Source organism: Neofelis nebulosa, chromosome 12 (assembly GCF_028018385.1).
Source record: "Neofelis nebulosa isolate mNeoNeb1 chromosome 12, mNeoNeb1.pri, whole genome shotgun sequence".
Classification (NCBI taxonomy): domain Eukaryota; kingdom Metazoa; phylum Chordata; class Mammalia; order Carnivora; family Felidae; genus Neofelis; species Neofelis nebulosa.
In genome coordinates this window covers 56,248,906-56,537,263 of record NC_080793.1, presented here as the reverse complement: position 1 = coordinate 56,537,263, position 288,358 = coordinate 56,248,906, and the positions used below count along the sequence as shown (strand labels likewise).

General features: G+C 39.1%; 1 protein-coding gene, 1 long non-coding RNA gene and 1 pseudogene across 13 annotated transcripts; all 3 read right to left on the bottom strand.

Moving 5' to 3' along the window:
• Positions 1-108,471: 108,471 nt before the first annotated feature.
• Positions 108,472-278,101, bottom strand: MPDZ (multiple PDZ domain crumbs cell polarity complex component). 12 transcript variants are annotated; one of them, XM_058695337.1, is made up of 48 exons: positions 277,811-278,101; positions 249,565-249,641; positions 246,304-246,470; positions 225,834-226,043; positions 225,069-225,208; positions 224,232-224,445; positions 223,350-223,478; positions 220,855-221,061; positions 218,345-218,459; positions 217,906-217,994; positions 201,001-201,184; positions 200,149-200,238; positions 198,120-198,229; positions 195,516-195,662; positions 194,500-194,664; positions 193,099-193,284; positions 191,726-191,935; positions 189,947-190,063; positions 187,251-187,418; positions 179,573-179,854; positions 179,158-179,281; positions 169,861-170,059; positions 163,671-163,775; positions 159,839-159,931; positions 152,486-152,663; positions 149,120-149,230; positions 144,475-144,573; positions 143,659-143,730; positions 141,266-141,428; positions 139,237-139,433; positions 138,014-138,105; positions 137,703-137,793; positions 135,257-135,337; positions 127,052-127,144; positions 126,893-126,967; positions 125,989-126,160; positions 123,200-123,345; positions 122,169-122,252; positions 121,801-121,994; positions 119,387-119,534; positions 118,438-118,524; positions 117,508-117,598; positions 116,562-116,605; positions 115,339-115,461; positions 113,778-113,882; positions 113,096-113,208; positions 111,747-111,870; positions 108,472-109,890 (listed from the first exon to the last, which is right to left on the bottom strand). In XM_058695337.1, the coding sequence occupies exons 2-48, from the start codon at positions 249,578-249,580 to the stop codon at positions 109,744-109,746; spliced, it is 6,297 nt and encodes a 2,098-aa protein (XP_058551320.1). In that variant the 5' UTR covers positions 249,581-249,641; positions 277,811-278,101; the 3' UTR covers positions 108,472-109,743. The 12 variants fall into 12 exon arrangements, with proteins under 12 accessions (XP_058551320.1, XP_058551321.1, XP_058551326.1 ...); XM_058695338.1 differs by having other exon boundaries at positions 200,167-200,238; XM_058695343.1 differs by lacking the exon at positions 149,120-149,230.
• LOC131491884 (uncharacterized) lies at positions 166,362-167,864 on the bottom strand. Its single transcript, XR_009251706.1, has 2 exons — positions 167,735-167,864; positions 166,362-166,710 (listed from the first exon to the last, which is right to left on the bottom strand). It is a non-coding gene; the product is annotated as an uncharacterized LOC131491884 (long non-coding RNA).
• Positions 174,001-175,829, bottom strand: LOC131491883 (large ribosomal subunit protein uL6-like; annotated as a pseudogene).
• Positions 278,102-288,358: the final 10,257 nt, after the last annotated feature.

The window sequence follows — 288,358 nt, the reverse complement described above, 5'->3', positions numbered from 1 at the left end:
TAAAAAAGAAGAATGAAGCTTATTTTAGGCTTACAGAGAGCTTGAGATAAAATGGGAAGTAAGGGAGTACATTGCACATTTGGGGCTCTGAGTGTTTAAACTCTGATACAGTTTAAACACACACACACACACACACACACACACACACACATTTTACAAACTTCCCTTAAAAACTAGATTTTGACTCGACTTCTCTCAGTTGTCCCAGGAGGGCCCACCCAATTTCCCTCATCCCAAAGAAAAAATATGAAAGATATGATGATAGACTAACTACCCTCAATCACTGCATATAAGAAAAGTCAAAGGCATACAACCAGAGAGAGCTGGGAGCAAAGAAAGGTGTCACCGCAGAGTGTCAACAGAGTACTGACAGCCTGCTGGCTATTACAGTGCTGGCCTCCTCCCTACAGCCATGCTCAGATCCACTGTGATCTCAAACCTTGGCTTGACCATTGAAATTGCACAGAATCATGAGCAGGCAAAGAAAAACAATAAAGCATCCAAGAAGGAATAAGGAACTAAGTGTAAGACAAAGCAGAGCACAAAAAACAGATAACTCATGGTGAAATAAAATGGATACCTGGAAGATAACAACATTTAAAAGAAATAGATATGAGAAGACTGAAAGTGATTCAATTAGAGCATCTATAAGATATTTTACATACAAAAAGCATAAATGCTGAATTACACAAGTAATAGATGCAGAGTAGTATTGGCAGATAAACAGATACGGAAATTGATGGAAGAGAATGCAGTACCCCAAAATAGACTCCCCCACAAATATGTTCAACTAACTTTTTGTTAAGTTATTTATTTTATTTTAATTTTTTTGACAGAGAGACAGAGATAGTGTGAGTGGGGGAGGGTCAGAGAGAGAGGGACACAGAGAAACCCAAGCAGGCTCTGGGCTGCCAGTGAAGAGCTCAACGGGCTCGAACTCAGGGAACCAAAACCATGACCTGAGCCACAACCAAGAATCAGATGCTTAACTGACTGAGCCACCCAGGCCACCCCTCAACTAACTGTTGAAAAAATACCAAAGCAATTCAGTGAAGGGACAATAGCACTCTCAACAAGTTATCTGGTGCATTTAGACATCCATACTTTCTTTTTTTTTCATGACTATACATAACAATTAATGTAACCTGGATCATGGACTTAAATGTAAAACATAAAACAAAACTTATAGAAAAAACACAGAATAAAACTTTTGGGATCTAAGATTAGGTAAATGGTTCTTAGATTTGACACCAATATCAGAAGATATTAAAAAATTGGTAAATTGGTCCTCATCAAAATTAAAAACTTGCTCTATGAAAGACCCCGTTAAGAGTATGAAAAAGTAGACTGCAACAGGAGAGAAATGTTTGCAAAATACATATCTGACCAAGGATTAATCAAGGATATAAAGAATATAAAGGATATAAACCAAGGATATAAAGAATATATAAAGAACTAGAATATACATAGAACTAGAATAAATACGGAACTGTCAAAACTTGATAGTAAAATAATCTTACAGGGGCACCCGGGTGACTCAGTTAAATGTCTGACACTTGATATAGCTCAGGTCATGATCTCACGGACCCACAAATATATGATCAACTAATCTTTGACAAAGCAGGAAAGAATATTCAGTGGAATAAAGACAGTCTCTTCAGCAAATGGTGCTGGGAAAACTGGACAGCGACATGCAGAAGAATGAACCTGGACCACTTTCTTACACCATACACAAAAATAAACTCAAAATGGATGAAAGACTTAAATGTGAGACAGGAAACCATCAAAACCCTGGAGGAGAAAACAAGCAACAACCCCAGCTGCAGCAACTTCTTACTCGACATGTCTCTGAAGGCATGAGAAATAAAAGCAGAAATGAACTATTGGGACCTCATCAAGATAAAAAGCTTCTGCACAGCCAAGGAAACAATCAACAAAATTAAAGGCAACTGACAGAATGGGAGAAGATATTTGCAAATGACATACCGGATAAAGGGTTAGTATCCAAAATCTGTAAAGAACTTACCAAACTCAACACCCAAAAAACAAATAATCTGGTGAAAAATGGGCAGAAGACATGAACAGACACTTCTCCAAAGAAGACATCCAGATGGCCAACTGACACATGAAAAGATGCTCAACATCACTCATCATCAGGGAAATACAAATCAAAACCACACTGAGATGTCACCTTACACTGGTCAGAGTGGCTAAAATTAACAACTCAGGAAACAACAGATGTTGGTGAAAATGTGGAGAAACGGGAAGCCTCTTGCATTGTGGTAGGAATGCAAACTGTGCTGCCACTCTGGAAAACAGTGTAGAGGTTCCTCAAAAAATAAAAATAGAACTACCCTATGACCCAGCAATAGCACTAGTAAGAATTTATCCAAAGGATACAGGAGTGCTGATTCATACGGGCACATGTACCCCAATGTTTATAGCAGCTCTTTCAACAATAGCCGAATTATGGAAAGAGCCTAAATGTCCATCAACTGATGAATGGATAAAGAAATTGTGGTTTATATATACAATGGAATACTACTTGGCAATGAGAAAGAATGGAATTCTGCCATTTACAACAACATGGATGGAACTGGAGGGTATTATGCTAAGTGCAATAAGTCAATCAGAGAAAAATGATATCATATATTTTCACTCATATTTGGAACTTGAGAAACTTAGCAGAAGACCATGGGGAAAGGGAAGGGGAATAGTCTCAAACGGAGAGGAAGGCAAGCCACAAGTGACTCTTAAATACAGAGAACAAACTGAGGTTTGATGGGGGGGGTGGGGTAGGGGAAAATGGATGATGGGTATTGAGGAGGGCCCTTGTTGAAATGAGCACTGGGTGTTGTATGTAAGCGATGAATCACGGGAATCTACTCCTGAAATCAAGAGCACACTGTATACACTGTATGTTAGTTAACTTGACAATAAATTATATTAGAAAATAAAAATAAGAAATAAAAATAAAAATAAATGGTGATAACACCACATGCTGGGAAAGAGACAGGAAAACTGGATCACTCATGCATTGCTTGGGGGAAGCCAAATGACTCAGTCACTCACGAAAACAGTTGGGTTATATCTTTTTTCTTATTTTTTTAACGTTTAAAAACGTTAAAACGTTTAAAAACGTTAAAACATTTAAAAACGTTAAAACATTTAAAAACGTTAAAACGTTAAAACGTCTCTCTGTCTCTCTGAGACAGAGAGAGACAGAGCATGAACGGGGGAGGGTCAGAGAGAGAGGGAGACACAGAATCTGAAACAGGCTTCAGGCTCTGAGCTGTCAGCACAGAGCCCGACGCGGGGCTCGCACTCACGGACTGCGAGATCATGACCTGAGCCGAAGTCGGCCGCTCAACCGACTGAGCCACCCAGGCGCCCCAATATCTTTTAAAACTAAACTTGCAGCATCCCATGATCTAAAGCTTCACACCTGGACATTCATCCCAGAGAAAGGAATGTAGGTTTGCGTGCAAATCTGCACATGAAGGTTCTTAGCAGCTTTACTTATAATAGTCCCAAACTACTGGAAACAACCCAGATATCATTCAATGAGTGAATGGTTTAAAAAAATAGTCATCTACCCACACCATAGAATGCCACTCAGAAATGAAAAGGAATGGAGTGTTGACAGGTGTAATAATTTGAGCACATCTCCACGGAACTATGCTAAGTGGAAAAAAAAAAAAGCCAAAAGGCACATACTGCTTGATTCTATTTGTGCAGCATTCTTGAAATGACAGAGTTTTACAAATAGAGAACAGATTAGGGAGGCCAGGAGTCAGGGACTTCGGAGAGGGGGTGCAGAGCAAGGGAGATGCGTGAGTACAAAATCATATCCGGAAAAGCACAGCCAAACAAAGATGGAATGATTAAATTTTAACTATTACACAAAGTGGCTATGAAGTCTGGAAACATAGGTGAATATACATAATGATAGATCCACATATGTAGGTTTATTGATATTGCAATACCTAATGAATTGAATGTCATTATAGTAACGTGTTTTCCAGGCATTATGACTCTCTAGTGTTTTATAGCTCCGTTCTGTGGTTTTCTATGTCTTAATATCAATGTACAGATATCTTTGCCTGAACAACACTTGCTCACAGCAGAAAGGATACATGCTCTAGTGTGAAATTTTCAGTAGGAACCAAACAGCCTTTTAATTCACTATAAATTCCCAAATGTAAGACTCAAAAGAAGCTATGCCATACCTCAGAGTATCAAGCTTGTTGATAAGTAGTGGGAACCAAGTGGGGCGCCTGGGTGGCTCAGTCGGTTGAGCGTCAGACTTCGGCTCAGGTCATGATCTCACAGCTCGTGAGTTCGAGCCCCGCATTGGGCTCTGTGCTGACAGCTCAGAGCCTGGAGCCTGCTTCTGCTTCTGCTTCTGTGTCTCCATCTCTCTCTGCCCCTAACCCACTCGCATTCTGTCTCTGTCTCTCTCAAAAATAAATAAACATTAAAAAAAAAAAAAAAAAAAAAGAAGTGGGAACCAAGTAAAAACTCAGCCTGTCTGACCAAAGGTTTTAATTTGGTCTATTATTTACCATAACCAATCTGTTGTCTAATGACCCTAACACAACTTAAAACTAAAGTCAAATCTGTAATAAAACCCTCTTCTTAAACTTTTTATGTTTTTACTGTTGCAAAAGGATCCCAAGTACCATGCTTTTCCATGGGTATCTTCAGAGTTAAACCCAAGTTCTAGTCTGCCAGCCATAGCTTCATTCCATTCTTACACGGAGGCGTAAGTGAACAATGACAGTGCTGTCATGAGTGTAATGTTCAATCCATTTCGGTTTAAACTAAATAATTCAAGGGGTGCCTGGGTGGCTCAGTCAGTTAAGCGGCTCAGGTCATGATCTCAAGGTCCGTGAGTTCAAGCCCCGCATCGGGCTCTGTGCTGACAGCTCAGAGCCTGGAGCCTGCTTCTGATTCTGTGTCTCCCTCTCTCTTTGCCCCTCCCCCACTCGTGCTCTGTCTCTCAAAACTGAATAAGCATTAAAAAAATTAAAAACAAAAAAAAAAGGAAATAATTCACTAACCAGGTATGAACTTTATGAAGTCAGGCATTATTTTTTTAATGAAATGATACATCATATCCCTACCACCTAACACAATGTAATAAGTAGCTATTGAATAAAGGACTAATTGAAATAGTATACTTTTCAGCTGGGCTAACTGTAGTGTAACAATCTTTATAAGTAAGAATAGCTACATGCCTTTCAAAAGGGATGAAAGACACAGACCCAAAACAGAAACAGATTAATTATGTGTGCTTTCATTTCTCTTTATTTTAGCAAACCAATTAATGTAATAATTTAAAGCTAATGGATGATCTGCCATAGAGATGCTTACTATTTGGAAATTACAGAATTGGTAAACCAAAGAGTCTGTTGTCTCCACCTGAGTTAATTCTACTGTCTTTTTATCTTTGCTGCCCTCCTCTGGAATTTTTATATCACCTGGTTCTCTTTTCCAAAGGATATGCACTGTATTTATACTTGCCTTTAGAGTAAAACTCTAGAAGGAAATTTAAACTTTTTAGTTTCTATTTTGCAGTGCTTTTTTTTTTAATCCAGTTTGATAATGACCTGGGGAAAGTGACAGTAAAATAATTGCGAGTCATCTCTATGTTTCAGTCAGTGGTGCATTTGTGTTACTTTGTAGAACTTTCGATGCCACCCTCTGTACAATCTAGGAGATGGCTTGTTATTTTGAAATATCTTCTGTAAGAATACCACTTGACTTTTTATTCTGCTATTAAGACATACATCCTTTAGGGTGCCTGAGTGGCTCAGTCGGTTAAGTGTTGGACTCTTGATTTTGGCTCAAGTAATGATCTCACAGTCGGGATCCAGTCCTGGTGATAGCATGGAGCCTGCTTTGGACTGTCTCTTTCTCTCTCTCTCTCTCTCTCTCTCTCTCTCTCTCTCTCTCTCTCTGCCACTGGTGTGTGCACACACGCACACACTCATGCTCTCTCTCTTTCTAAATATTTAAAAAAGCAATACATCCCTTTCTTGCCATCTTTTACTTAATAATCACCTTTCTTTTCCTCAATCATTACGTCACTGGTACTGCATTACGTTATATGTATTACTCAAGGTTTTAACTTTGACTGACAGATTCAAAAAGAGTTTAAATTTATAGCATTTATGCTTTGTCTGTGAATTTTCATGTAACTTTTCTGTATGCTTTCTGATCAGCCCAAGTATGTTTCTCCATTGTACCCTATGAAACAAGCAAATATGTCTAAAGCACTTAGAATGGTGCTAGATACATAGTGTGGGCTTCAAGGTCCAGAGAAAACTCAATATAGTAACAATACTACGCAATTATTCCCCGAGAGTAGATTATATTCCACTCTCCCGTCTCCTTAACTCCATAACTATCTCCATAACTATCACAATCTTCTGTGTCCCTTAGATCAGTGCTTCTGAAATCTTAATATGCATATAGTCTACTTGGAGTATCCTCCTACAGTGTGGATTCCCATCTGGGAAGGACTGGCATTCTGCATGTCTAACAAGCTCCAAGGCAGATGTTGCTGATGCTAATGGTCCAAGAAGAACACCGAGTGGCAGGCCCCAGATCAGTGGAGTTTAATAGAGATATAATGTGAGCCAAGGGTGTAAATATGGCTTTTCCAGTCACCACATTTTTAAAGAGTACAAAGAAACAGGAGAAATTGATTTAATTGTATATTAATTGATTATTTAATTGTATATTAATTGATTAATTGTATATCACATTAACCCATTATATCGCATGGCATCACGGATTACCCCATATCATTTTATGTATCAGGATACTATATTAACTCAACATGTCCAATGCCTTATGGACATGTTGAGGTATGTAATCAATATATTGATTGGACATACTGAGGCATGTAATCAATATAAGAAGTCATTAAGATACTTTCACATTCTTCTTTGCACCCAAAATATTCAGAACCTAGTGTATATTTCACACTTACAGGACATTGAGACAGATCACATTCTGGGTGCCTAGTGGCTATATGTAGCCAGTGGCTACCCTACTGCACAGAGCAGCCCTAGACAGCAATGTTAGGGTTATATCATCAAAGCGAAGCGAGGGGTTAATCACCTTGGAGAGTATGCTACCAAGTCCTAGTGGCAACTTCTAGTATCCACAAAAGACTAGAAAAGATGTAGCTCTATGCCTTTATTCTTTGGTTTTCCTTGGTGCCCACAAACAAAAGAATAACCCATAAACTTCTTCCTGCTGAGGGAAGCAATATAATTTGTGGTAACATTTGTAACATTTGCTCCAACAAAGCAGGATTTTCTTAGGTGTTTATATGTAGTTCATCTTAACGAAACTGAATCCTCTTCGACCGAAGAATACTTCTCTACTGCTATTGGCCAACTAGGTCTGTTAATGTATCGACAACCTCACTTTTGCATGTCACAATTGGCTCCTGGCATTACGTTGTTGAGGGTGTTGCACAAACATGTGATTTCCTAGTGCTTTGACTCACCGATTGACAACTAGTCTGTGACCCCCGGGGCATTCACACACGGGATTCAGTACTAACATTATTATAAATATCGTTGTTCGCAAACTCCACGGCTTCCAATGTTTCCTGTTTTGTGTTCATTATTCACTTTGTTTGCTTGGGGGTTCAGTGAAATCAAACTGATACAGAAAGGGTTTTCTTTGCCATTGTTTGTTATTTCTTTCAACATGGGAGATACTGTAGCTTGTTGGGCAATGGGAATAATGCAGCAGAAAAGAAAATATGATGAGTGAGGGGACAATCTTAAGAGGAATGTTTTGAGTCAGAGAGTAGATGTGAGTCCCAGTGCACCGGTGAGAGTACTGGCCTTTTGTAGGAGAATGGACAAATCACGTGTGGAAAAAGGACTGGACAGAATGCCACATTGATTTCAGACCAGGGCATGTGAAAATAAGTCTTTCTGGTTCCAAAGCCATTTCTAACAGCTGCCAGGAGTCTGTTCTTGGCTCTGTTTGGAATTCCTTTCTTCATTATCTCCATGGATCCAAATCCCATCCATTCTTTGAATACAGGTGTCACCTTTACTTCTTCCTGGGAAGAAGTCTTCCCCCACTTTCCCAGCTGGAATTAATCTTTCAGACCTCTAAGCCCGGTAACAATTGTACCTCGCCGATTCCCAACACAATTTACAGTCTTCTCACTTGTCCTGTAATTGTTTGGGTTCATAGCGGCTCTTCCTGAATGAATTGTTAACTATTCCATGTAGAGTGCCTGATTTATTTTGAAGTACCACAAGATCTACCTGAGCATCGCGGGCAACGTACAAATATGAATTAATGAAAGGGTCATTCTCAGCAAGCATTACGTTTAACATCATGGCATATAGAGCCAAATGGGGATCAATTTAAAAGCTGACACAGTTTGACAGATTACTCTGGGTGATAACTGATCACCTGTCTTTAGGCGCTTGAAAAATCTACTCCTTGGTGTATGCGCATGAATGGATACATTAGCTATTGTGAAAGAGTTTCTCAGTCACTTCCTGCAAATAACAACCGCATCTTCATTTCTCAACTGGGGACGATTAAGGTCCAGTCACTACCCTTTTGCAAGTTGTTTTTCTTTTGAGGAACAACGGTTGAGCCTCTAATTTTTTTTTCCTTTTCTATTTAGACTTTATAATTGCTTTTGCCAAGAGGATTAGTTCAGCCCCAGTTGCTTCATAGTTAGCAAAAGTGGAAATTCTGTTTTGTTTTTTAATCTCTCCAGGTGATTCTAATGTGTACCCAGATGTCAGATCTAGACAAACGCTGACCTAATAAGTTCACAATTGTGAAGGCTTTGTTAATTGGACTATGAGTTGAGTTCTCATTGACGGTTATCACTAGCATAATAATATTAAAGTCCCTCCTTAACTTTGAAAGGGCGGGCCTACGCCGGCCGACTCCATCTTGTTCTGTGTCCTTCACCTTGACTACACCTCCTCCCCTTGAGTAACCCCCCCCTCACCTGCAGGACTCAGACCCTTCCCCAGCCAATCGGCTGAGGCCATAGCCATTACCTCACCAACTGCCCCTAGGCCCCAATAAAACCTTTGTCCTTTTGAAACTCGCTCTCTCTCCCCGGTATCTCACCGCTGCATCCGTGCAGGTAGGGGATTGAGCTCGAGCTAGCTCGAATAAAGGCTCTTTGCTTTTGCATCGGACTCGGCTCCCTGGTGGTCTTTGGGGATCACGAATTCTGGGCATAACAGAGATAAGGTCCCAGTTCCATTACACAACAAACAGGCATTTGGGGAAAAAGAAATCATGCCTGTCCATTACCTATTGGATTGATTCGGTGGGACACCACTTGAGGAAACACAGAACTGGCACCTGTAAAAAATGGAGACCACTATCGTCCACCCCTGTGTTACACAGAATCCTCTTTCAAAACAGCCATAACATAAGTATGAAACAATAACAAGCATGAGTTGTCCCAAAGAGAGGTGTCTATATGTCCCCGGAAATCAGCTCTCTTAGAAGGCTATTTGCTGGTCGATTTTCTGTCTAAAGATAGGTACCAGCCTTTCAAGAGGACACTAAGCATACCATGTGATAAGAAAAGGGAAACGTATCCATACTCCCAGCAAGATAAAACCAAAACTAGAAGGTCTGAGCAGCAGAACGTGAAGTCAAAGAAGTGTCAGAAATGCAGTGAGATGGGAACAGTCCTTAAACAGGAAGAGGGCATGAGCCATGAAGCTGCCCAGAGATGTGAACCTTTCTTTATCTCTCGAAATTGTAATGAATTCTTTTTTTTTTCATCTTTTCAGCGTTTTATTTATTTTTGAGAGACAGAGACAGAGTGTGAGCAGGGGAGGGGCAGAGAGATAGGGAAACACAGAATCTGAAGCAGGTTCCAGGCTCTGAGCTGTTAGCACAGAGCCCATTGCAGGGCTCAGACTCAAAAACCAGGAGATCATGACCTGAGCTCAGATCAAGAGTGGGACGCTCAACCAGCTGAGCCACTCAGGCACCCCTGTAATGAATTCTTAAAGACCGACTGAATACTAGATTCACAGTACAGAATCTCTGGGAACCCCCAGATACAAAGGGACTCTGTATCCATTTGCGAAATGTTTTCTGAGGGTCTCCCCCAAGCACTCATGAGAAAACTGGAGGCAGTACGAGAGACCTGCATGCCTTCTTCAGTAACACAAAGTGAAGACATGCCAAACAGTGTAACAGAGTGTCTGCAGAGATCCGTCCATCCTCCAGAGCCTCTGTGACTGTGAGGAAACGAGGGGCGGCCACCAGAGACAGGCAAGGAACCTCCTGTGCCCTGCACCCTTTTCAAAAACAAAGCAAACACCATCTGCCATTGGAGGTGGGGCAAGAAACTAGTCCATGTGTCACAGCTGCCCTTTCCTTGCCGTGAGGCGAGGCTGACTTCCTCTGGGACAGAACAGGAAATCCTTCCATCTCCATCCCAGACAAAGATCAGCTGCATCTGGGAATAAACAAACATCTCACTTGAGCATAGAATTCTGCCCTTTTCAAGGTGGTACTCAGCTGCCAAGCATGGAGGGAAAGAAACTTGCACCCAAGGTCTCCCACCGAACATGACAAGAGTTTAGCTAAAGCCCTGGGAAGAAGCAGGGGCATTTGCACGCTCCAAGTGCAGCGAGAAACAGGCAGGAATGCTGAGAAAACCCTCCCCCGGAGGCTGACGGGTACAGGACCTGCAGAAGATTGAGGATGCAGTAGGAGAAATGAGAGGTCGCTCTTGTTGAAATCGTAAGACCTGCACCAAATAACAAGGAACACAGGGGGCGCCTGGGTGGCTCAGTCGGTTAAGCGTCCGACCTCAGCTCAGGTCATGATCTCACGGTTCGTGAGTTCAAGCCCCGCATGGGGCTCTGTGCTGACAGCTCAGAGCCTGGAGCCTGTTTCCGATTCTGTGTCTCCCTCTCTCTCTCTCTGACCCTCCCCCGTTCATGCTCTATCTCTGTCTCAAAAATAAATAAATGTTTAAAAAATATATTTAAAAAAATAAACAAATAACAAGGAACACAGGTGTGTGCTAGGGAAGGAGCCAGAGCTCGGAGATAGTGCCCTTCCACGTGGCAGGTGGGCGGGGCTTGCTGAAGGTGGGCGGTGCTGTGAAAACACCCTCCTCCAGGACCCCAAGCCCCACGCTAGCCTTAGGTAGTGGCAGGTTAACAGTGGAGAATATCTATTTGCAGAAAGGTTGGACCTCAAGTCTTCCCTTACCAGGTACCAAAGTTAACCTAAGGTGGATCATCCACCTAAATGGAAGAGCTAAAACTAAAACTTCTAGACAAAAGCATAAATGACTTCTAAAATTCAAGAAGACAACAAACATCCCCAAGAAGACAGGACAATGGCAAACAAGCGCATAGAAGAAGATCACCGTCTTTTATTATTGGGAAAATACAAGTTTTAAAGCCACTTTGAGAGACTGCTACTACCAACCTCCAGAATTACTAACATAAAAAGTCCGATCGTACCAAATTTTGGTAAGAATGTGGGAAAAACCAAAATTCTCATTGTCATTGTCATGCAACACGACAGTCATTTTGAAGAACAGTTCAGCGTTTTTAAAATAAAGGTAAACATACATTTACTATATACCCAAAAGAAATGAAAGCAGGGGGGCGCCTGGGTGGCTCAATGGTTAAGCGTCCGACTTCGGCTCAGGTCACGATCTCATGGTCCCTCAGTTCGAGCCCCACGTGGGGCTCTGTGCTGACAGCTCAGAGCCTGGAGCCTGCTTCAGACTCTGTGTCTCCCTCTCTCTCTGACCCTCCCCCGTTCATGCTCTGTCTCTCTCTGTCTCAAAAATAAACATTAAAAAAAGAGAGAGAAAGAAATGAAAGCATGTGTTCGCACAACAACCTATATGTGAATTGTTGTAGCAGCTTAAGCCAGAAATGCCCCAAACTGTAAACAATGCAAATGTCCTTTAACTGAATGTATACATTTGTCAAAACTTGTAAATGGACAACGTTTTGTAAGTAAGCTCCATCTACTTATAAAAACAAAAAAACAAAAAAACAAAAAAACAAAACCTGAGCCTGGGTGGCTCATTCGGTTGAGCATCAGACTCTTGATTTTTGGCTCAGGTCATGCTCTCACAGTTGTGAGATGGAGCCCTGCGTCAGGCTCCTTGTTGGGCATAGAGTCTGTTTAAGGTTCTCTCTCCCTGTCTCTTAGAAAAAAAAAGAAAGAAAGAAAAAGAAAAAAATTAAAAGCAATAATTAACCCTGTTCAATCAGGGTTATGAATCATTGCAATTGTCCAGTGCAAGGTGCTGCATTTGTACATGAGTAGAAGTTGCTGACCATCCAATTGTATCTGAATTCTCTTGGTCAAAACTTTTCATTGAAAATGGTGCATTCTGATTCCAAAACGTCTAGTTAACTCAAGGAAGCAAGTGTAACTTACATTACTTTTCCCAAAAGAGTTAACGAAGGAAATTAGCACTACAGGATGTGCGATGGCTTAGAAAAACTGTGGAAATTGAGTAAAAGGTTAAGCAGAGAATGGTTGATGGGGTTCTCAGAGAGAAATAATAAATAAAGTTTAGGATAGAAGTAAACTTCCTTCACTTTGTTCTTTCATATTATCCTGGATCAGAAAAATTCCACTCAGGCTAATTTGTGTGTGTGTGTGTGTGTGTGTGTGTGTGTCTTTAAAAAGGCTGTGCTTTTAATTCCTGTAAGATTCCTGAGACTAGAAGGAACAGTTGGCCCTAAAGAATATGTCTTTGATTTTATTTTCACTTATAAAGAAAAGCGTACAACAGATACCAAAGATAAGCTCTGACCCTTATGCTGGCTGCCGCCCACAGAAGGGTTTGAGATAGGAAGAGGGGAGGAGCTCTCCCTTCTTGCTACGGTTCTCTAGTGAGGAAGACACTTCAGCTTCTTCATTGAAAAAACACCTGAGTTCCTGCGAGTGTTGGTTCAAGCAGAACGCATTTATCTAGGGACATGACGGGACGGGATGTGACTGCCAACAAATGCGGAGGTGGCAGAATTTATTATGCGTGTCCTTTATTGTGAACTCCTTTTCGGTAGTACCCGACGGACTATAAATATCTCTCGCCATGAAATGCTGATTTGTGCTTGTACACGCTTTACCACCTCCCAGAGTTAATTTCCAGTTCTCTAACACCCCTCCAATTTTTGTGCATCTCCGCTGTATTATTCTCTTTTGAAAATACCTTACCTGTTTTTCTTGCTGACTTTAATATAAATTAAGACTCTGAAATCATTAGAGGTCCCTTCCAGCTCCAAGATCCATGGGCATAAGAAATAAACCATTTTGAAGTAAATATGTTCACTGAGCAGGTATCTAAATCAACCAAAGTAGTAAGAGCAAATTTTTCTGAACAAAAGAGAGAGAGAGAGAGAACTCTCAAAAAAGTTTTTTTTTAATTCTGAATCTATATAAAATACACTTTATTATATATGCTTGAAAAAAATGATCACCCAAGAGAGATTTATTGATATTTGCTGTTTTATTCAGGTCACACAGCTATTTTTTGTGATTGTCAAAACCAGTAAGTATATATGTGAATATATTTTGTAATATAATGTCTGTTTAATCACTAGATGTCTATTTGTGTTTCCTTTGTTCTTCTTTGACAGGCCCTAATTTTAGCATAGTATGAGTTTAAGAAGGAAAGGAACTTTCTGTATCAGAATTTATGTCTAGAAGTCATGACTAATAAATACAAACTCTCTTTATCAATGTCATCAGATGTTCTAAAATGGCTTAAATGACGCTGACAACCTTGTCTTTTAACAAATCATGTATTAAGTGGGGCAATTAGCTCATGGAAAATACTTCAATCACATTATACCCATTCTCTGAAATCAAACATCTTGGAGTTATTGATAAAAATATTTTTTTCAAAACAGATTAACCTCCTGACATAGGATAGTAGTTTAAAAAGATTATGGTACATCCACAAAATAGAATCCTTACAAAAGGATTCTATAAGTCTTTAAAGGTATGGATGTATGCTCATGATGTATTGCAATGTGAGATGATCAGGTTACATAATAATATGTATAATAAACTACAATTTGGGGAGGAAAAATGCAGTGTGTGCCCTTGAGGAAACTTGGAGAAACAATATTTAAAACAATAAATGCTAAGTTGTTAATAGTGGCCATAATTTGGTTGCATTCTGGGCAATAGTTTCTTCTTTTAATTATATTGTCTCATTTTTATGGGGAACATGAAATACTCACGTAATTAAAATAAACATCTAAAACTCATTAGAATCTTCAAGTCAGATTCTTGGACAAAAGAAACTAACTGGAAACCAACATCTATTAAAATGAATACAGAAAGCCATATTTTTAATCTGTAAGTGTTATGTATATGCTGAATGACTTTTCAAAATAATGTCGTTCTGCATAACTGACTGCAAAGTCAAGAATGAATCAACAAAGACGCTGATTTGAATAGCAAAGGTAGTTTAATGCGTATATCAGCATAATAGAACTGTCCATAATTTTTCTGCGTAGTTTCACAGAAGTATTCACAGAATATTACCCATGAGTTGACTCGCTCCTCCTAATGACACAATGTCTGTTGATTAAAAATAAGTTATCAGTAAGTTATAAATCCTACTGTGAAATCAAAACCTATAAGGGAGAATGTCATAGGAATAATAGAAATAATAACAAAGCACTGGTTTAGTGCCTCGCCAGGCAATGTTCTAAATGTTTCACACATAAAACCTATTGATTCCTCAAAACACTATGATCTTATCCCAATTTTTAAATGAAGAAACTAAGACACATAGAAATTAAATAATTTATCCAAATACAGCTCATTAGTGGTATAGAAGGATCCAAATGTAGGCAGCTGGTCTGTGATATTCTACTTATTAACAGAAATAATATCCACATGTGTACATAACTTGTATTTATATTAGAAGCTCTCATGGTGGATTGTCTATAATGGCAGACTCCCATCATGCAATCTCATGTATAGTTCCCCAAACCTTTCTCTCCGCCCAGAGTCACCCAAGGTGCTTATGGGGCTCAACTGTTCCAAGTGTAGATAATTTCCTGTGAGGTTTCCATGTAGCCTACAATGTTCCTGGGTATTTTTTTTTTTTTTTTGGTCTTCTCACTGAACCTAGGAGGAGAGAAAAAAATAAGGTTCCACCATGGTCCCCCGTGTTAGGGTAAGTCTCGAACTTGGCTAACGGCTTCCCCTGGTTAACAGTCTAACTCTAGTCTAAAACTCAGTCTAATTTTACCGAGGTAACTCTAGTCTAAAACTCAGTCTAATTTTACCGAGGTTCATATGCTACAATTCAAGACCTAGCCTGACGATTCAAATTGTTAGCGTGGTCAAATCTGGTATTGTTAAATCCAGGTAGCAACACTGATTTTAAAAAGTGGGCTACTTAAAAGGTTAAACAGCAACAGAATGTATTAAAATATGTATCCTTTTCTCGGTGTGCCTGGGCAGCTCAGTTGTTTGTGTCTGACTTCAGCTCAGATCGTGATCTCTCAGTTAGTGGGTTTGGGCCCCACATCAGACTCTGTGCTGACAGCTCAGAGCCTGGAGCCTGCTTCGGATTCTGTGTCTGCCTCTCTCTCTGCCCCTCCCCCGCTCATGCTCGCTCTCTCTCTCTCTCTCTCTCTCTCTCTCTCAAAAATAAAGAAACATGGTTTCACTCTTATGTGGATCCTGAGAAACTTAACAGAAACCCATGGGGGAGGGGAAGGAAAAAAAAAAAAAAAAGAGGTTAGAGTGGGAGAGAGCCAAAGCATAAGAGACTGTTAAAAACTGAGAACAAACTGAGGGTTGATGGGGGGTGGGAGGGAGGGGTGGGTGGGTGATGGGCATTGAGGAGTGCACCTTTTGGGATGAGCACTGGGTGTTGTATGGAAACCAATTTGACAATAAATTTCATATATTAAAAAAAATAAAAATAAAAAAAAGAAACATGGAAAAAAGTCATTTAAAAAAATTAAAAATAAAATATGTATCCTTTTCTCATTAATCTCTTAACAGTTTTGTTTTAATCTTTGGGCAAAAAAAAGTACATGTTTAATAATAGCAGAAATGCAAAATAATTTTGCCAGTGCCTTTTGACCATTTAATTAATGGTTTTTAATGTCCTAGCACCAAATGTTTATAGTATCATTCAGCTAATGGGAATGACACTATAACATTCTGTGAATGTTCTGGAGGTAATAGTTGAGATGACAAACACCAGAGTCTCCACTCTTATCACTCTTAAATTTTCTGGCCATATACAAGTCGATTTTGTAGCTGATACAAATAGAAGAAAGAGCTGGGGAAATGTAGGAGCTCAGCCAACCTCTCTCTGTTTCTATTTAACTCTGAACTTACAGCAACCAATTATTGATTCCAATGAATCTAAACCTGAAGAAAAGTCTCAGGGTCAGAATTACTAGTCCTCTATAGGTAAAATGCAAAATCTCTGAGGCAAAAGAGAGTGAATAAATCTTTTCGTCTGTGTCTCCTGCCTCCTCTGTGACTTCAATTCCACCCCCTTTCTCAAGGTCAGTATTCAAGGAAATACCTAGGTTTAGAGATATCCCAAGAACGCTTTATGCCAATGCCTAGGTGACTTCAGCTTTTTTCTTCTTTTCCGCAAAAATGCATTTGAAGTCCTTAAATTCTAGTCCTTAAATTCTTTGATAGGCTCTCCCCTAGATGATTTAACGAATATGTTGATAGAATACTTATAGTTGAAAATCCTGTGGGATAAATATAGAACAGATCAACTTTTAAAAAGAAATGTGCTCTTTAAAGAATGTTTGAAATTTTCTCAATGACAAATACTCTTTGATCTTTTGGGTGGAAGAAACAGTCATTAAAAGGTGAAAGTAGGTCAGTTCACATCCCTGTGATTCCCACTCTACTGACTCACTCTTATTCAGCTTGGATAATGATTACAAATATGTGATAACCCAGAATCTCCACCTCCGAGCTGTGCATTTGTCCTAAGGCTGTTGCTGAACAACAAAATTGCCTCAGGTGACTATGCCCCTGTGCATGAAATTATTTTCAACAGCCTGAAGCATAACAGAATGTTTTATGTGACAAGTTTAAGAAATGTTTCTTATCAAATGACACAGGAGTCACTTTTTACCTCTGGTGCCAATCTGAGCTGTCTGACTTGAATTTCTGAGAAGAAAACTTTCATCATACTTGCTCGGCCATTTCCAGAAACAGTGTCAAACTAATATATAAACAAAGTGGCTTTCTAAAGCATGAACACCGTTATTTTCATGCCATCCATTGAGTGGTGCCTTAGCTATTTACTAGCTCCCTTGGGCTATTATCAACTTATGAAGAAATGCAGATTCAAACCTTGTCAAAGGAGGAGAACTGAACTGTTACACAGGCAGGTAACTAATTCAGATTGACTTTCTGTTAATTCCTGAAAGGTACTTGTTTGAAGCTCGACAATATTCAGAAATGTAGGAGCAGGATTTGGAAGAATCATTTTAAGTATTGACTGCTCTAGAATTCTATAGTGCCATTCTTCAGAAATCTCAGAGCATTTCCGAGTAAAAGCATGTTTAGACTAGAATAAAAATTGGGCTAATAGTTGGGAATTAGCAAAAGCCCAAGGGCATGTATGCTATTTTTTCTTATACTTTGCAGGCAGGTGATTTACCTCAGGGACTTTCAAGAAGACACTGGAAAGTCAGGGGCAAGGAGCGTTTAAGAGAGCTCTACTGCGTTTCTTATGCTCCCAGTTATGATTGGTGTCAGCTACATTTTTTGAATCTTATCAACTTATCATGCATTTATTCAAATGTATACAAAAAAAATCTGCGAAGGGAGAAATCTGGTAACCTGGTTGTTTCATTAGTCAAAATTTTCCATAGAGAGTTGGCATACCAGCTCATGATAGTTAATATCATACTCTTGTGAGCTTTTCTAGAGGAAGGGAAGGTAGGAGAGAGGAAATAATGAAAGGGGAAAGAGACAATATAAAAATAAAAGGGAAAATGGTAATTGAGTTTACTGCTATCTATTAAGCTTGTGATTACAAATTTGAAACAGTATAAAACAGATTCACCTGTTTTCCTGGATGATTTTCACATTCAAAGTCTGAATTTGTTCTCTTTTTTCCCCTGCTTCTCCCTCTCTGTGCAATATTTTTCATTGCTCACTGTATTGCATAAAATCTATATAGGTTTGGAAAGTTATGTGCAACCAAATGGCATAAAGGCATGAGACATGGTGGTCTTTCAAAGCTTGTGGAAGAATGTGGGCAAAGAACACGAACAAGGATGTAATAGCAGATACTCCACCTGATGAGCAGTGAGCAGACAGACCACACTGCAGCAGTGGAACCAGGAAGAAAAATGGTGGGGTACTATGTTCAGTAGATTCGAGACACCTTTTAGAGTACCTGGTCCCCCACGTGGATATTTAAACCCAAGACGATGTATTCGTTTTCCATTGCTGTTGTAAGAAATAACTACAAACATAGTGGCCTAAAACAACATCCATTAACATCAGAAGTTCACATATGGTGTGGCTCAACTGGTTCATTTGCTTAGAGTCTCCAAGAGTGAAATCAGGGGTTCTCAAGGCTATTCTTTTCTGGAGACTCTGAGGATAAATCAATTTACAGGGTTTTATGTTGTTGGCTGAGTTCAGTTCCTTGCAGGAGCAGGATTAAGGTTACCATTCCTTGCTGGCTGCCAGGAGCCTATCTTTGCTCCTAGAGTATCCCTGCATTTCTTATGTCTTCCACCTGCCCCCCAACAATGGCAGCACAAGTCCTTCTCATACTTCAAGTTTCTGGGCTCCTGCTTCTGCCATGTTCCTGTGAGTTGAGCCAGAGAAAGTTCTCTACTTTTATTTTTTTTTAAGTTTATTTATTTATACTGAGATACACAGAGACAGGGAGGGAGAGGGAGAGAGGCAGAGAGAAAATTTCAAGCAGACTCTGTGCTGTCAGCACAGAGCTGGATGCAGGGCTTGAACCCATGAACCCATGAGATCATGGCCTGAGCTGAAACCAATAGTAGGAGGCTTACCCCAGTGAGCCACCCAGCATAAAACAACCGTCTTATCATACAGATTCTGTGGATCAGGAATTTGTACACAAGCATATTGGAAAATTTACCTCTTCTTCACAGGACCTGGGGCCTCAGCTGGGAAGACTTGAAAGATAGATGTGATTCAACAGCCGGAGGGTGACATCATCCGGAGGTGTCACCACTCATATAGCTGGTGAATTTGGCTACTGGTTGGGTTCTTCTCCAGAACATCTAAACATAGCCTTTCTATGTGATCTATCTACATGAATTAGTGAGACTTCTTCACAGCAGGGCCTGAACACTCAAAAGAATAATGAACTACGTGAGATTTTTATGATCTAAACTTCAGGAGTGCCATGATGTCATTTCTCCTATAGTCTAAGGGCCAAAGTCATCACAAGGTCCACCCAGTTTCCAGGGCAGGGGACATAGACGGCCACCACTCCATGGGGGGAATGTCAATGTCCTGTTGTAAGAATAACATAAGGGGTGTGAGACCTTGTTATGGACAATTTTGGAAAATGCAATTTGACACAGGACCTGACCCTGAGACAATAGGCAGTTTGGAGCAGATTCTGGAGGGTTCAGTGACAAGTGGAGGGTTTGGAGTTTATCATGGAGTCAGTAAAAAGTGGCGGTTTTTGAGCACAGAAGTGAGATGGGCACAGAAGACTAGAATAAGGGGGCTAGATAGAAAGGATGAGAATTATAGTCTGATAAGGCTGTCTCAATAAAAACTAGCCAGGGTTTTTATTGTCTAATGGCTAATCTATTATACTTTGAAGGCAAACCAGACTGACACTGTCATTATCTGTATCAAATGCATCCCCAGGGATCTTGTTTACTCTACCAATGTTGCCTCATTGCAGAGCTAAAAGCTAATGTGCCTGCATTTTACAATATGGGTGTGCAGAACAAATCCACGGTTACCATGGTTTATGGAATCAATGTAAAGCTTATATTGTTTTATTCTATTGGAAAGGTGGTTTTCATTGTCTATCATTGCACTGGCTGCACATAAAGAAAGTCCTACGCCCTCTATTTTAGCTCTGTATTAAAGAGTTTCTAGGGGCACCTGGGGGGCTCAGTTGGTTGAGTGTCTGACTTCAGCTCAGATGGCGATCTCATGGTTCGTGAGTTCAAGCCCCACATCAGGCTCTCTGTTCTCAGCATGAAGCCCACTTCAGAACCTCTGTCCCTCTCTTTCTCTCTCTCTGTCTTTCCCCTCTGCTCTCTCTCTTCTTCAAAAATAAAAAAGAAACATTGAAAATAAATACATAAATGTATAAACAAAGGAGTTCTATACACAGGAAGTTTTGGCTTGAGTGGGAATTTTTGTTATTGTCTTTCTCTTTATTTTTGAGTTAAGTCAGTTAAGTGCAAATATTTTTGCGGTTATTTATGTATTTTGTCTAATTGAGTGGAAAAAATTTGAATAATACGTGACATTTTCTCACACACACAGTCTGAGTATGATCTCAGATTTAGGATGAATGCTTAAAAGCGAGTAAGGAAAAGCAGTGAAGTAAATTATGAGGAAAGTCTTCATCAAAGAAAATAGCCCAAATCCTTCACTAGCAACATTACCTTTTCTTGTGTATAGAAATGTATAGAAATATACATTTTATCTGTCATCAACCTATTACATTGCATCCAGAGACTTTTGGAAGTATCTAGAAGAGTAACATGATTAAAGATACCATGAAGAATGTTTTGTTTATCCTAAAAATTGCCTGGTACATTTAGTTCACCCATTTCAAAAGCTGTTTACTTAGCTTTAAATTTACTAGAAACTTCTTTGCATAAGTCTTTCAATTGCTTGTGTCCAGGTTTTACTTAATAAGAGGGCAGAGAGATATATTCAAGCCTTTTTTTTTCTTTTCTTTTTCAAACAACCATCTTAAAATAGCACAGGGAATGGTTCTGGAATAAAACAAAGGTTAACTGTACCTTAGATTTTCCTATTCAGTACAGTACTTATATAAAAAGAGACCTATTGTTTTATGAAAAGATACTGGTTAAATGGGCTACATGGAAGTAATATTTCATTTCTTAAAATAACTTCGGCTTTCACAAGGGTTCCAGTTTCGTACTCGTAATGTGCTTTACACTGGGGAAATCTGCCATTTCCATAGGACTGAACTGCAAGGTGTTCGCTTCCTAAGCCAAGGCAGTGCATGTTTCGTAGGGTAAGCATACAGGAGAATAGTACACCTTATTTGTTTCATACGTTCAAATATTATCTTTTACCTTCCACGTGTTTCACATTTCTGAAAGTCTGAGATAGTATCTATTCTTTGTGAAAGCATTAAATCAGGACTTACTGAACGGTTGGTTTGCATACAGCAAGAAATATCTAAGCTTACCCCAGTCTACTACAATGACTATTTACTATGTCTCTATCATCTCGTTGTTAAACTTTCTGATGACTTGGACAAAACTTGCGAGTGCTGGGGCACCTAGGTGGCTCAGGTTTTTGAGGGTCTGACTTTGGCTCAGGTCATGATCTTGTGGTTCCTGAGTTCCAGCCCCACCTTGGGCTCCTTGCTGTCGGCCTGTCAGCGCTTAACCGCCTTCAGATGCCCTGCCCCCCTCTCTCTGCCCCTCCTGCACTGGGCTCTCCCCAAAATGATTAAATATTAAAAAAAATTTGCAAGTGCATATCAGGTCACTATATGCATGATCTTTAAGAGCCACATTGGGAAATGTAGGTGAAATCCTTAGTTATGACAGCAAGAATCAAAATATTTGATTCCCCTTGAGCAGACTGACTGAGACTCATTAAATCACAAAGTAAGAAGTTAAATTGTGAATAAGAATATTGGTATTTTCTCATTGTATGTTTATTGCTAAGAATCCATCTAGCATGTAACATATGGCCCCAGATTCTATGCCATTGCTTGAGTTTTCCACCTGTAATTCCTTAAAGCTGATGGATTTCTTGGAATTGTTTTTTCAACGTTTTTTTTTTTTTTTTTTTTTTTTTTATTTATTTTTGGGACAGAGAGAGACAGAGTATGAACGGGGGAGGGGCAGAGAGAGAGGGAGACACAAAATCAGAAACAGGCTCCAGGCTCCGAGCCATCAGCCCAGAGCCTGACGCAGGGCTCGAACTCACGGACCGCGAGATCGTGACCTGGCTGAAGTTGGACGCTTAACCGACTGCGCCACCCAGGCGCCCCGGAATTGTTTTTTAAATGGGGAAGACAAATAAAGAAGCCATGGCTTGCAATGCAATGGCAGCATGACCTGTGGGAAAAGCTTAGCTTTCATCATCCAATGATTCCCCTTCCTTGCTAGGTAATCAGAGGCAAATTGCTTACTCTTGCCAAGACCCACTTTTCTCAGATGAAGTAAGAGTGTAATATAATCTCCCACCCCATTGAAGAGTGAGTGTGGGAATTAAGTAGTTCCTCCTTGGGGTGGCTCAGTCGGGTAAGCCTTGGACTCTTGATTTTGGCTCAGGTCATGATCTTACTCAGGGCCTGAGTTCGAGCCCTGCTTGGGAGTCTCTCTCTGCCCCCATCTCATTCACGCACTTTCTAAATAAACAAATAAACTTTAAGTAGTCTCTCCCTGCATATACAGTGCCTAGCACAGTGCCTGGGTGCTAACAGGTATTCAGTAAATGATATCAGTGATTGTGTGTGTGATCATGACTGTGTTTACCATGAAAAGATTTTATTCATTCACTTCAGAAGCTTACAGATATCTACTTTCTAGGTGATGGGATAATACCCTTATGGAGCTTACATTCCAGAGAGCAAGACAGAAAATAAAAAGATAAATAATCCAAAAGGATGAGTTGGGTTTTGGTTTTGTTTTTTTCTGCCTTAAAAATGAGGTCTGAGGCCACAGTAAAATAACATGGCTGCCTTCCAGCCTCAGCTATAGAACCGCAGCTTTCTTCCACCTCAGACCAGAAGATTGTGCAATTTTTCAATTTGTGAAGAGGAACCATGTGTAAAACTGTGGGAATGACGCACACAGTGTGGGTTCCTGAGGCACAAACAAAAGACACTGCCACTCTAAGACACACTCTAAGGGCGCATGCGTGAAACACGCCAAAAGTTCAGTCACCGCGACAAGAGGCCAACTGGAAACAGAGACGCCACACCGACCAGCCTGCCAGAAGTGTGGGACAGATGTTTATCTCAGAACAGATGGAAATAAAGACTGGCAGCTCCTCGTGTTCTCAGACGGTCGTTGTTCCTCTGGGCGTTTGGGTGCAGCGCCATATGAACAGACAACTAGAGAATACAGATGCCGGGTGAACAGGTGGCTTTCTTGTCTGTGAGTTCAAAAGGTGAAGACATCCCATCCCTTCAGAGCTCCGTGGGTTGCCCCCTTCTCCACACCTTACAGATATTCCCACATTCGTGTATTAAAACGTCCAGTCTTCTCCAATTTCATTCAAGGCCAGGGTCTTTTTCTATGTTCATTTTTCACCTGCTTTCATCAGGGCAGAGGATGGGGGGCATACGGGTATAGGCAAAGGTCATAATATTAATGCTGGGATAATGGAACACTGGGTGGGCTTGGGGATGATGCCCTCACTGGCTGGCCTCTTCAAACACTTTCTCAGCTTGCGTATATCCCTGGCCACTTAGGACTAGGGACCTGCAGGCAGGACCCTCTAGATGGCTTGGACGTCCACAGCATCTTTGCCACACCAGATGGGGATCTACAGTTTACTATGAGTCCCTCTCTTTTCCTATGTATCCATGTGAGCCAGCTACCCCCTCTCTAGATAAAAGCAGGTACCAATTTAAACCATGTTCCCAACTTCCTACAGACACATATCGGGTTCTCTTGCAAGAATTTTCTCACCCAGTGGCTTCACAAAGACTGGACTATGAGTAGCTAAAGTTCATTCCTTCCCATCTGGCACGGAGAAGTCAGATTCTACTTTTTACCAGCACCTGCATTTTCTACATTTGACTCCCTCAGAGCTTCCCTGAGTTTGGCCTGAATGGGAATAGGGATCAGGTAAACAGCCTTTTCCATTCCCTATCCTGTCAAGGAAAACAGAAAAACCAAAGCTCTCTTTTCTTCTAAGGAACGTTCCTTTCAAGGAACCCTCCTCTTGGATTTCTGGAAGTAAACCATTGTCCCTGGACCAGTTCTTGTTAATAAGTCCTGGATGCATGGATCTAGCAGCTAGTAATTCTAGAATATGGACATATTACCATCTATGAACCTAAATTTGAGATTTAGCTGAAATTCTAAAATAGTAGAAAAATCCCATTCCCTATCCTACTATGTATTCATATTATTAAGTTTACTTGAATTATACTCTAAATTGAGATACCAGTCAAGGATTCTAAAGGTAGAACGCTAATACAGAATTCCACAAGACTTACCTGGCACCGATTTTTCTTTAAAAAGGACTTTGTCTGAATAAAGATCTGTTTGCACTCTATCTCTTCTCTTGGCAATGAGTTCCCATTTCCTTCTGTCATTATTTGTAACATCAGACTTTCATCTTTAAGAGAGATAGAGAAAGCAGAGACCCTTGGGGGAAAGGTGGGGAAAGAAAAATATGAGGAAGTTTGTGAATGAGAGATTCAGAATTTTTAGATGATAATTTTAGCCTATTATTCTGAATTCTTCATGCCACGTTTCCCCCAAAGGGAAACAAAAAATAGCACCTGATATATGATGTTTCCTACTTTTCATGACATGACCTACATCTTTCAATGGATGTGTGCCTGTAGGAGTATTTTGAGAACAACATATGTGAATTTATCCCGAATAACAGCAAAAATAATCTTCTCAGAAGCCATATCATTCTATTCTGAATATGGCAGGTTGTTCCCAGCTGAGCTCGAGTGGCTCTGAGATGTGGAGCCTGGCTGACTGCTGACTGGTTAGGATGACGGCCCTCAGGCATCTATTTGCAGAAGTTGATAAGCCTGGGGACAAGGGAGCCTTCAAAGGTTTGCACTAGGTGCCTGGAGACTTTCAAAATACATAAAACCGAAGGATAAAGAGCATCAAGTTCCCATCCTAGTGGCTAGATCAGATCCCCATGCGAGAGGCCTGAACTTCCTAGAGGAATTTCCTAACCAGTTTGTAGTTTCCTTAATCCCGCTAACCTTGAATTGAAAACATGCTCACTTTATTATTGGTCTTCCAAAACAGGTATGCTCTGCATTTGAGTTTATGAAATAAAATTCAAAGTTTATTTACTTGAGCTTATCTCACCCTGTATGGTTAACTGCAGTGTATTTAAAACACCAAAAAAAGAGTGTCTGTGTCCTCGATTATGAGATGTGGACAGTAGCTTGTTAAGACTTTTACCCTATCAATACCCCAGGGCTCTGAAATACCTTTTTCACTCGTCGTATGAACAAGGTTTTAAATCAGGAAAACTCACGTGGCACCCGAGCGGCTCAGTTGGTTCAGTATCGGACTCTCGATTTTGGCTCAGGTCATGATTTTAAAGTTTGTGAGATTGAGCCCCATGTTGGGCTCCAGAATTAATAGATACACTTTAAAGCAGGAAAACTCAAAGTGTTAAACATCGATGAGTGGCAGCATCTGTTTTCCTCAACAAGCAGTAACATTGGTTATAGGACTTAGGAAACGATAAATCCATGTCTAAGAGCAGTCTCTGTATATGTTGCAACAATGTCAAGTAGCCCCAACGTCTTCAGACCCCCCAAACATGAGGTAAAATCACTGAAACTAGGGAATAATAAAAATCATTACCTAATCTCACTAGCTTTCCCTTGCCCAACTGCACAACCTCTGCTACTCCTGTGATCCCTATTCCTGACAGTCTCATTTCTTCTTGTAACAGCTTGTAACAGCCATCTTATTTTTTCCAGTGTAGGCTTTTCCCCCACAATGTAGCAAAAATACGCTCAGTGAGAACTCCCAAGGTTTACATTTTATAGCCTCAACCACACAAAGAAAGATTTGACCAACTGTCTCTCGAGCCAAAGTGTTAAGTCTCAATACACAGACTCATTGGCCCAGTCAGGGGGGCAACCAATCCCTGAGCCAATTAGCTGTAGTTTGGGAGCCGACTACCCTGACACAGGCTGCTTCTCTTTCTTGTGGTAGCCTGGGGACTACAAGAGCTCTTTCCTAGTGGGAAATTAAGAGCTTAAGTTGCCCTTCTTTCATTCATGCACCTATTATTTGCCAGCATTTTACTAAATTTGGGGGATACAGCCATTCGTAAGGATAGTTCTTGTCTAACAAAACTTAAGTGTTAGGGTGGAGAATGATAATTAGACCAGGAAGAAAAATTAGTAAAATAACAGCTATCATGGACACATTAAAAAAAAAAATCATGCACCACACTAAACACTTTATAAACATTGCCTACTCTAACTTTCGTAAAACAGTAGGGTCACTTTACAACGGAAGAAAACTAAGGCTTAGCCTGATGCAGCTTATCCCAAGTCACACAGCTAAGAAAGCACAGATTTGAGATTTTGAGAGAGGTCTGCCTGATAACACAATCTATACCTTTCTAGACCAGGTTACACTCTAAATGCTGTTCTGATAGAAGCAGCACACAGGAACACATAACAAGAACTTCCATGGTCAGAGGAAGGGTCTCAGGGGGACAAAAGTATAAACTGGAAGCTTAATGATGCATATGATTTATCTAACTAAAAAGGAGGTAGTGTGTTGTAGACAAAAACAATGACATACACAAAGAAATGGAAAGGGAGTTGGTGATGCTTGAGGAAATGAAAGACCTACAATTTTGCTGAAGCACAGGAAGGGGAAAGTATTGTCAAGAGAAAAGCTAGAAGACAAGTCCTCCCCATTGGTGCAGGTATGAATAGGTCATTCCTGTTTATTGCTTACTAGTATTGCATTCTTTGGATGTACCACAATTTGTTTATCCACTCACCTGTTGATGGCATTTGGGTTTTTTCTGGTTTACAAATAAATTCACTATGAAACATTTGCATGTTCATGTGTTATTGTATAAACATCTTTTATTTCTCTTTGGAGAAACACCTAGGAATGGAACAGCCAGATCACATGGTTGTGAATGTGTAACTTTATAAGAAATTACCAAATTATTTTCCAAAGTGGTTGTACCATTTTATATTCTTGCTGTACTATTTAGTATGTCCTTACTGTTTTAATTTGTGTTTCCCAAAAAGTGCCGAACATCTTTTTATGTGGTTATTTGCCATTCTTGTATCTTCTTTGATGAAGTGTGTTTTTTTCTTTGTTTCAAATCATTTCCCATTTTTAAAATTAGATTTTTTGCTTTCTTATTATTGAGTTTTGAGAATTCTTTCTGTAGCCCAAGTCCTTCACAGATGTGTGATTTGCAAATATTTTCTCCTTATTTGTGTCTTTTCATTCTCTTGCCAGTGTCTTTTGAAGAGCAGAAGTCCTTAATTTTACAAAATCTAATTTATTAATGCTTCCTTTTGTGAATCATGTTTCTAGTATCCGATCTAAAAACTTTATTTTTTAATTTTTATTAAGTTTCAGTTTTTTTTTTTTTTTTTTTAGAGAGAGAGAGAGCATTCATGCAAGTGGGGGAGGGCAGAGGGACAGGAAGAGAGAGAATCCCAAGCAGGCTCCACACCCAATGTCCTAGAGCCTGACGTAGGGTTTGATCCTACAATTGTTAAATCACGACCTGAGCAGAAATCAAGAGTAAGATACTCAACCAACTCAGCCACCCAGTTCCCTCTAAAAATACTTTACCTAACCCCAAGGTCACAAAAATTTTCTCATGGGTTTTATTTTACAAGTTACATAGCTTTAAGTTTTACATTTAGGTCTGCAATCCATTTCAGATTCATTTTTGAGTCATATGGAAATTCTAAGGCCCTAGAATAGCCAAAAGAACTCGGTAAGAAAAACAAAGTCAGAGTCCTGCCTGAGGCCAAGAGTTATGCTACAACTATGGTAGTCAAAAGAGTGTAGTATTGGTCTAATGATAGACAAATGTATCAATAGAACAGAACAAAAAGTCCAGAAGCAGACTCATTCCTGTATGGTCAATTGATAGTCTTATTTTCTTTCCTTTTTTAATCCATTATATTTGTTACTTTTTTTAAATTATCGAAGTATAATTGACATATAATGGGATATTAGTTTCAGGTGTGCAACATATTGATTTGACAAGTCTATACATTGCTCAGTGCTCATCATGGTAAATATAGTCATTACCTGTCACCATTCAAGTTTAAAACATTATTATTGACTCTATTCCCTGTGCTGTACCTTTAATCTCCATGACTTATTTGATTTTCAACAAAGGTACATAGGCAAGTTAGTGGAAAAAAGATAATGTTTTAAAAAAAAAATCATGTTGGGACAACTGGATATCTATATATAAAAAATAAAAACAGAGAACAAACTGAGGGTTGCTGGAAGGGGAATGGGGGGATGGGTTCAACGGGTGATGGGCACTAAAGAGGGCACGTGTTGGGATGAGCACTGGATGGCATATGTAAGAGAAGAATCACTGGCTTCTACTCGTGAAGACAAGACTACACTGTATGTTATCTAACTTGAATGTAAACAAAAAAATACAAATAATAAATAAATAAATAAATAAATAAATGAATAAATGAATTCCGATCTATGCCTCATGCCGTCTAACTTGGCTATAATTATTAACAAACCAGTTAAAATAGTTAACCAAAAAGTAACTAATACAATCTTGGTTAATACCACAGATACACTAGTACGACAAACACTGTCAGGAATAAAACTACATTTCTATGAGACTAAAAATACCAGAAGGGGGAAAAGGTTTCACTGAAATAAGAACATCATATACATGGTACATAGATAAAAGCAGTAACACAGAAAAAGCAGGTGCAAAATGAAAAAGTTTTAAATTAGATCAAAGGACCTTAGAAAGGACATGTCATCATTTTGGAAAAGAATATTTTCTTATTCCAGTTGTTCCCAAGCCTATTTTTAGTCATGGAACCCTTTCTTCAAGAGAAATCTTAAACAGACATAAAAACAAATAACTCTGGTTGAAGCCAGGGTGAGGGGCCAAGAACCACATTAGCTTACCACTTCCCATCCCCATCTTTCTGTACTTACATGTAAACATCTATCACTGAGGTCTCTAGAACACTTTAGGGAGACCTCAGTTCAAACACGAGGTTCTTTGTGTGGATGGGGGAGAATCTCTCTAGGGAGAGTAGAATTGTGGATCATTCGTAGGTATATATTCAGCTTTGCTACATGTGTATCTACACTTTCCTGTAGCTGCCATATCAAAGTACCTGAGACTGGGTGGCTTAAAGCAACAGAAATGCACTGTCTTAGTTCTAGAAGGCTAGCAATCCAAAATCAAGGTGTTGGCAGAGCCATGCTCTCAACTTTTCTTGCCCCAGACATTCCTTAGTTTGTAACAGCATTTCAACCTCAACCTCTGCCTCCATATTCACAGTATTCTCTCTGTGTTTTCACATGGATGTCTTCTTATAAGGACGTTGGTCACATTGGACTTGGGGCCCACCTTACTCAAGTATGACATTTAAATAATTACACCTATAATGACCTTATTTCCAAGTAAGGTCACATTCTAAGCTACCAGGGGTAAAGACTTCAATATATCTTTGCAGGTGTGCGTGTCGGGGAGGGGGGGGGGGGGGGCAGGGTACAATTCAACCCATAACACCAAATAATCCCAAATTATTCTTCAAATTGTTTGTGCCAGTGTTGACTTCCAGTAACAATGTATTAGAATTCACTTTTACCCACATGTTAAGTGTTATCAAATTTTATAACTATGTCTAATTTTATAGCTACAAAATAGTACTTCCCTGTTGCATTCTCCTGACTACTAAAGAAATTAAGCACCCTGTTACATGTGTAATGAGCATCTTGGCTGCTTCTTTTGTGCATTGCTTGTTCACGGGCTTTGCCTATTTTTCTATTGGGTTGTCATTTTGTATTGATTTTTAGGGGTTTTTTACAGTTTTGGGGTATTAATGGTGACTACCCAAATGTCTTCTGCATTTTACATGTTTAACTATTAAAACTTACTCCTTAAAGTAACTAACTCTCTTAACCTAAAACACACAGAAATAACAGTTGGAGATGGAGGAGTAATACCTAGTGTTTGTCAACTATAATGGGAGCATGAGCATGGAATTGGTTCACCGTTAGACACACATACACACAAACATCTTTACGCTGATTAATTATTCTTACTCCCAAGATAAAATTGTGACTTGTAGGCAAGTAGAAAATCTACACATGGTGCCAGATCCCTTAGCAGAGAACCCAGAGGGATTTTCCATGGCTTAAAATAAGATTGGGGGGAGGGGCAAAGACAAGCCTCAATAACTGGTTTCAACAATTTCCCCTCTTCTTCATACAAAACATTACTGAAAGCTAATGAAACAACATAGGTGTCATTAGGCCTGGAAGTAAATTCATACTATTTTAAGTCAAGCAAAATTCTCTCCAGTTTTTTCTAAACACAAATTTTTATTTGCCTATTTCCTTATTTGGTAGACCAGCATGGTAGTCAGGATAAATTGCAGGTTATACTACAGCAACAAATTAACTCTGATATCTAACTGTCTTAAAACAATGGAGACTTATTTCTTTTTTAATTCTGAATGTTTGGTGCAAGAGTACTTTGTTCTACTCCACGAAGTCTCCAGCTGATGGAAACTCACAATCAGAATGTCGTTTCAGAACTCCTTTCAGAGGACAGTAGAAACAGTAGAAAAGCACACAGAGGCTTTTCTGCTTACATTTCAGGGAAAGAACTAGTCAATGGCCCCCCTTAATGGCATGGGTTCTGGCAAGGGTGATCTCTCTGATGCTCAGGAAGAAGAGAGAACTGGATATTGGTAAGCATTATAATGTCTACCAGAACTAATATACTTTATTTTGCAATGGTGGTATTTATTTTTTCTTGTGTAGGATAGTTTCTGTGGAATTCGGTCATACATTTTTTTTTTATCTCATGCAACCCAAACTTGTCTCAAAATTGTTGGGAATTTCCACATATAATGTTACATTGGCACTTTTTAATCTAAGCATAGTACTTACTAAATTCCTTTCTGGGAACCATCAGCTTAATATAGTAGGGATATAGCTGACGGATAGGAACACAGAGCAGTCCTGGAAGGTAGCAGGTGGGAAAAGATCCACGGCTATAGCCTCTGTGAGCTTGCCTCTTACAGAATGTCCACTCTCAACGTTCCAACAAAACAGGAGTTTCTCAGCTTTGAGATTAGAAAGTAATGTATTCTAATTTATTATGAATTAGAACACTATCCCTCCCCCACTGATGTTGGCCAGGTGCATTTGATTTTATTTCTCAATATATAGCTTTCTCTCCTTTCCTGTCAACAAGAAGCAATTGATCAGCCACAGGAAAAACTGAGATAACCCAAAATATACATGGGGTGGGAAAAGTCAAGTTCAGATTTTCATAATGTCAAAGGTGCATTTTCACACCTTGGGGGAAAAACAAATGAGGGTAAGGCTAAAATATTTTTTTTTAAAAAAAGATCCGACTTTTGATGTGTTCTGTAAATTTTGAAATATATTTGCTTTGTCTTATATAATTGGAGAGGTTTGACAGAAATACCTTTGTCACTGGACACACTGATCATTGTTCCAGGCCTGCCACCTTCTAAGGGATACAGCACTTTGATTTCAATATCTGTCTTTCATAAAATATTTTTAACATGAAGAGGGAGTAAGATATAATGTATTAATCACGTACTAATAAGCCTTGTCACATGAAATTTTAAAATATTCTTAGTTTAGATTAATTGACTTGGCCCAGTTCTAATGCCATCATTGTCACAATATCTTAGAACTCACTAGAAGAAAGTATATGTTCATTCCGCTGTTAGTTCTTGCCATTTGTTTAACCAATCTCTTTAATAAGGATTTATTTCGAAAGGGGGGCACCTGGGTGGCTCAGTTGGTTAAGGGGCCAACTTTAGCTCAGGTCATGATCTCACGGTTCGTGAGTTCGATCCCCGCATCAGGCTCTGTGCTGACAGCTCACAGCCTGGAGCCTGCTTCGGATTCTGTGTCTCCCTCTCTCTCTCTGCCCCTCCCTTGTTCACACTCTGTTCCTCTTTCTCTCAAAAATAAATAAACATGAAAAAAATCCTTTTTTTTTTTTTTTTTAGTGAATTAAGTACTTGAGTTTATCATCTATTTGATTTTGAACTACCTGGAAACAGAAAGTATATTTTATTTCATGCTAAGAAAAACCCTGTATATTATCACAAGCCTAGTGGCTTAAACCATCAGAAATCTATTCCCTCAAAGTTCGGGAGGCTAGACATCTGAAATAGTTTCAGAGGCATAATCGAGCTGTCAGCAGAGCCACACTTCCACCGGAGACCCTAGGAGAGACTTTGTTCCTTGAGGCTTCCTCCTTCTGTGGCTGTCAGCATTTTTTGGACTCATGGCCACATCACTCTAATCTCTGCCTTCATACCTCATTCCCTTCCCTGTGTGTCAAATTTCCCTCTGTAGCAATCTCAGAAGCATGCTTATATTGGCATTTAGGATCCATCCAGATAACCCATGATGATCTCTCCATCTCGAGATTCTCATCAAATCCATAAAGCCACTTTTTCCAAATAAAGTAGCATATACATACCTAATTCCAGGAATTAGGTCTTGGACATATCTTCGGGAGCTTTATTAGCCTCCCACATACCCAACCCTTGCCCAGCTGGGAACACCATCATTGGAACATAATACACACTGAGGAACATCTTGGGAGCAGTATCTGTCAGTTTCTCTGTCTCTCTGGTTGCAATGCCTCTTATTTCCAGGTCTCCTGGGACATTTCCTTTTACATGGACTGACTTACTCGCCCATCAAAACCAACCCAAAATGCAGCCTTCATAAGAGGGACTACATAATTTTCCACCTTGGTTCTCCACTGATTACTAATTCATTCTCTCAATGGCCTTATTCCAAAATCGAGAGAGAGACTATCTAAACTGTCCTTTGTGCCTGGTATTCATTCAACCCTTGTGCAGGTAGCTTAGAGCAGGAGGAAGAGCTCAGAGTCATAGATTTTGCAGATTCTCTCTCAAGGAAGTGCGGCTGGGGGCCACCTGGGTGGCTCAGCCGATTAAGCCTCTGATTCTTGATTTCAGCTCAGGTTATGCCCTCACCATGGATCAAGCCCCAAGTTTGGCTCTGCACCGAGAGCATGGAGCACTGGGATTTTCTCTCTCTCTCCCCCCTCCCCGCCCCTTTCCGGCTCATACCTTCCTCTCTCTTTCAAATTAAATAAATAAACTTTAAAAAAAAAGAATTAAATCTTAGAGATCCTATGGGCTCAGGCCAAGACATTTGATTTTTAAAAATCTAAGTTAAATCTCTATTTCTACACATGACATCTTTCGACAAAATGGAATCCTTCTAGTCCCAGATTTCCAGTTTCTGTAGGGGGACGTCGTACTTACGTATCATTCTCCACTCACTTGAACAACTCCAATGTAAAAATATACTTTGAGTAATTGAGAAGTAATATAAATTTCTAAATGAATGCATTTTCTTGTCGCTCCAAAGTAAATCACATGATGCACTGTGAAATCCAATAATAGAAACAAGAAAAAAAAAAAAGAAAAAAACCCATAAATTCTATTTTGTTGCTGCCAAAAGGCTGGAAATCCCCTTTAAGAAATATTTTTGAATTAAGATAGCAGCTGGAAGCATTTAGATATTCCAAAATACTTCAACATTCCTGATAGACTGTCATTTAAGGAAGATTTTTAATCATGCATTTTAAAAAGAAACAAAGAGTGGGTTTATCAGCAAAGTGGCTTTTGGAAAAATTGCTCTCTTATTTCTAAGCAAAGCAGAGATTATTAGATACTTGGCTTCGGAATAGCCTTTTTCTTCTGAGTATTCAAGAAGGTATCTCTGATTCCTGCCTGCTGCTTTCCCCAGCCCCCCACCTCCTTTCAAAGCGGTGTGGAAGATGGCAGGGTGTTAGTGTCACAGATACCGAACAAGAAAAATGCTTATGGAATTTCCTCTTAACATTTAATACATGCCTTTGCCTGCTATTTTACGGCTTGAACTTTTAAAAACTTTGTTTTCCCAAGAGACCCATAAGCCACTTCCTAAAATGCTTCCATCCTTTTTGTTTAATTCCTCTCAAGTTTTCCCAGGACATTCTTTTGCTCCCTGAAAGTAGAGACACTAATTGAAAGGAAGTTGGTTCGCTTCCTACGTGTGAGATTTGTCTTTGCACTCAGCACAGAGTATCTGCCCTCTAGTGTAGATGCTGGCCAGGCTGAGGTCTGTTCTACTAGAATGTCTGTTTGTCTACCTCTCAAGTGAGCATAATATATATGTGTCTCATGAAGCTTAGTTATTGTTAATGAAGCACATGCATATCCTCACAGGAAAGATAGTTAAGCTCAAACTATGGCATTTATATGTTACTTATAAATATACTATATGAGGAAAGCACCATCAATGCTTTGAAGAAAGAAATTTTTCCTGACAGTATTTCCACCTTTCTCCCTGATTTAGAAATTTCAGGGGTGCCTGGGTGGCTCAGTCTGTTGAGTGTCCGACTTTGGCTCAGATCCTGATCTCACGGTTCGTGGGTTCGAGTCCTGCATCGGGCTCTGTGCTGACGGCTCAGAGCCTGGAGCCTGCTTCGGACTCTGCGTCTCCCTCTCTCTGCCCCTCCCCTGCTCACCCTCTGTCTCTCTCTCTCTATGTCAAAAATAAATACATAAGAAAATTAGAAATTTCACCATCAAAGACTGATGTAAGAACAAAATAAAAAAAGATTACAGTTCAAGAATTGCAAGGAAAAGAAAACCTGGATGAGACAATGGATATGAGACAATGGGCTTTCTGTTCTGAAAAGTCCAAATTCCTAAATTTGCTTTCATTCCAAAGCTGGGTATTAGGTTGCTGTGGGGAATTCTCATGTTTAATGAATAATAATCTGTGGCACAATGGAGTACTACGTGGCAATGAGAAAGAATGAAATATGGCCCTTGTAGCAATGTGGATGGAACTGGAGAGTGTGATGCTAAGTGAAACAAGCCATACTGAGAAAGACAGATACCATATGGTTTCACTCTTATGTGGATCCTGAGAAACCTAACAGGAACCCATGGGGGAGGGGAAGAAAAAAAAAAAAAAAAGAGGTTAGAGTGGGAGAGAGCCAAAGCATAAGAGACTGTTAAAAACTGAGAACAAACTGAGGGCTGATGGGGGGGTGGGAGGGAGAGGAGGGGGGGTGATGGATATTGAGGAGGGCACCTTTTGGGATGAGCACTGGGTGTTGTATGGAAACCAATTTGACAATAAATTTCATATAATTAAAAAATAATAACAATAATCCGTGGCATTTAAAATGGGCCTTTGGGCAGGTATGATTAGGGCCCCCACACTGTTAGTCCACATCAGGCTGGGATATAGGCACAGTATGCTAATGGTCTTTGTCACACCCACATGGCTGTCTGTCCCACGAGAACATTCCTCTCTCTGGGAGTCCCAAGTGTGTCTGACTAGCCAAAGTCACCAAATGGCTCTTACATTGACAGTTTCCACCCTGTGCCTTGTGGCATTAGTGAAAAGTTCAAAGGAGTTTACAGACGTTCAAAGTCAAATATATGCGGTGTGAGTCTTCTCCCTATAAAATGCTAATGTCCCTATCAAATGAAGCAGAGCATATTTTCTTTTCATCCCTGTCAGTGGGTTATGCCAGAACCCCAGGAGTGTTATGAACCAAGAGCACAGAGGCAGGAAGATTTTAGAGCGTCCTTGAGGAACTCAGTGCCATTTGCCAAGATAAAATAATCTGGGAAAGAAATTTCTGTATTATCCCAATTTTGTTCTAGAGAAGAGACAGATGTACTTCTATGCGGGTTTCATTGACCAAGCACTTCCTATTTTTCAAGGGAGGATGGGAAAGACCACAGCACTGAACCGTACCTCTTGTCCTCCTCTGTCTTGTCCTTAAAATAGAATGTCTCTGAATGTTTGAGGATAAGTTTTTTGCAGAAAGTGATGGAAGGAAAACCGGGGTACAAAAACTTCTCCAAAATATGATATCAGTTTACAATTGTTCCAGTACTAAATGAAAGCCTCTGTTTCTTTTTAATTTTTTTAATGCTTATTTATTTTTGAGAGATAGAGAGGGAGAGTGAGCAGGGGCAGAGGAGGGGCAGAGAGGGAGAAGGAGACACAGAATCTGAAGCAGGCTCCAGGGTCTGAGCCGTCAGCACAGAGCCCGACGCGGGGCTTGAACTCATGAGCCGTGAGATCATGACCTGAGCTGAAGTCGGATGCTTAGCCGACTGAACCACCCAGGTGCCCCTGAAAGCCCCTGTTTCTTGCCACCATTGAGAATTCTGTTGTGGCTTTAACCACAACAACAAAAACCACTAAAGAGTCTTTGTCAGTTTGGTAGGCAAAACCTGGCACAACACTTTGAAATTTGCATTTCTAACCTGATGAGCTCATGTCTTTTGCCCTCAGAAAGAGAGTATTTATTTTTCTTATACACCCATATAAGCTCTTTTTGATGAACATGTCTTTCTAATTTATCTTTGTTTTATTTATAGGTTCTTCAAATGGGCTGTTTTTTTTTTTCTTTTTTTTAAGAGGAGGTTGCTTTTGTTGTCATTGTTGCTGTTCTTTTGTTTTTGTTTTTGTTTGCTTTAGAGAAGTTCTAGCATCACAGCAAACCTGGGAGGAAGGAAAGAGATAATACCATATAGTCCCTGCCGCCACACATCCATAGCTTCTCCCATAATTGACACCCCCAGCCAGAGCGGTACATTTGTTACAATCACCTTGACACATCATAATCAGCCAAAGTTTATAGTTTACATTACGTGAGGGTTCAGTCTTGGTGTATGTTCCATGAGTCTAGACAAATGTACGACGTGTATTCATCATTGAAGTAGCCTAACATATTTTCAGAACCCTAAAAATCCCCTGGGCTCCTACCGTTCGCGGCTCCCTGGCCCTTGGCCCCTGGCAACCGCTGATCTTTGTACTGTCTCCCTACATAAAGGAATGTCGTATAATTGAAAGCATGCAATTTGCAGCCTTTTCAGATTGGATTCTTTCACTTAGTAATATGCATTTCAGGTTCTTCCCTGTCTTTTCCTAGCTTGATTGCTCATTACCTTTTAGGGCTGAAAAATATTTCATCGCCTACACGTACCACAGTGTACATATCCATGTGTCTACAGAAGTCTTGGTTGCCTCCGGATTTTGGCAATTATGAATAAAGTTGCTCTAAACATCCATGTGCAGGTTTTTTATATGGACATAAGTTTTCAACTCTGGGTAAAATACCAAGGAGCACAATTACTGTATCATACGGCAAGAGTGTGTTTTGTAAGAAACCACCAAACTATCTTCCAAAACGGCCGTACCTTTGCAGTCCCACCAGCAACGAACAAAAGTTCTGCTGCTGCGTGTCCTCCCCAGCATTTGGTGTTGTTAGCGTTCCAGATGTTGGCTGTTCTCCTAGGTATATGGTCGTAACCTGTGGTTGCTTTGATTTGCATTCCCCTGGTACAGATGACGTATCTTTCATACGCATATTTGCCATCCTTGACCTTCTTTGATGAGGTGTCTGTTCAGGCCTTTAGTCTGTTTTTTAATTGGGTTGTTTGTGTTCTAGTTGCCAAGTTTTAAGAGTACTTAGTATATTTTGGATAATGGTCCTTTACCAGACGTGCCTTTTTTTTTTTTTTTTTTACAAAAGTTTTTTCCCACTCTGTGGCTTATGTTCTCATTCTCGTAACACTGTCTTTCACAGGTCTTTCACAAGTTTTTAACCTTCTGTGGCTTATGTTCTCATTCTCTTAACACTGTCTTTCACAAGTCTTTCACAAGTTTTTAACCTTAAAGAAGTCCAGTTGTCAATTCTTTCTTTCATGTACCGTGTCTTTGGCGTCGTATCTGCAAAGTTATCCGCACACCCAAGTTTTCTGTTATATTATTTTCTATGAGTTTTAGAGGTTTGTGTTTTACATGTGCATTCATAACTCCAGGAACGATTTTGATTTAATTTGTGTGAAGATTTTTGTGAAGGCAGATAACATCTGTATCTAGATTCATTTTCCTCAGGTGGATGTCTAGTTATTCTAGGATCGTTTGTTGAGAAGATTGTCTTTTCTCCATTGTATTGCTTTTGCTCCTTTGTCAAAGACACCAATACCACACTGTTTTGATTACTGTAGCTTTAGTAATTTACTAATCTTGAAATCAGGTAGTGTCAGTCCACCGGCTTTTTCTTCTCTTTCAATATGGTGTTGGTTACTCTGGATCTCTTACTTCTCCATTCAGACTTTAGGATTAGTTTGTCAATCACCATAAAATAACTCGCTAGGAATTTGATTGGGATTGCATTTAATCTATGGATCAATTTCAGAAGAAATGACATCTTGCAACATTGAGTCCTCCTATCCATGGCCACAGAATGTCTCTTCATTTGTTTAGTTCTTTAATCATTCTTCAGGGTTTTGTAGTGTTCCTCATATAGATGCATAAATACTTTGTTAAATTTATAACCCAAGTAGTTGGTTTTGAGGGCATGCTAAGGTAAATGGTATCGTGCATTTGATTTCAAATTCCACTTGGTCATTGCTAGTACACAGGAAAATGATTGGCTTTTGTACATTACCCTTGTATCCTGCAACCTCGCTATTATTGATTATTAGTTCCAGAAGTTATTTTATCAGTTTTTCTGGATTTTCTACACTGATGACAGTGTCATCTGAGAATGAAGACAATTCTCAACTGTACACCTTTTTTCTTTTCTTTCCTTTTTTCTTTTCTTTTCTTTCTTTCTTTTTCTTCTTTTCTTTTTCCTTTCCTTTCCTTTCCTTTCCTCTCCTCTCCTCCCCTCCCCTCCCCTCCCCTCTCCTCTCCTCTCTTTATTGCTTTAGCTAAGACTAGACTGGGTTTTAAGGTAATCAAATAACTTAATCTTTTTCCTCATCTACATCAAAAACAAATGAAGGGGGAAATGTGAGAACGAAAGAATCTCAGGTTTGACAGACTATGGAAAAATAACATCTTTATTTTTAAATATTATATGTGTTTTACGATATATGTATGTTTGTTATGTTTGGCTTTGAAGCAAAGAAATCATGTCAGCTCAGGATTCTGACCTTTGTGAGATCTCTCTGAGTCCACAGTTTCTCATTTGTGCAAGCACGAGGTATACATAGTCTGCTGCGAAAGGATAAAACTTAAAGATAAATGACTCACACCATGAAATGCCAGAGACCTCCAAATGGACATATTCATTTAAAATGGGAAATAAGCTAATAAATAATCATTTAGTCTGTCAGCTGTAAAGTCTGCTCCTTAATATGAGAACCCAGAATTTCCTTGCAGGTTGTAGAACTAAATGAAAAAGAGTTTGTAATGGCCTAGCCTATTTACCCAGAAACATCTTGAGTGAGATGCAGTCTTCAGCGGTTTTTTTTTGTTTTTTTTTTTTAATTTTTTTTTTATTTTTGGGACAGAGAGAGACAGAGCATGAACGGGGGAGGGGCAGAGAGAGAGGGAGACACAGAATCGGAAACAGGCTCCAGGCTCCGAGCCATCAGCCCAGAGCCTGACGCGGGGCTCGAACTCACGGACCGCGAGATCGTGACCTGGCTGAAGTCGGACGCTTAACCGACTGCGCCACCCAGGCACCCCGAGATGCAGTCTTTAGTAGGATCTAAATAGATTATTATAATTTGATTCCTGTATGAGTCAACTAATAATGTCTCTTCTCTTTTCCTCACTTCTATGACTTATAGCATAGTTTTTATCAGTAAATAATTATAATATTTGATGAGCTGCATTTTGTCTTTTTCGAAGGCCTCCAGACAAATGTAAGATTTGGATTCTACTTGAGCTAAGTGAATTGACTTGCTACTTTTGTAGCTTATTTGAGGGCTTTCCCACACATCAAGTGCCATGTTAAGCAGAATTCACCCCTGAAGGGCGGTTTTATTGGGCTGGTGAATAGGATACACAGGTGTGTAGATATGCAAAACTAATTGAAAGATAAATGATCCTCTGTACTGCCCAGGAGCCAGAGAACGTCAGGTAACACATCTTTGTTTTTTCTTTATTCCTTTTTTCCCAACATTTTCTTTGCCAACAAGCAATCGCTTTATTTTCTGTACATTTGTAGTTTGGCATTTAAATTTTTTTTCCCTTGTTCATTTCCAAGCCCTCTTAAAATTTGCCAGTTTTATTTTAACCTGTGAATAAGCCTGGTCTGTAGTTACAGCTTTCTATAAAGTAGTAACCGGTTTCCAACATAGGTAAGGGTGGTACATAATCATCATTTTCTACACTGCCAGCCAACATCCCACATATGCATTCTCAGACTTGCCCATAACTAGGTTAAAATTTTTGGTTTTCAGTATATCCTTTTAATTAATTATCCGAGTACTGAGTAAATAATGATGTTATTTTCAGCAATACCAGAAAAGAAACAAAATCTCTGCTCTCAACATGGTTACTAACTCTCTGAAAAGACAAGACATCCACATGTGAAAAGGTGAATGATAGGAGAGCTAAATAGTCTATTTAAAAATAGTAGAATAGAGATCTCTAACCATTACACATTAATATGATATGAACAATAAATGCTAGAGAATTTGGATAGATTCAGGGGCTGGAGGGTTGAGAGCGAACTTGGTCAGAGAATGTTCCGTGGCTGTTCAAATTTGAAAGATGCATAGGATTCAGAAAGAAAAGAAGATAAGGGTAAGGGTGTGGATGGGTGAAGAGAATAAATGGTGTAAATAGAAATGTTGCAAATCAGCAAGTTGTATTATAAGAGTGACTTTATCAGTCTAAATAGATACAGAGATCCAAATTAGAACCCCCCTATCTACTATCAAGTAGTACATCTGAACACTTCTTCCTTTGCGTGCTTGGGTACTGTTTTCATAACGTTATAACGGAGCATATCATATTGCTTAATTTTGCTTTATTTTGTTTTGTTCTTGAACTCAACTGAGACTTCTCCGAGGCAGGGGCTGTATCCTTGCTCCCTGTTACCACTAACATTGGTACATTATCTGGTGCATAAAAGTCATTTACTAAAAAAATAATAATAATAATAATAATAATAATAATAAAATAAACGTCATTTACTAAGCCTTAGGTAAATGAAAGAAGGCAAAATAAATACTGAAAATTAAAATTCATTACTGGAGTTTACATTTTTGGTAAGAAAGGCGTGAGGGATCTGAACAGTGTCTGATTCCAAATGAGGTTCTATTTGCCTTTCCAAATGGGATCACTTGAAATGGATCAATTGAAAAATACTTTTGCAAATATTGAGTTAAAGCTTAAAGGGTTTATTTTTATGCATTTATTCATCCAGCAAACATGTACTACTAAGTACCTACCTTGTGCTGGGCGTGGTTCTAGATAAAGGAAAATAAAGTAGTCAACAAAGTAGATGAAAAACTCCCTGCCCTCATGGAACTTACATCCTTAGAGAGCAAACCAAACAAAAATTTGAAGTCGACGTTCTGATATGTGTGAATAGAAAACAATAGTTTGCAAAACTGGTCCAAATTGTTCACCTCTTCCTGTATGCACATCTGTGCGGGGCAATAGTGTAATGACCACCCACGCCAACGCTGTGTGTGTCCACGTGACCGGCTTTGGCCAATAGGACATCAGCGAATTGGTTTCAAGTCCTAGAAAGCTTGCTGCCTCTTGCTTCTCTGGGCCTGCCCGCAGACTCTGCCTCTGCTAGCTTGCTGAAGGATGAGAGACACATGCAGCGGAGACAAGACACTGCAGTCATCTCCTTGGGACCCTCCTGGGTTAGCCAACATCTACCAGCCCCACAGACATGTGAACAAGCTTAACCCGTATCAGTACAGTTGCAGGGATGACCGCATCCGCCAGAGAGCAAATTCAGGGCGGGTCACATAAGCACTACACATCTGAAACAAAATAAATGTTTACGGTTGCTTACCAGGAGGATTTAAGGTTGTTTGTTAATGCAGCACGGTTGTGGTTCCAGTGATGAGTGTGTCAGAGAAATAGAAAGCTGGAAAGGTCAACAGAGAGGGCCAGTAGGAGATAGTTCATAAGTTGAAATAAGGGCATCAAAGAAGGCCTCACTGTGAAGATGATATTTCAGGTAAGACTTAAAGGAGACAAGAGGGACCCTTGCAGGGATCCAGGAGGGAAGAGGGAGACTTTCAGGCCAAGGAAACAAAGCATGTTAAGAGAGTGCTGGTGGTGTATCTGAGGAATCACAGGACCCCAGTATGGTCAGACACAAGAAAGTGATAGATGTGGGAAATGAAGTCAGGAAAGTCAAGGGAGCAGGCAGACCTAATTTTGTAGAGCTCTAAAAATTCTCAAAGCCTTCACATGCTAATAAGCCGTGTGATTTTTTTTTTTTTCCAAAAAGGAGATTTAGAATCCTGCGATGCCTCAAATGTATTTGATAATCCAACACTTTTTTCCCCAGGGTACCTTCAGCACTAGCACTCTGCAGAACCCACCTGTGGGCAGATTTCATCTTAAGGTCCCAGGTGAGGCAGAGACAGAATGCTCTGAGACAGGCTGAAACAAGCACCCTGACAACATTCCAGAAAATCCAGGCACCCAGGTGGCGTCTGCCCCAAATCACAACCTCCTGGCTATGAAATTTGACAAGCAGAAGATACATTGGTTTTTTTCATACGAAAAGTGTCATACGTGGCATGTTACTGGATCACATGAATGTTCCAAATGGAATAAAATTCTACAGAGAAAAAAAAAAGTCAGACATTGTGTTAAAATAGACAGAAGTTACAAATCACTAAGCCTTCCAAGCTTTCCATTAATAGAAAACAAAGGTAGGTTCTCCAGACGTCCTAATCCACATCATTTGGATGGAGGGCCAATACTTGAACTTGTCTCAGCAAAGAAGATCTCAATACGAGGAAGAAATGGAATTGCTTGGTGGCCTTAAAAATGGATAACATTTAAGTGACTTACACAAAAATGCATGTGGCTATTGAAATGTTACAGGAAATATCAACTCGATCCAAGATCCCTGATACTAGAGGGATTTTGCTGTTTGTTGAATTTAAACCATGTAAGCATGAACGAGGATTTTTCAATCACACTGTATTATTCGATAATAAACTTCCCTCTTCCCTTAATTTCTTCATTATACCTTTTCACCTCACTGCTTCCAGTTAGACCTACTTCTTTCCAGAGTAAGAAAGAATTTGAAAGGTGAGAATGTATAGCATCTTCACCCAAACGGAATCTACTGCATGCATCATATGTAATCAAGCTATAGATATTTATTGCCTACCTGAGAAGCCCGGTCTGCTAAATCCTCAAAGATACTCAAAGTATGGCAACAGTCCTGACCACAAGGCAAGTACACTATGGCTGGAGGAATAAGGTAGCATTTCTATGTGAAAAGTGATTAACTGTTCAAGATAAATTGTGCTGCTCAGATGCTAATATTGTAGAAGTTCAGTAACATCATCAGGGAAAATTTCAGAGATGAGGAAACTTTTATTTCAGCCTTATAACATAGGCCTGAATTCAGTTAGGTAGGTTAAGAGATGTGGATATGGGTAGAAGCAAGGCTTTTGGTGGGACATATATTCCTTCAAAGAGAGAGAGAGGAGAAAGAAAGAAAAAGAAAGAAAGAAAGAAAGAAAGAAAGAAAGAAAGAAAGAAAGAAAGAAAGAAAAAAGAAAGCAAGCCAAACTGTATTAAGTGTATTAGCCACCAGCCCTGGTGAAGACAGAGTAACAAACGAGAAGTTCCCCTGGATCCAGTATCTTCGAGGAAAAACAAACAAACAAACAAACAAACAGAAACAAAACAAAACAAAAAAAGGAGTAACAAATAAACAATAAGCATCTCATCAAATTGGAGTAAGTGTTATGAAATAAATAAAACAAGACGATGGTGTGCGGAGGGGTGGCAACTTGAACCAAGACGGTCAGAGAAGACCTTCTGAGGTGGCATTTGACCTGTGACAAGGACTGGAGCAGGGAATGTAGAGGGCAAGATTGCCTCAAATCTAGGCTGCTGAACTCTGGAGTCCTGGGAAATATCTAAGAGTGACTGAGAGGGGGGAAAAAAGACAAACCCTTTTCCTCAATGAGTCTTTTTGGATATTTATAATACACGTGAGCGTATGAAAGATGCTGATCCTAAAAAAGAACCTATTGAACTCAAACTTTCCCCAACGTACCTGTAAGTGATGGTTATGGTTTTGGTGTGGTATGTGTCTGGAGGGGCGGGTGGGGGGAGTGGAGGGGCAGATTGTAATAGAATAACATTCCTACTGCTGATTCTCAAACTACGGCTTAATGCCAAACCAAGAAGTTTGAAGACTCCAATAAAATAAAACCTGCATGGGGCTCCCTGTAGTTGGGCCATATGGCAGTCTGTTTGGAGTTTCACGTGTAGGAAACAGGAAACCCTTTTAATTTTTGAGCAGAAAATTCGCAGGGTAGACGTGTTTTGATACAGTTACCCTGACAGTGATAATGCTGAGTGGGTTTATTGAAGAAGGAGGTAGAAACTGGGAGCCTAGTGAGGAAACCATGATCCGAGCCTAGGCAAGCATGCCCGAACCGAGAAAGAGCACAGGGAATGTCGAGTAAGGGGGAGAGGTGAAAACTTGGGATAGAAAAGTTTGCCAGACAAGTGTGCATCTCCTCTGGAACATGGGAGAGACAGTGTGTGGTGCCTTAGAGCCAATGGGTTGGTGCTAGGCATTGCAGAGGAAAATTAAATAATGTTTTACAAGCAAAGGACAGGCAGAGATGGAAAGGCAGAATGGCAACAAGGATTGAGACAAAGTCGAGGTTATGATATGAATGGCCCGGGAGTGGAAACTTTAGGAGTTTATTATTCATTTTGTAGGCAAGCAACCAGGTTCTTGCTAGAAATGATTTCACATATGTGTTAATAAGTTGCAGTGGGTAATAGTATGTAGGCTGAACTGGAGAAGAGAGAAAATGAAGATAGGAAGACCATTCAAGGTCAATCAAAAGTCCAGGTGAAAGATAAGTAGTGCCTAAGAGAGGAAGGGAGCAGTGGGAACAGGAAAGAAGAGAGACTAACCCCGTTTCACAGGTGGAGTACGGGAACCGGGAGGGCCCAGCTTGTCGGGATGGCTGACAGGAACGAAGACTCGAGCTGGAAGGCATCTTTACCAACACTGGGAGGATAGGTGAGACAATTAAAGTAAGGGTGAAGGAGGGCAGATAACTGGGAGGGAGCAGATTCTCCATACTGTCTGGAACAGGCGGAGTTTGATCCGGTTGGTTGTTCAGGAAGAGATGTTCTGCAGCCCCACCTGAAGTTGAGGGGAGGTTTCTGGCCTAGAGAGAACGCTTGGTATGGCATAGATGTTAATTAAGAGTACGTGACGTGACTCTGTCCTCCTTCCACTCTCCCTGTGACTCTGAAAGACACTTTCCCTTCCCAGGGTCAGTGTCCTCCTTTATAAAATGGTGATAAGAAATACAAGCCTCAGACCATTGCTGTAAGGGTTCAATGAGTTAGTTTACTTACTAGAATGCACAGTGTTTTCTAGTGTTTTCTAGTTGTGTTATTTTCATTGTTGTTTGTTACTGTTTTTAAATGACATAGATGAGGGACTTTTTAAGCAATGAACTTGAGCAATCTTCAAATAACTTTTTCTACTCTCAGTATTTACTTATACAATCCTTCTTATTCATCGTGAGAATGAATAAGTATGAATAAATGAATAAAGTCCATGAATAATGGAATAAAGTCCATGAAAATGAATAAAGTCCATATGGCTATGGACTTTATATTTTGATTTTCAAATCCAAGCTGAGAAAAATGGCATTAGTAAAGACAAAATTCACTATATTGTTGCTTTATGTACAAAACAGTGTCATTTTTTTTTTTTTGGTAACAATTGATTAAGCAGACCATTTCAGCAATATATAGACCAGACCTAGATTTTGAAGTGAATTTTAAGACAGTTCAAGACCGTTAAATTGGGGTAGACTTGAGTGGGAAAAAAGGTCGCTTAATTCCTGAAGATTCTATCTGAACTGTTTGCATTATTGATGATATTCATCAGACTCAGCTTGGACACAGGATTAGGGTTAAGAAAATTTTAGAGAAATAAGTTCTTCAAAAATATATGACTATGATGACATTAACCATTTTTGGTAGAAATGCCTATGTATTTTACATCAGAATGTTCACCAGCTACTGTTGCAACAAAACTGTAAAGATTATTAATACAATTTAATGAAACTGGTTTAAAAATTCATGCCTGTTAGTCGAGCCTGTCTCTCAAAGTGGCCCTTCACCAAGGAAAGGATTATCTCACCAGTACATCCTGTTCTGTTGTGCAGTGACGATACTTCATGGGTCCAACTGCTGGTGATTTGCGGGAAGCAGTCAATACCCTGAAGAGGCACGCTCAGATGAAAACAGCACAGGTCCTTTTTGCAAAGTTGGAAATGGCTGGTTCATATGCCTTAAAGGCAAAAATCTTAAAAATAAAATTGCAAGACTTGCTTTTGGGTGACTTTTAATTTTTTTTTTTTTTTTTTTTTTTTTTTTTAGAGAGAGAACGAATGAGACCGTGAGTGAGGGAAAAAGGCAGAGGGGGACAGAGAGAGAGAGAGAGAGAGAGAGAGAGAGAGAGAGAGAGTTAAGCCGGATCCGTGTTGAGAATGGAGCCTGATGCAGGGCTTGATCCCACGACCTTGGGATTATGACCTGAGCCAAAATCAAGAGTTGGACTCTCAACTGACCGAGCCACCCAGGTGCCCCTTAATGTCTGAAAAATATATATCTTTTAAGTTTATTTATTCATTTTGAGAGAGAGAGAGAGAGAGAGAGAGAGAAAGAAAGAAAGAAAGAAAGAGAAAGAACGTAGGCACAAACCAGGGAGAAGCAGAGAGACAGAGAATCCCAAGCAAGCTCCACACTGTCAGAGCAGGGCCTGACTTGGGTCTTAGGGCCTGATGTCACAAACTGTGAGATCATGTCCTGAGTGGAGATCAAGAGTTGGATGTCCCTGAAAAATATTTTTAATATATATTTTAAATGAAGATTTCATTGTTTTAAATTCAACTTGTCCTAAATAGTGACCAATAACATCTGTTTAAAATCCTGATGAACCATAACTTGTATTCTACATAGAAGCATGTACAAATGACATTTATGTCTTTCCAGGTTTGAGTCACAGATATACCAAAGACATTTTTAATATTTCAGTTTTGATAACAAATATATGTAGACTGTATATTTTTGGCAACCACAACCAGGCCCTGTAAATATAGAGAAAATTAGGCAAAAGATATTTTCAGTTGTTGAGCATAAGTTTTTTTTATTCTTTCTTTCTTTCTTTCTTTCTTTCTTTCTTTCTTTCTTTGCAAAGATTATGTTTCTTTCCTCTCAAATGGGACTCTGAATCAAAAGACATTTTCCTTTAAATTTATAAACAGCATAAAGGTGTTTAATGTATGAAACACCTGGAGCAAAGAGAAAGCTCCACAGGACAATTTATAATTATATTTTGTATGAAATATTACACAATCTCTACTTAGCTTTAGTTTTAGAAGACTTTCTCTGAAAATTTGAATTAGTTTTCAGAATCTTCCAAAGCTGAACAGGAAGCTGATATGTTTACAAGTCTGACACACTGGGCTAATTAGTTCGGTGGGGAAACTGATGGAATCTGAAGGGGAAACTCTGGGCTTCCGGGCCTCTCCTGCATAACATAAAGTCTGTAGCGATTTACCACAAGCAGGCCTGGAGTACTTTCGTTTTTGTATTTTGTTTTGTTTTTTAAGGGGAGATGACCTCGTTTATAAATGCCAACCATTTGGTATTTATCCTGGGCTGTGCACATAGGAACAAAGGCCTAAGTGAACACTTAGCAGAATGAGATGCATTCTTGGTTTAACGAAGAGCCTCAACTCTTTGAGAGCATAACCATGAGATAGGTCTATTTTTCCAATAATTATTAACAAATATATGCCACTCACGGAGATCTTATCTTTTTCCAGCTTGGTAGTAAGCTCAGCTTGATTATTCACATTTTCTCTTATTTTAGGGCGCTAATGCCCTAAAGAGGAAAAGTCCCTCTTTCCTGCTCTGGCTCCCCATTGTTGGAGCAGAGGAAGAGAGAGCCGGCTCCTTCAGTCCCGCTGAGCTGAGGTTGCCATCCCGCCCCTCCAGCCCCCCGACAGCTGTGACTGCTGAGGCCTGGGTGCTGGGTGTGGATGTCATGCTGCTGCCAACCTCCTAGTATCTGTTTTGATTAGAAAATGCTGAGATTGTTCATGTTTATTACACGCAAGACCCTAAAGTGACCAAGAGAAATGGAGATTGGGAGGTAAGCCTGATAAATGAAACATTAATAGAACCAAGATTTGAGATCTCATCCCCAATTCCCACTTCATGGCTTAACAAACAAATGAAACCCAAGTGAGTTCTGAGCAACAGGACGTTAAGTAAATTTCCCAGAACCCTTGAGGAAGCCATGCTGATTTAAATCTCAAACTCACTTGAAATAGTTAAGACTAGCTGCTGAGAATTTAATAAGCAGGGAATGGAAAACATGGGTGGGAAATATGAAATTAAAACAACAAAAATAAACAGGTGAAAACTAAGAAAGTAGCATACACACACACACACACACACACACACACACACACACACATCACTGTCTTTCTTGATGGTTCACTTCCCTAACATAAGCTTGATGGCAGAAGACAGATTTTCTGTCTTTCCTCACTGTGTCTGTATCCACCAGCACCTATAGGACTTCCTAAAACATAGCAGGCTATCAGTAAATAATTATTGAATCAATCAATCAATAATTATAGCCAGATTTTAAAACGGGTATGGCAAGTGATACAGGTAATAAGAGCGGCACAAGCTTTCAAGGCAAGGGTGGTTGTGACAGCACCAAGATGGGAGGTGGGGGCATGATGGTATCTGGCAAATATTGAATGTGCCCATTTGGCTCTTGTGGTGGTAGTTAGTGCGCCTCTCATTCCCGCATTAGAGTATTTATGAGGTTGCTCTAACATTTCCTTAATAGTCTTTCTTACTAGACCATGAGACCTGCTCTTCTCCAGCTCTGTAGCGTCTGACACATTATTCAATGTATACTCATTGCACACGAGATGAACGAAGGGACAAATAGTCGCCCGAATAGCAAACACGATACCAGATGCATTACTAAGAGAAAGGCCAAGAATACCTTCAGATTTTAGATGGACAAGAATTATAGGGTGATATCCTTCTCAAGGTTTTTCAGGCCTTTTAGACTATTTTGGTCGGTTAGCCCATTCTTTAAACATAGTGGGGAAAGAACGCCTTCTTCCTCTGAAGTTCCACCGATAACCACATGATGGCGCTAGCGCTGCACCATAAATGCAGAAGCAGCCGGGCTGTGTGCCTTCCCTGGGCCCTTCCACGTGCCTTTCTCCCTCCTCTTTCTGCCCCCAATCTTTTGCTGTGTTTCCCCTCAGGTCCCCCTTTCCATCCAGTCAAGCCTGATACATATAATACTTGCCAAGAAGCTGTCAAACCGGAACTGGGTACTGCCCACCTGAAGTTGGTATGTTCTTTGTTCTCTGACAGGCCAAATTCTATAAATTCCTCCCATCTGAAAAAAAAAAAAAATCTAGAAACATTTTGAATGTTGTTTAAAGCTGCGCATTCTTGGTTTGAGATATAGGCGTTTTTATTTTGCACTTGATTGGCCCGTGCAAGTGACCTATTTACTCTTCCTAAATAAAGCAGCCGACAGAGCAAATTATGACCTGATGAGTTATTAGAATCTTTCCAACTAAGGAAATCGAGACTTAAGGCTTTGACAACATATACCAAATAACTAGACTCACAGGGAGAGTATATGGCATATGGATGCCTACGTTCAAAGTAGACTGGAAAACAGAACAAAAATAAATTACTTGGAAATCACCTCCTTGCTAAGAATTAAAAATAAGTGTAGAAAGCAGACAATGTGGTTTTCAAAAACAAAAAAGGGATAAAGATTTTCATTAAATTAAACTAGGATTTTTTTTCTATTTTAATTGAGGCAAACGTTATAAATGGTGAAATGCTCCAAGATTTAAACTTTTCTTTATAGACAATTTTGTTGAGATAATAATTTACTTTTAATACAAAGCATCCATTTAAGTAAATAGTCCAGTGAGTTTTGACAAATCCACATATGCTAGTGTAAACCACCATAATCAAGATAGAGAACAGTCCCAACGCCTGAGATTTTGCTCCTTTAAGTCAATCCCTCGCCTCCCTGACCTCATTTTTATTACCTGAGAATCCATTTACCCGAACTTCGTCTTCACACAACTGGACTCATACAGTATACATACCCTTTTGGTGTCTGGGTTCTTTTGCTGTTTCTGTTTTGTGTTCTGATGTTCATCCATGCTTTGGAGTATATCCGCAGTTTATTCTGTTTTATTGCTGAATATGAGACGATTGGTTACCCAATCCCTTCTTGGACATTTTCTTTGTGTCCAGTTTGGGCTATTATAACTAAAGCTGAGATGAACATCCTTACACAAGGTTTTTTTTGTGGGTTTTTGGTTTTTTTGTTTTGTTTTGAGTTTATGTTTTGGCTTCTGTTTGTTTGTTGTTTGAATGCGTGCTTTCGTTTCTTCTGGGGAAACACCCAGGCTAGGGGTAGTATTGCTGGGTCATAAGGTAACTGTATATGTTTAAAGTTAGAAGAAACTGCCAAAGTTTTCTAAAGCTTTGTATTAGTTTCCTAGAACTTTCAAGATAAACAGGATGGGTTAAAACAGCAGAAATGTATTCTCCCAGGGTTCAGAAGTCCAGAAACCCTAAAGTCTGGTAGTGTGATGTCAAGGTGTTGTTACAACCAACTTCCCTCTGAGGGCTCTACGGAAGAATCCTTCTTTGCCTTTCCCACTTTCTAGTGGTTACTGGCAATTCTTAGGTGTTCTTGGCTTGTGGCAGCATAACTCCAATCTCTGCCTCTGTCTTCACATGGTCTCTTCACTGTATGTCTCCTGTGTCTCTGTGTTTCAGTTTCCCTCTTCTTGTAAGACTCCACCAGGCGTTGGCCTTAGAGTCCATCTATTTTTTTTTTTTAAGTTTATTTATTTGCTTTGAGGGAGAAAGGGAGAGAAAGCATGCACTACTGGGGAAGGGTAGAGAAAGAAAGAGAATCCCAAGCAGGCCCTGAACTGTCAGCATGGAGCCCGATGCAGGGCTTGAACCCACAAACTGTGAGATCACGACCGGAGCCAAAACCAAGAGTTGGACACTTAACCGACTGAGCCACCCAGGCGTCCCTGGGACCCATATTTTTTTTAATGTTTCTTTATTTTTGAGGAAGAGAAAGAGCGCAAGAGGGGGAGGGGCAGAGAGAGAGGGAGACACAGAATCCGAAGCAGGCTCCAGGCTCTGAGCTGTCAGCATAGAGGTCGACACAGGGCTTGAACTCAACTGTGAGATCATGACCTGGGCCGAAGTTGGATGCTCAACCAACTGAGTCACACAAGTGCCCCTCTGGGACCCATCTTAATCCACTATGACCTCATTTTAATTTTATTATATCTGCAAAGACCTTAGTTCACAATAAGGTCACATTCTGAGGTTCCAGGTAGGCATGAATTCAGGGGGGACAGTGTTGGACCCAGTACAGTGGTTCTTGAACAAGTTTACACCTCCCACCAATATGTACAAAAGTTCTAGTCACTTCACATCCTTGCCAATCTCGGTATTGTCAATTTTTAAAGTTTTAGCCATTCTAGTATGTGTGTAGCAGTATCTTATTTTGGTTTTATTGGGCAATTCCCTGATAACTATTGATGTCAAGCATCTTTTTACATATGTATTGGTCAGTTAGGATTCTTCCTTTAAAGTGTCTAAGATGACTGCCCTTTTAAAAACTGGGTTGTCCTTTCTTTAGATTGATTTGTGGAAGTTGTTTATATGATCTTCATGTAAATAATTTGTCAAATATATGTGTTGAAAAGATTTTCTCATCAAAACCACGATGAGATACCCTCTCACACCTGTCAGAATGGCTAAAATTAACAACTCAGGAAACAACAGATGTTGGTGAGGATGTGGAGAAAGGGGAGCCCTTTTTGCACCTGCTGGTGGGAATGCAAACTGGTGCAGCCACTCTGGAAAGCAGTACGGAAGGTCCTCAACAAATTAAAAATGCAACTACTCTACCGCTCAGCAATTGCACTACTAGGTATTTATCCAAAGGATACAAAAATGCTGATTTGAAGGGGCAGATGCACCCCTATGTTTCTAGCAGTGCTATCGGCAATAGCTAAATTATGGAAAGAGGCCAAATGTCCATCAACTGATGAATGGATAAAGAAAATATGGTACACACACACACACACACGCACATACACACAATGGAATACTACTCGGTGATCAAAAAGAATGAAATCTTGCCATTTGCAACAACATGGATGGAACTAGAGTATATTATGCTGAATGAAAGAAGTCAGTCAGAAAAAGATAAATACATGATTTCACTCATATGTGGAATTTAAGAAACAAAACAGATGAACATCGGGGACGGGAAGCAAAAATAAGATAAAAACAGAGAGGAAGGCAAGCCATAAGAGACTCTTAAATACAGAGAACAAACTGAGGGTTGCTGGGGGAGAGGTAGGTGTGGGGATGGGCTATATGGGTGATGGGCATTAAGGAGAACATTTGCTGGGATGAGCACTGAGTGTTGTCTCTAAGTGATAAATCCCTGGGTTTTTACTCCTGAAACCAGTACTATCCTGTATGTTAACTAACTTGAATTTAAATAAATACATTAAAAAATATTTTCTCCCTGTCATTTCCTACAGTGTATTTTGATGAATGGGAGTTTAATTCTCACAATGCCTGGTTTTCGACTTTTTATTTTATGTTGAGTGCTTTTTGTGCCTCTAAGAAATCTACCCAAACCCAAGGTTGCAAAGATGTTGCATTTTCTTCCAGAAGCTTTGTAGTTTTGGTTTTTATGTTGAATTCTCTGATCTGTCCTGAATTAATGTCTGCATATAGCGTGAGGTAAGAATCAATGTTCTTCACCCCCCCACACACACGCATGTATTGAGTTGCTCTGGCTCCATTGTTAAGAATACTGTTCTTTCTCCATTAAACAGCTTTGTCTGAAAATTGACCGTTTTGTTGAAAATTAATTGATGGTACATGTCCTGTTCCAGTGATTTATTTGCCTAGTCTTGCCACATTGTTTTAATTACTGTATTTTTATAGTAAGTCTTAAAACCAGGTGGTGTGAGCCTTCCAATTTTGTTCTTTTTCAGGATAATTTTGGCTCTTCCAGGTACGTTTCTTTTCCATATAAATTTCAGAATTAGCTTTTCAACTCCTTATTTAAAAAAACCCTCTCTTTGGATTTTATTAGAATTTAATTTAATACACAGTAACTAGGCTTTTTAATAGCTAATTTGTAAAATCCATTTCTTGCTAAGAAAGTCTCATTTTCTAATCTTTTAAATTTTCCTTAAACTGCTTTCTCTTTGAAAAATATGTATAACAATCTTAAGCCAGATCAGAATTTATTTTGAAAAACTTGGAAATCATCCAGTCCATTTTAAGCAACTCTTCCTTGGAAATACATAATGAAATAAAAAGGCTCAATAATTCAAGTCTGAGAAAGAATTTTTCTGACATTAGAAAAAATATATATATACTTGTAAGTAAAACTATAACTTTAAAAATGTTTTGGAAGCTTTATTTAAAAAATTAATTGCCATTTTATTTGTTAATTTCTAAATAGGCTAGATTTGGTAGAAAAATATACTGTGTAGTTATTATTATTCAGTATATTCAAGTTATTAAAAGTTAAAAACAAGTCAGTTTTATCCACGTTGTTCTTTTTCACCGGGCACTTTAATTATATATTTGCAATATATCTGAACAGAATGTCTAGGAAAAAAAAAAAACATAGAAGGAAACACCTGGTAAATTCCACTTTTCAGATATTTTCAATGTTAGCTTATTTTCATTCTTGTGTTTCTTTCCATATGAAATATTTCAGTGTTCAGAAGGTAAAACCATGAAAACAAAGTGTTATTTATTGTCACAGCCCAACATTTGTTTCAAGTATCTTGTGCCATGGCAGTGATGCATTTCAATTTTTTTAATATCTATTTATTTTTGAGATAGAGAGAGACAGAGCACAAGCAGAGGAGGGGCAGAGAGAGAGGGAGACACAGAATCTGAAGCAGGCTCCAGGCTCTGCACTGTCAGCACAGAGCCCGATGCGGGGCTTGAACCCATGGGGTATGACCTGAGCCGAAGTTGGATGCTTAACTGACTGAGCCACCCAGGCACCCAGGCAGTGAGACCATTTAAAGAAAGCAGCTCAACTGCCATAGTTTCCTAGATACCGTTATTCACAGTAGCCCACCCTCTGCCGGATTTTCAGTGAATGAAATACCCAGATGGCAGCAGATTCTGTTTCATCTTTCCAAATCCCAAATGTTGAGAGCTGCAAAAGTAAGGAACCATTCCGTCTAGGGCACCACAATGACTCAGGGAACCCTGAAGCTCTCAAGGGATAGTTGCAAAGTTAGTCTCCACATTGCAGGTGCCATCTGCTGGGATTGTCAGGAAGCGCAGAACCTCAGCTCGCTTCTCCCTCATTGAGCTGACCATTTGTGATTCCTATATTCCTTCCATCAGAAAATGTATTTCCCCACCCTGTATAATATTTCCTGAAATCAGGATGTATTGGAAAAATCTGTGTTAAAACTTATAGTGACTAGTGTATCTTCCTCCACTCAGGGAAATATATAACTGAGTTCACTACTATTAAATCAGTAAAAAAGATTGTGAGACTAGATCTGTTTGGAGACTAGATCTGTTTACTATAAAAAAATTAACAGAATGAATTATAAAAAATCTATATAATGAATGCTTCATGGTTATTAAGGATGACATATATGAAAATGTTTAATGAGAACAGACTTGTTTATATCATTATAATCTCAGTGGGGAATAAAAGACAAAATGCATGTAGTTTAAGCTCGGACTAAGGCACTATTGTGTCCTGGTTAAGAATGAAGATTTAGCAGTCCCGGGTTCAAGTCTTACTTCTGTCCTTTATTTCCTATGGGACATTGGAAAAGTTGATCACTCTGAGCCTCAGTTTCCTTGCCAAAAAAACAAAAAACAAAAAACAAAAAAAAAATAAAGTTGAAAGTTACAAAGTTCCTAGTTGTGAAATTACATGAATGGGAAGCCCTTAGAATGATCCTTGGCCTAGACCACACTCTCACTGGAAGTATTCATAAGTACACAGGACAAATAAAATAACTCGGACCAAAAATCAAAAAATATTATGAGAAACATTTAAAACTTTTTCATTAAGGATTTTTGCATTTCTTTCTAGTGTGAATATATTTTGTCTCAAGAATCAGGTAAATAAAGTAGAAATCAAAACAACAGATATTAATAGTAGTGCTCACAAGCCAATGGGGCAATTACAAACAAGAAGACACTAACCGCCGTCGGGTTCCAATGCGAGCTTCTGGCGTGGTAGACCAGCTGTCGGAAATACGGCCACTCACAGGCCAATCTTACATTAGTTCTAATTATGACTATCTGTAAAAAAATGCAATGGGCTGCATTCAAAACCCTCGGACAGCTGGGAACATCAAGTTGGAGAGGCATCACTGTTAGAATCTCCTAAACAGAGTTTTCCAGAAGCACAGAGTAATTAATACAAAAAAGTGATGGGTCTGTGTTTTTTGCAGGAAGAGATAATGTTCTTGGTTTCTACAAGAATTGTGCAAGCCTAGCATTTCCTAATGCGTTTATGCGTGCCCGTCAGGGAGGTGGGAATAAATCTCTCATGCTGGTAGTTACTGTTTCTTTTAACATCCCATAAAAACAAATAATTCTTAATTATGCAAGGATAAAAGGGAAAGTTGTAATTAAGAAATTGTTAGAAAGGAATGAAAAAGCATTATAATGCTAAACCCCATACTATAGCACTTAGGAAATCCAAAAGGTATCAATTTTATTTATTTTTGGGACAGAGAGAGACAGAGCATGAACAGGGGAGGGGCAGAGAGAGAGGGAGACACAGAATCGGAAACAGGCTCCAGGCTCCGAGCCATCAGCCCAGAGCCTGACGCGGGGCTCGAACTCACGGACCGCGAGATCGTGACCTGGCTGAAGTCGGACGCTTAACCGACTGCGCCACCCAGGCGCCCCCAAAAGGTATCAATTTTAACAATAGGTAACTGTTCACATATGTTGTGGTTGTACAACTCCTCATAATAGGAGTTCAACTTTAAAGGTAAAGAATAAATGTAATGCTGAAATGTTATATACTTAAGCTTGGCAGTAAGATTATGTCCTAATATTTCATCTTCTTAGAGCCAGTGGTTTATGCATATGTGAATTTGCATATATAAATGTACAACCATATGCATATATGAATTTGCAACCTAATTTTTAAGTAACAGAAATAGAACATTTTACTTCCTTTAATTAATTTAAATTGGATTCCAAGCACCTGTCCCAATAGGCTGTCAGGAAATCCAGTCGCAATCAGTATTGGGACTTTCGCTTTTCTGCTCCAAGGTCATCTATTGCAGCAAAGCTTAGTTTTGTTTGACGTGGGGTGTGGGAAAAGAGTGAGCACCAGTCCTCTGCAAACATTGGCAGCCACTCAGATGCTGAAACAGTCATTACTGCTCCTGTGTCGTTCTTGGGGCATGTGACCGCTTGCCCGCCTTGGGAACTTCAATGCCAAGAGGTACTCTCCCCTTCAGGTCCCTCTCCGATATCTTGCTGTCACAACCCCTCAGGCAAAAAGGAAGTGACTTTCAGCATCCCATATTCTTTACATGGCATTCCCTCTACTTGGGGCATAGAATACGATTTTATGTTTTAATCAAAGAAAGATGAAAGAACATAGCTAGTTCTTTCCACTCTCAATAAATCCTGACTATATCCCTTACCTGGATGAGAATGCAAAGCTTCCTTATCGAAGGATAGAGACTGCACATTAATTCTTTCCTTTTATGTTGCTGTAATAACATTCTTAAATCTCCTCTAGTCCTTTTGCCGCAACACCCAGACCACATTCCGATCAGGCAGGGGTTAGCCTGAGGACACCAAGAAAATCATGCAAACAGAGCAAAGAGGAGCAGAACCCTCATCTTCATTTATCCTGGTGTCTCTCTTACCACCTCTACCAAGACCAGGTAAATAATTTGCAGGGTTAAGTGCAACATAAAAACAAGGGGTCCCTTCTTCTAAAATTATGAAGAGTTTCAAGAGTTGAGAAACCGAGTGTGGGCCTTTCTAAGCAGGGAGCCCTCTGGGACTGCACGGGTCACACATTCCCGAGGCTGGCCCTGACCACTGCTCTGTCCAGGTCTGTATCACCTCACTGGTTATTCAACAACTTCCTCAATCATATTTCTTCTTTAGATTCACTCCCTTCATAATCATCCGATATACATCTTCCAAATAAAATAAAATGTTCCCAAATCACACATCTGCTTCTGTCACAACCCTGGTCTAAATCCCCTACAGGGTAATGTCCGAGTTACAACGTGGGCTTCAAGGCGCTCCTCCATATGACCTCTAGTTGACTGGCTATCTCCATCTCTTTCTATTTCCTGCTTCACACGCCATGTTCCACTCGGTGTCAAAGTGCAATGCCATTTAGGTATCATGGATTCAATCTTCAAATAAGTGGAGTGAGAAGGTAAGACCATGATGGACCATGCTGCACACAAAGCCTTCATTTCATATTGCTACTAGTTGGTCCTTTTGGAAGATATACAATTACCAGAAATGTTCATTTGTCAGCATAGGAAAGCTCAAGGACCCGAAAATCAAGTTAAATATTTGAGCGAATGGTCCTTAAACCCAATTACTCACTCACATCTACAACCCGTAAACTTTTGTCTTAGTTACAATCTTCCATTTAAGAAACGATGGTCACCTCACTCTTTCTTCACGTTGGAGCAAACCTTCGCTCTCTCGTCTCTAAATCACATTATTCTGTTGTTGCTTCTCTCTTAATAGAAGACCTATTTGCATTCAGTAATAACTATGGACATGTTTTCCTTTCTTCTCAATTATCCTCTAAAAAACCGGGTGCTATTCCAGGAGGAAATATTCCGTAGCTTATACGTGGGGCATATACTTATGTATACTTATACATATACTTAAGTATACTTATACTGCTACCGTTCTCCACCGTATACACAGGATCTCCAGGAACATATTCAGTTTGATCCCCTTTGAGACAGCTGGGGAGGAATTCATCTCCTTATTTTACAACAAAGAAAATGGAACGTTCAGAAAATTTGTGCTTTTTCTGTTCAAATAGGGGTACAGCCCAGGCTGCAGGTTTTCGAAAACACGTTCATCGATCTCTGTGGCTCCTCCCTCTCCCAGCCAGATCTGGATTTTATTGACCAGTAACCAAGTAACCAGCATGTGCATTGTAATTAAGCGTGAGAATCTGTTCTTTAAAAAATAGGGCACTCACAACTTTCAGGATCTGGGGAGGCTCAGACTCAAGCCAGTTTCTGTTACATAAGGATTCATCTGGTCACTTGAATTTCCTCCTCACCCTCCCGAGATGTGATGTGTGATTGGATTCAGGCATTCTGCACAGTGCAATGGATCAGCTAATTGCCCCTCTGCTCACTATAAGCACAATTGGCTACATTGGTTGGAAAACCAACCCAGGGAATAGACTATGAAATTGGTACGGAAGCTTTGGTAGCAGACTGGCTGATCGGGATACTGAATGAAAAGCCAAAACACAAAGCACAGCTTGTTTTGTTTGGTTTAGTTTTTTTAACAGTAATTTCTAGTGGCGGAGACAGATGTTTCTTGAAGTGGCAAGAGATTTGCAAAGCAGAATGTTATAGCACTTACTGTAATTGCTTTATTAATATTGTATGTGTGTATGGCTTCTATCTTTTGGCTTGTGGCACCTCTTACTTTAAATGACTTTGGGTTTCCTGATGACTGGCAGTTAATCTTTACTTCAGAGACCCTTTGAGTCACATGAATGATTTCATATGAAGCCCTCAGAGGGCACTGGAACGCCATTAGAGAGAGAAGTCCTATGTGTGCAAAGGGCCCTCTAGTTTGCTGACAAATGAATGCCTTGTTACATGCCCATCCTGCCACAGAAATGACCTACTCTTCCCCTCGCCAAGTCTCAGGACTTAAGGTCAGCTACAGTGTCATGAGAAAGACCTAAGAGACTCCAACCCAGGAGACTGAAAAGACTGGTTCCATTTGGAAAAGTCAAGTGTGTGCAACAGACATTACCTAAATCACTTCTTTTTCGGGTGCTTGGTTGACTTTGCTTCAAAGAGGTAGAGGCCATGTTTTAAACCTCTTCCAATGTTGTTAATAAAAAGAGGGAAGAAGGAACAAGTAAATAAACCAACAAATGAATGTGAAATTTGGGGTTGGTTATTTTCTGAGAAGGTCAGTATGCCCATTTGGCCATTGCACTGTCTTGTTCCCTCCCGGGCCCCGTCACAGTGGCTCTCAGTTTCGTGGGTGATGTCATTATTGCTGTAATTTGCTTTATAACTGCCCCTAATGACAGCCTGTGAGTTAAACCCAGGCCCCACTCAGCCAAAGGCCATAAGGGGCATGTGGGGAAAATAGCAAAAGATCCTGAGCTCCAAGCCATTGCTAAGACCGGCTGAGATCTCCTTCTGCAACCAGCTGTGGAGGGCCAAGCCGGCACGTATTCAGCATTCTGCACTGTGTCTGGACCGTCCCATTCCTTTGCGCGACACGCACAAATGAAGGCCTGTATACTTTACTGGTGGAAAAGAAGCACCTTTCTTTAATGCGTGTCTCTAGGAGAAAGCCTACTCAATATTTAATTTTAATCTCACATGTCACATTTTTTCCCATGCCAAGAAATCGCCCTCCAGTTATGCATAATTCATTGGAGTGGACAAGACCTACATCAGTTTTAGACGAAATGCTTTCAGGAGGTGTGGTGTAGCGGCTAGTATAGTTGCCTTCCATCTGGATTAAGGCATTTTAATTGATCAACATAGATTGTTTGTATATAGGCAGGAATTACTTGAAGGAAGAAAGAAAAACACCGAAATGGAGTAAAGACATGTTGGATTTTGAATATACACTATACAAGAAGCATAAATAAGGGCAGCACAGAGCTGCACATAGACAACCCTTCTTTATTTTAGAGAGAGAGACAGAGAGAGAGAGAGCAGGGGAGGGGCAGAGAGAGAGGGAGACAGAGGATCTGAAGCGGGCTCTGTGCTGACAACAGAGAGCCCCATGTGGGGCTCGAACTCACAAACTGTGAGATCATGCCCTGAGTCACTTAACCGACTGAGCCACCCAGGCTCCCCAGACAACCCTTCCATACAGCAGACTCTTCATCAGGGCCAATGGCCCTTCTTTAGTAACGTGTGAAATGGCTTTTAGAACAATCAAGGGGAAAGAAACAGGACGACATATATTTATTTCCAAGATGCTCCAGTATTGTTGCCTTAACTTTTGCAAATATTTTATCTTCAATAGTCGTTCATTCAATCAATATTCTCCTCCCTTAAATCTAATCTCGTTCCTCTTCTTGGGAAAGACTCGCGTACTACTTTTTTAATACAATTAGGAAACAAGGGGCGAGCGATGAATATCTATAAAGTTATAAGTCATGTGCTTAGGCTAATAGCATCTTGCAGGTAAACAGAGATTATTTATAAAGGCCAGGTTAACATATAATATTATTAAAATACTGCCATTCCCTCAAGCTGTTCCGCCGCACCACCAATCTGACACATTAACATACTGCATAGTGAAAAGGCTGTATTTGCTACATTTTTCCCAGATTTTGTTTCATTTAAAATATTGTGTACAAAAAAAAAGTCATCTTCGAGATACTGCTTATCCACAACATCCCTGAAGTGCTTTGACAGCTAGGAGACTTTTTTTTAAGTAACTGAGCCATGTATACATGCATTTGTTCCCCTTAATGTTTTTTGGGTTTTGTGGGGTTTTGGGGTTTGGTTTTGTTTTCTTTTCTTTTAGTATCACTTACCAGCATTTAATTTCACTTTTCTTTATGGTTAGTTCTTAAATCGTGAGTTGTTGTTGTTGTTGTTGTTTTGTTTTGTTTTGTTTGGATTTTTTTTTTCCTGCATGGATTTTTCCAAGTGGATACTGCAGACTGGACGTTACCACATCTTACCTGTATCTTATAATATCTGACCGGCCTTCTTGGCCCATGTTTCCCCCCACCCCCACTAAAATAAAGAAGGAAAAGGAAGGCAGACAGGAAGGCAAGAAGGGAGGGAGAGGTGGGGAGGGGAGGAAAGAGGGAGAGAAAGAAAGAAACCCATGGATATTTTCCCTCCAATTTCTCATTTTCTTCAATTCCAAGATGTGCAATTCTCAAGAATATTATGTTCCCTGGGCTGATCAGTATTCTCTTTCAATAAAACCGCAGGACATAGCTGTTGGGCACAGAAACTAAATGTCATGAATTCAGTGCCCTGCTACTTGGCAGGAAACTCTGGCTGCATGCTTTTTATGTAATGTTTTTTTCACCTTCACTCCCTTATTGTGCTTTTTTTCAACAAAAGTTAGACAGTAATAACTAGTACATTTACACACTGCAGTTAATGATTATAATAGTATAAGGTAAGAGGATAAATACTTATTAACACAAAAAAAGTACAGTATAACCCTACGATGAATAGAAAAAATTATTTCAGCAGTTAATGAAAACATGGATACATTTGACAGTATTACTTAGGGGAGGAAAATCACTTGCATGCCTCCCGGGGGCAAATTAACTGGGTGTGTATGTGTTTAATCCTTTCAAGACTGTAAAGTATAATTGTTATAAACTGCCACCCTCCTTGCCTCCTACCCAAGTCTGAGTAGGCACCCCCCCGGTCCTATCTTACCTTTTGGTAACTAATTTGAGTTTCTCTTCCCAAGATGCACCACAATGTCTGCAGGAAAACAGGCCAATAATGCCTTCTTAGGAAATTCTAGATTCTGTTCCCTGGGGCTAATTGTTGATCGAATAATGGCCAATCAGAGCAGTAGCCATTTGGATGAAGAGGGAGGAGGTGGGGCGCGGGGGGCAGTATGGATAGAACAAGGAATAAAAGGAGACTTTTAGAATACATTCCATAGATTATCTTAATTCATTTTTCATTATTAATTAACACTTTTATGTCTTTTGATATGGCACTGTATATTAACTTGCTGGTGTGGCCTAATTAAATAAAATATATATAAATGGGCTTTCCACGACTGACTTGTTCCTTGCTAATCTAGCTATCAACAAAGAACCTTCCTTGGGATATATGAAATATGTACGGTCCAGGAGAAGGCACTCATCACATTTAGGGGACGAATCTATCAAACCCTAGAGGAGTAAAATAATCTTAGTTAAAGACATTAGGAAGTGATTTAATAAAATTAGTAAATGAGCAGTGTAGAGAGAGCTAAGATCTGACACTTTCTGATTAGAAATGTCATGAAATGACATGTCTCTTGAGACATTCTCTTGAGACAATTACTTTATGAAGAAAATAAATTTTATATGTATATATACATTCTTGCAGTTTGAGATGAATCACTTAACTATTCTGGCCCTCAGCTCTATCATAGCATTATTAAAACAAAACAAATAAATAAAAACAAACAAACAACAACAAAAAAAACCCACGGGGTTAGGTAAGGTGGCTACAACTCTAGAATAATTTGATTAGGTCACATTTAAAATTTGTAATTATTGGGGCACCTGGGTGGCTCAGTCCGTTAAATGTCTGACTTTGGCTCAGGTCATGACCTCCTGGTTCGGTTCATGGTTTCGAGTCTCAAGCCGGGTTCTGTGCTGACTGTTCAGAGCCTGGAGCTAGGTTCGAATTCTGTGTCTTTCTCTCCCTCTGCCCCTCCCCCACTCACACTCTGTCTCTCTCAAAAATAAATACATATTTTTTAAGAAATTTTAAAAATTAAAAAATAAAAATAAAATTTGTAACCATTGCCCAAAAAAGGACAAAAGACTTCAGAAAATGAGAACCTAGCTATATCACGTAGATATATGAGAATCTTAGAGTTCTTGATAATATAGACTTTTGAAAAGCAGATTTCAGTAGAAATGTGGGTTTCTACTGCCGGAGAACCTAACAACCCCCCAAGCAAGGATGGGATACACTAAAATTTTCAAGCAATCACAGAGAAGAAGAAAAGGGAAATGATTTAAGAAACTGTGTCCCTGGGAAGCAAACATGAAAACAGAATTTGGAGAGCAAGAGAAGGGGTAGTGATGCCCAAGGAAGAGAAAAGGAGAAGGAAGCTGGTTGGATGAGAGAAGCTGTTAAATCAGTCAGTGCAGATCTGACCCATGTGTAAGGAAGGCAGGGAGGGGCACAACTGGGGAGGGGAGTTTGGACAAACTTGGCCAATCCAACAGGAAGGGCAATAGAAGACTGCTAGATAAGACATGTCCTACCAACATGGCCAAGTCCTAGAATCCCCTCCATACTCAGACATGGCTGGGGACTTTCCAGAAATTTTATGTCCCTGGCCCAAAGCTAAGGTGGTGATATCTCACTTGTAGCTTTGACTGCATTTCCCTGATGATTAGTGATGCTGAGCACCATTTTATGTACCCGTTGTCCATTTATATTTCGTCTTTGCAGAGAGATAGCTATTATCAAAAAACCCAAAGACAACAAGTATTGATGGATGTGGAAAAAGGGAAAACATGTACAATGCTGAGAGGAATGTAACTTGGAAACTATGGAAAACAGCAAGGAGGTTCTCCCGGAAATCAAAAACAGAACAACCATATCCAGCAATCCCACTTCTGGTAATGTACCCAAGGGAATTGAAATCAGGATCTTTTTTTTTTTTTTTTTTAAGTTTAGTTATTTATTTTTGAGAGAGAAAGAGAGAGAGCAGGGGAGTAACAGAGAGAGACTGGGAGAGAGAGAATCCCAAGCAGGTTCTGCACTGTCAGCACAGAACCAGACACAGGGCTCAAACTCGCAAACCGTGAGGTCATGACCGGAGTCGAAACCAAGAGTCAGACGCTTAACCAATGAGCCACCCAGACACCCCAAGCCCCCTTCCAAAGAACTCTTTCTTAACTAAAACACTATCTGGGGCGCCTGGGTGGCTTGGTCGGTTAAGCGTCTGACTTCGGCTCAGGTCATGATCTCGAGGTTCGTGAGTTCGAGCCCCGCATCAGGTTCTGTGCTGACAGCTCAGAGCCTGGAGCCTGTTTCCGATTCTGTGTCTCCCTCTCTCTCTGCTCCTCCCCTGTTCATGCTCTGTCTCTCTCTGTCTCAAAAATAAATAAACGTAAAAACAAAATAATAAAAAAAATAAAAAAAAAACACTATCTAAAGTTTCCAACTTCAGATTATCATGGGGCAGTTTATTTTATGGATATTTCACTATTGAATACCTTGACCTAAGGAGAAAAAGTAAAGAAATATTTTTAATTATTTCTAGAAAGGACTGATTATGATTTACACCAAAATGTTGTTTAAATTTATTGAGTTAAAGCATCCGTTTCAAATTGAAAAGAAAGTATTTTTGTGTGTGTGTTATAAAACACTGTATGCTGGTTAGCAATGGTTTGCTGAGGAGTCTTAGGTATGAGGGCTTTTCTAGTAGATAAGAAAGTCTTAGGTCTCTGTGATCCTGGAGATTCTAAAACATGTCTCTGCCTTGGAAACAGGATCTTTTTTTTTTTTTTTTTTTTTTTTTTTTTGGGACAGAGAGAGGCAGAGCATGAACGGGGGAGGGGCAGAGAGAGAGGGAGACACAGAATCGGAAACAGGCTCCAGGCTCCGAGCCGTCAGCCCAGAGCCTGACGCGGGGCTCGAACTCACGGACCGCGAGATCGTGACCTGGCTGAAGTCGGACGCTTAACCGACTGCGCCACCCAGGCGCCCCTGGAAACAGGATCTTGAAGAGACATTTTCGCTCCCATGTTCCTCAAAGCATTATTCACAAAAGTCATGAAAACAATCAAAATGTGCATCCGTTTTTTTAATCTAATACAATTTTAGTCCTTCCACCTTGCTGTAACTGTTGCATCTTGTAATATATCGTATTGCACTATATGTGAAGCTTCTTTTCCAGTATCTTACAGAATAAACATATCACTGATCTAGGCCGTGCCAATGGATTAATTCAGTTCAACTGTGGCTTGTTTTCGACGCACCAACGCAACATTATAATGTGTTTACTTCAACATCCTAAGAAAAATACCATAGGTTATGATATCTATGTAAGTTTAGTTGGTAACTCAATGGAAATGAATGATTTTACAATGATATTATTAACTTATTTTTCTAGTTGAGCAAAGTATGGAAAGAATTTTATAATTTAAAATAAAGACATGTGAGGGGAGATAATGAAGTAAGTATTATGACCGGAGCAATAAAGGAAAAAAAAAAAAAAAGAAGGAATACGATTTGTCACAAATACATAAAATGGAAACTGAAATTTGTCAGGGAAAAACAAAATAAAATAGCAGTTTGTTGTATAATGTTTCTATTAAAAAAAAATTTTTAATGTTTATTTTTGAGGGGGAGGGTGCAGGGGAGGGGCAGAGAGAGAGGGAGGCACTGAATCCAAAGCAGGCTCCAGGCTCTGAGCTGTCAGCACAGAGCCCGACGCGGGGCTTGAACTCAGGAAACCGCAAGATCATGACCTGAGCCAAAGTTGGACGCTTAACTGACTGAGCCACCCAGGTGCCCTTGTATAAAATTTTTAAAAATTAAATATGACTATGCACTGTGAATGTTCTTGTGAATGGGTCTCAGATAATAGTAACATTTTAATCAATGCACTTGAGTAAAGCATATCTCCTTCCAAAATGCCAGTGGTCTTCATTCCATCAGGTAAAGCCTGAATAAAACAAAAGACTGACCTCCCTAAGCAGGAAGAAATTTTCTAACATTTGATCTTTGGACTTGACCCACAACACAGACTCTTTCCTGGGCCTCCAGCTTGCCAACTCAGCCTGCAGGTTTTGAACTTGCTACCCTCCATTATCATGTGAGCTAATTCCATAAATAAATCTCTACATGTATACATTCTATTGGTTCTGTTTCTCTGGATAACCCTGCCTAATGCACACTGCACCTCACATCACCACCAAATAGGTAAGCCCCTTGTGCAGCCAGCTCCATCATTCTTTAGTTCCTAAAGATGGGCAGAGCGGGGAATCCGAGAACATCTCAGAATTTCCTAATTTCTTTCCTTTGGATCTCACTTCTGAAGGCTCTGTTTCGGAGAAGGACCTATGCTAGAAATGGACCTCTTCAGATTATGGACCTGGGTCTTCACAGAAAAAAAAAGCGTAAGGTCAACCCTTGGAAAGCAAAGTCTAACGGGCAGAACCTTCCTGTTAATGTCCTACCTATGATCTTCTTCCTGAATCTGTGTGGATGCTGCGAGACAAGAAAGAATGAGAGTCAGGGACTTAATTCTCACTCTTCTCTCTAAACAAGCTTCCGGCATTCATTATTCATGAATGATATGCTTTTCTTCATTGAATTAATTAAGACTGTTTCTTTTCCCTATTATTATTTTTTTAAGTTTATTTATCTATTTTGAGAGAGAGAGAGAGAGAGAGAGATCCCAAGCAGTGTCTGTACTGTCTGAGCCGAGCCCCACTTGGGGCTCCATCTCACAAACCAGGAGATCGTGACCTGAGCTGAAATCAAGAGTCAAAAGCTTCACCTACTGAGTCACCCAGGCGCCCATCCTGTTATTCGTTTTTAAAGTGGATGAAACAATGTCCCACGGTTTCGTCTCTGAAAAACGCAAGTAACCAAGGTTTCCTGCCTGAGGTCCTCAGCTGATATTCTCACTGTCAGTTTCTTGCGAAACGACACAGTTCCTCATATCTTTAGAAACATCTAGTTCATTTCAGCAGGACTCTGTTCTCTGAGCACAGGTGGTCTAGCATCCGATCAGAGTGTTCTAGAGACCCATTGCTCTCCACGTCAGCCCAAACACAAGGGGAAGAATTGTTGCAAGGACACACGCCACGAAAGATAGCTCATAAACGATGCTAAGAAGCTCTTCCTCTCAAGTGCCCTGAAATACCTTGAAAAGTCAAATAACCACCCATAAACACTAGTAGTTGGAATTTATCTTAGGAACCTCTACCACACCCAGGCAGACGGTCTGTGAATTCTGCTTGAAGTCCCAGTCCCTGCTCTCACCTCTGTCCCATCCCACTGGTTCCCCTCAAAAGATGGGGTCTACTGCCTCCTGAGCGTTTTCATTTCAAGTGTCTCTCTGCTCCCACATGAGTTAGAAAAGTGAGCAGAATAGGAAAAACAAGACTCAACTTCTTCCAGGGGGCTAGGTCTAGAGTTCCCTTATCTGATTTCGATCTCTTTCCCCAATACTGATAAAAACAGAAAGAGGAGCCGCATCCCCCAAGCAACATAGGCAATCAAATCAAAATCCCCCGGGGCACCTGGCTGGCTCAGTCGGTTAAGCGTCTGACTTCGGCTCAGGTCATGATCTCGAGGTTCGTGAGTTCGAGCCCCGCATCAGGTTCTGTGCTGACAGCTCAGAGCCTGGAGCCTGCTTTGGATTCTGTGTCTCCCTCTCTCTCTGCCCCTCCCCTGCTTGCACTCTGTCTCTCTCAAAAATAAATAAACATGAAAGAAAAATTAAAAAAAAAAAATCAAAATTCCCCAGGGAGTAGAACTTGCACTCTCACTCCTAGGACAGAAAATGTCCAGAGAAGAAAAAGAGCTCATTCTACATTATCTGATGTGCTCTGAATCCACAGGTAACTAGGTACTTGAGGAAGGTACACTCCAGAGTGGGGTTCTAGGCCTGCATCACATGGCTCTGTACCTTTCACAGAGGCCTCCTAAGGGTGTGGGAGGAGCTGAGAGAGGAAATGCGCACCCACTCTCTGGGTCACTAGATTCCCCTATCCTCCTCTGGACCTTACCATTTTCCACTCCACCCTTTTATCATGTCATATATATATACATTAGCATAGTTTCCTATTTATTCCACATATCACACAGATGCAGCTGGGTCCACCTTTTACCCCTGGAGATAATGGCTTTGAACCTATCAATTCTCTGGCATCCTTGAAAGTCAAGGGTTTACTCTAGAATTTCTGCAAATTCCCTGGAATTTACACTCTTGAAATCTCCGTTCTTTTTTTTTTTTTTTTAATGTTTACTTATTTATTTTTGAGGTGGGGGTGGGGGAAGAGAGGGAAAAAAAGAGAGAATCCCAGGCAGGCCCCATGTGGTCAGCAACAGAGCCCAACGTGGGGCCCGAACTCACAAACCGTGAGATCATGACCTGAGTCAAAATTGGATGCTTAACAGACTGAGCCCCCCGAGCGCCCCTCTCTTCCATTCGTCACGCCAGTTTCTCCAGATAATCTATTTTGGCCTTGCATCCACCCAGACACCTTCCTCAGCCTCCCCTTCAAGCATCCCCAAAGGAAGCCACTTTCACAAAAAAAGCCTAAGTGAGCAAAATAGTCTTTACTAAAGATTCTGTACGGGTAATAAAGGGTGGATAACCCGTCCCACTGCAAATAATATGCATTCTTCTCTTCAAAATGGTTTTCCATCCAAAGTACTTTTTGGACTTTTATGCCCCTCAGGCCCTCAGCTCCCCCAACCCCCCACACACCTGAGCAGTGCCCTGCCCTCCTGGTTCTATCCTCGCTCCCAGATTCCCACACCAGAACCACAATATTTCAGTCTCCCTTTTTTGTAAAGAGTAGGTATGTCTGTTTGTTTTGAATCACATCTATAGGTTGATTCTTTTATAAAAGTTTTCCTAATTTTTCCACCTACTTGCTAACTCTTCACCAAAATCCCTACTAGTCTCCACACATCCTAGTGTCTTACACTGATTCAAAACAGGCGATGGTGGTTACCAGGGGCTGGAGGGTAGGGGGAAATGGGGAGGTGTTCAACAGGTGAAATGGTTCAGTTATGCAAGATGAGTAAGTTCTAGAGCTCTGAGGGACCACACGGTGCCTGCAGTTAACAATAACGTATTGTCCTCTGAGAGTTGTGTTAAGAGGGTAGATTTCCAGTTGCGTTCCTACCACAAACCACCACCACCACGACAAAAACCAAATGGGCAAGAGGCAACTTTGGGGGGTGATGGATTTGTTTACTACCTTGATCAGACTGATGATTTCGCAAATGCTTGCATATATTTAAACCTATCAGACTGTACACATGAAGTATGTGCAGTTAAAATTAGTTGATATCGTGGTGTCTATATGGCTGTTTTATCTACTCACATTAGCCATACATTCAAGAGATTTACTCTACCTATGGCCTCACCCTTAAGATGTTACACTGGAGAATTTAAGCCCCGTATCATTTCCTTACTTTGATTTCTTCAGTTCTGGTTGCTAATGCTCATGGGTCACTTTGTACAGAATTCCCAATGACCGCAAAGGCGAAAGGAGTTCCATATCTATAGGCATCCTTTCAAGGCTGAGCAAAAGCAAGCTCTAAGAAAACTATTTCCAGGTCAAAGAATGGGCTGTAAAAATGGCCCACCGACTGCATTCTTAAAAAATGTCAAAGTCACAAAAGACAAATCTGGAGAGTTGTTCCAAATGAAAGGAGACTAAAGGATCACAATAAGTAAGTACGATGAGTGGTCCTTAACTGGATCCTGAACTGGAGGAAAAAAAAAAAAAAAAAAAAAAACAAGCTGCAAAGGACATAAAAATCCAGTGTTCATGCTAAATTATTCGAGTTGATAAGTATACTGTGGATGTGTAAGGAAATGCTCTTTTTCTTAGGAAATACACAGCAGAGCATTTAGAACTAAAGGGCCATGATGTATGCCATCACATTTCAAAAGTCTGAGACAAAGAACAATGTTTATAGAGAGAAAAAGACAGCAAGTAGGACAAATTATAAACCAATAAGTAAATCTAAAGGGTATTGTGGCATTCTTACAACTTTTCCATAAGTTTCAAATTGTTCCCTAACAAATAATTTTAGAAATGGCCCAGGGATGCCTGGTGACTCCAACTTTTATTTCGGCTCAGGTCATGATCTCAGGATCATGAGTTTGAGCCCCAAATCAGGCTCTGTGCTGGCAGCATGGAGCCTGCTTGGGATTCTCTCTCTCTCTCTCTCTCTCTCTCTCTCTCTCTCTCCCCCTCTTTCTCTGCCCCTCCCCACTCACACACATGCTCTCTATCTCTCTCAAAATAAATAAACTTAAAAAAGAAAGAAAGAAAGAAAGAAAGAAAGAAAGAAAGAAAGAAAAGAAAAAGACATGGCCCATTGGTCAGTCCCACTGGGTTTTAACTCCCCTTGTGATGAAGAGACTGATGTCCACAGCCATCACCATTAAACCCAACTCCTGAAATTGAGGAATACTAAATTTTAAACAGTTTTATTAGGTTCTATCTTGGGCAAAAATATTGGGATCATCTTATTACAACTATGGTTCCAACACTGTCAACATGTGTTTTAAAAAAATATTTGGAGGGGCGCCTGGGTGGCTCAGTTGGTTAAGCGTCCAACTTTGGCTCAGGTCATGATCTCACAGTCCGTGAGTTCAAGCCTTGCATCGGGCTCTGTGCTGACAGCTCAGAGCCTGGAGCCTGCTTCAGATTCTGTGTCTCCCTCTCTTGGGCCCTTCCCTGTTCATGCTCTCTCTCTGTCTCAAAAATAAATAAACATTAAAAAAAAATTTTTAAAGTATTTATTGGAAAAAAGGCAAATGGAATAATAATACAACTACATATAAGGACAAAAAAAATCCCATTAATATCACGGTTTCAAGCCCTTGCCCTGTAACCTACTAGCTCAATGACTTGGGAAAGGCCATTTTAAATCTTTCTTTTTCAATTTCTTTATCTGAAAAGTCCAGATACAAACCCTTGATCACATAAGTATGAGCTATGAGTAAGAACACTAACTGAATCAGTAGGAGATAACCACACCTGAAATCTCTTTATTCAGAAGACCCCAATTTTTCTGAGTGCATCTGGCACAGCTCGCAGCTCAATAATCCATGGGCCAGTGTCCTACAAGCCCATAGATTGATTCTCCTTGCCAAGATGGAGTGCTCCTTTCTCTTACTTTTGCGTGTTGATATCACTGCCCTTGAATGGGAAATGCTGATCTATGAGGACCCTCCCCAGGCCAGATTGGGCACATTTCAGCCTGCTCGAGGCAGACACTTCTTACCTCAGGGTTTTCTCTTCCTTTAGGCCCCCTCCCAGTGATGTGTTAAGCAGATTTCACTTAAATTCTACTTCCCTTCAAAGCTTTTCTACACTGGGATAGATCTGCCCCATGTTTACTTTACCATGTCTCATTTTTCGGTACTTCTCTCTTATTCTTGCTCTCTGAAAATCAACTTAGAGTTGTCATTTTCTACTAACAGATATGTTTGTTGCCAGTCTCCTACAGAACAGAAACAAATATTCAGGGACAGGCATCCACTACTCCTTTGTACACACATCAGCGTCACTACCTAGAAAGAAATCTATGGCTGCACAGAGATTATGACCTGAATTTGGAAATTACAAACCAACCACCATATCCGGGGATGAAGGTGTGCTTCACCAGGATCTTGATTAAGACAATGAGGGGGCTCCTGGGTGGCTCGGTTGAGCGTCTGACTTCGGCTCAGGTCGTGATCTCCCGGTCTGTGGGTTCAAGCCCCGCGTCTGGCTCTGTGCCTAGAGCTCGGAGCCTGGAGCCTGCTTCGAATTCTGTGCCTCCCTCTCTCTCTGCCCCAACCCACTCACATTCTGTTTCTGTCTCTCTCAAAAATAAACATTAAAAAAAAAAAAAGACAATGAAAACTCCCAATCTGAAAGCTTGAGACAATAAAATGTAAGGTTCTACCATGTAGCCCAGTGCTAAATAATACTGAATGATTTTTGTTAAAAAGGAAAGAATACAAAGGTTTTGGCACATGGCTTATGCAGTTGCAAATCCATACCAAAATACAGATATGGTTTAGAGATGAGTCTTTTAATTTTTTTTTGGTCTCAAATACATTTGTTTTCCAAGTGTTGGCTTTAGGAAAGCCTATGTAGACTCAGCATTTTAGGGTTTCATATAAGAAAATCATATGAGAAATAAGGAAAACTTTTCAAATCATAACGAACTGGAATACTGTACGATAAGCGGTATTTCCGTGCTCTGTTTTCCTTCCCCCAAAGAGAAAATAATTAATCACCTTTTTTTTCCAGAGAGTTAGAGAAGAGATTTCAACAACGGAACACAGGATTGTGAAAATGCACACCAGACCCGGGTAAGGATCTAAGAGGTAAATCAATTTAGCTCTCTATTCTGTATAATATGAAACTGAGGCTCCCGGGGAGGTTTGCCCAGGACGGCTCAGCTACAGACAGCACATCCGGGTCTCCATTAGTCTCCTTGCTCCTGCCGCTGGCATTGTCTTGCTTCATGGCCCTGCACGTGGCAACCATTCCTCAGCCTCCTCTCCAATACCCCTCCCCTCCCTGTCAAGGCCTCTCCAGGGCTTTCTAGACAGGTTGCTTCAGAATAACATCTTGAAGTACTTATTTCCATCCTAGTTTTCCTTCTGTGATATTAAGATTGAACTGTAATGGAAAAATCCCGTTCTTGTTGACTTGAGGGTAATTCGATAGCATTTGTATCCAGGAATCCTTTCTTATTCCCTTCCTTTTACCTCCATTTATCCAACATGATTGAACGACTGCGGAATGAGAGGAACTGTGATAGATGCTGAGGGTATAAAGAAGAGTAAGACAAAGCTCCTGCCAGAAAGAACCCGGAGAGTTCTTGGAGTTATTTCCACTGTCATTACCGTCACTATTTCTACACCATTATTGAAGGTGCAATCCGTCTGCCAGCTTGCAGTTCTCTTAGTTCTTCTTGCTTGTTTCTGTTTGACATGACATGGCCTAGCTAATGGTGGCTGTCATTTGTTTACATGAATGCTAATATTGTCTTCCCATCTATCCATTAGCCTATTCTTAATCTGTCTCTCCATCTACTTACTCCATCAGCTGAAGATACCATTCTGTTGCCCAGGACACTGAATTGCCCAGTTTCTTAGTGGGCCTAGCACAGGCATGTTTCATTGTAATTACCTATTTCTCATAATGAATGGGCTTTTGTCCATGGGGTAAATAGTTCTGAGTTATGTAAAATGAAAATCTGGCATATGGTGATTTTTGCTCCTGTCCCCTTAGGGATGATCATTTTCAGGTGCTTCCTCCGCCATTTTTTTTTAAAGCTATGGAATTACATTTAAAAATAGTACCATATAATCAAATCTTCTCAAAATACCAGAAAAGATCAGTAAATGTATAGAAATTTGAGTCCTCATGTTCTTAATGGCTAGTCTCTTAATTAACAGCTTGGAGATCCCACCTGTTGTCAAAATAATTGTGCCACTTTTTCCTTAGTGTTTATATGATCCCCCGAAGACCCCCAGTTTGTTTGTTTGTTTGTTTTTTTGTTTATTTGTTTTCCTTCTTGGAGATGTGCTTGATTTCCCCCTTCACGTTTCTCATAAAGTGTTTCAATACACATCCTAACTCAGGGAAAAACTGAAAAGAAGGACCTCTTTCTTTTCTAAAATACAAGAGCCTTCTTGACAGGGAGGGGCTCTGAAATAAAGGAAGAAGCCTTGTTAAAACTTTGAGCTGTGTTCGAACACATCCTAAAATGATTAAATTGTCTGTTCCGGTTATAAATTATAAGCTGGGTACTTTAAAGCCAACTCCCATTGACTAATAAAATGGAAAATATTGGGGTAGGCCAGATACTCGTTTTCTGTGAACTGCTTCTTTGTGAATCGCAATGCAAAATGTTCAGCAGAAGTGACAGTAAACAAAAGTTGGATTAAAAAGAAAATGCCTGGAGGATATGTGATTCACAAGAATTATGGAATCTGTTTCTGCTTCCAGATAAAGACTACTAATAAATTATAAGCACATCCAGTGTAGCTGCTGAGACAGTAATAAATATTGATGTAAAACAAAACTCATATTACCTTCTTTTGCAGCCTGAATCTTGCAGTCCAGTCTGGCAGCTCTCTGCTACTTAGGCTTTAATGAAGGGAAAAGTCTTTATCTATTAAGATAATAGATAATATTATTATCTGTTTTTTGTTTTGTTTTGTTTTGTTTTGTTTTGTTTTTTAGAATAAACTATAACAATGGAAATCTCTATGTCTCTCTAGTAAGGAGGCATTACAGTCCACATGGGAGGAATGGATTCTTGGGGAGACAAGAGTTTATGTAATGCTAAGTCCCCCAAAAGGTCAAATAATTGGTTACGTCTAAGGAAACTAGCATGTAACAGCAATAACTGCTGGGCTTAGAGGCTTGCCTTCATGGTGTTTCATGTAAAACCATACGATTGAAGAGTCTACTCTGACTTTGCTTTACAAATTAAGAATCTCGGATATTTGATTTCCGAGTAATTATTTGCATCTCTGCCCTTAGCTTTCCTCCCCAGAATGCTCCCATTTTGGAAACTTTGATGACAAATCTGACTTTCTGTGATTGGCTCTGATTTTTACTACATGAGGAAAATCTGGAACATGGTATAGAATAAAAAGATGCCTAGTTTGGAAACTGGAAAATTCTGGACACTGGTTGAATATCTGCCTTGAGTTTGCTGTGAGGCCATGGGGAATTCATTCGGTATCTCTGCACCTCTGTGCTTTTATTTATGACATGAGAATGTTGGCCTGGATGACCCCTCTTCACTGTAGATTATGACTTTGTCAGCTCTAGCTTTGTACTCCCAAGGCTCATTAAAATTACCTTAAGAATGTAAAAACAAGAGAGAGAGAGAGAGATCCAAATCCCATCCCCAGATTTTCTAATCTAATCGAGCTAGGGTGGCACCTGGCCATGACTATTTTTATTTATTTTTATTTTTATTTATTTTTATTTTTTTTAACGTTTATTTATTTTTGAGACAGAGAGAGACAGAGCATGAATGGGGGAGGGGCAGAGAGAGAGGGAGACACAGAATCGGAAGCAGGCTCCAGGCTCTGAGCCATCAGCCCAGAGCCCGACGCGGGGCTAGAACTCACGGACTGTGAGATCGTGACCTGAGCTGAAGTCGGACGCTTAACCGACTGAGCCACCCAGGCGCCCCTGGCCATGACTATTATTAAAAGGCTCCCTGAAGTTTCAAATGGGGCAGTCAGAGTTGATGACCACGGCCGCGTGAAACCTTCTCAAGGCTTCTCATGTCTCAGCGCTTGCTCAATATCGCTGAAACCCTGCACAGTAGTCTGCATCCTCCAATGCAGCATTTCTTTTTTACTGCTAGCTTCGGTTTTCCTCACCAGATTGTAAATGTCTTTTTGCTACGTTGTCTACCACTGCTCATGGCAGGTTCTGGATACATGTTTGATGACTGAGCCATTTTCACTTACTGTACATATTCTTGAACTGCAAACAGTGATAGCTTTCGATTTTCCAAACCCTAAATGAGGTTCAGCTTGCGGTGTCTACCTGTATTAAGACCATCACCCTTTATGGTAGCGAGTCTGTTAACGAGCGACTTCTGTGCTGGACTGTAAACTCCATGAGAGCAGGGGCCATGAGTATTGACCCCTGTATTTACCACCTCGTTTCCGGTTAACCACACAAGAAGCATTGAATACATCACTGTTGGATGAATAGTTCAATGAAAAAATAAGCACCTGAACGGATGCCTTGAAAGTCATGCCAGTGCATTATCTTGTCCGTGGAGAACGAACACACGGTCAGCGTTAACTTGAAGAGGTAGGTGTATGTGTGCACGTGTGTGCACGTGTGTCTGTGTGTGTGTCCCGGTTGTGGGTTACAGATGCACAATCACTGTGAGCATCCTTAGGAGGATCCAAAAGCTGCTGAGTATTCCAAAAGATCCCTCAGCACCTCTTGGTTCTGCACAGCTGGTGGCTCTGACCTCCATAGCTATAGTCCTGGGAAATACGGTTTTAACACCGAGTGAACAGATGGTGGAGGGTGTGTTACTTAAGACAGTTTTGCCAGGAGGTAAATGTATGCTTTATAAATGTACTTCAAAACTATGCTATTTGATTTAATCACTTAATGCAAAGACAGCTGCATACTATATTTGCCTTAACTGCAGTTATATGGGTTATCTGCCAATCTGTTAATTATAGTATTTTGAAAGGCTTCAGGAAAAAAACAGTAATTATACAGATTGGGGGTGGGGGGAGGGGGGAAGAAAGGGACATTTTTGAAGCCTAAATTCAGACATTCATTCCCAGCTAACACAAACTTATTGAAGATTGAGAAAGCCTGTTAGGAAAGTGGGAGTGGATGGGATGGTCTCCCTTTGAAAGGGACATGTGTGTGCGCGCGCACATGTTCTCCGTCGTCGTCGGCATTAGTTACCATGGGTAACCGCCAGGGAGCTAGGAATGCAACACTGTGCAACCGGACAGAGCTCCAGCCCACTCCCTAAGGTCTTTGAGCAACTGTTCAATTCCATAGAATTTTGAAGACCGTGGGGGAGGGGAAGGGGAGGAAACAAAAAAAAAAGTTACAGAGAGGGAAGGAGGCAAACCATGAGAGGCTCTTAAAAACTGAGAACAAACTGAGGGTTGATGGGGGGTGAGAGGGAGGGGAGGGTGGGTGATGGGCATTGAGGAGGGCACCTGTTGGGAGGAGCACTGGGTGTTGTATGGAAACCAACTTGACAGTAAATTTCAGATTAAACAAAATAATAAAAAAATAAAAAGGAGGAGGAAGATGAAGAGGTGGAGGTTATACTTTCATTATAAACATCATTCTGCCCTTGACTTTCTCATACTCTCCCAGAACCTGCTCGCTCCCCAAGCTCTCTGTACCTACGTTTTCTCTGCTAAGCAGTTACAGTAGTGATTAAGCAGGTTAAATTAACACTATATCAGGGAAGAGGAATATTTTAAGCTTAGTCCGGCAGCTTCCTTTTCTTGCCAGGGACTAGATGCCACATACTTGTAGGAGAAGTCTGGCCCATTTTCCTGTCCCCTGGGAATTATGTTCAATGAATTTCATTGTCATTTTGAGAACATTTCCTCTCTGTGTGCAACTCTACCACAATAAAAGGTTTGAATGGGACCCAGGCTATAAATCAAAGAATTCTGGAAAGGGTGTTACAGATTATCTGGTCCAACTCTCTCTTTTCACAGGTGAGGAAACTGGGGACCCAAATCTTTAACTGACTTGCCTTCCCATATTAGTTAAGGAAAAATGGGAATTTTGACCTGTGTCAGGGAGGGGAAATTAAGGTAGTTCATGCATGGGAGGCCAGCATTCCAAAACAGGAGACATTTCTTTCTGGCGTATACAGAATGGGACAAGGTTGAATGTGAGATGGTGAGTGTGTGTGTGTGTGTGTGTGTGTAAAATAGCTTCCAGGAAAGCTCTGTCGCTAGCCCAATTACCCACTTCTGTTGTTCCAAAGAAGTCATTGTTCCTAGGAGGTATGTCAACCTGGGAGAAATTCCAGTTGTTTCGAGATTCACAGCCCCACACAAAATCTAGGTGTCTCCTGGCATCCTTACTTAACCAGCAGTATATTGGCAATCCTTTTCTTAGACACTGTGATTTAGAATTAAAAAAACATCTCCTACTGTCATCAAAGTGAAAATCTGTGTCTGTGTATGCCATTATTCTTGTTGCTTGGAGTCATTTCTGAAACAAGGGAACAAAACCAACTTTATTCAATCATCTACCAAATTCAAATGAAAACCCTCTCTTTATAGATCATTTAGGTTTTTCTTATTTATTTTTCTTTCTATCTAATAAACTTTATTTTTAAAATAGAGAAAAAACGCCAGACCTGCTCAAGTATAGTCAACTAATCTTTGTGGGAAAAAAAAAAAAAAAAAGGCAATTTAATTATAATAATAAAAAAAAAAAACATGGGTTTTTCAACAAATGAGCCTGGGACAACTGTACATTCATATGCAAAACTATAAATCTAGATACTCTAGACATAGGCCTTATATCTTTCACAGAAATAACTCAAATGGATCATAATCCCAAATGTAAAGTGCATAAGTGTAAAATTTCTAGGAGATAACATATGAGGACTTCTAGCGGACTTTGAGTTTGGCAAGGAGGTTGTTTTGTTTTGTTTTGTTTTCTCATTAAAAAATGTTTATTTTTAGAGGGAGAGGACACTCACATGAGCAGGGAAGGGGCAAAGAGAGAGGGATACAGAGAATCCCAAGCAGGTTCTGTGCTGTTAGTGCAGAGCCCAATGAGGGGCTCGATCTCACAAACCAGGAGATCATGACCCGAGCCAAAATCAAGAGCCAGATGCTTAACTGACTGAGCTAGGTAGGTGCCCTGGCAATGAGTTTTTAGATATGACACCAACATTCTGAGAAAATACAAGAAAAAAATGTGATCATTGGACTGACTTAAAATAAAAAAATCTCTGCTCTGTGGAAGACATTGTTAAGAGAATGAAAGACAAGGTGCAGACTGGGAGAAAATATTTGCAAAACATATCTAATAAGTGACTTGTATCCAAAATGGACAAAGACCCCTTAAAACTCGACAATAAGAAAACAACCCAATTTAAAAATGGGCAAAAGATCTGAACAGACATCTCAGCAAACAAGATATGTAGATGGAAAATAAGTGTATGAAATGTCATACGACATAGGTCATAAGGAAAATTGCAAATTAGAACGAGATCCCACCACACACCTAATCGAATGGCTAAAATGCAAAATACTGACAACACCAAACGCCGGTGGAGAAATAAAGCAACAGGAATTCTCATTCATTGGTGGTGGTACAAAATGGTACAGCCAGTCTGGAAGAAAGTTTGGCAGTTTCTTACAAAACTGAAACTAACTCTTTCTGCATGACCCAACGTTCACGCTCCTACGTATTTACTCGATTGAGTTGGCAGCTTATGTCCACACAAAAGCCTGCACATGAGGGTTAGGCAGCTTTACTCATATTTGTCAAAATTTGGAAGAAACCAAGATGCCCCTCAGCAAGTGAATGGTTACCCAAACCGTCGTACATTCACATACTGGAATGTCATCCAGAGGTGAAAGAACGGAAAAGAACCAAAGTCATGGAGGAATTTTAAATGTCTATGGCTAAGTGAAAGGAGCCAGTCTAAAAAGGCCACATGCTATATAATTCCAAGTGCCTGACATTTTGGACAAGGAAAAACCATAGAGGCAGCAAAAAGATCAGTGGTTGCTAGGGGCAAGGGGGAGAGATTAATAGGTACTACTCGGGATGATGACACTACTTTTTATGATGCCGTAATGGTGGATAAAGGCATCATGCATTTGTCAAAACCCATAGAACTGTCCACCCTAAAGAGTAAACTTTAATTTAAACTATGGACCTTGGTTATAATAATGTGTCAGCACTGGCTCATTAATTATAGCAAATGCACCAAGCACAACAATGCAATATAATAACAGGGACAACCATGTGAAGGCCAGTGGGGGCGCGTAGATGGAAACTCCATACTATCTACTGAAATAAAAAGTATTTTTAAAACATCACATTTATTTTGAGCATCCACAGCTTTGGGTGATGATGCTATCAAAATGAAGATCTTTGGGAAATTCTTCTTCAGGCTACCTTAAGAGGCTGTGATGCATCTTTTTGAACATCTTCAATGCTCGCAAGCATTATTTTTTCTTTGAGTTTCTGAAATAACCTAACGTTGTTAACAGGTAACATAAGTGGAAACTTTTGTTGATAAGTCTGGGAAAGAATTTTTTTGTTTCAAAAAATAGGATTAAATATGTTTATGACAAAACGGGCCTGTGAAAGATGGATTCTTAAAAAGACTATGAACATGGGGCGCCTGGGTGGCTCAGTCAGTCGGGTGTCCAAATTCAGCTCAGGTCATGATCTCACGGCTCCTGAGTTCGGGCCCCGTGTCGGGCTCTGTGCTGACAGCTTGGACCTTGGAGCCTGCTTTGGATTCTGTGTCTCCCTCTTTCTCTGCCCTTCTCCCACTCATGCTCTGTGTCTCTCTCTGTCAAAAATAAATAAACATTAAAAAAATTAAAAATAAAAAAGACTATGAACAATGACAATGTTATTACCATATTGCATAGTTTCCCGAGATAACTGTTGTGGAAGACTGCCTTCATTTGGATGCTCAACTACTGATTTTAATAAAATCCATCAGAAATATTAGCCCAGTCCATCCTGCACATGCATAAGGAGGAGGAAAGAATGGAAAACAGAGATGAGGGAGTCAAGAATCAGGAACTTGACGTTAGAGATAAGGTGGCAAGAGAAGAAATGCATGGGACGATAGAGGAAATAAGAAAAAGGGAAATAATACCTGTTTATTCATAAGGGATTTTACTCACTCATTTTACCGGTGTAATAAATAATGTTGGAAATAGGTTGAAATTAAATATGTAATATATAGGCTAACATTATTTTCTTATAGAATACAGAAGATACCCAGTTAATTATAGGAATGTAAGTTACACATAGAAAACAATTTTGGGGTGATCATCTCTATTGCTTAGTATAGCCTGAGGGACAAGCTTACATGTCCTTTGTTCACAAAACTCTTCTTTCTCATAGATTCTGCTCACATAGAGCCACACCTTCTGTACTTTAAGTTGCCCTAGAGTGCCTCTTAAGTCTTCATACAGAAAGACTTTAGATAAGTGATTTAGAAATGGATTAACCCAACAAAGGGTGTTACCCGGTGCATGCCTGTGGCTGTCGGAAGCACAAGCTAGGACAGAGAGTTCAGGATGCAGCTTCTGTCTGAGAAAGCAGTCTCTCTTTGCCCAGGAATAGTAGAGAGAATGTCACCATCACTGAGAAGAACAACAATCTTTTGAAGAAGGAGAACGGCAGTCAGCCATGGTGGACTTGGGGCATCATGACTTGTATTGCTTAGGGTACCAAGAAAGTGCCTTAACACAACTGAATTCCATTAGATTCTTGTGAATATGATGTATATTAATAATTTGGAGTTCCCTACAAACTACAGAGACCAAGATATACTACTGACATTATCATTCATTTGCCACTACCTGCTATTTTTTGGTTATATTTGGCTATTTTTTTTTTTACTGACTTCCTCAACTAAAGACTATATTTTTTAAAGTCAAGAAATATTATGTCTTCTTTTTGGCTCATCACGCCACACTGCCTTGAACATAGTATATGCTGAAAAAATAAAAATTTGTTAAAAGTTTCACTTAGATTTTATTTAAATGTACGTAGATATTCAAAAGCATATGGGGCAGGTTATAAATTCGTTGTGCTTCTCCTTTTCCTTCTTGAATGTATTATTCTTTTCTTTTTTTAAAAAAACTATATCTTGAACATATTTCCTTTCTCTTTTCACTTTCACCAAGATTACTACAAATCCTATCACATTAATGTCATATGCTACTTGTTGCATACTTTACCTACACGCTCAAGACATGTGTGGAGATGGCTATTATAACAAAACTGTGGAATTTTTAGAATTTCTATATACTCTGTTTGAACACTTAGGTTCAGACAGAGTGAGTGGGAGATGGGCAGAGAGAGAGAGGGAGACACAGATTCTGAAGCAGGCTCCAGGCTCTGAGCCATCAGCCCAGAGCCCGACGCGGGGCTCGAACTCACGGACCACGAGATCATGACCTGAGCTGAAGTCGGACGCTAAACTGACTGAGCCACCCAGGTGGCTCTAGGTTCATTTTCAATTTCAGCACTGATTTGTATTTTGACCTATGTGTAAATGTATTTAGAGATGAAATATGAAATTTGACAATGATATAAAAAAAGACCTTTTATAAAACTGTTAAATTACCACAATATAACTTACACATAACCTTTAAAAATTAAATCCCTGTTGTAGACTTTCAGTTTCTGGCCACGTTTAAGTAACTTCTGTGGGACCTACCATCCTGCTATTAAAGAAAAAAAAAATACTATAAAATTTGACAAAATATGAGATAGTTATATTCAGATGGTGGGAACAGGCAGAGCAGGACTGTGATCCAGGAGGAAAAAGTCTAATTCAGATCATTCCTACACTCTCCCTGATGACTATAGCATTAAGATATTTTTCTGGACCATAGTGCAGGATAGCAGTACTCAAGCAGAGCACAGACAACACAAATCAGAGTCTGGGGAGACTAGAACAACTGAAGTCTTCAGGAAGATTACAAGAGAGATAGTAGCATTGCAGAAAATACCTCCAAGAGTTTGAATAGGATTCCTGTTGAATCTGTTGTTAAATGTTACAGTGCACGTATATAGGATGAAACTTCACAGGGGAGCCACTGAAGTCCTGTAAAATATAGAGTTCCCAGAATTCATACAGAGCTGAGAAACAAATGAGTCTGCCAAAGAAAGTGTAGAATCCTTGTGGAAAAACCAGAGCATTCAGCGTTGACCCTAAAAAAAAAACCAAAATTTTGCCTTAGTAATAGAGTTAAACTAGCTCTAGAGTAAAAGCTGTGCTAGGCCAGCCCTAAAAGTGCTTAAAAGCAAGACTTAAAAATGAAGCTGATATGTAAATTACCATATCAGAACCATATCCACCACTGTTTTTTTTTTTAATGTTTTGATTTAATTGAGAGAGAGAGAGACAGCACGAGAGGGGGAGGGTGGAGGGGTGGGACAGAGAGAGAAGGAGACAGAGAACACAAAGCAGGTTTCAAGCTCCAAGCTGTCAGCACAGTGCCCGATGTGGGCTCGAACTCACGACTGCTAGATCATGACCTGAGCCGAAGTCAGATGCTTAACTGACTGAGCCACTCAGGTGTCCCCCATATCCACCACTGTTTAAAGAAAGACAACAGAATCAAACAATTATATGCATAAACAATCTATAGCAAACTTCTAGAAATAAAAACCAGAGATGTCTAGCATATAATGAAAATTTATTAAACACGTCAAGAAGCAAAACAATATAGCCATGAATAAGGAAAAAAAAACCAAAATCAGTAAATAGAAGCATGCGGATATCCAAATAGTGGTAGAATTAGCAGACTTTAAATGAATTATTACACATCGGCTCAAGATTTAAAAGAAAATCTGACATCAAAAAAAAAGAGAAAAGAAACAAATATTTCTAGAACTAAAAGATATCTGAAATTTTAAAAATTTGCTGGACATGGTTAATGACAGACACTACAGAAGAGCACTAAAATTAAAGATAAAGGAATAGAGAATGACAAACTGAAGCACACAAAGAGAAAAAACTGGGGAAATGAACGCTGACTGAGAAAATATTTAAGTGGGTTAATGTACATATAATTGGAGTCCCAGAAAAAAAGGATGATGACGAAAATATTTCAGTAATAATGACCATTTATTCCAAATTTGACAAAAATCTATAACTTAACACATGACAGAAGATAGAGTATGATAACTTAAAGATGAATACCATAAATCACTAAAATAGCAAAATAAAGAGCTATAGTGTATAACTAATGGCAGGTAACATGTAACTATAAAAATATTTAACTAGTGCAAAAGAATACATAAACAAGGAAAATGGAATAAAGACCAGAGACAAAGAAAAGACAAACAGCAAGATGATGGGTTTAAAACTAACCATATGATTTTCATATTAAATATCAATGGTCTAACTATCCCAATTAAAAAAAAAAAAAGGATTTTCAGATAGAAAAGTAAGACCCAACTATATGCTGCCTATAAGAAATTTAGCTCACATGAAATAAACAATTCAGAAACGGGAGAAGGAAAGATACAATAGCGCTAATGAATAGAAATATGAAGTAGCTATATTAATATCAGACATAGATTTCAAAGCAAAGCATATTATTAGAGCTTAATAATTTCATTTAGAAATGACAAAGGGATTAGTTCATCAAGAGGACATAGCAATTTTAAATGTTCTTGCAACTAATAATTTGATTTCAAAATACATGAATACAAAAGAAACAGAACTACAAAGAAAAAATAGACAAACCTACAATTTCAGTAAGAGATTGCAATATCCCTATCTGAACCAAATTTTCAAACCATTTGATCCATTTATGGACCACTCCACCCAACAAAAGTGGATTGCACATTAATTTGTAGTTGAAAGTCTTTCCACAAAGAAAACGCTAGACCCAGATGGCTTCACTAATAAATTCTACCATTTAAAGAAGAAATAATACCAATTCTATATAAACTCTTCCAAAAAATTAAAAAGAATATTCCTCAATTTAGTTGATGAAGACCATGTTATTCTGATAACAAAATACAAAGACATACAAGAAAACCATAGACTGATATTACCCATGAATATATATGTAAAATTTCTAAACAAAATATAGCAAGTTTAATTGAACAATATATAAAAACATAATACATTATAATCAAAGTTAGATTTATCACAGGAATTCAAGGTTGGTTGAACATTTGAAAATAAATAAATTAAGGTACTTCAACATATTAATATGCTTAAAAAAATTTCAACTCAAAAGACACAGAAGAATCACTGAACAAAATCTAAGAGACTGATTAAAACTCCCACCAAACTAGGAAAAGAGGGAAGGAACATCCTAAACCTGATAAAGGGAATAGACAAAAAAACCTACAGCTATATCATGCCAAATAGCAAAAAAAAAAAAAAAAAAAAAAGAAAGAAATTAAACAGGACAAGGAAATGAGTGAACTCTCACCACTTCTATTCAATATTACACTGGACCTTATAGCTAATGCAATAAGACATGAAAAATAAATTAAAATTATCCATACTAGAAAGGTAAAAATAAAACTTTTTATTCACAGATGATATGATTGCCTATAGAGAAATGAAATGAAATCTGCAAAGAAGCTACTAGAAATAGTAAGAGATTTAGTAAGTTTGAATGCTACAAGATCAATATATAAAATTGCATGGCTATATAGTTGCCGAAAAGAACCAGAAATTGAAATTTAGAAAACGATACCCATTAAAATAGCATCAAAAATATAAAACACTGAGGAGAGATAAACCTCACAAAAGATGTGAAAGACTTGAACTCCAGAAACTATAAAAGGTGTCTTAGATATTTAAATAAAGAAGAAATAGGAGTGCCCGGGGGGCTCAGTCGATTGAGTGTCCAACTTCGGCTCACATCATGATCTCACGGCTTGTGAGTTGGAGCCCTGCATCAGGCTTTGTGCTGACAAAAGCCTTTGTGTCTCTCCCTCTTTTTCTGCTCCTCCCCTGTTCACACTCTCCCCCCACTCCTCTCAAAAATAAATAAATTTTAAAAAAAGGAAGAAGAAGAAACAGACTTTGCTCATGAGTCAAAAGACTCAATGTTGTTAAAGTGTCACTTCACCTCAAGTTGATTTATATATTCATAATAATCCATTCAAAATCATCAAAGGCTTATTTGTAGAAATTGAAAATTTGATTCTAAAACTGCTATGGAAATGAAAAGTGCTCAGAATAGCCAAAAGCACTTTGAAAATTAAAAACAAAGGTGGAGGATTAATACTACTATATTTCAATGCTTCTTTTAAAGCTAGAATAGTGAATACTTTTGTATGTATGTAAAAATAGTGAAATAATCGAACAGAAATAGACTGGCACATAAATGAACAGCTGATCTTCCCCAGTGGTGCAAAGATAATTCAGGGGAGAAAGGACAGTCCTTTCCACCAATGGTGCTACAACAACTGAACATCCACACTTAAAAAATATACTTGGATACATACCTCACACCACATATGAAAATTAAATCAAAATGGATCACAGAACTAAACGTCAAACTTAAAACTATTATACATTTATGAAAAAAGATATGAGAAAATCATTGTGACTTTGAGTTAGACAAAGTTTTTGAGATGCATGATGTATACAAGAACAAATTAATAATTGGGCTTTATTGAAATCAAACTTCTTGCTCTCTGAAAGATAGTGGTGAGAGAATGAAGAGAAAACTAGACAAAGATGAAAAAATATATGTATATATATATACATACGTATATATACACATATATATAAAACAAAGGACTTGCATCAAATATATATATTTGCATCAAATATATATATACATATACGTACATATATATGTATATATATGTACGTATATATATACATATAAGTATATATATATATACATATGTATGTATATATGTATATGTATATACATGTGTATATGTATATGTATATACACGTATGTATATATGTATGTATATATACATACGTGTATATACATACATATATATATAAAACAAAGGGCTTGCATCAAATATATATACAGAACTCTCAAAACTCAATATAAGAAAAACAGGGGCGCCTGGGTGGCTCAGTCAGTTAAGTGTCCGACTTCGGCTCAGGTCACGATCTCGCGGTTTGTGAGTTCAAGCCCCGTGTGGGGCTCTGTGCTGAGAGTTCAGAGGCTGGAGCCTGCTTCAGATTCTGTGTCTCTCACTCTCTCTCTGCCCCTCCCCTGCTTGCACTGTGTCTATCTCTCTCAAAAATAAACATTAAAAATAATTTTTTTTAACGTTTATTTATTTTTGAGACAGAGAGAGACAGAGCATGAATGGGGGAGGGTCAGAGAGAGGGAGACACAGAATCTGAAACAGGCTCCAGGCTCTGAGCTGTCAGCACAGAGCCCAACGCGGGGCTCGAACTCACGGACCGCGAGATCGTGACCTGAGCCGAAGTCGGCCGCTTAACCGACTGAGCCACCCAGGCGCCCCAAAAATAATTTTTAAAGAAAAACAAGCCACAATTTTTGAATGTGCAAGACAGATATGAATACTTCACCCGAGAAGATCTATAGAGTTAATAAGCACATGAAAAGTTACCCAACATCATTATTCATGAGGGAAATGCAAATTAAGACTGCAGTGTAACACTGCTACGTGCCTATTAGAACGACCACAATTAAAATGCCTAACCATACCAAGTATTGGCAAGGATATCAAGAAACTAAACGTCTCATACTTGGCTGTGGGAACATAAAGTGGTACAGCTTAGAAGTTCCCTATAAAATTTTACACACACACACACACACACACACACTTTTCTCTTGACCCAGCAATTCTACTTGTAGGTTTTATTGAAGAAATACAAATGTTATATCAACACAAAAGCTTTCTCATGAATCACCATAGAGTCTTCATTTATCATAGCTGAAAACTTAAATGTCAACCACAGTGGTACAAATAGACTGTAGCTACCCCAGCAGTGAAATACCACTGAGAAACGTACTCCTGATACATACCATATAGATGATCTCAAAAACAAGCTGAGCAGTAGAAGCCAATACAAAGAGAATACATAATATATATGATTGCATCCATGTGAAATTCTTTGATTTCTTCATTTTTTAAATTTATTTTATTCATTTTGAGAGAGAAAGAGAGAGAGCATGAGCAAGGGAGGGGCAGAGAGAGAGGGAGAGAGAGAATCCCAAGCAGGCTCTGTGCTGTCATGACCTGAGCCAAACTCAAGAGTCGACGCTTAACTGATTGAGCCGCCCAGATGCCCACATATGAAATTCTAATAAAGAAAAACTAGGGGCACCTGGGTGGCTCAGTCCTTTAAGCGTCTGACTTCAGCTCAGGTCATGATCTCACAGTTCATGGGTTCGAGCCCAGCGATGGGTTCTATGCTGACAGCTCAGAGCCTAGAACCTGCTTCGGATTCTGTGTGTCTCCCTCTCTCTCTGCTTCTCTGTCTCTGTCAAAACTGAATAAACGTTAAAAAATTAAAGAAAAACTAATCTGTAGTGACAGAAAACAGGTCAGCGGTTGCCTGTGACAGGATGTGCTCACTGCGGGGGAAGGACACTTGACTGAAAACGGACACAATCAAATTTGGGGGGATACTGGAAGTGATTGGCGTGCAGATTTATCAAAATTCATTCAGATCGACAGTTAAACCTGGTACATTTTACTGAATATAAATATGCCTTGTTAACAGTGATTTTAGCTCCAGTTTGTCTAACTCCACAAAACATCTTGACCAGGGCATCCGTTCCATGGTGAGATCTACATCATTCCCTATGCTCACTCTGCCTCCATTTGTTCTTTACTTCAAAAAAAAAAAAAAAAAAAAAAAAAAAAAAGAATTAATGGGCGTTAAAGGGAGAAAAAAAAATCCTTCTAGAGATGTGCCAGCTTGCTTTCAAAACAATCATTTATATAACTGAGATTAAAATGTAACTGGGCTTTTCAGCCGAAGCCGATAAAGATCTGGGTTGCTGAAACTTGTTTTGCTGCTCTATAAAATAGCGGCAGAATCACTGGCACTTATTAGGCACGAATCGTGGCGCAACCTTCCTGTATCAAGACTTGAGCAGAACAGTTGCATTCCGAGCTGTAATGAGGTGGTTGAGGGCAGGATAGGGTCTGTGGGTGCAAGAAGGCTTCTTGGGGGTTTATGCAACTGTTCCCATTTAGTAACGATGACCCTTGAACCTGGCTTGTGCTTTCAAATCCTGTTTTAGTCGGGTTCATACCATTTTTTGCCTCCAGGAATGTAGCTACAGCTACACCTCTGGCAAAAACAAGAGTGGCAATGAAGTCAAAAGATGTGGCTTTGATTCCTATTCTGCCTCTTTTTAACCTGTGTGACCTTAGACCAATTATTCAACTACCTGATCTTTATTTTCCTCATATGTAAAATGGAGATCATTGCCCTCATCACAGTGTTTTTTTTTTTTTAATTTTTTTTTAACGTTTATTTATTTTTGAGACAGAGAGAGACAGAGCATGAACAGGGGAGGAGCAGAGAGAGAGGGAGACACAGAATCGGAAACAGGCTCCAGGCTCTGAGCTGTCAGCACAGAGCCCGACGCGGGGCTCGAACTCACGGACCGCGAGATCGTGACCTGAGCCGAAGTCGGCCGCTTAACCGACTGAGCCACCCAGGCGCCCCCACATGAGTGTTTTTAGCATTCCATTTTATAACATATCCGAGTGAACTGAGTCATCTTAAGCCCCGAGTAAATAATGGTTGAATAGGAAACCGGAGTTTTGGGCAAAAAGCTAACGCATTGGAGGCCACCAAGAACTAATGCAGCAGATAACGGAGGATGGTTGAACTATTACACTGTGCCCCACTAGAAGAGGATTAATCGACTGTGACTCTCCGGGGCAGGCTGGCCCCCAGAGTCAACCGACAGAAGCTTTGCAAAGTTGGACAAATTGGAATGCTCGTCGAACTGGATTCCACATTGGGCTGAGGTTATCCCTTCCAGCTGAATGTTTTCAAGCATCTCATTTGAGCAATCATCTTATCCATAGGGAGGAAAAGGATTCTTTCACAGACCTCTCTCCCCTATAAAAAAAAACAAAAAACCCTCCTCGGGAAAAGTTGCCAAATAAAATATCTCATTCAATTTGGGCGATATTCATGAGATAAACAGTCCTGACAGGCTTCCAATTCCAGAAAAGTCATTGCACAAATGTAGGTCTTCATACCTGAAATACCAATGCTCTGCTCCAAGGTCTAATCTGTTCTAAGGAGATAAAGGTAATATATTGGAGGTTAACTTGTATTTTTTTAAAGACAGAAATGTCAGAATCCACTGTGACTATCTCCCAGGGAGTCCCCTTTAAAATTATCAGTAGATTGCTTTGATACGAGCACACTGTCTCCTTGCGATCACGTCCTTGTAGTTTCCTAAGAAGGACCAACGTAAAACAACAGTGCATGAGTAATAACAGACTTATACACCAAGGAGATAGTTAGACTGAGCCAGGAGGATTTTCGTCTCAACAGCTCTCCTTGCAAAGCCTTTCCGGGAAGTTATTTGTCAAGCCCTAGGTCACATCCAGAATTAAATCCGTTGCAAATCTCTGAAAGTGAATTTATGCAGAAGGGGCAGAACACAACACTATGGAATTATAAAAGCAATGGTTTTTGGTTATAACATACAGGAATTTTGGAGCAGATTCATCACCAAAGCCAGTAACTGACAGCACTGTCTTTGAGACACTGTAGTTTGTTTGCAATAATCTCACCGTCTGTTTAAAGCTTCTCCGCTAAAATAATTCACTTCTCTTTAGTTGGAGAAACATACGTGGCAGAGAGCATGTTTGTGTGCAGAGTGGAAACTTTAACATTAGCAAATACAGGTGTTAAAATTAATTTGGCGTAGACTTATCAATGTCAAACATTTATTAATCTAGAGACTTTAGCTCCTATAAGGAAGAATAAGAGTGTCCAGCATAATGTTTAGAATTCAGATATACTTAATGTGCTAATTTTTGTTGGACACACGGACCATGTGCTCTATGCCCAGCCCTGCTCTTGGGAATAAATAGTTATTGAAAAGTATAGGTCAGGGAGCCTGGGTGGCTCAGTCGGTTGAGCGTCCGACTTCGGCTCAGGTCATGATCTCCTGCTTCGTGAATTAGGGCCCCGCGTCTGGCTCTGTGCTGACAGCTCGGAGCCTGGAGCCTGCTGCGGATTCTGGGTCTCCTCCTCTCTCTGCCCCTTCCATGCTCATGCTCTGTCTCTCTCTGTCTCTCAATAATAAATAAATGTTAAAAAAATTTTTTTGAAGTATAAGTAAAAGTCTAACCATGTCTAAGTTTTCTAAGGAAATCCCATATTTGTTCAAAATGTTTCTCCATGGCATTCCATTTCTCAAATGGTAAAATTACCATTTCTGTAAGTATGTTTGTAGAAAAATTTACTTCTAAGTGTCCCAAGGCCAAAGATACTAGCTACGTATTTTTTTTATCCTTCAGAGAAAAGTTTATGTACAAAATGCTGAAGACTACAGTGACAATCACTGATAGAGCTGAAAGCAGAACCTAGAAAAATGATTGGATTTTTATCAGTGACATATTACAACATAATCTTTGTTGGGTAAAATACAAAATAAACACTTATGAAATCTGTCTAAAATAAGTCAAAGAAAAATTGCAGCCAAATCTTTCTTTTTAGCAGAAGTGAAAATCTTCCTTTTGTTAGGAGAGAAAGAGAAAGACAATGGAAAACGATGATTTTAAAAAGCCACTTTTCTCTTTTAAATTCTAGCCATGGCATGCGATAATAGCATCAGTGAAAAGCCAGGCTTCTAAGTATCAAGTATTTCATGAGGCTATTGTTGTAATGCTCTTCATATAGAATTTCTTATTCAGATTACAAAGAGCTTGGCGTTATCACCTATATTTTCTGACCCTAAGGTAAATTTTCAGGAATGGAAGATTTTCTTAAGAACTGACTGAACAATTGGGGGTGCCTGGGTGACTCAGTCGGTTAAGTGTCCAACTCTTGATTTCAGCTCAGGTCATGATCTCAGGGTTCATGAGTTCAAGCCCCACATCGGGCTCTGCATTGATGAGTTGATGGTGCAGAGCCTGCTTAGGATTCTGTCTCTCCCTCTCTCTGCCCCTTCCCACTTCTGCACTTGCTCTCTTTCTCTCTCTCTCTCTCAAGATAAATAAACTTAAAAAAAAAAAAAAGGACTGAACAATTAATTGATCTAGTGCTTAGTAATTTTTCAATAACACAGAAAAGCCTAAATGTACTCTTCTTTTTGCCCTAAGCATTTACTTCAAAAGGAGCTAATCAAACTCTCAAATTTGGAAAGGGGTATCTATCACATTCTACTCTGCTTTGTGTCTTAGGTATGAATCTGAGGAAATACAATGTTCCTGTATTTAGAAATGAGAAAAACAAAACAAAACAAAAACCTTTCCTGAAGAATCCATTTAGCTACTCAGAAGGAGAAGGCTGGGCTGGGGATGGAGAAGAGGTTGGGGGCGGGAATTCAGGGGTGGGGAGGGTAATGGAGACAACCCAAAGAGCGTGGACTCTACTGCCCTCTGGTGGGCTTGGACTCCAGAAAATATTAAACCGTTTCACGGATTTCCTTTATTCTCTAGCAGCTTTTTTTTCCTTTGAGAATTTAAACTAAATGGAAAGGTCTTTAACCAATTAACGTTTCTTGAAGTCTCCGGAGCAGCCATATTTTACTGCATCAGTCACAGTTATCATCTGGTCCCTTATTTTTTCAGGTCACTAAGGAAGCGTACCAAGCACAGAATCAGCACCATAAAAGCATCACAGGAAAGTGCTTCCCTCCCCCCTCTCCCCCCCACCCCCACCCAACCCAATAGCGCAGTTTCAGAAATATAGGCACATTTTCCTCAAGTGTTTCCACTTGTCCTAAACATCTAGCTCTCTTTTTACACTCTGGAGCTCAGGAATGAAGATAAATCCGGCCCGGTGGTGTCACTGTTGTACTGTATGCACACACCTGAACCCGCATACTGAAACCTAAATGGTGATGCTCCTGGGGTAAGCCATAGATTTTAATGTGGGCGCAAGTTTATTTCATCTTTTACCTTTATTTATTGTGTCTCTGAAAACCGTAGGCTAATCCTTAATTCCCTTATTCCTAAATTTTCCCTTCAAATAGGACTTGCACTTTTTAGAAACTTACACTAAAACATCTTAATAGTGTTCCTTGCTAATCTATATTGATCAATTTCTAATGCGTTTCCATGTACCGAGTGTACTTTGTAATCACATATAATCCAACTGATACTATGTACAGATGCTTTTTAAACTGCACAACATATTAAATTACCACAAAATGGCTCTATTTTATATTCTGATATTTTAATCCCTATTATACAAACCTAGACATTTAATCAAGGTTATGTAGGGAATCTGTGCCAATAATAACCACAATAGTAATCAAAGTATCATTTAGCTTAGTTTTGCTTTTGTGTAACTGTCCCAAGGCCTAGTTGTTGGCATGATAAGAAACTGATGGGGCATTTGCCTTATATTACCGTGGGCAGGGCAGATAAAAGTTAAATGAACTCCAAATCACAGATACCGTTTAGGAAACCATGATCTTTATTTAATACTTTTTGAGCAAGTTAGTCATATGTAGCTTCCTCATCTGTCAAAGAAAGACTTGAATTGAAAAGATCTTTCAAGTAACTTCCTGCTGGAAATTTCTATATATTGATGGCTATGAATTCCAGTGGCTTAATGTCTGAACTTTGGGGAGGACGGTTCAATATGTTAATGATAACAATCAGCTATTACTTAATCGTCTTCTTTATCCCAACTTCAAATGAACAAGATAAGCCAAGATGCATCGGGCTCATTTTCCTTGAATTAAGCTAATATGGCACGATACTGTTATTAGAAATTATTTAAATGAACCCTTTTAAAAACATCATTTTCATATACGTGCGGTAAATTAAGAGAGCCACTGACTATCAGAAAACTTGAGACTTTTAGTCCCAGTTTTACCACAGATTACTGGTAATTTTGAAGGTTACTCGTGTATAACATTATTGCGTTGAACTGCATTCTTTCCCAATTTACAGTCTTTAATCTTATTGAAAATCAGAAATTTCCAGGCATGTTGTTTAGTCATATTAATAACACCGTGCCAGGCCCATAGAATATGATCCATGTTTGGGCCAAATTCGACAAGCTAGAGAGATGGTAGGTAATTGGAGTATGAAAATATACCCAAGCACAGGAACTTACCAAGTAAGAACAGCCAACTTGCAAACACATTTTACCATTAAAGGCCTGGCTTGTATTCTACACCTAATCCTCCAATATCAACTAAATTATTTTGCTGCAACTTAACGGTTATGCCAACAGCTAACCCAATGTTTCCCTCTCCAGCTCCATGTTTGCTGCAGGTTAGACCATGCACAGAGGGTTTCCTTTTCACCACTCACAACTCAGTTAATTCCTCAAAAATAAAAGCACAACCCCTATCCAGTTCCTTTAGGGGGAAAAAAAAATCTTTCTCTCTCAGGAAGAAAAAAAGAATGTATTATGTCCTGTTTCACTCTGTGGGTTAAAAAACTGAAGGAGACCCAATCCTTCTGCCCAAAAGCTCAAAAATCTGTTGGGGAAGAGAATATACAGCTGAATTACTCTGTCAAATCAAAGTCTAGTGTGGGAGAGGTGTGCTCCCAAAAAGGTATTCCTTAGAACTTGAGCCTCACTAGATATTTTTGGCCAAGTGGGTTTGGAAAATGGTATCCACAGTCAGTGGCGATTTACAATATATTGCTATATTTGACGTTCTGATAAATCAGACGCAAAACAGATCTCTTTAACTGTGTTTTACCAATGTTTCAGCCATTTATCTTTGGACCGTGGATGGTTTGTGAATATATCACATTTGAAAAATACTGTGCCAGAGACACAATTTTATAAGCACAAGAAGAAAGACGAATTCTGATTAATAATAGTTCCTATTTTCTGAGCGTTCATTATATTCTAGGTACACCGTCCATGAGAAGCACTGTAATGTATATTAGCCCATTAAATAGAAAAATTCGTGAAAAATAAAAAAAAAATTTTTTTTTGAGCTAGAACTTAAAGAATGAATAACCCAGGGGCATGTTTGAGGATAAGGTCATTCCAGAACAAAGCTAAGTATAAATAGGAACGTAAAGGCCAGCCTATGTCAATCTCGTTTGGAAAATTATAAAGAGAAAAATAGGCCTAGGTTTCCATCAGAATGAAACTCTGGAGTTAGATGGGAAACTTGGGGCCAGGTTGTAGATGCCTCAAATACTGAGCAAAGCACGGACTTGTTTTTCTAACCAGTGGAAAGCCTGAGACGCATGTGGGCAGCAAGTGCTAGTTTTGAACAACTGGTCCAAGCACTGTGATACATGTAGATCAAAGACAACAGAAGCCACGCATTTGAAAGTCGAAATCAGGACTCAGAAAGAGCCAGTACTTTCTTCACTTCTAGAGCTCTCGCACGGCAAGAGGTTTTCTGCAAAATCTCTGCAAAAGTGTTTTACTCCTCAGTGAAGCCTACTTTTCTTCAAACATTAGCTTCTGACACATCCCCAACACTAGCTTTTCTAGGCAATTGATTTCAACTATTAACAGAATACAGCATTAGTAGTGTTTGTTTATTTATTTATTTGGTTAAAAACTGCAAACATGCTGATCCACTTTGTGAGTTAAATATTTGGAGGTGAGGGAACCCATCTTATAAAGCAGCAGAGAGGAGTGGCCGGACACACGGCAGGAGGACCCATCCAGTCAGAACAATGGGCGAACCCTGCAAGTGCAAAGGGCAGGTTTGGGTCAGCGGACAAACATATGGCATTAGGGCAACCTGCGCTCCCAACCCAGGTAAGGAGAGAGCAAGAGAGGACAGACACTAAGGTAAGCCGGACGTGTATCTCTATCTCATTCAAAGCATGGGCAGATGACAACAATGACAAATGCAGGGCAGGCCATATTTGAAACTGGAGGGAGACCTCTGCCAGGGCCCAGGGGAGGAGGGCGCTACTGAATTATCTTTGCAGTTCAAGGAAGGAAGGTTTTTTCCCTTCACAAGCCAGTCTGGGTGCAGGGGGGTCTAACCATTGGCTAGAGCAGTGGTAAAATACCCCCTAAGGCCTATCTTCAACCAGTACCTTCTTCATCCCCAACTATCCCCAGACAAAATGGTGAAACAGCAGCCAGTTGGAAGCTGGAGATAGCTTTTGTGCATAGGGACTCAGAAATTTGCATTGTAGGAAACAGAAGTGCCATAAGCCTTGTTGCCCTACCCCTTAGAGAATTTCCTACCTGGTAATGAAATACGCCCATGTCCTTAATGAAAGGCAGGAAGAATTGTTGTTTTTTGGTTTTTGGTTTTTTTCCTTCCATGTCACCAAATTCACCCAAGCCATCCAGTGCCTCCTCTTTCAGTTGGGGGACTTACCAAGACTGGTTCTGTCACATGGTGCATTGTCCACAGGTGATGGGGTGGCGAGGAGAGATACAGTGGGTGCACTGTTGGCCACCCGCATGTGAGCTGGTGACCAGGGATCATCACTCAAGGACAACGGGTCACTTAGTCTCTACCTCCAGCCTCCTGGTCCTTATGCTGAGGACTCTTCCCCACCTCCTCACTTCAGGCCTCTCATGCCTTTATTCCTTCCCCCTCACAAGCCTCATTCTGATGGAGCTCTGTGGAGTGAAAAATTATGCGTTAGGCACCCAGACATTTTGCTTTAACATTTCTGCCATCAACCACTCTGAGACTCTGCTTATAGTTCAGTGTGGTCTGGGGCAGGGGAAAATGGCTTTTTGATTAGGAGAGAAAGAAAGAGAGAGAGGGGACGAGTGGAAAGGGGGGCAAGGGGGAAAAGATAAGAAATATATAGAAGACACACTTATTTACATTTCCAAATATAATCCCCCCCCACATGCCTGTGCACTGCGCTCTACATAACTCACATATCCTGGTTTGCCTTCCCTATACAATCCCCCAAGCTTTTTATTTTTGCTCGCTATTACTTATTTACGTGCTGAAACCAGGTAATGGGAGGATTTTTACCGAGAAAAGTTGTCAGAGTTAGAGATTCAATGTATTTCCTAGGGGTTACTCTGTGCTACCCTCCGTGACAGTCAAGGAGTACATGGAACTTCTGGGTTGTCCAGCAGTCCCAGGTCAACTTGCCATGCCTGGCAGGCACAAGTGGTCATTCCGGCTTGAAGGTGGAAGAAAGAAATGGGGCAGCACATAGGGAGAGGAAAGTATCAGAGAATGAGTAGGGGAGGCAATGTCAGTTTTAATCATTTCTTTGAGAGTAGAAGATTAAGAGAAGATACAGGCCAACAAAGAATTTGAAGAAGATTTAATGAGCATAGCATTTAAGATTTCATAAAGGAAATAAATATTTAGACTCCTTTTAGTTTTATTATTCGGTTGCCAGACTGTGGCGTTTCTTGGACTATGGCGCATTTATATTTGTACTACATATAAATGGGGGTTTACCTATTGATCATGCCTTTGTGAAAATCCACCATAGAGTTCAAATCTACCATAAAATTTGTATTTGGAAATCTGGAGGGGGCCCACAAGAAAGCGAAAGAGAGTGGAAAGTTGATAAATAAGCTATGGGTAGAAAAGGCGTAGTCTTCAGGGATGTCATGTTTAATGATGGAAAACTAGGGGAAAATAAGACTTCATGAAACTATTCAACTCACTTAAGTCTCGTGGATTCTGTTTGCTTTATATTTGTCAAGAAGGGGTTGCAAGTACCTCTTCTGGATGAAATGTTAATAAAATCATGGGAGTGAGCTGTGGGCTTCAGTCTTTGTGGCAAAACAATAGATTGGAAGTGAAGGCTTCCCTTGACTGTTAGAATCAGATTGTCCTTTCCCTCTCAGCCTAGTGTTACGCAATGATCTCTCAGTCCACTCGTCTTAACTAGGATACTTCATGCTGTGATCCTTCTAAAGGAAAGGCTTGCCAGCATCGCCCTTTTCCACTTGTACTGATCCAAACTAAAGACCACGCCCTTTCGTGTCCAGGAACTTGGCACCTACTTGTTTCTCTGAGAGAGGCAAAGAATCATTCTTCCTACAGTCCTAAACAAAAGTAATGATAATCATGTGGACAGGAAGCATGTCAGTGCTTCAAGGGACATGCTGCATTGGGGTGTGAAGAATGCACGAATATCCTTCACTAAAGGGAGAGTTGCTTGGTGTGGGGGGAAGGCAAGGCTGGCCAAGATCCCACAGAGGATGTCTTTGCAGTCACCGAGCCTCTCCCAATCATCTACTTCTAGTAAACATTCACTGTCTAGACACTTCATGCAGAATATAGGTAAGAAAATACTTCCTGGCCCAAAGACTATTCTGGTTATCAACACTCAGCTTATTTATCAAATATCTAATCCATAGCCCTGTGTGTTCAGTTTTTTGTTAGTACTTTATTTTGATTATACCTCTAGCCAAATCTATCCTAAGAACTATCTGGGAGCCTGGGACACTTACTGAGTGATTTAATCCAGAAAACTAATTTCATCTGAAATATCTAGATTTTTGGCTTTACTTCATTTCTTCTCTCAGCCCATCTGTCATGATGCTTCTCAGAGGACTTTGGATGGTTCACAGGCTGAAGGGCAGAGGAAATAATATTTTCCTTGCATGGTACCAAGCACCATCGGAATCGACTATTCTGATTATCATTACTATTCCCTAAGATAAAAGTCAAGGAAATTGAGAAGGCCCAGGTGCTAAGTTTTATAAAGATTTATTGTTTGTCCAGAAGATAGGGCACTCATTTTGATATGCTGTATAAAGTGGGTTTGATTCAATGAGATACACGTATTTTCTTTTTTATGATAAAGACTATCTTGGTGAACAACTCCAATTAAGAAGAATTCAAATTCCAGAAAGGTTTAAACCATACTGCCAGCATCTACCTGGATACCATCCGTTCCCCCTGGAAAGCATCCATTGGACTTAAGTTTTGGCAATGTCTGCAGAAATAAGCAACAATGACAATCTGCCCTTCGTGCCTTTGACTGTGAGCAATTTTTCCTATTTCCTCAGAGTGAAAAATAGCCATGACTTACCATCGTTCTCTTAGTCTCATTTTCCCAAAGTTAAACAAAATGTTTAAAAAGAAGGGAAAGAGAAGATACAAGCCAGCAATTCCCCCCATTGGCGTAATTCTTGGTTTGTTTTTTCTTGATCTATCTTAGTCTGTCCCAAAATGACTATACCATCCATTTATCTTTAGTCACTAAACACTTATGAAGCCCTTGGTAAGTATATGCAATATGTGAGGTTTTATAAGTTCTCTTTGTCCTCAAATTCAAATTAGAATTGACCTTGCCCTTTTGTTTTCCATGGGCTCTGAGGAAGCCTCTATTTAACCTTCACATATAATGGTAGACATTTTATCAGAATAGGCTTGGAGCCAATGATCTTCCCCTTTCCTCTAAGCTAACTTTTTCCCTTTAAAAATAAATAAAATAAAATAAAATAAAATAAAATAAAATACCTTTTTCCTTCTTCCTCCCATTCTTCTTCTTTTTCTCCCTCAGCCCTCTTACCATTGTTAAGCAAAACTCCTGAGCTACTATTATGTTCAGTATAGTAATAAAGCCCATAATGTAGATAAAATAAAGCAACAAAGTACAATCATTTCCAATAAAACATGTATATCCAAGACACAGTGAAGATAAAAACAATGGAAATAGCATACTTGGGAATGGATGTGGGATTGTTCTTCAATGGATCTATTGTGAATATATTTTTATAATTATATATATATACACATATATATGTATATATGTAATATATATGTATATATGTATATATGTATTTTTAAAATTATATATGTTACTATATAATATATATAACATATATGTTTTATATATAAAATGTATGTTTTTAAATTATATATATGTATATATGTATATGTATATATGTATATGTATATATGTATTTTTAAAAATTATATATATGTTACTATATAATATACATAACATGTTTTAATATATATGAAATATATATATTTTTAAATTATATATGTTACATATATATGTATATATGTGTTTATGTATATACGTATATGTATATATATATGTTTATGTGTGTATATGCATGTATATGTATATATGTGTATGTATATGTATGTGTGCGTGTGTGTATGTATACATATACATATATATACACAAACATATACATATTGCAAAATAAGAATTATATACCACCTCATACACTGGAAAAAATGGGATATATGTGATTCATTAATAAAGCACTGCATCAGTAAGGATGTTTCATTTCTAGGGCTATATAACAGGAAAATGACAGCATATATAGACAATGTTGGTTAATGTGATAACTTTTAATCAAAATAGCTATAAATGTGTGGTTTAGCTAATATGCAACAATGACCTATGCTTTTAAACTTTAAAAAAGTTTTTTGACTTTCAAAAACCTGGGTAGAAGGTATTATTCCCATGAATACATTTAGAGAAACTATCTGGGCCTAGTAAAGATTAATGAATCCAATTCCATTTTTTTTTTTTTTCCAATGTTTTTTATTTATTTTTGGGACAGAGAGAGACAGAGCATGAACGGGGGAGGGGCAGAGAGAGAGGGAGACACAGAATCGGAAACAGGCTCCAGGCTCCGAGCCATCAGCCCAGAGCCTGACGCGGGGCTCGAACTCACGGACTGCGAGATCGTGACCTGGCTGAAGTCGGACGCTTAACCGACTGCGCCACCCAGGCGCCCCCAATTCCATTTTTTTCCTCCTTTGAATTTTAGAACATTTTCCACAATCCCATTCAAATTCTTTAGTAACTAAATTTCTCTTCTCTCCAGTATTCAGAGTCCCCATATGGAAAATCAAGTTAATTTTAATTATCTTTTTCTTGTTTTTCACGTGGAAGGTGAAAAATAGATAAGCTCTCTTTCTAGTACTAACATCATGGTAAATATGTCACAAAAAAATATGATGCACAGTCACAGAGGAAAGTTCACCAAAGACTTGCACACTTTAGGACTTGCTATCACAACTTCATTTTACTTACTTACTTACTTACTTACTTTATTTATTTATAAGTTGATTTGCTTATTTTGAGAGAGAGAGAGAGAGCGCACATGAACCCATGCACACATTGGGGAGGGGCAAAGAGAGGGAATCCCAAGGAAGCTCCATGCTATTAGCACTAACTGGCCTCTGGGCTTCTAGACGTGGGGCTTAACTCCAGGTTCCATCTCACACATGGTGAGATAATGAACTGAGCCAAAATCAAGAGTTGGCTGTTCAACCAACTGAGCCACCTAGGCGCCCCTGCCATCACAACTTCTCACGGGCACATCTATCTATCAGGTGGTTAAACACACTGTATTCTCTGGGATCGCAATTCTTTAAATGTTTAAGGGTGATTCTTGACCCTTCGCTAGAGTCTAATATTTAGATAATTGAAAAACATGGTTTCTTTTATAAATATTCATAAACTATTTTATTAGCATATGGAGATTGAGAATGTTTTTGAAGCTTACCCTATTCAATGTACAAACCTATAAATCGGTCTGCTCTCCAGTTCAGAAAAACACTACCCTTCATCACACCCAAAGAAAAGTGTGCAGTATCCCAAATAGAAGCTTCTATTTTCTGGAGCACCTGGGGGGCTCAGTCGGTTGAGCAGCTGACTCCTGATTTCAGCTCAGGTCACGATCCCTGGGTCTTGGGATCCAGCCCTGCGTTGGGTCCCATGCTGAGTGTGAAGCCTGCTTGGGATTCTCCCTCTCTCCCTCTGTCCCTCCCCTGTTCATGCTCCCTGACTCTCTCTCTTTCTCTTTAAAAAAAAGAAAAGAAAAGAAAAGAAAAGAAAAGAAAAGAAAAGAAGAAAAGAAAAGGAGAGAAGAGAAGAGAAGAGAAGAGAAGAGAAGAGAAGAGAAGAGAAAAAAAGAAAAGTTTCTACTTTCCCTACCCTCACCTAAATCTTAAATGGTATGAACTTACACAGACCTTGAAGCTTATTTATTTTGAAATGTGATCATCACTTGGGAGAAGTTCTGTTTAAATGTAAATCCCCAGGATGCCTGGGTGGCTCAGGGGGTTAAGCAGTGAAGCATCTGACTTCAGCTCAGGTCATGACCTCACAGTTTGTGAGCTCAAGCCCCACAGAGGGCTCTGTGCTGACAGCTTAGAGCATGGAGCCTGCTTCAGATTCTGTGTCTCCCTCTCTCTCTGCCCCTCCTTGCTCATGTTCTGTCTGTTTCTCTCTCAAAAATGAATCAACATTAAAAAAAGAAAATTAAATCCCCTTTCCTTGAATCCTTAGAAACTCAAAAATTAAAAATTAAAAAAAAAAAAAATAACCATTAGTGCTATATGTAACTTTCACCTTACATTTCCCCATCCACTTTAGTATCAGTCGCTTAAGAAATATGATTTAATATGAAAGAAAGGAATACCTGGAAGACATTCAGACTTACCAACTTCCTTCTAGAAGACTGTTTAGTCTACCAAACTAGTTTCTTCTTTGTTCTCTCCCTTCTGAGATGGGATTGTGTATGAAAAGGAGGATGAACATAAAATCTATCCCAATTTAACACAGAGGACTAAGGAAGATAGATTACGTGAGTGATGGATATTGTACAATTTCCCATTTATTTTTAAAACTAGATACTTATGGATGATGCTAGTGATGGGGCTAGATTGATGATAAAAACTCCCACTGGGTTTAAATAATTCCCATCCCAAATACATCTTATTTACAATATTAAGGAGTGGGCATTTCACCAACCAATGAGACTCTGCAGCTCTTACTTCTCCTGGAATTGTTTTTGCTTCTGTTTCCTATTCTAGCAGAAATTATAAGGAAATTACTAGAGTGAGAAAGTAAGGGGCACTTTACAAGGTTATTTTTAAAGTCAAAATATAAACCAATACTAGTGACAGCATACTCCATACGGCCCCCACAATTCTACATGCATCGTCATAGCCCTTGAGTTCACGGACTTTACCATTTTTCAAGTGCCATCAGGTGTAGACACTTCATATCATTTGATAGGAACAGAACTTTGAAGGAGATGCTATTATTCCCATTTTACAGTCAAGAAGGCAGAGGCTCAGAGAGAGAGGTCAGCTACTTGCCCTGTGGCAGCCAAGCCAGGGTATGAATCCAGGGATTAGGAGATGAAGGCTCAGGCTCTTCACACTCTATTTCAGAGAAATCTAGAATTCCTTCAGCAGAAGACATTGATCACCTATGACTTACATTCATGCAAGACAGTCAAAGTGGGTGTTGAGACTTTGACGTCTTCATTACATAAATACCTGTAACATACAGAGAGGAAAAACTAAAAAAAGCATCAACTACTGAATAGAAGGAAAACTAGCCAGGCCCCTCGCAATAAATGTAGATGAATGGGGTGGAAATAATTCACATCGTTTGTTACCCAAATGCCAATAAAAATTACAAAAATAGATTTTAAATGTACAATTCCTTTATTTATTAATCCTGAGATTAAAAGATGAAGAAATTATATGCCCCTTGGCCTAAAAAACCCTCCACTCTTTTTCTGTTCTTTCCCCCGACTTTTTTTAAAGGTGGGCCAGGGTCCTTTATCATACAGTGAATATCTGGCACCAGATCTCCTGTTTCGGTGGAAACAACGTCTGAAGAAGGATAGATTGTCCTTTTATTTTTAGAATGTGAGTAACAAATACATATCTGATGGTAAGGGAAATAATAGGTATGTATACAAATTTCATAAAGGCGTTTAAAAAACCACTGTGAAGCTAAAACTAGAAGATGCTGGGTGTCCTTTTAACTGCACAGGTATCCACCGGCCACAAAAGAAAGCTCATGAAAATTCACATTCCTTAAATGCAGAGAACTCGCAGTTAAGTTTTAAAAAGTTCAGGGGCGCCTGGGTGGCTCAGTCGGTTAAGCGTCCGACTTCAACTCAGGTCATGATCTCGCAGTCCGTGAGTTCGAGCCCTGGCCCCGCGTCGGGCTCTGGGCTGATGGCTCGGAGACTGGAGCTTGCTTCCGATTCTGTGCCTCCCTCTCTCTCTGCCCCTCCCCCGTTCATGCTTTATCTCTCTCTGTCTCAAAAATAAATAAACGTTAAAAAAATTTAAAAAAAAATTTAAGAAGTTCAGTGACGTCTCTGAAATTCCCATAGCAAAACATATTGTCTATATGTTTCATTATACTGACATATTTTCAAGAGTAGCTAGCTACTTCTTAAAATGTTGAACGTTTATTAATATCTAAGCGATGACTGGCCGATCAAGTAAACCTATTAAATATTCAATTAGTAATTTATCTTTTGAACTAACGTGTAGCCAGTAAAATGTAAACTTAAGTACTGCCTTGCTGGTTTGAGAGCAATCCTTTCTTATGGGACATATATTTTAATATTCACAGAAAGGAAAAAGATCATGACTGTGAGGAAGGACTTATTTTTTAAATTAGGTAAATATTTCACTATTTCATTTCACTTACAGAATCACCTTTTTTCCTTAAAAAAGAAGGATGTCAGGTTGCGTTGCCTCACTCAAAACTTGTCTGGTGCCAGTGAAGGAACATATTTTATACTCAGTTGAGAGATTTTTTATCAGTGCACTTAAAGGCAGCGGGGTGCATAATTAGGTATGCCTTCCATCTGCATAGCCCTCCAGGTGCAAGAGGCATTAGCCTTATTTAATATTACCAGAGCATTAATTTTACTTCATTAATTTATGTCATTTGTCCTTTATTTCAAACTCGGATTGCCAAAATGCAATGCCAAAATGTGATGACCCAATCCCAGTGTTAGAGCCTTATAAAGAAAATTCTAACCTCGTTAACAAGAATACTCTGAAGAACAGGAATTGACTGGCTTGCTTTCACATTTTATAAAAGGAGCCTATAGACAAAGACACCTATGGGGTAGGTGGCACTGATGAGGCTCTAGAAAATACTGAATTACATAATGAAAAACGTTTTCTTTCAGTTCCTTTAAGAAAAGAGTTCCCACTGAATTATTACTACCATTCCGACATTTGCCATTCTCCCTGTCTAGCAAAGCGAGCAGGCCTTCCAACCTTTGGTAGGCAAGAGTATCTTGACAGAATTTAATAATGTAGTTTTTGCTTGTAGTTACTTTATATTAATGGCAAATGATAGTAGCTTTCCGTTTAAAGTACTGAGACGTGGGCCGCCTGGGTGGTTCAGTCGACTGAGCGTCCAAACGTTGATTTTGGCTCAGGTCGTGATCTCAGGGTTGTGGGATTCAGCCCTTCGTCGGGCTCAGCATGGGCTCTCTCTCTCCCTCTGCCCCTCTCCCCTGCTCAGGCTCTCTCTCTAAAAATAAATAAATAAACAAACAAAGTGCTGAGATGCGTTTAAGTTAAAAATTAGTCTATATTTAAAAAAGGATATTTAGTAATTAACAGGAGAGTTATATGAGGATATGGAAATTATGGGTTGTATGACAACTGAAATTTCAGTGTAAGTTGATTTGCACCCAACTTTAGAAGAAAAAGACAAGATTACACAAAAATGAAAACTGAAGGCTATTTAGGAAAGCTTTTTTTTTTTTTTTTTAATTTTTTTTTTAACCTTTATTTATTTTTGAGACAGAGAGAGACAGAGCATGAACGGGGGAGGGTCAGAGAGAGGGAGACATAGAATCGGAAACAGGCTCCAGGCTCCGAGCTGTCAGCACAGAGCCCGACGCGGGGCTCGAACTCACGGACCGTGAGATCACGACCTGAGCCGAAGTCGGCCGCTTAACCGACTGAGCCACCCAGGTGCCCCTAGGAAAGCTTTTAAATTTATATTGCTCTGTGTCTACCAGGATATAACACACATGTACAACTATCACCATTTCTTGAGAGATTATCCCGTGGACAGCGTCGATGCTTTATATACAGTTATCTCTTTGAATTTTCCAAAGCAAGGTCAATCTTGTTCCTTTGGGGTAATGAAGTTCAGGGGAGTGGAACTCTGAATGTCAAATATTTCAAAGTAGACTCAGGTGAAAAAGAAATATCATGATTTCTAGTCCACCAATAAGAAAAGAAATGAGAGAAAAAGTATGTTTTCCAAGGGTAAGTGTGCTTGTTCCTGAAACTATGTCCACAAGTAAAGAGGAGGAGGGTGGGGGAAGGAAGGAGAAGGGATCACAAAGTATTCCCAAAGGACACACCCTCTGAAAAAATGCCCAGTGTCAAACGAACAAGTTGAAGCTCCCCCCAGAAGCTGCCTAAAGCAGTCTTTCCACGGTGGTACTTGTAGAAACTTCTAGAAACATTTTTAGTGAGAAAATTCTGAGATCACTACCACAGATATGCCTCCTTTTGGACAGAATTCTTTTTAAGGGCCTATGATTGAACTTTCAGTACTTCACCGCTAAGCACAATTCTGAGACAAATAATACAATTCTTTTTCTAATTGACACCAAAATGAACAATGTGGACTACCTACCTATATTTTGAAAGGGAAAAGCAACAGCAATATCAAGTACACAAAAGTCACTTTTAAAACATTTGCTCTGCCTAGTTTTCATGCTCTTTCATTTAGAAAATTTCTTGCCGCTGATCATTTTTTTTTTCCTCTTGAGGTAACGGAGGCCAATCCCGCCTTACAAATAACTCTCTTTAGAAAGGGGCAACGTTAAGCGTTAGTTCCCCGTAGACAAAACTGAGGACCGTCTTTGCACAAATCTAATGCATTCCAGAATACCTGTCACTGACATGAAACAACACACCGGGGCTGCTGAAAGCAGGTGATGATAGTTCTGACATTCCCACACCTAGGCCAAAAAAAAGGGGCTATTTACTCCTGTCTCCCTGCAGGCGTCCTTTCAACTCCTCTATTCACTGGCCTGAGATAAGAACAAAGGCACTAAATCACACATGCCACGCCATTCTCAGATGACAGGCTCCCTGGCCAGATCCAAGACAACCTCGACAGTACACCTCCAGCAAGGAAGGGCTCCAGTTGCCTCGCCAAACCAATCAAAATCTGCTTTACCAAGATTCCCAGAAACACAACAAGAACGTGTCCTCTTACGTTTCGTGGCTTGTAAGGTTTTCATGCTTCCAACTGGACCACCGTTCTGATGTATGGAGCCCACGGAAGTGCCACACCACATGGCTACTACCGCAGCTACATACCCGTTGGTGCCGAAATTAAACACATCGTTGTTATTACTCTCGTCACGGTTATAGTTATTGTTATCGCCGCCATCATCATCCTGTTGGGGGGGTCACGAAGAACACCAGGAATGTGTGGTGTTCTCCCGTGTGACTTAATCACGCAAGCGATTATATTGTACCTACGATGGGCTATCCGCCATCTTGAGTGTACGTAACATCAACACTATAACGTTCAAGTCCTCAGACTCTTTGTTCACTCTGTTCCTTCACTACAGAGAACTCTTGCTCTTAGATCTACAGAAAATAATAATAGAGGAAGCGTAAGCCTTTTCACTTTTCTCCAGTGCTGATGAATCTATATTCCCCTCGGTTTTTCTCTTCCTCCTCCCCTCTTCCTCCCTCCCTCCTCTTTCATGTACTGACTCTGTTAATTAGTAGGTTTCAGGAGGGGTGTTTTTCCTCAGTGTTTATATATCCCTACAGTGGCATACCCACTGTTTCTTCTTCTTTTTTTTTTTTTTTTTTTTAGTATTTTGTTTTTGAGAGAGAGACAGAGAGACACAGAGAGAGAGAGAGAGAGAGAGAGAGTGGAGGGAAGAGAGAGAGGGGGACAGAAGATCCCAAGCGCTGACACTGACAACAGTGAATCTGACGTGGGGCTCAAACTCGGGAATGGAACCCCGAGATCATGACCTGAGCCAAAGTAAAGAAGCTCAACTGGCTGAGCCACCCAGCCTCCCTCCACTGTTTCTTTTTTTGCATCTAGCCTGTAAAACAATATTAATACTGTGAAATGAGTCATGACCTATGATTTAATCATGTGTGTGCTCAACCAACAGGTGCAGTGCACCTCCTGTTCCCAGGTCCAGTGAGAGCAGCCAGGAATGTTAAAAACATCGAAGACACTATTAGTGCCCCAGGGCCTCCATGGCAAAGTACCACAAACTGGGTGGATTAGAACAACAGAAATTTATTCCTTCACAGACCTGGAGGCCAGAAGTCTGGATTCAAGATGTCAATAGGGCACCGCTTCGCTCTGAAGACCTCAGGAATACATCCTTCCTTGCCTCTTCCAGCTTCTGGTAGCCCCCAAGGTGGTCTCTGGCTTGTTTCTTGTCCCATCTTTACATGGCCTTCTTCCCCTATGTCTGTGTGTCTCTCTATGGCAGTAAGGATTTAGGGCCCGCTGTAATTCAGCACGGTCTCAACTAGCTGTATCTGCAAAGACCCTATTTCCAAATGAGATCATGTTCTGGGGCTCCTTGTAGCCATGAATTGTGGGGAGACACAACTCAGGCAAGTACAGACACATACCAGGGACTGTTCTCCTTGGGGTGCCCCACATATTTACTCAAATGTTCATGTGGTTGGTTAAGTTGCTCCCCTAGAGTCTAGCGTGAAGTGTGGGAGAAGAATACCTCCTGGATTGCTGGTGGTGTGTGTGGCTTCGTCCATCCTGTGTAAGAACCACGGAATTCTTACATGTTAGCACTAGATGCACGCTTTGAGATAAGATAACCCATCGTTTTACAGATAAGGTGAGTCAGACAGAATGCACACGTTCATTAGCTAACTGGGGACAGAACTAGCAGAACAGACGTTCCTCAATTCCTTCCTCAGTGTTCAACCAGACTTTTCATGTCTATTAATATAAATAACTTCCATTAGGACTTTTTCCATCTGAACTCACTTTAGCTCGTGACTGCCCCCAAGAACAATTTATAGTATTACCACATTAATACAGCACCTCAGAAAAAAATACAGAGGCAGGACACGTCTCTTTCCACCATGCTGTCTGTCTTCCACCGCTCCGGGAGGAGTCTATGGATCTGCAGTATTAGTAAAAATTCTGGATGTAAAAAACATGGGGCTTTTCATAATGATGTTGTCCAAACCTCCTCTGATTGTAACTATGGACACCATATGTTCAGTTAGACAGGATAAAAACCAATTTTAAATTGTAAATCTTGAACAATATAATAAGCTTTTTCCCAGTAAAAAGAACAGACAAAAACTACGCCTGTTTCTTTCTTCGTGCACCATGAAACTTCTTATTTATTCACTCCAATTCTGCATTTACACAAAAGTGCTGTAATAAAATATCTGTACACTACTTCTGTTACAAATATAGATAATATTTAAAGTGACTTCATATAGTCTAATGTAGGAGTTTCACGCTCTAAAATGGGAATGAACACATGATAATTCCTCACCAGTTGTCTCAATAAACAGCTCCATCTGTTTCCCTTAGTCTTAAACTATTGTATTATAAGATGTTAATATAAGGCAACGAAATGAAGTTATGTTAATCCCCTTAATTTTTCTATCAATTTACTAAAGGCACACAACCAAAATAATTACTAACACATTGCTTTTTTCTCTGTCATGAAGATTAATAGTAATTGAAAACCAATTGCACAGCGCGCTAACACATTTTTAGTGTTGCATCGGTTAAAACCAGCATTAAAGATTCTGAGAGACGTCTATGTTCCTCCGTGGTCAGCTTGGCCGCGTTCTAGAGAAACGACAGTCAATAGTGGGTGGCATCACCACTGTACTTACAGAAACATGAAAATATTTTATCACAGGTCAAAAATAAAAATGAACATCAAGATTTGCATCAAACATTTTCTTTACAAACTTAGGGATACTGCTTCATTTAACTGCTATTTACTCAATCTTAGAAACCCATTTTAGGATAAAATGTATATGTGTATTTTAAAGGTGAGGAGATGCCATTTTTCTATAATATTCAATATTGTAACTACTGAGAGTATTTTTAAAGATTTTTCAATGGAAAAACTGTTTAATTTCCTTTTTTATTTAGCAATGGGGAGAGGAGTTGGACTGACAAAATGACGCATTTTTTATGACACTTGAGATTTCTTCTTTATTTTATATTTTCATTCTTACCCTAATTTATTAAAGCCATTTCTCTTAGGTTAGCTTTAGACTATTTTTTTCTCTACTAACCAGTTCAGCGTATCGCATTTTCTGCACATGTGATGACAAGTCGTCAGACATCTTTACAAAGAAAGGCTGGATTTACCTATGCACACAGTCCTTCTCTTTAAGTGTACGTTCACAAGATCCAAGGAGAAAGGCAAAATGACACTAGGTGGTAAGAGAATCATTTCCACATGAGAAAAACAAATTTAGATGGTACTTTCCCCACCCAGAGTTTTGAAGAGCCTGCTGAAGACCGCACGGGGAAAGGTGTCCACAAGACCCATTCTCTCCACGGTGTGGGAGGTGAGCGAGGGGTTGGTTGAGTTGGCTCAACTCTGCAGTACAGTCAGGAGAGAACCATCAAGGTGACAGTTCCTTTTGTCCGCTTAAGGATGGCAACAGCTTCTTCATGGGTCACCCCTTCCAGACTCTGGCCATTGACAGCAATGATCTGATCACCCCTTTTGAGACGCCCATCTTCCGACGCTGCTCCCTGCAATTATAAAGCAGACTTGTTTGCTTCTCAAAAAATGCTGCCTCGCAGCTACACAACAGAAAAAGATCTAAACAAGAATGTAAATTGCTCTGCATGTACACACACATTGCTCTCGAAGCTCCATGGGCGCTGCACAGCCATTAAGCAATGATGAACATACACAAAGGAGGTCTTGCTCCTGCATGGTTTTAACACTGAGATTCCAATTTTAGAGAGAATTTAGCAGTCAACAGATTAGTTGGATGGTTTTTGGCTGTTCAGCACAGCAGTTGGTGGGAAATCAAATTAATAAAGAATATTTGGGAATCTGCCTGGCAGCAATGATTTCATAGAATCCAGGATTTTTCATCCTGTCAAGAAGGCCTACAGAAGACGACAAAGGATTAGATACGGACAAAAGCAGCTTTACATGACAAGGGCATCAGGCCACGGAGCCCAAAGGTCTACAGGAGCAGAAAGCCCGTATGCATGTTGACAAGGACTAGGCAGGATGCAAGTCCTACTAATTCTAAATGTAATTCTTTCTGGGGCTTTGAATAGGCCGCTCAAGCTGCTGGTTCTTTACTTCCTGAGGGTATGTGCAGTCTTCGCATTTCTTCTGGGCCTTAAATGATTAAGATGAAACACAGACACTGCCGTTTGAAAAAGAATCCCATCTTAAGGCATGCTTACAGTAGGCAATTATGCAATTAAATATAAGATTAAAAATATGGAAAAGTTAATGAGGAATCCATAATGATGAAATTCTTAAAATATGTTCTAACTAGCATGCCTTAAATAAATTGTTCCCAGGCTGAGGAAAAGGACTGCATGAGTCTTCTATTCACTGACAAATGCTGTTTGTATTTTTGGACATACCAATGGCTTTTAAAAAAATCTCGTAAATTAAGCCTATAACTAGGTTGCTGTAGATACAGTGCTTTAAATTGGTTAAAAATAATAATTCTTTTTCAAAATAATGGAATAAAACCTCCACATGTAGGCACTTTAAAGGACTATAGCGCTAACCTAAAGCAGCATCAAACTGTTCAATAGGTTGCCCATAAGGACTGTTCCTTTGCACTGTAAAATCCTGAGATTCCAGATTTTCTCCATAGGAAATTATGTCCAATTTTGTAGCTCCTGAAGAAAATGTCTCAAGAACGAATTAATAATAATTATGTGGGTTTGGATTATGTTAAACAGCACCAATGTTGTGATAACTTATTCTCAACATCTTTAAATTAGAACACTTACTGTATATACAACTATATAAATTTTTTTACGAAATCAAATCCCCGGGCTACAAATAGCTGATTTACTATAGGTGATATAGCTTCTGGATACTCTGCAATTTTTTTAGTTGTTATCTTTCTATTTTATTCAATAAAATTAAACTACAGAATAAATGCCCTGTTAGATATTATTGAATCTGTGTAGCTATTTTATGTACTTTCCTGTGTCTATTTAGTATTTCACAACAAAAAAAATGCAAAGAAAAATAAATGCCAGCCCTCTACAGCATACATACTTAAAATGTCCCATTTTCAAAAGACATTCAATCATAGGCGATCTGTTTTCAAAGGACAAAAAAATCAGGTCTTACTGTCTAACTAAAGTTCATTAATATTTTTATTGCATGTTGTCAAGAGTTCCCATGGAATTTCAATTTGAGCCTCTTTTCCTTTAAACATAACTAAGCCTCAAATTGGACAAAAATATTTAATGACCTGTTCCTGAAGGGAGTTCCAAAAGAAAATGATCAACTGTTAACCATTTGGCGTTACCTCAGGCCATAAACTAATAAGCCAGCTGCTGACCACTATTAATGAATGTTTAGGGGGGAAGGGGGAGGTTGACATTCGCAAGCTTACCTTCGCAAACACTGTTTTAACATAAATGGGTAAGTCTCCATGAGGGCTGCCATATCCTCCTACTATACTGAAGCCTAAGCCATCTGGTCCTCGGTCTAGTGTAATAGATTTACACTGAGGAGGCCTACAGCAAATGGAAGGAAAAAAAGGGTTTTCGGATTTTCAAAATCAAATCTGTAAGTTATGGATTATCTGACATCCACCTAGAACCAGGAAAATTCATGTGCTACTGACGAGTATATTGCGGGTATTTTGGGGATGCTTAAACTGTCAGTGCATGCCCGTCTCAGTATTTTAAATTTACATAATCTGCCAAAATCCTACTTAACACACCCTAATTCTATTACTCATCCAAAGTTCCCTTACACTAGCATGTTCATGACATGATCCCCCTACATGCATGCACATTCCTTTTCCCATTTATTTAAAGGAAGATGGCTATCATGGAAAAGGCATAAACATCAGTATTCCCAAGCTCAGAGAAAAAAATCGATTTCTAACAATGTAGAGGCTGCATCAAATTATTTAAAAGACTTTAAGATGTTCCTCTCTCCCCCCGCCTTGCTTTTTTTTTTTTTTTTTTAATTTTTGTCTTTAATGTTTATTTATTTATGAGACAGAGACAGAGCGCAAGCAAGGGAGGGACAGAAGGAGAGAAAGGCACAGAATCCGAAGCAGGTTCCAGGCTCTGAGCTGTCTGCACAGAGCCCAATGCGGGGCTCAGACTCACGAACCGTGAGATCATGAACTGAGCTGAGGTCAGACACTCAGCTGACTGAGCCTCCCAGGCACCCCTCTTCCCCTCTCTTTATGTTCTAATTATTTTGTACTACTTGTTGGGGGAAGTGTGAAATTTTTTTAAGTTTATTTATTTTTGAGAGACAGAGATAGAGCGTGAGCAGGCAAGGGGCAGAGAGAGAGGGAGACACAGAATCTGAAGCAGGCTCCAGGCTCCGAGCTGTCAGCACAGAGCCCTACGTGGGGTTCAAACCCATGAACCACGAGATCATGAATCGAGCTGAAGTCGGACGCTCAACTGACTGAGCCACCCAGTTCTGGAGCCCCGGAACTGTGAATTTTTTCATCAAAATGATCATTTATTAAATGAGTTGGCAATACTGGAATTTAATAAGGGATAGCTTTGATCGGTTCCATATCACACAGGGTAGTGACATCAAGAATAAAATGCGCCCTCCCCCAAAAGAAAACTCAGGGCAGTGGCATGCTATGTACCTATGCTTGATAAACTGAATCCATGCCATAATTACCTGACAATTTAAAAAACTCATCTCCTATTTTTTCACCTTGAGGTGAGTGGTAGGGACATAGAAACCATAACATGAGCTCACCCTAAATCATCCTGAAATATACCGCTTGACGTGAGCCCAGTGAAAGGGATACTGGAACCAGCAGGCTCCTGCTGGTGACTCGTGACCACACTCACGTCTCCTCCAGCAACTACCTGTACACGGGAGAAAGAGAGAGACAGAAACACACGTTCAGGTGGCCAGGGCCACATCAGTGATTTTTCTTCAAAAATAACTTTTGGATTAAAACGTGTACTTTAATGTCCACTTAATCATTTCTGTTAACTTCATATTCAACCGAAAAGAAAGAAATTCCACAAGGTCCAGAGGCCTCTTCAGCTGACAGTAAAAATACTTTAGGAATTCAATTCTACAAAGTTTTTTTTTTTTTTTGATGTTTTCCAAAGGTGGTCTCATATGCAGTTATTTTTTAAAGATCTTCAGACTACAAAGCCACTCACACCACTTAAAATTCTAGCAATTAACTGTTTACCACTAAGGCCTTGCATATATCCCTTTAGATATAAAATATGAAGCAATAAACGCATCAGGATAAAATGTTTCTTACATGCTTTCTTGGAACGCTCGATGTAATCATCTGTGTTCAAGGGAAATATTAAATACAATAGCATCAGGAGATTTAAGCAGTTTTACTGCCTTACTGTGAAAGCTCATGTGTCAAGCTAACCACACTGCGAAGAGTGGTCGGGATGCCAACTCTTACCTGCATTTCAATGGAGCCAGAGGCATTTTTCAGTAAGTTAACTGCTTGGGTATGAGTCATCCCCTCAGTGGATGTGCCACAGATAGTGACGATCCTGTCCCCAACCTGCAAGGGAGAAAAGAAAATAGACATCTGCGAAGGCAGCCATGGAGAGTGGGACCCTGAGACCTAAACAGTCATTTCCTTTTCTGCCTTGAACATCACACACACAGTGCTCCCAGCAACTGAAACACAATCAAGGAAACCCAATCATTTCAAGAAGGAGTGATGATTGGGGCGCCTGGGTGGCGCAGTCGGTTAAGCGTCCGACTTCAGCCAGGTCACGATCTCGCGGTCCGTGAGTTCGAGCCCCGCGTCAGGCTCTGGGCTGATGGCTCGGAGCCTGGAGCCTGTTTCCGATTCTGTGTATCCCTCTCTCTCTGCCCCTCCCCCGTTCATGCTCTGTCTCTCTCTGTCCCAAAAATAAATTAAAAACGTTGAAAAAAAAAAAAAAAAAGAAGGAGTGATGATAAAAAGAAGCTGTACATGATGACTGAGTTCTAAAAGTCTCTGGGGCAAGGGGGAAAATCACTCATCCCTTGCCTTCATTTCTCCTCAGGAGGCACTGCTTCCTATTATAGAATAAAATATCTGCTATCAATTAAAAAAATTTCTTTGGACATTATTATTTACACATTAGCTGTGTCTCTAAGTTGGGAGTTGGCAAACAATGGCCCGTGGGCCAAGTGTGGCCCACTGCTTGTTGTGGTGGACAAAGTCTGGGTGGAACATGCTTACTCAGTTGTCTGCACAGGGCAGAGATGAGTGGCTGCAACAGAGACCATCTGTCCCGCAAAGACAAAAGTATTCACTTCCGGCCCTGCACAGCAAAGTTTTCCACTGGGTGCAACCATCAATTTTTAAGTGTCAGTCACAAATGTAGTTATCAAAATAGACTCCATCGTTTCTAGTTTAGAGACTATTTAAACTAAGACGTGGCTATGTCTTGAGACCCTTTCTGACACGAGGCCACACAGATTTTACTGGAATATCCACGTAATTTTCGGGCTGGACATTTAGTGTAAATTCCATCACAGTGTTCTATGCTAGCATAACCCCTCAACTTTGAAGCAAGTTTTGTACGGTTTTACAACGTAGGTCACATTTATAGTAAACTTCTGCAAAACTGAAGATCAACCACAACCTACGTGATAGTTTTCAATTTAATAAAGTTAAATTGGCATTTGAGCCAGTGACACGTGTAAGGAAAAACTTCACTTCATACTGGTATTCTGAAAACACTTTGTTTTCTTTTAACTTCTTTCACAGACCTTCAAACAAGTAAAAAACGACGGTAAATCTTCCCAGCTCATTTACTTGTCAATTTACATACAGCGGGAAATTCTCCTCTCTTACTTCTCTTCACCTTTTACTCCAAGCAAGCCCTCCCGTGGCTGGACTAGCGGATTTAAAAGCAGAATCAGACATTTAAAACTGCCTGCCACAGCTGGGAGGACTCAAAGGGTTTATAAAAACTTCTGCCAGCTCTGTGAGGGCCACCAGGGTAATTAGTAGAACTTACTCTGAGTTTTTGGGTCTGAGCTGCCACTCCATTTGGGTGCATCATTGCAATAAATATAGGAACATCACCAAGAGGGCTGCCCACTCCTCCAGCAATGCTGATTCCCAGGGAGTCAGCAGGCCCCTGCCATGGAAGAGATTAAAATATTTTTTTGGTCAATGTGGTATTTTAAATTGATGTTTGGTTTCTTTGGCACAATATCATCCAGTTCACTTAGGTCTTTGAGGTGTGAGGAAAATGAAGCTCAAGAAAGCTGCATTATTTCATGTGACACGGGTCCTTAGCATGACTTAGGAAAATGAGCATCCTTGCAGGAAATGAAAGAAATTAAAACACATTAAATGAAAATCATATCATTATGGGGTGACGGAAAGAAAGCAGGTAAACTGGTGAACTGAAGGACCCCAGTTTTGGAATCAGAAAGGTCTGCATTCAAAGCCAGGAACCCACACTTACAAATATTGGGCCCTGATGAAGTTCAGCCCTCTTAATGAGTAACTAGGCCATCACCGATGAAATGGAGATTAGAGCACCCCTCAGAAAGGGCTGCAGAAAATATTAAATGAGATGGTGACAGCATGATGTGTCTATGAGAATTTTCAGCATATAGAAAAGGCTCAATAAATTGTAGCTGGTTTTATGTTCTCTCTGTGGATGGCGGTCAGGGAAATCTGTTTCATGAGAATAAGAAATAGCTGTTGAAAGCCAAGGCTCACTTATGAGAAGCGAGAGATGGAGTGATCATTTGTGTGGGACTCAGTAGATGCCAGTTTGGGTAATACAGGATATGCCAACAAAGATGTTCAAACAAGGTCCTGTGACCAGGAAATTCAGTGAAGACTGAATTGTGCTACTTTCCACTGTATTTCAGACATAATTTTTCAGATGGCATGGTAAAATAGTAAGACTGCTAATAGGAAAATATATATGCAGATGCCTCTGAAGTTTCAACAGAATTTATATTGTTTTCTCTTCCCCAAGTTACCCTTTTCATTTCTTTTTAAAGATTTTTTTTAATGTTTATGTATTTTTTTGAGAGACAGAGACAGAGCGTGAGTGGGGGAGGGGCAGAGAGAGAGGGAGACACAGAATCCAAAGCAGGCTCCAGGCTCCAAGCTGTTGGCACAGAGCCCGATGCAGGACTTGAACCCATGAACCGCAAGATCATGACCTGAGCAGAATTCAGACACTTAACAGACTGAGTCACCCAGGCACCCCATTACCTTTTTTATTTCAACTGTCCTTAATCCCTGTATTTCAGATGCCACTGTAAAGGTGAAAAAAGAATAGGGTTATTAAATTATTTTATGTTCAACTAAATTTTAGTCAATGCCTGAAGCTGGATGCGACTAAATGAGACACACTATTTTTTTTTTTTTTTGAAAGGGGGGTATTCAAAGTTGCCAGTACACATGACTTAATCCATCTCACATAGGGACTCTCTATTTTTCCAGTTGAAAAAATATGCACACCATCCCATTTCTTCTTTCTTATTTTAATCATTGATTATATAACTGCATAATCCACCTTGAATGAGTCAAGGACAGAATAAGCTTTGCACAGAAAGACACATGTGCACAGCTGAGAAAAATAAAGTCATGGATACATTAAAAGGAATTCATGGACCTAAGTGGCTAAATTTCTAGAATATTAGTCACATTGCAAACAGAGACTGCCATATGGTTAGTTCTTCAATTTGAACAACTTTCAACCAATGCTCCAAGCCAAAAAACCCTCTGCATCATGGTTTCATGTAATTAAAACACAGGAGGATCATACTAATTTTCTCAATCAAAATTTTGCGGTCTTCATGGAAAAGAAGGCTTCACTTAACGGTATCTTCTGAATTATTGGTGTTAAACAGAAAAAGGAAATGAAAATCAAGTGCACCAGTCTTCTTAGTAAGAAAAAAATTACAGAATCCTGATTCTAATGTTTAGCATAGCTCACAGAGAAAACAACAAATGGAAAAGCTGCCAAAGAACAAAGGCACAGCTTCACGTTGTTCAGATTTTTTTGTCGATGCACACCTTAGCACCTGTATTAGTGCACAGAATGATTTAGGGAAAGAGAGCTCAAAGGTAAATTGAGACAGGGGAAAAAACCAACAGCGTTGGTTACCAAAATTCAAACCAGTAAATCATGTTTAAAGTATCAAACCGATCTTACATGCATTCTTCTTCAAACTACTTTCCAGTGACTCCGATGTACTGGATCCAGAAAGTGGAAAAGTGAATGATGACAGGCTGCCTTCACTCATCTACGAAATACACAATAATTATTCTAGAAAGTTTTGGAAGTAATTATACTGCATAAATACCACTTATTTCGGAATTCAACTCTTTTTTAATGCATCTAGAGAGAAATACCTTTTAAACAACAGTGGCATTTGATAATTAGAAGGGCACTTTAAATAGTTTCTTTTAATTTTTTTCCATATTACAGAAGAATTTTCCTAGTGGCATAAAAAACGAAAGCTAAAAGAATAGATGAGGCAGATTCCAACCCAACTAAAATTTTAGTGGATTTTCATAATCTCATTCAAGCGAACCCTCTCTAGGTGGAAACGGATGTTGTACATAGACTGGGGCTTGTGCAAACTGTAAAATCAGGGCCAGTCAATTGGAGATGAATGGTAGTCCTGAGGAGGTGAAGAAGGGGCCTTTCTGGACCGGTGATGGAAGTGGGCTTCTGTCATCAGAAGACAACTGAGGAGAGTCATGAACAAATGTGGTTTGTTCAACTTAAATGGGAGTTTTTCCGCTGAATATTGATAAACGTTTGTTATGTACTTTAAAAATGTGTCATCTTGGTAGGCTTTACATCCACTAATTGGTTAACGTATGTAATTATGGGAAAAGAAAAGCAGAATTGTTGACATCAAGTTCCTTAGAATGACTTACAAACTACTCAAGAGCCACATCTTGTTTACCTGTCCCTCTCAGCAGGTGCCCCTCCCTCAGACTCCCCACCTCACTCCTGGGGCCAGAGGGCCAGGCCTGGGTATGCCCCCCCTGGGCAGCCCCACCTTCGGGGCCATCGCCAAGTCCCTTTTGGCATGCAGACCACATCACCCTGATGAATCCCACAGCTACCCACCTGGCTGCTTTGAGAAGGCCTCCTCTCCGAATGAAATGGACCTGCTTTGATTCTTCCGACTTCCAAGGTTACCGTGCCCAGGGAACACTAGGGGAGTGGTTGTTTTATGAAAAAGTTCAATTAAAACGCTCCATTTATCGTCAGCAGTGCATACTATTCTTTAAGACTAGGTTTTTGAAAGGCACCCTCGTTGTGGGGTTTCCACAGTCAAGGATGCCTCCAATGCTTTGTGGAAAGAGACTTTCCTAAAACATAAAACTAGTAACAGCAAGCAGCAGCAACACCCAGTGTCTGCCTCACGACCTCATGATTTACATGGAGACTGTTTCTGCCGAGGAAGAGAGAAACGGAGAATCAAGCCATCAACGCAGGAAACCTACTGGTTCAGATAGGCCAAGTGTACTAACTAACCAGGGCTTAACAAACAAAACAGAAACAACAGAACAACTGTGTCCTTAATCAATAACTGGGCAAACTCTTTACTGCCACACTGGACCTGAACAGACCTATGACACAACACTGAAATGAGCCACACTGCTATAAACACAAAATAAGAATGAAGACAACTTCCCTGTGACCTTTGCCAAATAAATCATAGGCGTGCAAAAGACACCATGTAGTCTAATGTGAAAGCACAATGAGGTGTCTGAGATCCTGGGCTTCTGGAGGTAGACACACTGGTTTAAATCCTACTGTGATTCACTAGCTATGTGACCTTAATGGATGGTCAACCTTGACAAGGCTTTTCTGTGACATTTAATAACAGAAAAGACATTATATAATAAAGCACTATTACAGATTGTTCAGAAATTGCCACTAAGAATGTGTCTCATTTGAGACAACATTTTAAATAAAGAGAATTCAGTGCTTATTTGACCGTGGTAGCCCAATTAGTTCGCCCTCCTTCCCCCATGCCCGAGCATACTCACTGTTGGCCTCTGAGGTTTACCTTCAGCAAAGCAGCCACAGCTTCCTGGGTGGCATCACGGACATCTTCTCCATTCACCGTTAAAATCTGGTCCCCCTGCACCAGTCTCCCGTCAGCATCTGCAATCCCTCCTTTGACAATGTCGGATACAAATACTCCACTATCACTTCTGCAAACATAATTTTGAATTTGAACATGACTGTTTTTCTGCCACTGGAATGTACTGCTTACTTTTTGAAAAGAGAACATTTTTTAACTAAAAACTTGACTTTTAGTTTGATGACTTTAAAAGTTTGTTTTCAGCAACACAGGGACAACATTATTAGAATTATTTTCTATGATAATAATAGCTTATGTCTTATAGTATTTCATGGATTAAACGTATGTTTCATAAGCATATTTATTCTTCAACAATTATATAGTGTGAGGTGAAGTGGCTACTATTATTTTCTCATTTTATGGGTCACAGTTACTAACTAGCAAGAATGGGACTTAGGAGTTAGTTCTTGGGTGCTAAGTCTATTGCTCTTTCTACATCATAATGAAGCCCTGAATGAATATTGAGCTGTGGCAGCATAAATATGTTGGTATTATCATCAACATCATTAACATTATTGAAAATAAACAGCGGGGCACCTGGATGGCTCAGTCGGTTAAGCGGCCGACTTTGGCTCAGGTCATGATCTCACAGTCTGTGAGTTCAAGCCCCGCGTCGGGCTCTGTGCTGACAGCTCAGAGCCTGGAGCCTGCTTTGGATTGTGTCTCCCTCTCTCTCTGCCCCTCCCCTGCTCACACGTTGTCTCTCTCAAAAATAAATAAAGATTAAAAAAAAATTAAAAAAGAATCACCTTTTGGCAAACATCATAGGAATAATTAATTCAGGCAAGAAAACATTCATGGACAATGAAATTTATGGGCAAAAGCAGGATAAAAAAATGGATAATCCTGAAGTCTCAAAACAGCTCCACAAAGAATATTTACTGATGATAAAGGGAAAGGAGAACTTACTAGTGGAGAGGCCCGGAACATAGCACGTTAGCCAAGAGATCAAAATCAACATCCCCAGCGCAGAAAGACACCGTGTGCCCCCTGGTGGGATGCCGTGAGAGGGGCAACGCTCCGCGTCTGTGATATTCCTGCCAAGGATGACTGACCTACCCTCACATGAGCAACCGCAGGCAAACCGGCAGATCCAAACAGCCGAGTGTTCTATAAAATAACTGGCTGCTGGGGCACCTGGCGGCTCAGTCGTTTAAGCAGCCGGCTTCTGCTCAGGTCATGATCTCATAGTTCGTGAGTTCGACCCCCACGTCAGGCTCTGTGCTGACAGCTCAGAGCCTGGAGCCTGCTTCGGAGTCTGTGTCTCCCTCTCTCTCTGCCCCTCCCCTACTCGCACCCTGTCTCTCTCTCAAAAATAAAACAGAAACATAAAAAAAGAAAATAAATAGTGAATGTGTACCTTAAACTGAAACCATTTGTTTAAGTATCACTCCTGTGATGTCTTTTATTTTAAATGGATTATTCTTACAATCTAACTTTCGTGCAAGATGGATTTATGCAAAATGAACTAATACTAATCTTATTCCAACCTGCCTTCCATTCATAAAACTACAAAACTACCAGCATTTTCTTGCTGACATAAAACATAACCGTAAGTAGAAATGTGCAGTGAAAGTGCAGTCACATAACTTCTTGTCAAGGTCAGAACCTCAAATGCACCATTTCCCCATCTGATCCTCTGGCTTTGCTATCTTTAGCATAAAGGTGTTGGAATTTACTGGATTATGAATTGGTTGATACTTATCTATAAATATTTAAATAAATTAGGTACTGAATTCACCAATTTACCACCTGGCCTCCTACTTTCTGTTCCCTTCTGATGGCAAGCTTCTGCTCAAGCCAGTCCTCCCTAGAATATCCTCCACTCCCTGCACACAGACTATCACTTATCACTTTCAGCCTCAGCTCCGGCACCTCTTTTCTGAGCAGTTTCTCTAATCTGCTTCCTCAAATAGAGTCATTTGTCCCTTTATGCTGCCACAGCTCCCCCACCATATGGTTTGGTCACTCATCAATGGAATCCTTCTTTGCAGGAACATATTTAACTCTCATTTACCAAACTGTGAGTTTTTTGAGACCAGGAACCATATCTTATTTAACTTTGTTCCCCAGAACCTAATGTCTTCCCTGGCACACAGCAGGTACTCAAGAAATACCAAACGTCTTTTTGTCTAGTACCTTCAAAATCCCCCAAAGTACTAACTTAAAAAGTTCAAAAGTGAGGTCGTTTGGTGCTCCGTTACTGAATGGGCTGATAGCAGCTGCCTACGGAACACCAGCGCCTGGGAGAGAGTCTACTACTGTTAATACTCTTTAAAAGAAGTGACATTCAATCATTTCCGAAAGGTCACTGGGTTTGCCCTCGTCGGTCATACCTTTTCCCAACAATACTTAATCCCAGGCCTTTCCCCGGCTTCTTGTGCAGCTCAATAGTGAGGGTATCACACACATGCTCCTCCTTGTAGGGGGCCTCATCTCTATACAGCGTCAGGCGTACTCTGTGTGGCGTCTGTCTCAGGACATTTATTGCTTCATCATGTGTGGCCTTTCTCAAGTCAATTCCATTCACCTGGACAGACACAGGACACTGTGAGGACCCGGGTGAGTCAAATAAAGAAAAAGCAAGAACGGGGGGGGGGCTGATGAGGGGGAGACGAGAGGAGGAGGAAAGAGAAGTGAAAGAAACAGAGACCACCCTCCCCAGAATAGCTCTTTCTTTGTTAATTATAAAGGTATTCTGTACCTCTAAAATCTGATCTCCAGCCCAGAGTCTCCCGTCTTTACATGCTGCTCCTTCTTCATAAACTTCATGGATAATAATGGCACCCTAAGGGCCCAAACAAAATATGCTTTATCCCATTCTCCCTAGGACTGATGAGCAAAAATAAAAGGAAAACACACTGTACTTTCAAAGATAATGCTAAGGGTTCTATACTCACTGGATCCAGAGTGAGTCATATCAAATTTCAAAGAAACATGTAATGCGATTTTCAAGGAAGTTTATATTTATCTATTTTTTCCAATGATAGGGAGGTTTAAAGAAAAAAAATTATGGGGGCGCCTGGGTGACTCAGCTGGTTAAGTGTCCAACTTCAGCTCAGGTCATGATCTCATAGTTGGTGGGTTTGAGCCCCATGTCAGGCTCTGGGCTGACAGACCAGAGCCTGGAGCCTGCTTCAAATTCTGTGTCTCCCTCTCTCCCTGCCCCTCCCCCGCTCTTACTCTGTCTCTCAAAAGTAAATAAACATTAAAAAAAAAAAAGAAAAAAAATTATGAAACATATAAATCATACATATGTATGTATAATAGATAGATATCACCTTTCCTATCTGCAAATGAAAATGATAGATATACATCATCTTTCCTATCCACAAACGCAATTACTAGATTTTAGAAGATTTTTGACCTTTATAAATGTTGTTCACGACTTTTCAAACTCCTCAGTATGGGAGTGACCCAATCATATCCCATCAGTAATAAAGGAAATTAAAATACGGCAAAGACTGGAAAACCGATGGACCTATTTTGACCTGAAAGTCACGATCGCGAGTGTAACTATCATAGTGAGTCGGTATTCACTTCCTCAAATACAAATCCCAGTACTAAATTTCTGGTATTTGCTCTACAAATGAAAACAACAGTGAATGATGCATTTTTCTAAGCCTTTATATTTCATTTAATAGAACTGATAAAAACCTCCCGGACAGTGATCTCTCAGGTGCACTGAGGTTGCCTGAGTAACCGAAGAATCTCTGTGTATCTGAGTGTCCTCACCAGCAGAGTGTCGGACCCTCCAACAATGCTCAGGCCCAGCCCTGTTCGCCCTTTGGAAATCTCAATTGTTGTTTCACAGCCTGGGATAATGGGGCAGGTTGCAGGATCAGAAGCAAAGATTGCTGGTGTTGACGATCTGCTTGTACCTAAAAATAAATTAAACATGAAATGAAGTAAGATACAAATTGATTAGATGGTATAAACAGCAAACTCACCACACTGGTTGCCTTTGGGGGATGGAAAAGAAAAAGGGCCCAAGATTTGGGACAGCAAAACGTCAAATTTATCTTAATCTTTTAGTTATATTTAAAAAATAAAAAATCAGGGGCTCCTGGGTGGCTCAGTCGGTTGAGCGTCCGACTTCGGCTCAGGTCACGATCTCACAGTCTGTGAGTTCGAGCCCCGCATCGGGCTGTGGGCTGATGGCTCAGAGCCTGGAGCCTGCTTCTGATTCTGTGTCTCCCTCTCTCTCTGCCCCTCCCCCATTCACGCTCTGTCTCAAAAATAAAAAATAAAAACGTCAAAAAAAAAAAAAATCAAACAAAATGATTACATCATCATTAATTAGGGTGGTGGGTGCCAAGTTACTTTCTGCACTATTGTGTATTTTCTAAATCACTCGAGATAATATGCATAAAAGCCCAAGAACAGAGAGTTGAACTGAACCTCTAGTGTCATATTGATAGTCGACATTTCACTAGAGCCAAAAAACCTTCTCATGAAATTATGATTTGTAAAACTCAGAACTGTGATATGTGGCAGTAAACTAAAAACACATTCTGAGAAGACCAGAAAACACAAAGCACATCAATAATTCTAATCATGGTGCCCGCATTTCAGGGCTTTTTATGCTTTTGTTTTGGTTTTCCTTTTCTTCGTCTCCTAGAGCATCTCTTCTTATGTAATCAGATCTGTGTCTACATGCCCCAGGATTTACTATCTGAGTTTATAAAACGTCAGGGGACCCCCACCCCCACAAGCAGTTTTGTTCTTTGTGTGTCTCACGTGATGTTTTACAAACTCAGATATTAAATCCTGGTGCATATATGCTCAGGACTGAAGACATAAGAACAGATCAGGAAAAAACAAGGAGAATATAATTTCACACCTTGTTTTATGATAGTCTTCATATCATATGTTTTATGATATCCCAAAGAGCATACAGCAAATGTGATGTTTTGAAGAAGTTAAGAGGGGTGCCTGGGTGGCTCAGTCAGTTAAGCATCTGACTTTGGCTCAGGTCACAATCTCATGGTTCGTGAGTTCGAGCCCCACATCAGGCTCTGTGGTGACAACTCAGAGCCTGGAGCCTGCTTTGGAATCTGTGACTCCCACTCTCTGCCTCTCCCCCACTCTTGCTCTGTCTCTGTACCTCAAAAAATAAGTAAATGTTAAAAAATGTGTTTTAATAAAATTAAAAAAATTAAAAAGTTAAGATACTCAATGAGTAGTTTAAGACAAGAGGCTCTTTTTAGAAATCGGAAACACACTAATTCTTGCTCCTGAAATGGTAAGAGTAGGTGTAAGATGTTTTCTTTTATGTTACATTTTCATTTAGCATTTCATATTTTTATAGACAGTGCTACTTACAGATTGACATAAAATTGAAAAATGAGAACATTTTTGTAAAACCTTTTAACATTTCAGTGAATTACCCAGTCTTTCTAAATAAAGGATTACCTTCATCACATATGTATTACTTTAAGATTTTTTTTTTATCTAACTATATTACATATGTTTTAAAAATTGCTGTTTCCCTAAATACCTGTCAAAAGAAGTTAATGTTTCAGACTAGAGGCCAAAAGATTTCTTCTCCCATCACAGAAAACGCCTACGTGGGGGTGCCTGGGTGGCTCAGTCAGTTAAGCGTCCGACTTTGGCTCAGGTCATGATCTTGCGATTTGTGGGTTCGAGCCCCGCATCGGGCTCTGTGCTGACAGCGCAGAGCCTGGAGCCTGCTTTGGATTCTGTGTCTCCCTCTCTCTCTGCCCCATGCCCCCTTGCATGCTCTCTCTCTCTCTCAAAAACAAATTAAAAAATATTAAAAAAAAGAAAACGCCTATGTGTTTAAGTACTTTTTTCAATGTTGCAAAGCTTGAAATTTACTGTCTCACTTAAAAGTTAGTGAACTGTTGTCAAAAAGCAACTTAAAGGAAGGATTTGCCTCATTATGCCACATTGGCATTTTAATGGCACACACCAGTCTCATTCCATAGTCCACATACAACCACTTCATTTATTTTGACAGGATCAATTACACCCAAATGACAGAACTCAAATCAATTATGCTTGCCATAGCAATAACTAGCATTTTTAAGAGTTTCTGGTAATGCCAGGCATTGTTGATTCCACAGGTAAAGAGATACCACTGTATCCATTTTACAGATTAGATCACTAAGGCTTTAGAGAAGTTGAATTATGTGCTCAATATAAAAAGGGGATATTCCAAATGTTGTTTACTTCATTAGTCAAACACCCAGAATCACAGGTACCTTCAGCAAAAGATCCTTGGAGAGCAAAGAGTGTCATTGCCTTGCTTTAGAGAGGAAGCAGCTGAGGCTCAGAGTGGCTGGATGGGTTTCCCGAGCCCGTATGGCTGGTTAGCGTACAGCCCACAGACTCCCTGCCTGGAAGTCCAGCACTCTTTCTTCAGGAGCTCCTCTCTTTATACCATCTTGTCACCAAAGTGTTCCCTGTCTACGGCCTTTCAAACAGTGAGTTACATACAGGCAGGTGGCTCCCAAGTAGGAACCAGCCGCTGAGGTTAAGTGCACCATTCAAGCCCTTACTTCGGATGGAGTCCGGTTCCGGGGAGCCAGAAGCTGGGGGCATCGGAGACAAGGAGCTGCTCTTTTCTCCACTGGCTGTACCAGCTGCTGAAGCAACAGCCTGGGAGTCTGGATTCTCAGCACGAATGGTAAGTTTCACTGTTGTCTTTGCTGTTTTCAAAAGGCTAATGAACTGGTGGGGTGTTGGTATGGCAGGGAAACAAAATTCAAAAGCAAATTAGTAGACATACCAGTAAGTCACTATTATAGTTGGAATCTCTTTCCTTGTCAGAACTTGAGGAGTCAAGAAAGAATGGTTGTAGTTTCAGAGTAAGGAAAACGATGCAACCAAAGAATCAAGCCAAAGGGAAAGTGAGAATACAGACGTATGGGTTAAAGGGTCCAACCTTAGACAATTATTAAAACTGAATTTAAAAAATGATTTAAGCTTCTTGCTGGCCAATGTAGAAACAAAAACATTTGCACACCAAATCTCACAAGAAACATAGCTTTTTTTCTAGCACTTATATATGAAAGGCCTAAGTGAGTCTACTAGTAAGTACAGACATAGGGAATATTTATTGGAGCAAATAGTCATAAAAATTCCTTTGATCTTAACACTAAGTTGATATTTATTTAGAAATGCAAGTTTTTCTAAGGGAAAATGGAAATTGTATTTATCAAAAACATCCACTGAACACTGGACTTACTAGGCAAGAGAAAATATCTTAACATCATTCCATCGGAAAATAGAAAACAGAAATTGGAGGATTTCCAAATAATCTCTCTTCTTCCTTAACGACATCGGTCTAACATAGCTACATGGTCCCAATTCTCTATGATCACATACACACAGACACACACAAACACTGGCCATGCCCATGGATGGGTTCACAGTGTTATTTGCTTTCTTTTGGAAAAGTACCTTTTCAACAGGATAGCCAACAACAACTTCATCATCTACAGCCAATATCTGATCTCCAACTTTCAGCCGTCCATCCTGAATGGAAACATGTAAGATTTGGGGCGATCTTATAGAAGTAATTCCCTTCTCCACCACTTTATGACCGTAAGAAAGCCTCACCTTGGCTGCCGCCCCGTGCTCTGTCAGACTCTTTATGATGACTCCGCTGAGCGTATCTTCTTCACTGATAGCAATGCCCAAACCCCCTTGATCCTAGAGAAATAGGAACAACTTAGAAGACTTGAAACAGATTAAATTTATCCAAAGGAAAGCTATGTGGCCATAACTTCTAAACATTATCTTCCACCCAAGGGCTAGAAAACTGATTAGAGCCAGTCTAAAGTTCATTAATAAAAATTTCTTCTTAAGCAAACTTTCAAGTTTTTTAATGGGAAGGAATTCTCTTCCATCAACTATTCAAATGTATTAATTCCTCCCATATGTATACTGTTTCTAGTATATTTAGCATATATATCCAGTTACACATCTCCAGTAACTTTAGAAAAATATCCAGGGAACAAAATGCATTCAATAACTCAATAAACATACAACATTTGCCAATGTAGTTCTGTGTAACTGGCTGACGGCATAAGTCATTTGAAACCAAATCAAAGTATCCTGCTTCCTCTTTGTGGCCTACAACTTAGAAATAACAACCCAAACTGGCCCCGTCATCCTGCCCTTCTTCCTGGAGCAGACAGACTGCAATTACTTCTGCGTGCTCTGTCCTTTCTGGGGCTGAATGCCCAGCGTTGTTTCCCCAGACACTTGTGTTTTGATTTGGTGCAGAGTGAAAACACTCTCAACCCTGAGCCCAAAGACGTGCACTGAAAACCTGCCAAGCCTAGAGAGCCATCCATGTTTTGTCTATATTTTCCACATTTTCTTTTATCAAGACCAAATGTTCAATAGTATTGGCTTTTACATTTCTTTAATGTTTACATTAATAAAATTAAAATAGGGTTTTGGATATTTTCATTCTGGTTAGAGCTAGCAACCTTTTTCATTGTAGTTTCTACCCAGAAATGTAAAATGTAAAGCAAATGTAAAGCAAAAGAGGGAAAGGGAAATCTTGACGTGATTTCTATGACATGTACACACGAGAGCCAACGAAGCCATCGGGCCTTTGGGACTATGACCATGACACCAGATAAGGTCACACCGCCATTTGAAAGACTATCAACACTGTGGCTTTTCTGAGGTAGACTATTCATCGTAGACTTTCAGACTGTCACTGGGCATCTCTCTCTACCACTGCTCTCTTTCCAGACAATCAGTCACATGCATAAGACAGAGAAAATTGCACTTTTGGGGTGAGAAGAGCTCAGTTCTAATTTACTTTCTGCCTACCTGCAGGAGTTTGGATAAGCCACATAACATGTCTGAACCTCAATTTTCTTATCTGAAGAAAGGAGTAATGATGCAGGTGACCCTTGAACAACATGGGGGCTGGGGTGCTGATCCCCCTCCATACAGGTGCAAACCCATGCATAACTGCTGACTCCTCCAAAGCTGAACTACCAACAGCCTACCACAGAATGGAAGTCTTATTATTGATAACATGAATGGTTGAGTAACGCATTTTGCATGTTATATGCATTGTATACTGTGTCTTCCAATGAAGTAAGGTAGAGAGAAGAAAATGTTAAGAAAATCATAAGGAAGAGAAAATAAAGGGCAGTACTATCCTTTATTATCAAAAATGTCCACATATAAATGGACCCACACAGTTTAAACCCATGCTGTTCCTGCCCAACCATGACATTGCTCTGAGGATCGGATGTAATAAGAAAGGGATCGGAAACTTGGTGCGCTATATACAGTATACGTTCCTTCTGCTTGTTACTCTACAGACTGTAACTGGATTTACTCCAGATAAATTCTCTCAACTTGCCAGGATTTTGAGACCTGAATCCTGATTTAGTGGTAAAAGAATCAGGATTAATGAGTAGGAAGGTGAATGTGCTACCAAAAAGATAAAATCCCAATGCCAATGCCAAGTGCATCTAATATAGTTAAACATTCTATTTGGGATTTTCTACACCAATGGTCTTTCCTATTACCACAAAGAAATATTTGTTTGAGTATTACTCTGTATCTACAATGATTGTATGTACTCAACTCTGGGATTTGATTCTATTATTGCCTATTCACTTACCTGCAGTCAGGAAAGTATTTTACTAGTACAGTGAGCATTTGCAGGTTGTTTGCTTAATGCCCATTCTCATCTTACTCTTTTGTATAAGCTCATACATTTGTTTTAAAGAATATCCAGCCCCATTCCCCCTGCTGCCTCAAATAACATACAGGAGCACACACACACTCTCTCTCTCTCTCTCATTGGCTCTCTTCCTCTCTGCCTACGTGTTGGGTGGTGGTTTTAAAATATATATACGGGGGTGTCTGGGTGGCTCAGTAGGTTAAGCCTCTGACTTCGGCTGAGGTCCTGATCTCACGGTTTGTGTGTTCAAGCCCTGCGTCAGGCTCTATGCTGACAGCTCAGAGCCTGGAGCCTGCCTCAGATTCCGTGTCTCCCTCTCTCTCTGCTCCTCCCCCACTCACATGCACGCATGTGCAGGCTCTCTCTCACAAATAAACATTAAAAAAATTAAGAAATAAATAAAAAAGATAAATAAAATACGTATACAAACTCTTCATCATTCCTCCCTTCAAGAAGGAGATGCTGAATGTGGGCTGGATTTGGTTGCCTGATTATAAAATACGGAACAGAAAGAATGGTGTGTAATTTCACAACTATGTCAAGAGGCCCTGGGGCTTCTCCTTACTCTCTCTCTTAGATGACCTGCTCTGAGGTAAGCCGGTTCCCTGTCATGAGGACATGAAAGCAGCACCTCAGAGAGGCAATGGGAACCTCCTGCCAACAGTCATTTAAGCAAACCAGCCCGGATGCGGATCCTGTAGCCTCGGTCAAGCCTTCAGATGCCTGCAGCCCTTAGCTGGCCGTTCGTTGGCAAAATGTACAACAGAGTCTCACCAGACCACCCAGTTGAACTGCTCCCCAATTCCTGATCCACAGAAACAGAGATAATAAATGTCTATTGTTTTAAGCTCCTAAATTTTGTGGTGATTCATTATGTAACAGTGGATAAATGACCCCAAGGATGGAGCGTGAATGAGTGAAGTCCATAGTACAATTCCAGTCCCCTGGCCACAGTCCCTATAGCTCAAGAGCAGGCATGTGATCTGAACTGGCTTAACAGCACGGGTCTCAGGACTTGTGCTCAGCATTTTGGGACAGCCACTCTGCCCCCACCCTGCGTGTGGAAGAAGCGGCACATGACCCCAACTGTGGTTGGCAGCCGTTGTAAAACTGAGAGAAGACCAGCCCGGGGATACCGCTGACCCTTCACGGCTGTGCAGGGAGGAGAAGAACTGGTTCTTGACGACACGACGGAGCCACAGGATCAACTATCCCTGAGGATCGCTGCCCAGTAACCCGAGCCCATAAATCCCCTTCTTTGACTAAGCCTGTCGGAGGAAGTTGGTTTTTCTTGTGGTTGTTTTTGTTATTGGCAACAGGCAGAGTCTTAAAAGGAACAATAAGCTGCACACCTGCAAATGCGAAATGTTCCAATTCCACCTGGAGTCCTATAAAAATAAGCATGTGTATACATATATACAGACGTTACTGATATCAGAAGAACAGGATAAAACACGGGTAAAGGATAACAGGGCATAAGAGCAATGTCTTAGCTAACTGCTTAGCTCTCCACCTCACTTCTGCCACAGTACATACAGTACTTAACAGAAAAAGAGCTGAGAAACACTGTTCTGAGCCAGTTACTAAAACACCACCATACAGAGAAGGTGAAACAAATTAAGGGACCAAATTATTTATGGAGCAACAGTTGTATAATTAAACAGCTAGAAAAGAGTGAACAAGAATTAAAAGTGCAACAAAGCTGAACTCCTATTATTGTCAGGAGAGCTATTTTGAAGTTGGAACATTCCCCCCAAAATTCTCAATGCTATTTGAAGACTTTTAGCCTATAAAACTGTGTGGACACGAAACCTATCTCTGACAACCATGTAAGGTTGTCACCTGCTTTGATGTATAGGTACTTTCCTAGGACAATGTGTACTAAAAAATCAATCTTTCTTTAATCAAAAATATTTCGTCTGATAAACTGAACTGGCATTTCAGTCAACACTAAGGGTTCAGATTATATACATTATAAACTTTGTTTATACTTCTATTTTCTCACTTCAAAAGGGGGGGATTAAAAAGAAAAAAAAAGATAATCAACCTGTCTCAGGTGTTTAAGAAGTCAAAACAGAACTAGAAATGACCTGTTACTACAATTTCTGTTTTGAAACAGTAACAAAAACTATTCTCCCCTCCTTGTACTCTTCAAGTACACTTGACATCTTTCCTTTGTGCACACGTGGCACGTAAGCATCCGTGCATTCCTCCTTCTCACATACTTGGCATGAACTATGGTACCCCATACTATGTAACCCCCCACTTGTCATGGGAGAAAAAGTATGGCAGTTTCTCCCTTTTTAACGTGTTTGCAATATAGACGTACAGAAAACTTATCCACATGAATGTTTACTGCAAGAGACATGCTCTTGAGCTATGATTCGTTAAATGACAAATAAATGAAGATATTCCTAGTAAGCATTACATAGGCCAGAATGTTGAAGGGGTATGTCAAAATAAACAGGCATTAGATTAAACTAGGTCTTGAGTTATCCAGGGTGTAGATAAGCTAAAAGAAAGCAGAAGGGCATCCCAAGTGCAGAGGCAAGGAGGGATGAATTCTCAAAACAAATCTCCATGGGCTCTTGATACAAGTCAGTCTGAATGAAGTAGAAGACTCATAAGACACAGGTCTTTTGGAAAGGTGAATGGGCCCTGGTTGCAAGTTGAAACAAGGAATGGCAAATGTAAGACTAGAGTTTAAGTTCTAGCGGTAGGTACCATTTTGAGTTATGGGAACTGTTACAAGTGGGAAAAGCCAAACCAATCGCACAGGGTTGCTGAGAAGTACAGAACACAGTGACTTTACCTTTAATTTTTGTCAAATAAACGTAATTTTTCAAAATACTGGGAGTATAAAGGATAAAGAACTGCAGATGACGTATGAATGCTAGAAGATTGGTTAATTCTCCCTTCTTTGCTTTCTTGCATTTTCTTCCCAGAGTCGACTAATAATGGGGTTCAGAGTGGACAGGCTTATACCATATGCCGTCTCTTAACATGTCATTTTTAGCAAGGGCTTCCTCCAAGGCTACATTCTGTGGAGCATTCAGAACCTCATGGTTAAAATATTAACTGGCAAATAATAACTCAAACTGTGCCAAGTGTAAAGGCCGCTTTAGGCAAACAGGCTTGGGTGACGGAATGTAGAAAGAGCCCACAGCGACCCCCTGGCTGAATACAGGCAGGCTCATCAGGTGACCCCCCCCCCCTCAAAATATCCACAGGCCCTAACTAACCAATAGGCTACTTATAACCAGGCACAGTTACCAAAACAGGGAAAATTCCATTTGTTGCCTTACCTCCTCACCTTCTCACTTTAACTATGGCCCCCAGTCCCTCCCTGGTTGCAGACAGCCTCTCCTTTGCTGTCCTGCCTACTGCTCCCCTGCGGCGTGTTCAATAAATTTCTATCTTCTTTGTTCTACTACAAGTAAATGCTTTTACCACCTGTGCCATTGGCTTCCACCAGATTGTCACCCCACATGCGGGGGCCCCCATATGATCAGGAGACACATCACATTTACACACCACGCTAAGTGCTTTATACAAATTCTTTCGTTTAATCTTTACAAAAATACTTCCAATATAAAGGTATTATTATTTCCCTATACTGTAGGTAAGGAAACTGAGGCCCAGAAAAGTCAAGTGGCTCCAAAAGCCCACATTTTAAGTCATAGTTGATTGCTTCTTCTGTCAGCTGATCTTAAAAGATCCTTGAATATTCCCCTTTATTCACTTTGGCTTTCATCAATAAATACATTTCAGTTACCAAGCTTTAGATGTGTTTGAAATCGACATACAATCAGAAGCTTTCTGTGGGCAATAAAATCTGACATTCTTCCTAGTTCTTAGGTTTCCCCCACAGCAACTATTTCAGAAAGGGAAGTGTACATGTTAGACAACTGCTGAATAAATCAGCAGTAGGCTAAAGACAGAATAGCTCTTAAGCTGCTGTAGAATGAGGGCAGCTTGCCCATTAGCTTGAAGAATCTCAGAAGCAACCCCTGAAACAAGCAGCCCCATCTACAGAAGAGGAGAGTGGGGACCAGTGATATCAAGCTTCCAAGTGATTTGTGGGAGATCACTCAGAAGGGCTTCTGACAAAGCAGGCCTCTGTCCACTCCACTGCTGAATGCCAGGTCAAGAGACTTTATCTGTCTGGGAATGGAAGTCCTTGAAAGATTCTGAACAGGGGATCAGGACGATTAAACATCTAAAGAACACCTTAATCAGGTAGCCTGAGGCAGGAGGAGAAAGCGTCACAAAAAAACAGTGCCAACAAGCAGTTAGACATCTCCCTCTCTGCCAGCTTATTCCTTCCTAATAACAATAAAAACAACAACAACAACGACAACAAAAACAGGCAGTGTTGATGTATGTGTGCAAGGTTCTAGACTCTTCACACAGCATACATTTCATTCCCAGTACAACTCTATGTGGCGAGCACTACCATGATCTCCATTTGGTAGAGGGGAAGTTTGCCAGATTAAGAACCCTATCCAAGGTCCCAGCCTGTAAGAGGCAAAAGAGGGCTCCGACTTGGAAGGTTTGGCTCTAAATCTGCCTGTTCAGCTGCTACTGGGTTCTGTTCCTTATTCATCTGTTTAGCTGGGTCATTCCCCCAACACTTCCTGGGTACTCATATTCTAGGATATACTAAACCCTCGGTAAATACATTAAATCAGTGCCATGAAAAGTACTTGTAAAAAATATATATTATTTTGGGCTTTTCTAAAGATACGCATAAACCTGTATTTTAAAAAAAGCACATAGTATAATGAATCCAGCCTACATTTAAATGCTTCATAATTAACAAATTGTAGGGAAGTAACTGCACTGTTAAATACTATAAATTCTGACACTTCAGGATTTAGGAGGAAAAGGAAACTCAATCTGAAATCAGCAGGAGAGAAACAAAGGTATCCTCTCTCTTACATGGCAACAGAGCAAGGGATTCCTGAAGTGTATGAACTTCTCAGTAGAAGAGGCAAAAACCTTAATGACTTGATGTACTTCTCCTTCTACCAGGAGACAAATTGTGCATAATAATGACTTCTACGTGTACTGTAAATGACAGGACCAGGGCAATCCATTTTGCTCATGGTTATTTATTGGAAAAAAGAAACAAAATCAAGAGCCACAGTCTTCCTCCACCCTACCCCTCGCAAATACTTAACAAAGACTGGCCGTGTGCCAGGCATTATGCCAACTCCTTACATACAACTTATTTAACCTCTAAAACTAGGGCAAAGGTGATATTATTGTCTCCAATTTACTGGTGAGAAAACGGAGGCAAAGGAAGATCGCGTAATGTGTCAGGTGTGTACCTGACGAAGTAAGGATCGAAGGTGGACAGACAGACTCTGGAGCCCAAGCGGTAGGCATCACACTGCATTGCCTCATCGCTGAAGACTGGCGTATGGACCACCTCTCTTCTTTCCGCCCATGGCGAATATCCCACCGCCCTGCCGCCTTCCCCTTCTCCCTGAACACCCCAGGGCTCTGTGCTCTCCTTCACCTACTGCCTGCCTGTATTCCAGCATGAGCCCGCAGCACCTGAAAGCATTTCTAGGTTTCTGTTCAGGAAACCACTTCTTTGAAGTGGTCATTTGAACCGAAGGTTCAGATCTTTTCAAAAGTAAATACTTCGCTGGTGTTTATCAGTGAAACTTCTAGTAATTGGAGCTTTCGGTTTTATGAAGCACAAAGACTATAACTTGTTTCTTTATTCTTTTTATTTCCTCCACAGCGGGTCTTTGGTGAATGTATCAGAGCAGAGACTGCCAACCGTCATGCTGGGAGATAATCCTAAAGGCAGGAAAAGCTTAGTCCCTGCTAAAGTATCAATTAACACGGTAATTCTCAAACTTCCGTGTGCGCCGGAATCGCCAAGAAGGCTTATAAAAATCCAAACCTCGGCCCACCCCCAGGGTTTCTCATTCCATAGGTGTGGGCCGGCCCAAGCGGCCACATTTCTAACAAGATCCCAGGTGATGCTGATGCTGCTGGTCTAGACAGCACACTTCTGAGGGCCAGTAAATTAGACCACTGGTGTGAAGGTGCTCACACCTTTTCATTCCAATGCAAAGCAGACTTACCTTGGGAAGCTCCAGATGCTGCACGTTTGTGAATGAACAGAGGTCCACAGGTGCCTCAGAAGTAGTCACACTTGGTTCGGCCTGACACAGGGAAAGAACAGCAAAATAGACAACCGAGTGTTATGTATTTTTGCTTAATAAGGGCCACTTCATCAAAATTGTTTCATGTATTCGAATTCGTTATTATTCTAACATTTCATGACGTTTATGAACATTAGACTCTCTTCAAAATACTAAGAAGGCGTGATTAGACAGCAATTGTTTTAGACCACAAATTGTTTTAGACACAAAGCAGCTCTCAAGACTGCCTACATTTCCTCTCAGTGAAATCTAACAGCAACCCAGCTACCAAGTGGCGAAACGCGCTTTTTAAACACAGAACACGAGCAGAGGCGCCATTCACTCCTTTTCACTCTGTTAGTCATCAAGTGAATTTGGGAGCTATTAAACGTTTTACTTGAAAATTACTAAAACATTCCATTTTCCTAAGGGATATATGCAGTCCCATTCATACGAAAATAAAATTTTCTCCTTTCTAATCTTGAGAAATCACTCGCTGGTGCACCACTGTGAACGACTGCCAGTTCACCAGAACGAGCGGCCTGCATCGCGTACCGACGAGCCCAGTGTTTGTACGCTCCTTTACAGGACAGTGTTTCCGTATCTGCACCTTCTTCCACCATGATCATCATGGCTTCTCTCATTTTATGCTCTTCGTTCTCTATGCCTCCTTTCATTCATCCTAAACAAGTATCGGAAGCTTTACCACATCAGAACTCCCACCAAAAACTCCAAATTCTAGACTCACCGTCTAGCTACTGCCTTCTCTTTCCTAATTTTTTAGCCACCATTTGCTCTCTCAAAAAACACCAGTAATCACCTGGCTACCAGGTCCAATGGACTCTCTTTAGTCATCTCCTCATTTGACCTCTTTGCCACACTCAAGGCTGGAGAAGGTACCCTTCGGCTGCTATGCAACATGCCCGCTGGTCCTTCCTCATTACCTCTGAGCACTCTTTGTTAGGCTTCCTCCTTATTGCTATTAAATAATTCTGACCTTGGCCTTCTTCTTCTTTCTTTTTTTTTTTTTTTTTTTTTTTTTTTTTTAATTTTTTTTTTCAACGTTTTTTATTTATTTTTGGGACAGAGAGAGACAGAGCATGAACGGGGGAGGGGCAGAGAGAGAGGGAGACACAGAACCGGAAGCAGGCTCCAGGCTCCGAGCCATCAGCCCAGAGCCTGACGCGGGGCTCGAACTCACGGATCGTGAGATCGTGACCTGGCTGAAGTCGGACGCCTAACCGACTGCGCCACCCAGGCGCCCCCCTTCTTCTTCTTTCTAAGTGTTTTCTGTACATAAGAGCCTCAGCTCCTGTGGCTAACAAATGACAAATCTGCATCTAAGGGAATTCCTCTCTAAACTCTAGACCCAGTGTCCCGATGTACACTTCTCCCGGGCTCTTCAACAGGCACTTCGTTCTCAAGCAGCCTCAAATAGAATGTTTTCCATTTTTACAGCTATCTGCTTTTTAGTATTGTTTTTGGTAAAAGTCAGCCATCCACCAAGTCACCAAGTGAGCCAACCCAAACCTTGCTACATCTTGTCTGTTTCCTTCACCAGCCCATTTCCAGCCCCCAAAGCAGCACCAGACACAAGGCAGATACTCAGCAAACGCTTGTTGGACAAACAGATCGTCAACCACTCACTGTTCCTCACTGAGTACATTTAGTCAGGGATAAGGTGACACTAAGGTGGATCCTAAACTTCTGAAACTTCTGACATAACCATTTCTTTCTTTTCTTCTTCTTCTTCCTCCCCGTCCCTTTCCCCCTCCTCCTCCTCTTAAGTTTATCATCTCTTCCCTGCAACCTCTGATTTTTCTCTGTGCCATTTCCAAAGAAGTATTTCAAAATACAATTCTTACTGAGGTCCTCAAGGCCTCAAAGACAAAGTTTCCATCATGAGTCCCATGGTCTGACTCTACCTCCTCTCTCTCAGTGACCCTTTCCCCACCAGGAACCCACTCCCCCGCTCCCACTATTCAGTGATGCCCTGTGATTTACATTCCTTGCATCAGCCAGAGTCCACACGCCATTCCTCAGTGCATGCCCTCAGTTTGGAAGGTTTTTGCCCCCCCACATCTTCTACTTCCGACATACACTTCATGTGTCACTTCCCCTAGGGAGTCATTGTCTCTCTCCAGAAGGAGACTTGACAACTTTTTCTACTTTCGTTATTCCCCATGCAGACGCCACTAGTGGCCTCCACGTAAGCAGTGTGCCTATTTACAGGAGTGTTTCTTGTACTAGGCTATAAACTCCTTGGGGGCCAAGACTATGAGTCATTTATCTTCAACATCCCAATAAGGGCTGTGTAATTGTTCACTGAATTAATACATAGTACATCAGTCAAAGCTTCCCAGAGAAATAGACAGAAAATACATACCTCCTTATTCTGAGAATTCTCTGAGGTAGAAGGCAAAGGTTCTACTGTATTTCCAGGACATACAGCCATCTGACTCACCGCATCTTTATTTCTAAAAGAAAGAGTATTGACCTATCATAGCATAATGATTCATATTATATTCATTCTTTTACTTGAGGACTCAGAAGGATTATTAGAGAAAATTCTGCAACCTCAAAGACTTTGGACTATAACACTCATACATTTATAAATGTCTTATTTTCATTCAAAAGAACTCTGAATTGAAAGCCTAATCAAAAATACTTAGTAAACCAGAAAAAGAAAGTGCTTACCTGATAAAAATTATTTTTACTTTAGAAGGGGCACATTTAATGATTGAAGAAGCATTCTGATGACTTCTTCCATATAAAATTTGACCATTGATCTATGAGAAACAAATAGCATTAATTGAGCCTGAAATTTTAATTTTGCTCATTTCTTATCACCTTATCTAGCTAATATACAGGTCATTTTTTTTCTTCCTATAAAATATTATATGTATGTCTCTTCCAAGAACATGAACCTAACTCTGAAGGAGAGTAAAGAAAAGCTCATGTTTGAAGCTGACGTTACGATGACGTGTGTGTAGTGTGATCCCAATAGACAACAGAGGCACCACTTGGACTGTAAAAAAAAAAGCACAGCAAGCTTTCTGGAGGGCACTGGGGTTCCAGCATGTTCTGTCGAAGCAAGGGCTCTCCTGGAAGCACTAGTGACCTCCGCAGATCATCAAGGGAAGTCCCTGTGGTCACAGATCTTAGTCAGTCTCAAGAATCAGGCCCTGGGATTGGCCGCTGGGAGAAGCATTCCGGCAGGCCAGGGATTTGGGAAGCAGAACGTGCCCAAGCAGAACAGTACCTAACGGAAACTTCCCGTCATCTAGTCACTTAGCCCCTGCTGACTGAGCCTTCCTGTCCAAGGGAGAAGCACAGGAGTACAAGGAAGAGTATTAAGGCAATATAAAGACACGTGGATCCCAGCCTCCAGGAGGCAAGAACAAACAAAACAAGCACATGTGATTCTAAACACTATAAAGTCTGGTCCAGAAATTTATTTGGTTTGGAGGGCTGAGTTATTGTTTTTGTTATTTAGCCTTAACCTTGACCCCACCTCACCCGACCCCTATCGCTTCTACCATTAGGAATTCAACTTCCAGAACGTCCAGTGGGTCAATCTCATTACTAAGGAGTGATTGGTCGTTTGGCTTTTCAAAAGCTCCTAATAAAAATGCAGCACACAAAAAAATGTTTTTGAAGTGTGATCTTTATTACTGTCTTGGGGCAAAAATTGTTTCTGGTGCGACACAGTCACAACCTTTTAATGGAAGTTAATGGGAACACGGACTCTACTTAGCAGAGATTTGGTTTAGAGCCAAACTTGCTGCAGCACATCTATTTTATTAGGCAAGCAACAGTTTTCTCAGTCACCATATGAGGCCCGGGTGGATTTTCTGGAAACTGATGACTCCAGTGCACCAATTCAGCAATGAATTCAGCATTTTCCATTAAGAACTTACCTCCAGAAGCTCGTCTGCAATCTGCAGTCGACCATCTTTCCCAGCTGCTCCATTTGGATCGATCCCCACTATAAAGACACTCATTCTGGATCGGTCTTTGTTTCCAGCAAGACTTAGACCCAAACCACTACGACCTTTCTCCAGTTCAATCATATGGAGCTCTCCTGTTAGGGTTCCATAACGCTCTCTGATATTTTCTACGCACAACAAAACAACAACAACAACAACAACAACAACAACAACAACAACAAATTATAGGTTAATTCACAGCCAGATGTTTTACTATGGAGGGTCATCTGGCTTCAAAAGAGCATTACTTGGACCAAAATGTAAATCCTTGGCAGTTAAGGAAAGCTAAGAAAACTCTGGTCCCCTAGGCGTCAAGACTGGGTTCCTGGAGTACCCAATCTCTGAGGAATTTCTTTGCATGTAGTGTGCAGACAGTATCATGTCTAATTAATCAGTTCATCTGGGTGTTCAGGCCCAAGAGATTCATTATTAACCAACTCTCAAAAGACTCCGATTAAAACAAAGCACTAGTTTATCATTCACAGAGAAGAGAACATTCTTCTCAGTGAAGGATTTATCTTCACTGATCAGTGGAGACATCTCTCCCATAGAAAAACTGGCCTATGTGTGTCACATCATGTTGGGCAGCTGCTTGGTACATACACCCAGATTAAAGAGGATGCGCTGTCTTATTGCACAGAGCCATTAGGCCAGGACAAATCAATGTACCCATCTCCGATTTAGGACCCATGTCCTCACTAGATGAGACCATTCAACTCTCCCATCCCACATGTTCAAGAGGTACAATTTATTCTTGAATCTGAGAGGGCAAGGCTACACGGAGGTGCCCTAGGCCACAGGCCCAGATGAACAACCAGACAGGAGCCAACACAGATTTCTAGCCATGCGAGTGAGCTACCCTTAAGGCCCAGAACAGCTGAGCCCAGTCGACCACAACACCACAACACAGTAATAAACTGTTTCCTTAAGCCCTTAAGTATTGGGGTAGCTTGTGACATGACATTCCCTTTCATGTTTTCCTCAGAGTATATTCTGGCCACCTCAACGGATTAGCAATATACTCTTATTTTATTGAAAACAGACTTAGAAAACTGCAAACTTTACAAATCTTCTCTTAGAAAATGTTACTACACAGCTGATGTCTTGCATTCCATATTGATTCTCACCTGCGCCAACTTCATAAACTGCCATTTCCTGATTCCTTCTAGAATCCAGCGGCACAAAGTTTATACCCTGTGCTTCCTAAAAGCATATACCATGGCTTTCTTAAAGGAATTACATTTTTTAAAACAGAACTTCTAAAGCACTGATACATGAGTAACTTTTCACTAAATTGTTAATATTTCCTTATAAAAAGGCTTCTTTCATTAGAAAAACAGACACCCCAATGATCCTAAGAACAGCTGCCTTTGAATGCTTCCTGTGCATCAGACATTGTGGTTTGCACTCCTCAGACATTATCAAATTGGATGTTAGCAACCTGAGGTGAGGACTGAATTTTCAAAAGAGATATAGCCACTGGGCAAAAACTTAGAGGCAGTTAAACAACTTGCCAAAGGCCCCAAGTTTTTATTTCAACACATACTATGCTACCACCCTAGGCAAGACAATACCAGAGCTCAAGGCAAAATATGAACAGCAACCAGACTTTACAATGAGGAATGTGAGGTCTGGAGAGGGGCAATGACTTGTTCAAGACCACAAGGTGGCGGATCCTGTACTAGGTTCTGAGAGAGTGCCCTGCCCTCTTTAATGCTCACACAAATGGCAAAATGGGCTTAGCAGGAACGTTCGGTTAGAGGCAAGGAAGAATATGATTTCATGCTTTGAGAATGTGGGCTGTATCCAGGCAAAACAAACAGTATTTTTTCCAAACAAAATTGCAGTATATATAACTAAAGCTGAAACATACTTATCCACCCAGGGCATAAGCCTTGAGAAACCCAGAGCTACTTTAATGTCGCTATTATAACTGAATGCATCACAAAAGACAACTTACTCCAGCTGTAACCAAACTCATCCTCTTTGTCCACATCTTCTGAGACTTTGCTTGTGGATGACTGTGTATGATCGCTGCTCATTTCTTTAGACGCTGAAGAAGGGGGTGGAGGCACATTGCACAATGGAGCCTTTTCCGGCTCTGATTCTGACTGACTGGGTGCCTGCGGGAACAAGAAGAATACAGTGGGTATGTGCAGTCTAAGGAAGACCAACTTAAGTAAAAGAAATAAAAGTATAATGTCAAAAACTGGCTTTAAAATATCTAACACATATATAATCAAAAAATGTATATACAATGGCAGACAGGATTCAGGTAAAGTTTAAATATAGTAAAAAATAGCATAATATATAATAAAAAAGTATAATTCATTAAACTATTATTTGGTATTTTAGGCCAATGATTTTTTTCAATTTGAAGGCTTAAATGACAAGATAGAAAAAAACTGTGCAAACTTTCCCTTTTGGAAAAAAATTCTCATTCAAAAGTTTTCATAAATATGCAGGGGTCTAGGCAAGATTTTGTGTGTCTAGAAAAGTCTTCCAAGAAATTGGAAAAAAAAATGAACAAATAAGTTAATCAAACAATGAAAGGCGTTCAAAGGCTGGCAGTCAGACTATATATAAAGAATTCTTCATCGCTACCTGAATCCTCTCCCCAAATGACTCTCTTAACAAACCCATGAAAATGAGCATTACACATGCAGGCTCATCTACCAGGGGAGCTGGTTTGTTAGCACAGAGCACACAGACTCAGATCTGAGGAGCAGGTTTTAAGGGGCGGCCCCATCATTCCCTTGCCAAGGGAGTTCACAAGGTAAGTGAGAAAACACAAGAGACCACTTCATACAAACCCAGAGTACGGCATAGTTGCTGTCACTTGGGGCTATCGGTCCTACTTCAAAAAAAGGGCTTGGTATCAAGCTCTTAGATTGCAGATTATCAAATAGAATATTAGAGTTGGAAAGGCCCATAAGTCACTGAGCCCATTTTATTCATTTTGCAGATGAAAGACCTGAGGCCATGAGATGATGTTGTTCAAAATCACACCGGTACTAGATTTCTTTTAGTTCTTAATCCAATGCAATTTCCATTATGCCATGCTGTCTCCTCCAACTTCCATAGTTAGTACCTAATCCAACACTCAGAGATACCCACTTAAAGTTCTAACCATGGTATGAAGCTGTCCCTGATGCCTTGAATCAACATTTTTCCTATTCTTATTTTACCTTTTTTTCATACAAAAATCCCTCTGATATACCTCATTTTATATGTGTGGATCTGGAAAAAGATTTTGATGAAAAAAAAAACTTCCTATAGAACACATCAGATGATAAGCATGCATAAATAGTTAGAAACTGTTAACTCGTGTCAAGAACCAGAATACCACAAAATACACCTAATACTACAACTATATAGCACTGAAGGTGATCTTTCTTTGTTGATTCAGAAACCACGTTAGGATGCTAAGCTGCCCCAAAATGAACCTAATAAATATCAATTACTATTTTTCTGGCAAAGTAACAGAGAGCTCATTGATAGAGACTTATAGGCAATAGATTTTCAAGTGACAGAATCTACTGTGTTCAAATGTTTGGTTTACACACAGCTGGCCACCCAGACAAAAACTACCACTGCAAACAAAACCCTTGTTATCTTCCCAAATACTGTGCCATAAAACCCTCAAATCAACAATGTACAAATAAAAATGTCCAACAAACAAACAAGGTTCATTTAACATACTAAGGTAGGGGCGGCAGGGGAGGCAGGGAGTGGGGGAGGGGGGAGTATGGAATTTACTTTTTTTCTGGTTAAAATAAAAACAACTTCTCTATAACAAGAGAGAATATTAGCAAGTATAGGTTAAGCCCATTTGGTTTTTAAAAAGGGGGACAAAATCTGATTTAAACTTCCCATAATTTTAATAAATTTATGGATGCAAACGTTATAGATCTTGCTGCATATCTTTCCTGAGCGGTTATTTTACTTAAAAATAACAAAATCTGCCTAAAAAACTGTTTAGGAACTGACTTAGGCACACCATTTTCATACTGTGAGTAAACTAAAACAGTGGGTCCTCACATTACTGACTAATCATAAAGGGAATACAAGCCTGTTATTTATATTTACTAAAGGGGCAAGCGATTAGGTGTTCTATTTTACTACTCCCGAAAACCCTCCTTCTGAATGAGATCATGTAATTAGCTTGTGGTTGACACTTAAGATTTATTAACGAAAATACAATTCTTTAACAGAGACTGTTTAGCCTTCATTGGCAAAAAACGCAAAGTGCACTTGAGGTCACTCCATGCCATGTATGCACACAAGTGTAACACACACATAGCACACGGTAACACACCTACTTACTCATGAAAATTTCACACTGAGACAAACCTTAAATGGTGTGGGAGCAAAAGGGTTAGTTGGGGAACAACGGAAGATAACTCTACTTGAATTCTGTAATTCCTATAGTAACAGAAAACATATTCCTTCAGATATAACATCTTTGGTTATCCATATTACAATAACATGAAAACCCAATGAATATTCATAAAATGCTTCCTGAAACTGTTGAGAGCTTTCTTCCTTATCATGATCAAATTATCATATAGAGATTCTTGTAAGTAAGGTTTTGTTTCAATTCTGGGTTTATAATTTCATCAGAATATGAGACTATCCAAGTATAGGTTTACAAGCATTGAAACAGGGGCATGTTTCCTCATTCAGGCATTTATATGGACACACTTTATGAATATTCAACATACTCCTGCATACACACAATTATTTGTGGAGTGATTAACTTACAGAAGGGCTTTTTTAGGACCACCTTGTAGAAGTCTGAGAAGGATTTAAATCAATACAAGGCTTTAAATAAATTATGTGTGAAAGTACTTCATACATTTGGCAACTAACAAAAATTTAAATATCAGAAAATTTAACTCACACCAAAATATAGGAAAGGCACTGGACTCACGATTCTCCCTTACTGTTCAGAAGGGCCATCTAATTTCAGCTATAAAAATGAATATGCTCTGGCAAAAAAAAATGTGCTTATGAAAGGATCTGCATGCCCACTCCAAACACACAGTTTTGCTTTTTTTTTTTTTTTCCCTGCCCCAATTTAGTAAACAGTGAACTAGGACAAAGGCACAACAAAGAACGAAACATTTGCAAAAGGCAACGAATGGCAAGACAATGGCATTATCCAACCTTGTCAGCGTTGAACTGAAGAGAATCAGCAAATGGGTTAGTGCTGCTGAAGTTGTACTTAGGGTAAAGGTTGTGCGGCAAGGAAGACAAAGGGGATTTCTAAAAGGAAACATAAGAGGCGCTGAGCGCAAAAGAAATATATTTAAAACAACTCAAGTTTTAAGAACAAAGTACTGATTTAAATAACAGTGTGAAATTACTAGATCCAGTCAGATCTAGTCATTAAGAGCAACATCGTATTAAACAGTCTAGAACTAAAGGTTAACCTCTAGCGATCTGGATCTACACCTCGACCTAAATCTGGCCACGAACTACGTAGGATATGAGTTGGTGAAGCTGATACCACATTTCTTTTATTTTCACTGTCACAGACAGATGCACATACACGTTGCCCAATCTATATATTCATGTATGTCCCATGCATATCAGTAAACAGGTTTCAAGACGAAAACCATAAATGTGTTTTGTTTACATTTAAAAGCAAAGTATGCTTCTATTGTAAAACAAAAAAGAAACAGTCTATCTGCTGCAGAATGCAAATTAAACATTTGTCTGCTAGTTCACTGGTAACCTTCATGATTCTTTTATCTTGTTTCCCAGGAAGGAAAATTTTCAAACTTAGATTGGATATTAAGGTTACATCAGGTCAATAGGATTTTTCCCTTTAAAAAGGGAAATCAACAATTTTAAATAAATGAACCACCCTACAGTGGTGTTCTTTATTTCTGCCTTTTTTTTTTTTTGTGGAGGTAGAAACATTGATTTTTAAAAGTTTCCTATAAAAGTTCCCATATGAGAGGGAATTTATGAGGCTATGCATATACTGAAGTCCTGCCTTAGAGTGTTTCTCACAGATTTTGTGGCTTGCTTGAGATACTCCCTGAGCTAGGACTACTGGAGTTGAATATGTGTATTAAAGGCAGGATGACTGCCAGATAGAATTTAGCATTTTCATAGTTTAAAAAAAAATGAAAGTAATTTCCTTAGCACAATAAATTCTTCTCCTTCTTTTCATACCCGCTATCTTCTTCTTTTATTGACTGTATCTTTCAGGGGAAATTGCAGACATTTAAAATTCATTTTGGCTCCAATTAAATGTTTGTGTTACTTCTGTCTATAAAAAAGCCCTACTGGCAAGCATCAAGAGTAGGGAGAGGTTGTCATGTGACGCCACCCTGTACGGGAGAATACTCTGGAAAGGCTCTATCCTCAGTACGCCTGTACTAAAGCTTATGCCACATTACCCTTTCAATCTGCTCTTCCTGCAATGTTTTTCCTACAGAGGGAAGATGGGAAAAAGAAATGGGCACAATGACATTTCTGCTCATCTCAACTTTCTCTCTGCTTTTCAGTTTAAATGTCAACTCCTGCTTTACAAAAGAAAAGATCATGAATGCCAAGGAACGCGACCATTTATTAAGGGTGGGAGAAATGACTAGGCAGAGATTAAAATCATATTCTAGGCAAAATAATTCCATGCTATGGAAGGTGGAAATTATTTCTGATCCTCATACATGGAATTTTTGGGTTTTAAAGTTCCTTTATAATTCTATAGAATAATAAAAAAAAAATAATGGTAAGAAATGGAATATTTAATGAGAGCTCTCCTTTCCTGTTTTTTTGTTTTGTTTTGTTGTTGTTTTTTTTAATTTGCAGCTCCTACGTAGGATTAGAATTTGGCCCTGATAGCAGAGTATAAAGTACAGCATGAGTACAGCAAATGGAGTGGTAGATCTATTACTATGAAGAGATTTATAGGAACAGGCCATATTCTTTATTAAAAAAATCAATGATGAAACTTCTACTTATAGTTCGAAGGGCTGATAAAAACGAAAATGTTATTAACTAAGACAAAGCATAGGAAAGACAAAACCATTCTCTAGTCCATATTAATAGGGTCTGTCCACCCTTTGGTATGACCATGTGGTCCAACTGATGGAACTGTCAGTAATAATAAGTACAGAATATATTATTAATTATCATGAGGATTATTATCATCATTCTCAGTTCTGGGAAATTCTGATTCTTGAATAGTTTAGGTGCCAAAGAGATTGACTATCTTTTCATCCAATGTACAGGATTATTTTGAAGTTTTATTGTATCTACAAAGAAAACATTTTCTATTAAGAGAGTCTTCTGTATTGGTGATTTTTTTTCCCTTTAGATTACTGGAAACATGATTATTTCCACAAGGAAGTAAACCACTGAAAATAGACCTCATTTTAAATGCAAAAGTGATTCTGATTTCCCAAAGCTGAATGCGTATGAAGAGGAGGAAAAATATCTTTCCCCTATTCATCTGAAGTTCTCAGCTCGATCTCTGTAATAAAAAATGGGATTAACAAGAGAAAAGTACTTATGTTGATTTAATGTTAACTTTCACATGACACATGATCTGAATGACACAGAGCCTTCACTAGATAATGAAGAACTGAAGCAATAGTTAGACTTGAGGTTTTTTTACAGGAGGTTTGCTTAAGAGTGGAAAGTCATGGAAAATATGATGGGACAAAAGAGTATGAACACAGTGGGGAAACTGAGGAAAACTTAGGAAGGTCTCTTCGTTCAGATTCTTCCCAGTGTCCCTCTGTCTTTGGAGGCAGGGATGTTCCTTTCCTCCAGGTATGGGGAGGGCGCCTCTCAGAGGAAGGTCTTACGACCTGCATCAGGGGAGAAGGGGGAGGTCTGAGTCCTTCCAACACCTGCCTTTTCCTAAATTCCTTTGGCTTAAAATATTCAGTATTCTCTATTTTGGGGTAGCATACCCTGAATCCTGTCACACATAACTTGACTAAACATGTCACTCTAAGAAAGATTTATCCTGGAGTAATTGCTATAAAATGAAGAGTCATTATACCTCAGAATAAAATAGCGGTATGTTCCAGGTGTATGAGAAAATATCTTCCCAGTTCATTAGAAACTGTGACCAGCATTGAAAGAAATGTCTGCAGTTTAAGTTTTTAAAACTAATATGAAGAATCCTATTCAGCAGTTTACAGTACTGTCCTGCATGATATGCAACTTGGAAATTAAAAATAAAACAAAGGAATAAAACCTACCCACGTACAAAAAAAAATGGTTTTAACTTAAACAGCCATTTGCCAACATCATCATTCTGTATCTACATTGGACACGACAAATGGAAACAAATGTGGAAAGATTTGTAGTTATTTAAACAAACTGAATACCATTTGAAGAGAATTGCAGCATGGTGCAGCCCTACCATTTGGCAGATTTTCTCATCTGAATGGGCAATTATTACCTAACAATAAACAACGGAATGATTAAAAACTGCAGATGTGAAGATAACTGCTTACATGAAGAACGACTAAATTCATTTCTTACAGTAAACCCAGACCAGAGCTACACCTGTCTTGACAACAGAAGGACCGACAGGATAAATCTGGTCACTTCGAATTCCACTGCACAGAATACTGACGAGTCACTTTTGCTGACCTCATCTACGGAGCTGTCTGCTACTCTCTTTCCATCATCTGAGGACTGATTTCTTGTATTCTTGATTTTAAAGTTATAAAATAATTACCTATTTTAAGTTTTAGAAGGTTCTTTTAACTTCCCTCACATATGTTGACATTTTTCTTTTAAATAAAGCTAATTAATGAGCAGGTATTTGAAAGACAACCAGTGTGACAGGGTCTTTTTGTGTTTTGTTTTCTCTTTACTAAAATCCAAAAGTTAGAACCTCTGTGAACTTCAGAACATTTAGGAAGCTCCTGAAATGATACGCAAACTTTTCAGTGAATGTGTGGCTCTGAAGAACTTTCCAAGGGGTATGGTTAAGAACTGCTGCACATGAAAATAAGCTTTTTCAGTGAGACCTAAAGAAGGAATAGCTAAGAAAAAAAACAGTTGTAAACTCTTGGCATCGTTTTCCTCTTCAGAATCGTTAGGGCATATCAAATCCACAAAGCCTTGCTTCGTCTCTTCTCCATCAACAACATTCATGAAATTCATTCATCCTACTTTCTCGAATATTTTTTCAAGCCATTTTACCTGTCAGGACTGATGGTAAAATGGGTCAGTAGGTTTTTGTCTGCCAGGGATGAAGACCTTTACAGTGACTGTGGCCGGGAAGCTTCAGTTATGAAATCACTAGTGTATAAACACACTGCTTACACATTTCCACTGCGTAGAATGTTCAGTGGGACAGACAAATACACTCAAGATGATTCACAGGTGATCACGGGATTGCATCAGCTAGAAATTCTGTCTAGAAAGTAAGTGTAGAAAGAAAATGTAATTTCTCGGGCTTCTCAGGGACTCCACCAGAGGTCACACACTATTAAGTTAAATGATTGTATCACGTTCCTCTTAACAACTTATATATTTTGTGACTATGGTGAATACTAACAATTATCCATCTAGACACCGATGGCCATCAATGAATCCTACTTCTCTGTGTCTTCAATGGGCTTCCAGTGTTTATTAAACATGGCAGAAGGGATTTCCAGGATAACTCAGTAAAAAAAAACAAAAACAAAAACAAAACAATATAAATTTTAACAAGTCTCCTGAGATTTCAACACTGGCTATCTGCTCTTAGAGACAACTTGGCCCTTGTTACATTAGCTTCCAAGTTGAACACTGTTTGGGTTTGCCTACCTTGCCCTTTTTGTTTGCTTACCCTTGGTCTGTTTATAATGCTCTGTACCATAAAGACTACGGGGTTGCCTGCTTTCCGAATGGCTTCCACAGCTTGTTCATGGCTTGCATCTCTGAGGTCCATTCCATCCACCTGCAATGGAAGGCCTCAGCTTAACATTTCAAGAAGCTATAGAACAACAGAACAATTTGTGGATCTGGAGTTTTGAGGATCCTGGGTGAGGCTCCTGGAAACTCTGTTTCAGAATCAAAAATAATGGTGACTACTTGTGAGGCTCCAGAACTCTTAATTTGTCCAGGAGACTTGTGGTCCCTTTTTTTGGACACAGATTTCTGTCTCCAATAATCAACTGAAATAATAATCAGTTGAAATGAAAGCTCTGCTTCTGCTTTCCTTACACTATCAGCTGTTCCCTTAAATTAGGAAATCAACATCATTAAAGAAATCATATGAGGGATCTGTCCCGCAGCACTGTCTTCATCAGGAAAATCACCGTACACATTTGCTTCCGATTCATTATAGATTAGTTTGGGAAATGGGTGGGCGATGCTTTGTTTCTCTCTGTATACAGATGCTTGAAGTTAAAAACAAAAGTCTGATGTTCGGAAAAATCGGGTTATGACAAGATTAGTTTTGCAAAAGAATCTTTGTAGTAGATGTGACAGGAGCTGGAAGCCAAGAAATTGTGCTTGTTAGTAATTCTTATATAAATAGCTTGAAAATGAAAGTTATTTTGTAACTTTTTTTTGACCATGGAATGCCTGGGTGATGATCAGGTCAGCTTATGCACTGAATAGGAAGGAGAATAGTTCGAAAGGCCAAATGCTAATCCTGCCAGGTTAAAACTATAGGATACTGTTATCATTTTATCATTTCCAATTACCACAATATGGTATATGCAACAAAATAGCAAAATCGGAGTAGGCACAATTCTGGAAAAGAAAATTAATTATTCGATCTCTGCATAGGACATTATCACCTTTAAAAGAAGTACATTCATTTAATTGAAAACCTCCCTCAGGTTGATACTTAGATAATGTATTACGTCTTTCAGTGCGTATTAAAAATGGCTTTCATTTTTGTAGAATAAAAGTTAGTGTTCACATCCACTAAATATTCCATCTGTGGATGTTTACCAGGACGTTACAGATCTTTGCTCAAGTCCAAAGAACTCTATACTTAGAATGGAATAGTGTGCAGGTCTCTACTCGTCTAGTCTAAATACATTTTTAGACACTTGGCAGAGACAGGTTTTAGAATCTCCAGGATCCCAGAGGCCTAAGGCTTTCTTACTTACTAGAAAAGCCCCTGTACATAAGAGCCTTCAACAAACTAGTGCTAAAACGCATATAGTATTTTACCACACACAGAAACATACTTTCTTTTCAATTTGAAAGGGATGCTTTAACTCCCTCAATACAATTTAACAACATTTTGGTACAAGCCATAATCAGTCCTTTCTAGAAATAATTATAAATGTTTCCTTACTTTTTAGCCTTGGGTCAAAGGTATTTAATAGTGAATTATCCATAAAATAAACTGCCCTGTGATAATCTGAAATTGGGAACTTTAAATAGTGTTCTAGCTAAAAAAGAGTTCTTTAAGAAGGTGCTCTGGGCCTGCCTGGGTGGCTCAGTCTGTTAAATGTCCAACTCTTGATTTTGGCTAAGGTCATGATCTCACGGTTCATGAGTTTGAGCCTGCACTGGGCTCTGTGCTGACAGCAAAGAGCCTGCTTGGGATTCTTTCTTTCCCTCTCTCTCTGCCCCTCCCCCCATTCACACACGTGCACTCTCTCTCAAAACAAATAAGTAAACATTTCTTTTAAAAAGGGGCTAAGACAGGTCACGATCTCGCGGTCTGTGAGTTCGAGCCCCGCGTCAGGCTCTGGGCTGATGGCTCGGAGCCTGGAGCCTGTTTCCGATTCTGTGTCTCCCTCTCTCTCTGCCCCTCCCCTGTTCATGCTCTGTCTCTCTCTGTCCCAAAAATAAATTTAAAAAAATAAATAAATAAAAAATAAAAAATAAAAAGGGGCTAAGATATCACCTAATGAAAGGCAAGGATGCAGGAAGAGAGAAAAAGCCCATTATTCTCCCTTATAAATGGTTGGAGGAAAAAAACAAAACAAAACAGAAAAGACATGACCCTTATCCTACCATGTCTCAATCTTCCTCCCTCTTTAGCTCTCACAGACAATCAACCAGTAAAGGACTAAATAAATAAATCCTGAAACTGTTCATTTTAAAGTTGTGGTTAATATGTTATCATCTTTTTCTACACAACTAATGCATTTTAATGCATTATTAATTATTAATTAATTAGTTATATGGATTTAGAAAATGAGAGACAATCACTTGCATAAAGTAAATATAATGGTCCTTATAATAATAAAGTGATTGGTTTCTACTGGGAAGTTGTGTCTTATTCTACTCTATAAATCCTGACAATTTAGCAAATCTGGGTCAGGTACCCTCCCTCCACCCTCTTAACTAAAACTATACTTACCCTGATCAAATAATTTATCACACTGTTCTGAAGTGACTTGATTACTTGTTAAGTCTGTCACACTTGACAGGCAGGCATGGTGCCTTGTTTACTGCAGAATGCCCAGAGCCTGTCGTAGCATCTGGAATGCAACAGCTGTTCCAGGAATATTTGCTGAGTAAATGAGTAGTGACCAAGGAAGAAAAGTCTATTTAACATATTATACTTTGTTTTGAATTAAGAGATTAGCAACAATTTGACCAAATACTTCTCTTGTTCATAACAAAGTTACACATACGTGAGTGTGTAAATACACACACACACACTCCTCAGTGATAAATGGGCACAGCACTGAGAAGTAGGAGGAAAATCTGAGCCTGGATTGTGGGGGTGGGGCATTTATATAAAAGGTTACCAGGGTGATTAGCATAAAAGATTTACCAAAGAGACTCACTTGGAAAACAATCTTATCCAACGAAGTTAATCTACAATGAAATGATCGTGACAAAGCATTTCTTGAAATAAAATCTCACTGGAGAGTTTAGTTATGATGTACACATTCTGTACATGTATACATAATTTCAAACAATTCAATTTTTCCCCAAGAAATTTGCTTTGTTCTTTCAAACAGTACTTCATGATTTTAATTCAGGGCCAATGTTTTTAAAAATAGTTGATGATACCTCCAAACACCAGTGTCTGAATTAAGATATATAATCTGTCACCATGCTCTAAAGAGAAAAATTATAGATGAAATGGGACATATGAGAGAGAGATGCCTCCACCACAAGCACATTTGACTTTCATGTTGGGTTGAGTAAGCAGTGTAAAGACAACGTTTCCCTTAGTAAAAAGGATGGAAGAGGGAGGGAACTTTGGCACAGAAAGCTCACTAGAGGATACCTCTACTATTCTATCTCCGGGTTTCAAGGTTCCATTTGTGCCAGCTGGACTATCTTCAAGAACATGTTTGATGAAAATGCCCCTCATCACTTCACCGTTGCTTAGACGACTCCCCATGCCTCGTCCACCAACAATGCTGATGCCCAAGGATTTGCTTGGTTCTCTCCAAAGTTCAACCCTATAAAGATAAATAAAATTGTAAACTCTTATAAGAAAGCTTAGAGAGAGAAGTCTCACAACACTGGGCTTTGCAATGATTTTTGGATATGACTCCAAAGTCCCAAGCAACAAATGACAAGACAGACAAACTGGACTTCAAAAAAATAAAAAAAAAAAAAAAACAACTTGTGTTAATCAAAAAATACTATCAATAAAGTAAAAAGGAAACACACAGATTGGGAGAAAATACTTGCAAATCACTCTTTAGATAGGGATTGATATCTAGAATTCTTAGAGAACACCAAAACATAACAATAAAAAATTAAGCCATCGGGTTAGTTAAGCATCAGGTTATGATCTCCAGCTGGTGAGTTCAAGCCCTGTGTCCAGCTCTCTGTTGACAGTTCAGAGCCTGGAGCCTGCTTCTCATTCTGTGTCTTCCTCTCTCTCTCTGCCCTTCCCCCGCTCACACTCTAGCTTCTCTCTCTCTCTCTCTCTCTCTCTCTCTCTCTCTCTCTCTCGCTCTCTCTCAAAAATAAATAAGCATTAAAATAAAAAAAATTAAAAAATTAAGCCGTCTGATTAAAAAATGGACAAAGGAATTAAACAGACTTTTCTCCAAAAATGATATACAAATGGCCCAAAAGCTCATGAAAGATGCTCAACATCACTGATCATTAGGGAAATGCAAATCAAAACCACAGTGTGATACCACCTCACACCCACTGGGATGGCTATTATCAAGAAACAAACAAACAAACAAACAAACAAACAAACAAAGAGAGAAAGGAAGTGTTGGCAAGGAGAAATTGGATCCTTCTGTGCTGTTGGTAGAATGTAAAATGTTGCAGTCACTATGGAAAACAGTATGGAAGGATCAAAGGATGAAAGCTTTTCCTCTAAGATCAGGACAAGACAAAGGTGTCCACTTTCACCACACCTGTTCAACATATTGCTGGAAACCCCAGCTAGCGCAATCAGGCAAGAAAAATATTCAGAAGGTATCAGAATTGGAAAGGAAGAATTAAAATTGTCTCTATGGAGATGACATGATTTTCTATACAAAAATCAAAAATAATCAAAACACTGTTAAATCTAATCAATGAATTCAGTAAAGTTGTGGGATACAAAATTAACATACAGAAATAAGTAACATCTCTATATACTGACAACAAAATTTCTGGAAAAAAAATAATTGATCTCATTTACAGTGGCACCAAAAATAATAAAATAGTAATACATTTAAGGACTTGACATTTCTCTACTCTGAAAACAACAAGACATTCACAAAATAAACCAAAGAAGACACAGATAAATGGAAAGGTATCCTGTGTTCATGGGTTGGAAGAATATTGCTAAAATGTGAATACTAACAAAAAACATCTATAGACTCAATGCAATTCCTATCAAGATTCCAATGGCATTTTTTACAGAAATAGAAAAAAAAAAAAACTCCTCTAGAATTTATATGGAATCACAAAAGACTCCATCTAAATACTCAATGAAAGCCTGAGGAAAAAAGAACAAAGCAGGAGGCATCACACTTCCTGATTTCAAGCTGTACTTATAAAGTTACAGTCATTCAAAACAGTATAGTTCTGGCATAAAAACAGTCACATAGACCAGTGAAACAGAATCAAGAGCCCAGAAATAAACACAAGAATATATAATAAGGTCAACTAATATTTGACAAGCGAGGCAAGAATACTCAATGGAGAAAAGAAAGTCTCTTCAATAAATGGTGCCAGGATAACGGAATATTTACATGTAAAAGAATTGAAAGGGATTCGTATTTTATACCACACACAAAAATTAACTTGAAATGGATCAAGGACTTAAACGTAAGGCTTGAAACCTATTGTGATAATCTTTCGAGGACACATATAAAATCAAGCCATCATGCTATTTGCCTTAAACTTATACAGTGATGTATGTTCAATTCTCAGTAAGACTGGGGGAAAAGAAAGAAGAATGGTGATTGCTAGCAAACGGGGGTAGGCAGAAATGGGGAGTTATTATTTAACAGGTACACATTTTCAGTTTTGTAAGACGATTTAAGTTCTGGAGATAGATGGTAGTGATGGCTATGCAGCAATGGGAATGTTCTTAATGCCAGTGATTTGCACACTTAAAAAATGGTTCATATGGTCAAAAATTGTAACAAAACTTTTAAAAACTCAATGTAATGTAAGTTAATGTAATGTAATTTTAAAAACTCAATGTAATGTAATGTAAGTTAATTTTTGCCAATTTATGAAATTTTGCCAATTTAAGGTTTTACCGGTAGTGAAACAAAATCATTTTATCAAACACTTTCTCAATTATATGTTTTATAGGGTCTGATAAACACTAATGCCATTCTGAAGCTGATTTGTTACAAGCAAATGCTGGACTCACACTCCTGGCTGGGACGCAGACCAACGTAAAAGTACCATTTTCCAGGAGCTCTAATACTGCAGACATTAAGAAACCAAGAAATTCAGCTACCCCTGAACAGATGGTAGCTTCTACACTTGGCAATCAAATCAAGGAAAAGAACATTCCTGCACACTCCATGTCAGAAGCTTGTCTCTGTAGAAATCCTCCTTGCCAAGGTAGACCTGGTACCTAGCAGTCCGGGCATGAAAAGCAGTGGCTGACAACATCCTACGTGATTTGATCCCACACCGCCGCCCTAAATTCCTCTCCCACAATTCTGCTTTCCTCTCTATACTCCAGCTACCCCAGCATCTTCTTGTTGTTCCTTAAGTAGGTCAGGCATGCTGTCTGCTCTGGGGCCTTGCTGCTTGCTGCCTCCCCTGCTTGAGTGCACTTCCCCTACCCCTATAATAAACACAGGAACTCCTATTTAGTGACTGCATATAGCTCTAAGAGCTATGAATGCACTAAATTTATGTCTTAAGAAAAGGCTGGGAGATAAGAACAAGGTGATTTGCAGTGAGGTAGGTGTCTGGCTAGGAGGAGGAACAAGCAGCTCAGGGTGTTGGAAAAAAAGCAGAGAAACCTAGCAGAGAGCTCTGAGATAATGCAGTCTGCTCCGGGCTACAGGATGGGAGACAACGTTGGGCATTAAATAGGAAAACAAAGCATGGTCCAAACATGGCCTCAATTTGAGGAGCTTTGAGGCGTGTCCAGAGGACAGGAAAGATTGGAGTGTGGACTCCTGTGTAGTGAGGGAGGTCCCAGTAAGAAAAGGCTGGGTATAAAGGAGTACCATGGGTGGAGGGAGAGGACAGCCCCTGGCCAGATGAAGGCAGATGAAGTCAGCATTTTTTTTTTTTATTAGAAATCTACAATCCTAGAGACCTAACTATTTAGTTCGAAAGGATGTTATCAGGTTCCTGAATCTTAGTAATATTTGTATAAATAGTTTAAACTGGTTAAAATCCTAGTCCTCATATTCTTTCACTGTGGGAATTCTGTGAAAGACAAGAACCAAAACTTTCTTGTTTCTTAAAGCAATTCCTAAGATAAAATGGCAAAGTAAAGATGTCAGTAAATTTAGCCATTTGTAGGGAGACATTTAAGAATTCAGAATACGTATGTAGGACTCCTTAACCCTTCTCTTAAAAAGGAAAAAAATAAAGCAAAGAAAGAAAATGTCTCCTAGGGTTCTTTGTAGTGTAAATTGGGGAGACCGATTCTTATAATTTCTCAAACAATAAAAATAGCAGCAGGAAACACTTATTAAGAGCTTATCATGTGCTCAACATAATTCTCTAGATGAGTTTGTTTACTTTCATTCATTTTACAAAGGGAAGAGGCTCAGAGAAGTTAAACAACCTTTGGAAAATAGCACTGTATGTCTACATAGGGTCTGCCAGATAGTAAAGTGTTTTCAAATACAACATATTTGCCAGGAGAAAGGCTGTAACTCCTTAAAACACTGGGGAAGATAACAAGGACCGAGCTGCCGAACGACCAGAGCAAGGAACCAGACTCGTTATTCACTGAACAGGACATGGTAAAACATGCCGTGCACAGAAAAAAGGAGATGTGTGAAAGAAAAATGTTATAGAACATGTTCAGACTCAGTTGAACGGAATAATGGCAGCCTTCCTTGAGACCAATACACAGGTTTGCGGAGAATGAAATTCAGAAAAGCAAAGGTAAAAGAGCTCCGAGGCCAGGCTGCCTGAGCTCTGAACCGACTCCCTCTTTTCAAGTCCCAATTTTTTGCTCGTTAACAATTGTGTGACCCTTTGCAACTTATTTAGTCTCTCTTTTACTCTTCCTCAGCCGGGAAATGGATCCAGTAAGTCTCTCTATGTCAATTACTGTGAGGACCAGATTAATGAAGGTATGCAAGGTGCAAAATAAAGCTTTGGCACAGAGCAAGCAATCAATAAATCTTTTACTACTCTTATTATGAAGATTGAGATTATGATTACTGCAGCAAGGTAAGCAAGATATAAAATTCAATCCAGATGACAGATGAGAAAATGTGTACCCCACCACCTTACTCCTGTTATACCTATACGCTGCTTATTAACACAAGATACCATTTTCTAACCATCAGATTGACAAAAAAAAAAACGTGTTTTTTAAATGATCCTATGATGTGGTCACAAGGACATGGGGAAAAGGAAACTCTCATATGTTAGAACTGCCTGATTTAAAAGTTGGTACAGCCACCTTAAAAAGCAATTTGACAACTTCTAATAAAATAAATAATACATTTAAATCTATGAGCCAGCAATTCCTCTTTTGGAAACATACCTAGATAAATTCTCACACATATGTGTAAGGAAATAGATATATTTATTGCACACAATTATTGTAGTTGTGGATAAATGTTAACTACTCAAGTAGCAATCTGGGAATAAATGGTGGTGTATTCATGTGCTGAAATGCACTGCAACAACTAAACTGAATGAATTGAGTATCAACATGATGGATCTCCAAATCACTGGATTGAGAGAAAATAAGCAAGCAAGAAAATGGCACACAGAGTATGATACCAATTCTGTACATGAAAATCACATGCAAAATAAGAGTAACAGCTTATTTGCATTCTTAAAATTTATACTTTGCTAACAAATATCCTCTATTGCCACACAAAGCAAACTTCTTTAAACTGCATAAATGAATGTCCCATCATATTTCCCGTGTTGTAATGCATATTCATGACACTTGCTCCTCGTTTACTAAAAGCTCTGGTTAGTTCAATAAGCTTCCTCATGCTATTCTGTGAACTGTTCCCCAAAAATGCCTTAGCACAGGGTACCTTGTTTAAGATTTCTGGAAGCTCCAAACATATTCTCTCTGTAAAGTAGCTATCACCTTTAGAGATGTGAAGACTAAAACTCAGGCTAGAAGTATAAAAATCTTCCACTTCCGAAGTTACACCCAATTCTTTCTCATAATAAAATATCAGATGATTCCTGTGTTCAACATTTTTTATTTGCTTAGTTATTAGTCATGGCGGTGATTACTGACCAGGCCAACCACTGACTGCTTATTCTGCACAAGGCAGTGTGCTAAAAATTTTACGTGCATTATCACACTGAATTCTCCAAATCTAAAAGATGTGATTATTAACCTCATTTTACAGATGAAGAAACAAACCTAGCAGAGATTAAGAAATTTATCTTAAAAAGTGTCAAACTTAGAATTCTAACATGGCTCTTAGGGACTCCAAACTTTTTGCATATTGTCTCCTAAAATCTACTTTTTCTCCAACAATGTTATTAAAAGCTGATAAATCTATCTTAAAATTAGACTTGTGATTTCTGTCCTCCAACAAAATTCAAGTTTATCACTAGGATCACCAGCTACAAAATAATTTCATCTAACTTACTTTTGCCTTTATCTTCATATAAACAAGAAACACCATAATCTATTTTCTGCCACAGATCTAGCATTTATATTTTGGTCTGAGTGTGAGAATGATTCAGAAAGACCTTGATTTCTTTAAGCAGCCTAAATAGCTTTACAAGAATTCCAATCAAAAAGTTATTTTATTTTTTTTTAGTGTTTATTTTTGAGACAGAGAGAGAGAGAAAGAGACAGAGAGAGAGACAGAGACAGAGCATGAAGGGGGAGGGGCAGAGAGAGGGGGAGACACAGAATCTGAAGCAGGCTCCAGGCCCCCAGCTGTCAGGACAGAGCCTGAGGCGGGGCTCAAACCCATGAACCATGAGATCGTGACCTGAGCTGAAATTGGATGCTTAACCAACTGAGCCACCCAGGAGCCTCTCAAAAAGTCATTTTAAATGGCTAGAAATGCTTACTGATTTTTGTGAAAGCAATATAAAATGTTTTCTACATTTTGAATATGACTCAACCAGAAATGTTTAAATGTAAGCAAGGAAATCATCAAACTGTATTACATCCCTGAATAGTAGAAATTTTTCTCTTCACAGTATTTTATTTATTCATTGTAGAATAAATATTAAGTGTTTACTAAATAAGTGCAAGAAACCATTATGATGGTCACTTGTAGATCTGTTTATAGGGACGATCCAGTGACTACTTCTATTTTATACTTAATGCAAAATACCTTACATTTTTTTCCTTCATTATTTTGTGTGTCTCTATATCTTGTCTATCCAAGTATATTATACTTCCTTGAAGGTAGGATTTCTGTCTTATACTTCCTTGTTATTCACAAAAACATGTGCATCCATAATCAGAGCTCAATAAATTCCTATGAAACTGAATTTGATTTTACTCAGCATGAATACAAAAATATGCCTTAGTGATGCATAGGGATATATAGGAACATATTTAGGAAAGTTATCTTTTCTATATATGAAATTGGCTCCAGACAGAGCATGGGTTAAAATAACTACAGCCTGTGATAACAAGATGCTTACACACGCGAGCGCGCACACACACACACACGTTTTGAATATATATGCTATAAATGCTAGAGAAAATTTAAATTAACATTTGGTGGTATACCTAAGATCAAACTCTATAGAAAATATTATGCATTCTATCTACCTGTGCATAATTTTCTCTAGTCAACCACATTTTACCCCTACTACGTGCCAAACCTTTGTATACATGTTAGTTTCAACCCCGTGGAGTAACATGTTATCTTCTCCACTGCACACATGAAGAAACGGATGGTAAGGGATATTAAAACACCTTGCTTGATGTCACAGCAGCAAGTTGTAATCCAGTACTTGAAACCACACCTCCCTATCTTTAAACACTGAGTAGGCAGAAGACAGAAATAGTCCTTACCGTCTGGGCTGATTCCAATTACTGTATGCTGCATTTTGAAGCTCACTTTCTTCTCCCTCTCCTTCTTCTCGCTCTGGTAGTTCTGGAATGTCTCTGTTAAAAATTTACATAGTGAGTACTCTAAAATCCTAGTAAAACTATGCAAGTTTGTCTTATATATACCGTATTATTTATTTGGCTAAAAATGCAGAGCTACCTTATATTTTTACATACTTGGCCAATTTTACATTAAGGGGAAAAGAAAAACCTAATGAAACAAAATGAAAACCTTATATTAGAATCAATCTACCACAACTTAGTCTGGAGATATAGATGAACACTAAGATTCTTAGCTAGTCTGTTTCTTTCCCAAGGAAATATGGGAAAGGAACAAGAAAGGGATAAATGCAAGAACTTTAAAGAAAAACATTCAACAAGTATTTCTCTTTTTTTAAATTTTTTTCATGTTTATTTATTTGGGGGGGGGAGTGGGGGAGGGGCAGAGAGAGAGGGAGACACAGAATCTGAAGCAAGCTCTAGGCTCCCGTCTGTCAGCACAGAGCCTGATGCGGGGCTCAAACCCACAGACTGTGAGATCATGACCTGAGCTGAAGTCAGACGCTTAACTGACTGAGTCACCCAGGCGCCCCTCAACAAATATTTCTTAAACTAAACACATAAGAGATAGAAGCACCATGTGGGTTATAAACTTGTATGGCCCTGATTGATTCCGTTCTTGAAAGAACTTATCCACAAGTAAGATAGAAAATTAGCATCTCCGCCTCCTAAGGACAGACCAAAGCTTTCCCTTCAAGGAAGACAGAAGATGCTTTAGGTCCAGCTTCAGCCCACCCAGAGGGGTCATGCATAGAATACTCCTCACAGAAAGCAGTGTACAATGTACCTGTATTCAAGGCCACTTTTCAATTTCTTTAGGAATTCAGATTTTGCCAAATGCCAGGCACGTAAAAAAAAAAAAATGTGTTCAGTCTGTTAACTAATTTTAAACTGTAAATAAAACCATATCGATACATACTTTGTTTTTCAAAAGGTATACTCTGCATCAATACATTGTAAGAGCAAGAGAGAATGATTAAATCGATTATAGTGTGTCCTTACACTGTTAGTAAAAATCGGATTTCTAAAGACATACGTGAACACATTCTTTTGAAAGCAGAGAAGGCTATAAAAATTCTAATTTAATAAATGTTTCCAGTTGACTTTTATAGAAGCTGAATAATCTAAAGAAAGTGTATGCTCAAATTATGTCTATTCTCCAGTGATATGAATACTCAACTCTGTCAAATTGTATAACCTTTAGACTCTGAGATCAGAAGTCATATAACCCAAACCCAATAATCTATCTGTGTTTGAATGTGTTTCACAACATCTTTGGAAAGCAACTGTCCAGGTTCTCCTTGAATGTCTCATTCTTCCTTTGACCTAAATGTTAGATTTTTGGTTTCATGTGAAGAGGAATTCTGCCTATCTGTCCTACCCATTGTCATATGTTTGAATTCCCTTCCTGTGCAAATTGAGGTAACAAGGTTCTGAATGAGGCTGGGACCCAGGAGCCTAAGCGTGACAGTGGGACAAGACTGATGGGAATGGGTCCAAAAAGGGGATTTAAGAAGGATGTTGAGAAGCAGACTGAGGACTAGAGAGACTGAGGGAAACCGTACTCCTGAAGATACAGGGTAGACAGGTGAAAACTAGGCTAACCCTCAGGAAATACAGCTGGAGGGAAGATGGCAGAGAAGCCGGTACGGAACACAGACAATAATAAGAACTTAAAATGAGTTCCTGAAATATTCAGTGACAGCCATGGGGATGAGAGAAGTTCTTACCCATCAAGCCCAAGCTCAGGGAGCTACACAGATACCCTCTCAAATACACTAACCTCATGTTCCTACCTTTTTAGCTGTAAGACTAATATCCCGAATCCTCTGATACAAAAACTCCATTTTCTTCAAATGATTCTATAATCCTAGAATCCTTTAATCAACCCAGATAAGCTCCTATAAATGTGCTGTTCACTCATTCCTTATCCATCTTAGAATGTGGTTTACAGGAATCAAGTGCCGTGTGCTCCAGAGAACAGAATGGACCAGTTCTCTTCTCCTGAACTCATTTGGCTAAGAATGAATTAGACTTCTTTGCACCTGTGTTTGGCCACTACCAATGACATTTCTATCAAGTATAACAACTCTTTGTACATCTGCATTCAGATTTGAGAAACTGGCACAAGGCCACACAGTAAAGTAACAGAGGTAAGGTATGAACTGAGGCCATCTTATTATAAAACCTGAGCTCTACCCTCCATGCTATACTGTCCCATATTTTTATACTGGGCTTGTGCAATTCTCTCTTTGAGTACAAAGGTTAAGAACATAGGGCCTGACTGTTTATATTCTAATCTTGGCTCTGCCAATTAGTAGCTACGGAACTTGGACAAATTACTTATCCTCTCTGGTGCAGATTCCTTTTCTACAAAATGCAGGCTGTTTTGTTTTGAGGGCCCTTGTACTAACAGCAAATATACTTTCTCTGCAATGAAGCAGGTAGTCACAGCACTGGACAATCCAGGTCAATGTGCTGGGAGGGAGCACACAGTGCTGAAAGTGGCTGTTTCTCTAATGACTTTTGAGAGCTTGTAAGGCCTCAGAACTTAATAGGAATATGATGTTACCTTGGCATAGTCTTTAAACTATTCGAAATAATATTTTAGAGGGATACTGGAATTATTGCTTTACCATTTTGACAGGAAGCTATAATCAATTAATGCCATTAACCATGAGACAAATTCTAGAGAGGGGTATGGCTGAACTGTGCACAGGGTGGAGTGAATACTCCTTTTCCCATAAAATTCATGAGGCCCCAAGGCCTATGACATTCCGCCTCCTTATTAGCTCATAAAATACCTTTCCCTTCCCTAATGCTTTCTGTATTACTCCAGTCATGAGCACTTCGCAAAGGAAACCGTGATGCTGTATCAAGATACCTGCACAGTCACTGGACACCCGGGTGTTCCGGGATGTTCTGACATCCTCTATGGAATGGCAGAACTCTTGTGAGAACACTCCAGAATGTTTGCAGAGCCATCACTTCTCTGCCATGCTTAAAGGGAAATCTGGCACTCAGTTGTTAATGCAACTGAAAAAAACAAGCCTGGGGTTGAGAGTGTAAAATGGTTCATTCTTCATGGAAAAGCAATTTGACAACATTTCTCTTCCTGTGTTGAACTCAGTCAGCAGCAGCAGCAAAATTTACTTTCTGACATTCTTAGGGGAGATAAGAAAACCTTTCTCTGTGTTAAAGGTTCTTAATAAATTATGCGTCAAAAGCCTTCAAAAAGCCATACACTGTTGCCTAACATGCATATATACAAAGATGTTCAGTTCACAACACTCCAAAATAGTAAGAAATAATCATTAAAAATGTTTCTGAATTGGTATGTATGTTAATAAAAAACTAAGTATAATTTCTGAATGTGTTTGAAAACATTTATGAAAGAGGAGAAACCATGATACAATACCATACGAACTGTAGGCTCCAGGGAATCAATGAAATAATACTGAAATCTGGGGTAAATTCCCAAAACCCAGTCTGTTAAAAGTACCATACTGAGTGGTGCAACTAAAGAGGATTTTAATTTCTTGATTTGAACTGTCATATATTTTCCACACTATATGATAATTTCTCAAGTAATGGGGGCTGAGTATTTTTAAAATCTTAGAAGAGAGAAAAGGAATCCATTGTTTTTCATTGCTAGTCCTCCCTGACTCTGGCTCCTAAAGTCTTTCTAGCTTTCTGTATCAGTCACTCATTGCAGCCAACTTACAGCTTCACTCACCTGCCAGTATATGAAGAAAATATATCCAGTGCCATTATTCCTCCAGATTGTTGCCCCAAATTTATTTTGAACTCTTCCAAATGTTCTGCAGGCACATAAGTAATTCTGAAACAGAACACAATCCAGGGGGAAAAAAAGGAAGCAAAGTTTTTTGCCTAACAGGCAAAGTTTCTGAAATATAGAAATAAAATTATATTGTCCCTTCATCCCTATTTTTTCACTTTTTCATTTAACAGCTTATTCAGCAGAGAATCCAAACTTGGAAAAGATAAAGCATCCTATAAGCAAAAATAACAGGTTACGGTTTACATTTTTTTTTAGAGAGAGAAAGAGAGAGAGAGATACAGAGGAAGAGAGAGAGCATCTCATGTAGGTTCCACACTCAGTGGGGCTCGATCTCAGGATATGAGACCATACATAACCTGAGCCTGAGCCGAAATCAAGAGTTGAACGATTAACTGACTGAGCTACCCAGCTGCACCTAAAGTTTCCTTTTTTTTTTTTTTTACTTTAAATGTCAAGTGACAATTAAACTTTAAAATGCTGATAAACTATATGCTTACTAATAATTATGTGAGGGAGGAAAGCAGCGTTATTTTCATTTCTGAATGAGAAGAGTAACAGCAATTTTTAGAAAGATCTACTAATCCTTAGAAACATAACTAACAGCAATAACACTGATTTCATCCAAAGATTTCTGGGTTCCTTAGCAGACAAAAATCAGGCATGCTCTACTAAAACACTACTTACCCCAAATTATTTTATATTCATCCATAATATATAATTAATTTTAGGCACTGATAAGCATTATAATAATTATATGTTAGCTCTATTAAGTTATGAACCCGAAAGTCTGAAGTTAAACTATCACAAGTTTATGGGAAGATTCTCTTCCTAATTTGGAGCAACTCCCTAATAAGCTATTTTGGTTTTAGAGAAAAGCCTGATATTTGCCCTTGAATGGTCACTTACTAATTCTACAAATACTGGCTGAATGCCTACAATATGGAGAGCATGAAGCAAGATGCTGACTACAGCTATAATGTTTAGAAACTGATATTCAGAAGTTCAAGTTTACTGCTGCCCTATAAGGCTACAGAACTGATTGATACAAGGCTACAGAACTGATTGTTCAAGGAGGTGGTCCCGAGATCTTCAAATTAAGGAACAGTTAGGTAAGAGAAACACTCAATTTGAAGTTGGTTCAGCACCTTGTGCAATTAAAAGAAAAAGTATGTATCAAAATTGCACAATATAAAAATCATGAAGACTATTAAGCCAGCTATCCATAACTTACCCATGAAGACAATAAGTACATAAAACCTTAGCAATGGAGGGCAAGGATAAAAGGACTGTCTTTTATGCCATAATAAAATAAGAATTATACCACTGGCATAATTTACTGAGTGAGGAGGATATGTAATTCCAGACATATTGGTTATCCCATAAAAAGCATTCACTCTTGTGAGGTCACTTAAATTTGGAGTCAGAAGACACAGCTCTGTTGCTCATCAAGAGTGTAATGGGAGGGTAAATCACCACGACCAAATCCCTATATCCTCAATCACGAAAAGGACGTCACTTTTTATGAGGCTGTTGTAACCCGAGAAGCATAAAACAAATGCAGCGCAGTGCTGTACCAGGGCATCAGCTAGCCTGGTCACACCTGATCGCTCTGGCCGACTCCGTGGACCCTTGGGAGTCTCCTCATGACACTTTTACCGCAAGGATCAAAAAATAAAGCAGCACAGTTGAGAGGGTTCAGGAGTACACTGGGAGGCAGAGTCACATTCTAATTCTGGCTCTAGCTAATTTATTCATCTATAAAAACACCTTCTCCATGGTGTTAAAAATATATGGAATAATAAACTTGAATTTATCCCTTCAAAAATAATGAGTAAAAAATGTGTAACACATTATGTCAGGAAGACTGATTCTATTTTACACGAAGACAAGTAAAGATAAACCTAAAACTAAAAAGCCCATTCAAGAAAACTGGCATTATTTCTGAAGACTCAGTAAAGGTAAAACATATAAATAAAAGTCAGGTAAAACATATAAATAAAAACATAAAAATAAAAGATAAAACACATAAAAAGACTTGTATAAATAAATAAAAGTCAGGAGTTGAGGGGGGAGCTGGAACACAATAGCAAAAATAATAATAATCAGTTCAAAGTATTGATTTTTTTTTAAATGTTTTGAGAAGGAAAAAAGGTTTCTACCCCTAACAACGCTGAAAATGAATTTTCCTCCGTGTTTGTCCCAAATTGTTTTTTTCTTTTACCAAGGCTAAGGGACAGGGAGTTTCACAAATATTTTTCTGATACATTAGATGGCAGTGAGAAATGGAAAAGAAGGCAGTTTTCATAAGTAGTTAGCCCACAGACAGCGAGGACACCAGAACAAGAGGCCCAGAATGCAACAGCACATGCAAAGCAATTCTAACACACGCCTGGTCATACAGCACACAAAACCTCCAAGTCGCCAGAGCACCAAAAATAAACACACCGCAACAGCTTATTTGACAGTTGTATAAAAAATTCTTAAATGTAAACTAATCTTTGGTTACAAATGGGGTGGAAGAAAAAAGAATAGCATTAGGAACGCCGAAATGTGATACGGCTATTAATCCCGAGACCGCGTCTGCACATGCAGACATTCCCTGACAAAGAGCCTGGTAGCTTAGTAGTTGGAAAATGTGATTTTCAAATGAGTTCACAATCAGCAGTGCAATGTGAAAATATAACAATCTCATAGTTCTTTTGGGATTTATGTTCTGAAATAAATGGGGGGGGGGGTGCAAAATGTATACACTGAATCTATTATCTGGATGTATCCCTGCACTGGGAAGTTATAAAAGCATGAAATGGTTTTCACAGACAAGTTGTAACACACAGCCATAATGAGCTTTTGAATCACCGATACTCACACATAAAAGGGGGCTCGATCATCAGCAGGTGCTGTAGAAAATCTAGAATGTGAAGCATACGCCGCGGCATCTTTTTACAATGGTGTTAACAAATGTCAATGTCTTGTGCTGAATGTGAGATGCATACATATGTAGTTAAAAGTGGGTGCTCCTGGTTGTTTTTTTTTCCCCTTTCCACCTCCCTCCCCATCTACACCTCCCCCAGAAAAGCATCTGCTCTTCACTGGTGTCTATAGCAGTGATTATTAACAAGCATGGAAAAATATAACTGCAATCAATCTTTTATTCCTTGATCAGGAATTCATCCCACACTTTGGGTTAAGGCAGGTGAATTCTGATTCAGCTCGGTAATTATCTGGCAGATGTTAGAAGCAGCTGCTGCTAAGCACAAAACCCTGGCTATTATTATAGAAATATAAGAGCTCCTGGCAAGGTGGAGTGAGAAGTGAAACAGTGCATTTTGGTGAGGCTTCACATCTGGTTTTCCATAGAAAATAATGAAACCTGGAACTTAAACTGGCTGTTCTTGAACTCTTGAAACTCAAATTATCTACCCAGGCACGCATGAACGCACACACACCAAGTTCCCAGCTATCTATCGTAAACAGCAAAAAAGAAATTCGGTACATTATCTTCAATAAGCAATGATTTTCCTAAAACCCGCCAGTTATGTAACTGAACCATTTAGAGCTTCTTATTTTCTAAGTCCCCCCAATACACTCCCTCCACTCCTATCCCACATCAAGCTAGGCTCATAACCAGAAATAAAGAGGAAGAGACGTGGATGGAGCCTACATCCAGCAATGACTGCAAAGCTTAACTGGCCAGGGGCAACGTTATGGTTCCATTCAGAGTAGTGGAAGGACTAGACTTTCTTTTTGGGAGGATTATTCACAGAGCTTTTAAGGTAATTCTAAACCTTTGCTTCATAAAAGCAAGTGATAAGAAGGGGACGGGGCCAAAACACTTCGCGCAAAATGCACGGAACACGCTGCTCAGCCCTGGTCAATCTAAATGGCTATTTGTGTTGATCATTTAACACACTTTTTCTGAAAAAGGATTATGTGATTCTAATTTTGTTCTACCATTTACTCAGTGAGTCAAATCAAACCCATCTGAATCACAGCCTTACCAGGACACTTGAGAAGAAATCAGTGTGTTTTGCGTGTTTCTGCCTGTGTACATCCCCACACACCTGACCATGTGAGAAAGAAATGGATTGACTGGTCTTCAGAGGAGGGGAAGATGCAGGACTTTTCTTATTCTTTTTTTTTTTTTTTTTTTTTTTTTTTAAATTTTTGTTTTCAACATTTATTTATTTTTGGGACAGAGAGAGACAGAGCATGAACGGGGAAGGGGCAGAGAGAGAGGGAGACACAGAATCGGAAACAGGCTCCAGACTCTGAGCCATCAGCCCAGAGCCTGACGCGGGGCTCGAACTCACGGACTGAGAGATCGTGACCTGGCTGAAGTCGGACGCCCAACCGACTGCGCCACCCAGGCGCCCCAGGACTTTTCTTATTCTTTACGATATGTTCTGACTCCTGGGATCCTAAAGCAGTAATTCATGAGGTTCTCTCTTTAGATACCCTCAAGGCCCTCATGAAGCTGCTGTCAGCATGAATGGGTCCATTCTGGTGCTGAATCAGAAGGTGGGAGAACAAACAAAGCAAAGGACAGTAGCAATAGAAATGAGGAAAAGAGAAAACATGACTTTGGGAGCTTGAAAAAGTACCCTGAGACTTTTCTAGAGTGGCCTAGATGCCTAACTTAGGCCAAAACAGTGTCAAAATTGTCTTATTTTTCGGCCACTTTGTAAGTTTTGCGGGACATTCGAACTGAGGGGGAAGACTAGACACAGGCACCGTTTCCGGGCCTCAGTGCCAAAAACTGGGCAGGGGACTCACATTGGTGCCTAGAGCATAAGACATGCGTATCACACAATAAATCAAATGATCAGTTACCAGGCCACGTGTGTTTTATACTCCATCTAAACCATGTAAGCTAAAAGCCTTGCAAAAAAGGGTCTCCATGTAGGTCTGTATCATTCATCTTTGAAGCTAGATGAATGGGCACTGGTCTATAAGTGGTGAAGAAAGCTCTTAAAGTTTCTCTTTTTTCTTAGAGGCACTGACATTTTTAATGTATTCTCTTGGACTCACATTATTCAGATAATTAAGGAACTGTCACATGTCACATGATGAGATGATCCATTCCATTACAAAAGTCAAAAGGGCATGCAAATTTACAAAAGTCCATCACTGAAATTCTGCCTAAAAATAATACTTCTTTTGTGTAAGATAGCAGAATCCACTTCAGACAGTATATATTTTTCTGCTATTTGCTGATGGCAGAATGAAAAACAGATTGTAAATACAGTTTTCTTACCAAAGCTCTAGCAGTATATACTTTGCACAAGAATAATAGAGAATGCAGTCAGTAAAATAACATTAATACAGCAAAGTTTCCCATACTGGTAATCGTTACTTCAATGTAAGCTAAACAATCTTTCCCTGTGCTCTTATTTTACTATTTTATCCCTTATACATTAAAGACAAATATTCAATAGTTGATGCGAGAGAAGAAAAGCCAAGCTATTACACTGATGAGGTGTGTCAGAGTCATAAACTGATTTTTATGTTCGCTCAAGAAATGTTTTGTGACTTAAAAACCAAGCGACATATATGATGTGCTTTTAGCACAATATGGGATTATGGGATAGTTTTAAGCACTTCCTGACAAAATGGCCTACATGACCTACAATCAGACTATACCAACAGATTGGTGAATTCTCTTGGATCACGAGGTAGTTGACCAAAGGGTGAATTATGGGTCAGACTGACACTGTTCTATATAGTCTTTTCCATGACCGACCACTGAAAAACTAGCTTAGTTCTAGGATTTGCATAGGTCAATTAGGTAGTACACAGTTCCTTATACTGATCCTAAGTGGACATCCTGTTCTATGAGAGATGGCTCATAATCATGGAGACCTAAGGTTCTTGCAGAATTATTAGAGTAAAATTAAACACAGCAGGCAATTTTTTTCAAATATTTAAACATTGTATCATCTTAAAGAAACTATATCTACAATCAAGAACTATTCAGGAATAGTCAAATTTCTGAGTGATTTATTTTTAATAAACGTGTGATAATTTTAGCATATTAAACAGAAGTACATACTGAAAAAAAAAAATTGATCCGTGAATTGAACTTCCTGAATTTCCCAAGCCAAACTGGAGTCCGAATGATACTTACTTAATGTCAGGCCCGATGAGAGAGTGTCTTCTCAACATCGCTCGTGCTTGGGCATTGGTTAAGCTGATAGTAGATTCTTCATTAATGGACAAGATGCAGTCCCCAACGGCAATGCGGCCATCTCGACTAATGGAACCTCCGTGAATGATACTTCGAACGATCATCCCCAAGCCATCTTTATTAGCACTTACTGTCATCCCTATGGTAAAGGGGAAGCACAGATACTTGACCTTCAAATTCATTTCAACTTGAATTTAATATACCCTATGGATTCACAGATAAAAGAATAGGAGTAACTTTTTTATCCAATAAAACACAATCAAAAGGAAAGAAAAAAAATGTTAACACAAAATTTACTTTTTGAAATGGTTGTGAAATTATATCCAGAAAATGATACTCTATGTTAGACATATCAGAGATGAAATAGGTCTACGTTGTGGAGTGACTACAACTCAGGTTATTGATGTGTTGCCCCTGAAATAGAAAACGCTCCTGAGGAAAATATTTTGACAGAAACAAGTCAATTTTATAGCAGTTCGTTTCTTAGACATATAAGAGAATAAATAACAAGACTACAAAGGGAAAATTAGTTGTGTAAATTAAGAAACTCGTGCTATTATTTATTATTATTTCTAGTTCATTTATTCATTCAGTATATATTTACTACATGCGTACTATGTGCCAAGTACTATGCTGATTTCTTGAGATTAAAAAAAAGGATAGCTAACACCAAGAAGCTTTTCTTCAAGTCTTATCCTCAGTGACTGATGTACAGTGGTCTGTTTAACTGAAGTAATGTGGACTTAATCCTAATCTCTTCCCATTTTATCTCTAAGTCTGAAGTGCTATGAGCTCCAGATTTGGGTATTTAATTGCCGTCCCGACATGTTCCCTGGATGGCTAACAGGAGACACAACCTTAGGATATACAAAACTGAACTTCCAAGTTTCCGCTTCCTGTATTTCTTCCCATTTTTGACAATGGCACCAGTACCCTACTCTCCATTTCTCAAAGCAGAAATGTTGGAGTTGTTCTCGATTCCTACCCCTCTCTCTCAGCTCTTGTATTTAATCCCTCACTACGTCCTGTCATCGCTGTCTCCAAAATGTATCGCAAATCCATTCACCCTTCTCTGCTTCCAGGCCAACCCCACGCCAAGCTGGCACTTCTTGCCCCACCTTTTGAAAGAGCTTCTCAACTGGTCTTCCCATTGCACTCTTGTCACAGCAGACACAGCGACCATTCAAACAAGACAAATCACATCACTCCCTTGTTAACAATCCTTCACCAGCGTCCTGTCGTGCAGGACACACCTACAACACACTTAAGTGGCACAACCCAGAGGGCACTGCTGGCCTGGCCCTCCTGACGCGCGCCCTTCTTCAGCACCATGCCCTGGACTCCGTCTCCTCCCGCCATGTTGACTGCCTTCAGAAATACACCTAGTCTCTCCCCACTTCAGTGTTGGCCTCACACCTTCTTCCCGAAGCTCCCGTACGGCTAATTCCTTCTTGCTCGTCACCACCACTTCCTCCAAAAGGGTTTCTCAACAAACGCCCTCTGGATTTATGTTCCCTTCTCACCCTACCCTTTCTCCAAAAATATAAAACTTTTTGAAATTATGTTTAAAACTTTACATAAAATAATGTAAATTCACTTAAAACCAAGTGCTAGAAGTTCCTTCCAAACAAGATCATATAATTAAATAATATAAGGAGAGGTACAACTCTATAAGGGTAGTTTGCAAAAACCTGTTTTGAGAGAAGTCACAAATTCCATTTTAGGTTTTGTTTTTAATATAAAAATAAAGAAATTCTTCTAAATACTAACATTTTTTAAAAAATTTTTTGATGTTTGTTTATTTTTGAGAGAGACAGAGTAAGAGCAGGCGAAGGGCAGAGAGAGAGGGAGACACAGAATCCGAAGCAGGCTCCAGGCTCCGAGCTGTCAGCACAGAGCCTGATGCGGGGCTTGAACTCATGAACCACGAGATCATGACCTGAGCCAAAGTTGGAAGCTTAACCGACTGAGCCATCCAGGCGCCCCTAAGTATTAACTTTAATAATACCAAACTAGATTTCTGAGAATACCTTTCTGAGAATAATCCTGACTATAATGTTTCCAACTTGATATTTCATACCTGGATATGGGACATCTGAGCTCTAGTTACAGTTTTCTGATAGAAATGAACTATTATCAAATGTATTTAAAATATTGTTAAGACTTACACTGATGATTTCTAAATGTATCGTTGTCAAGGAAACACCCCTGCTTCCCATAAAGCAACAAGTTTGGATGCTGTTTCACCCCTAGTGGGTGTCTTACAAGCAAACGGGGTGGGTCTGGAATGTTTCAATAGGTACTTTAGCTTGTCCTGATGCTGCCAGCCTTCCTCCCATCAAGACCCACCAAATAACTACTATGGTAAAATTAAAATTAAAAGGCAAGAGTACGAAACAAAATTTAGCTCAGTGGTATAGACCAGGACTCTAACCCATCATCTTGTTCTCACTGCCACCATGTGCTGGTATAAATAAAGCAAGTCACTGGGTCACCTGGGTGGCTCAGTCGGTTAAGCATCTGACTTTGGCTCAGGTCATGATCTCACGGCTTGTGGGTTTGAGCCCGTGTCGGGCTCTGTGCTGACAGCTTGGAGCCTGGAGCCTGCTTCGGACTCTGTGTCTCCCTCTCTCTCTGCCCCTCCCCCACTCACACTCGGTCTCTCTCTCTCTCTCTTTCTCTCTCTCTCTCTCTCTCTCTCAAAAATAAACATTAAAGAAATTAAAAAAAAATAAAGCAAGTCACAGACATGGGACAAATCATCATGAGCTACAGTCAATATGATCTCTGAATTCACTTTTAATGGTACATTTAACCCACGATTCCACCAGCTACTAGCTATTAAAGTTTCCCAGTCACATTAACTACATAAACCAAGAAGTTGGCACCAATTTGCTCAGCTTATACTTTCCTTTCACTAGGTGATAATTTTGGGGGTTCAAGAAATTCTGTATAATATAATATCCACTAATGAGATTTTGCTTGTAACTTCTAAGATCTCTCAATGTTTTTCCAGCAAGAAATAGAATAGATCAGCCCAAATCACGCACTGTAGAACCAGATAACTGATTCCAAATCTGGGTTTCACCACTTCTAATCAGTATGGCCTTGCGCTGACTTAACATCACACTTGGCCTCATTTTACTCATCTGTAAAATGGGAATAATATCTCCTTTTAGAGTTGCTTAAAGAATTATATGAGAAAAACACGGGGAGTACCTTTCAAAGTGCCTGGCACAAAGTTCCCAAAAAAGTACAAAATAAAAGCAAAAGAAAACTCACAAAAATGTATTCTAAAGGCATCTCTAGCCCAATCCAAAGCTATATTGCTCTCTAAAGGCTAAATGCAAACCTCAGCTTTATGTATTAATTTTTTTAACATTTACTTATTTTTTGAGAGACAGAGAAAGACAGAGCTTGAGCGGGGGAAGGGCGGAGAGAGAGAGACAGAATCCGAAGCAGGCTCCAGGCTCTGAGCTGACAGCATAGAACCTGACGTGGGGCTCAAACTCACAAACCTGGAGATCATGAGATCATGACCTGAGCTGAAGTCAGACACTTAACTTGACTGAGCCACCCAGGTGCCCCTTAATTCAGCTTTAAAGTAAAGCATATTCTAGTAATCTTGATGTAGCCTTGGGCAACGCAAGCACTAAAGTGTGACGTATGGTACGTGAAAACCAGAGACAGACTAAGGTTTGAGTACTGGCCCCACCTTCCAACTGCTGAATACTTTTCAGAGAAATTCCTGAGTCTGCCTATGTTTCTGTTCCTAATCAGTGAAAAGAAGGTAATACCTTTCTTTCCATCTGACCTTTTGACCTTTTCTTTTTACCTTCAAGTTCTAATACAATGTAATTAGCCAATGGACCACAACCTTATCAAAAACCATCAAGATTAGATTTTTTTAAAGATATTATGTGCATGTGTATGTATTAGCATATAACATTTCTCCCTTACATCTGACCTTTTGACCTTTTCTTTTTACCTTCAAGTCCTAATACAATGTAATTAGCCAATGGACCACAACCTTATCAAAAACCATCAAGATTAGATTTTTTAAAGATATTATGTGCATGTGTATGTATCTGAACATAACATTTCTCCCTTAAATTTAACAAAGTTAAAAAAGAAGTGATTCATGACATCAAAGCAAACAGAATGTGGCAGCTTTTATGGAAGTCTGTCATTTATTAACAATTTCTTTTGGTTATCACTAGAGAAAGAAACAAATTATCCAGAAGGCTGAAAGTGCAAACAACCTTATACAGTTAATTAAGGGGAGACTATGAATCTAAGAAAATGTGTTCAGTGATAGACCCTTTCAGAGCATACTCTCCTATCAGCACAAAGCCAGCCTCTATTCAGGTTTTCTAGAACATAAACACACTTTTTTTGTTAATTTACATTGTAAAGGCAACACTTTTTAAAAGCTTAAATGAATGATTTAATTATTTTAGTGTTTTACACAGATTTTAAATAGTCCTTTTTTTGTGATCCCTTTGCATTTCTTTACTATAAATGCTATAAAAATCTGAATGTCCAACATCTGTCAAATGAGGTAATGGATAAATGTTCTTTCTTTGGCATACTGAAGTTGAACCCCAAAATGCTAGAGGAACCTCAATGGGTTCCAGGAAGTGTAACATCCAGGAACAAAGCCCTGAAAACATTTTGCATACATAAATCATATAAATAAAACTACAAGTTACTTATACTTTTATATTACAAATTAGTTGGCAAACTAATGGTGCTATAATTTCCCACTTACAAGTAAGTGGTTTAGTCTCACAAAGCAAATGAAACGGCTCCCTTATGCTTTTATTTAACCTTATTTTCTTTTACTTTAAGAAAAAGCCCCAAATCAATGCAGCTTTTATTGCCTCTTTAAAATATCACAAGGAAGGCTGGAAAATCAGAAAAATCATGTGGCATCTTGCTGTTTCTGTAGCTGAACGACTTAGATCTTATTCATCAGTGTGCTGGACTGTTCCTTTTTCAGAAACATAGATGTCATCCCAAAATTTTCCAATACCCTTGATTTTAGCTGTTGCGGCTTGCTGAGTCAAAGCAGCTGAGTTTGATACAAATTCAACGTCATTTCCTTCAAGAATTAACTCATCTTTCTGGGTTTGAGATACTGAACAAGCAACACCCGGCCTCGCCCAACCCTGTGGATGTATTTTTCACCCAAGAAATTTCAGATTTCAACAGGAGAAGGCTTCTCCTGAATAACAACACTGAAGGGGAAATGAGCATACATAGACCTCATCTTAGAACAGAAGCCCAGCGTAACGCCCTTGACCACGTTCTGCACGTGACTACAGATAGTACAAATGGTAGCCAGTTCATTTGTATTTCCCCACCATTTGTCAACTCAGAGCCTCTTCTTTTTCCTTCCAAGAGACTGAGTTCCATATTGATGTGACTGAAGTCCTTCCGTACAGTTCCTCCGGGGACCTTCACCGTACCGGTGCATCTCTTCAGAATGATGTCAACATTCTCTGCTCTGTCAACGGTCTAATTACTGACAATGGTCTTCATTCTCACAGTAGATGCAGCAAAGAGCTCTTACGATTTAATTTTAAAGTCAAACTGAGGTTTAATGGGATTTCCTGGGACGCCCGGGTGGCTCAGTCGGTGAAGCGTCCGACTTCGGCTCAGGTCATGCATGATCCTGTGGTCCATGAGTTCGAGCCCCGCGTGGGGCTCTGTGCTGACAGCTCAGAGTCTGGAGCCTGCTTTGCATTCTGTGTCCCTGCCTCTCTCTGCCTATCCCCCACTCACGTTCTGTCTAGCTCCCTCAAAAATAAATAAGTGTGAAAAAAAATGTTTTTAAAGGGATTTCCTGATATGGTAGAATGCAAGGATAGTTCACCTTTCACTGCTTTTTTTCCCCAAGAGCTTCATCATCTTAGTGTATTTCTTACATCTAAACTTAAAAGTCAAAGTGTCCAACAATAAATGAAGGTGGTGCTTATATATAAAATGGCATTATTACTTAGTCTTAAGAAGGAAGGAAATCCTAAAAAACCTAATAAAGGAAATTCTGACATGGGATTTGAATGAATGAGTCTTGAAGACATTATGCTAAGAGAAGTAAGCCAATCACAAAGGGACAAATACTGTATGATTCCATCTACAGGAGGTTCTTAGGGACAGTCAATATATATATAGACACAGACAGCGGAATGGGTGCCAGGGGACAGGGAGAATGGGTATTTATTATTTAATGAGTACACAGTTTCAATTTGAGAAGATGAAAAACTACTGGAGATGGCTGGTAGTGACAAGCTGTGCAACTATGTGAATGGACTTATTGTTACAGAAATACGCACTTAAAAATATTTAAAACGGTCAATTCTGTATATCCTGTATGATGCTAAAAAATGATACAGCCTGACATACTAAAATAGAGCAAGCAAAAAATCCACATGATTGTCTCAACAGATGAAGAAAAATATTTGACAAAAGTCAACATCCTCTCAGCAAACTAAAAATAGGCAAGCAATCCAAGGGGTCAGTTTGTAAAATCAGGTATACTCACACCATGGTTCTTACAAGAGTCTCCCAACTGCTTCCAATATAATCTACCAGCCTGTGCCAGAATGATCTTGAAACGCAATCAGATCATGTCCCTCTTCTGCCCTTAGCAACCACCTCCGGTAGGAACCTAAAGCAGGAGCGGGTTAGGACAGACGTCCTGTGTCCTGCACAGGAACCCCTCCAGCAACTGTATCCCACCTATCATTTCTTCAGCTTCAATTCTCACTCTGCCCACTGTCACACCCCACCTCATCCACGCCACAGAAACCAGTCACGTTTCACATCACTCTGCCTCAGCTCTAGCAGCTTCCGATTTTTCCCCATCCCTCAGTTATGTGATAAAAATCTCCCCTTTGAAATCTTTCTTTGCATTCTGTGTCCCTGCCTCTCTCTGCCTATCCCCCACTCGTGTTCTGTCTAGCTCCCTCAAAAATAAATAAAAGTGTGAAAAAAAATGTTTTTAAAGGGATTTCCCGATATGGTAGAACGCAAGGATAGTTCACCTTTCACTGCTTTTTTTCCCCAAGAGCTTCATCATCTTAGTGTATTTCTTACATCTAAACTTAAAAGTTAAGGTTACTCGACACTCAGAGTAGGCATCAGTTATTCCTGTTAAGCTTTCAAATGTTCTTTATATGAGTGTCTATCATGGCGTGTATTTTAATGCATTTAGGATTCTATATGTTGATTTTCTTACTCTCTAAAACTCATGTTCCTTGAAGAAAGTTATTAAATCGTGCTATCTATGCATGGTGGTGAGAATACAGAAGACAATAAGTGTTTGATAGTTGAATAAATAAATACACTAGAATAGGGGTTTTCACATGGGCTTTGCAAAACCTCTGCCTTACAAGCAAGTCAAAAAAATGGGTTCTGTGGCCAATGAAATGTGAGAAATGCTGCATTCTATAACCTCTTCTTAGAGATCCACAGTGCACATCTGAGTGCCGAAGATTCCAAGAAGTATTTTTTTGCAAACAAAAATCTGTCTCCTTACGTGTATCACATTCCAGACCTCTAAACTTGTAGCTCATTTACACTCCTATGAACATCCCACAGAACTAGTATTCAAAGTAACATGCTTTCCTTCCAGGGGTGTCTGAGCGGCTCACTCATTTAAGCATTGTACTTCGGCTCAGGTCATGATTCCAGGGTTCATGAGTTTGAGCCCCGCATTGTGGGCTCTCTGCTGTCCGTGTGGAGCCTGCTTCAGATCCTCTGTCTCCCTCTCTCTGTTCCCCTCCCTGCTAGCTCTCTCTCTCTCTCTCAAAAAAAAAAAATAAAAAAAATTAATGGGGGGCCGTGCGCCTGGGTGGCTCAGTCAGTTACGTGTCCAACCCTTGATTTCAGCTCAGGTCATGATTTCACAGTTTGTTAATATGAGCCCCGTGTGGGGCTCCATGCTGATAGTTCAGAGCCTGCTTGGGATTCTCTCTCTCTGCCTCTCTCTCTCAACTCAAAATAAATAAGTAATAAAAAATAAAATAAAATAAAATAAAATTAAATTAAATTAAATTTAAAAAAAAACATAAAAAAACCCAAAGTAACATGCTTTCAGAAACCCTGTATTACCAGATGAAATATTTCTGACACGTTTAGATACCTGTAATATCTGTCTCATAATTAACACATTAATAGGAAGCTCTGTAGCTTAAGTTCTATGTTACTCTACCAAATACAATATATAAGAAATATTATAACTACGGAGAAATTCTCTGCTATAACTCTCCATTTAGCTGCTGTTAGCAGTACCTGGCTGCCACCGAATGGAACAACATCCTGGAGACAGAGATTGGAATCCCGCTCAGCAAGTAAGCACTGTTTGGCTTCTCCACCAAGTCTCAGATTTAACAAGGAAACAATACTCTTCCGTAAGATACCAATGCAGAGGAAACTGCCTGGTCCCATGACAGAAGAACATCACCTCTGATGTGGAGCTAAACAGAGTGTCTCAGGCCACGACTGGGCATCCAGAGCAACTAATTTATGATCCTATTTATCAGCACCAAGCGCTAGGGACAGAGCTGAGTCATCAACTCAAAAGCCTGTGCTCTGCCCGCATACGGTTTTAGCTACTGTAATTGGGACCGCATATCTACAGGAAATCTTCTTTGTCCGATTCAGAAAGTTTTGTGACTGTTCACCAAACGCAACCCTTTATGGGGTTGCGAAAACCCTGCCACCTGGGAAGAAATACTGAATAACTTGCATTTATAGTTTGGTGCTGGCACACCTGGCTGTCTTTTTAGTCTTTATTTCAGTGAATGAGAGAAATTAAACACAAACTGACTTATGCATAACTGGTAACATTCAAAGAAACTAATAATTTACTTTTTCAAAGAATCTGAAATTCCAAATTGCTGACTTTTCATTTTCTAAGAATTCCTTTTCTGATTTGCTGTTTCATACACAAACAGTTCGTATATCTGTTCTTGAAAGTAAATGATGCTCGTGAATACTCTTAAATAATTAAGAGAGTGAGGGATTTACGCTAGTCTGAAGTAAACAAACCTATTAACCATTTCAGGAAAAATAAAGAGTACATAAAAAGAGAAACCATAAAAACTATAGGAAGATTTGTAACACCTTTTTTTATCACCTACACCCAACAATGCTGAAACCATGTTTGATATTTCATCTTTGGCAAGAGGGTTGAAGAGGCAAGATATATGTGGAAAGGAAGGGACTTACCTAGGCTAGAATTGCCTTTTGCTATAGTAATAGTCCTCTCAAAAGATTCGTTGGTTATATTTTGGAGCATGACGCACTCAGCAGGTGAGGTCAGGGAGTTCTGCTGAATTAAGAACTCGGAGCCCTGACAGGAAAAAAAAAAAAAAATCAATCAATCAATCAATAAATAAATAAATAAGTCACATGGAAAGGAAAATAAGACTTTGGAGTATGATTTCAACATCACCCATACTCTCTAACTGGTTGCGCTTTCTTCAGCACGAAGCTATAACCAAAACAAGTTCATAGGTTGGATTCTGAAAATCTCAGCGTCAAGAGAGCACTTGCTCCAAATGCAGAGACCAGCCCAAATCCTCGACCACGTCACTGCTTCCAACCTCATCATAATATACGATACATATCTTTACAACGTTACCTTTCCAGCTGAATCAGGAAGCACAGAAGTAAGCTCTGCACTCGATGTAATTTCAGTTGGCAGGTGAGATTCAGTCCATGCTCTCGAGTTCTCACATTCGTATTGCTGTTCAATAGCATTTGCAGGTGTATAATCATTTACGGTAAAGCCAGAGGCAGGTCCCATGGTCAAGTCCACTGAAGGTGGACTCTCGTCCTGTCTTTGCAGGAGATTCTGGGTGTACAGTTCCTCCAAGGACATGTGCAGATCAAGTACTGGATCTGAAGAATTTTCAGTAACATCCTGATGATGAAAGAACAAAAGGTAAGAAATCATGGCCAGAGACATCAATGTATTTTTGTAAGACCATTTCTTAATGAATAACTATCTGGTAGAAAACAAAACACAACACAATTATTCATTACCCAAAAAGTATTAGCAAACATACAAATTCTTCACTTAGCTAACATTCTGTAGATGTTTATTTTTATAATGCTTTTGAATACATTTCCTACAAATCATAGATGTTATGTTCAACTGAGTTATTCTTGTATACTGTGCACGAGATCGCTGAAATACAATATTATATTCTATTCACAAATAAAATTATTTTTAGTTCAATCCACACAGGAAGGCAAGTAACTTGTATTTTCAAATCCTATTTAAACAAGCAGTTCATTTTCAATCAGTACGAAGTTCCTATTTAATATCAAGAGAATATTGATTCTGATTTACAAGAATCTCCATGAAAAAATTATTTTGATAGTCACTTGTAAGTATTTATGGAGAACAGAAAGCTATGTTATTCAAATTATTATAGGGAAAATTCTCATAAATATTGTGCAAAATATACACAGGAAATATTAAGAAGGTATATAATAAGGTATAGGTTCTAAAGTAGGCTCTCTTATTAACAATCTATATATATCACCGCAGAACCTCTCTTGGCTTTATACTTTACTTAATTTCTAAAATTCCCTGAAACTTTAAAATTCGGTCCTTCGACAAAAATGCAGGCATGTACTAACAACAGACATACTGTATCACTTGTGTGCTTTGGGCAAGCCGTTGCTACACGAACTGCTAGTGAACAAACACCAATTTTCCCTACAATCCTCATAATTAATATTTTTAAAGTATAAGAGTACCGTATGAATACATTATCATCAGCAAAGATTCAAGCCGTGCAGATATATACGTGTGTGCTTACAGAGTACAATCTGAAAGCTTTTCCTTATGGCTCCTACTCCCATTATTTTCCCTGGTAGAAATGGCTGGAGTCAGTTGGATGTCTGTCAGAAGTTTGTATTTATTTGCATAATAAATAGATACACATACACGTGCATACTCACGCATACTACATGCAATGCACTTGTACATTTTTAAAACCTCACTGAAACCATTCGTTAAATAGAATGTTTTCACTTTCTTTATTGAAGTATCTAATATCTGGGCAGGAGAGATTTCCATGTCCGTAAATAAAAATCAATTTCAATCTTGTGGCCACAAAACTATTCCTAAGTATGAAAGGCACTGGAGCACAGACTCTGGAGCACAGGCTCAGATGCTCACTGCATCACTAGTTATACTGTGTGTCGTGGTCCCCTCATCTATTAATTGGGGAAAATAAAAGGACATATTTCAGGACTGTTGGGAGGACAGAGAGAGTTAATACCACAAAGTACTGGGACACCTGGGTGGCTCAGTTGGTTGGGTTAAGCATCTGTCTCCCAGTCAGGTCACCATCTTGCGGTTTGTGAGTTCAAGCCCTGCGTTGGCTCTGTGCTGACAGGTCGGAGCCTGGAGTCTGCTTCAGATTGTGTGTCTTCCCTCTCGCTCTCTGCCCCTCCCCCACTTGTGCTCTCTCTCTCTCTTACTCTCTCTCACTCTCTCAAAAATAAACATTAAAAAAATTTAAAATAATACTACAAAGTACTAAGATATCTGACTTAAGAGAAAATGCCCAATAATTATTAGCCATTGCTGTTATTTTATTACACATCTTTGTGCATATGAGAAAATTTATTTAGTATAAACTAGAATTATGGGCCGAATAATATGCACACTTAGATGCTGGCATATATTGCCAAAGAGTCTTCCAATTTTTGCTCACAAAAATATGGGAATACCTTTTAACTGACCTTGCCAACCCGAAATTAGTTTGCTAATTTGAGCTGAAAGAAATATATTCTAAATAAATATAAAATTTAGAGTTTACTATGCATGTCCCTGACAATTAGTGAGAACGTGACAATTGTATATCTCCTGTCAATACTTCCTTCATATATTTAATCCAACTTTTCATAAGTTTCATCAGGGTTTCCACTTGTTCCTGTCATTGATACACTGTATATGAAAAGTCTGTGATATATACCACAAATATTTCTGAGTCTTTACTTATCTTCTCTGCCTGTACATGTTATGTTATATAGATATACATGCAGAAATTAAATTCTTTATGTAATCAAGAATTCTTTATGGAAAGAAATTCTTGATGCAAAGTGTCAAATTATTTTTGTGCTTCTGGGTTTCGTAAGTTGCTTAATAAATCCTTCCACACAAAGTAAATGAAATGCTTTCTAGTATTTTTCTTATTTATAAATGCTTTCTTTTCAGATTCAGTTTTAATCCTTCTAGAATTGATTTCAGGGTGTGGCAAGAGATATGGGTCCCTTTCTGTTTTTCATAAAAGGGTAATCAATTTTTCCAATACAGTCCATTACATTCCTCTTCTTCAGTGTAAGTTATCATCTCCCTGGAATTATCAAATATTCTTGGTACAAAGAACTGAGGCAAGTGGGAGCATCACGCAAGCAAGTAACACCTTTAGACTCTTCGGGAACAATGACAGGAAACCATCATCCTCCACACAGTTGGAGTCTAACCAATAACCTGTTGGCCCACTCACCCAACTTTGGTGATTTTGTTCTAATGAAAAACAACAATGCACTTACTACAGAATTAGCTTCTGTATTACTATATTAATTATAATATTTAGCAGTAAATCATTTTCCTCAGGCCTCAAATAAAGGTTACAATTAAAAAACACTTTTCATCACAAAAAGAGGTCAAGCCACCCTTGTTAGCTGGGGTTTACTATAAATCGTGTAACAGAAATTTCCATGCATTATTCATAAAGGAGTTAACACAGACACACAGAAAAGAAAGAGCTAATCAACACAGCAGACAACATACGCCTACTTCAGAAACGTTTCTAGTTGCTGAACAACCAACTGAGTTTTATTTTTAAAAGTCTTATGGATCTAAAAGAAAAGCAGCTCTTCCCCTGTAAGATGTTCAAAAATAATTCTATAATTTCCCAGTGCAACTTGGTAGCTAAACCGAAGTCTTGCAAAAAATCCACATTAATATGTGCCTCTACTTCATACGGCCTTGTTCTCAGGGAAACAAAATGACAGGTTAAATAAAAATGTCAAGGACACTTGTAAACCGCCGTTTAAAGGTGATGAATAAGTGAGGGTAATACCTGGGCACATTATTTACTCAGATGATTTATTTATATAGACTAAGTAAATACTGAAACATTTACTGGACACAACCTAATATTCTCAATGAGCACTCTACCACAAAAGCCTTTTCATAGTCTTTTCATGTGGGAAAATATACTACAAGCACAACTGCCCCAACTTACCATCATTCTCCCACCCTTTCTGAGATAAGGTATAGTGCTTCCTTTATTGTTCATACACTGACCCAACTGAGCAAAAGAAGCGACTGGTTTTATACCTTGAGAGCCTGTCGGTTTGTCACTAAGACTTCCACAATCACTCTCAGCATTCTGACTGGAGTGCTTTAATTAGTTTTTCATACTAACCCCTGCTCCAAAGAAAGAAACAAACATTTTAAACATGGGTGTGAAGGCAGCAACATTTAATACTACAGAATGACTCTAAATGGAGATCTATAGGAATAGGTAGATTTTTATTTTTTGTTAATTGTTTTTTTTTTTTTTTTGAGAGAGAGAGAGAGCACAAGCAGGGAAGAGGGGCAAAGGGACACACGCAGAGAGAGAAAGAGAGACAGAGAGAAAGAGAGAAACAGACAGGAGAGAGAGAGAGAGAGAGAGAGAGAGAGAGAGAGAGAGAGAGAGAGAGAGAGAAAAGCCCAAGCAGGCTCCACTCCACACTCAGCGCGGAGCCCAACACGGGCTTGATCTCGGGACCTACTGTGGGATCGTGATCTGAGCAAAAATCAAGAGACGCTCAACTGAATGAGCCACCCAGCTGCCTCAGATTTTACTGTATTTTTTTTTTTTAAATCATGGAATCCATTAGCTGTGTTTTATGTGCATGGTGCAAGAAGGGGCTTCTCTCTGGACAAACACCGAGTTTCCCTTGCACTAGAATCAACAGCATTTCCTAGTGGGACCAATATGAAGAATGAAGGGCATGCACAAAACTGGTAATCATTTCATCCCTGGGGTGAGAGCCAGCGTGGATGTAAAACAAAGGGCGGGGCATGGGAATGTGGATAAGGAGTAGAAAGGAAGACTCCTTTCTATATAAGTATTCTATAACTATATGTAAGTATGTATGTATTCTTTATAAGTATTCGATCTTTATTGGGTGTATTTAAAAATCCAAAACAGGAAAAAATAAATGAAAGCATCCTCTTCCCAAAACCATGTTGAGCTTTTAAACAAAAGTCTACAAGCACTTCAGTTTGTAAAACAATTATTTCTGCATTTTGTTATGTCTGTGAAGGTGACAAGGAAAAGGGGATAAAAAGAAAAAAAATATTCAAACCTATAACAATGAGAAAATCCACTGGGTTCTGGCCATTCAAATTCACACTTCAATGACCTTCCTCTGTTAGTCCAGATGCCATAGAAGTAGCTGGACGGTATTTTTCAGATTCCTGAGTAATGGTTATTTTCCTTGAACTGTTACATGATAATCAAATTAAGCAAACACCACTCCTTAAAAAATAAAAATCAGAATGGGCTCCCAGATGGGAGAATTTGGGGCAAAGGAGCTCCAAGGTGTGCCTCCAGGCCTTGGTATCCAAGCTGCTGGCCAGGCCCACACTCTGCTTGTAGGAGTCAGGCCTTCCTCTAAGAGGACTCCCCGCTCTGGATGATTAGTTCTTACAGCTTCTGGTAGTATACATGACCACGGTCAAAGACTTCTCTCTCATCAAGGTAAGAGAAAAGGTGAAACTATTTGTGCATTTCCAACCACCAAGATTATTACATAGCTAACAAAGTAAAGTCAAAACTGTGAGCAATCACTGAGATCCTCACACTATTTTATACTTCTTTCAAATCAGTATGGAGGCTTTGCTGTCTTAAATATCACATACTGTATGATTTTATCTTATCAATTAAAGGATTCCAAAGTGAACTCGCTTTTAAGAAAAATGGCCAGTTCTAAATTCCATGTCAAACTGCCATGCTGTCTTTTTTTTTTTTTTAACGTTTATTTATTTTTGAGACAGAGAGAGACAGAGCATGAACGGGGGAGGGTCAGAGAGAGAGAGGGAGACACAGAATCTGAAACAGGACCCAGGCTCTGAGCTGTCAGCACAGAGCCCGACGTGGGGCTCGAATTCACAAACCGCAAGATCATGACCTGAGCGGAAGTTGGATGCTTAACCGCTGAGCCACCCAGGCGCCCCAACCATGCTGTCTTTTTAAAATAAATTTAGTGCAAAGAAACAGGACGATGGATGCATCATCTGGTTTTTTATTTATGTACAATTTTCTAGTAAATACCTTGGTACTATGAAGATGCCATAAAACAAAAACAAAAATAAAAAACAATGCTGCAGTGATTTACCATGATGCAGAAACAGTCCTACTTGCTAAGAAAAATTGAAAGCACACAGGAGTTTCTCAATGTGTTTTAAAACACCCTCATTAATGTCTTCTTTGTTGTTTTGTAGTTTAAATATTTCAGTTGATAGGCCAGCTTGCCAAAATTTGCTTCAACAAAAGAGTAAACTGCTTAGGGAGAAAAAAAAAAAAAAAAGGAGGCAAATAGACTTCAGTAAGCCAATATGGTGTGCTGCATACAGCCAGCATTTGCCCTGTAAAATATATGCTTCTCAGTATGCAGATTGTGTAATCCCTTTAAGTAACAATTACTAAGTTAAACAATGCAATCTGTCCCGCTGGCAAGAAGAAGTGTGCTATGCTGTGGATTAGGAGAGTCCATTAGGAGATGAGCTCAGCTTCCAGCCCTGAGGCCAGTAAAGACTGAACACGTTCCAGACGGGACGTGGTCACACAGACCGTCTCAGGTGTGGTGAGAGAGGAGCAGCTGCTCCATTCAAGATTATACCTTGCAAACCAATTCAAGGAGATTTCCCAGCATCATCTGCAAGGGTAACAGGTGCACCTTGAACGTGAAAGAAAATGCTTTGAAAATGTTCTGGCCAAAAAATTACTTGTTAATCAGGAAAGGAGGAAAAGTGTGCTAGACTCGCGGAAATTCTGCTCTCCATCTTGTTCAAAAATACAGATCTCCTTCCCACTGAATTTATGTGGAAAACAGATGTTTCCTGTATTTAAGTACGTTATTGTCCAGTCTTTTTATCTTCGTTTTTAATGTTTATTTATGGTACATTTCCAACATAGAAGAATAAAGAAAATATATCCGTATATGAACTCTTGGCCCGGATTTAACCGATGTTAACATTTTGCCATATTTTCTTCAATCTCTCTTTCCTCTTAAAAGGATATAATTCATTACAGATACAGCTGAATTCCTACGCTTCCTTCTTTCTCAAAGAATAAATTGTTTCCTGAAGTTAAAAAATGTCATTTCCCACACACACTCACACACAATCCTCATAAAATACATCGTATTGTTTTGTCTATCAGTTTCTAGAAAATATTTTTAAAAACTCAACGAATCAATAGAAAGATAGGCAACACAATATAAAAATTGTCAAAAGATATTAAGAGGCCATGGGTAGAAGTGAAAACCAAATGGCCAATATATGAAATGGTGTTCAACCCCACTAGAAATCAGAACTCCAAATCCAAATAGTAAGATACCATTTCACATCCAGAAGATTGGACAGGTTTTAAAATAATTACTTATTAAACCTTATAAAGTACCTCACCAAGAAAATGAATGGAGTTGGGGCACTCGTGCCAATACTCTATTTCTAAAATATACTTGGCACAGATATGTCAAATAATAACTAAATTCTTCATCCAGTGACGTTTAAACATACTTTGCCATTCACTGTGATTTCTACATAAAGTATTTTTGGCATCATTTTACATAAAAACATATAACAGCATTAAATTTAACTTGCTGGTAAATATTAATGCAAGAAACATTTACCATCCAACTCTGCATGAAAATCAATTTTAAAACCATTAAGAAAATAAAGTTATACTTGTGATTTTTCTAAAGTAGACACAGCTAAAACACAATTTGAGAAATACATTGACTTTTTTCTTTCTAACATGCAAATACTAATCAAAGCTTTGAATCCTTGGGTCTATCATTCTGCAAAACCGAACAATTTAGGTAGTACTTAGTAGTCTAGTAAAAGATGCTCAATCAGCACTACCTGAATGAAACTGTGCTTTAGTCTGAATGAATCCATGACTGGAGAAACACAGTGCCTCTAACATGCTACTCCCACAATTCCCCATAAACACTGACCTCTGGAAAATTACACGGAAGGCTCTCCCATAAATAAAATGACAATCCCTTTGTACCTTGGGAGGAGAAGATGGAAGGGAGGGACCATAGTTCAGGCCATCGCTACAAGCACTGCCATGAAGAGATAAAATAGAGGCTTGAGTGGAGTAGATACTGTCATTATCAGGAGAGTACTGAGACTCAAATGTAGATTCATCTGCTAAGTCAGCCTCATTTGTGTCCACCTAGGAACAAAAATGATAGTATCGGTTGGAAATTCTGTTCTGTTACATATACGACAAGTCTCTACCTGAGACTAAAAAGCATCCCGGCATTCATTCTATCTCCTACATGACCCCTTCACACTCTACGACACCTCAGAGACCGACTAACGCAAGAGAATAAGGACAAATCAGGGCTGGCATCAGTTATTTATTCCAATAATAAAAGGGCAAAGGTAACAATTAACAAATGGCCGGGATCAATTCTAAGTTTAAAAAGTTCCATAAATTAAGGAAAATATTTACTTTTTCCAGTCACACTATTTTAAAAAATACCTGCCCGACTCCTAGAACTGTCTAATAAAATGAATGAGGTCAACACCTTCCCTATTCAACTAACATAAACTCAACAAGTTTATTAGATTTTATTAAATTTATTAAAGTTTATTAAATTTTATTTATGTAAGTTGAATTAAATTTCAGCAAGGCATCCAGGCAAATATCTATTTAGAAAACTCACTAAAACAATATATTTTAAGTTATTTTTAACTAGATTTTAAAACCATTCAAATTGCAAACTCAGAACCTGATGGTGATCATCAGAAACCAGAAAGAGTATCTGTGGTTTCATGCTGAAATTATACTAACAAACAAGGGGCCTGATTATGGCTGTGGGGAAGCTATAAAGTAATAAACTCCTATTGTTGGAAAACTCATAGAAAGTAGAGAATTTGACTGTATATTAACTCCTGTTACTATTGGGGCACCTGGGTGGCTCAGTTATTTAAGCATCCGACTCTTGAATTTTGGGTCAGGTCATGATTTCAGGGTTTGGGGCACTGAGCCCCACATCAGACTCTGTGCTGACAGTGCAGAGCCTGCTTGGGATTCTCTCTCTCTCTCTCTCTCTCTCTCTCTCTCTTTCTCTGTACCTTCCTTGCTTGTGCTCTTTCTCAAAATAAACTTAAAAAACAAAACAAAACAAAAAACCCCAACTCCTATTACTATCTTCTGTAGCAGAACGAAGTGAAGCAATCAACTCATGATGAGTCTGAAGCTCCATTTACAATTCACTTACAGTTACACCTTAGAATACATAGAACTAACATAAATACTACCCTTCTCCAATATTACCAGTATTTTCTGTCTTGATGGCAAAATCCCTGGTGTTCTACTTCTTTGTGATTTCAACTTACATGTATTTTCCCAAGAGAAGAATTAATAACATTATACCAGGTCACATTCTTACAAAAACATGGTAAGAACACAGATAGGCCATTTCCAAGTGACCCTCTTTCTAATAATACATTTTAAATATATGTTCAAAATTCATTAGTTAACTGCTTTGTTGAGTTTTACTCTTCACAAATACACATCATATAGAACAATCTAGATAATAAATAACACTGCTATCTAGATAGATGGTATTAACTAAGCTTTGTGCAATGGATTATTAATATTGTAATGTGATACTGTTGCATTTAATATACTCCAAAACTTTCCAAAAGGCAATTTTAGGAGCTGGTTAATATAAAAATATTAACAAGGAGAACTGTCTCCCCAGAATTAGAATTATCAAAATCAAATAATTCATACTTTGTTTTAAAGCAAGATATGCACAATTGGTTATAAGTACATAATGGAGAATGTCATGGGTTTTAAACCTCGCTCTAGTCTGATGCCCTGAAACAAGAATTTAAAAAGTTGGGCATATTCCTTTGTAGTCACACAGGGCAATGTCTGCCCAAAAGAAAAGTTAGGTCAGGAACCTGGCTTTAATAGAAGTAATGCAATAGGATGTACAATCTGTTATATTTATGTTGTATAAATGCCACATGTTTATTTATATCTAGTATTTACCTTTATATTTTAATTATTGCTATAGTATTGTCTCCTCTACCAGACTGTAAAGTTCTTAGGAGCAAGATTCATGTGTTTATTCGTCAAAGTGACCTCCAGTGGTCCACAAATACATTTATTCCAACAAATAATTTTTACATAGATCAAGTAAAAATAAAATTTTAATTAAAAATTTTCTAGCAAATCAGTGATGTTTACATTCTGTAATTTGAGAAAACGTGGATTTTGACTATTTTGGAAACTTTCGTGTTCTTAATAACTGCATCAATTGATATATTTTCACATTATTTAAATATCAAGTGGAAAAAATACACTTGTTAATAACCTTGTTAACAGGTAGCCAAAACACCTGATTAATGACTGAATACTAAAGACAGTTACATAAATGCCTAGAAATGGCCCAAGTATGAAATTAAAACAATCGGGTGTTTCAACAACTTTTGGTATGACGTGAAGATTAATTCTACCAGTTGTCAGAATGCATTGCCAACTGAATTCCCTCCCCAAATCCAACAAATAGCTTTCACACATGATTTCTGAACTATGAGAACCACTGCAGTTGAAATTAAAATGTTTACTTTTCCAAAACATAATGAATAATGAGTAGAGTAAGATTTTAGGATATTTTGAAAGGCAAAATATAAGACTCATAAGATTTCTGAAAGAAAGCTTGATAAGTTGTGGCCACTAACCAGAGCCAAGTCAGCCCTGAAGAGGGCTTTGTCAGCCAGCCCTTCCTCCTTGCAGGAGTGTGGCGAGTAGAGAAAGGAATCTTCCTTAGCAGAAACATAACCTTCTTCTGGTGAAAGCTGCAGGGAGAATGAGGCTCAGTGTTTGAGGATGAGGATAAGAGAGAACAGCAAGGAGGAAAGAAGGAAAGCAGGGGAGGGGGATAGGAGAAGAACAGTCAGAAGAGAAGAGGAAAAAAAATGGGAAAGTTTTCAAATGATAAATATTCATATTTAATGTTTTGATTTGTTAAATACAACAAGGATATTTCTTCTAATACCAACACATCAACTGTTAAGTGAGAATCCCTTCTAACGTTTTCACTCTTCTTATAAAAGATCATCCAAATCAATAATTTTTTATATTATAGTAATCTTCTGGCCATTTTTATCTGCCAAATATTCTGGCTACACAATGACTTCTTAACATAAAAATAAGTAAGGCACTTTTTAGGTGTTAAGATATAAAGGAAGCTGCATGAAAAAAAAAAGAACATTAAAAAGAAGGATCAACTTCTAGTTGTCATCCTTTACTAGAACATGATGATAAAGCATGTGATTTACTTGACAAGGAATGTGAGTGAACTCTACAGTGAAGCCTCTCAATTGAGCATGGTTTAAAAAAACACACAAAAATTCTCTCTGTAGACAATCTGCTTATATTATAGACCCAATATAAGGATATTGTAACTGATCACACTGACAGAAAACCTAACATTTTTATTTCAATCTCAAATAAAATAGGCTAAAATCTTCAGATTGCCTTGCCCACATCACCCTGTATTAATAACATATGCAGAACTTGCCTCCTTTTCTCTGTTTTCATAAATATATTTTCATAGGCTGACAAAGTTCACTTTGTAATACAAAGTGAGGCATGAAAAATTTAATTAACATTGCAAATATATTAATAAAGCTTACTATTTGAACAAATGCTTTCATAAAGTCAGCAAATTGTTATCTGATGTTTAGGCAAATACACCTCTGTGTTTGTGTTTTAAGAAAGGTGTATTTGCCCTTTCACTTAAAATAGATTTATACACAGAAAAAGCCCTCCAAATATTGAGAACGTCTCTAATATTTATTTGCAATTCAGTGATAAGTGCTATGTTGTAATCATTATACCTAATAAACATACTGACGTTATGTAGCATGAACTGATTAGTTGTTTTTAATACTGTACTAATTAATAACAGGAGGGCTATTCCCTCCCAGGAGGAGAGCCAGAAGCTGATGAACCTACTGTGAAAAGTTCAATTTCTTGCTCTGCAGTAATTAGACAAGAAATGTGTTGAAATCAACAGAATGCAGGACCTTAAACCACACTGACAGGGATCCTACTTTATTCCACTATAATTAAAGATTCCACTGTCAGTTGTTAATGCTATTAATTTCTCTAATACCCCACTACATTGGTATAGATGTTTTAAGGCATATTTCTTTGAAAATACTCATTTGATACTCATCGTGACCTTACTACCCAATAAAAAAACAGATCAAAAGTGAACTACAAAACTATAATTTTAAAGTTACAAATTTATTTCTGAATTGTCAGTTTTCTTTACTTTTTAAAAAAAATATTACTCAAAATTAAATCTTTATACTCACAGAGCCAATAACCATCTTGGTCAAAATTACCACATGTCACGATTCATTCACGAGAACACCTTCTGAAGCTAACAGTAAGCCTGAAAGCCATTTTGTTTACAAATTTTTAAAAAGCAGTAAAACATGAATTCTTACAGGTAAAGGCTTGGCTACTCCAATTCTCACAGTTCCTGATGGCGCACCCTTCAGTGCCTGCACAGCTTCCTCAAGACTGCTGTTTTCCAAGGTAACATCATTGACAAACATGAGTCGATCTCCAGGAAGAAGTCGACCGTCCTTTTCGGCAACGCCCCCAGGCACCAAAGAACGAATTACAATCACAGTGCTCGCTGGATCAATGGGATCCTGACAAAATGAGGGGGAAAAAAAAATAAGGTAGCTCCTTTTTACATGGGGGGGGGCGGTGGTGGTGGTGGTGGTGTGGGAGTTTTTATAGATTGGTCACTCTGAATTGTAATGGATGGGTACTCATTTCAAATGTCTCAAAAAAGAATTTCAAGCACCACTTCTGAGGAATGAGTGAGGTAAAGGTTGTCTCCGTTTTGCAGAGTGCAGAAGGAGTTCCCCCTGAAGGACGGCATCCTCAAGTACCAAGCTGTTCCTGAGGAGACCTCATCACTGTACAGATCCCTTTAAACTTGTAATTTGAATTTTCGATAAGCTGCCCAATTTTATAACAGGCTTTTGAGGCCAGACATCAGATACAGGATTATTAACAGCGTTTGTTAAGTAGGATGCTACTGCTGTGGAGTGTACCAAATGACGGTCAGGCCTGCCTTCTTGAAATGAAGACATCTAGAAAGAGTCCGTACAGTAGTATGTGACGATGCAGCGTTCAGATACACAGCAACAAGGCTCTGCAATCAAGCCCCATGAAGGAACACAACTCCCATGAATCCTCAGAGGTGGCTCTCCGGTTCAGTATTCATTAATGAGAAGCAACAGCTGTGCTCTCGCACCCGGCATAAGCATTTCCTCAGTTACTCAGCACAGAACACAATGCAGGGTAAGGGTGGAGGCCACACTTGACCAATGTAAGCTTATTCATAAATTTAGTCATTTAGTCAAATGACAGGAATCCATATCCAGTTAGAACTCAGTCATTCACTACAGACAAAAGAAATAAGTATTTAACACTTTCAGTCTTACCACTAAAATATGAACTATCAATTATGAGCACGGGGATAAGAATAATTTAGACATGCTCCCCAAATAACAAAAACAAAAACAAAACAAAAAAAAACTCTATTTCTAGGATAGTCCTAAAATGTATTTTGTAAGCTCTTCCAATTCTCAAGGCTGAAATCTAGAAGAGCTCAATGAATTCAATGTTAAAAGAACCCTTCATGATAAATGAATCCTATATATCATCATTTGGAAAGATTTGCTAGAAACAAGGAAATGTCTTTCAAAACTAAAATATTAACTGATTTTTCTATTATCCACAATATACCTTTAGTATTGTATCGTTTTTTTTACAAAAATTGTTAAAAACAGGATATATTTACCTGATAATCTAAGATGCTAAACCCAAGTCCTTTGTTTCCTTTCTCCAGCTCGATATGCTGAACATCAGCCTCCCACATGGCCAAAGGTCCTTGAACCTCCTCCGCATTCTGACCCACGTCGGTCATCACCAGCGCAGGATCCTCTGTCTCCGAGGACCCGGTGAACTCGCCCAGATCTACGTGCGGCTGCGTAACAGACCGGGCAGCTCTTATTTCAGAGGCACTAGTTTTAGCAGACACATAACCAACACTACAAGGGAAAGGGAGAGGCCCCGCATCTGCCCAGAATAAAACACCCACAAATAAGGGTAGCAACAGCTTACCATGGAACCTTTGCAAATTAAGGCAGTCACTACTGAAAGTTGTTACAGAGGAAGAAATACCTAACTTGGAACAGGCATTAAAAATGTATGGTTCAAAGATCACCTATAAAAATACACAATGGTTACATCTCAGCAGCAGGACTGTGGGCGGTTTTCACTTTTTTTCATCAAGTGTCTGAATCACCTCTACAGTCAGAAACAAAATGTAGATCTATTTTGATATTAAAGAAAAGGAATTCTTATGATAAATAACAACAATTGGAGCGGAAACGGCTGTACGTAAAAGTTTTGTACTCTCGGCAAACAAAGGTTCTAAAATTTTGTGACTTGTGCATGTGATTATTTCACTAATAAATTAGCACGCACAGTAAGACAAGATGTGAAGTCAGACTGGCCTGGCTTAAAGATGGGGTCTATGATTTCTTACTGTGTTGCCTTGAGCAATATTCTTAAGCTGGACTTCAGAGTTACCCATTTGATAAAAGTTTTGAGGATTAGAGGAGGTAACATTTATAAAGCATTTGGCACAGAAATAGGAATACAGAATGTTAGCTTCTTTCAGTAAAAATATATTAAAGTGAACCTAAATTAATTCAATTTTGTTTATCTGTATGAACATAACAAATTCAGGAAAGGCATATTTTTGATGATGAAATTCTAGTTGATCTACTACCTTTGCTATTAATTACTGCACATGCTAGGACCATGGATGCAAATCTGCCTACCTGCTTTATTGTAATAATCCCCTTTATACCACATTAAAATGTATACGGATATGCCCGGTGCCAGACTGGTGTCTCTACAATCTAGAATTATGTTCCTTATTTACCCTGTTCTACTCATATGAATATTACATTCTTCAAAGTTTTCAGAATTACTCCACTGTAACCGATTCCTGCAGTCTGATGTAAATCAAATCCTAACATCATGTCTCATTATACCTTAAATGAGATTTGACTAGACTGCAGATTATGCAAAATTCAAATTCAAATACCAAATGAAAGAAGAAAGGCTTAAAAAATTTTAGACGCCATTTAGGCTTCCCATTATTGATTCCGAGTAGTCTCAGATCTAATACCTTTTCTGCCAGTTCAATATCACATAAGTCCAGGCTATCCAATTCTGACTGGGGGGTGGGCGGTACAGTCCGTCGACAGCACACCATTGTCACTTCTATGGGCAATTCTTTCAAAATATTCACCACATCTTGGTGATTCTCCCCAAGCAAAGTTATGCCATTCACCTGTGCAAAAAGAGAAGTTGCTCAAGAGGGAACATTTCATAACATGAATACTCCTTTGAAATCAATCTTTTATTAAGTAAATAGGGATTTTACTCCAGTGATTACCATCGTTCTACTGTGCTCGGAACTACAGTCACCTACATAGTTGACTTAAAACAACTCACATGCAATTTACAGTTGTGTCGGAAGATAATCACTATCTTCCACCCACATTTCATGTGCCAGTGTAGTAGCTGGGAAAGGGAGAAGTAATGAAAAAAATACCCAGGGATGAAGGGATAAGGAGGAGATTATTTTACAAAGTGACATTTCATATCATTGAGCAATAAATTACAAGGGAAAACAGTACATACAGCGTGCCAGTATGCTTTTCAAAGCCGGGGGAAAGAATATATTCAAATTTTCTTAGTTATTCCTTAAATATATCTGGAAGACGGCACAGTACCAGATATAACAGTAGTTACTTAATAAAGGGTAATGAGAACTGGCTGGATTGTTCACTGCCCATCTTTACGTTTTTTGTGACTCTGAAACATGTACATGTATTATCTAGTCTAAAAAATGAAAAGATGTTTAACATTTTTAAAAAAGAAAGTGTTTATGGTTCTCTGGACTAAAACAAACCAAAAAATACCCAGCATGGAATTATGTGTGAAGATCAATGTACGTACAGATTTGAAATTTCTACTTTTGGTGGGTTTTTACTCGCATTATTTTTCTCAAGTACCCTTTGGAGGGGAAATTTAAAATAAGAACTTACTTATTATGCATACTATTATTACATATTAAGCCCCCCTGCAGCCTTTTCAGAAGTTTACTTAAGGGGATAAAGGAATGGAATAGCTCTTTACTTCCAATAGCTCATCTCCACTGAAAAGCTTCCCACTGTGTCCAACAGGACCTTCTGGTAGAACAGATCGGATAAAGTGATGTCCCACTGTTGCTTCCAGACTTATCCCCAACCCACTGCTCTCACTGAACTTGATCACGTGGGCCACCTGAAAGGAGAAAATCATCATGAATCTAGCACTTTTTTCATTTGTTTTTTTTCCCTCATGTATATATTTTATGTTCACCCCAAAACAGTCAACTTTCTCACAAAAGCTTCAAAAATCTTATTGTAGGGCTGCAAAGCTTTGGAGCTTTGACAGATTATTGATTATCTGTCAGCTCTAGGAACCAACACAAACCCCGAAGGAGGAGGCAGGTGCAAGCACCCAAGATACTCTGCAGTGCCTAGAGATGCTGGTAACAGATGGAGGGTCGTCTAAACTACCACAGATAAAATCAAATGCCTGAGCTCCAACAATAGTATAGAAAAGACACATACCTAGCATTTAAACTATGTCCGAGGGACCGGGTTGACCCATTGCACAGATTATCTCATAGGCCTCTCATAAAGAATGCCAATGTCTATCCTTGTTTCCCAAATTAGGAAAATGAGGTTCAGAGACAGTCCCTTTCCCAGAGTCACACAGACAGCTCTAAAAGAATTTTGAACCTGAAGCAGTCTGAACCTGGAGCCCAAACTCCTGACCTTATGCTGTGTCAACAACCGACAACGGTCTTTAAAAGTGAATCAAAGCTTGGGGCGCCTGAGTGGCTCAGTTAGTTAAGCATCCGACTCCTGATTTCAGCTCAGGTCATGATCTCGCAATTCACGAGTTCGAGCCCCACGTGTGGCTCTGCACTGACAGCGCAGAACCTGCTTGGGATTCTCTCTCTCCCTTTCTCTCTGCTCCTCCCCCACTCTCTCTCTCCCTCAAAATAAATAAATAAACTTAAAAAAAAAAGTGAACCAAAGCTTAAAATAGGAGAATGAACTTCCTATTTCCCACTATTACACTAAATAATGAAGAATGTTGGGAAATCACCCACTTTCACAAAGAATCCAATCATTATAATATTAAAATCAGAAGGTATACCAATGATTATCTACTTCGGTCCCTTTATTGTACAGTTCAAGAATCTAAGGGATAGAGGGGCTGAGATTAATTTTTTTTTTAATTAAAGAGATTTTTTTTAATTAAAAAAAGATCTCTTTCAAATCTTGCTAATGTGTGCAGGGCTATTATCAGAAACTGCATCATCCAATTTTGAAATCTGCTGGATGAAATCCTTCTAACTCCTTAAAACCCAATTTAAATGTCACTTCCTCTGAGCAGCTCTCCAGGTCCCTCTCGGCTAATGTCCATCAATCCTTCTTTCTACTATACCACTCCTCTTATAACTACATTTATTCTGTATAATCACGTAGCAAACAACTTAAAGTCAGATCTATGTCTTTGTTCAATGAAGGCCAATAAATAGCTTAGCTCTTGCTTACAGCATGCTTTGCCCTTGACACATAACTGGGAGTGCTACCAGATTACTGGACAATGCGCATGAAAGGCAGCCAAAAGTTCAAGGTCCTGGGTCTTCCCTCTGTGAGCAAGTGGTTCCTTAAAAGGTTCCCTTCACTATTCAATTACCCACGAAGAAGTGCAGTCTGGTTATTTGTCCCAGCCATGTTAATCCCAGCCCAAAGAAGGAATCTCCCAACTTTCTTTTCATGCCAAATTAACCACAGTTAAGCTGGACCTTATTGTATTCTTCCCTGACTTGATTAGAATAGTAACAACAGCTGGACTTATTTGTTAACCATCTTGAGTTTAAAAAAAAAAAATTGTCATTGTCATGAAGATTCAATGAAACACTAAGAACACCGCTTAGCACAAAGTGCTCAATAAATGCTAGTTACTATTATATGACATCTGTTCTTTGATCTCTTCTAATCTAGAGTTGTTTGAATATTATAAGCAATAGGAAAAATTCTACTTAACCTAGTATTTTATTTTTCCTTTTGAAAACCGTGAAATTTGCTGGTGTACATCTCAAGACTGATAATTTGGGTCACAATTATTAAGTCTCTTTTCAGGACAGCAAATCATGATTGCTGTATGAGATATGCAAACTTTTAATAAACATAAAACATTCACTGTGGCATAAGTGGTATGAAAAGAGAATGCAGAATTAAGCCTCTTAAGGAAAATATATATGTAAAGGAATAGTGGGAAAAATCCTCTTACAATATTATATATGGATCATGATGATTTTTTTTTTTTACCTTTAAGTAAATTCTGTCATTCTATTCTGATCCTTTCTCTAAATCCCAGACTTAAGAATAAAAACAAAAAAACAAAAAAACAAAAAACAAAAAAAAAATTCCTTTTGTCGAAATATTGGTGAATTACAAGTCCTAAATTTTTCAACCCATTTATCTCAGTTCCTTTGTTGCTATCCAACTTTCTCCTACCTACATTTTTTAATACAGGAATCAATGCATTTAGGTCTTCAAAAAAAGTCCTGGGCATTTGCTACTTCTCTAGGTCTCTTTATGAAGATCATCTTTATTTTTGTCATGAACTTCCTGCTCAAATACAAGTTAGGAAGTTAGGGAGGCTAAGCTAACCTACCACTATTTCATAATTAATTCCCATAATCCTTTGCCACTTCGTCAGCAGGGCAGCTTCCTGTTGTTGTGGGTCTTCTGTTTCTTCCATCTCTGCTGCCAATAATGGATACCCTGAAATAGTCAACACAATGACGTTAGTGACAAACTACAAAAATCTCCATATTTTAACATTCTATAAAAGAGACACTGCGATCAGAACCTGTCTGTTGTAGCAAGTCTGACTCTTCACCCAGTATATGTTACCCTTATTTTTTATTAAAAGATAACTGACAAACAATATCCTATTAGTTTCAGGTGTGTATCATAGTGATTCAATATTTCCATACATTATAAAATGACCCCCACAGTAAGCCTAGTTATCATCTGTCACCATATAAAGCTATTACAATATTACGGACTGTATTCCCTATGCTGTACAATGCATCCCCATGACTTATTAATTTTATAACCAAAGTGTGTACCTTTTAATCCCTGTCTCCTATTTTGTTTGCTCCTGAACCTCTCCTCACTCTTGTATCAAACAGTTGTTTCCTATATCTATGGGTCTATTTAATTTCTTTTGTTTGTTTGTTGTCTAAGGATAAGCACTAGGGTAGATGCATTCGAATCATTTAGAAGCTTTTCCCTAGTTTGTGTAAAAAAGAATTTGGGACTTTTAATTCTAAGTCTAGAGCCTCTCCCACCCATCCTCCCACACACATATGCACATTCACAAGCAAAGACGTGGTCTGGGCCTTCGAGATGATCCCCCACACCCATCCCTATGTACTATCTCAAGTTTCATGCTCTAAAAGCTTTTTATTCTTTCCTGCTACTCTTGATACTCACTTTAGCCTAAATAATTTCTTCACCTACTTCTATAAAAATGGCAGAGTGCAATTAACACATATGAATCCTACACATCACACTCTCAGGATATTACTGCAAACACAAATATTCTTTTAAAATAATAAAAGTAAAGCAAAATTTTCAGCAGAAAATAAAACCTGTTAATAATGGAGTAGATACTTTAAAGAACCACAAAGCTCCAAAGGAACTATTAACAGGAAGACCACTCTTGGACTCTGTTCAGTAGATGTAAGTTACCAAAGTGCCTAAAGCAATCTGACAGCTAAGGAAAGCACACAGCTCCCAGACTAAAAAGATGGCAATAATATTCCGGCATAATTATATATTAAAACAATGCTGCTCTAAAAAATGTTTAAATGGCTCGATGAAGTCTACATTTATACTGAAAGAAATCTCAGAAAGTTTTAATAATTTCTCCATACAATTCCTTTCCAAACCAATTCCCCAATATTAAGATTTAGAATTTATGAAAAATTGACAAGGAAAAGCCTCCCAAAATAGAACGGTTTCATTCCTAAGAGCTTACGCTTTAAAAGAAGATTTTCATGTTTCTTTTAAAAATACTTCATAATTTTATTATTCCTTGCTCAATAAGATATGAACATGTCGGCTATACTGAAGTAAGGGGACTGATACAAAACCTTGTACATAACTGACTGATTCCTAAAGCCCTCTGATTTCAAAAATATGTAAGACAGACTGGGGTGCCTGGGTGGCTCAGTCAGTCAGGCATCTGACTTCAGCTCAGGTCATGATCTCACAGTTCATGGGTTCAAGCCCCGTGTCGGGCTCTGTGCTGACAGCTCAGGGTCTGGAGCCTGCTTTGGATTCTGTGTCTCCCTCTCTTTCTGCCCCTTCCCCGGCTCATGCTATCTTCGTCTCTCTCTCTCTCTCTCTCTCTCTCTCTCTCTCTCTCTCTCAAAAATGAAAAAACATTAAACATTTTTTTAATTAAAAAAATATGTAAGAAAGAACATATGACCATAAAATATGCCAGCTATAAATGAACTATTTTAATCTGTTAGAGAAATTAATCCTATCTACAAATAAAGACTTAAAAACATCTCTTTTTCTTTCATGATAGATTTTTTTAGTAATTTACAATATATCCATAAAGACTTAATCACATTTGCAAAAATCATTTCTCTAAAAAACAAACAAACAAAAAAGAACGTAATAACCTGGCTCCAGGTGTTTACCTTCTTCTTCAATTGGTAATATGCTGGTGTTTCTACTCAAAGATGAAGAATCTTCATCTTTTTCATGATTTTCTTAAAGATAAGAATATTTTAGTAGTTATATCTATGATATAATCAAGCACATGACGTTTTTCAAATCCCACTCTATTTATCTGAACCCCTCAATGAGTGTTTTTTTGTAAGTAAACCTTTCAAAACAACCACCTGTACTTAAAGGGAAGTTCTCCTGTGACCTCCCAATTTCCTAGTACTGCAATGAACAGTATACGGCATAAATACTGGAATGGTCAACAGTTTGAGAAATGAAACAGCATTTTCAAACCAAAAGCCTGGCTTCTACCAACAAACTCTAACACCAGTCAGCTACCTGGGGATTTCATAATTTTCAGAGATATTCATGTACTAACAGCTTATAAAAGACATTTCTAAATGTGTTATTAAAGTAGATTCCTTCAGGGGAAGGCTGGATGTTTAGAAACATGAGGCTTGCATACATACACTGCCCAGGCCGAAAAGGTTCCCCCTAAAGGGAAAGAAAACATGGCAATGACACCCAAAAGTAAGGCAGGGACGGAAGGATAGATGCACGTTTCCGACTCTGAAATGGGGACTGAATAAACAGGGAAGAAAGAAATTTGCTTTAATCGAGAGCCCATTTTATAGTCAACGGACACATCACTGGTTCTCGTTAGTCCCAACTTCATCAAATTCCCTTTTTACTTGGTTCATAGTGAACAGTTAAGACTAAAGACCATTCTTTAAATAATTTCAGAATTAGAAAAACATCTAAGGGATATAAGGGTCTAACTGAAAACCAGCTGAACCTGGCACTACCTTTGCTTCCGCGGGCACTCCCAGGAGACAAGACCGCGTCCTTCATGACATCCTCCCTTGACACCAGCTCAGCCTCTTGCTTCGTTCCTCTCCTCATTAGTGTCAGGTGCACAGTTGGTCCTGTGTGTCGCAACACTTCTACCGCTTGTTGATTGGTAAAACCCTGAAGGTTTGTGCCATCTACCTGTGATAAGAGCAACAGATGTTAAAAAATAAATGAATATTTGTATTACCGATTCACGGAATGCATGCTTACTGCTTGTTAGTGGGAAAAGAATGGGGCTGAGTGCTCCCCTAATTGCAGAATGAACGAACACCTGTTTGGGGACTAGTAATAACTTAGAGCGCTAGAATTACCCAGAAGAGTTTTGCTTTGCGTATTAGAGATTATGGTGTCTCGCTTCTAGATATTAGGAGCCAACAGTTCCAGGGTGGGAATACTCTCTTATATTCCTCAGGTGATCCTGATACACAGTCATGCTTGGAAACCAGCACTCTGCACGATATAAAGTGTAGAAGACAGTGACAAAAGTAGTCCCTGACAGCACTGATGTATTCCAAAACGCACACTTATCCTGGCTTTAAAAAAAGACGACAAAACTACCTTCCTTTTTCTTTCTTTGCCTCTTCAAAAAATACATGGGGTTTTCCCTTTTTCTAGTTCACAAAGGATGAAACATTTGAAGATGCCCCTGTGATCTTTCCAAACTGAAGATATGATCGCATCGTCCCAACCCTGACTTTGGTAGAATATCCCTTAGGTCGATTTTCCATACTGTGAACACAACTTAGAAAGACCTATGTCAAGTGTCCCCAGCTGCACCATCGATCTCATCTGGCACAGGGCTGCCCACCCCTGTGCCCTCCAGCCCCCATACACGCATTTCCGCTCCCACCCTGCAATGCTCCCCTTAGCCAGAAGACCTCTGCGGGTTCTGCTCCCCGAGTCTAGACTCTCTGGGCTCCCTCCAGCCCATGTTCTTTCTCATCTGTCCACCCAGAAAACACCTGTACTTGCTTCAAATGTCCGTGCAATAGTTATGTTCAGAACTGAGCTATCCTAAGGTCTCTGACTAAAAGCCCCCTTTACCATTTCTCCCTCCCAGCATGAACCAGAATATTTTTAAAAATTTTTTAATGTTTACTTATTTATAAGAGAGAGAGAGGGAGAGAAAGAGAGAGACAGAGTGCGAGCAGGGGAGGGGCAGAGAGAGAGAGGGAGACACAGAATCTGAAGCAGGTTCCAGGCTCTGAGCTGTCAGCACAGAGCCCAAGGCAGGGCTCAAACTCAGGAACGGCAAGGTCATGACCTGAGCTGAAGTCGGACGCCTAACCGAATGAGCCACCCAGGCGCCCCTTCCAGAACTTTAATTTTACAGTTTCTGTCATTATTAGATTTGTGACTACATACTCCAAGAGGACGGGCTCTGATGTCACCAAAACATACCGCTGTCTATACAGCAGATATTCATCCCAAATGGGAATATAGAGTCATTTGTCCATTTGTCAAGGATTTATTTGTAAAGCAAATTACCTTTTGAATAAATAAGTGCAGTTTATAGCACCTTATTTTTTTAAATTTCACTGAAAATTATAAAATTTCAAAACTACATTGAAAACGGTTTGGAAAAGTGTAACATATTTAATATTGAAACTCAAAGTCATTGATATTTCTTTTGTATTGTAAAATGGGTATAAAATGGCTGTGTAAGTGTCATGCTTTTCTAAGCACAGTGCTGGCCACATTAGGCACTGAAATGAATGAGAATTACAAGAGCTAGATCATGATCTCTAAGATATAATACCTTACTTCAGAGGTTTCTGAAAGAATACAAAAGGACTTTTAATTAAACATATTTTAAAATTCCATTTGTTTTACGTACACATATAACATATATACTAACTATATATGAAACAATATATATAATACCATATATATATATATACATATATATACACACATACACATATATATACATATAGACAGAGAGAAAGAGAAAATATATATCACATATGAATACATAAAGGGGGGGAAGAAGAGGGAGAATGCAGTGTTTAGTTGGGAGATACTCAAAAATCTAGACACTTCTGATATAGATTTTTCTAAATTTATCTAGATAACAATCTTACCCTTTGCAAGTTACTTAAAGTTGACATAATGCTTTTGAGTTTAGGTGTCTACCTCTCTTCTCTTTCCTCCTACCTTCACCCTGTTGATTTCCTTTTGGAATAACTAATAAAAATATAACAACAGAGAAAACACTGCAACACAACTGGAAACCATGGAAAAATAAAAGTCCCTATGCCAGTAACTTGGAGGAATCTTCTACTAGGAGTGGCCTGGACATGACCAGATCCAAAGCAGGCCAGTTGAATCTATGTGAAAGAATAGTTTGTTTGGTCTTTGAGAAGAAACTCCAGTAAAATCCAACAAGAGTCTCTTATTAAAATGAGGTAGTCAGGGGCGCCTGGGTGGCTCAGTCGGTTGAGCGCCGACTTCGGCTCAGGTCACGATCTCGCGGTCCGTGAGTTCGAGCCCCGCGTTGGGCCCCTGTGCTGACAGCTCAGAGCCCGGAGCCTGTTTCAGATTCTGTGTCTCCCTCTCTCTGACCCTCCCCCGTCATGCTCTGTCTCTCCCTGTCTCAAAAATAAATAAACGTTAAAAAAAAAAATGAGGTAGTCAGATGGTACCTGTGGATCTTAACCAGTGATTCCACAAAATTACACCAAGTGCTAAAGGCTGCACAGCATGCTGGGAGCATGCAGCAGCATGGAATTACACATACGCAATGACATCACACCCTACACACATGCACCCACACAACCCCAATCAACTCCTGGCTCCACAACAGGCACAGAAAACAATCTCTCAGTACACAGGGGCAAAATTTCCCACGATGATACCCCAGCACTGGTTTCGTCTTTATTAATCTACAAGTGAAACTTAAATAAATTTAAATGTCCCCCTTCCTTCTTGCTCTGTCAATTCCTGAATCATCTGGACAAAATCAACACAGTCTTTGGCAGAATCCATCTCAAATCCCATGTGTACAAGCACAATTCCTACTAAGAATGATGAAAGGTCACAGGATATGGAGGAAGATACCATGTCCAAAAGAAGGTGCTTGCACTGAGGCGTCACTACAAACATCTTCCAATGAAATTGTTACTGTAGTGAACAGGAAAAAAGATATTTTCTGAAACTTCCCTCAAAAGGATTCATATTTCACAGCATTCAAGGAAACATGGATTTAGTTATAAATAAAAAAACAAATATCTACCAGAAAAGGAAAGTTGTGACAATGAGGGCAGTCAGCAGGATTTTAAATACCACAAAAACAGCCAGGTAATGGAAGGCAGGAGCATACAATGTTCCCCTATTTCAGAAGAAAAGAATAAGCAAAAAAATTATCAGAAAAGACTAAAGACATATACAGGCTGATCTAAAAATCAATATAAATGAAAAGAATTACAAGGAAAAGAGAATAAATGAGGAAAAAAATAAGCAAAGAAGTGATTAGGAGGTTAGGAAAATTTACCTTAGTCTACAAATAAAAGAGGTACATGAAAAACCAGAAAACAAATTTAAAAAACAAAACCAAACAAAATGCTAACACTTAGACATATCCTGGTAAAATTCTTGGATTCCAAAGGTCAAAAGAAAAAAGAATCTGCCAGCATTTAGGCAACAGAGTGAGCAGGTTATCCAGAGAATTTGTGGTAAAGAAATTACAAATCAAGAGTTTTACATTTAGTGTGATACATGTAAAAATGGAAATCATGGTTGAGATGCTAAGATGATTTATATCCTGTACCACCACGAGCTATGAGCGGGCCCATCAGGCAGAAATTTAAACCAAGTAGTAAGGATGAAAATGTACACACAGTTACGGCATAGAAAAGGTGGGTTGTTACAGGTCAGGAAAAATTAAAGAGGAGGTTTGTTTTTTTGTTTTGTTTGTTTGTTTGTTTGTTTAAGACAGAAGATGACTGTAAGTCCCCAAGCCACCCACTTAGATGTTTCACCCTTGGCCTCAAGTCAGAAGAGATCAGTCACCGGTAGTAGGGAAGGATGCAGTGGATTATGTCTAACTTCATCAGGAGGACAAGGGAGAGGCTGTTTAGTCGCTTTGATAGTGGAGCAAGAGAAAAAAGGCTATTATGTTGATAAATGTCTGACTTTGGGCATAGACCTGAGGCAGGCCACGCACATGAGAAAGTCAGGCTCAAGCCATTTTGAAACCTACCCAAGAGTGCCCCTAGGGAATGATGGTACCCCAAAGACAATCTACGGAGTAGACTGCTGAGAAACCAGAGGCCAAAGGTAAGAAAAGTCAGATGAAAACTCCATCATCCGTCTTGGGAAGTTAAATCAAACATCTTCAGGAACCCATCTAGGACCTCCTAAGAATCCAAGAAGGAACTCTTAAGAAGCAGTTTTAAGCATCTGCCAGGCTCACTCGGCACAAAACCATCTTACAGCAGAAGAGTCAAGGACAGTGTGTCTGATTATCCACCCTACACTTCCTTCTCTCGCCTTTTATGATGGTAGGGGCAGAACCTGCCATAAGAAGGTGAGGGAGAAAAAGAATAGCTAGGTAGGGAAAGATAAACTGGAGCATACACTCTCTATCCCTAGGTAAGCCATCACTTCAGAGCAAGCTTCCGCTACACCAGGGCTGTAGTTTAAAATTCAATTACTACTTAGGAGGAGAAATTTTCTATCTTTTCTTTTCTTTCTTTCTTTTTTTTTTTGGGGGGGGTAGGTTTTTGTTGTTGTTTGGTTTGTTTTTGTTTTTTGTTTAGAGAGAGAGAACAAGTAGGGGAGAGGGGCAGAGGTAGAGAGAGAGAGAGAGAGACAGAGAGAGAGAGAGAGAGAGAAAGAGAACCTTAAGCAGGCTCCACGCTCGGTGCCGAGCCTAACGTGGGGCTCAGTCCCATGACCCTGGGATCATGACTTGAGCCAAAATCAAGAGTTGGACACTCAACCGAATGAGTCACCCAGGAGCCCGAAGAAATTTTCAGTCACTAAACTGGGACTGTGTTTAGTGATTCTAATTGGCCATAGGGCATTTTATTCTCTGAGAATGAGGTAAGCCATGATACTTGTATAAGATTTCTTCCAGAGGGAAAGGGAAAATCCTTCCCTATTAAAAATTAAAAAGGAATGTTGCAAAATCTTAAAAGTTGTTTAAGATTACCTCCCCTAAGTTTCTCTTATGGAATGTTTTTGTTATTCCCAGCCAAACTGCCCAAGGCAGCAGAAGAGATTCTCAGACAGAAAAGGTTTGGCAAGCCTACCAATACATTCTCTTTCCATAAAATTTACTCAAAACACTCTAGCTGATTGAGATTAATCAGATTTAAAATTTAAAGAAAGAAAACAGTGGCATACAAGATCCAATGCTGAGGAACAAGTAAAATTCAAATCTAACAGTATTAGAGCAAAATCAGATGCTTCAAGTCAGCCTGTAAAAGACATAAAAAGTGGTATGTAATGCCAGGTGTTTATAACAGCAGAAAACTGTAAAAAACATTAACCATCCATGAATATGTACCGCTTAAATATATTACAATAGAACTACATGTGATGACATGACTATACCTTCCAAGTATGTTTTTAAGTAAAATAAAAAATAAAAAGGTAAAACAGGGGCTTCTGGGTGGCTAACTCGGTTAAGTGTCCAACTTCAGCTCAGGTCATGATCTTGTGGTCCGGGAGTTTGAGCCCCACGTCCGGCTCTGTGCTGACAGCTCAGAGCCTGGAGCCTGCCTCAGATTCTGTGTCTCCCTCTCTCTTTGCCCCTCTTTCTCTCAAAAATAAATAAACATTGGGGCGCCTGGGTGACTCAGTCGGTTAAGTGTCTGACTTCAGCTCAGGTCATGATCTCGCGGTCCGCGAGTTCGAGCCCCGCGTCGGGCTCTGGACTGATGGCTCAGAGCCTGGAGACTGCTTCCGATTCTGTGCCTCCCTCTCTCTCTGCCCCTGCCCCATTCATGCTCTGTCTCTCTCTGTCTCAAAAATATATAAACGGAGCTTTGGGGAAGATGCGGCATAGGAGGACGCTGGGCTCACCGCGCGTCCTGCTGATCACTTAGATTCCACCTACACCTGCCTAAAGAACCCAGAAAACCGCCAGAGGATTAGCAGAACGGAGTCTCCGGAGCCAAGCGCAGACGAGAGGCCCACGGAAGAGTGTAGGAAGGGCGGCGAGGCGGTGCGCGCTCCACGGACTGGCGGGAGGGAGCCGGGGCGGAGGGGCGGCTCGCCGGCCAAGCAGAGCCCCCGAGTCGGGCTGGCAAAAGCGGAGGGGCCGGACGGACTGTGTTCCGACAGCAAGTGCGACTTAGCGTCTGGGAGGTCATAAGTTAACAGCTCTGCTCAGAAAGCGGGAAGGCTGGAGGACAAAGGGAGGGAGAGCTGCTGAGCCCCCGGATGGCAGAGCTCAGCTTGTCGGGGAACAAAGGCGCTCGCCAGCGCCATCTCCCCCGCCCATCCCCCAGCCAAAATCCCAAAGAGAACCAGTTCCTGCCAGGGAACTTGCTCGCTCCGCGCAAACACCCAACTCTGTGCTTCTGCGGAGCCAAACCTCCGGCAGCGGATCTGACTCCCTCCCGCTGCCACAGGGCCCCTCCTGAAGCGGGTCACCTAAGGAGAAGCGAGCTAAGCCGGCCCCTCCCGCCCCCGTGCACCTTGCCTACCCACCCCAGCTAATACGCCAGCTCCCCAGCACCAGAAGCCTGGCAGTGTGCAAGTAGACCAGACGGGCCACACCACCCCACAGTGAATCCCGCCCCTAGGAGAGGGGAAGAGAAGGCACACACCAGTCTGACTGTGGCCCCAGCGGGGGGCTGGGGGCAGACATCAGGTCGGACTGCGGCCCCGCCCACCAACTCCAGTTATACACCACAGCACAGGGGAAGTGCCCTGCGGGTCCTCACCACTCCAGGGACTGTCCAAAATGACCAAACGGAAGAATTCCCCTCAGAAGAATCTCCAGGAAATAACAACAGCTAATGAACTGATCAAAAAGGATTTAAATAATATAACAGAAAGTGAATTTAGAATAATAGTCATAAAATTAATCGCTGGGCTTGAAAACAGTATACAGGACAGCAGAGAATCTCTTGCTACAGAGATCAAGGGACTAAGGAACAGTCACGAGGAGCTGAAAAACGCTTTAAACGAAATGCAAAACAAAATGGAAACCACCACGGCTCGGATTGAAGAGGCAGAGGAGAGAATAGGTGAACTAGAAGATAAAGTTATGGAGAAAGAGGAAGCTGAAAGAAAGAGAGATAAAAAAATCCAGGAGTATGAGGGGAAAATTAGAGAACTAAGTGATACACTAAAAAGAAATAATATACGCATAATTGGTATCCCAGAGGAGGAAGAGAGAGGGAAAGGTGCTGAAGGGGTACTTGAAGAAATTATAGTTGAGAACTTCCCTGAACTGGGGAAGGAAAAAGGCATTGAAATCCAAGAGGCACAGAGAACTCCCTTCAGACGTAACTTGAATCGATCTTCTGCACGACATATCATAGTGAAACTGGCAAAATACAAGGATAAAGAGAAAATTCTGAAAGCAGCAAGGGATAAACGTGCCCTCACATATAAAGGGAGACCTATAAGACTCGTGACTGATCTCTCCTTTGAAACTTGGCAGGCCAGAAAGGCTTGGCACGATATCTTCAGTGTGCTAAACAGAAAAAATATGCAGCCGAGAATCCTTTATCCAGCAAGTCTGTCATTTAGAATAGAAGGAGAGATAAAGGTCTTCCCAAACAAACAAAAACTGAAGGAATTTGTCACCATGAAACCAGCCCTACAAGAGATCCTAAGGGGGATCCTGTGAGACAAAGTACCAGAGACATCACTACAAGCATAAAACATACAGACATCACAATGACTCTAAACCCGTATCTTTCTATAATAACACTGAATGTAAATGGATTAAATGCGCCAACCAAAAGACATAGGGTATCAGAATGGATAAAAAAACAAGACCCATCTATTTGCTGTCTACAAGAGACTCATTTGAGATCTGAGGACACCTTTAGATTGAGAGTGAGGGGATGGAGAACTATTTATCATGCTACTGGAAGCCAAAAGAAAGCTGGAGTAGCCATACTTATATCAGACAAACTAGACTTTAAATTAAAGGCTGTAACAAGAGATGAAGAAGGGCATTATATAATAATTACAGGGTCTATCCATCAGGAAGAGCTAACAATTATAAATGTCTATGCGCCAAATACCGGAGCCCCCAGATATATAAAACAGTTACTCATAAACATAAGCAACCTTATTGATAAGAATGTGGTCATTGCAGGGGACTTTAACACACCACTTACAGAAATGGATAGATCATCTAGACACACAGTCAATAAAGAAACAAGGGCCCTGAATGATACATTGGATCAGATGGACTTGACAGATATATTTAGAACTCTGCATCCCAAAGCAACAGAATATACTTTCTTCTCGAGTGCACATGGAACATTCTCCAAGATAGATCATATACTGGGTCACAAAACAGCCCTTCATAAGTTTACAAGAATTGAAATTATACCATGCATACTTTCAGACCACAATGCTATGAAGCTTGAAATCAACCACAGGAAAAAGTCTGGAAAACCTCCAAAAGCATGGAGGTTAAAGAACACCCTACTAACGAATGAGTGGGTCAACCAGGCAATTAGAGAAGAAATTAAAAAATATATGGAAACAAACGAAAATGAAAATACAACAATCCAAACGCTTTGGGACGCAGCGAAGGCAGTCCTGAGAGGAAAATACATTGCAATCCAGGCCTATCTCAAGAAACAAGAAAAATCCCAAATACAAAATCTAACAGCACACCTAAAGGAAATAGAAGCAGAACAGCAAAGGCAGCCTAAACCCAGCAGAAGAAGAGAAATCATAAAGATCAGAGCAGAAATAAACAATATAGAATCTAAAAAAACTGTAGAGCAGATCAACGAAACCAAGAGTTGGTTTTTTGAAAAAATAAACAAAATTGACAAACCTCTAGCCAGGCTTCTCAAAAAGAAAAGGGAGATGACCCAAATAGATAAAATCATGAATGAAAATGGAATGATTACAACCAATCCCTCAGAGATACAAACAATTATCAGGGAATACTATGAAAAATTATATGCCAACAAATTGGACAACCTGGAAGAAATGGACAAATTCCTAAACACCCACACTCTTCCAAAACTCAATCAGGAGGAAATAGAAAGCTTGAACAGACCCATAACCAGCGAAGAAATTGAATCGGTTATCAAAAATCTCCCAACAAATAAGAGTCCAGGACCAGATGGCTTCCCAGGGGAGTTCTACCAGACGTTTAAAGCAGAGATAATACCTATCCTTCTCAAGCTATTCCAAGAAATAGAAAGGGAAGGAAAACTTCCAGACTCATTCTATGAAGCCAGTATTACTTTGATTCCTAAACCAGACAGAGACCCAGTAAAAAAAGAGAACTACAGGCCAATATCTCTGATGAATATGGATGCAAAAATTCTCAATAAGATACTAGCAAATCGAATTCAACAGCATATAAAAAGAATTATTCACCATGATCAAGTGGGATTCATTCCTGGGATGCAGGGCTGGTTCAACATTCGCAAATCGATCAACGTGATACATCACATTAACAAAAAAAAAGAGAAGAACCATATGATCCTGTCAATCGATGCAGAAAAGGCCTTTGACAAAATCCAGCACCCTTTCTTAATAAAAACCCTGGAGAAAGTCGGGATAGAAGGAACATACTTAAACATCATAAAAGCCATTTATGAAAAGCCCACAGCTAACATCATCCTCAATGGGGAAAAACTGAGAGCTTTTTCCCTGAGATCAGGAACACGACAGGGATGCCCACTCTCACCGCTGCTGTTTAATATAGTGCTGGAAGTTCTAGCATCAGCAATCAGACAACAAAAGGAAATCAAAGGCATCAAAATTGGCAAAGATGAAGTCAAGCTTTCGCTTTTTGCAGATGACATGATATTATACATGGAAAATCCGATAGACTCCACCAAAAGTCTGCTAGAACTGATACATGAATTCAGCAAAGTTGCAGGATACAAAATCAATGTACAGAAATCAGTTGCATTCTTATACACTAACAATGAAGCAACAGAAAGACAAATAAAGAAACTGATCCCATTCACAATTGCACCAAGAAGCATAAAATACCTAGGAATAAATCTAACCAAAGATGTAAAAGATCTGTATGCTGAAAACTATAGAAAGCTTATGCAGGTAATTGAAGAAGATATAAAGAAATGGAAAGACATTCCCTGCTCATGGATTGGAAGAATAAATATTGTCAAAATGTCAATACTACCCAAAGCTATCTACACATTCAATGCAATCCCAATCAAAACTGCACCAGCATTCTTCTCGAAACTAGAACAAGCAATCCTAAAATTCATATGGAACCACAAAAGGCCCCGAATAGCCAAAGTAATTTTGAAGAAGAAGACCAAAGCAGGAGGCATCACAATCCCAGACTTTAGCCTCTACTACAAAGCTGTCATCATCAAGACAGCATGGTATTGGCATAAAAACAGACACATAGACCAATGGAATCGAATAGAAACCCCAGAACTAGACCCACAAACGTATGGCCAACTCATTTTTGACAAAGCAGGAAAGAACATCCAATGGAAAAAAGACAGTCTCTTTAACAAATGGTGCTGGGAGAACTGGACAGCAACATGCAGAAGGTTGAAACTAGACCACTTTCTCACACCATTCACAAAAATAAACTCAAAATGGATAAAGGACCTGAATGTGAGACAGGAAACCATCAAAACCTTAGAGGAGAAAGCAGGAAAAGACCTCTCTGACCTCAGCCGTAGCAATCTCTTACTCGGCACATCCCCAAAGGCAAGAGAATTAAAAGCAAAAGTGAATTACTGGGACCTTATGAAGATAAAAAGCTTCTGCACAGCAAAGGAAACAACCAACAAAACTAAAAGGCAACCAACGGAATGGGAAAAGATATTTGCAAATGACACATCGGACAAAGGGCTAGTATCCAAAATCTATAAAGAGCTCATCAAACTCCACACCCGAAAAACAAATAACCCAGTGAAGAAATGGGCAGAAAACATGAATAGACACTTCTCTAAAGAAGACATCCGGATGACCAACAGGCACATGAAAAGATGCTCAACGTCGCTCCTCATCAGGGAAATACAAATCAAAACCACACTCAGATACCACCTCACGCCAGTCAGAGTGGCCAAAATGAACAAATCAGGAGACTATAGATGCTGGAGAGGATGTGGAGAGACGGGAACCCTCTTGCACTGTTGGTGGGAATGCAAATTGGTGCAGCCGCTCTGGAAAGCAGTGTGGAGGTTCCTCAGAAAATTAAAAATAGACCTACCCTATGACCCAGCAATAGCACTGCTAGGAATTTATCCGAGGGATACAGGAGTACTGATGCATAGGGGCACTTGTACCCCAATGTTTATAGCAGCACTCTCAACAATCGCCAAATTATGGAAAGAGCCTAAATGTCCATCAACTGATGAATGGATAAAGAAATTGTGGTTTATATACACAATGGAATACTACGTGGCAATGAGAAAGAATGAAATATGGCCTTTTGTAGCAACGTGGATGGAACTGGAGAGTGTGATGCTAAGTGAAATAAGCCATACAGAGAAAGACAGATACCATATGGTTTCACTCTTATGTGGATCCTGAGAAACGTAACAGAAACCCATGGGGGAGGGGAAGGGAAAAAAAAAAAAAAAAAAAGAGGTTAGAGTGGGAGAGAGCCAAAGCATAAGAGACTGTTAAAAACTGAGAACAAACTGAGGGTTGATGGGGGGTGGGAGGGAGGGCAGGGTGGGTGATGGGTATTGAGGAGGGCACCTTTTGGGATGAGCACTGGGTGTTGTAAGGAAACCAATTTGACAGTAAATTTCATATATTAAAAAAATAAATAAATAAATAAATAAAAAAAAAAAGAAAAATTATAAATAGGCATTTAAACATTTTGAAAATTAGTAGTTTTGGGTTTTAAGACAAAAATATGAAAAACGGCAATGATATCACATTAAGGGTAATTTGTATTGTAGGTTAACAGAAATTTGTATATCTCTAGAGGAATATACATACTAAAGACAAATAATCCTATAATAAACAAACTGCTTTCAATAAAAAAAAAAAATATATATATATATATAAACGTAAAAATAAATAAATAAATAAATAAATAAATAAACATTAATTTAAAAAAAAAGTAAAGCAAATATAATATGATCCTATTTAAATATATATGGAATTTTTCTGAAATACTAATAGTGGTTTCTATGAGTTTTTTCAACCATGTTCCAATGTTACGATCTTTAAACCTCAAAGACAAATATTAATCTAAAAACAAATGAACATGTTACTTACCACCAGGATAGTAAAGAAAATAAGAAAAAAAATCATAAAAATCTCAACTTTGAGGCTCACTTAGGTTGCAACTTTTCATCTATAATAGATTTTTATTGCTCAACTCTTTCAAAGCTCAATTTCATTTTTAAAAATCAAACGCACATTATTTTGTCAATAGCAATAAAGTTCAAGTATGGTAAAAACAAAACAAACCAAAACCTGCATGCTTCCTTTACTTTCAAAATTTGATGACCTCAATTTAAAACCACACCCCCTTTTACCCAAATGTTAGATACAGATGGTACCAGTACAAAAGAAATTGCTGTAATGGGATAATCATGGAACTAGATTTCAGTTCCAATTTCTCAGTATCTTCATCTGTTATATGGGAATAAGGGTACAATTTCCCCCAAATTACAGTGCCCGAGCACTTTACACTGGGAAGGAACCCAGAAGCTGGTATTATTAACAGACAGAAGAAGCGATTCATCAACATGAAAATCTCAGGCCTTCCCGAGAGCAGTTTCTGTTCATTACACTCATCACACACATGAGATGAGGTCACCAGAGCCCAAAACAGGGCCCCGGGCGGCCCTGTCTGTCATTATCACAGGCAGAGTGAAGATGTGGCTTCAGACCCAATGGTACCACAGGGCACCAGAACTACACGCAACAGCAACAGAACTGCCTATGTGCTCCCTCAAGGAGAGCTCCAGTAACCTCACAATGCACAGGGCAGACACGACAATCAGCAGGAACAGTTACAGGAGAGAATCACTAGTTGAAACAACTTGAAAACCCCAGCTCCTGAGTACACTCGATCTAGCCAGCCAACACCTCCAACACAGCTTACAGAGTCACGTATTAAGAGAGAACTTGCGCCTATTAACAAAGTCAGAATATCTAAGGCAACATTTGACACCTTTCCTTACTTGTTCAATAATTTTTTTAATAATTTTTTTAATCAATCATAATTCCACATCGCTTTTAGCAAAGACCTCTATATATCAATCTAAAAAGAATAAGATGCCTAGGTGACAGTCAGTTAAGCGGCTGATTCTTGATTTCAGCTCAGGTCATGATCTCACATTCATGAGATTAAAACCCCACATTGCGTTCCATGCTGGGCAGGGAGCCTGCTTAAGATTCATTCATTCATTCATTCATTCATTCTCTCTCTCTCTCTCTCTCTCTCTCTCTCTCTCTCCCCCGCCCCACCCCTACTTGCACTCCCTCTCTCTCTAAAAATAATTTAAAATTTAATTAATTAATTAATTAATTAAATGGAATGAGTATATGATCTCATCAGATGAGAAGTTTGGTCAACTTTTTAAAATACAATAGAATCCCTTGATCAAATAATTCTTATACGAAATACCAATATACCAGAATAAAATGGAGTCAACTGCTCTATTCCCTCCCCTAGAATAGTCACAGTGAAACCCTAGGGGTCAACAGATCACAATGTGTGAAACAGGAATCTTATAACAAAATTGGTTTAATGTTATAAAATACTTCCTCACAATAGTAAGAAACAATTTCTCAATTTTCTCGCCACCTCAACAACTACAAAACAAAAACAGAGTATAGCACAGCTTCAAACAGCTGTTGCCAAAACAGAAACTGAAAAGCAAAGACTGCAGTTGTGAAAACGCAACCAGGGTGAAGAATGCCACCACCAACATCTCAACAGTCCACAAGATGGCGCCATTCACAAAAATTCATGCATGAGCAAAAGCACTGCAGGAAGTTTCTTTAGAGCCTGAGATGCTTGCAACTTTGAAGAGCAGATTGCTAAAAATTAAAACTCAGAACACTGATGACAGTGAAGACAAGTGATTTTACTGAAAGCAAGAAAACAGAGGAAGGGTGCTTCTACTTTCTCCTCAACAATGCCCTTTATTACTGACCTTATGTGAGCAAAACCATATATGAATTTCCACTTTAATAAGAATGAAAATGACAACAAGTTTGGAGGGAAGCTATTGTGAGACTCTTTAAAATGTGCAATCATTTCAGGTTTTCAGGAAGTACCTGCCTAATTAATAAAACGGTACTTATATGTCTAGTGTATATTAATTATGTTAATTAAATTACAGGTATATTAATTACTCATTTGGTCTTGCTGAAAATTACACACGGGAAGTTTCCTTATCCAAATTTTGTAGGTGAAAGAAGCTTACTACACAGTTATCATGGGATCCAGCAACTCCACTCCTAATTATATACCCAAGATAAATGAAAACATACATCCATACAAAAACTTGTACATGAATGTTCATGGCAGCATTATCCGTAACCTCCAAAAAGCAGAAATGACCCAAATGTCCATCAACTGATAAATAGGTAAATAAAAGGTGGTATATCCCTACAATGAAATATTATTCAGCTATAAAAATAAATGAAGAATTGATACATGCTATAACATAGATGAACCATGAAAACATGCTAGGCGGAATAAACCAATCACAAAGGATCACATGTTGGGGCGCCTGAGTGGCTCAGTCGGTTAAGCATCTGGCTTCGGCTCAGGTCACGACCTCGCAGTTTGTGAGTTCGAGCCCCGTGTGGGGCTCTGTGCTGACAGCTCAGAGCCTGGAGCCTGCTTCGGATTCTGTGTCTCCCTTTCTCTCTGTGGCCCCCTTGCTTGCGCTCTCTTTCTCTCTCTCAAAAATAAAGAAACATTTAAAAAAAAGAAACACAAAGGACCACATATTGTATAATTCCAACTCTCACAAGCTCTCTCTCTCAAAAGTAACTGAACATTTTAAAAACAGCTTTCTAATGGATTAAAATACGTATCTTAGGGGGAAAAAAGAGTACATTAGCTATGTTTTCAATTTTTAATTCAGTATTGGGTATGGTTTTTGGGGTCTATATCTATGCACTCTCTCTCTCTTTTCCTCCAAAATAAAAAAAAAAGTAGTTAATTTTCATTTTATGTTAAAAAGAAAATACAGTGGTTAAAACTCATGCATAGGATATAGCCAACCAACCTAAGTGGCAAGCACAACTGCATCTTCAGAATAGCTTTCAAGAAGTGAACAGGTGTACTTAGTTTGAAGCCCAAGAAGAAGTTGTAACACAGAAGCAAAGGCAGAGAGATAAGGGCACCTCTTTTTTTTGTTTTAATTGTGGTAGAAAACACAGAACAAAACAATTCAGCATCTTAATCATTTTTACATGCACAGTTCGGTAGTGTTAAGTTTATTCACAGTGTCATACAATAGATCTCCAGAATGTTTTCACTTTGCAAAACTGAAACTCTGTACCCATTGGCCCTCTATTCAAAATCTTGCAATGACCATTCTATTTCTGAGTGTGACTATTTTAGGTACCTCATATAAGTGGAAACACACAGTACTTGTCTTTTGGTGACTGACTTATTTCACTTAGAATAATGTCCTTAAAGTTCAATCGTGTTGCAAGATGTGACAGAATTTCCTTCTTTATAAGACTAAATAATATTCCACTGTATTTATATAACACATTTTGTTTATCTGTTCATCCATTGACAGGTATTTGGGTTACTTTCTCTCTTAGCTATTGTGAATAATGCTGCTATGAACAGGAATCTTAACATTCTTCTTTCTTAACATATTAACATCCCAAGGGAACAACAGGGACTTATATATAAACAGATACATTTTAAGATAAATCAGTATACTCCAAAATGTCTTCCAAAGTATGTTTGAGGAAAGAGTCTATGATTACAAAAGCTTAGGAAAACCCAAAGTAAAACAGCTGCATTTTCTCTATTGCAGAAATTCTCAGAGTCTTAGATTTTTTCACTGTGCTTTATGAATCCCTAAGAGACCCTATCACATGCAGTTTTTCCTAAACTTACCTGACCAGGAACCCTGATATAGGGTCTCTCGGACTTATGTTATGAGGAGTAGTTAGGGTAGCCCAGTTTTTGCAGAACACTGAACTGAAAGTTGTATTCTTTTGTACACAGCCTTGAATAGCCATAGGCTCAAAACACACTGAGGTTATGACAATATCCATATGATGGGGTTGATCTGATTAAGGGGATTAGATCTATTTCTTTTATTCTTATATATTCCTAAAGTTAAAAGAGTCCTGGACATGGAGCCAACAACAACACCATCATTCTGTTGATATTAAAAAAAAAAAAAAAAAAGCACTCATCCCAAAATTCAGATTCAACTACACTAAAGATTATGATGTCTGGTCTTTACCTTTAACGTATCAACAACTAAAGTGTGATATTACTGTAACAAGTTCATTACAACTAGGAATCAGATATATCAGAAATTATTCTAATATTTAGACTTGAGATCAGTGAAGCTTCTATCCAATGCTCTTACTTTCACAAACTAACAAAACGGGTAATTGTAATGATAGCCTCAAATTACCAAAAAGCTTAAATTAGTATGGAGCTAATAGTAGTTCCCAAAACTGAGTAAACTATGAGAATGCACTTCTCAACCACGAAAATTAACAAAGCTCTTATTAAATGTGTTACTTACTGCTATAATTTGGTCTCCAATTTGGATTCTTCCATCATGTTCAACAGCACTGCTCTTTGTAATGCTCTTTACAAAGATTCCTGAAGGCTCTAAGATTAGAAATAGGGTTTTTAGATTTTATTTTTTACTATTTACAAAGCACACTCAAAAACTATACATCCTTCATTCTCCAAATATAAAGTCCTAATTATGAATAATTACAAATCAACAAGCCACACAAGCAAAACCAACAGAAACTTAGGCTAGAAAATATGGCAATGATTTTGTCTGTCAAATACAGTATCAGAGTTTCCTACACTGAATTATTCCTAAGGAAGTTTTCAATCAGTTTATCCAACAATCTGAAAATACATAATAATGTTGATTCAATGTTTCATAAGACAAAGAAAAGATATGAGAGGCAATTCTAAGGTAGAAAAAAAAAAGTGTTTAAAACTACCTAATTTCTTATCTCCAATGTAACCAGCAATGGTAATTCCTAGTCCTTGGACATTTTTAGTGAGTTCTACATCAAATGTCTCACTTTCTTCACTTTTCTGAGTAGAAGCATCAACCTAAAATAAAATTGGTAAACAAATAGAGCGATTAGACATGTAAACAAACAAGATAAACTCAAAAAGCAACAACCTTTATCTAAGAATAATACAATGTAATTAGATGGCAAATAACTCTGCTAGAGAATTATAGCAGGGACTACTCCTTCAATGTTGACAACATGAACTGTCCATTACATTTTTACTCAAAAGGAATGTCAGCAGTAAGGGTGAACACCCCCTTATCAGAGAAATACATAATTATTTGTGTGTACAATTTTTTTAAAATCAAATAGTCTGTTATTAACAAATTCTATTTTTAGAGATGGTTTATATTCATTTCCACAATTGAAAGAACTCATATTTTGAATTCAGGTCAACAAGTTCAAATCCAGTTTTGCCACTGAACTTTTCTAAGCATCGCTTGGCTCAACTGTCTATCAGGAATAATAACAAGCCCAGCTAACATTTACTGAGCGGTTTCGATGTAACAGACACTTGACTTGTCTTAGTTAATTTACTCCTGAGAACAAGCCTATGAGGTTAGGTACAATTGATAAATTCTTCTCTGGGGAAACTGAGGAACATAAACCTTACCAAAGACAAGCAGCAAGCAATCTAATAGAGGCAGAATTCAAATGTAGATAAGCTGGCTGCAAAACCAAGGCTCTTAAAATGCCTTTCAGCATGTAAAATCCTTAGGAGAATGTAGGAGCCACAGTGCCCACTAAGTTGTTGCTGCTATGATCTTAAGTTGATAGCTGATTCTAGTACCATGAATATGAGTTAATCTATCTTCCAGGTATTTTATTAATAGACTGAAGATTATTTTGAAAGCCAGGGAAATGCAACAAAGCTATTTAAAATTGTTACTGTATTTGTTTTATAAATTCAGACTTTAACATAAAAAGCTCTTTGTAAGAAAAGTATGCCTTTCTGCATTGATCTTCATTCCTGAAATGACAGCTGAAAGCAAGTTTCTCTAACACGTAGAGTTGTTATTAATTATATATTGGACTGAAGGGCATGGTTTTCTGAATTAAGCACTGGTGGACTAGTGTGGTATGTCACCAACAAGCTACTGGCATTACATACTTGTGTGGTTCCAGCAGAGTCCCCAGAGAATCCTACAAAGATCGTAACGGAACGAAGTTATGGGTTCGAATGCCCATACACATTGCAGTGAGCTGGTAATGGTTTTGATTTTCTTTAAGCAAACTCTGTATCTCACTGATAGTCCATCTAAATGAGATATAATTTTATAGTAAAGTTTGATTTATTTTTTTCATTGCACATAATTATCTGTGCAAACTTAGCAAAAGTTTAAAGTTTAGATAATTACAAGAAAATGACAGGATGAAATCTGCTTCAATTGAAACAAATGTGTTTTCTATTTTTAATAAGACTTATGCGAGTGCTATTTTAGAGGGTGGCAATTTGACTATCGAATGGTTTTAAAAGGGGCACAAGCTTCAGAAATGATGATATGCACAGAATAGATATTTTTCTAAGCTTTCAATTACATCAAGTGGTTTTCGGTATTGCATTCATTTATATATTGCTGAATAAAATGTTTTGTTTACCACAAAAGAATGTGATTTAAATACTTTCATACACAAGCTTTCTTTCTTTACTTCTTTCTCTCTGCAAAAAATAGCAACTAACTCGATCCTAAAAACAACAGAATCATGGAAATTTCAAGTGTTCTAATAAAGTTTTAAAGGGCTTGTGGAGGAGGTTAGGATATTAAAAAAAGAATCTGTAGCAACTAATTAGAAAAAACTTTAACAGGAAAAAAAAATCATTGATGTTTTTAGATCTACCAGAAAGGAATGTGGCACTTGCATTTGCTATAAAGCTTATCTAGAAATTGGGTGTAATTATTTTCTCAAATATTTAAGAGATTTGGGGATAAAATAATTTTGTTGATACTCCCACCCCTATTCCTCCCCCCATCCAAAGTCACTAAAAGGAAAGCTGTTGAAGGAGAATGACTGGAACTCCCAGCTCACCTAACTAGAGCCTTCTAGTTAAGAGACAGATAGAATTAAACATTTTAGTTATCAGTAGCAAATAATTATTTAAAATTTAGTCCATTATTTCAAAAGATTATCCTCATAAATGTGCTGCTTAGAGAAAGCACACGAAACATTTCTGTAAACATTTCATGTAACATTACATTTCATGTAAACATTTACTATGTAAAACAGTAATCTAGAATTTTTTAAAGAAACCTATTTTTCATCTGTTACACATTATTCCTAATTAATAAGATATCAGTGCTGAAACACAGTTACACTTGAATTTACATTCTTTAGCACTAACATGTGAATGTCATTAAGACTAGTTTCTAAACATCACCATCATCTAAATGCTAGTGCCTGCGACTTTCCTCCTGATGTTTCCACCTACTTACCCGCATTTCTGGCGTAGATGGGGATGAGGAAAGGGTGATGCCCACAGAGGCAGGTGCTGCTGCTTCTTCTACGGCACCTCTTGCAATCACCAGTTTGACCCTGTTTCCACACTGCCTGAGCACGTGTGCTACTTGCTCACTGCTCATTCCTGCCAGATCAGTGTCCCCAATCTTTAGAATGTGGTCTCCACTGCATAATCGCCCATGCTGAATAAAGAGATCGGTTAATCAGGATATTGATTTTTTTTTAATTTTCTTAAGTTTATTTATTTATATTGAGAGAGGGAGGGAGGGAGGGAGGGGGAGAGAGAGAGAGAGAGAGAGGGAGAGGGAGAGAACACAAGCTGGGAAGCTGGGGAGGGGCAGAGAGAAAGAGAAACAGAATCCCAAGCAGGCTCAGTGCCGTCAGCGCAGAGCCCAATGAGGGGCTTCAACTCACAAACCATGAGATCATGACCTGAGCAGAGATCAAGAGTCAGAGGCTTAACTGACTGTGCCAACCCGGCCCCCAGGATATTAATATTTTAATTTCATCAGAGAGATCCCAAGCGAGGGAAAGAGAGTAATGTAAAAATAGCAGTCATGTGAATTACCAATCATGGAATATTAAACATGTGGTTGTTATTTTAACTGCCTTTTGAAGCATCTTAATGTTATTCAATGTGATATAAGTAACTGAAATTCACAAATATTCCCTAAACCAATAGTTGATAAGAGCTTATCACTTCAATATCTACCCACCAGATGCGAGAAAATATGAAGCCTTTTGAAAAATTTTTGAGAAACAGAAAAAGAAGAAAATGCCACTAAGCAAAGATGAAGCCCAAGTCACTATGCACATACATATTACTCAAAAAATATAGTACAGAACACAAGAAAGCACTGAATTAATACTACAATTTTTTGTCTTGTGTTTTCAATTAAAAATATCCCTAAAAAACTCATTTGCAGATGAAATCCTTATGAGATGAAAATTTAGATGGATAAGGGGAGTAAAAACAGCAGGCTTATTATCTCCATACTAGAACTTTCTTCAATGACAGCATCATCCAGTATGGCAGTAACTAGTGACATGTGGTTACAGAGTACTTGAAATGTGGCTGGTCCAACTGAAAAGCTGAATTTGTCATTTTATTTAATTTTAATTAATTTAAATTTGAGTTTTACAAGTAGCAAGTAGCTACATGTGGCTATATTATTGGACGGGGCAATTCTACACTGAAGATAAAGCTTAATTTACTGCAAGCCAGTCACCTAGGGAAATTAAACTCAATACTGTACATGCTGGCTAAGAGCTAAAAGGAAGAAAATATGCACATTATTGTGTTACTGCTAATACTTCTACTGATAAAGCTGCCATTAAACAAGCCTTGTATATATGAATATGAGAAATATCTGATGAATTGCCTTCCTAGTTTAAGTTCAAATACACATGGAAAAACAAACAAATTTATAAACAAAATGTTATAAAAACAGCAAAAGTTTCTGACACTAGAAATTCTCAAATTAAAATATAAATCAGGGGTGCCTGGGTGGCTCAGTTGGTTGAGCATCCGACTTCAGCTCAGGTCATGATCTCATGGTTCGTGAGTTTGAGTCCCGCATCAGGCTCTGTGCTGATGGCTCGGAGCCTGGAGCCTGCTTCAGATTCTATGTCATCCTCTCTCTCTGCCCCTCCGCCACTCATACTCTGACTCTCTCTCTCTCAGAAGTAAACATTAAAAAAATTTTTTTTAAATATATAAATCATAATAACTTTGCATTTTTCTCTCATATATTCCAGCAATGTCACATAGCATAAACGGCAATGCTTTAACCAACTACTCCGAGAGATAAAAATAGGCTGTGCTTTTACAAAGAAGACACAAGTGACCCATCACTAGAGGGACAAGTTGAATCTTGTTTTTTTTCTCTCAGTAATAAAGTATTCTTCTTTCCATAATACCTTGTGGCTATACAGCAGCTAAGTAGGTTTATAAATAGGATACATGATTGTAAAATAAAAGGTAGCTACCTCTACAAGGATCAAAACCATAACCTGGACTTTAATCTGAGGTTCTACAAGAGTCTTAAGATCACTGCCTAAAACTGTAACTTAAGATCAATGTCCCTTTTCAAAGGTATTTCTCCCAAATCTAAGAAAACACTTTAGAAAATGCCCAGCAAAACAGAAGATTCTCATTCAGCTTCTTTGACATTATGTAAAGCCAAAATTTCTTCTAACACAAAATATAAATGATGAAGGCATAGGGGCTCCATTACTTACGTGTCTGGCTCTCGGTTTCAGCTAAGGTGATGATCTCACACTGTGAGTCCACACTGGGCTCCACTGCTGGCAGTGTGGAAACTGCTTGGGATTCTTTCTCCCCCAGTCTCTCTCTGCCCCTCCCCCACTCAATGTCTGTATCTTAGAATGAATGAATGAATGAATGAATGAATAAATAAAGGCATACAATTTGATAAAACGGCATAAGAGACCTGTTGGAATAGCTTACCTGGTCAGCTACTCCTCCAGGTAGAATGGTTTTTACTATCACACCAGTTGCTTTTCCTCCGACAATGCCAAACCCTAGTCCAGACCCATCATTCACCAATTCAATAGTTTCTACATGCTGCCAGTGAACCTGAAAACAAAACTCCTGTATGAATTTGAAAAAAAAATCTGCGGAAACTAAAAGTTCTATTACACTTGAGATTTCTGTGAATATTACTTTGTGATTAATATTAAATAACGGAGTTCAGACATAATAATAAGCCTTAACAATGTCCCTTTTATTTAGTATACTTCCCTTTCAACACATTGTTACTGCTACTGATATAATCATTCTTGAAATTATCAATACATCTTTATAGTGACCACATTTAATCAGTTGAAGATAGGCACTGATTTGCAAGATCCTTTCTAGAACTTCTAAAAAAAAGACAAAGATCAAGGAGAAATCATCACCTGCTAAGATTATCTTAGTAGTAAAATCTTGGTAAATCTTAGTAAAATCTTAGTAAAATCTTGACTCAGAGAATTTCAAATTACAAGATTCCTTTGAAGTCACTGACAGCTACCACTAACAGTATAATTCTGTAATTTACAAAGCAAAATCAAGACTGTATCTGCCTACAGATAGAATCTGATTTGTTGAAGAAATAAATTTTTTTTTGAGGAATGCAGTCAGTCAACTGAAAGAATCACACAAAGAAAGGTTAAAGTTGATTTAGAAGACATAGACTTAAATAACAAACTTTCCAAGCTAGGGAGAGATAAAAGCGTAAAATGGGAAAAACTCAAGAACTACATAGGACCTACACAAAGGTAGGTCTATAGACAACCAACAAGAATGGAAAAATATGTTCTGTCCCTTTTAAAAATCTTATGGACTCACCGGGTTAGAGTGAGCAGAAACTGTGCTGGCCGCAGATGGAGAACGGGAAACTATGGGGCTGATGAGCTGAGGCAATGAGCCTCTGGCAATAACTAGCTGGACATTATCTTTGGCTTTCTGCAGGATGCTGATAGCCTGCTGATGTGTAATTGTCTGATCAAGTGCCTGTCCATTGATGGCAAGGATCTGATCAGTTTCCTTCAATCTTCCATCTCTAGCAAGAAGGAAAAAAGGGGTAAAAGATACCTGACAGCTCTCAAGAAAAGGAAAGCTTCTTTGGCATATATTCTCAGGTTATTTTTAATCCAGTTTTCTAATGTCCACACTTTTTAAGCTTTTCCCTACAATTTTACTTTCAAAAATATAAGTTTTGGCTCCAGCCGGTCCATCCTTAATCAACCCTTCCCATTTAAAAGCCACCTTTACAGCTACTCACTCAACTTATACGTTTTATCTTAGATATTCCTATTTACTAACAAATAAAAGCAAAGGTGTATACATTTAGTTGCTGCTTTGAGTATATTACTAAAAATGTAATTCAAGCAATCATGGGTCATTTGTATATTTTTCTATATAGTAACCTTTAATCAAAAAGAGCCGTTTTAATAACAATGAGAATAATGTTCTGCTTAAATTTTCCTTTTCTTCCTAAAAAGTGATTATGACTATATTTAAAAGATAGTCTCCCTTAAAATAACTTGCTTACCATAGCAGTGTTAAAGAATTCTAACAACTGGTTAATAACAGATTGTTTCTGTTTTAATTCATTTTTGTTTCTCTATATTCTACCTTCTGAATGTGGTATCAAACACAGAGAAGATACCATGAGAGTCTCACCTGTGAGCCACACTGCCCTCTTGAATCTCCTGCACGAATATTCCCAGTTCTCCCCGGTTTTCACTCCTAAGTCCCACAACACTAAATCCAAGGCCCCCACATGGAGGTTTGAGGAGCTCAAAAACTTCTACATGGCGACCCTGTTCAGGAAACAAAGCAAGAAATCAAATTAAAAGTCAATCACTCTATTCAGTTATTTTATTAATGGTATTACTTTGTTTAAAAAAAATAACAGAGGGGCGCCTGGGTGGCTCAGTCGGTTAAGCGTCCGACTTCGGCTCAGGTCATGATCTCACGGTCCGTGAGTTCGAGCCCCGCGTCAGGCTCTGTGCTGACAGCTCAGAGCCTGGAGCCTGTTTCAGATTCTGTGTCTCCCTCTCTCTGACCCTCCCCTGTTCATGCTCTGTCTCTCTCTGTCTCAAAAATAAATAAACATTAAAACAAAAATTTTAAAAAAATAACAGAAATTTCAAAGAATTTTCTCAGATAACTTTTATCACTCATCACCTACAATGAGACATTTTATTTTGACCCTGAATAAAAAAATAAGGAAAAATGAAATAGAAAAATCTCTGAACCATCCAAACTGACGCAAAATCCACTTTTTTTCCATTTCAATTTTTTTCAAATGTTATGTCTTCATAAATACGTTTAATAATATATGTTTATATCTATATAATGTTAATATAAACAAGCATATTCTTCCAATTATCCAGGACCTGACTGCACTGTTCTATCATAACTAACAGGAAGAAATGTTCTTACCTGGGCCATATTTTTGATTAGTTGATCAAAGTCATCACAAGCAGGTTTTCCATTGATGTGTGGAGTGCCAGATCCTGTAAATGCTTCCAGATTCCCATTATTTGAGGATGATAAAAATAAATCATTTTGCAGAGTAGGAATTACAGCTGGGCTGAGATGTGGAATGTGGGCATATTCAACATTTGAAATTGCCGAAGTTGCAATGTTTACCTAGGTGCAATAAGGAGATTATTAACAATTTTGACATTCCATAAACTATTTCATAGGAAACATCCCAAGAGGGTAATAATGAAGTTACATATACAATTTCAGTATTGTACCCTTTCAATCAGCAACTCTATTTCAAGAAATTAATTTCAAGCGCAAAATGAGAATAATACACAAAGATGTGTGTAAAAGGAAGCTCAATGCAGTATTGTTTATTAGATGGGACAATTTTTAAAAACTACCTCCAGTGTTGAAGGTATCATTAAAACACACACACACACACACACACACACACACACACACACACACACACATACACACAATCATACATTCATATACAAACTTGTGAAAAAGGCTAGTTATCAAACAATGTGCATAGTACGATACAATGTACATTCAAAAAGATGTTTACATTTGTATTAAACATCTGGAAGATTATACACCAACCAATATAACAGTTGTCCCTGAGAGGGGATTCCAGGGCACCATTTACCTTCTACATTCTTGAATTCTATTTAGAACAATGTATATGTAGTAATGAATTTGGCCTTTCCCAAAGACAGGTCTGACTTTCATCCTCAGCTCCTAGGAAGTAACCGCTAAACCCATGGACTTTCCAGAATGATAGGAGGGTCTTCTTGCTCTTCATGGGGGGCTCCAAAGCTACAAGATATCACTCCACACTGACACAAAGTTCAACACATAGGCAATCAATTATGCCTATGAAATGATACCGTAATTAAATGTCTGAACACCGAAATCAGGCAAGGTTCCTGGGTTGGCAATACTCCATGCATACTGGTCGCCTACCAATATGGGAAAAGAAACGTTTATGGAAGCTTCGGATTTTGAAATCCTCTCAGCCTGTACTATGTCTTCCTTTGGCTAATATTTTTTACCCGTACCCTTTCTTTATAATGGACCATAAGCTTGCGTATAACAGTTTCCAGAAAGTTCTGTAGGCCCTTCTACTGAATTATTAAACTTGGAGATGGTCTGAGGAAGATCCAGGACTTTCAGCCTATATCAGAAATGAGGATATGGTCTTTTGTGGATTCTTCCCTCTAACTCCATAGTTAGATCTTAACTCTTTGCTGTTGGTGTCAAGTCTTGAACAGAGGTGGAAGTCTAGAGGACTATGCCCTCAAACCTCACAGTTTGGCTAACTCCAGGGACAATCACGTAAGTACCAACAGTGACAAAAAAAGATAATTCCATTTTGGAAAAGCATTCTATAATTACTTGTATACACCTGTTAGAAAGAGCACCAGCTAAGGCTAAATAATTTCCTATTTCTGTAGGGTGTCTCTAATGTAAATTTTTACCCACAATTATTTATCAGAAAGAGTACATCAATGATGCTTTATGGATATGTCTCTGAACTCATCTCTTGCACTGTGTCTCTCACCTGCCAGGCTCCAGCTATACTGACCCCTTCATGGTTCCTCACACTGCCAACCTGCTTCTTCTATCAGCCACATACATCCTTCCACAAGTATCGACATGCTTATTTCTTTATTTCATTGAGATGTGCTCAACTTCACCCCAGAGAAGCTCTCCCTGACAATGCTATCCAAGAGAGCACCCCATCATTAGGCTCCATGAGCCTACCCTGCCCTGTTTTTCTCCATGGCACTTATTACCACCTGGATGCACCCTGTTGTCATAGACCTTCCATCCCAGCTGGTGGGGACAGACTAGAATGTAGAATTCGCCAGTGAAGGAATTTGAGTATTTTATTCTCTATTATATCCTCATTCTCTAGAAGAGTGCCTTACAGAGTTGGCATTCAATACACATTTGCAGAATGTTCATCTTTTTAGGGACCTACTCTGATCTCATCTCCCCAACAACCCAACTATCATTATTTCCATTTTACAGATGACATAGTTACACAAAGTCACATGTCTAATAAGTTGACTGTGACGTAGATTTTTTTTCATCACAGTGTTCCTATGTTTCTGTTATACATATCACAAACAGGAGCGCCTGGGTGGCTCAGTTGGTTAAGCGTCCGACTTCGGCTCAGGTCATGATCTCACAGTTCATGGGTTCGAACCCTGCATCGGGCTCTGTGCTGACAGCTCAGAGCCTGGAGCCTGCTTCAGATTCTGTGTTTCCCTCTCTCTCTGCCCCTTCCCCGCTCACACTCTGTGTCTCTGTCTCTTAAAAATAAATAAACATTAAAAAAAATTATACATATAGCAAACAGTCATTTGAGGTATTTCCAGAAATAAGGCATTCGGTAAAGAGTTTACATTGACAGAGCAATCAAAATATTTTACAACACATCACCAATCCATGCCTAAGAGTTTGTTAACCTATCGTTAAAATTGAACAGAAGATTCAGTAAGTGAACAAAGTTACCAATAATCCAAACATTATATTGGCTATCTACAATCATGGATTAAAAACCAAAAAAAAGATCAGAAGAGGCTGTTTAGAAGCCTGTTTAGAAGAGGCTTTTAGGAATCTGTCAAATGGTCATTTTACAATATACAGCAGGCATTATCAATTAATGTTTTTTTCAAAAGCAAGATCCGTATGCCAAACTTGATTTTTTTTAATCCTCAACCATGGCAACTTCAATAAAGTCTGCCAGCAGAAGATACACCGCTCAGGTTGAAGCAGATGGCATAATGATTTCTGTGACAGGCTGAGGATCCCACACACCAAGACCTAATGCCTATGGTATGTTTGCACAGGAGAAAAATATTTGGACTTCTGCTACGGTAAGCCAGAATGAACAAATCACATTCCAAGAACACAGAGTTTATCTATATGAAGTTGACTGGTGAAACAGAAGCTCTGATATCACAGAAGACCACGTATGAAGGCACTCTAAGAGTGAAATTACAGGACCAGAAAAGTACAACACTATGAGAATCATTTAAAAGTACTGAATGTCAATTGTTTTCTCCAAATTTGCTAAAGGTTTAACCATTGTCAATAACTGCTCCAAACTCCTCTTGGCCCTTGAGGTCTATGTAAATAGAAGAGCAAGGGTTAAAGAGATTACATATTTAAAAACTATAACCTAATTATATCATTATACAAAAGAGTTGTTTTTAAATGTGCAGATTTGCATTCATAGGAGAAAGCACAAACACACCTTTCAACTCTGCTATAACTGTTTAATAAAATGGCTTTCTGAACTATATATAATCTTGAAAAACAGGAATGGATCTTACTTGCCTTGACAGACCTGTTCATAGCAGACACAGCATAAATGTTTAATAAAAAAGCTTGACTCCCATCTTGGTTTATAAATATAAAATAAACAGAAGAAAACACAACTATCTGGTGATTTTTATATACAGATAAACAATCTGTATAATTTATGTAAGTTGCTAGTAAATGAGCAAGAGTCACCAAGTAATTATCTGCTCTCTGTTTAAGTACTGGCTGAGTATTTCAATCTAAAAGGTCCTTTTGTGTTCTTAGTAAATAGACGGATTAACCTAATTTATGGATTTTAATTAGTGCTAATACCTAAAACATAACTTAAAATGAAGGTTATGTAAATCAGTCAATTGAAAAAGTTGTCAAAGTCTTTGTAAAAAGGCAGGATGAAACACCTCTCAGTTTTTAGAAGTACAGGTGAAGTCCTCTTATAAGATGCAGTCAGAACAGGAATTGGTTGAGTTATCTCAAAATGTCAGACTGAGCAGAAATCATAACAAAGGACAAATACATAACTTGGAAAGCACTTTGATCCAAAGCATGTATGTATTCATTCACAAGTATCTTGATGCATGAGAGGTCTCCACCGTCTTTCCTGCATGAACTGCACTCAAGTAATATGGCATTATTTTTAATTTCAGTCTCTTTAAGATGGAGCAAGAGTTTGGACACCTGAGAAACCATTTCATTAAAAAACCTCGATGTTTAGAAGATCTTTCTTCAGAATGTTACAGTTTGATCACACCCAATAAATTTACCAACAACTGTATTTTCAATTCATTTACATAGTCTTTCAAGACAATTTAAGTAAATGTTCATGGAAAAAGTTGTTGCCATAACTTTTATGTTATGTAATGGAGTCACATAGTTACAAAAAAAATTATGACTGGCAGAACAGCTCTAAAAAGGACTCTGACAAATGTACATTTGCCCCCCAGGTGACACTGCGCCCTCAGGCGGCACACAGGACATATCTGAAGAAATAAGTGTTTTGTGCTCTGAGCATCGGTCACTATGCCTTCCAGGACTACTGAAAAGCAAGCCACTCATCTGGAGGTGTTGCTAAGAGAGCTGCTGCTTCTACAATAGCATGCCAGGAAAATAAACAATTCTCTTTCGTTCTATATATAATTAAGCCCACCCTGTGGGAATAGCTGTATCAGAGTAACCCTTCCACTGAAATCAATAAGAAAATTTATATAAAGAGCTGTGTGTGAGATCAACTCGGAAGGTGTCAAAAAGAAACAACCACTTCTGCCATATTCTATTCATCAGAAGTAAATCAATAAACCCACCCCACACTCAAAGAGAAGAGATCACACAAAAGCATGAATACCAGATGGCAGGGATTATTGGTGTCCATCCCAGAGGTAGACTACCACAGAGTGTCATAGTAAAACTGCTGAAAGCCAAGACCTAGGGGAGATCTTAAAAGTCACCAGAACAAAAAATAACCTTATCTTCAAAGAAGAGTAAAACGGACAGCTGACTTTTCAAGTTAATCAATGAAAAACAGAAGACAATAGAATAAAAAAGTACAAAATGACAACAAAAAAAGGTCACCTGAGCATTTTCAGAACACCTTCCCTACACACATACTCACACACAGTGTTGCTTCAGAACTGTACAAAAGAAATGCACAAGTAAATTCTTAGAATTAATAAAGATCCCTCATGGAATTTCCTTACATTAGCACAAAAGACTGAAGAACACACACACACACAAACAAGTTTTAAAAATGTGAGTAGGGGTGTCTGGGTGGCTCAGTCCAGTTGAATGACCGACTCTTGACTTTGGCTCAGGTCATGATCCCAGGTTCGTGGGATCAAGCCCCACATCGGGCTCATGCTGAGTGTGGAGTATGCTTGGGATTCTTTCTCTCTCTCCCTCTGCCCTTCTCCCCTGCTCACACAATGTCTGTCTGTCTGTCTCTCTCTCTCTCTCTCTCTCTCTCTCTCTCAAATAAATAAAATAAAATAAAATAAAATAAAATAAAATAAAATAAAATAAAATAACAGGGGCGCCTGGGTGGCTCAGTCAGTTAGGTATCCAATTCTGGATTTCATCTCAGATCATGATCTCATGGTTCATGCTTAGGATTCTCTCTCTCTCATTCTCTCTCTCTCTCTGCCCCTCCCCAGCTTGTGCACACATACACTCTCTCTCTCAAAATAAATAAATATACTTAAAATAAATGAAAATAAAAATGAGTAAATCAATGGTAATATCTTAAAACAATAAATAAAATTTGTGGAGTTTTAAATATAAGTAGAATGAAAGTACATGTCAATTACATAAAAGACACGAGTAGGGTACATGAGGTTGAACTGTACTAAGCTTCTTTCATTTTCCAAGAAGTAGTAAAAGTTCCAATTAAAATAAAATCAAAATAACTTCAGGGTAATATATCTGACAAAGGACTCAGGTCTGGCTTAAAAAAGGAAAACCATTTCACCAAAAAGTTGTGTGGATGGCAAATAGGACCATAAAATATGTTCAGCATTATTATCTATCCTGGAAATGCAAATTAAAAGCACAAATAATATCACTATATATCTATCAGAATGACTGAATAAATAATAGTGGTAACACCAAGTGCTAGTAAGAATGTGGAGAAAATGGATTTCCCCCACATTGCTGGCAGGAATGTGAAATGGTACAGCCCCACTGGCAAAGAGTTAGGCAGTTTCTGAAAAAAAACTAAACATGCATTTACCATACAACATGTCAATTACACCCTTAGGCATTTATTATATAGAAATTAATACTTAACATTCACACAAAAACATGTATGCAATGCTCAAAGAAGCTTTATCTACAAAAGTAAAAACCTAGAAACAAACAAAATGTCTCTCAAGAGGTGCACCCCTACCAGCAAATAATACTAAACAACAAAAAAGAATAAAATATTAATATACACAACAACTTGGATAGATCACAAGAGTGTCATGAGTAATGAAAAACATGATGGGGCGCCTGGGTGGCGCAGTCGGTTAAGCGTCCGACTTCAGCCAGGTCACGATCTCGCGGTCCGTGAGTTCGAGCCCCGCGTCAGGCTCTGGGCTGATGGCCCGGAGCCTGGAGCCTGTTTCCGATTCTGTGTCTCCCTCTCTCTCTGCCCCTCCCCCGTTCATGCTCTGTCTCTCTCTGTCCCAAAAATAAAAAAAAAAAAAAAAGAAAAACATGAGACAATCTCAAAAGGTCACATACATTATGATTGTATTTTCATAAAATTCTTGAAATGGTTAAATTATAAAGATGGAAAAAGTTGCCAGAGGACAGGGGTGGTGGCAGGAAGGGAACAGGGTAAAACTATTAAGGAGTAGCACAGAGAGATCATTGTGGTGATGAAATAGTACCTAGATTGCGATGGTGGCTCGACAAATTTATGCCAGAGAATGACATGGACTGAAGAAATGGACACACATTGTACCATTATCAGTTTCTTGGTTTTGATATTTTACTACAATTACCAAGACATCACCCCTAGAGATAACTGGGTGAAGTACATATAGGACCTCTCTATTATACTGAAAACCTCCTGTGAATTTATAATTATTGTAAGATTTTTTAAAAGTTGACTCTAATAGGCCAAGGATGCTCACTCTAATCTTTAGGGTAACCACTAAAAGAATAATAAAATTAAGTATAAATAGCATGCTAATAGAGGAAGAAGATGAAATAAAAAGTGAACTAGGGGTGCCTGGGTGGCTCAGTTGCTTAATTGTCCTGATCTCACAGCTCAGGTCATGATTTCATGGCTCATGAGTTCAAGCCCCATGTCAGGCTCTGTGCCGACAGCTCAGAGCCTGAAGCCTGCTTCGGGTTCTGTGTCTCCCTCTCTCACTCTGTCTCGCACTCTGTCTCTCAAAAAAGAAAACAAAAGACACCAAATTTTAAATTTTTAAAAGTGAACTAATACCAAAAGGAAAAAAAAATGAATAAACAAGACAAAGAGAAAAAAATAATGAATCAAAATAAAAATTTATCAATAATTGCATTAAATGACTACAATTGCCCCACTGTATAACACAACAAAACAAAATACCTGCTGTTTACCAAAGATATGACTAATAATAAAAAAGATAAAGATGAAAATAGAAAGATCCACCATACATACATCAACCAGAAGAAGCCTGGTACACCTAAACTGGTACCAGGCAAGTGGACTTTAAGGCAAGAAGCATTACTGGAGACAAAGGCAGATGATTCATAGAGATAAAGGGTCAATTCAGTAGAAATAAGACAATCTCAGTCACCTAAAAATATAATCTCAAAACACGTAGGGCACAAGGGCTCAGAATCCAGATGAGAAACAGACAAATCCAAGTCCTAATTAGAGATTATAATACATCTCTCCCAGTAACTAACAGAATGGGGGGGGGGGGGATCAGTAAGTATATAAAAGATCTGAACAAAATTCTAAATAAATTTGATAGAATCAATATACAAAAGAAACTATATTCCTAGAAAAGAAAAAACAATTAGAAAATCAAAAGCTTTAAAAAAAGATTGCATTTAAAATATAATAAAATTATTTGAAAAAACTGGAATACAACATAGAGTTCAGAAACACTCACATATACATGACCACATGATTTACCGTGCCAATGTAAGGGAGAAAAGACTGGTCTTTTCAATAAAAGGTTCTGGTTCAAATGGATATTCAAATGGAAAATTAATTCACAAACATACTTTACCTCACAAAACAGCCAAAATTTAGAAGCTAAAGCAAGCTTCTGAGAGAAAAATCTCTATATCCTTGGCATAATCAATGATTTAAGTAGGACAAAAAAGGCAGTATATACACATAGAGGAAAAGTTTTAAAAACTGGACTTTATTAAAATTAAAAAAAACCTTCTTGTCATCAAAACATATAACTAACAGAGTCAAAAGGCAAGACACAAGCAGAAAAAAACAGTTACAATACAAATATCCAACAAAGAAGTTGTATTCAGGAAACCAAAAAACAAAACAAACAAAACAAAACAAAAACAAACTCTTGTAAATCAATAAGACTCACAAACCAATAGAAAAATTGGCAAAAGACTTAAACACAACTCCACCAAGGAGGATATCAAAATGATCAATAAGCATATACAAAGGTGCTCAATATCATTAATCATCACATGATACTACAACATACCCCCCACAGTGGCTAGAAATGGAAAAAGAGAAATTTAAAGCTGACAGTACCAGCAATGAGGCAGAACAATGAGAATTTTCTTACATTACAGTGAGAACGTAGACCTACAACTTCTTTGGAAAACAATTTGGCAGAATCTACAAATGCTGAAAAAAATACCTTAAGGCCCAGAAATTTCACTCATAAGTAAACATCCAAGAGAAATGTACACTTATGAAGATCAAAGGACATGTGTTAGAATGTTTATGGCAGTTTTGTTTGTAATAGCAAAAAACTGGAAAAAAATTACAATCAACAGAAGAAAGTACAGATATATTCTAGTACATTCATGCAATGAAAAATGGAAAAGAATTACAGCTACATATAACAACATGAAGAAATATAACAGACACAAAGTGAAGAAAAAGCCAGGAACAAAGCATGTATACTCATATTGTATTTATGTAAAATTCAAATACTTATTCATGGGATAAAAGTCAACATAGTATATGATCTGACTTCCATGAGAAATCTAAATGAACCAAACTCACATAATCAGAGAGAAGACTGGTAGTTGCCAGGGGCGGGGAAAATGGGGAGATGCTGATCAAAGGGTACAAACTTCCAGTTATAAGTAAGTAAGTTCTGGGGATCTAATGTACACTGTGGTCACTACAGTTAACAGTACTCTATGGTATATTTGAAAGTGGTGAAGTGAGTAGATCTTAAATGTTTTCATCATACACACAAAAAAGGTTATTACTGAGGTGACAGATGTGTTAACTAGCCTCATTTTTGGTAATCACTTCACAACACACATGTGTATCAAATATCCCTTTGCATATCTTAGACTTATGCAGTTACATGTCAATTTTATCTCATACAGCCTGGAAAAAAAATAGTGATTCTTTTGGGGTAGAGGATGGGGACTGACTGAGGGGATACAGAGTATGATGGAGTTTTAGTAACTTTCTATACTTTGATTTAGGTGAAGAGTTTTATGTGTACATTCCATTTATAAAATACCCATGAGCTATATAGTTTTGCCCTTGACTTTATGTTAATTCTAATGTTTTTTTTAAGTTTGCAAGGTAGGTAAGTGCTAAGAACTTGGGGCACTCCAATGACTAATAAAACAACAACAACAACAAAAAAAAACCCTACTTCTCTGAAAGAAAGAAGGTGGTTTGAACAACCTCCATATTATTAAGCTAAATCTCCTGACAGAAACTCGGAATTTAAAGTTCAATTACCAGGCACTCACCTTAAATGAAAGAGAACACAGAAACTAGGTATCTGAAGACGAAGCCAAGACCATTACTGTGATGGATGGCCCTCTGCAGGCTTGATACGGATTCCACTGGCTAATTCCCATCTACAGAAGAAATCCTTCAACAAGTGCTCAAGTCAAGATGAATCCTCAGCACGTGTGTTTTAACCTCTGTAGCATATGTAGATGTTTCCTCCTCAAAGATCATGAATTTTTGCAACTTGTAATCATTCAATTGCACAGCAAATTACAAGAAGAAAAAATAATCATTATGCTATCTAATATTTTTATACTGAAGTATTCTGATCTACCCTGATACAAGGTTGACACAACATGAGGTTTCAAAATTATAATTTTTTTTCAACAATACCTATTCTGTAAAACTAATGTCAATCCAAAAATACTTGAAAAGATCAATGTCTTAAATATTTTGATCATAAAAATATGATCTATGCTCTCAAGTTTAACAAAATAGAATATTCTCAAATATGTAGATTCACTTAACTAATCTGCTACAAAATATTGAAATATTGACTTCTTGTGCTCCATCTATTCTGGGTTGTTAACTGAAAATGAAGTTAATATTATTAACTCTGTTTTAAGGCTAGCATCAATCTTTCCAGAAGTACTCGTATAATTGTCTAGAAAAATGATTGCTTAGGACCAAACCAAATTTCCTAAAGCATTTTTATACAGATTATCAAAACCTGTTTATGGTCCTGTTATTTTGACTTATTCTGAATGCTAGAATAGCAATGAGAATACAGTGACCCAAATGCTTATATAATTTGATGGATATTTCTATCACTTAAAAGCTAAAATATATATATTATCTTGAATTAAGTAAGAAAATGACCACTGCTTTTGCAGTCCTAGTTTTGGTAGACTTTAAACAAATTTATAAACAAATATTGCTAGTTCAATTTCCCAATTTCTGTTTGTTTGTTACTCCTTAATGTAATGAGAAATAAGAAATAAGGCACTCTGGGGAATCTGCCATAACAGGTGCACCTCATAGAAATGCAGACTGTTGTTTTTAATCTGCACCTTGTTTTTTCTTCTTGCAGAGGAAGAAAAGTGCTTATTTTCTTGTGAACTTACAAAACTGCTGTAAAACACTCTCTGGAACTGATCCCAAACATGAAATGCAAAGACAGACAGGATACCGAGAGTATTCAATGAAATACAGCACCTAAAATGGTAGCAATCAGAGGAAAAAAAAATTTACACATAATAGAACTGCATTTCAAGTTTGGAACCAGGGGAGGCCTCCTTTTCCATAAATCTTTCAGTGAAATACTGATTAGAGCACAACTCTGATGCATTATTGAACAGGCAAACCCTTGCACAGTAATTGATGGTGGCACTCTGATTTAATGATCCTTATTTTTAAAGCTAATTAAAGAAATTGAGTTGCATGTTCAACGGGGATTGGCTTAATGTGACGAGACTATTTTGGACATAAAGTACCTCATAGCTCCTGTATTAAACAAGATACAAAATGGAGCAGCAAATTATAAGATGGTATGGGGGGGGGTATTTTCTGATGGAATCAGCATAATTTCATGTTTTCTATGAAAACTTCTCTTCATTCATTCAAATACTTACTGAGTACCTCAAATGTCCAAGACATTGGGCTCTAGGTAACAGGACAGAAATTAAACATATAAAATGCTTTGCATAAACACTAATATGTTAGATATCCTATAAAATTACTCTACCAGGCATAGTTAACCCACCTCCTGAGACAGAAAACTTTCTTTTCATAGCTATGAGTTCTTGAATAGCAAGGCAGATAGTGGATGAGAATTTACAGATATTCTTAATGTAGCCATTGATGATCATTGGCTGACAAATTTAAAATATAAGGTTATTGAATCTAGAAAATAATCCCTTAACCCAAGAACATTTAGGCAGTCATTCTGAGTAATCAAAATGTAAATTTTCTGCATCTGCCTCTATGTGGATACAAGTACAAAGTTTCAGAGGCACATTTGTCTTACAATTCCCATGTGCTATATAAAAAGGATAAGTGATCAACCAGGAAACCCAAGATGAAACACAAAGAAAAAAATGAATTAAAGAGTACCTACGACTCTTCTTGTCTTCTCCCTTTTGATATTTAGAAAGATATATATAAATCATCAAAAATCTACCTAAAGTAATGTGTATTGTTATAGGCCGTTAAATGACAAGATCAAGTAACAAAATGGTCAACTTTGTACCTTTATACAACTTAGGTGATATTGTTAAGTTAAATGAATGGCCACACGGCAAGTTACGCTATTTTATAACATTTCAGTCTTCATTCAGAGCTGCATCTGTGAAAATCTGATTTATTTTTAAAACTACACCACAAAAGATACTAAGTAGGATCAATATACAAGGCATACGGCACTAAAGTGTCAGGCTGAGGCATCATAAAGCAGAGGGCTCCATGTATGTATTTATAAACTAATTTTTTAAAAGTCTAAATTTCACTAAAATCTTTAGAAATACTCATAGATGAAAAGATTCAAATTCTTCCCCTCGACCCATTTTCCTAAAATATATATGAATACTTGAGTAAAGATTGCAATAGAAACTGAGCTTAAAATAGTCAGTTTAGAACAGTTTTAAACTTTTTTTCATTATTGTTGTAAATTTTATAAAAACAAATTGTATTTATTTATTTATTTAATTGTATTTATGTAAATAAAATTTTTACAGAAATTTTAAGCTTACCATTTAAAGAAAAGTTAGGTTCAGGCACCTGGATGGCTCAGCAGTTAAATGTCCAACTCTTGGTTTCGGCTCAGGTCATGATCTCATGGTTCGTAAGTTCCATGAACCATGGAACCATGTTCTGTGCTGACAGCACAGAGTCTCCTTGGAATTCTCTGTCTCCCTCTCTTTCTCTCTCTCTCTTTCTCTATCTCTCTCTCTCTCTCTCAAAAGTAAATATTTAAAAAAACAAAACAAAATACTAGCTTCACCACTCAACCTCCCTGTGCCTCCATTTCCCTATCCCTCAAAGAAAGGTAACATTATCTACTCCATCTATCTCCTAGTATCTACCACTTTACAGTATTGTTGTAATGACAAAACGGGTACTTGGAACAGTTCTGGCACACAGTAAGAATTCCATAGCTGTTAATTGCTATGATGTTGACAGTGCATCTTCCAAAAAGTGGTGCATCTTCCCAATATGGCTAGTAAGAAAAATACAAGGTCTTCGAAGTAACTTCAGTTACTTGGCTAGTTTATTTATATTAAAGATTAGTTCTCTGGCAAGGAAAGATAATCACTGATGTATAACAATTCTGAATTTTCATGAATCTTTACATATTCCTTAATCGAGCAATCATTTATTGACCTTGGGTGAAATAAAGGCATAAAGCAGTCAAAGATGAACATGACATGGTTTTATCCCAAAAAGCAATAAATGGTCTCCAAACAAATCTGAAATGCACTTAATTCTACAACTCCTTTTTATGCTTGGTGAGAACAAATGGCAAGTGGAATGCAGCATACACACCACGGTCTAGGCATGTGTGTTGATGTGTATTTGCAGAATGTCTTTTCTTTATTTAAATCTCAACACTTCTGTGCTTTCTTAGCAAAAGTTCCAAGGGAAAAAAAAATTTAAGGAATGTAGCTTGACCAAAAGTAATATTCTTATCAAAGTATGCTAAAACTTTCTACATTAAAGGGGTGAAGGTATCAAAAATCAGTAAATTAATATATTTTAAATGCCAGGACAAATAGAAATTTAGAAATTGAAAACTCAGACGAACAACATGTTAGAATGTTTGTAGTGTTTTTTCTATCGGTCCCACTTTTCCAGAAGACAAATAAAACTGATTCACAGTTCACAGTCTGCTTAGAGAAAAATAAAACAAAACCTTACAGACAAGTATAAATATATGGAAATGGGCACAGGAAGCTGATGTCACTTTGTCACATGGCCTCTCCATCCCACTATTATCCCACCCAGTTCATCTACTTTAAAATCTAGAATATTTTAAAAAGCAGAATGAAAATTCTGTTTTGTATGTAAAAGGTACTCTGATTAAAATCTGGGGGAGAATTTAAGGGAAATGGCCAATCTTCATGAACGTGAATTTACTAAACATTAAGAGCATTTCTCTTTACTAATGCTAATAACTGTTTTTCTAACCTATTTGTTCCTTTATGGAAGAGAACTAAGAGTTTAGGAACAGTGTAAATTAAAGGTAAAAAAGCACTCTGGCTTCAGGGTCAGACGGACTTACATTCTTCCTCTAAATCTACCAAAGACTAATTGTGTGGTCCAGACTAAGCTACATCACCTGTCTCAGCCCCAGTTTCCTCCTGGACACGATGGGGATAATACATACCTCACAGAGCTGAAGGACTAGTTAAATGAGACAAAGTCCACAGCAGTGGAGGGCTTCCTAAAGGCAGTAGTGGTTGTTTTGGTTATAGCTTCAGATGTGGATCAACCTCTCTTGTTCGTAAATTCCTGGGTTAAAAAACTCATTTAGGTTACACCCAGTAAATTTCACATTTTTTCCCTCTTCTCCAAAGACCATTTAACTTTGTCACAAAAACACCATACAATTAGCACCATTTGCTGTTTTAGATACACATGCATACCCAATAGCAAGATGGTGTTGCATTTTAATCCAGCACTGTATAAAAAGCTTGAACAGTGCCTTCTTGCCCAGGATAAAACAAGAATTTTAGTCCCTCAAAGGCTCTATATTTACAAACTTTTGGTTAAAGGAACAAACATTTAAAAGCTGTTATTGTACCAAAAATAAAGTATTTGAAATTCCCACAGTAAATAAACTCTATGGTAAATGTAAAAACATAAGACTCACTCCTTCTCTTTTAACTTCCCCTAGATAATGTATGGTGAAGTCTCAAGAAACAGATACTTTCCTGTTAGGCAGCTGCAATGCTGCAACGCTCTATCATGAAAGTAAAACCATTTCAGGGGTAAGAAAAATATTTTTTCATTTTCACAAGCAACACCAACTTGGAAGAATTCCATTCCATTTTTAGATAATTCCTGTTAATGGGGTCAAGGCATATTTTCTTTCTCTCTGTATTTCCTCCCCCGCCACCACCAAGTCATAACTTAACCCAGGCATTCTTGGGAGACAGCAGTTATTCCCTTTACTGATAGCAAGACTGCAGACGAATCGTCTCCATTTCAGTCTCAAATTAGAAACCGTAGAGAGAGGGGTGATGCTTTTACCATTTATGTAAGCAATAAAGCTGAAGAAACACAGGCATTTCTGCTCTTTTCCATGAATCCTACAAAACTGTATCTTTCTGATTACAAAATGCCCAGTTATCAAAATTCTCGTCTTTCCACGAATCTAAAAAATATAATTGTTAAGAAATTACCAGTGCTGCTGATGCCACTGCTTAAAAGCAACATACCTTAACAGGCTGCCCATGAACCTGAGTTAGCAGTCTTACAAATGAGTACCCACAGAATAGTAACTCCTCAGGCATGCACCTGAATATTTGTGTTTTAGCCAACACCCCCTGCTTACATCGGATATTTGAAAGGGATACTGTGAAATATATACTGACTACTTATTTCTCCAGATTCTCTAAAACGTACCCTCTTTTAAGACAGAGCATCAGAAAAAAAATTCATAGAATGCAGTACATTTTAGCAGAAGAGCCATCACTAAATTAGGATGGGACACTGTATTCGTAGTGTGTGCTCTTAATGTACTGCATTCTTAGAAAGATGAAAGAAGCATTTCTTTGAACAGTTTATGCATTTTACGATTGTAACTGAAGGTCTTATTTATCAAAATGTCAGTAAAAACTTCACTTTAAATTTACCTTAATTCTGTTACATGTTTTTGCTATAATTTTTAAAATGTGGAGAAACAAAATATATGATTTTATTTAAAGAAGTGTTTAGAAGTTGATACAATTTTCAACTTGATCCAATGACATTTGATACAGAATGCTGAGTGCAAAAGAGAAAAGATGATCACCACACATACAACCCTCCCCAGAAAAGCGAAAAAAGCCCACTTAATAAATCCTTCACAATCTGGCTTCTAAGTTTCCTCCCTTGCCAAGAGCCCACATATAGGCTACTGCCCTGATAACATACATCTCTAACTGATTCTGTATCAAGGTCTCAACCTCAGCATTACACATATTACAAACCCAGCAATTCGTTTTAGGAAGCTGTGCTATGCGTTTGAGCAATGTTTAACAATATCCCTGATGTCTGTCCACTTACATGCCAGTAGCATGCCCCAACCACCCCCAAGTTACAATAGTCAAAAATGTCTCCACATATTGCTGTACAACCCCTAGAGAGAGAGAGAGAATGTGAAATCACCTTCACTTGAGAACAGCTCCTCTATTCCCTTGTAAACACTGTTTCCTCTACCTGAAATAATTTCCCCTATCACTGCAGAAAACCCCTACTCACTTTTCAGACCCGTCTTACATGTTCCCTCCAATGCAAAGTTTTCTTTCAAAGTCAAAGTTAATAATTCCTTCTTCTTATACCTCTCACTTTCTCATTTAGTTACATAAAATGCATGTATGTTCTCCCCCCCTCTATATAATGAGAACCTTCATCTTATTTATTCATTGTATTTTTATCGACTTTATTACTAAATGATTATAAGTCTTCTATAAAAGCATCCATGAGATAACCCTCCAATTGCCAAGGAAAATCTGGCTCACAGATTGATGTCTCACACTGAGCAATATATAACCCTCCAGCTCTCTCTTTGTATGTATACAATTGTTATTGCTGCCTTTGCTCCTGGGAAATGGAAATTAAATAATACTCAATTTGAGTAAACCAAGGTCGTTGGAATATCTAGTTCTCTGATGTTTATATTTGGTCTTTATTTAGATTTACCTTTGAATCACCCATTAGTCAATACATTTTGCCATGAGAGTTGTTCCAAATTCTTTTCTGGGAATGTGAATAGGTAAAATTTAAGAACACGGAAATACAAGACAAAATTTTTATACCATGAAGACTATATTTCAAATAAAAAAGAAGGAGCCAATTATTCTAATCAACATTGAACAATAATTTCCAACATGATTCTACGTGTCCAATTATTTCAAGACATGTCATAAAGTTTCCAAAGAAAACTTAGAAAAATCCTGGCTTCATTTTGTGTGTGTATATATACACTTTATGCATTTAGATGCTATGTATATAAGCCAACACTTTTCTGGAAAAAAGGTGAAGAACAAGGAGCCTTGAAATATCAAACAACAAAAACAACAGCAAAATAACAGAATATCATACTCCAAAAAAAGCCAGAAATCATAGACATGGAGAAACCTCCAGAATACGCTGTGCCCTAAGGCTCACTTCCCTGTATCAGCAGCATTTGTAACCTGAATTATCCACATCATTTTTTGGTCTTGGCTGCCATAGCTTAAAAAAACAAAATCGCAGCAATGCCGATTTCAAGGTACTAGTCCTAAATTTCCACTGAGAGTAATAATTTTAATTCACGGTTTTTGTACAATAACTCTGGGTAAAAAGACATTTAATTTCACATCTATGGTCAGCTCATCAGGCAAGGCAATTAATTAATCAGGAAAGCAGTATCCACCTCTACTGGACTGGAGAAACATCACAGAATAAATATGCAAATCCAACACCCTCATGGCTGACAAGTTTCTATTATTAAACTGCGAACGTGTTTATTTCCCCCACAATAGCTGGATTTCTGTCGTGAATACGCGGTGAGCCCTGCAGTGATTAGCTGTGATGACTAGGTGACAGTGAGGACACTACTTGAGAATTTGCATCTGACAGATCACTGACACACAGTCACAGCTCTTTTTCTCCCTTCTCTTCACTTAAACAGGAATCATGCAATAGGAAAAGAACTGGAGCTATTAGAGATTATTCAGGTTTAATAGCACACATCCTTTTAGCTGGCGGTTAGAACAATACACAATGTGGCAGAGTTAAACAGAGGCATCAATTATGCTCTCAGACCTGTTAATATTTTTGACAATATTTAAATAGCACATCCCTTCAGGGCATGGCTTTTTTGCCCTCTCAGTTACACACCTGTCAAGTGTTTAATTTGCCAAAGGGAAACAGTTTGATTTCTAAGGGCAGTCTTAATACTGAAGAAGCAAATTGGAAAAATTACACATTATTGAATAGAAGTAATGAGAAGGATCTGAGGGGAACAAATAGTTGGCTTAATTCAACATGGCATGTCAGCATCTGTCATTAACGCAACAATATGATCATGTTCTCCAATATGCTGCACATACCTCGGGCTTTTCAATTATTCACTCCTTTCGCTTTCTAAAAGGTAGGAGAAATGATGGTGGAGTAAACTTGAAGGAGTCAAATTTTTTGGTAATACTAAAAAAGATGGAGACAATAACTTGTACCTGTTGTGCACATAAAACTATACATCTGAAACATAATGCAGTCAGACTGGTGTAGCTACTGGTTTAAAAGCACAAATTTAACTCCTAGGTTCATTAATATTAAATAACAATTATTTATAAATTAGCAGTGGGTAAGCTACATAGAAAATTTAATTCTAGCATGATGAAGCCTATAATATTTATGTTTAAACTTTAAAATAGAAAACAATACAAGGTTTTAAAATTTACTCTACTCATGTAAGAAAAACACTGGTTCCACAAACACATGAAATTGACTTAGTCAGAATGAAGAATGAAGCGAGGAGTCGCAAAAACTGTGAGAGAAATCAATGGTATTTGCTAAAATTAAACTCTTGACTTAAAGGGGCCAAGTTTCTACCCTTGCGGGGAAAAAAAGATGTGAGACAGGCCGCAGAATAAAAAAAAAAGGGAGAAGACTGTACCTCGGGAGCCAAGAAAACCGAGTTCTACTTCTGGCTCTGCCCTTACAGGCAAGTAACTACACCTCACTAAGTAGTTGAAATAAGCAGGGTATGGGCCAGTTCGTTTCCTGGGTCCCTTTCAGTATTTGAACAGACCAACTAGCCAAAAGTCCAAAGGCACGTGAGACATGCCCATAGAATTTCCAAACCTCACAATGTACTGAGTCTTGAAATATATCCGTATCTATCACTAATGAACAAGATCACACTCTCTTTAGTCGCAGACTGTCTGGCTTGGTAACAGTTTGCTCAAGGGTTTCCAGGGAGATTTCAGCTGAATCACGTGGGACCCAAAGTTTCGGAGCCCGTATCCAACTTCTATTTGGAGATGGTAGAACAGGGTCAACAAGCAGAGCCGTTTCTGCCCTCCTTTTGGAGCTGGCAGGGATATTTCCAGTTATCTCACTGGATTAGTGGTATTTCCTAACACACTAGTACTTTCTGTTTCAACATTTCCTCTCATTCTATTCATATTTTCACATAATATAACAGGGGGAGAAGATACCTGTTCAACTTCTTCACTCTCTCTGAAAAACCAGATAATCTTCCTCATCATAATTACACTTCTATTCAGGACACTGATCTCTCTAAACTCTTGCCCATTCATTCTGAAATGGAGTACCTAAAACCAATCTTTACAATAACTTGCAAAAAAAAAAAAAAACTACATATAATAAAACACACCTTTTTCTTAAATCATGATCATGACTTTTAAAATCACTAAGTAGACATTCACTAGAGAAGACTATTTTTTTAAAATTCTTTCTTTCTTTCTTTTCTTTCCTTTTGCTACCAAAATATCTAGATTAAGAAGTGATGTGACATTAAATAAATTCCTTCCCTATTGCTACTATTTGTTCTTTTTGCATCTGGCACATTTGTTTTTAGCTAGAGCTATTCTTTCACTGAACTATGAAACTAGTCTTCAAATTTCATTTTTAACCTTTTAATAAAAGGTAAAATACCTGTTAGCAATCCGTCCATGGTAATTCAATTAATGCTAAAACCATCAGAATGAAAATTAACTTAGGTTGAAAGCATGAGGAGAATGACTTGAAACGATGTAAGGATAAAAACCATTTTAAAAACATTTTGTTACAAAACCTGAGAAATGATTATTAAATTAAGTTCAAAGAACATCTAACTTGAGTGCTCATTCTGTCATTGCAATGTTTCGATTTTAATATAAATGCTAGGAGATTTTAAAGCTCTTAATTTTTACAGAAAAAAAACAGTGTTACATTTAGAAGTTCTAATGTTTATCACCATCTGATGCTGTCATTGAAGCAATTGCTACTTACACTCTTATAAGAAGTGAGAATTGCAATTCCTCTAACTGATGACAATGTAATTATTTCTTTTACTGTCAAAATAGAGGTGATTTCCCTTCCTCACACACATGATTACACATGCAAATCCAGGCTTATCTGAAATCTCATAAGCGTGCTGAATGTCTGAATCTGAAGACACAGGATCAGGTGAACAAAAAGTCTTAATGGGAAGGGAAACCAAGTCTACGGCCATCTACCCTACACTTATTTTTATCATCCCCTTCTCCTGTAAGGACTCACACTTCAGCATCCACACAGCTTTCAACACAATGTCATATCATCTACAATATACAGCAACAACCATTACAAAAATAACTAGGGGGGTGAAAAGTCACAGTGAATCTGAATGTCTCATTTGGAGGTTTAAATACTTCATTAACTATTCATTAACACATTCAAAAATCAGCCTTTCAGAAAACACAAGACTTTCACGAGATCCTTGCCATGAATGCCTGTTTCAGGAGCATCGTGTCTTACCTGGTCTTTCAGCTGCTGTACTGAAGTCTGAAGGTTCAGAATCTGACTGAAGAGCGGGCTCTGCAAGACTGACTTTAGAAGGCTCAGTTTGTCTTCATTCGCTACATCCCCGCGTTCTCGCAGCTTGGCTTGTAAACGCTCTGCGGCCTGCAGGGCCCGATTTTTGTCTAAATCAAAGGGCAGCAGGTCATTAACAAGATTCGAAAGACACACATCAAACCATGCTTACAGAAATCCTAACACTACTCCTTTCAAGAGCATAAAATAGACTCAGCACAAAAGGGACTATAATATGTCCCTATAAACGTATCCTTCAAACCTTCAAGTCTCCGGTAAGACAGTCTGTGTGAAAGCAGAGAACTGGGTATAGTGTATGCTCCATGCAACTACTTGTAAACTATGGAAACCAATTCAGATGAAGTATAGTTGAATTTCAGTGCCAACTGTTAGCTCTTATACAAACTACTGAAAACTAACCACTTTGTGATCTTGCAAATGCTGGTGTTATTACTTTTTAAAAGATATTATTTATATTCAAGAAAAATTAGAAATATAACCAATAAGTGGATGCAGACAATGTCACTGATGAGCAAAACATCCAAAATATGACAGTCTCATATATTAAGGAACAAATATTCTATACTTGAGAATTTACTTGAGAATATATCACAACAATGTATAACCCTTCAAAAACACTACTTTTTTAAATGTTTTTATTTATTTTTGAGAGAGAGAGAAAGACACAGAATGTGAGCAGGAGATGGCCACAAAGAGAGAGAGGGAGACACAGAATCCGAAGCGGGCTCCAGGTTCTAAGCTACCAGCACAGAGCCCGATGCGGGACTCGAACTCACCAACAGTAAGATCAGATCTGAGCTGAAGTCAGACGCTTAACCGACTGAGCCACCCAGGCGCCCCTAAAAACACTACTTTTTAATCCTTTAAATGTCTTTCCCTAAAATTAAATAGCATATTCATATAGGCATCAAGGCAAAATAATTCAAATGTTTATCGATCACCCTATGTATCAGGCATAAAGTTGCAAAAGTAAGTATTTTGAATCAGTGTATCCCTAGTAACCCTACCTACCAGCCCTAATCCCTACCATTTTACATGCATGCTACTACCAGATGGTGAGTTTCTATGACAAATAACAGTTAAAAACATCTCCCTTAGGACACCTGGGAGGCTCAGTTGGTTAAGCGTCCAGCTCTTGGTTTCAGATCAGGTCACGATCTCACTGTTCATGAGATTGAGCCCTGCATCAAGCCCTGACAGTGCAGAGCCTGCTTGGGATTCTCTTTCTCCTTCTTTCTGCCCCTTCCCCATGCAAGCACACTTGCTCTTTCTGTCTCTCAAAATAAATAAATAAGCATTTAAAAAACAAAAAATCAAAACATCTCCCTAAAACTATCTCTCACTCTCTCACAAATGAACCCAAATTTGTTTTAAAGGAATAGAGACTACTCAAATATATGTTCTAACGGATTCATCATGGTAATAAGTGTACCTATTAACATTCATTTGCTGTATTATAGTAATCAAAGAGTGTGATCACCACAGACACTTTCTATAGCACCAAATGTGGGATTACACAGAAATGGGGAAATTAAGGCATGAATTATTATTGACCATGAGGTCACACACATACTCAAATCTAAACAAACAGTATTTACCCTTGCACATAATTTTACAAGGTATAATAAAGACAGGAGAATTTTATTCTAGGCTTATTTCTCATGGGATCTCAGAATACAAATCTAGTATTAATTTCCATGTCAATTCTCAGAAAGTGTACAGATCAGTAATAACTTACAAAATAAAGATTGGAAGGGGACAGCTTAAATAATTCTGTATTTCCCCTTTGCTATCCACTTTTTTATCAGAGACTCTGGTTTGTGGACTAGTAGTCTTTATGGTGTGTGACTTTACCACAAAATAAGATGAGGGAAATACACACCCATGCATTTTCATCACTGGCACAGCACATTACGAACAAAAGTCATAGTCATGATCCCATCTATCACAAAGACAGCTCCTTCTCCTTTCCCTGCTACCTACTCTCATCCTACTCCCCAAACCATGCAGGTATCAAGGCACCAGCCACACTCATAAAGGCACCAGGGTGAAATTCAGATACCTTCCGATAATCATACCCAAAGACTTCCCTGGAAAATATGAGGCACTGGGCCATCAGACAAGGGATGGGTATACCTGATATACCTCAAACAATTTCTACAAACTAGCTTCTGTAAAACTAAAGAGCAGTGAAAAATAGACTAACACATGAATTTGGATATTTCAACCTAAATTATCTCATGCAGAAATTAAACTGCCTTAAACTGTCACTAAATGTTTGTTACCGTTATTGTTCATCATCAACTTAAAAGCAAAGTTCAGTAGTATTTCAACGGCCACAAATAAAGCAGGCATTGAGCTTCTTTCAATATTAAAAATACTGTTAAACTTTCTGGTGCTACCCATACACAACCATTAACCAGAAGTGGGTCCATAAATCAACTAGGTTTACATTAAACTACGGTTTCATTAAATTTCTCATAATTGATAGAACGTTTCATATGGCTTTATCTTTGCTTAAAAATGAGGTATTTTTATAACACTTCAGATTAAATCATCCAAATACAGAAACACATTACCCTGGTATAATTCTAGTGGATACAAACTTGTAAAAACTTTTTTTTTTTTTTTAAATTTTTTTTTTTTCAACGTTTTTTATTTATTTTTGGGACAGAGAGAGACAGAGCATGAACGGGGGAGGGGCAGAGAGAGAGAGGGAGACACAGAATCGGAAACAGGCTCCAGGCTCCGAGCCATCAGCCCAGAGCCCGACGCGGGGCTCAAACTCACGGACCGCGAGATCGTGACCTGGCTGAAGTCGGACGCTTAACCGACTGCGCCACCCAGGCGCCCCAAACTTGTAAAAACTTTAAGTCAAAATCCTGCTATGTAGAAAAACCATTTCAAAGATCCCAATGGACAAAGGTTTGATTTTTATAAAAATAAGAAAGAATAGGGGCACCTGGGTGGCTCAATCAGTTAAGTGTCCCACTTGAACTCAGGTCATGATCTCACGGTTTGTGAGTTCGAGCCCCACATCAGGCTCTGTGCTGATAGCTCAGAGCCTGGAGCCTGCTTTGAATTCTGTGTCTCCCTCTCTCCCTGCCCCTCCCCCATTCACACTCTGTCTCTCTCTAGAGAATAAACATTAAAAAAATAAGAAGAAGAAAGAATAGGTCTTACCTATAGTTTCTAACATGTTTTTCCAAATTTCAGCGTTCTTCTCTACAACGATTTTAAACAGCAACTAAAACAGAACTCTGGGGAGAAAAAATAAAATGGAATGGTTATGTTTTACCACAACTTTAAAACTATATACTTTAAAAAGTACTTGATGCTACTATAATTCCTTTGATCATTAAAATCTTGTTGATTTAACTTAAGATAGTTTTCTATGTAGGAAAAAGTAATCATTTTTGGACTTACTCAAAATTACAGTTGCAGGTAACACTAGCATAGTAAAGTAAAAGGCATACAATCTGTTTTAAATAGAGTGATAGATGTACCCAAAATATTTTAATTTAATGTTTATTTATTTTATTTTTTTAATGTTTATTTATTTTTGAGAGAGAGAGAGAGACAGAATGAGAGTGGGCTGGGGCAGAGAGAGAGGGAGGCACAGAATCCAAAGCAGGCTCCAGGCTCCGAGCTGTCAGCACAGAGCCTGACGTGGAGCTCGAACTCACGAGCTGTGAGATCATGACCTGAGCCGGAGTCAGTTGCTCAACCGACTGAGCCACCCAGGTGCCCCTATTTATTTTGGAGGGGGGCAGAGAGAGAGAGAGACACATAGAATCCAAAAGCAGGCTCCAGACCCCAAGCTGCCAGCACAGAGCTACTGGCACAGAGCCTGACACAGGGCCCTAACCCACAGTCTGTGAGATCATGACCTCAGCCGAAGTCAGACACCTAACCAACTGACCCACGCAGGCGCCCCCAAAATATTTCTTTAAGAACGTCTCAACACAGCCCACTATAATCTTGGATTCACTTACAGATTCTCACCCACAGAGTAAGGACATACTTGGCTTGGCATGGGAAATTCTGTGGGGAAGAACATTAAAACTTAAAAAGCATAAGATGTGATATTGCCCTTGACTACTCATAGTCTTAACTGGGGAGACAATATACGCATACCAATTAGAAATGAACTATGACACTCAAAGAATATGTGAACCACGGGGAGCTAATACATTAAATCATGAATGAAATGCTGAATAAAAGAGAGCACAGTGTTAAATGGAAGAAGGGTTTTCAAAGGTTTTCAAAATACCCTCCTGATTATATTCTCTTCTCCCTCAATCAAAATAAACCTTCTCGACTCCTTCAACTCACACAGACTCACCTTTTCTGAAAATATTTACCTAGACTCTTTAAAGTACCAGCTACAGATTTCCAATGACAATGTCCATATCACTTACCACATCTACTGTTTGCTAACCACATCTCCTCCAACAATTTATAAATCTTCTCCTTAGTCACACCTATCCTCTGCCTTGCAGAAAACCCTCAGCCACTCCTTCAAGGGAGAAAAAAAAAACCTACAACCAGACTTCCTCACTTTTGGAAGATGAAACAGGATTTGTCTGAGAAGGAACAAGCCATCCCTGTTGTCTCTTTAACAGACAATGCATCCGGAAAAAACGAAGTATGTGATGTACGTGAGCAGACATATAGACCACCAACGCTTGTAATTAGCTCTGTGTGATAACAGGGAACAGTTCTTATCGACTCTCCTGGCCCCAATTTAGAATATACTATTGAAACCATCAAGTCCACTTCCAATAGTCAAATAGCTCAACTACTAGCACTTGTTTTATAAAATGCCCTGGTGTCAAATGAGAACACCAGCCCTAACGTGGAATTGAACCCTAAATCACAGTACAGGCCTGTGCCAGGGGCCCATCATCCAAACCTCCGTTTCCTAGAAAACTTAATCAGTGGGTATAGTGTGATAAATGAGATAAATAAGGTATACAAATTTCCAAGAGTATAACTCATAACCATAAAATATATATTCAGGAACAAGGCTGAGCCCATACAGGTGAGCATTTATGCACTGCATGGTTTCATGGGGAAAAATACAGGGAGATCTCTAAAATAAGCTCATCATATTTTTATCCTAACTTACAAGGACACATCATACAATAGTATACTATTAGGTCCACCCTCAAAAACTTACCAACTTCTGACAATTAACAAATAAAAGTAAAGATACCCCAATATAAAGAAGGTCTATAATTGATATATGTCCAAGAGGAAGCATGATAGTAATGAAACTGCATGAACTAGGGAGTCTGATAACCTGAATTAATATTTCAGCTTGACCATTTACCATCTATAGGTCCTTGTTAAGTCACTTATCTATCTTTACTGAACTAGAAAACTCTAACCGCAAATGAGTGACACAAAGTTTTGAAAGGAAAAAACTATATACATGAGTGTTTGGTATGCACAATAAAATTAGCTCTATCTTCTCCCCCCTTTGAAAAATTAACTCTGAAAGACAGGCAGTATTGATGACGTGGAACGGGTGGTAGCCTGTGGATTTACAGACCCAGTGATCTATGAGGAGTCTACAGAGAAAGTACAGAGTAAGCAGTTCCCTACTGAGAAAAACACTGCCATTCCAAAGTTGAACCTCAAGTCAGTTATGTGGAAAGAGAATTACTTTCTTTTCCCCAGAGCAACTCTTATCATAAAGGATTAAAAGAAGAAGAAGAAGAAGAAGAAGAAGAAGAAGAAGAAGAAGAAGAAGAAGAAGAAAAGAAAGAAAGAGGACAAAAAAAGCTCAATTCAGCTGCAAGTCACTGACACTGGCTCCCAGAGGAGAGCTCCATTCCTCTGGATTTCAGAGATAAAAAATGAGTTCCATGATTTTTCTTCTCTGATGTCCCTAAAATAAATATGTGGCTTTTTTGAGGTTTTCTAGTTTTTACAATTAGTAGCCATGACAAAGAGACAAGAGGTTAAAAAAAATTGTTCCTTTCTATGACCTATACTTCATCCCCAGGATTCAGCTCTAAGTATAAAAAAACTCATCTGTAACCACAACTTTCCATCAAACTGCATGGATTTTCCTTCTCACCTCACCATCAATCCTCCCCCTTCACCTATCTCACCACCATGTGGAAACAAAGGGGTACCTGGGTGATAACAGTGGGTCATGGCCCATGGGTAAGACGTAAAGTGGATCCAATACATGTCAGAAGATACCAAATTCTTGGGGTTTTTTCTGGACAATTCAGTCTAGGAGTGAGGATGATGGGTCAGAGGGGCAGTAAAGAGAGGAAATGAGATGTGGATACGGTAACAAGTAGGTGACTCCAATGCTGGGGCAGAAGCAGTGGTGAAAACAGCAAATATACATAACAACTACCACATCCTGGGCACCGTTCAGAACATGTTATCCAACTAACCCGTTTAATCTTCACACTATCCATTCGCTTTACAAATGAGGAAACTGAGGAAGTGGGAGAGTAAGTAACTTGCGCGGGGTCATACCACGGGTACATCACAGAGCCAGAGGTGAACCCAGGCAGCTTGGCTCCAGAGCCAATTAACAATTTAACTTCTACAATATGGTCCTCTTGTTAAAAGGAAGATCCGCTTTACCATCCTCTTCCTCTTTCCAAGTTCAAAACTATGTTGACTTTGCCCTACACAATGAGAAACCAAAGGAAAAAAACAGAGGCCCAAACTGCATGGAGTCTGAAATGGACTGGGGTAGATAATGCAACCAACAATCCAGGCAAAGGTTTGAGTAACTCAGAATGAAGCACTTTGGAAACTACGGGTGGGTACATGAAAGAAAGATCGGTAACATTCACCATTTATATCATGTCCATGTATGTTTAAAAAAATCACTTTTAAAATCCAAGATTTCAAGAAAAATCTCCAAGAGAAAATAAGCCTCCTTACATCAATATTCGACATATATTAAAAAACATGGCTGTTATATTTCAAGGTGTTAAATCCCTCAGCACAATGAAAATATGCATTTTTTAACAGTGTCAAAAACATACCTACCGTACACTAGTCCCTCTAGTTACTGCCCATGTAATTGAACCACTATTTGGTTACAGCCGATCCTGTTTCAGTAGCCATGACACTTAGAACTACAAGACACACCCATAAAAGGCTCAATGAATTCAGCACCTATGAAGCTCTACAGTGCTGGGCAAGGGCAGTCTGCACACATTACATCACGGGAGCAGGGACACTGACCCTCATGCTCTCCACAATATCTTCCACTGGCTTGCATATATCCGCTCCATCTTCCAGATAAGACAACAGAGGGAGGGAGAGACTCAGGTCTGACTCAAGGTCACGAAGCCACTAAGCAAAGAACCCAGGTTTGAATCTAACTCTGCCTGATTTCAAAGCCCACATTCACTCTTTCACACAGCCCCATATTTTCCATATTGTACTGCAAAGATCACGTGGTGGAAATGCACAGTTAGATAAAAAGACTGTGCAAAAATCGAGATCATACTGTGCATACTTTCAGACCACAACGCTATGAACCTCGAAATCAACCACAAGAAAAAATTTGGAAAGATAACAAATACTTGGAGACTGAAGAACATCCTACTAAAGAATGAATGGGCTAACCAAGAAGTTAAAGAGGAAATTAAAAAGCATACGGAAGCCAATGAAAATGATAACACCACAACCCAAAACCTCTGGGATGCACCAAAGGCGGTCATAAGCGGAAAATATAGCAATCCAGGCCTTCCTAAAGAAGGAAGAGAGCTCTCATACACAACCTAACTTTATGCCTTAAAAAGCTGGATAAAGAACAGCAAATAAAACCCAAAACCACCAGAAGACAGGAAATAATAAAGATCAGAGCAGAAACTAATGCTCTCAAAACCAAAAAAAAAAAAAAAAAAGTAGAACAGATCAATGAAACCAGAAGCTGGTTCTTCAAAAGAATTAACAAAACTGATAAACCACTAGCCAGTTTGATCAAAAAGAAAAAGGAAAGGACCCAAATAAATAAAATCAAGAATGAAAGAGGAGAGATCACAACCAACACAGCAGAAATAAAAACAATAATAAGAGAATATTATGAGCAATTCTACGCCAGTAAAATGGGCAATCTGGAAGTAATGGACAAATTCCTAGAAACATATACACTACCAAAACTGAAACGGGAAGAAATAGAAAATTTGAACAGACCCATAACCAGTAAGGAAATGGAATTAGTAATCAAAAATCTCCCAAAAAACAGGAGTCCAGGGACAGATGGCTTTCCAGGGGAATTCTACCAAACATTTAAGGAAGAGTTAACACATATTCTCTTGAAGCTGTTCCAAAAAATAGAAAGGGAAGGAAAACTTCCAAACTTCTTCTATGAAGCCAGCATTACCTTGATTCCAAAACCAGACAGAGACCCACTAAGAAGGAGAGCTATAGAACAATTTCCTTGATGAACATGGATGCAAAAATCCTCAACAAGATATTAGCCAACCAGCTCCAACAATACATTAAAAAAATAATATAATTCACCATGACCAAGTGGAATTTATACCTGGGATGCAGAGCTGGGTCAATATCCACAAAACAATTAATCAGACAACAAAAAGAAATAAAAGGTATCCAAATCAGCTAGGAGGAGGTTAAACTTTCACTCTTCGCAGATGACATGATACTCTATGTGGAAAACCCAAAAGATTCCAACAAAAAAACTGCTAGAATTGATTCATGAATTCAGCAAAGTTGCAGGACAGAAAACACACAAAAATTGGTTGCATTCCTATACACCAACAATCCAGCAACAGAAAGAGAAATCAAGGAATCGATCCCATTTACAGTTACACAAAAAACCATAAAATACTTAGGAATAAATCTAACCAAAGAGGTGAAAAATCTATAAACTGAAAACTATAGAAAGCTTATGAAAGAAGTTAAGAACACACCAAAAAACAGCAAAATATTCCATGCTCCTGGATAGGAAGAACAAATATTGTTAAAATGTCAATACTACCCAAAGCAATCTACATATTCAATGCAATCCCTATCAAAATAACACCAGCATTCCTCACAGAGCTAGAAGAAATAATCCTAAAATTTGTATGGAACCAGAAAAGACCCCGAAGAACAAAAGCGATCTTGAAAAAGAAAACCAAAGCAGGAGGCATCACAATCCCAGACTTCAAGCTATACTACAAAGCTGTAATCATCAAGATAGTATGGTACTGGCACAAAAACAGACACTCAGATCAATGGAACACAATAGAGAACCCAGAAATGGACCCACAAATGTATGGGCAACTAATGTTTGACAAAGCAGGAAAGAATATCCAATGGAATAAAGATGGTCTCTTCAGCAAGTGGTGCTGGAAAAACTGGACAGCAACATGCAGAAAAATGAACCTGGACCACTTTCTTACACCATACACAAAAATAAACTCAAAGTGGATGAAAGACCTAAATGTAAGACAGGAAGCCATCAAAATCCTCGAGGAGAAAGTAGGCAAAAACCTCTTTGATCTTGGCCGCAGCACCTTCTTACTCAACACGTCTCCAGAGGCAAGGGAAACAAAAGCAAAAATGAACTACTGGGACCTCATCAAAATAAAAAGCTTCTGCACAGCGAAGGAAACAATCAGCAAAACTAAAAGGCAACTGACAGAATGGGAGAAGATATTTGCAAACGACATATCAGATATAGGGTTAGTATACAAAATCTATAAAGAACTTATCAAACTCAACACCCAAGAAAACAAATAATCCAGTGAAGAAATGGGCAAAGGACATGAATAAACACTTCTCCAAAGAAGACATCCAGATGGCCAACGGACACATGAAAAAATGCTCAACATCACTCATCATCAGGGAAACACAAATTAAAACCACAATGAGATACCACCTCACACCTGTCAGAATGGCTAACATTAACAACTCAGGCAACAACAGATGTTGGCGAGGATGCAGAGAAAGAGGATCTCTTTTGCACGGCTGGTGGGAATGCAAACTGGTGCAGGCACTCTGGAAAACAGTATAAAGGTAACTCAAAAAACTAAAAATAGAACTACCCTACAACCCAGCAATTGTACTACTAGGCATTTATCCAAGGAACACAGGTGTGCCGTTTCGAAGGGACACATGCATCCCAATGTTTATAGCAGCACTATCAACAATAGCCAAAGTATGGAAACAGCCCAAATGTCCATCGATGGATGAATGGATAAAGATGTGTCATATATATATCACACACACACGCACGCACACGCACACACACACACAATGGAGTATTACTCGGCAATCAAAAAGAATGAAATCTTGCCATTTGCAACTATGTGGATGGAACCAGAGGGTATTATGCTAAGTGAAATTAGTCACAGAAAGACAAATATCATATGATTTCACTCATATGAGGACTTTAAGAGACAAAACAGATGAACATAAGGGAAGGGAAACAAAAATAATATAAAAACAGGGAGGGGGACAAAGCATTAGAGACTTATAAATAGGGAGAACAAACAGAGGGTTACTGGAGAGGGATGGGCTAAATGGGTAAGGGGCATTAAGGAATCTACTCCTGAAATCATTGTTGCACTATATGCTAACTAATTTGGATGTAAATTTAAAAAAATTAAAATTAAAAAAAAGACTGTGCAAGACAATGTATTAAGTTGTTAGTATTTGTATAAAAGGGGAGGGAAATGTTTATGTAAATAAAATTAATATATACATGTTTACAAAAGCACAGAATATTTCTGCAAACTTTCCAAAGACACTAATAGTGGGATTATGAGGGACTAAGGGACACCGAGAAACTTATTTTGCACTGCATTTCTTTGGGGCTTTTAAAATTTTATATCAATATTAAGGTTGCCAGATTTAGCAAGTAAAAATACAGGATGCAAAAAAATTCAAATAAATTTCAAATTCAAATAAATTTGAATTTCAGATAAATAAATAATTTTTCAGTATAAGCATATCCTGTGCTATACTTGGCACATACAACTAAACAATTTTTTGATTATCTAAAATTCATATTTCTAATTAGACATCCATTTTATCTGGCAATCCCACTTATACATATATTTCCTTAGGGGAAAATCAAGTTTTGAAAATCATTTTTACTTTAAGGCCTTTATGCTTCTTGCATAAATCTCTTTACAAATCTCTAAAGATTTGAGCTGGACCCAATGACTGTGCAACAACTAGTTGATAATACTAGTTTCAGCAGGGGATAAAAATCAGATCACATTTGGTTTTACTTAGAAATAGGACCTGATTAATTGACTAACCATTTTATTTTTCAAGAAGTTGTACTGGTAATGTGTGGGCACAGATTGTATGCAGTAAAGAATCAGTGCTTCAGGCATAAAATAGATCTTTCTGTCCAATGCAGATTATATGGCAACTAACAAGTGAAAATAAGCTTCTGGCTAAAAATAACCCAGAAAGAGAAACTGTCCTAAACGCATAAAATTTTCTAGTTATCTTAAACAATTCAACCGTGAAAGGGGTAAAACTTTATTTTTTATGTTTTGCTTTTAATCCCAGTTAGTTAACATACAGTATTATATTAATTTCAAGTGTACAATATATTCAATAATTCCATACATCACCCTGTGCTCATCATGACAAGTGCACTCTTCATTCCTCATCACCTGTTTAACCCATCCCCCCCGCCCCCGACTCCCCTCTGGTTAATCATCAGTTTGTTCTCTAGAAGAGTATGTTTCTTGATTTGTCTTTTTTTTCCCTTTGCTCATTTGTTCTGTTTCTTAAATTCCACATATGAGTGAAACTATATGGTATTTCTCTTTCTCTTATTTCCTTTAGCATTATACTCTCTAGCTCCATCCATGTCATTGCAAATAGCAAGATTTCATTGTCTTATGGCTGAATAATATCCCAGTGTGTGTGTGTGTGTGTGTGTGCGCGCGCACGTGTGTGTGTGTGTGTCTCACACCTTCTTTATCCATTCATCAATCCATGGACAGTTGGACAGCTTCCATAATTAGGCTATTTCATTATAGTACTGCTATAATCAGCCAGGTGCATGCATCCTTTCAGGATTAGTGTTTTTGTATTTTCTGGGTAAATACCCAGTAGTACGATTGCTGGATCATAAAGTAATTCTATTTTTCACTATTTGAGGAACCTCCATACTGTTTTCCACAGTGGATGCACCAGTTTGCATTCCCACCAACAGTGCAAGAGGGTTCTTTTTTCTCCACATCCTCACCAAAACCTGTTGTTTCTTGTGTTGCTGATTTTAGCCATCCTGACAGGTGTGAAGTGATACCTCATTGTAGTACTGATTTGCATTTCCCCGATGGTAAGTGATGATGAATATCTTTTCATGTGTCTGTTGGCCATTTGGATATCTTCTTTGGAGAAATGTCTGTTCATGTCTTCTGCCCATTTTTAATTGGATTATTTGTTTTTAGGTTGAGCTTTATAAGTTGAGTGGGGTGTTTAGGTTGAGTTTTGTAAACTCTTTATTTTGGGATACTGATCCTTTATCAGAAACATCATTTGCAAATATCTTCTTCCATTCTGTAAATTGCCTTTTGTTTCACTGATGGTTTCCTTTGTTGTACATAAGATTTTTATTCTGATGATGCCCTGATAGTTTAATTTTGCTTCTGTCTCCCTTGCCTCAGGAGACATCTAGGAAAAAAGATGCTATGGCCAAAGGAGTAAATTTTAAATGAGCTTGCTGCAATGCTTTGTGGCTGGTCACAGTCACTCAGCATCTATTTACTGCACACAAATTTAGCATCTGTCTCATTTACAGTGGCCTGGGCATTCCTGAAGGGAGCAGACAAATGCAAGGCTGTAGTCATTAGCAGGGAGTCTGTCACAATGTCAACTGGCCATGAGAGCAAACCTTACACTTGTAATCACAATTCACATTCTAGGGTAAGGTTACTGAACGAGGACTCCAAAAGCACAGAAACATCACCCTACCCACCAATGTTAGTGCACCCATCCGATAGAAAACACTCCACCTCTTCTCAGTATCTGCTCTTTTCAAATTCGCCTTCATTTCCATAGGCTTGATCAAAAGGCATTCGTGAACAAAATTTTTATTTTCAAGTTCACATTTATGAATCTTTCCGAATTCCTTCGATAATAATAGAATTTATTAATTCTATTCTGTTCCCCAGAATCAAAGGAAATCAAGTATTAAATGACCTTGCCTTCCCAATATACTTGAAATGCTAATTGACAGTCCTGTCATTCCTTTATAAAACAGAAAGAAAAATTACCTGTCCAAAGTGAAACATGCTAAGGGGAGCACAGGGCAAGAAAAGAACTCAAATTCTGTTCTTTACCGATTCAACAACACATGGGGCACCTATGTGACTGCCATGTTGTTGGGTGGCAGAATTGGAAAAATGAAGACATGATCTGGGAACTCATGGGCCAAGCGAATAGAAGAAAAAAATAATAAGCAGACGATTAAAATACAAATGACAAAAGCAGGGCACCAATCCCAAATTAAAAAGAAAGAGAAGGCTTCCTGGAGGCAAAGAGCCCCACACAGAGTCCTGAAGATCAGGTGGGAGTCAGGATGAGAGTCATGACTCTCAGGCCACACAGAGGCAAGAGCACACAGCTCCTTCTGCGCACTGCAAGTAGTTTCTTTTAATGTTTGTTTGTTTATTGAGACAGACAGACAGACAGACAGAGAGCATGAAGGGAGGAAAAGACAGACAGAGAGAGGAGAGAGAGAGAATCCCAAGCAGGCTCTGCACCGTCAGCATGAAGCCTGACATGGGGATTGACCAAAAAACCGTGAAACCATGACCTGAGCTGAAATCAAGAGTTGAACGCTTAACTGACTAAACCACCCAGGTCCCCCCATTAGTTCCTTATACGTGGACTGGGCCTGGAGAAAAGGAAAAACAGGTGATAAGGCTAGAGATGTGGGTACAGGCTAAATTACTACAGGCTCTGCATACCATTCTTAAAGAGTTCAGACATTTAATTTTGGTTTTTAGGGTTTTTCATTTTTTGTTCTTGTTTTTGAGAGAGAGAGAGAGAGAGAGAGAGAGAGAGAGAGAAGAGAGAGGAGAGAGAGAGGAGAGAGGGGTTGTGGGAGAGAGAGAATCTTAAGCAGTTTCCAGCCCACCATAGAGCCCAATGCAGGGCTCAATCTCATAACCATGAGATCATGACCTGAGCCCAAATCAAGAGACAGGGCACTTAACTGACTGAGCCACCCAGGCGCCCCTAGACATTTAATTTTGAAGTTTATTTGGTATAGTGGATGACATGGTCAAACTTTGTTTTAGAAACATCACTGTGATAATGGTGTGGAAGACGTGTAAAAAGAGAAACTGGAAACAAGAAAGCCAGGTAAGAGGCATTTTCAAAAACAGACATGAAAGTGAATAAATGAAAACGAGAGACAGATTCAAGAATTAATGAAAAGCTATAAGCAACAGGACCTGGTAATGTGGAAGCAAGGACGATGAGCCTAGGAGGAACCCCACATTCCTGCTTGAGTTTATGACTGGATAGGAATATCAATCACCAAGGTACAGAATATGAGAAGAGGGTATGGTATGACTGTTCCAGAAATTAAGATGGGTCCTGACCAAGAGTTTAAAAGGCTGAGTTCTAGTACTTTATAATGCTGCTATCAACTGAACTTATCTCCCAAAATTCATATGCTAAAGTTGTAAACTTCAATGTGATTGTATTTGGACGTAGGGCTGTTCGGACATACTTAAGGTTAAATGAGGTCATAAGGGAATGGTCCTCATCCAATAGAATTAATGGTCTTATAAGAGGAAGAGCTATTTATCTATCCCTTTTTCCCTCCCTCTTTCCATATGCAAGTACCAAAGAAAAGGCATGTGAGGACACAGTGAGGACGTGACTATCCACAAGCTAGGAAGAGTTTTCACCAGACACAAAACCCTACTAGACCTTGATGTTGGACTTCCTAGCCTCCAGAACCATGAGGAAGTAATTTCTGTTGTTTAAGCTACCTAGTCTGTGGTACTTGTTATGGCAGCCCAACCTAACTAATACAGATTTCAATCTTTCCACTGCCTCTGCTCCAAGGAATATGCTACTGCACACTATTCTACATTCTTCTCTTCCACCCATAACCAGGAGAACAAGGGTTGGGCTCCTCACTTGAGGGAAGACAATCTAAGTGCTGACCTGAAAGGCAGAACTGGGCTAGAGTCTCTCTCTTGGGAACTGAAGAGAAACACTGAGAGAATAAATGAATAGTGGTGAAGTTAGAGTTGAAAAGATAAGAGGAAGAATAATGAAAAAAAAAGGCTAAGATAAAGCACAAGCCTTAGTTATAAGAGAACAAAACAAATGAGCTGATAGAGACATAACACAACTGACATGAGAGTGACAGGTATTCCTTGTGAGATCCAACACAGCCAATGAGAGGTAAACAGAATAGCTGGTCCATAAGATGCACAGTCACTGACATTCATTCTTACTGTGAACCTCATTTTGACAGAAAGAATTTGTATGAGGTTCTGTTTGTCCCATTCAAATACCTACCAATCACAGCCTGTTTGGGTACAGCATCACACTATCATACCCCAAAAAAGCAATCCTTCCAAGCATCCTGCTTAAGAAGTACCCTTGCTCCTTGAACTACTTCATTTGGACACACTAGTTCCAATAAGAATTTGAGGGAGCTTTCAGGCAAAAGTAAATTTAGTAAGACCACTGAAATAATTAAGAATCTTACAGGGGGGATAGTTACATCAGAAAAACAAAGTATAGGGAAGCAGCTGCTATGGTAGGTGAATAAAATACTATGAAGTATTCACTTTTGTTTTGTTTTTAATTTTTTTAATGTTTTTATTTATTTTTGAGAGAGAGACATCAAATGTGAGTGGGGGGAGGGGCAGAGATAGAAGGAGACACAGAATCTGAAGCAGTCTCCAGGCTCTGAGCTGTCAGCACAGAGCCTGATGCGAGGCTCAAACTTGTGAAACACAAGATCATGACCCGAGCCAAAGTTGGACACTTAACTGACTGAGTCACACAGGCGCCCCTGAAGTATTCAGTTTTGACCAGAGCCTGAGCAAAGCCACCAGGTTCCAACCAAACAAAACAAATCCACTGTTGAAAAGGCATATAAGATCTAACTGACAAAGGCATAAAAGATCTAATTCACCTTACTAACTGTGAAAAAAACACAAATAATTAAAATATTTCTGGCTTCAAAATTCTAGTCATAGGAGAACAGAAATATTCACTTCAAACTCCACTAGAAAAATAAGCCAAGTATGCATGTTAAAAGATTTAAATTAACAAAGAAAGAAAGAAAGAAAGAAAGAAAGAAAGAAAGAAAAGAAAGAAACCAGAAATGGATATAATTTATAAACCAGGAGAAAAAAGATGCAACAAAGAATACTCAAGCAATCTGAAAGAACTTGGGAACAGGGGGGGGGGGGGGAAACGAAAAAAGGGAAAATCATAGTCAATAAAAAACACAAAACAAAGGGACTAAAATAAATTCAAATATTTGTATTCACAATAAATACAAACAGGTTAGATTCACTTATTAACAATAAATTCACAATCCGGGGCACTAGGTGGCTAAGTCAGTTAAGTCTCCCATTCTTGATTTCGGCTCAGGTCATGATCTCACAGTTTGGGAGATCCAGTCCAGCATCAGGTTCCACACTGACAGCATGAAACCTGCTTGGGATTCTCTCTCTCCCTCTCTGTCCCTCCCCAGCTTGCACTCTCTCTCTCTTTCAAAATAAACAAACAAACAAAAAGGAATCCAGATTTCAAACATGAAATTTAGAGTTGCAGAAGAATTTGGCATTGTTCACCTATATTAAAAAAATGTGTATATATATATATAGATACACACACACACACACACACACACACATATATACATAAATGAAATAACAATATATGCTTACATATAAATATGTATACATACAGACTTTCATTATATTCAACAATGAATTAAAAGGGCACATTCTAAAATCAATTACAGTGTAAGTTACTTTTAGGTGTAGACAGATAAAAATGGTAGTCTCAGATCACAGAGAAATCCAAAGGGTGCCTTAGCTTTCTCTATTTTTTTAAATAAACTATACTTTTAAAATATTTTTAAAGTATATATGTAAAAAGTACCCAGGTTGAAATATTTATGAATAAAATTGTGAAATGGCTGATTTACTTCTAAGAAATGAAAGAGGACAAAAGCAACAGGACTGGCCATGAACCAAAGGCTGTTGAAACTGAATGATGGACACGTGAGGATTCTCTATGATAATACTTCACTGTGAAATGTACATTTGAAAGTTTTCATAATAAAAATTAGAAAAACCTGGGCAGTAACCATGTTAAAATGTTAATAACTAGTTTTGGAAAATAGAACGAGAGAAGAGTATTTCCTTTTTTATAATTCACAATGTTTTTCAAACCCTTCATTCTTGCTCAGGAAAAATAAAAAAAGATTTCACCTCCAACTACTAAGTTACTTAGAAAAAAAAATGGCATTGATAAATGCTGCCAGAAAATAATTGTCACAGGCTATATTACTTAACTCCCGTGAAAGGAAATGAAATATTCTGAAAAGATTTCTTCAAAAATTAGTATCTTGTAAAGAATTTTCATTTTTATCGTTAAAAATAAGGCTTTAGAGGCACCTGGGTAGCTCAATCGGTTGAGCTTCCAACTTCATCTCAGGTCACGATCTCGCAGTCCGTGGGTTCAAGCCCCACATCGGGCTCTGTGCTGACAGCGCAGAGCCTGCCTGGAATTCTCCCTCTCCCTCTCCCTGACCCTCCCCCACTTCACTCTCCCAAAAATAAATAAGTCTTTAAAAAAACAAGTGTCTTTATTCTGATTTCCTGATGGCTACTCAGATGCTAGCTTTACCAGTCTGTTTTAGTAAGAGTCTTACTAAAGGCTAGTTAAGAGCCTAGTAAAGGCAGAAGCTAATGGCTGTGGATTAGCCCACTCTGTGAGAGAGAGAGCAGCAGGGCAGGAAGTGATGAATGACCTTCGCTGCTCTACTTCGCAAGGCATATACAGTGCAGATGCAAAGCCCCACCTTTGGAAATGATGGGTGAATCCAAGAGAGTACACATAAATATAAGTCTGTTTCAAGTAAGAGAAAACTTATCTTTCATGTACACTCAAATGACAATTCAATGTAATAAACAGTCACGTATCTAAGCTAATACTATAAGAGAGAGAAACAACAAATTAATCCACAATTACGCAGACATACATAAATCAAAATCATTACTTTGACCAAGAATCCACATACTTTAAACAAGTTTTGGTGAAAATAATATCGCCTCATTCCTTTTCACAGTAATTTCCTAACAGGGAAAAAAAACCTACTGAAAAGGAAAATACACATAATATAGAAATTGGAATATTTGGTTACAGGTAGATTTTCACAGTATAGTTACACTAACAAACATGCTGATTAAACTTCTTTTGGTTTTGAAAGTTATTTCCCTTTATCATTAAGACCGTTGGCTGGCAGTAAAGGGTTCATTATCCCTTCAAAAAGTACGCACATTCTATCCTTAACTGCAGATTCCCTAAAGCACATGCTTACTTTATAAAGACATTTACCAGATTCATAACCACTTCCAGAATTACACTCTTAAATCATATTTTGTGATGCTTTTGAGGTAATTTCCCCTATTTGCTACGCGCACCAAAGCAGGAGTCCAATGCTGGTGTTGAAAGGAATGTCAGAAAACATCCGGCTCAGAGACAAGACAAGCTAAAGCTCACCTCACGAGGAGGGGCTCCACAACAAATCGGCGGTGTGTCTGGGATTAGAGCCTCAGGCTGCCTGCTACTATTACTCAGCTGGTTATCTGAAAGGCCGGACTTTCTCTTTAAATTTATTAGACACATCAATTCTGTCTGTAATCTACTGTTATTATATTTATTTCCTTTCTCCTCACCCTCACTCATAACTTCACACACACACACACACACACACACACACACACACACACACGAGAAATACGGACTTCACAATACCTGCTCTCTGGGGACCCATTTTTACATATTTTCCATGCATACTGTCCTATCTTAGTACATCCCCAGAAGGACAGCAGCCCTCCCCCCAAACTGTGAACTCACCCCAAACATGGTGACTCAGGGAAAAGATTTAGATGTTTCTGAGAATGCCCATTCAGCCCTTCTGTTTCTCACTCCCTAGTTAAACTCAGAGGAATTCGGATTGTTGGGCAGTCTGCCACGATTTGCTACCACATTTTCAGTGTTAAGGACCAACATGCAACAGGCCAGCATATTTCTTGGACAGAACCAGAGCAGAGGACCCCTCCAAGGGCTGCCCTTGCAGGGGAACAACAACGGGTCGGCATCAGACTCCAGAGGCAGGTACTGCTCATAGAGCACTCACTCCAGGCACAGAATTTTCTTGAGGGAAACCAAAAATGCACAGAAGGATTAACTTCAGGCCACAGAATTCTCAGGTGCAATTCCTGAACTGGCAACATTAATCCTCCAGGGAAATTACTCCAGGTTCCTGCCTCCTGCCCTTTTGCCTGCCTGGAGTGAGGCAATTCTCCAGTGGACCCGAAGCAAACTGTATCCTTGGTGCTTAGAAAAAGCATGGATACTCCAAGAGTCCCCATGGGACCCTGAAACACAGCCCACAGCTGCTGTTAGGACTTGTCAACTGCAGGAGGAGGTACAGAAGTATCTGTCATTTCTCAGCTGCCCTCTCAGAGACAGGACTTTCATTGAGTTTGTGAGATCTCAATGACGATACCCAGGCAGAACAATATACAGCTTTGTCAGCTGTGACTGAACAATTCCTCAGGGTAAAGCCTTAAAGGACAGTATAGAGATGTTTTCAATGCAGACTAAACTGCAGAAAGGCAGGGGCGGGGGAGGAAAGAATATTATAACCCTACTGTTTCAACTTCGCTCCCCACCCAACTACCTCAAGTTCATGCTCTTCAGCCAAGATCCATTTTCTAGGGCTTTTTCCCATCACTTTTCAAATAACTCTACTTCTGCCATTTCCCCATTGTTGTTCCTTATGGTTTCTTCTGTTTGGGAATCTTTTCTACAAAAATTAGGAGGACTGCAATCTATCATCATATCGCCTACTTGGCTATCACGAAGCTATAGATATTTTTATCCTTCCCCATCAATCAGTGCCTCCTAAATTCAGTTTGTGGCCCTTATGATCTCCCCCTGTTGAATCTGGATATGAACAGAGATAAAGATTATAAACTTTACTCAGAAAAGGGCAGGCTCAAATTTCCGATAGGAAGTCCTCTGGGAAGAGAATGGCATATTGGAGGGATATTTAATGTGGCTTCTCTTCTCTCCTGTGCTTTGCTTGGGGTGACTAGTAGTCTGCATCCCCCGGTGGCTGGGTTTCCTGGTCTGCACACAGAAGTACCATGTGTGTACTGAGAAGGGCTGCTGAAAGACTATGCTTTCTCTGAGCCCATTTTTGCTATTCTTTTCATGAACCAATTCAGAACCCTTAAATTCAGCTGAAAGAAGAAATCAATGTATGTTTTTGCAATTACTAATGCAGCATTTCGAATATCTTATCTGAAAACATAAGAAAATTTCCTGAGTTTTTACTCTTTCCATAATATAACCTGCTAATACCACATTTTACAGATGTGGAAGTGGAAAGTCAAAAAGATTACTTTCTCAAGGTCACATAACTCAGACTTTTACTAAGCAATCATATTTCGATAGCCACTATTATGTAGGGGTACCAAAAAGTCTATGTAATAAAACATCAACAATTATCTGAAACTATCAATCAAAAGTAATCTAATTCAGCTACAAGAGGATTTGGGGACAGAGAAGAAGAAAGAAATAATAGGCTTAAAAGCCTTATTCAATCTGATTGGATGTCTGTTAGTAGCTTCCCTAAGTAACAAAGTGTTTAATTTTCCATGTCATTTTGCTGATTAAAAAAAAAAAAAAAAACAACTTTATTCCTCAGGTATAAATTGACTACCAAATACTCCCTTCAGGAGGCAAAGTTTCCAAACATATATTCACCACTGATGTCTAAAATGTAAACTTGGTTGTAATCCATGAATTAAAGCAATAACTTGTTATTTGGGGCCTTTAAAAATATGCTATTCAGTAAAAAATAATAATAAAACTGCATATAAGAATTGATTGCTATTGCATCTACCATAACAGTAATTCTCCCAGGGAATTAAATAGTCTCCGTGAGTGACTATTTTTGGCAATAAACTAACATTATGTCTACTGTAGGAAATGAAACTATTTATGAAATAGCCTTCCTGTATCCCTGTCTTCTTAAACAGAGCATATGTGCTTCACACACATACATTTCCTTTAACCCTACCAACAGTTTCATATTAGACACACACATTTTTAAATAAGAAAATTGAGGCTCAGAAAGATAAAGTGTTTCCCCGAACCTGATGAAGCTTGTAAGCAAGAGAGCTGTCATTTAAAATGAACCCAAGTCTGATCTGATTGATATCTGACTGATATCAAAACTAAGACCTTTCCACCTCATAGCTCTGTGCTCTAATAAGACTACTGCAGATAAGAAAATAGTTATTTACCTTCAGATTATGTAGCCCCAGGCACCTTTACTTTCAGAGTTCCCAGAATACTTTATAAAGCTCACTTACAAAACCACTATACCTTTTTATTAATTGTAAGATCCTGAGCTGCTGTTGTAAAGTGGACATTTACAATAACACTCAAAGTGACTGGAAATAATAAGCAAACCAAAAGCTACTATTATTATTTTGTTTTCTATTCATGTGTGGATGCTAATCTCTCCATTTTGCTACTTCCAATTTTCTATCAGATTAATCAGGTTTATTAAATCAGTAACTCTTTAACAAATGAAAATCCAGCATTTCTGAACTGGAATTTGCAAGGCACAATAAAGAAAGCACACAGCTTTCAGGACATTTCTTTCCCCATTGCTGAAAACTATACATACTTACTGCTGAATATCCCCCAAGTCACCCCCAACAATACTTCAAAGAAGTAGAAATGAATCCAACCATTGCAAACTCAAATTCAGCTTACACAAAGAACTGTCACTTAAGAGTATTATGTTGTCTTCCAGAGAAGACAGATGGAGAGAGAATAGGTCTGATGTGTGGCAAGACAGAGATAAACAAATAGGGCACGAACGGAATAAAAAATAATGAGGTGAGGAAGCTAAAATGGAGAAGAGATAGAAAACATGGAGGGGCAGCAAGATAATTTACAAAACTCTGAGAAAATACCTTAGCATTCACTAGCCTAATAGGAGGTGGAACAGGGTGTTAACGGAGATTCCAGACGCACAAGAACTGAATCACTTCCCCCAGCAAAGTGAAAGCTGATCTCAAAGGAAAAACTTCAACTCTATTTTCTGTCACCAACCAAGTAATCATACACAGTAACAATCATTAAGTCTGAGTCACTTTCCTTGTAACTAGCTTGTCAATATCCCGTAAGATAAAGTGTGTGAAAGTATGGAGAAAATGAAAAGTGCCGTACGAGCATTATGCATTATTATTAGCATCAGTATGATTAACTGATATTGTCCTAATTTTAAGAAAATTAGCAAAAGGGCACCTGGGTGGCTCAGTCGGTTAAATGTCTAACTTCTGATTTGGGCTCAGGTTATTTTCTCACAGTTCGTAGGTTCAAGTTCCGCATCAGCTCTGTGCTGATAGCATGGAGACTGCTTGGGATTCTCTCTCTCTCCCTCTGTCCTCCCCTGCTTGTGTGCATGCGCACTCTCTCTCTCAAAATAAATAAGTAAACATTTAAAAAAAAAAAACAAGAAAATCAAAGCAAAAAAATCTATCCGTGTGTGTGTGTGTGTGTGTGTGTGTGTGTGGATATACACACACACACACACATACACACAGCATTATTTCACCAAGTTTTAGCCACACACTTATGTTCCCCTAAACAGAGTTAGCATGAAATATTTGCACAGGATCCTTCCATTCTCAAATAAATAGGCACTCTCACATCTTATTTTGTATTCATAATTTTGTTACGTTTTTATTCAAGAGGGCCTCCCAAAGTCTACAAATTGTAAGCCCCACAATCTGTATCTGCCTCTATCAGATGGACAGATACGTAACTTCTGAGCTCTCAATTTAGTGGAAAATAGTTAAATAACTACACTGCAATGGGATATGCTAAATTCTGTGAGAGTACACTGGAATCCAATGCTCTCAGCATGCATTAGAAAGAATTTGGAGATGTGACATGTGAACTGTCCCAAAGAAGGCACAACCTAGGAGTTCTGCCTAGAAGAGGCAAGGGCATGAAAAGGGAAGGGCATGTCTTGCTAAGAAAGAAACCACAAAGAAACCAGAGAATTTAAATGACAGGAGTTCTATAGTACAGGGCTCCCAAACTAGACAGGAGCCAGGAAAGCGATGTTTCAAGCCTCCTTGGGCCCTTGCCCTGCAGGTAAGGCAGTGCATATAATAGATACCCAGGACTAGGGGTGTGGTGGGGCAACTAAAATTCATTTCCTGGAAAAACAATTTTGGTAATAGGGTAAGTAACTTATGAAAAAGACAAAGAAATAATGATAGCATAATCACGTTAGGCTGTTAAAACAGACCAATAGAAAAATAATATAGGCCAAGATTAAGGCAAAGACCAGAAAAACAAGGAAATATAGACACATTCATTAGAGGGAAACAAAAAAATTCAATGACCACTAGATGTGTTCTGGGGGCAGGCAGACTGAGTAAGTAACAGCAATGGAAGCTGACTCGCAATGTTTCTAATTTGGGAAACCAAGAAATATTGGGACACTGTTAGCTTAAACAGCAGAAAGAGAATCGTCTTCTATTTTTTAGAGGAAGGGGCGGAAATACACTCCTGTGAACATAACTAGTTTGAAATGTTTCTAGAAAATAGGAAACATTAGAATTTAAGCTCTATGAGGGCAGGATTTTTTGTTGTTGCTGCTGTTGTTTTCATGGTAGTGGTGGTCCCTTCTTTTCTCAGGGCTATATCCCCAGAACCACAAACAGTGGTGGGCTCAGATTAGGCACTAACTAAATATTTGTTGAAAGAATGAATCAACTACACATGTGCATCTATGGAGAAAAGAACTTGGAAGACCTAAGAGTAGGTGATCACTAGCCTCTGGGTGTCGCTGAATATAAAAGACATTAGTCAAGAAGTAGGTAGGGATTAACAAGGAGAGAGAACTAAAGTTGGAACCCTGGGGAACATGAACATTTTAAAATATAACTCAATACATAAGAATTATTTTAGTGGTAAAAATCAATTAGAAATAAAGACCCTTCAACAAGAAAGTGAACGAGGATGTTCAAGGAGGAAGGGAGGAAGGAAGGAAGGAAGGGAGAGAGGGAGGAAGGCAGGCAGCTATCTATCATGCTCTATCACTCTAAGTACCATATGCATAAAGCACCCACTATGACTAACACACTAGGCAAGGTTATTTGTGATACTGATATAAAATAAAGCTTATTTGACCTCACTTTGGTTCCTAGACCAATGTGAAAACAAATTACTTACGGAAGATAACCTTATTAAGATCAAATTAAAAACAGGGTGAGATCAAAGTATTTTTTTAAGCAAACTCCACACCCAACGTGGGACTCAAACTCACAACCCTAAGATCAAGAGTTGCATGCTCTACCATTGAGCCAGCCAGGTGCCCCAAATCAAAATATCTTAGACATCAACCAATCATCTGTGAGGTAAATTAAAAATCCTAGAAGAACTGGGGCACCCAGGTGGCTCAGTTGGTTAAGTGTTCCACTTTGGCTCAGGTCATGATCTCATGGTTGGTGAGGTTGATCCCCACATCGGGTGAGCTTGAGACCCACTTCAGGCTCCGTGCTGACAGTGTGGAGCCTGCGTGAGATTCTCTCTCTTCCTCTCTCCCTCTCTCTCTCTCTCTCTCTCTCTCTCCCCCTCCCTTCCTCCCTCTCTCTCTCTGCCCCTCGCTCACTCACGCCCATTCTCTCTCAAATAAATAAAAATCCTAGTAAAATCTTTATTTCTTCAAAAATGAAATAAAGTCTACATATACAGAAAAGAATATATTTAAAAAATATAAAATCAGCTATAATCCTCTCTTATTCACCTCCAAACCAAAACAAATTCACCTTCAGATCATTTGTTAATTGAATATGTATACAGTCAAGAGGAAAACAAAATTTGTTCATAATAATAAAAGCAATGTATTACATAGTTGGAACTAAAGAATGACTGGAGAGAACCTTGTATTGCTCTGACAGCAAAGAGATGTCATGGTCTAAATCAGCAGATAAGCCTGTCAGTGATAGTCTACACTGCTGAGAATACACTGAGGCAAGTCAGCAAAAGAGATGACAATTTACATCTTGCTGGCAAGATTACAGGTATTTCAGATTAGGGAAATTTATACAAAGAAATCCAAATTCATATGAACCTATCCAAACATGAAACTTAGCCATGTAAGATAAATAAGCATGGACCAATTCAATCCCCTAATTACTAATTGACAGAAAACTGTTAATAGGCTACACTATTTAGTTACCACATATAATTCCACAGGACTCACTAGGGCCATCCTGACAACTGGTATTTTCTCTCTGAAAACATTTTAAGAGGTCTTATTTTCTTTCAATAAACATGACTATTTGCTTCTTAATTAACTCAACCACAATTTAACTACATTCATTAACAGTCTTTTACTATTGTACTCAAAAGACTGTTAACATTAAGATTATAAACCAACTTTTACTTTGGTAATAACCCAGAGAACACATCTGCCTTAAATGTTGTTTGAGTTTTGTTTTGCTTAGCTTTTGCCACTTAATTTCAATTAAGTGACTAAAATTAAGAGACAAACATATAAATGTTAAAAGCGGCCCCCAAAATCCGAGTGATGCCAACAAGAACAACATGTTTTCACAATATAACGATCATCCTCTCTCCAATTCTTGGTACCTTTGACAATGTTAGTTGTAACATGTACTGAATGGCAATTACTTAGATAATTTAGGCACCAAATTACAACTTAGCAAATTTACTATATGATTGTCACATAAATCTATCCCAAGAAATCACAAATAAATTCATCAAAAACTATAAAAACTACAAAAACATATGCAAATAAATCAGGAGAATTAGGCAAGCAGTCTTAAAGTTTTGAGCTCAATACTGAAACTGACTTCACAAAGTAGGATACATAGGCTTAGCCTCAACACTCATGTGACCTTTTTTTTTACTTGATATCTTTAAAGACTAGAAAAATTTTAAATCTCTATTTTACAATTGTTAGTTTTTTTTACAAAATATGTAATTTACATATTTTGAAATCTCAAGTAATCTTATATAAGGGCATTTAAATTTTAAGTTTATCCAAAAGAGGCATGAATTTAAGAGTCAGTAATAGTGTCAAATACAAAAGTCTAACAAAACAAAGTCAAAACCAACAACAAATGCAATACAATGAATAAAGTGCAGGAGAATTCTGAACTATTTTTTTTAAGTTTATTTATTTGGAGAGAGAGCAAAAGCTTAAGCACCTGAGCAGGGGAGGGGCAGAGAGCAAGGGAGAGAATGGATCCTAAGCAGGCCCCCCACTGTCAGCGTGAAGCCCAAAGAAACCCTGAAATCTTGACCTGAGCAGAAATCAAGAGTCAGACCCTTAACTGACAGAGCCACCCAGGCAACCTGAAACTATTTCTTTAAAAAAACCTCTGAATGGTATATCCATTCAGTAAGATGAACTAGTACTCAGCAATAAACAGTATTAAACTATGAAGAGAGGCAACATGGATGAATCCCAAAACACAAAGCAAAAGAAGTCACATAAAATGAGAGAATATCTTGTATGACTGCATTTATTTAAAACTCTAGAGAATGCAAACGACTCTGTACTGACACAAAGACCACTGGTTACAGGAGACGGGTAGGTAGGGGGGACAGGGAAGTTTTATAAAGGGCCATGAGGAAACTTTTGAGGGTGACGAATATGTTCACTATCTTGATTATGGGGATAGTTACACAGGGGCCAAAATTCAACAAACTGCACTTTCAATACATGTGGTTTGTCACATCAATTACAAATTACACATCAATAAGAAGGAACTAATGTAATGAATGCTCTGTCCATAAAAAACAAAGGCCAGTTTCTCAGTGAAAACCAGAAAAAGAAAACAAGTGGCCTCTGGCTTCCTCAAATAGCAGTTTCTCTTTCTTCCCAAACATCAAATTACCACAATAACACTTAGACTCACACAACAGCCTCCTACATGTCTTCCCTCCTTACCCTAAACCAGTCCATTCTTCAAGGTCACCACCAGTTTATAGCCTAAGGTCTCTTTAAGAAGTTTGTTATGTGCTGAACTGTGTCCTTCTTCCCACTGCCCCAAAATTCACGTGTTGAAGTCCTAACCTCCCACACCTCAGAATGTCCTTGTATTTGGAGACAGGGTCTTTAAAGAGGTAAAATTAAATGACATCATTGGGGCTCCCCTAATCCAGTATGACTGGGAAACACAGGGAGAAGATGGCCATCTACAAACTGCCAGGAAGCAATCCTATGTTGATCTCCAATTTCTCTGAAATCCTGTAACTTTAACATGTGTAAAACTTTTCTTATTCTTTCCTTTCTTTGTGTGACTACTTTTTCAACCAAGACAGTAAGCTTCTAGAGCAGTATCTTATTTGACGTTCTCCTCAGTGCTTAACCCAATGCAACATGCGTCCTAGTCCATCTATTATCATCTACTGAACAAATAACTACCTCTGGTCTTCCCAGAAAATATTTCACAGGAAGGCAATGGATTAAGTAGAAGTAGTTCTTCATCTCCTTATTTGCCCACACAGAATCCCACTATAATTATTTAACCATAGTATATCAGCTTTACCATACTAACCCTAATTTACAAGAGAAAATAACACCTTTCTTTTTATAAATAAGGGGTTGATAATGTACATAACAATGTAACAGTACCAAATGAATTCCTACTTTAGGCCAAATGTACTTTAAAAGCACATACAGCTGTTTGGGAAATACAATGATGATAAAATACATCATCAGTCATATGTCCCACTAAGAATTCTATGGGAAGTTTTCTGCCTCTTCATTTTGAAGTATAGGATCTCTCTCTGGCAGATGTGTTGTTTGCTCAAGCATGTATGGGGACATTTCCAGTCCAACACATCAACTTTGCTTCAAGATATTTTATGAAATTCACCAAGTACTTTGTACATATTATAAATGTACAACGTGGAACCAACCTGCACCTCAACCTAAGAGGGTCAGGTTATGATCTCAGACTTGGAATGTAATCTGAACAAAATAATCTGCCTTTAACTCAGGGCAGTTAGTTATCTTCTGTACAATTCACTGCTGAATGCCAGCTTCTAAATCCCTTAATCTTAACTCTAGACAATGGGTCCACTTCTTCATTTGTAAGGCAGAGCCTCCACACGCCAGCAGCTAATGGGTAAAAGCCTGAATCAATGCAAACTTACATTTCAAGGATTTCCACAAATCTCTCTGAGTACTCCCACCTTGCAGTGAGACAGTAAACTCTAGGGACAGCCTCCACTCCTTCATGATATCTGTGCATTTCAAAGGTATCTGAAATGCAAAGAAGTCTTTAACGGTCAAACAGGGCAATGTCTATGTAACAGGAATTTGGAGCACACTAAAAACTGCAACTGACATCTTTCCCTGCCTAAGTCAAAAGCAACAGGCTCAGGCAATAAAAGGAAGAAGTATGGTAAAGCAAGAAAGAAAACGAGAAACGAGACATGGGAAATGGAAAGAAAAAAGACCAATGGGAGCCAAAAAAAAAAAAAAAAAAAAAAGAAGAAGAAGAAGAAGAAGAAAAGGAACACATGTTAGAGGCATGTACACATATGATCAATCTCTTAGTAATACTGAGAATAAACTTCATCATTTTTTGTTTCAGCAAATGTTTAGGAAGGAGGAGGGAAGAGTCAAGCCTCCCCAACAAACTGGCTTTGTCTCAAGTGGTAACTTCCCTACAAAAAGGAATCTATGATGCCCCCAACCTCTGCTGGTCTCTACCTAAAAACACAAAACTATAATTTCAACCTGCTCAGGTAGCAGGGCAGTAAGATGTCACTTGGACTAACTGCAGAACACCCTGATATTTGGCTATCTATATTAAAGTAACTACGCACACAATTTTTGCCAATCAGAAAACCCACTGACTGTATTCTAGATTCTGACCCAGAGCAATACTGAAAGGTTAAGAAATCTTTTTGAGAGTGAAACTTGGAAATGAAAAAAATCCAACACATTAACTTAAATCTGACTACTGAGGAAAAGTCAGACAGTTCAAGGGATACCAGAAACAGAGCATGAAAGGCAATGAGATGAGACAATGTACCCATCGCAAGAGGGAGCATTTAAGCAATACTTTTAAAGGTGCTCTGCGTTGACACTTTTTTCTGTAAAGAAAAGAGTAAATATTTCATACTTTGAAGGTTATACATCTATGTCTCAACTATGCAACTACTCAACTCTCCCACTGCTGCTTTGAAAACAGCCACAGACAGTAAAAAATCACCATACACGATTGGATTGAGTGAGGCTGTGTGCCAATAAAACTTTACTTATGCACATTAAGATTTGGTTTTCACATAATTTTCACATGACATATTATTCTTTTGATTTTAATTTTCAACCATTTAAAAACGTACAAACGATTTCTAACTCCTACACTTTATGGGTAAAAACAGGCTGCTGCTGGCCATTGTGGCCTATGGCCCTTAAGTTTAGAGACCTCAGCTTTAAAAGACCCTATTATGAACTCAGGGCAGAGATAGAGCCCAATCCAGATAGACCTGCCAATTTGCAAACTAGCTTATTAGCTAGCTGGAAATCTGAGGATCCTTGACAAGACTATCCTCACCACTCTCTAACCCTCTTAGCCCCTCCTTCAGGCAAGGGCACAGGTGCACCCATCCAGAGTTTTGCATTGAATTAGAAGTTCAAACCTAAGAACTTGGAAGTTTGTCGGTTTTTTACATGTACCAGGCGCTAAAGCATGTATTATACAAATTTAGCTGACTCGACCCTCTAAAAAGGTTCATTGTAGTCACCTATACCCACATTCAACATATAAAAACTCCCAAGCCCCAAACCATAATCTCATAAGTTTTTAAGATAATGCCCCCCCCCCACTCCATAAAAGGTAACCTAAATGAGCGATGTCTAGGGAAACACAAAAGGTATATTTACACCACGGCTGTGCACCAAAGCTGGATGACAGCATCTAGACACTTTCCAGATTCTTCCCCTCTGGACATGTAAGGAATATGGAGAGTATTCTTTCTAGGCTGAAGTCATGGTCCTCTTATCTGATGCTACCAAAGAAACCCTAGCCGCCACCGGCACCCTCCCCACACAAGGCATGTAGCGCCCACGCCCGGGTTCTTCGCAAGCTGAGCAAGCTCTGCAAGCCCCGCCCGCTTGGATGGAGACGTCCAGCCGCCCCCGACTCGCCCCCAGCCACTGCGAAGCGGCGCCCACCCCCCAGTCCCCCGCTGTCGCTTGGCCCCTCCTACGTTAGGCAGTCCCAGCCTGAATTCCCATGTGATCTGCAGGAAAGAATAGCCTGGCCTTTGGGCCTCCGCAAGGAACGCAAGCAAAAATGTACACCATCACCACCCCCGACACACACACACACACACACACACACACACACACACACACACAAAACTTCCAAGACACAAAGCATCTCCCGAACCGCGCTTCCCGAGAAATATCCGGCTAAGAATCGCAGACAAAGGGGCCCCAAAGACGCGGGGTAGAGGAAGAGGGTGGCGAGAGCAAACTGATCCCACCATGGGGAGGGGGGGGGGAATGAAAGGGGACACGATCCGCGGGGGGTTAGGGCGGGTACCAATTAACGGAGCTCTGGGGTCCCGACGACTAGGCTGGAGACGCCAGTCTGGGGGGCCTTTCTCCCCACCCGCTACCCGCCTGGCACAGCATAACGCTAAAGGGGACGTCCGGTCTGGACCGGGGCCACACCAGCGGCAAGCAACAGGCTCCCGCGCCCCCGAGCACTGGCTCGCGCGCCAGGCCCGCCGTTCCCCTTTCTGGCACCATCCTCGGGCCCCTCCAGGCGAAGAAAACGAAAAAAAACTTTTAAACCGTTTAGAGTAAGCGAGGGCAAAGAGGGGGGTGGGAGGGCTGAAAGGACTGGGACTAGCGCTCGGGGGCCATGCAAACAGCGAAGGAAACTTCCAGACCCCATCCTTTTAAAGAGCCGGAGGAGCCGCGGTTTCCCGGTACGGCCCGGCCGCGCGGGGTGGGGCGAGTGCACCCCGCCCGCCGCCCGCCCCGCGCGCGGAGCCCCCGGCGCCCGCGCACCTTCCCGGCCGGCGCGCGCGCGCAGAGCGCGGGGGCGCGCTCCGGCCTCCGGGCCCGGGCCCCGGCGCCGCTTACCCGGCTAGCGGCGGCCGCCGCGGGCGGGGACGCGGAGAGGGAGGAGGGCTGGGGAGCCGGGGTCGCCGGGGACTCGGGTGCCTCGCCTCGCTCGCGCTCGCCCTCTTCTCTGCTGAAGTAACGGCCCGGCGGGGAGCTCCGGGATAAACGCGCCCAGAAACTCACGCGCGACCGAGAAACTTAATCCCGCCCGGCCTGCGGCGGCCAGACGCCAGTCTCGCGCTCCGCCGCGCCCCCCCCCCCACCCGCGCGCGCCGCAGTTGCGCCGACCGGGACTGCCGAGGAGGAGGCGGCGGTGGCGGCGGCGGTGGCTGCGGCGGCGGCGGCAGCGAGGCCGGAGCTGCCGGGGCTGCGTGACGCCTGCGGCCGGCGGGGCGGCGGGCGCGCCTCGGCCAATCAGGGGGCGCGGCCCAGCCCGCCGGTCCTGGGGTGCGGGGTGTGGGTTCCGTGCGGTTGCCTGGGGAAATACGGAGCGCCCCGTTACATGGGAATATCCAATAACAAGGAATAATTATTTTGGTCAAGTGTGGCCCGTGCAATGTTTGGGACATACAAAACATTTATACTAAAAAATTATTCATTGTTTATCTGAAATTCGAATTTAGCTGGGCGGCCTGTATTGTCGTTTCTAAGGCTGGCAACCTGTGGGAACTGGTAGCCTGTATTTATAGTTTTGAGGTCTTAATTTTTTTTTTATTTTTATATTTTATTACGTGGACTGCCTTGTGGATGCCTTCTATATGGGTAGCTTAGGTAAGTGGTATGGGATGGTGACGAGAAGCGCTTTAATGAGGCATGGGGCGCGGAGACGAATAATCTCACATTCTAACTTTCAGAACTTGGTGTGCTTCTTAGACAACCAATTAACAGACAAAGGCTGTAAACCTCAAAGAAGGGTTCGGAATCGCACGGTGCCAGGAAAAAACCTACTCATTTCTATTTTGTGCCATTAAAGGATGTTTCTGATACCCTCAATTCCTGAGTCCCAGGAATCTTCTCTTGGAAGAAAATTGCTCCTTGTCTCCAAACATAAATCTAATATTAGGGCATACATCAAAGATACTCAGAAGTCCAATTTAAAATATTTACAAGAATTTCTTTTAATATTCTGAATTAAAAATTCCGATTTCTTTGACAAACTTGTAATTTTTTTTTTTTTTGGTCTACTAAAAATAGTCCATTGTGTTTCTCCAGTATTCACCAAATATTTAAGGGGAAATACAATTTTTAAAACATACAGAGCTGCAGACGGAGACTGATTTGAGCTATGTTTAATGAATAAGCTTCGAATTAGATCATTTGCCCGCAAATGACTGGGAGTAAAATGAACTCAAGTGCCCTGGGTGGAGGAAGTGTCCTTGGCCCAAGACCCACTGTGCTGTCTCAAAAGTCGGCATCAGCGTAGATTTGCCCACTAGCGATTTAAAAACACTGACTAAATTTCTTCAGCATCTGTGGATATCCATCTCCTCTGGGTCGTTTGAAAATGACAGTGAAGTTAGGATTGAAGGGAAAACTCATCCCTTATCTTCAACACATCTCTGTGTTGTATAATCTTTCAATCAGCACGCTCAAATCTCATCTTGAGAGAGAGAGAAAGACAGGCAGGCAAAAACATTACTCTCCAGCCCATCTCTCTTCAGTTACATTTTCTCTTTCCTTTGCTATTAGACTTCTTGACATCAGCTAACTGCATCCTGCCTTCTTGCCCCATCAACTGCACTGAAAGGGCTTTTGCTGGACACCAATAACCTTCCATTACCTAAGCCCAATGGGTATGTTTCTCTCGTCATATTTCTTGTCCTCTCAGGTGCATTTATAACTGTTGAACCCTCTCTTGAAGCATTACCCCCCACCTCATGATTCCATAAAACCAACTCTTTCGCTCCTTCTTATTCAAGGGCAGGTGTGTGGGACCTGAAGCTTATATAATTTGCGGCTCTGCTTTAAGAAAAGAAAACCAAATATATCTTTCTTTTGAAAACTTTACAGACATATGTGACCATGCAACATTGCAAACGTTCTCCTAGGCAAGAGAAAGACCCAGAATCCTTTTTATAAAGTTTTATTTAAGTTTTATTTATCTCTACCCCTCGTGTGGAGCTCAAACTCATGACCCTGAGCTTAAGAGCCGCATGCACTTCTGACTGAGCCAGTCCAGCACCTCTGAGAAAGACCCAGAATCTTAGGCTTCATTAGCTTCAGAGTAGATCTGCTTCTGACCTCGGGCGCTCTTCAATCTCTGTTGCCAACTAACCTCCTCTCCCTAACCTTATATGCTGGAGTTCCTCAAGATTCAGTTACTGGTCCTACATAAGTAAGTTGATTTTCCCCTTCAGCTTATCATCTATTGGCCAAAGATTCCTAAATTTTTACTTCAAGCTAGCATTCTCTATGTATCTGAGTGTTTACTTGACTTCCCTGTTTGCCTGTCTCAAACCTACATTATCCAAAATGGAACCGTGATATTTCTGCTCAAACTTCGTCATCTTTCACAGTTCAGTGTCTCAGTGAATGGACCTACCATGGATGTTATTCAGATTCCCACAAATTAGTATAAACCCACTGTGCTACATTCCCCTTGTATTCTATTGCTTCATAGTATTTGTCCTACTTTGTAATTCTATAGTTAGTTTTATAATTGCCTATGCAGTGGCTTTATGCCCCCTTAGGCCACAAACCCCAGGACAGCAGGGACCAGGTCACTGTTTCATCCTCAGAGACCAGCAAAAGGTTTCACAACTGGTTAATGTTCAAATGACATAGACAAATATATGACTGCAAGAATGAATGATTCATCTACTGTACTTCTGTGTTCTCGCCATAGACTCATCTCAAGGCATCCCTTTTGGAAAGGATTCTCTTATTGCTTACAAATTCTGAAGGATTCCTCTTCTTTGAATAGTAAAGCTTTGCCATTTGTCATTTTCCAAATCTGGTCATTCTCAAAGGCAAAGGAAATAAGTGCATGAAATGCTAACCGCTAGGAAAGTACAGGAAGGGAACAAATCTGAATACTGCAGGTATTCTGAGGGTCTTAAAAGGTAAAATGACATGTGTTCTATTGAACTCTAGGGGAAAAGCCCTTATTAGAGGGTAAGTTTAAGGAATTTCCTTTTCTGATTTAATGCAAGTATATAAATGAGATTAAAACAAAGGATTCTACCTCGTTTAAAAAGACACTGTTGCTCTGGTCTCATTTCGCAAAGCGAATCCTACATGCCCACTTTAAAAAGTGGTATATCAGAGGACAACAGGCATCTTGTTTAGGTCAGTTCTTCCATAAAATTATCTAGCACTTGGGGATGATTTCATCTGGGAGCTTCCCCTTTTGAAGTTAACCCATACAGTTATAGCTCTTTTGTCCTCTGCTTGTTCTAAGCCAGAGGGACCAAGATTTTCTACAAGAAGCAAGGCACTGTGGTGTATTGCTCTGATTTAAAAAAAAAAAAAATTCAAGAGGTTCAAGCAAAACCTTACAGAGAAACCCAAATTATAGAGTAGATGAAATGGAGCCGCACTTCTCTATGAGGTGGGTTGAAACTCATCGCAAGCATATAGATCGATAATTCTATTTTGTGTAGATCACAGACTCTGGGATCTGAAGATGAGGGAATTAGGAATGCTGTGTGCATCCCAAGTATATCCTCAGTGAGGCATTCTCCACACCAATTTGTTTTTCTCAAATCTGAGTAATCTTCAGACCATTTTTGTACAGAAAACAATTTGGGGGACTTCCAGGATTGATTTAAATTATTTTTTATTATAATTTAATAATCACAAGCATAAATAAAGTACATAATATTATTTTACATTTGTTGCCCCTCTGTAACTCTAAAACTGGTGAAAGGCACAAGTTGTCTGCTCAAAATCTTTAATGTCTGCTAGGAGGATAGATCATGGACATTCAATTATTTTTTTTTGTTCTAATTTGTTTTTAATGTTTATTTATTTTTGAAAGAAAGAGAAAGAGAGAGAGACCGAGTGTGAGTGGGGATGGGGAAGAGAGAGAGGGAGACATAGAATTTGAAGCAGGCTCCAGGCTCTGAGCTGTCAGCACAGCACTCGACACGGGGCTCCAACCCACAAAACCCTGAGATCATGACCTGAGCCAAAGCTGGACGCGCAACTGACTGAGCCACCCAGGTCCCATGGACGTTCAATTCTTGGTTCATGAAGATACAGAGGAAGGACCCTTTTAGTTGCCTTTCAAGCACACAGTCTCTGTTCCACCTTCCTAAAGGCGAATAGCCTTGGTGCGCAAGACGGGCATCTCTCACTGGGAGGTGTTTCTGCAGGACTCCAGGTCAATGCTTTATATGAACCAAATCCTTTCCCCAGGACTAAATGACTCTGGAGAAATTCTAAGTGTGGGATAGTGGACTATTTCCATACCTTAAGCAGCTCTAACTCTGATTAATGTTTCATGTAAGAGCAAAGAAGGTAGCATGTGTGCATCATCCTCTGCCTAAAGCTTATCCACTACATAACAGATACGCATTTCTGATTTGTTACAGTTTGCAGAAAGATTTTTTTTTTCTGTCCACTGGCTGACTGATTTAATGGGTTCAGTTGGCCTCTAGTTTCTCAAATAAAAGAAGAGATTTTTTTTTTTTAGTCTGTTTAATGTTAGAAAAACATAGACCATTTTAAACAATCTTTGGCTTGTTTTCACCATTGGAAACAGACAAGATTGAAAGAGAAGAATATGAAGAAGACAGGAAAGAATGTTAGCATAATAAATATATATATGTGTCTAGAAGAAAGCCATTAGGAGGAGGGAATGGCTAAGAAAGAATTCCAGGCATGAGAAAAATGCAAAATTATATCTCTTTTGAGAACACGTAGAATAATCTGTCTCTCTTCATGTAACAACTGTTTATAGAAGATTAGAGGCAGTGAAATCTACAATGTGTCTGATTGGGTCTCATATCTCTAAGGAAGAAAGAAAGGGCACTAGGAGGTCATGACCATCTGACCTTGAGCTAATTTGCTTTTATACCCACAGAATTCCAGTGCAATGAGGAAATCCTGGGCAAAAACATTGGAACTAGGTTATTTTGGGGGTAGATACATCCAAACACTGTTCCAGAATCTGATTCAACTTAATGCAAACTTGAATGACATTTTAGAATCTCTCTCCTACAAAATATGACTGTAAGTCAAATATCCAAACAGAGGTCAAGAAAAATAAGCAATGAATAAGCAGTTAACAGTAATGAAAACAATTTGTTCAAGTTGCACAGTGTCTTTTAGGTAATAACTCTCTATGTTCTATAAGAATAGAGAAAAAAAAACAACTGAGCTTTTGAGATGACCATTGTGTGACTGGATTACATATTACCTGAAGCCTGCCCCATCTCTTGAATTTGCACTTAGATGAGCCAATAAATCTCCTCTAGTTCTTAAAGTAGCTTGTATTGGGTTTTCTGTTATTTGCAACTAAAATCATTTAAGCTTATGAAATATCCATATTAAGCCATTCACAGTGAGCTAGACAGGTACTTTCAGGTGTCAAAGAACACACTGAGATTACCTCAACTGAAAGGAGTTTGTTAAAGAATAGCTAGGATTGTAAAGAAGACAAAGTCTCCATAGGTGAAATGTAACATCTTTCTGGTCGTACCACAAGCACACAGAGAGAAAGGGGAGGTCAGTTCAGAGGATCCAGCTCTTAAGTTCTAGTTTTCTTGGAGTTTTTGCCCTTCTACCATAATAATGATTTAGCACAGCCTTGTTTCTATTTACCTTGTTTTCCTTCTGCCTCTAACAATGTTTGCTTAAATTGGTTCCTTGAAAATCTGGTGATTCTTCATATTCTGTTTTATTACAATGAGGCAATGAACAGCTCTTGTGTTCTGTACCCACAGTAAGGCTTGTTGACATATATGTTTCCATTTTTTTAAATAATTCTTTTCATGTTTATTTTTGAGAGAGAGAGAGAGAGAGAGACAGAGTGTGAGCAGGGGAGGTGTAGAGAGAGAGGGAAACAGAATCTGAGGCAGGCTCCAGGCTCTGAGCTGTCAGCACAGAGCCTGACGCGAGGCTCGAACTCATGAACTCCTGAAATCATGACCTGAGACAAAGTCAGGTGCTTAACAGACTGAGCCACCCAGGAGCCCCATATATGTTTCACTTTTAAGGGAGCAGCATTACATTCAGGAGCCCTGAAATTTCAGAAAAAGAAGTCTTTGCTCAGATCCATTGATGATTTAAAGAGGATGTTTTTAGGTGTTTGAGAAATAGACCCCTGGCTGCCAGGAGTTCTGTATGGTGGCTGCCTATGTGTATATATGCATGTGTGTGCACATATTTATTTGTGTGTGTGTGTGTGTGTGTGTGTGTGTGTGTGTGCGCCAGTCTATATGCATGTATATGGTAATGTGAATGTCAGTGTTTTTAAAAATATTTTTTAGTTAATTAATTTACTTAGAGAGAGACAAAGAGAGAGAACACACAGGAAGAGCAGAGAGAGAAGGAGAGAGAATCCCAAGCAGGCTCCGCACTGTCAGTGTGGAGGCCAATGTGGGTTCGAACTCATGAACCGTGAGATCTCGACCTGAGCCAAAATCAAGAGTCAGACACTCAACCGAGTGAGCCACCCAGGCGCCCCAGTAATGTCATTTGTTTTAATCCCCATGTTTTGTACCTGACATTTTATTTCAACTCTCCATTATATGTGACATTTCAATATCCACAGCTTTTCTGCAGTTTAGTACATGGATTGCTTCCCTCCATAGCTGTAGTATTTTAGGCCTTAGGGCAAACTATTTGTGAAGATTTCTGTTTCTTTCTTTCTTTCTTTCTTTCTTTCTTTCTTTCTTTCTTTCTTTCTTTCTTTCTTTCTGCTTCTAATTTCCAAAGTATCACTGACCAATGCACCTTAAGTGAATTACAAATGATTAGATGCATAGATGTTGGGTCAATGTCCAATTGTTCTAAAGAGCTTTAAAGAAATGTTTAATTTCTTTGTGGACCACGCTACCCACAAAGCAATTCTCCAGGGCCCTGTTACTCCAACTATGGTCAATAAACCAGAAACATCTGCATCTCTTTGGAACTGGTTAGAAATGCAGAATCCCAGTCATCACCCGAGACAACTAAATTAGAGTCTTCATTTTAACTCGATGTCCAGGTGATTTGTACACATGTCAAAGATCGTAGAGAATTTCTACTCTTTCATCTGTTTTTTGTCTTCCAGGAATGTACCGCTTACATCTTTATGCAGAAAGCTTCATTTTTTTTTTTTTCTGAGTTTCAGATTGCTGGCATCTTTTTGTCTTTTCCTCATTCATGCCACTGATCAAATATCACCTCTGTTGAGAAGGCTTCTTTGGCTCTCCAATAAAATTAGCAGCTCCTTCCACATCACATTACCTTGTACTATATTCTTTACATTATTTAGAGCTATCTAAAATTATTGCTGACTCTGCCTGCCCCACCCCCTCCCCTGCACTCAGCCCAGCTAGAATGTAAGCTCAATGAGAACAGAGATCTGTCTCATTTCCTGTCCTTTACCCAGTGCCAGCTCCCTGCCTGCTTGGGGGTAGGACTCAGCACTGCTTACACTGTGCTCCAGTTCATTTCATGACTCTGCTCACCCCTGGCTCCTACTGCCCCACCTTTTCTGTCTATAGCTTCCTCTGTGTGTCCCTCTGAATTTGTAGCAGAAAGCCCAACCCAAACTGGCTTATAAAAAAACAAGGATGCTGGCGTAAGTAACTGGAAAGGTCCGCAGTAAATGCAGAGGTCAGGCCCAGTTCCCTCAGGGCTCCGGCCCTCTTACCCTCCAACTTTTTCAGCCCTGCGCATTCTCCATGTGCCAGCTTCCTGTTCATGTTGGCTGGCGGCTGGAGGACCAGCGTCCTGGCTCTCACGTTCTCATGGAGTGCGACCCAGAGACCACGTTGCTCTCTCTCTCGAGGTAAGGAGACTTCTGTCCCCCAAACCTCCCGCAACCTTCCTCCAACGTTCCTTCGACTGATTTGGATCACAGGCCCATTCTAATACATATACACATATAGAGTGGTATAATTACAAACGTTAAAATGTATAGATTTAAAGGTAATTTCTTTAAGTTTTGACAATTATATGCATCCACATAGACACCATCAAACCAAGATGTAGAGTATTTCCAACGCCTGGAAAGTTGCTTGTGTCCTGACCTTTCCAGTCAGTCCCGTTAGTAACAGCACCCTGCTGAGCCATACTGGAGTTGGAAACAAAGAACAATCGGGAATATCGAACCTGTCTTTATGTAATATATTGATGTTTTATTCATCATTTACATTAACTTTTAAGAAATACATTGCATTTAAATATGGTTTATCTTGGGGCGCCTGGGTGGCTCAGTCGGCTGAGCGTCCAACTTCGGCTCAGGTCATGATCTCCCAGTTCGTGGGTTCGAGCCTTGAGTCGGGCTCTGTGCTGACAGCTCAGAGCCTGGAGCCTGCTTCGGATTCTGTACCTCCCTCTCTCTGACCCTCCCTCGTTCATGCTCTGTCTGTCTCTGTCTCAAAAATAAACATTAAAAAAAAATTTAAATATGGTTTATCTTAATTACCCGTTGTTGTTGTTGTTGTTGTTTAATGTCCTCTGTCTTAAATCTTGGCCCAAGGCCAGCGCACACACCTTACATGAGTCTCCCTAGTGGCTGCCCTGCAGTCAGAGAACCTCTGTTTCTGTCTCTTGTTTCTTTCTTTTTTTTAATGTTCATTTATTTTGGAGAAAGAGAGAGAGCATGTGCACACACACATGAGTGGGGGAGGGGCAGAGAGGGAGGGAGACACAGAATCCGAAGCAGGCTCTAGGCTCTGAGTTGTAGGCACAGAGCCAGACTTGGGGCTCGAACTCACGCACCATGAGATCATGACCTGAGCAGAAGTCGGATGCCAGTCAACTGAGCCACCCAGGAGCCCCTCTTGTCTCTTTTTTTAATATGATAACTACATGTGATTTCTCCACATGATATCTTCCATATAGCTGAGCTGTTTACATGGTAGCTAAAGGCTTCCAGAGTAAGTGCCCAAGAGAGCCACAGGCCAGCTGTATTCCTTACCTGATTTAGCCTTGGAAGTCACCCAAGGCAACTAACTTCTGCCATATTTCATTCATCACAACAGTCACAAAGTCTCACCAAGTACAAGGAGAGGGAACATAGACTCTGTCTCTTGACAGAAGGAGTATCAAAGAATTTTCAGATGTATTTTTAAACCCCGGATCCCATTGCTTTTATAGCCAATTTTGGATTATAGTGAATAACCCTTATTTTTGAGTATTAAAAATTCCTATCCAAACGACTTTTTTTTAAATTCATCTTCCTTTCAATTCAAAGTGTCTCCTCTTTATACCCAAGTTTAATTGGATATTGTTGGTTTCATTCACTCCTTCCTCTCCATTCACTCACTCACTGCTATTTCTGTCCCATCCAAATTAAGAGTAAGAAGCTGAGACTAAGATGAAAAGGAAGGAAAACATCTTTTTACTTGGCCGAATGTTGCAACCAATCTCCAAGGGCAGATAACCAAAGGCCATCTCCCTCTCTTAGGGGGTGATTTGGTTATGGGGAGACCCTCTCCACTCTGGCTCCTCAGACCTCTGTCATTATAGGGACGATGTACATTCCTGCTGACTTGTAAGATTCTCCTTCAACTCCTGCTTTCTTGATATACCCCACACAGCCTCTTCCTGTAGCGTCCACTCATCCAGGCAGGCAGTTCTTTTGGGATTTTTTTTTTTTCAAAATGGCACTAGTCTAGACCTAATACATCCAAGTTGTCTTTATGGCACTTCAGAAAAACTCAGCAGCTTAGCCACATCCAAATCTGTGGATTGGTCTTAGCCCTTCCATAAAGGCAATTTTAGACAGGCTTTCATATCCAGACTTTCCTAGGGAAGAGTCAGTGTTCTCTATGTTCCCCAAACCCCAGAGGACCCAGAATGAGTTTCCCTAAAGACGTACTTACCATGTTCTTTTTTAAAAAAGTTTATTTATTTTTGAGAGAGAGAGAGAGAGAGAGAGAGCATTCATGAGTGAGGGAGGGGCAGAGAGAGAGGGAGAGAGAGGGAATGAGAATCCCACACAGGCTCCACGCTGCTAGCACCGAGCCAAACGTGGGGTTTGAACACGCAAACCTCCATATCGTGACCTGGGCGGAAATCAAGAGTCTGATGCTCAGCTACCTGAGCCACCCAGATGCTCGACCAGGTTCCGTTTCAGTAACCACACCAGGCAGGATCTAAGTTTTACAGCTTGGCAAGCATCCAGGCTGGGTAATGAAATGCGTCCTCTCTATCAGTCAAACTAGACTTGGTGAGAGGTTCTCTTGAAGCCCCCCTCATTTTTATAGGGAGATGGTGAAGAAGTGAGATTCTGTGACTATGAGAAGTGGTAAAGAAACATAGTGCTCTCTCCCAAGTGTGCATTTTTCGCCACAGAAAGCCTCACCTGGAAGACACTGGTTGAAATCCTAGTCTCTCTTAATGTGGCCTGAAAGGGCATCAGGATCCATGTTGTGTTTTTTAGTTAAGTGCAGTGACAATGTGTCT

Excerpts from the sequence above, each read along its gene's own strand:
- MPDZ (XM_058695337.1), bottom strand. Across the intron at positions 138,106-139,236 it reads TTGCAGACGAGCTTCTGGAG|ATCAATGGTCAAATTTTATA; the intron begins GTAAGTTCTTAA and ends TGTTTCTCATAG. Across the intron at positions 119,535-121,800 it reads TTAAGTATTGTTGGGAAAAG|AAGTGATAGTGGAGTATTTG; the intron begins GTATGACCGACG and ends TTATGTTTGCAG.